General features: G+C 45.8%; 10 protein-coding genes and 3 long non-coding RNA genes across 15 annotated transcripts in view; 1 reads left to right on the top strand and 12 right to left on the bottom strand.

Moving 5' to 3' along the window:
• Positions 1-48,265, bottom strand: part of LOC132591138 (uncharacterized) — a 55,065-nt gene extending 6,800 nt beyond the window's left edge. Inside the window, exons 1-7 of the mRNA XM_088668474.1 lie at positions 48,177-48,265; positions 45,720-46,138; positions 45,445-45,526; positions 31,797-31,864; positions 30,084-30,210; positions 23,295-24,796; positions 10,545-11,520 (exon numbers count right to left, since the gene is read on the bottom strand). Of these exons, the coding sequence (XP_088524600.1) occupies positions 10,545-11,520; positions 23,295-24,796; positions 30,084-30,210; positions 31,797-31,864; positions 45,445-45,526; positions 45,720-46,121 (3,157 nt within the window). The 5' untranslated portion in view covers positions 46,122-46,138; positions 48,177-48,265. The remainder of the gene's footprint in view (positions 1-10,544; positions 11,521-23,294; positions 24,797-30,083; positions 30,211-31,796; positions 31,865-45,444; positions 45,527-45,719; positions 46,139-48,176) is intronic.
• LOC148686074 (uncharacterized) lies at positions 3,392-5,002 on the bottom strand. The gene is made up of 3 exons (XR_015949743.1): positions 4,918-5,002; positions 3,539-3,776; positions 3,392-3,455 (listed from the first exon to the last, which is right to left on the bottom strand). It is a non-coding gene; the product is annotated as an uncharacterized LOC148686074 (long non-coding RNA).
• Positions 48,266-51,860: 3,595 nt separating the features above from the next.
• Positions 51,861-97,134, bottom strand: LOC148686071 (uncharacterized). The gene is made up of 3 exons (XR_015949745.1): positions 96,410-97,134; positions 52,137-53,280; positions 51,861-51,970 (listed from the first exon to the last, which is right to left on the bottom strand). It is a non-coding gene; the product is annotated as an uncharacterized LOC148686071 (long non-coding RNA).
• LOC148686073 (uncharacterized) lies at positions 52,935-70,584 on the bottom strand. Its single transcript, XM_088668470.1, has 6 exons — positions 70,458-70,584; positions 64,023-64,530; positions 63,768-63,849; positions 63,402-63,484; positions 57,140-57,266; positions 52,935-54,772 (listed from the first exon to the last, which is right to left on the bottom strand). Exons 2-6 carry the CDS (start codon positions 64,437-64,439, stop codon positions 54,177-54,179), a joined length of 1,305 nt encoding a protein of 434 aa, XP_088524596.1. The 5' UTR covers positions 64,440-64,530; positions 70,458-70,584; the 3' UTR covers positions 52,935-54,176.
• Positions 74,231-75,050, bottom strand: LOC148686072 (uncharacterized). Its single transcript, XM_088668507.1, has 2 exons — positions 75,012-75,050; positions 74,231-74,968 (listed from the first exon to the last, which is right to left on the bottom strand). Exons 1-2 carry the CDS (start codon positions 75,048-75,050, stop codon positions 74,429-74,431), a joined length of 579 nt encoding a protein of 192 aa, XP_088524633.1. The 3' UTR covers positions 74,231-74,428.
• LOC132591964 (uncharacterized) lies at positions 74,231-93,637 on the bottom strand. 2 transcript variants are annotated; one of them, XM_088668465.1, is made up of 6 exons: positions 93,226-93,637; positions 91,775-92,267; positions 91,497-91,578; positions 85,105-85,187; positions 84,046-84,172; positions 74,231-76,775 (listed from the first exon to the last, which is right to left on the bottom strand). In XM_088668465.1, exons 2-6 carry the CDS (start codon positions 92,174-92,176, stop codon positions 75,349-75,351), a joined length of 2,121 nt encoding a protein of 706 aa, XP_088524591.1. In that variant the 5' UTR covers positions 92,177-92,267; positions 93,226-93,637; the 3' UTR covers positions 74,231-75,348. The 2 variants fall into 2 exon arrangements, with proteins under 2 accessions (XP_088524591.1, XP_088524592.1); XM_088668466.1 differs by having other exon boundaries at positions 85,105-85,842; positions 93,226-93,300.
• A 3,434-nt stretch (positions 97,135-100,568) lies between the features above and the next one.
• On the bottom strand, positions 100,569-109,799 carry LOC148686070 (uncharacterized). The gene is made up of 6 exons (XM_088668467.1): positions 109,656-109,799; positions 107,973-108,465; positions 107,738-107,777; positions 106,430-106,512; positions 105,574-105,700; positions 100,569-102,778 (listed from the first exon to the last, which is right to left on the bottom strand). Exons 2-6 carry the CDS (start codon positions 108,372-108,374, stop codon positions 101,595-101,597), a joined length of 1,836 nt encoding a protein of 611 aa, XP_088524593.1. The 5' UTR covers positions 108,375-108,465; positions 109,656-109,799; the 3' UTR covers positions 100,569-101,594.
• Positions 109,800-114,873: 5,074 nt separating this feature from the next.
• LOC118085572 (uncharacterized) lies at positions 114,874-130,883 on the bottom strand. 2 transcript variants are annotated; one of them, XM_088668469.1, is made up of 6 exons: positions 130,864-130,883; positions 123,356-123,848; positions 123,081-123,162; positions 119,352-119,434; positions 117,688-117,814; positions 114,874-116,081 (listed from the first exon to the last, which is right to left on the bottom strand). In XM_088668469.1, exons 2-6 carry the CDS (start codon positions 123,755-123,757, stop codon positions 115,075-115,077), a joined length of 1,701 nt encoding a protein of 566 aa, XP_088524595.1. In that variant the 5' UTR covers positions 123,758-123,848; positions 130,864-130,883; the 3' UTR covers positions 114,874-115,074. The 2 variants fall into 2 exon arrangements, with proteins under 2 accessions (XP_088524595.1, XP_088524594.1); XM_088668468.1 differs by lacking the exon at positions 130,864-130,883 and adding an exon at positions 124,954-125,070.
• Positions 130,884-138,709: 7,826 nt separating this feature from the next.
• On the bottom strand, positions 138,710-143,083 carry LOC148686069 (zinc finger protein 213-like). The gene is made up of 5 exons (XM_088668473.1): positions 142,631-143,083; positions 140,861-141,347; positions 140,583-140,664; positions 140,216-140,298; positions 138,710-139,489 (listed from the first exon to the last, which is right to left on the bottom strand). Exons 2-5 carry the CDS (start codon positions 141,254-141,256, stop codon positions 139,259-139,261), a joined length of 792 nt encoding a protein of 263 aa, XP_088524599.1. The 5' UTR covers positions 141,257-141,347; positions 142,631-143,083; the 3' UTR covers positions 138,710-139,258.
• Positions 143,084-148,111: 5,028 nt separating this feature from the next.
• LOC148686068 (uncharacterized) lies at positions 148,112-268,356 on the bottom strand. The gene is made up of 7 exons (XM_088668475.1): positions 268,316-268,356; positions 267,034-267,526; positions 266,774-266,837; positions 266,407-266,489; positions 232,280-232,406; positions 167,094-168,679; positions 148,112-149,080 (listed from the first exon to the last, which is right to left on the bottom strand). Exons 2-7 carry the CDS (start codon positions 267,433-267,435, stop codon positions 148,286-148,288), a joined length of 3,057 nt encoding a protein of 1,018 aa, XP_088524601.1. The 5' UTR covers positions 267,436-267,526; positions 268,316-268,356; the 3' UTR covers positions 148,112-148,285.
• LOC132592049 (uncharacterized) lies at positions 191,409-223,709 on the bottom strand. Its single transcript, XM_060274053.2, has 4 exons — positions 223,618-223,709; positions 221,337-221,529; positions 204,648-205,540; positions 191,409-192,148 (listed from the first exon to the last, which is right to left on the bottom strand). Exons 2-4 carry the CDS (start codon positions 221,368-221,370, stop codon positions 191,618-191,620), a joined length of 1,458 nt encoding a protein of 485 aa, XP_060130036.2. The 5' UTR covers positions 221,371-221,529; positions 223,618-223,709; the 3' UTR covers positions 191,409-191,617.
• LOC118085577 (uncharacterized) lies at positions 239,736-253,709 on the bottom strand. Its single transcript, XM_060274038.2, has 6 exons — positions 253,623-253,709; positions 251,932-252,422; positions 251,655-251,736; positions 251,280-251,362; positions 250,011-250,137; positions 239,736-240,958 (listed from the first exon to the last, which is right to left on the bottom strand). The coding sequence occupies exons 2-6, from the start codon at positions 252,331-252,333 to the stop codon at positions 239,943-239,945; spliced, it is 1,710 nt and encodes a 569-aa protein (XP_060130021.1). The 5' UTR covers positions 252,334-252,422; positions 253,623-253,709; the 3' UTR covers positions 239,736-239,942.
• Positions 254,985-257,347, top strand: LOC132592052 (uncharacterized). Its single transcript, XR_015949744.1, has 4 exons — positions 254,985-256,408; positions 256,511-256,590; positions 256,749-256,848; positions 256,936-257,347. It is a non-coding gene; the product is annotated as an uncharacterized LOC132592052 (long non-coding RNA).
• Positions 268,357-284,715: the final 16,359 nt, after the last annotated feature.

Below are 284,715 nucleotides of genomic sequence, written 5' to 3'. Positions count from 1 at the left end.
CTGGCAGCAGTGGCTGCTTGGCTGGGCTCCTGGCGTGGGCAACGGTGCTGGGGGCTCAGAGAGCCTGGCTGCTCGCGGATCGGCAGCTGGGGGGGGCTGCAGGAGACTGGCGGGGAGGGCCTGATCCAGCCGTAGGCCGAACAGCGGGGTGGCGGGAGCGCTGGCTGCTGCGTCAAGGGCTCTTCGGATGTAGAATAAACTCATAAGCGTGCGCCATTTTTTCTACTCGTAAGTAGAATTTTTCATAAGTAGGGTTGTTCGTAAGTAGAGGTTCCACTGTACTGGAAGAAGCAAAGCTCACCAGTGTTGAAGCAATGATTCTTCGACATCAACTTTGTTGGACTGGTCATACTGTCTCGAGGCAAATCTTTAAAAATGTAGTATAAACACTGACAACTGGGAAACACTGGCCTGCGAGCGCTCCAGTTGGAGAACAGCCTTTACCAAAGACATTGTGGACTTTGAAGACGCTCGAACACAGGACGCAAGGGAGAAACATGCTAAGAGGAAGGCACGCTTGGCAAACCCACACCGTGATCAACTCCGGCCTAGAAACCAATGTGCCCACTGTGGAAGAACATGTGGATCCAGAATTGGCCTCCACAGTCACTTACGGACCCATTGTTAAAACCATGTTTATGGAAAACAATTTTACTCGGCTACGAGTGATCGCCAGAGAATAAGAATAAGAATGTTTTACATAGCTTTCTGGGTAACCAGTCAACTCTTTGTGCCATTTATATAATTTTATTATGTTTTACCATAGCTGCCAAGTTATCCCTTTTTTTCAGGGATTTTCCATTATGCTGAATAGGCTTCCTCGCGAGAAAAGGGAAAACTTGGCAGCTATGTGTTTTACAACTTCACTAAATGAAAGAACACAAGAAAACCAACCAACTTAATAGCAACCACATAACACACCGAGGGCTTTCTGGCGGTGAGGTTACAGGGAACTAGGCAGAGGGCCTTCTCGGTGGTGGCGCCTGCCCTGTGGAATCCCCTCCCATCAGATGTCAAAGAAAAAAACAACTACCAGACTTTTAGAGGACATCTGAAGGCTGCCCTATGTCTCCCATGGTGTCTGCCAACACAAAGGCTTTTAGAGGACATCTGTTTAGGGAGGCTTTTAATGTTTAATAGACTACTGTATTTTATTTTTCTGTTGGAAGTCGCCCAGAGTGGCTGGGGAATAAATAATAATTATTATTATTATTTATTATTTTCCGAGTGAGACTGCAGAAATCATAATTGTAGTTTTTTGATGTTGAGAAAGATGATTACTAGGAAGTCACATGTTGTGCCAGAAGGAGAAGGCAATGGAAATAAAGATTTAATTGCAATAAATGAAATAAGAATGTATTTGTGTGGTGAGCTTTGATTCAAATGAAGTAAGGATATATTCAGACAAAGATGAGATGGGTCAAGAGTTTCTCTTCATAGCTCTTTTAAAAAGGCCTCAAATCTAACCTTAACTGCAAGAAATAAGTATAAGAATATAAATAAGAATGGTTTGCTGTGTTTATTGTTTTTGTATTCTTGTATGTGTGAAAACTTTTAATAAATATATTTTTAAAAAATAAATAATTTTTTTTTAAAAAAAGATGATGAAGTGTGATTTAAGATGGAGTAAAATAAAGATGGGTTTGTAGTGCTTTAAATGGGGAGTTGGCTCAAAAGTGTATTGGGCCAGTTTGTATCCTTTGTGCTTGTCATTGTATATTGAACCGAGCTAAAGCTGTAACTGCTTACCTGAGTGTAAAGCCTATTGAAGGGGCATAAATAATAATATAATATAATAAATATAATATAATATAATATAATATAATGCTTATAGATTGCACTGCATGTCGCTCAACTGGGAAGCATCTGAAACAGCTTTGGAAAGCAAGGCCATCTGTAATGGAGGGCTTGTTTATGTGATCATTTATTCTGGGATCACAAGCCATTAATTCACTTTAGCTCTTGGTTTGTTTACACACTCAAGGGATGAACTGGAAGATAAAGTGAGGTGTGAAATGACATAGTCAGGGACTGTTGACTTCCTGCTCTTTTAGCCCAGGATAAGTAATTGTATGTACAAGAACAGGATCATTATTTGTTCTGTGCAAACTCTGGTGGAGTGTTTTGCTCTGGCAAGCCCCATGATGGTGCATTAATAACCTGAAATTATTAGTGAGGAAGGAGGGAGGGTATTTGGGGAGCCGCCACAGCGGGGAGATGTTGGCCACCCCCTACCACAACCCATCTTGGTGTTGAAGGGAGAAGTGCATGTCGCGGGGTGGGGGGCGCCGGAGGGATCCTTGCACCACGGCACCAGATAAGCTTAAGACGGCCCTGGGTCTGCGTCAGCTGAGGCCAGCCTGCTGCCCTAGGTCTCCCATGGTGTCTGCCAACACAAAGATCTAATAGAACAAAAAACACCTGAGTGGCTATCACCAATTGAAGCTTCATTACTCAAACTGCTTGGTAAAAAGGGAAAGTAGCCTACACAGAGAGATCAATAAGGAAAATGGAAATTAAAAGAGTATGACGAAATTTAAGAACATTTTCAGAGTTGGTTACATTATAGACAATTAAATGAGATGTATAATGAGGTGCTGGTTTTGACCTTTAAAGCCCTATGCAGCTTAGGACCCTCGTACCTACGGGACCGCCTCTCCTGGTATGCCCTGCGGAGGACCTTAAGGAAGGTCCACAAATAACAACATTCTGGAGATCCCAAGCCATAAGGTGGTTAGATTGGCCTCAACTGGGGTCAGGGCCTTTTCAGTACTGGCCCCGACTTGGTGGAACACTCTCTCACAGGAGACCAGGGCCCTGCAGGATTTGACATCTTTCCGCAGGTCCTGCAAAACAGAGCTGTTCCACCTGGCCTTTGGCCTGGACTCAGTCTGACCCCTATGTTCTCCTCCTTTACGGTTTTGATTTGGGCCACTTTAAAATGAGACTGCATTTAAAATTTAAAATGTATTTTAACCTGTATTTTAATTAATTGTTTTTCTTTCTTTTACGTTTTATTGTAATTTTACTGGTGTCAGCCGCCCTGAGCCCGGTTATGACTGGGGAAGGCAGGGTATAAATAAAATTTTATTATTATTATTATTATTATTATTATTATTAGGATAATAAAAAGGGTTTAGCTATACAATCTGTAGATTCCAAAAGGAGGTTACAGAAGAAGATGTGAAGCTATTGAAGAAAGCATATAGCATTCTGCTAGAATAAGAAACGAAAGATCAAATCAGTCATGATCAAACGGGCGCAAGATATAGGACATAACATACAATTCGAGGACTGGGAAGAACTGTGGAAGGTAGATTTGAAATTCACAGATTGTTCTCTATTGTAGGGAAATTATATGGAATTATATGAAAATGATCAAAGGAAAAACTGCAATTTACTGTTTATTGTGGGGGTGGTAGGTTCCCAGGTGTTATAGGGGCCACGGTTGAGCTCTGTGAAAATATAGAAGGTTAGTCACATAGAGGTATTTTTTTGAATCTCCAGGCAGATATGATGATCCCACAGGGAGCCTTACCAAGAGAGGCCACAATCCCACAATTCTCCTCCATGACGTGCTTATGCAGAGCTCTCTGGTCAGGATCCAGCAATGCCCACTCCTCTACTGTGAAACGAACGACGAGATCTTCAAGGCACACTGGACTGTGGAGGCAACTGAAGGGATTTCTGTGAGATTAATCAACCTGGTTTCTGCTGCCTTCCAGTCAATGCATGAAGTCAATGAGGGCCAAGTGGGTGGGGCCAAAAACATCTCCCTTGAAAATTAGGCAGGAAATGTTAATTTATTATTATTATTATTATTATTATTATTATTATTATTATTATTATTATTTCAGATAGCTTAACACATACACAGCCATTGATGCCAAGGTCCCTGGAGGCTTAGTGAGTTTACCCATTACCGGCTGGTTTGCCAGCAACAATCCCTTTGGGACAGAGAGAATGTGGTCCTGGGATGCCATGCTCTGGGTGCGAGGGGATTGCTGCAGTGGCCTCCGTGTGGAGCTGCCCTTGGAGACGACTGGGAAACTGGTCCGCAATGCAGCAGCCAGACTATGGGCTGAGATCCCTCTCTTTATTCCTGGCCTTTGTCTCCCACCTTAACTTCCTTCCTACCCGTGGGTTTTTTATATGGGTGGCTAGTCCACCTCCTCGTCCAGCTTTGGAAAACCATTTGCACATGTTTCCTCTGTTGTGCAATGACACTGAAGAGTTAAAGTCCTATGGACTCCTTTGTTTGAAGAAGGGAGATTTCCTCCCTGGCAGGAGCCTCTCCTCCCAGACTTGACTTGCCCCCCCCCATGAGCAGATCAGGCCCCCCAGGCACCCTCCCCTGCTGCAGCCCTGGGACCCCCACCGTCTCTCCACTGCACCCTCTGGAGAGAGAGGGAGAGAGGGAGAGAGGGAGAGAGGGAGAGAGGGAGAGAGGGAGAGAGGGAGAGAGGGAGAGAGGAGAGAGAGAGAGAGAGAGAGAGAGAGAGAGAGAGAGAGAGAGAGAGAGAGAGAGAGAGAGAGAGAGAGAGAGAGAGAGAGAGAGAGAGAGAGAGAGAGAGAGACTTAACTTCCTTCCTCCACGTGGGTTGTTTTTTTGGGGGGGGGGGGGTAGTCCAGCTTTGGAAAACCATTTGCACGTGTTTCCTCTGTTGTGCAATGACGCTGAGCGACGTCACATAGAGTTAAAGTCCTTTGTTTGAAGAAGGGAGATTTCGGGGGAGTTTGGGATCCTCTGATCTCCAGGAAGGAGAGCGTTGCAGACCTCGCCCCCCCCCTGGCAGGACCTTCTCCTCCCTGACTTGGGTTTGTCCCCCCCCCCGGCACCCTCCCCTGCTGCAGCCCTGGGACCCCCACCGTCTCCCCACTGCACCCTCTGGGGGGGGGGGAAGAGAGGAGACTCACCAGATCATCCCAGGAGGGAGGGGACAGCGATGCAGCCCTTGCAGGAGAGACACCAAAGCAGGAAAGGACTGGGGAGGGAGGGGACTTGGCTCTGGAGGACCTGATTGTTTCCTGTCCTCTCTAGGAAGGCAGCTCAGTTCCCTTTAACCCTTGCAAAGCCAAGGGCGTGCAGCTGTGCCCTCCACGTTTTCTTGATTTCTTGCTTTAGTCGGGGTTGTTGTTTTCCATTTCTTATCTAGTGTCCAAATGTTTCTGTCTAGTTGCAGCTGTTATAAATATAAAATTATATATCAGACAATCGTCTGAGAGGGGGGGGGGACTGCCAAACCCCACTGTGGAAAAGAACTCGCTGATGCATAAATAAAACTGAATTACTTGAATAAACCTCACCTCTGTCGCCACCCAAGGGACCCAGGTGGCGCTGTGGGTTAAACCACTGAGCCTAGGGCTTGCTGATCAGAAGGTCGGCGGTTCGAATCCCTGTGACGGGGTGAGCTCCCGTTGCTTGGTCCCAGCTCCTGCCAACCTAGCAGTTCGAAAGCACATCAAAATGCAAGTAGATAAATAGGGACCGCTACAGCGGGAAGGTAAACGGTGTTTCCGTGTGCTGCTCTGCTTTGCCAGAAGCGGCTTTGTCATGCTGGCCACATGACCTGGAAACTATACGCCGGCTCCCTCGGCCAATCATGCGAGATGAACGCGCAACCCCAGAGTCGGTCACGACTGAACCTAATGGTCAGGGGTCCCTTTACCTTTTTTACCTGTCGCCACCCAGGAAATCTTAAGCTAGACCAGGGGTCCCCAGACTTACCCGCCTTTGGGCCGGTGCCCGCCGGGCCGATCGCACGGCGGGCCGGAGGGCGGGGGAGTGCGCGCGCAGTGGGCCGGAGGGTGGGGGAGTGTGCGCCAGTGCGCATGCGCACACCCATTTACTGGCGCGGTGGTGTGCTTCCAGGCCGGAAAAATCGCCGAAAATTGTTTCTGCGCATGCGTATGGGCCTCCCCCAACCCGGAAGTTCACCTCCCCCGACCCGGAAGTGCACCAGATATGACCTCTTCTGGGTCGGGAGAGGCCCATAGGCATGCGCAGAAACGATTTTCGGTGATTTTTTTCAGATATGGAAGCGCACCGCCGCGCAGCGCGCCGCAAGAGCAGGCGGCGGCAGCGGGCGGCGGGGGTTGTCGCGGGCCGGATTGGGAGGCCAATTGGGCCGCATCTGGCCCGCGGACCGTAGTCTGGGGACCCCTGAGCTAGACGGTCATAAGCAACCCATCAAGTTCCATTCCTACACAAATGCTCACCCAGACACTCTTTATTTTACAAAACCACCAGACACTCATGTTACCCTGAGGAGTAATTTCCCTATGCATATGCTAAAACAATGCATACACAAGTGTTTGTATCTGCCCAACTTAGATGGTCGACAGTTGATCTGTGTGTGTGAATTGCATCCGTCTCAGAATGTATCTCCTCATGCTAACCTCCAATGTAATGGTTTTATAAACTCTGCTTAAGAATGTTCTACTTTAAATGTCCTTGTTGCCTTTGGTTAAAAGTGATATATTAGATCTTTACTTTAATGTATCCTGTCTAATTGTTATTCCCAGATGTACCTGCGTATCTGTAAAACTGCGTATCTGTAAAATTATACCTTTTATAAGTAACCTCAATTTATGTACTTCTTGTTTAACGATTTATAGTTTCCGATCCATGTACGATTTTATTTCTTGTTCCTTTTATGATCTCTTGTTCATATACCTATCTTATGATTTTTATGTAACTTCTATATGTGTGTCAATTGAATTAGCTGAATGTATATACTCAGGACTCATTCCCCTTAACATTTTACATCATATCATCCAGTCATTTTTTACACAAACAGAACTCAGTGTACACACCATCTCCCATCAATCCGAAGTTTATACTGGTATTACTCCCTTAAGACTTCATTTCATTCCCATTAAACCCTTATTTTATCACTCTATCGCGCGACCAGGAATTAAATACATCTCCCTGAAAACCCTTCCAATTTCAGAAGTACAGTACAAGAAAACAGCTACCCCTTCTGTGTCTGTAAGGAACGACAGGTGAACTCAACAAATACACAAACATAGCATAACAAAGGGACTTTTATTGAATGAAACACATACCAATGCAAAATAGACAGGATTTCATGTTATCTTTTTAATACCGATACTTAAATTTCATTACCAAGGTATTCCAAAACCCATCACCACAAGTATAGTGACACTTCCAGAAATTCACACTGAAAGGAATTTTTAAGTATCCTGTAATTTGAAAATGTTAATCTTTGCAAATACTCTGTTTACTGCCAATGTTAATTTTTCCTGCTCTTTTGACACCATGTAAAAAGGTAAAGGTAAAGGGCCCCTTCATGTCCAACTCTGGGGTTGCGGCGCTCATCTCGCTCTATAGGCCGAGAGAGACGGCGTTTGTCCGCAGACAGCTTCCGGGTCATGTGGCCAGCATGACAAAGCTGCTTCTGGCGAACCAGAGCAGCACACAGAAACGCCGTTTACCTTCCCGCCGCAGCGGTCCCTATTTATCTACTTGCACTTTGATGTGCTTTCGAACTGCTAGGTGGGCAGGAGCTGGGACCGAGCAACGGGAGCTCACCCCGTTGCAGGGATTCGAACTGCCGACCTTCTGATCAGCAAGCCCTAGACTCTGTGGTTTAACCCACAGCGCCACCTGGGTCCCTACAATAAAACAAATAGTTACAATAATACAAAAATAAACAAAAATAAACATTGCTATTACATTTCATTAATTACATTCCATTTATAATTGACCCACCTAATGACAAATAATTACAATTACAACAAAAGGCTTGACATATCTTGCTTTGCATGTCCTGCATCTATCTCATATAGGCTTGATTATTGTAACTCGCTCTACGCGGGGCTGTCCTTGAAGCTGACCCAGAAACTCTAGCGGGTGCAGAATGCCGCAGCAAGGCTCCTTACTGCGGGATCACATTCAGCTGCACTGGCTCCTGGTGGAGTACAGGGTCACATTTAAAGTGCTGGTTTTGACCTTTAAAGCCTTCTGCGGCTTAGGACCCTCGTACCTACGGGACCGCCTCTCCTGGTATGCCCCACGGAGGACCTTAAGGTCCACAAATAACAACATTCTGGAGATTCCGAGCCATAAGGTAGTTAGATTGGTCTCGACTAGGACCAGGGCCTCCTTAGTACTGGCCCCGACTTGGTGGAACGCTCTTTCACAGGAGACTAGGGCCCTGCGGGATTTGTCATCCTTCCATAGGGCTTGCAAGACAGAGCTGTTCCGCCTGGCCTTTGGATTGGATTCAGTCTGACCCCTGTGTCTCCCTCCCTCCCTCAGGGTTTCATTTAGGGACTACTTAAAATGAGGCTGCATTTTAAATATTTAAATTTTAACATTGTGTTTTAATCTGTATTTTAATTAATTGTTCTTTCCTTTTATGCCTTGTTATGATTTTATTGGTGTTAGCCGCCCTGAGCCCGGTTTCGACTGGGGAGGGTGAGGTATAAATGAATATTTATTATTATTATTTATTATTATTATTATTGGTTTCACCTTTTAAGTTGCATTACTGAAATAAATGCACTTTTCAACGATATTCTAATTTTCTGAGTTTCACCTGTAAATATCACAGAAGACTTTGTCTAAAGCCTTACTGAAATCAAGATGCACTATTTCCACAGCAGTCCCCAGATCAACAAAGCTTGTAACTCCATCCAAAAAAGGGGAGATTTCTCTGCTTTTACTTCTTTTTGAGAAATCCATGCTTTCAACCTGTATGTTAATGTTGTGATATCTTCAGATGAAGGGCTCATAAATTTTAAAAATGATAATAAGGATATTGACATGTGGAAAGGAAGGCGATTTACGTATTTATTTAATTCGTAAACCACCCGACCCAGTTGTGCCGACTTGAATAAAATATGTGGGGGTCGGGCAGGTAAGGCCCGCCTTGGACAATCAATCACATGATACAGGCACACCATTTGAATGGCAATGCCTATAATGGCAGTTACTTTTTTAAAAAGGAATATTTTGAGCCCATAGTTCAATTTCCCATCAACTCCCCTTGCCGCTGAGTACACTTCTAGCATTTCATCTCCTCTACCTGTGGCATTGTTCAGCAGTAGGAAAAGTTACCTCTTCACACCGGATATCACCTTGCCGACAAAGGTCCGTATAGTTAAAGCTATGGTTTTCCCAGTAGTAATGTATGGAAGTGAGAGCTGGACCATAGAGAAGGCTGATCGCCGAAGAATTGATGCTTTTGAATTATGGTGCTGGAGGAGACTCTTGAGAGTCGCATGGACTGCAAGAAGATCAAACCTCTCTATTCTGAAGGAAATCAGCCCTGAGTGCTCACTGACAGGACAGATCGTAAAGCTGAGGCTCCAATACTTTGGCCACCTCATGAGAAGAGAAGACTCCCTGGAAAAGACCCTGATGTTGGGAAAGATTGAGGGCACAAGGAGAAGGGAACGACAGAGGACGAAATGGTTGGACAGTGTTCTTGAAGCTACGAACATGAGTTTGACCAAACTGCGGGAGGCAGTGCAAGACAGGAGTGCCTGGCGTGCTATGGTCCATGGGGTCACGAAGAGTCGGACACGACTAAACGACTAAACAACAACATGGCCCTTTCCAGGTTGTTTCCTGCCCATTGTGTTTGTCTTCCATTTGTTCTCCTATGTGTATTGCCAGTAGAAGCCACAATTCTGTGGGTACTCTAGGTGGTGCAGAAAGCACCTAGGACAGGCATCCCCAAACTTCGGCCCTCCAGATGTTTTGGACTACAATTCCCATCATCCCTGACCACTGGTCCTGTTAGCTAGGGATCATGGGAGTTGTAGGTCAAAACATCTGGAGGGCCGCAGTTTCGGAATGCCTGACCTAGGAGCTCCCAAAAGGTTGAAGTGCGGATCAAACATCAGTTTTGTGATCTATAAATTCCAATTAGCAGTACTGGGGATGGTTCAGATTCTGTTGCAATGCTTTTGGCCAGCAGAGGGTGTTACAGGGCCAGCCTACTTTCCCTTTAAAGCAAACTTGGGTCTCCAGCTGTTTTTGGACTACAACTCCCATCATCCTTAGCTAGCAGAACCAATGGGGAGGGATGGTGGGAACTGTAGTCTGGGAGCGGCTGGGGACCCACATTTCGGAAACCCTGCTTTAAAGCAACTTTAGTGTTTGGCCCACAAAGAAGGGACCTGTCCACATTTGTATTTTCTTGTATTTTGTTTTCTTCATGACTTTTGTTCTTCTTTTTTTAAGAGCGCAAATTAAAAGAGAAATTGTATGGAAAGTTGTGGAAGAATAAAAGGTTGCATTTTTTAAAAGACACAAAAAAACTGGGGGTGGCACCAAATATTTTATTGGCGGGGGGCAAAGACTCCATGGCCTTTAAGAGTTGGCGCATATTTCCCTACACCTACAAGTTTCAGGATGGTTACAACATAAAAACACAACATAAAAGAAAAAAAACACCACATTTTAAAACAGCATAAGATGTCAATCAGCAAAACGCCTGGTTAATAAGGTGTTGATTTGCCTGGCTCTTAAAGGTGTATAATGGTTTCTCTGACATTTGTATGGATTCTTTTATGGGAAATGAGTTTGGAGCTCCTCCAGAAGCTCTTTCCACATTCCACACACTGATATGGTTTCTCCCCTATATGATTTCTTTGATGGGAAGTGAGACAGGATTTATCAGTGAAGCTCTTTCCACATTCCACACACTGATATGGTTTCTCCCCTGTATGAATTCTTTGATGGGTAGTGAGAGAGGAGCTCTGACTGAAGCTCTTTCCACATTCCACACACAGATATGGTTTCTCCCCTGTATGAATTCTTTGATGGGTAGTGAGAGTGGAGCTCCTCCTGAAGCTCTTTCCACATTCCACACAGTGATAGGGTTTCTCCCCTGTATGAATTCTTTGATGGGAAGTGAGAGAGGAGATACCAGTAAAGCTCTTTCCACATTCCACGCATTTATATGGTTTCTCCCCTGTATGAATTCTTTGATGGGACGTGAGAGAGGAGCTATCAGTGAAGCTCTTTCCACATTCCACGCACTGATAGGGTTTCTCCCCTGTATGAATTCTTTGATGTCTTGTGAGATGGGGGCTCTGACTGAAGCTCTTTCCACATTCCACACACTGATATGGTTTCTCCCCTGTATGAATTCTTTGATGTGAAGTGAGATTGGACGGTATTCTGAAGCTGTTTCCACATTCCAAACACTGGTATGGTTTCTCCCCTGTATGAATTCTTTGATGTCTTGTGAGATAGGAGCTCTGACTGAAGCTGTTTCCACATTCCACACACTGATAGGGTTTCTCCCCTGTATGAATTCTTTGATGCTTAGTGAGATCGGAGCTGTGACTGAAGCTCTTTCCACATTCCACACACTGATATGGTTTCTCCCCTGCATGAATTCTCTGATGGTAAGTGAGAGAGGAGCTGTGACTGAAGCTCTTTCCACATTCCAAACACTGATATGGTTTCTCCCCTGCATGAATTCTCTGATGGGAAGTGAGAGTGGAGCTATGACTGAAGCTCTTTCCACATTCCATGTACTGATAGAGTTTCTTTCCAATGAGATTATGTTGATGGGAAGTAGAATGGGAGCTCTGACTGCAGCTTTCTCCACACTCCAAATTTTTACGTGGCTTCTTCTCTCTGCGGATTTTATCGTGGTCACTTTTGTCCTTGATTTCCGATTCATCACAATCTGCAATGGAAACAAAAAGGGATTAGGGCCTCAGGAACGAATGGCGAAGGACTGAAGAGAGTTGGGTATGTGTTCATTACCTGTGTTTTTTGCCATTAACCAACATATTTATTATTAGATTCTAATGAATCTAATAATAACTACCAATATTTTAGGAGACATCTGAAGGCAGCCCTGTTTAGGGAAGTGTTTAATGTTTAATAGATTATTTTATTTTAATGTTTTGCTGGAAGCCACCCAGAGTGGCTGGGAAAACCCAGCCAGATGGGCAGGGTAAAAATAAAGTATTATTATTATTATTATTATTATTATTATTATTATTATTATTAAGTTGTTGAATGTTGCTTTGTTTGTTTGTTATATAGTAGTGGTCAAAATTGTGGAAAACATATTTGGGGAAAGGGTGTTTCAGAGGTTTGATGGCTCATAACACCACTTAATCAAGAATGCAATCCAACAAAGTTTATAACCAAATATTAAGTTGGTTGGTTTTTTTGTGTTCTTTGTGTTCTTTCATTTAGTGAGGTTGTAAAGCATAATAAAAGATAATAAAATTATAGAAATGGCACAAAGAGTTGACTGGCCACCCAGAAAGCGATGTAAATTTGTACTATTAAGTGAGCAAGGCTACAGTTATGAAGAAATTAGGTGAAAGATTAGGGAAAACGTAACCAAAGCTGGCTTTTCTATATTTTTGAAGAGGTATAAGGAGACTCAGTCACTACAAAAGCAGACGGGTAAAGGCAGGAAAAGGTGCACAAAGGTAAGAGACAATCGAAGAATGGAGAGACTGTCCCTACATGAAAGAAGAAAATCATCTGTGTGTAGACAAGATGACATGGCGCAATATAATGTGAACTTGTGTGCAAGGACTGGTCTAAATGTTTGAATTCTAAAGGAAAAGCCATTGTTATCTCTCAAGCAAAGGTTGAAAAGATTAAACCCATGTTAACTGGACAGAGGAACAATGGGTCAGTGTTATTTGGAGCGATGAGACCCAAAACTCCTTGCTTCATAGTGATGGCATGAAATACGTGAGGAGAAGAATCAGAGAATATTTACTTGCATTACACCAACCATGAAACACCCAGATAGTGTGATGATCTGGGGTTGTATGGCAGCAAAAGGTGTGGGCAGAATTTGTGTCATTAGTGAGAATGTAAATGCCCCAAAATATATGAATGAAATACTTGAGCCCAAACTGAAGCGTTCTGCAGGTGATCTCTTCCCAGATACTAAAACATTTATAAAGATTTGTTTGTCTGTCTGTCTGTCTGTTTGTTTGTTTTCTATTTCAACAGGATTCGGCTCCTTGTCATGTTGCTGCTGTGTGCAAAAGGTGCTTTCAAGATAATCCTATTCCACTGCTAGAATGGCCTGGGAATAGCCCAAACTTTAACCCAATCAGAAATATATGGAGCCGACTAAAGAAACTTAGTCAGAAGCAACCCAGCAATAAATCCCAATAAACCGAGGCAATAAATCAGTCTTGGTTTCACATTATTACAGCTGCAGAACTAAAAACTAGGTTCACTTCATGGAAAGGTGTTGTAAGGCCATAATTAAAGCTAAAGGTTACCACGTATTTTCTTTATGACTGCTGTTCTTATAAATACTCCTTCATAAAAGTTCCTGCATTCCATTCTTCATTAAATTATCTTTCCATTGATACATAATTTTATGGTATTACTCCACACAAAACTGGTGTTATGAGCCATTAAACCTCAGAAATACACTTTTCACAAAAGGTTTCCACAGTTTTTGCCACTAGGATAAGTTGTTCATTTTAAAGTTAATGTTCTTTTTATATGGGATCAGATTATTATTATTATTTACGTTTTATGTTTATATATGTGTTGGAAGCCGCCCAGAATGGCTGTGGCAACCCAGCCAGATGGGCAGGGTATAAAAATTATTATTATTATTACTACAGTGGTACCTTGATTTAAAAACAGTCCTGTTCCAGAAAAGATTAAGGTAAACTGAGGTCCCAGGTGTTATGGGGGGCGCTGTTGAGCTCTGTGAAAATATATGAGGTAGATCACATAAATTATTTTTTTAATTTCTAGGTAATAATAATAATTTATTATTTATACCCTGCCCATCTGGCCGGGTTCCCCCAGCCACTCTGGGCGGCTTCCAAAAAAACAGAAATTCTAAAATACAGAAGGTAGATATGACGATCCCACAGGGAGCCTTACCAAGAGAGGCCACGATCCCACGATTCTCCTTCATGACGTCCTTATGCAGAGCTCTCTGGTCAGGATCCAGCAATGCCCACTCCTCGTCCGTGAAACGGACAGCGACATCTTCAAAGCACACTGGACCCTAAAAGAAAAGGGGAAATGTCCTCCTCTGAGACAGCATCAATATGATCTGCTACACAATGCTCTGTTGTTTCCTTCCTGTAATTTGTGGTGTTGTTTCAATAGGATTGTTTTGCTGCTTGTTTTATTTATGGATGCTTTTTTTTTTCCGAATTTTAATTATCTTTGTGCAAATAGGTGGTACTCCACCTTGTGATTTTCAAGTCATTCTGCCTACGCAAGCATTCCAGCTTGCCTGATGGAAGGATCTACTTTCTGCTCTCCTTGTGAGCTGTTCTGGGGAGTTCCCTCCCAATGCCCTAGAGTCAAATTCAAGAGGTTCATGGGGGCATGGAGAGAGGGAGGAATGGGGGGCAGGCCCCATTTTGCAGCGGATGGGGCTGGTTAGGTGAATCCAGGCAGCGGCGGAGCGAGGCTGGCGCGGAGAGTGCAGGGAGAGAGCGCGTTGGCCGAGGGGCGGGGCCAGCGGCCCCGACTGACACCCCTCCAGGGCGTCGCCAGGGCCCACACCCAGGGCTCCCCGCCCCCCTGCCCCCCACTTGCTCCTCCCCTGAATCCAGGCCACTATTTGTTCTCATTTGCCCACTGCTTAGAAAACACTTTTAGCATTCACTGATCAAGTTGAGGTTGAATCCTGACAAGACAGAAGTACTGTTTGTGGGGGACAGGAGGCGGGCAGGTGTGGAGGACTCCCTGGTCCTGAATGGGGTAACTGTGCCCCTGAAGGACCAGGTGCGCAGCCTGGGAGTCATTTTGGACTCACAGCTGTCCATGGAAGTGCAGGTTAATTCTGTATCCAGGGCAGCTGTTTATCAGCTCCAACTGGTACGCAGGCTTAGACCCTACCTGCCTGCAGACTGTCTTGCCAGAGCGGTGCATGCTCTAGTTATCTCTCGCTTGGACTACTGCAATGCGCTCTACGTGGGGCTACCTTTGAAGGTGACCCAGAAACTACAATTAATCCAGAATGCAGCAGCTAGACTGGTGACTGGGAGCAGCCGCCAAAACCACGTAACACCGGTCTTGAAAGACCTACATTGGCTTCTAGTACGTTTCCGAGCACAATTCAAAGTGTTGGTGCTGACCTTTAAAGCCCTAAACGGCCTCGATCCAGTATACCTGAAGGAGCGTCTCTACCTCCATGGTTCTGCCCTGACACTGAGGTCCAGCGCCAAGGGCCTTCTGGAAGTTCCCTCGCTGCAAGAAGCCAAGTTACAGGGAACCAGGCAGAGGGCCTTCTCATTATTGTATTTTGATGTTTCTGTTGGAAGCCGCCCAGAGTGGCTGGGGAAACCCAGCCAGATGGGCGGGGTATAAATTTATTATTATTATTATTATTATTATTATTATTATTATTGATCAATCGAGAAATAAAATAAGCCTATTTTGGATGGCCATCTGTCTTGGATGATCTAGCAGAGATTCCTGCAATGCAGGGGGTCTCCTGGCTCTGAGAGACAAGCTTCTGGCAAAAGGAGAGGGAGCTACTGGTGGCTCCGCCTTATCCTGACTCACCTCAGCCTTTCAACCTCCCTCCTCCCACTCACCTCCTTCAGCCTCTGATTCTTCACTACATTCTACCACAGAGTCTCCCAACTCACTAAGCCCTGTTAGCCCTTCAGCTTCCAACACCTCCTCTCCCCAGGATTCCCCCTCTGACCACAAATCCTTCTTCTACCTCCACTTCTTGGGCTCTGAGCCATCTTCTCTTCCTGGTTCCCCAGCTGCATCCTCCCACCATTCCTCTGTGCCCAACCAGTCCATGACATTGCTCCATCCTTCGGCCTCTGTCCCCACAAGGCAGCTTCCCCTGACCTGATCTGGTTCCACAGCCGCTGCTTCCCTTCTGCCCCCATGAAAAGACGGATCAGGAGGTCTTGCCGGCATCATTTTGTCACCTGCAAGAGAGAAAAGGTAAACAGGACGCCAGGAGTGCCTGCTTCTCTCACAGGTGAAACAGGGCATCTCTCTCTTTTTTGAATAATAATTATTAATATAAGCAACAAAATATAACAGTTTGCCAAAAGAAGAAAGAAACAATTCCAAATCTTACAGACTAAAACACGAAACTAAGAATGAAAGAAAATAAAAAGGAAGGAAAAGAAATGAAGGTAAAGGACAAAGAAGAATGCTTTCATCTGTGAATTCTTTAACTTTATATCATCTGTTACCCCTTATTTTTTGATCTTTTTTATGGCTAGCAGGGCTAGGCAACCTAAGGCCCATGGGCCGGATGCGCCCCAATCGCCTTCTCAATCCGGCCTGCAGATGGTCAGGGAACCAGCGTGTTTTTACATGAGTAGAATGTATGCTATTATTTAAAATGTATCTCTGGGTTATTTATAGGGCATAGGAATTCCTTCATTTTCCCCCCAAAATATAGTCCGGCCCACCACAAGCTCTGAGGGACGGTGGACTGGCCCACTGCTGGAAAAGGTTGCTGACCCCTCATTAAGAGTGTTTCCAATGTTGCAATGAACAGAAGTGGAGATAGAAGGAACCATTGTCTGGTGCCTCTTTCAATTTCAAATTCTTCAGTTATTTCATTGTTTATTATTAATTTAGCTTCGTTGGAATAAAATGTACGCTCTACATTTATATATATATATATATATAGAGAGAGAGAGAGAGAGAGAGAGAGAGAGAGATTTAGCTTTCTGATTTTTGTAGATCGTTCTAATTCCATTTATAAATTTATTTCCTAGTTTCAAACTTTCTATAGTGTGAACTAAAAAATTCCAGGTCACGCTATTGAAAGCCTTCTCTGCGTCTACCAAGAGGAACTCTACCTTTTTACTTGGTTTCATATCAATATATTCTAAAAGGTCAATCACTATCCTTATGTTATTTTTTTATCTGTCTCCCTGGTAAAAAGCCATTTTGATCTGTGCCTATTATTCTATTCAAAAAAAATCAGCCGGTTTGCCAATACACCTGCAAAAATTTAATAATCTGTATTCAGCAGTAAAATTGGTCTATAATTCTTGATACTTTTCGGGTCCCATGTTTTGGTAGCAGGGCATCTCTAACTACAGATGGGCCTTTGAGAAATCCTTACCTGCTGAGAGCATTTGGACGTTTGTGCCCATTTCATAGGTTTGTTGTGCAGAAATACATCTCCCCTCCTCTGGACCCTTGTTCCCAACTGTCTCCCCCCAACACAAGGTGAAAAGAACCCTCAGATGAGTTAGAAAACCAACAGAATGAGACCAAATGGAGAAAAACCACCTTCCTCCTTACCCCGCTGCCTCTCTCTGGTGTCCAACGGAGGCCTCTCTGCCTCACAGGAATCCAGGTCCATTTCTGCAAAATGATCCTTTTCCTGAAAAAGAAACAAGGATTCAAAACAGAGAATGGGGAGATATATTAGAAAGAGAATGACAAAGACTTGAAGGCTGTGAGATCTCATTCCATGGATTCTTTCCCAGAAAGCAAATGGGCCTTCAGCAGACCATTATGGGATATTCTCTGTCCTCTTTTGAGCCCCTTGGGAGTATCCAGAGGAAAGTCTCTCTCACCTGCTTTCTCTCCTCTGCCTGACTCAGGAGGAAACCTTCGGCCAGGGCCACTGCCTCGGAACTGGTCTCCGCTCCGCATTCCCTCACCCAGCTCTCCATCTCCGGGGGAAGGACAGCCAGGAACTGCTCCAAGATCACCAGGTCCAGCATCTCAGCTTTCGTGTGCCTTTCTGGCTTCAGCCACTGGTGGCAAAAGTGGTAGAGTCGGCTGCAAACCTCTCGGGGTCCTTTGGCCTCCTGGCAGCAGAACTGCCTCAACTTCTGGCTCTGCACCTCTGAGCGGAGGGTGTCCTCCTCACCCAGGAACTTCTGCACTGGGTTTTCCCAGAATCTCCCACTGCTCCCAGATTGGATGGCATGGCCTCTTCTTGTTCCAAGGCCAGCTGAGTCATCCATCTGTGCTCTCAGGAAGCCTCTGAGAGATTGGAAGGAACCCTTTGGTCTTCTGCCGAGTTCTGTCCGTCTTAATGAGAAGCTCTAGCAAATCCTACATTGGAAATACATTGTTCTGTTACAGAATTTGTAGGACGGATTGGGGGGGGGGGTTCATTGAGCAAGCATGGATGAGTCTTGCTTGGAACCAGGGCTGGGCTTCATCGGATCCCAGACCATGAGCTCTCTTTTTGAAAAGAAAGAGGAGGATGAAGAAGAGAAGGAATAAGTCTCTAGCGTTCTAGCAATGCAAAATGTGGAGGCAACTGAAGGGATTTATGTGAGATTAATCAACCTGGTTTCTGCTGCCTTCCAGTCAATGCATGAAGTCAGAACCGACTGACAAGGGAATCGTTTGTATTTTGTGAAAAATGGATACTTGGCTCTAGTGGGGGTCCTCACCCGGGGGTCCTCAGGAGTTGCTCCCCACCCCACCCCACTTCTGTCTCTTTTCTTGCACTTGGACTCTCTGCCGCTCTCAAGACAGACTCCTGGGGTGGGGTTCCTTTTTCTTTGCTCTGAGGGCCAGGTATGTATCTGACCAACTCCCTGAGGGCGAAGTGGGCAGGGCCAAAGAAATCTCCCTTGAGATTTAGACGGACAATTTATCATCATCATCATCATCATTTAATAGCTTAACACCCACACAGGCATTGATGCCACGGTCCCTGGAGGCTCAGTGAGTAGCAGTGCCCATTTCTGCCTGGTTTTCCAGCAACAATCCCTTTGGGACAGAGAGGATGTGGTCCTGGGATGCCATGCTCTGGGTGCGAGGGGATTGCTGCAGTGGCCTCCGTGTGGAGCTGCCCTTGGAGACAAGTGGGAAACTGGTTTGCAATGCAGCAGCCAGACTATGGGCTGGGATCCCTCTCTTTATTCCTGGCCATTCTCTCCCAACTTAACTTCCTTCCTCCACGTGGGTTTTTATATGGGGGTGGGGGTCTAGTCCACCCCTTCGCTCACCTTTGGAAAGCCATTTGCACGTTTCCTCTGTTGTGCAATGACGCTGAGCGACGTCACACAGAGTTAAAGTCCTAGGACTCCTTTGTGGGAGTTTGGGATCCTCTGATCTCCAGGAAGGAGAGCGTTGCAGACCTCGCCCCCCCCCCCTGGCAGGACCCACTCCTCCCTGACTTGGCTTTGTCCCCCCCCCCGCACGAGCAGATCAGGCCCCCCAGGTACCCACCCCTGCTGCAGCACTGGGACCCCCACCGTCTCCCCACTGTATCCTCTGGGGAGAGAGGGGGGGGGAGACTCACCAGATCCCAGGAGGGGACAGCGATGCAGCCCTTGCAGGAGACAGCAAAGCAACACCCCCCCTTCCTTGCAGGAAAGGACTGGGGAGGGAGGGGCCTTGACTCTGGAGGACCTGGCCCCCTCTTGCTTCCTGTCCTCTCTAGGAAGGCAGCTCGGTTCCCTTTAACCCTTGCAAAGCCAAGGGTGTCCAGCTCAGCCCTTTCTCGCTTGGCAGAACCCCTGCTTTTTATTATTATCATTTTATTTACGGGGGCAACTACCCCCCTGGTTACGCCAATGCCCAGATATCCTTTTGGGGGTGAGGCTCTTCGTTGGACTCTAAGCATCTCCCTCTGTTGTCCGGAAACCAGAGGAGCAGCTTGCAGTGAAAAGGGCTTTGAAGCAGGAGGCAAGGAACCTCCTCCTCGAATTCAGGAGTGGGAGAGATAGGAGGGGATCCTGGGGTCATCTAGTCCAACCCCCATCAATGCAGGAATCTCAGGTCAAGCATCCATGGCTGATGGCCATCCAATCTCTGCTTAGACACCTCCAAGGAAGGAGAGTCCACCACCTCCCAAGGGAGACCTTTCCCCTGCCAAACTGATCTTAGATGTCCCTCAAGGCAGCGGTCCCGAGTTCTAGCACTGCTGAAACCATTGCACTGGCTAGCAAGGAGGAACCAAGCAAAGTTCATAAAAAATAAATCCTATTCTCATCATGAATGTGTAATAGTTTCTTATGTAGAAATGTTGGAATGTGTCTACCACAAAGGGGTGGGGGGACTGACAGGGGAAAAGGTGAATTGCAAGGACATGCTCTCCTTTGACTTCAAGATTCTGTGCCCTAGTAAGAATTGGCCTCCAGATATGCAACTGATATATAATTATTATGGTTTATGTTGTGTGGTATTATACAGGAACATTGACCTATGTCTGACAAGTATATGCTATTTCCACAAGGGGGGGGCAAGGGCCCGATCCCGCGAGGCCGGCAGAAGGCCAGCCTTGCAGCAGCGGCGAGGGCTTGATCCACCGGTGGCGGTGAGCGCAGGGCAGCCGTTCGGATGTCGGATGTTTTCCCCCCCCTTCGTAAGTAGAAAAATTTGTAAGTAGAGTCATTCGTAAGTAGAGGTGCCACTACAAACAATAGATAGTGATTTCCAAAGAAATCCTGAAAATTCTTCAGAAGTATTGAATATAACCAAATATTTAAAAGTAAGAAGCAGAAAATTAGAACCTTTACTTACAGGTAGGTAGCCGTGTTGGTCTGGATCGAAGTAAAATAAAAAAAATTCCTTCAGTAGCACCTTAAAGACCAACTAAGTTTTTATTTTGGTATGAGCTTTCGTGTGCATGCACACTTCTTCAGATACAGTGAAATGGAAGTGCCTGGAAACTTCCATTTCACTGTATCTGAAGAAGTGTGCATGCACACGAAAGCTCATACCAAAATAAAAACTTAGTTGGTCTTTAAGGTGCTACTGAAGGAATTTTTTTTATTATAACCTTTACTTAAAGAATTATATTTAAAAAAACTCAAATATGTAGGTGACCATGAAAAGTTACAGTTATAAAGAAATAAAAATATTATGAGACAGGAATGAGACAAAACACTTCAGCTCAGCTAGTGCTAGGAGAGAAAATTAAGTCTTGGAGGAAAAAACATTAACAAATAACTTGTTGCTGAAATTCCTTCAGAAAATGGATTCCACTCAGAGGGTGCTTAAGCCTTTCTGAAAAGGAAAATTCTGTGAAAAGCAATCATATGTTAATTCCTTACACACAGTTAGAAGTGAAATTTAGTACAGTGGTACCTCGGTTTTCAAACGTACAGTGGTACCTCGGTTTATGAACACAATTGGTTCCGGAAGTCTGTTCATAAACTGAAGCGTTCATAAACTGAAGCGAACTTTCCCATTGAAAGTAATGGAAAGTGGGTTAATCCGTTCCAGACGAGTCCGCGGAGTACTCAACCTGAAGCATACTTAACCCGAAGCTTGGGTGTAATTGGTTCCAGAAGTCTGTTCATAAACTGAAGCGTTCATAAACTGAAGCAAACTTTCCCACTGAAAGTAATGGAAAGTGAATTAATCCGTTCCAGATGGGTCCGCGGCGTTCGCAAACCAAAAATTCGTAAACCGAGGTGTTCATAAACCGAGGTTCCACTGTAGTTTTGTACCTAACTGAGCTTGCAAATGCAACAGCTCACTTCTGCAAATGAGAAATTAAATATACAAAGTCCAAAAATATACAGCTGCCAGGAGATAGGTATTTTATGGCACAGGTTTCAAAAATAATCAGCTGCAGGCTGTACAGAATTTATGCAGTGCAACAAAACAGTGAAATTCATGTTTTGCAGTCTGGGCTGTTTATAAACAGATTTTTTTTAAAAAAAAACCACTGAAAACTGAAGAATTAAGAGTCTAACAAACTTATCTACAAGGAGAGTTCTGAGCAACTGAGAAGAAAACTCCTGCTAGAAAACTGAAAATGCCTCAAGGAAGGAAAATGGAGATTTTTCACCCTCCTGGGTTAAAAAACCCAATTTGATCAGATTTATTGAACACTGAGGCAAGGCATAGCTGCTCTGGAGCAACTAAGCTGTAAATCAACATCCTAGCATCAAAAACTTTCTGGAAGACATTTGTAACAATGCATGCTAAATGGAAGTCAAATTGCTCACTCAGGAGAGGAGGCAAGTCTTTGCCATTTGCTCCATCACAAAAGACTTCACAAAACATTTCACTTTCCACTGAAGATCTGCAATCATTTGAATCTAAATTTCTGAAACTTTTGCAGCTGTCTGATTCATTAGCAATTGAATTATCACAGCTTTTCAAAATCATTCAGAGGTTTGGAGCAGGGAGAGCTAATTAAGCTTCCTTTTACAGCAGCGTCACCTGCAGTGTTTTACCCAACTGCTGTTATTTGGCAGTGGGAGCGAATGGGGAAACATACATTGCGTGAGAAGCAGTTTTTTCCATGACTGTAACCTCATTAGGAAAAGAAAGACTGGGGAGTGGACAGGCAAACTGTACCGCAGGTAGAGATTCTGCCTCAAACAGGTCAGCAATTTCCTTGCTGCGGCTTTCCAGCACAGACTGAGTAGCCAGTCTTTTTTCAGCAATCTGAGGTTCCATCTCTGGGCTTAAACCAACAGATTTAAGGGATTGCATTGATTTTACTTCAGCCCCAGACAGTGGAATGGTAGGAGACGGTGCTGATTTTACATCAGACCAAGCCAAGCACAAACTGGGCGCAGGGGGCAAGAGAATTATGGTCTGCTTGGCAAAGGAGCGGATATTAAACCTAAGGTTGGAAACAATTGATTAGCTATTTTTCTACAGTTCCTTCTTGCCTGGCACGAGCTAACAATCACATTAAACCACTTTTCTGAGATTGCTGCATTCTACACAAACTACTTCTGTCCATTGATCTCACATGGAAATGCGGTGGCCACCGTTGCTCAGCTTTTGAGCGGGTTGAGATCCTTTTAAGCCTGTTTCCCTCTGTGCAGCCAGAGCCCAAAGCATCTAGGGAAGGTTGTTAGCTCTGAACCGTTTTTCCTTTGTTTTTTTCTAGCCTCATGGGGCTTCCTTTTTTGGCCTCACACACAGGGGCACCACTTGCAGGGTTACGCCTGAGTGTAGGGAAGAATAGGGAAAGGGGAAAAGAAAGACAGACAGACACTTTGACCTGCAAAGCTCTGGGTCCGAAGTGGGAGAGTGAGAGAGGGAAGAGAGTTCTCCCCTGCCCTTCCTCCAGGCTACTTTATTCACACAAAGGGATTGCGTCACATAATTAAAAATGACCAATCAGAATCCTCCATGTACCTCCCAGAGAATCCCATGCAGTCCTCGCATGGGAGAGGGTCAGGTTGCAAGGGCTAAAGGAAACTCAACCTTATCACCTACAAGGCTTCTACAAATCCTAAAGCTGTATAATGGTTTCTCTGACCTTTGTATGGATTCTTTTATGGGAAATGAGATTGGTGTTAGCAATTAAGCTCTTTCCACATTCCACTCACTGATAGGGTTTCTCCCCTGTATGAATTCTTTGATGGGAATTTAGACTGTGGCTGTGACTAAAGCTCTTTCCGCATTCCACGCACTGATAGGGTTTCTCCCCTGTATGGATTCTTTGATGGGAAGTGAGACTGGAGCTCGTACTGAAGCTCTTTCCACATTCCAAACACTGATAGGGTTTCTCCCCTGTATGAATTCTTTGATGTCTTGTGAGATGGAAGCTCTTCCTGAAGCTCTTTCCACATCCCACGCACTGATAGGGTTTCTCCCCTGTATGAATTCTTTGATGTATTGTGAGATCGGAGCTCTTCCTGAAGCTCTTTCCACATTCCACGCACTGATATGGTTTCTCCCCTGTATGAATTCTTTGATGTGAAGTGAGATCGGACGGTGTTCTGAAGCTTTTTCCACATTCAAAACACTGGTATGGTTTCTCCCCTGTATGAATTCTCTGATGGAAAGTGAGAGAGGAGCTCTGACTGAAGCTTTTTCCACATTCCACGCACTGATACGGTTTCTCCCCTGTATGAATTCTTTGATGTCTTGTGAGATCGAAGCTCTTCCTGAAGCTCTTTCCACATTCCACACACTGCTGTGGTTTCTCCACTGTATGAATTCTTTGATGGGAACTGAGAGAGGAGCTATCAGTGAAGCTCTTTCCACATTCCAAGCACTGATAGGGTTTCTCCCTTGTATGAATTCTTTGATGTCTTGTGAGATCGGAGTTCTTCCTGAAGCTCTTTCCACATTCCATGCACTGATAGGGTTTCTCCCCTGTATGAATTCTTTGATGGGAACTGAGAGAGGAGCTCGTACTGAAGCTCTTTTCACATTCCACACACTGATATGGTTTCTCCACTGTATGAATTCTTTGATGGGAAGTGAGAGAGGAACTATCAGTGAAGTTCTTTCCACATTCCAAGCAGTGATAGGGTTTCTCCCTTGTATGAATTCTTTGATGTCTTGTGAGATCGGAGTTCTTCCTGAAGCTCTTTCCACATCCCACGCACTGATACGGTTTCTCCGCTGTATGAATTCTTTGATGTGAAGTGAGATCGGACGGTGTTCTGAAGCTTTTTCCACATTCCAAACACTGGTATGGTTTCTCCCCTGTATGAATTCTCTGATGGGAACTGAAACTGTCCTTCTTCCTGAAGCTCTTTCCACATTCCACGCACTGATAGGGTTTCTCCCCTGTATGAATTCTTTGATGTCTTGTGAGATCGGAGCTCTTCCTGAAGCTCTTTCCACATTCTACGCACTGATATGGTTTCTCCGCTGTATGAATTCTTTGATGTGAAGTGAGATCGGACGATGTTCTGAAGCTTTTTCCACATTCCAAACACTGGTATGGTTTCTCCCCTGTATGAATTCTCTGATGGGAAGTGAGAGAGGAGCTCTGACTGAAGCTCTTTCCACATTCCATGCACAGATAGAGTTTCTTTCCAATGAGATTTTGTTGATGGGAAGAGGATTGGGAAGTCTGACTGCAGCTTTCTGCACACTCCAAATTTTTACATGGCTTCTCCTCTCTGGGGATTTTATCGTAGTTACCCTTGTTCTCAATTTCCAATTCATCACGATCTGCAATGGAAATAAAAAGGGTTTAGAGCAGGCATCCCCAAACTGCGGCCCTCCAGATGTTTTGGCCTACAACTCCCATGATCCCTAGCTAACAGGACCAGTAGTTGGAGAAGATGGGAATTGTAGTCCAAAACATCTGGAGGGCCTGGTTTAGAGCCTCAAGAATAAATGGAGAAGAACTTGTGGAAGATTGTGGAAGACATTTGGGGAAAAGTGTATTTCAGAGGTTTGATGGCTCCCAACACCACTTCTTTTGGAGTAAGATTATAAAATTATATATCAATGGGAAGATGATTTAATCAAGAATGGAATTCAACAAAGTTTGTTCAATTACCCGTATTCTATCAAATGTTATAGCCAAATAACCAGGAAAAGGAACCACAACTTGCTTTGGTTGACCTTTGTCAATGTGTTATGTGATTGCTATCATGTCGATTGGTTTTTTGTTTTCTTTCATTTAGTGAGGTTGTAAAACATAATAAAATTAGAGAAATGGCACAAAGAGTTGACTGGTCACCCAGAAAGCGATGTAAAATAGTACTATTAAGTGAAGAAGGCTACAGTTATGAGGAAATTAGAAGAGAGATTGGAGAAAACTTAACCAAAGCTAGCCTTTCTGGTAAAGGCAGGAAAAGGTACAGAAAGGCAAGTGACGATCGAAAAATGGAGAGACGGTCCCTACATGAAAGAATAAAATCATCTGGGTGTATACAAGATGACATGGTGAAATGTAATGTGAAGTTGAGTGCAAGGACTGGTCTAAATGTTAGAATTCTAAGGGAAAAGCCATTGTTATCTCTCAAGCAAAGGTTGAAAAGATTAAACCCATGTTAACTGGACAGAGGAACAATGGGTCAGTGTTATTTGGAACTATGAGACCCAAATCTCCTTGCTTCGTAGTCATGGCATAAAATACCTGAGAAGAATCAGAGAAGATTTACATCCTACTTGCATTACACGACCCTGAAACACGCAGATACTGTGATGATCTGGGGTTGTATGGCAGCAAAAGGTGTGGGCAGAATTTGTATCATTAATGGGAATGTAAATGCCCCAAAATACATAAATGAAATACTTGAGCCCAAACTGAAGCGTTCCGCAGGCGATCTTTTCCCAGATATTGAAGCATCTATATATAATTATATAAGTATTTATTTATTTATATATTTTTTATTTCAATAGGATTCAGCTCTATGTCATGTTGCTGCTGTGTGTAAAAGGTTCTTTCAATATACAGTAATCCTATTCCACTGCTGGAATGGCCTGGGAATAGCCCAAACTTTAACCCAATCGAGAATCTATGGAGCCGACTAAAGAAACTTGTTAGTCAGAAGCAACCCAGCAATAAAGCCCAATTAACAGAGGAAATAATTCAGTCTTGGTTTCACATTATTACAGCTGCAGAACTAAAAACTTTTCACTTCACGGGAAGGCGTTGTAAGGCCGTAATTAAAGCTAAAGGTTACCAATGGTTACCAAAGGTTTCATGTTTCTTCTTTATGACTGCTGTCCTAATAAATACTCCTTCATAAAAGTTCCTGTATTAAATTCTTCATTAAATAATATTTCCATTGATATATAATTTTATGGTATTACTCCACATAAAAGTGTTCAGAAATAATCTTTTCACAAAAGGTTTCCACAATTTTGGCCACTGGTATAAGTTGTTCATTTTCATAGAATCATAGAATCATAGAGTTGGAAGAGACCACAAGGGCCACCCAGTCCAACTCCCTGCCAAGCAGGAAACACCATCAAAGCATGCCTGATAGATGGCTGTCAAGCCTCTGCTCAAAGACCTCCAAAGAAGGAGACTCCACCACACTCCTTGGCAGCAAATTCCACTGCCGAACAGCTCTTACTGTCAGAAAGTTCTTCCTAATGTTTAGGTGGAATCTTCTTTCTTGTAGTTTGAATCCATTGCTCCGTATCCGCTTCTCTGGAGCAGCAGAAAACAACCTTTCACCCTCCTCTATATGACATCCTTTGATATATTTGAACATGGCTATCATATCACCCCTTAACCTTCTCTCCTCCAGGCTAAACATACCCAGCTCCCTAAGCCGTTTCTCATAAGACATTGTTTCCAGGCCTTTGACCATTTTGGTTGCCCTCTTCTGGACACGTTCCAGCTTGTCAGTATCCTTCTTGAACTGTGGTGCCCAGAACTGGACACAGTACTCCAGGTGAGGTCTGACCAGAGCAGAATACAGTGGTACTATTACTTCCCTTGATATAGACGCTATACTCCTATTGATGCAGCCCAGAATTGCATTAGCTTTTTAAGCTGCTGCATCACACTGTTGACTCATGTCAAGTTTGTGGTCTACCAGGACTCCTAGATCCTTTTCACATGTACTGCTCTCAAGCCAGGTGTCTCCCATCCTGTATTTGCGCCTTTCATTTTTTTTGCCCAAGTGTAGTACTTTACATTTCTCCTTGTTAAAATTCATCTTGTTTGCTTTGGCCCAGTTGTCCTCTGGGGTATTAGCCACCCCTCCCAATTTGGTGTCTTCTGCAAACTTGCTCAGGATGCCCTCAAGCCCATCATCCAAGTCATTGATGAAGATGTTGAATAAGACTGTGCCCAAGACAGAATCTTGTGGCACCCCACTAGTCACTACTCTCCAGGATGAGGAGGAGCCATTGATGAGCACCCTTTGGGTTCGGTCAGTCAGCCAGTTACAAATCCACTGAATGGTAGCATTGCCTAGCCCACATTTTACCAGCTTCTTTACAAGAATATCATGGGGCACCTTGTCAAAGGCCTTGCTGAAATCAAGATAGGCTATATCCACAGCGTTCCCTTCATCTACCAGGCTTGTAATTCTGTCAAAAAATGAGATCAGATTAGTCTGACATGTCTTATTTTTCAGAAACCCATGCTGACTTTTAGTGATCACAACGTTCCTTTCTACGTGCTCACAGACCGTTTGCTTAATGATCTGCTCTAGAATCTTTCCTGGTATTGATGTCAGGCTCACTGGGCGGTAATTGTTTAGGTCCTCTCTTTTCCCCTTTTTGAAAATAGGGACAACATTTGCCCTCCTCCAGTCTGCTGGAACCTCGCCTGTTCTCCAGGAATTTTCAAAGATTATTGCCAGTGGTTCTGAAATCACCTCTGCCAGTTCTTTTAATACTCTTGGATGTAGTTCATCTGGCCCTGGAGACTTGAATACATCTAAAGGTTGTATATTTTCTCCCTGCTTATTTAACTTATATGCAGAATTCATCATGCGAAAGGCTGGACTAGATGAATCCCAAGCCGGAATTAAGATTGCCGGAAGAAATATCAACAACCTCAGATATGCAGATGACACAACCTTGATGGCAGAAAGTGAGGAGGAATTAAAGAACCTTTTAATGAGGGTGAAAGAGGAGAGCGCAAAATATGGTCTGAAGCTCAACATCAAAAAAACCAAGATCATGGCCACTGGTCCCATCACCTCCTGGCAAATAGAAGGGGAAGAAATGGAGGCAGTGAGAGATTTTACTTTCTTGGGCTCCTTGATCACTGCAGATGGTGACAGCAGTCACGAAATTAAAAGACGCCTGCTTCTTGGGAGAAAAGCAATGACAAACCTAGACAGCATCTTAAAAAGCAGAGACATCACCTTGCCGACAAAGGTCCGTATAGTTAAAGCTATGGTTTTCCCAGTAGTGATGTATGGAAGTGAGAGCTGGACCATAAAGAAGGCTGATCGCCGAAGAATTGATGCTTTTGAATTATGGTGCTGGAGGAGACTCTTGAGAGTCCCATGGACTGCAAGAAGATCAAACCTATCCATTCTTAAGGAAATCAGCCCTGAGTGCTCCCTGGAAGGACAGATCGTGAAGCTGAGGCTCCAATACTTTGGCCACCTCATGAGAAGAGAAGAATCCTTGGAAAAGACCCTGATGTTGGGAAAGATTGAGGGCACTAGGAGAAGGGGACGACAGAGGACAAGATGGTTGGACAGTGTTCTCGAAGCTACAAACATGAGTTTGACCAAACTGCGGGAGGCAGTGCAAGACAGGAATGCCTGGCGTGCTATGGTCCATGGGGTCACGAAGAGTCGGACACGACTAAACGACTAAACAACAACAAACTAGCCAAGTATTCTTGTACTACCTCCTTACTTATTCTGGGCTGTGTTTCCCCTGCTGAATCATCTGCTCCATATTCTTCAGGTCGGGCATTGTTTTCTTTTTTGGAGAAGACTGAGGCAAAGAAGGCATTGAGGAGTTCTGCCCTTTCTCTGTCCCCTGTTCGCATTTCACCATCTTCTCCTCTAAGTGACCCCACTGTTTCCCTGTTCTTCCGTTTGCTACGGACATACCCATAAAAGCCCTTTTTGTTGCTTTTAACCTCTCTAGCAAGCCTGAGTTCATTCTGTGCTTTAGCTTTTCTGACTTTGTCTCTACACGTGCTGGCTATTTGTTTGAATTCCTCTGTGGTAGTTTCACCCTTTTTCCATTTCTTGTACATATACCTTTTAAATCTTAACTCAGTTAAAAGTTCTTTAGATAGCCACCCTGGCTTCTTTAGGCACCTTCCATGTTTCCGTCTCATTGGTGTTTTAAAGTTAATGTTCTTTTTATATGGGCTCAGATTATTATTATTTATGTTTCATGTTTATATATGTGTTGGAAGCCATCCAGAATGGCTGGGGCAACCCAGCCAGATGGGGAGGGTATAAATAAAAAATATTATTATTACTACAGTGGTACCTCAATTTAAGAACAGTCCTGTTCCGGAAAAGATTAAGTTGGTAAACCAAGGTACCACTGTATTATTACTACTACTACTACTATTATTATTATTATTATCTTCATCATCATCATCATCATCATCATCACTGCTACTACTACCTGAGATTCAATGAGCCTAGCTCTTCTCTGCAATGAATTTTGTTTGGCCCAGTCATGGCATCCCCTCCATCGCCAATGTCAGTCGTCTCTTTGGTCAACCCAAAAACAAAATCTGAAAATCTGAAGCTACTTACATTTCCTAACGATTCTGAAGCTGACATTTAAGATGGCCTGGGCAGTTCAGACCAGCATAATCGTGGTAGAAAAAGGAATAATTTGAGGAAGATTGTTTAAAGAAAAAAAGTGTAATTTACTGTTTATTGTGGGGGTCTTAGGTCACAACTGGACCTAATGGTCAGGGGTCCCTTTACCTTTACCCAGGTTCCCAGGTGTTATAGGGGCCACTGTTGAGCTCTGTGAAAATATATGAGGTTGGTCACATAGAGGTATTTTTTTAATTTCCAGGCAGATAGGATGATCCCACAGGGAACCTTACCAAGAGAGGCCACGATCCCACAATTCTCCTCCATGACATTCTTATGCAGAGCTCTCTGGTCAGGATCAAGCAACGCCCACTCCTCATCTGTGAAATGAATAGTGACATCTTCAAAGCACACTGGACCCTAAAAGAAAAAGGGGAAAGTCCTCCTCTGAGACAGCATCAATGATCCGTAACACAATCCTCTGTTGTTTCCTTCCTGTTAATTGCGGTGTTGTTTCAATAGGATTGATTTGCTGCACATTTTATTTATGGATGCTTATTTTATTCTGCGTTTTAATTATGGGTGTTCACTATGGGGTTGGTTAGGTGAATCCAGGCCGCTATTTGTTCTCATGTGTCCACTGCTCAGAAACCAGTTTTAGCATTCACTGATCAATCTAGAACAGGGGTCCTCAAATTAAGGCCCAGGGGCTGGATGCAGCTCAATCACCTTCTAAATCCGGCCCGCGGACGGTCTGGGAATCAGCATGTTTTTACATGAGTAGAATGTGTCCTTTTATTTAAAATGCATCTCTGGGTTGTTTGTGGGGCACAGGAATTTGTTTATGTTTTTTTTTTCAAAATATAGTCCGCCCCCCCACAAGGTCTGAGGGACAATGGACTAGCCCCCTGCTGAAAAGATTTGCTGACCCCTGATCGAGAAATAAAATAAGCCTATTTTGGATGGCCATCTGTCTTGGATGATCTAGCAGAGATTACTGCAATGCAGGGGGTCTCCTGGCTCTGAGAGATAAGCAGGGAGGGTGGCTTCTGGCAAAAGGAGAGGAAGACACCGGTGGCTCCGCCTTATCCTGACTCACCTCTGCCTCTCGACCTCCCTCCTCCCACTCAGCTCCTTCCTCTTCTGCCTCTGATTCTCCACTGCATTCTGCCACAGAGTCTCCCAGCTCACTACAACCCCAGAGTCGGTCACGACTGGACCTAATGGTTAGGGGTCCCTTTACCTTTACCTTTATTTACAGTGCAGTCAGTACTATGTACATGTTGTCAGTCTGGGTCAGAACCTCCGAATGGAGAGTCGCACGTCTTTTTCCAGCAAAGTAGTACTGAATCTCCGCCCCCGTCGCTTCTTGCGCAATTTTGGGACCGGCGGGAGCGGTCTTCTTGCCGCGCTTTCCCTGCTTCCCCCTTCCTTTCCTAAGTGGAGCAGTGGCTCTGCTACTCTGCCTGAGCCATGCCCTCTACTTCCCGATTCCCCGCTGGAGACATCCCCCTCCTCGCTCCCACTGGCGCTGGGAGAAGAGCTTGTGCTTAAGATGGGAGGAGGCTGTAGGTAGCTTCTGTCCCTCACACACGGGGTCGGGGTCTCCTGGCTCTGAGAGACAAGCAGATAGGGTGGCTTCAGACAAAAGGAGAGGGAGTCACCGGTGGCTCTGCCTTATCCTGACTCAACTCAGCCTATCGACCTCCCTCCTCCCACTCACCTCCTTCCTCTTCTGCCTCTGATTCTGGACTGCATTCTGCCACAGTGTCTCCCAACTCACTAAGCCCTGTTACCCCTTCAGCTTCTGACACCTACTCTTCCCAGGCTTCTCCCTCTTCCCCCTCCGACTGCCCATCCTTCTTCTACCTCTACTTCTTGGGCTCTCAGCCTTCTTCCTTTCCTGGTTCCCCAGCTGCATCCTCCCACAATTCCTCTGTGCCCAACCAGTCCATGACATTGCTCCAGCCCTCGGCCTCTGTCCCCACAATGCAGCTTCCCCTGACCTGATCTGCTTCCCTTCTGCCCCCATGAAAAGACTGATCAGGAGGTCTTGCCGGCATCATTCTGTCACCTGCAAGAGAGAAAAGGTAAACAGGACGTCAGGAGTGCCTGCTTCTCTCACAGGTGAGACAGGGAATCTCTAACTACAGATGGGCCTTTGAGAAAGCCTTACCTGCTGAGAGCATTTGGACGTTTGTGCCCATTTCATATGTTTGCTGTGCAGAAATACATCTCCCCTCCTCTGGCCCCTTGTTCCCAACTGTCTCCCCCCAAAACAAGATGAAAAGAACTTTCAGATGAGTTGGAAAACCAACAGAATGAGACCAAACAGAGAAAAACCACCTTCCTCCTTACCCAGTGGCCTCTCTCTGGTGTCCAATGGAGGCCTCTCTGCCTCACAGGAATCCAGGTCCATTTCTGCAAAATGATCCATTCCCTGAAAAAGAAACAAGGATTTACAACAGAGAATGGTTAGAAATATTAGAGAGTGACAAAGACTTGAAGGGTGTGAGATCTCATTCCATGGATGCTTTCCCAGAAAACGCATGGGCCATCAGTAGAGCATTATGGGATGTTCTCTGTCCTGTTTGGAGCCCCTTGGGAGTATCCAGAGGAAAGTCTCTCTCACCTGCTTTCTCTCCTCTGCCTGACTCAGGAGGAAACCTTCGGCCAGGGCCACTGCCTCGGAACTGGTCTCCGCTCTGCATTCCCTCACCCAGCTCTCCATCTCCGGGGGAAGGACAGCCAGGAACTGCTCCAAGATCACCAGGTCCAGCATCTCAGCTTTCGTGTGCCTTTCTGGCTTCAGCCACTGGTGGCAAAAGTGGTAGAGTCGGCTGCAAACCTCTCGGGGTCCTTTGGCCTCCTGGCAGCAGAACTGCCTCAACTGCTGGCTCTGCACCTCTGAGCGGAGGGTGTCCTCCTCACCCAGGAACTTCTGCAATGGGTTTTCCCAGAATCCCCCACTGCTCCCAGATTGGATGGCATGTCTTCTTCCTGTTCCAGGGCCAGCTGAGTCTCGCTCATCCATCTGTGCTATCAGGAAGCCACAGAGAGATCGGAAGGAACCCTTTGGTCTTCTGCCAAGTTCTGTCCGTCTTAACGAGAAGCTCTAGCAAATCCTACAAAACAAATACATTGTTCTGTTACAGAATTTGTAGGACAGGGGAATACAATGGTTCCCTGAGCAAGCATGGGTGAATCTTGTTGGGAACCAAGGCTGGACTGCACTGGGTCCCAGGCCATGAGTTCTCTTTTTGAAAAGAAAGAGGAGGAGGAAGAAGAGAAGGAATAAGTCTCTAGCCTTTTAGCAGTGCAGAATGTGGAGGCAACTGAAGGGATTTATGTGACAAGTCTGAAGAAGTGTGCATGCACACGAAAGCTCATACCAAAATATAAACTTAGTTGGTCTTTAAGGTGCTACTGAAGGAATTTTTTTATTTTGCTTCGACTCAGACCAACACGGCTACCTACCTGTAACTGGGATTTATGTGAGATTAATCAATCTGGTTTCTGCTGCCTTCCAGTCACTGCATGAAGTCAGAACCGACTAACAAGGGAATCTTGTGCAGCTGCCCTTGGAGACGGCTGGGAAACTGGTTTGCAATGCAGCAGCCAGCATATGGGCTGGGATCCCTCTCTTTATTCCTGGCCTTTCTCTCCCACCTTAACTTCCTTCCTCCACGTGGTTTTTTTTTTGGGGGGGGTAGTCCACCTCCTCGCCCAGCTTTGGAAAACCATTTGCACATGTTTCCTCTGTTGTGCAATGACACTGAGTGATGTCACACAGAGTTAAAGTCCCAGGGACTCCTTTGTTTGAAAAAGGAGATTTGGTGGGAGTTTGGGATCCTCTGATCTCCAGGAAGGAGAGCGTTGCAGACCTCGCCCCCCCTCCCTGGCAGGACCCTCTCCTCCCTGACTTGGCTTGAGCAGATCAGGCCCCCCAAGCCCCCTCCCCTGCTGCAGCCCTGGGACCCCCACCGTCTCCCCACTGCACCCTGGGGGGGGGAGAGAGAGAGAGAGAGGAGAGGAGACTCACCAGATCCCAGGAGGGGCAGCGATGCAACCCTTGCAGGAGAGAAACCAAAGCAGGAAAGGACTGGGGAGGGAGGGGCCTTGGCTCTGGAGGACCTGGCCCCCTCTTGCTTCCTGTCCTCTCTAGGAAGGCAGCTCGGTTCCCTTTAACCCTTGCAAAGCCGAGCTCTCCGAGCTTAGCCCTCTCTCGCTTGGCAGAACCTCTGTTTTTATTATTTTTTATTGATTGGGGGGGGGCTGAATTCTCTGGCTACGCCAATGGCCAGAGATGCTTTTTGGGGGTGAGGCTCTTGGCTGGATTCTGATCATCTCCCTCCCTTGGCCGGAGACCAGAGGAACAGCTTGCAGGGAAAAGGGCTTTGCAGGAGGCAAGGGACCTCCTCCTCGAATTCAGGAGTGGAGAGGGTGGAGGCGATCCCTGGGGTCATCTAGTCCAACCCCCAGCAATGCAGGAATCTCAGCTCAAGCATCCATGGCAGATGGCCGTCCGATCTCTGCTTAGAAACCTCCAAGGAAGGAGAGTCCACCACCTCCGAAGGGAGACCTTTCCCCTGCCAAACTGCTCTCAGATGCCCCTCAAGGCAGCGGGTCCTGAGTTCTAGTGCTGCTGAAACAATCGCACTGGCTACCAAGGAGCATAGCTGCCAAGTTATCCCTTTTTTAAAGGGATTTTCCATTATGCTGAATAGGCTTCCTCGCGAGAAAAGGGAAAACTTGGCAGCTATGCCAAGGAGGAACCAAGCAAAGTACGTAATAAATAAATCTTATTCTCATCGTAAATGAGTAATACTTTCTTATGCATGCTTTTTATTCTAATATACAAAAGTATCCCATTTCCCTTTCTAGAAATGGTTAATTGCTAATTCAATGGACTGAAAATGAATGGTTGCTGTTTTTCTGTTTAGGGAAGCTTTTAATATTTGATAGAGTATTTTATTTTAATATTTAGTTGGAAGCTGCCCAGTGTGGCTGGGGAAACCCAGCCAGATTCACGGGTTATAAATATTCTTATTCTTATTAAAATTGATTAGGTGAGTTTTCTCCTTCTAAAAGAGGCAGGTGCCCTGGGGAGCCACGTTGTGATTCAGAACTGCCAGGCAGCTCAGCTCAGGGGCTCCGACCCCTGAAGTGCTCCAAGCAGGAGACGGCCAAAGCCATCCTGGTGAGTGATGGGTGGTGTGTGGGGCCCCCATGGGGAAGTGGGGGAGACAGGGGCTTTGGGGATGGGATTGGACCCCTCAGACCTGCTCCCCGCTGGCTGGGCTCTTTACCCCCTCCACTCTGCAGTTGGTGGTGGTTGACGAAGGATTAGGCGAGGCGTCCAGTGAATTCTTATATTCTCAATTTCTTATTTTGATTCTTATTTCATGTATTACTTTTATTCGATTGATTGATTTCTATTTTATTTTAACATTTTATATACCGGTATATTGCACAAAGCAGCTCAGAGCCCTCTTCCCCCTCACAACTGTTGCTTTTGGCTACGTCAATGCCCACATATATCCTTCTGCTCTGAGGCTCTTGGTTGGACTCTAAGCTTCTCCCTCTGTTGTCCGGAAACCAGAGGAACAGCTTGCAGGGAAAAGGGCTTTGCAGGAGGCAAGGAACCTCCTCCTCGAATTCAGGAGTGGAGAGATTAGAGGGGATCCTAGGGTCATCTAGTCCAACTCCCAGCAATGCAGGAAATGACCTCCTTTCCATAAAAACTTTGGATAAACCTAAAGAAGACCGCATACATACAGCACTACAATTCACACCTTACACATCTGCTATTAAGAAGCTTATCTATAAACATTGGCACCTCTTATCTATCATCCCAGGTTGCCAAAAACCACCATTGTTTGGACTGAGAAAAACTAAATCATTACGAAAGTACTTGGTTAAGTCAGACTTGCTCACATATCCGATGCATAGGTGCCAACTCCCAGATTGAAAAACCGGGATCGGCACCGGAAGTCGCGCTGCGGCCATTTTGGAACTGAGCAGAGCAGCACTGGAAGCTGCTTCTACGCATGCTCTGCCCATTTCCAAAATGTCTGCAGTGCCAGAAATCGCTTCTGAGCATGTCCAGAGACTCCAGACATGCACAGAAGGAGCCTCCCCAGGCCGGTAAGAATCCGGGGGATTTACAGGGTTTTTTAAAATCCAGGCTGCCAGTGGGAAACAGCTGAAAAAAATGGGGGTTTCCTGGGGAATACGGGAGACTTGGCAGATATGATCCGATGGAAACAACTAAGGGACACTTTAAGTGCGGCCATTGCAGTGTCTGCAAATATGCACTCCAATTTATAAACTGGCTTCAAGTTTCGGATCGAACACTTCAGCAACTGCAACACCAAAAAATAGTGTATATGCATTGATATGTCAGTGCAAGATGATATATACAGTGGTGCCTCGCTTTACGAAAAACTCGCTAGACGAAAGAGTTTTGCGTTGCGTGAGGCATTCGCAAGACAACAAGGTTTTCTATGACCGCCGCTTTGTCTTGCGAAGCACAGCCATAGAAAGCAGCAAAGGAAGATTAGCTGTCAGTGTGGGAAGCTGACAGCTTATCTTCCTTTGCCAGGGGGGACGGAGCCGAAATGCGGCGGTGCGGCGGCTGCCCCTGCCTGTCTTCCCCTTGGCTCGGGGGAGACAGGCGGGGGCAAGCAGCACCCGCTGCGCTTCGGCTCCGTCCCCCGGAGCCACCGCACCGCCGCACACAGCCAGCATGGGACGGCGCTTCGGAGACCTTCTCTGAAGCCCCGTCCCATGCCGGGGAAGACAGGCGGAAGGTGGCGGGGGGAGAAGCGCTTCCTCCCCCCGCCGCCGCCTCACCGCACACCGCCTGTCTTCCCCGCCGAAGGAAGCCAAAGCACAGGCGGGCCGCTTCCCCGCCACCGCCGGTCACACAGCGGGGAGAGGACGAGACTTCTCAAGCCCCGTCCCATCCCCGCTGTGTTCCTCGCGCTTCGGCTCGGGGATTGGCAGTGGCAGCGCTTGCTCTCTTGGCTCAGGGAAGGCAGGCAGGCAAGAGAGCAAGCGCCTGCCTGCCTTCCCCGAGCCAAGAGAGCAAGCTCCACCACCACCGCCAGTCCCCCAGAGCCATAAGAATGCACTGATTAAGTTTCAATGCATTCCTATGGGAAACCGCAACTTGTTTGACCCGTGGAATGAATTAATTTTGTCTAGCGAGGCACCACTGTATAAGCAAAAGCACCAGACCAAAAAAAGTACGTATAAAGGAACACCGCTCACGGATCCGAAACAGGATATTGGAAGCCACATTGGTGGAACACTATATAAAACATAAGCACCTGGAATATGTTTTCTTTTTTATTATTATTTGGAAACCAAGACCAGATCTATACAATCGGAGGGATATCAACAGACTACTCCTTCAACAGGAAGCTCAATTCATACATCTATTTGAAACAATGTTTCCTAAAGGTCTGAATAGCTTCCAGGACTATACTTCCTTTTTATAATAAATCCAAACCATTATAGCTGTCTCTCTGAACTTTAGAATTTCCCCCCAACCAAACCTATGCCTTTAAGAAGATTAAAGAGCCTGTTCTCCCCTGCCCCCTAGAGACACATATAAGACAATTAGCTTATCTCCAAAATGAAAACGCATAGAGATATTTTGATACACGCTGATCGCCACAAACTCAGGTGGGGAAACATACAACTATTTGGTGCCTTAGAATTAATAATTAACAACTTTTATTTAGACTTAAAACATGCATTATTGTTATTTTCAGACACGATATTTGAAAAACAGAGAATTCTATTTCACAAGTCAACACGACCTCATAAATTAGCAACCGTGGAGACTGGGAACTCCCTTGTCCCTTCTTTGCCCAAGACTCACCTCCCAGGTTTTCTTGCTGGGAGTCCTGCAGGACCTGCTCCCTGCCTGGCAGGCCTTTCCCACCTGGCCTGGGAGGGCAGCGCCCAGACTGACTCCAGCTACAAGAAGCGGAGGGGGCTGAACAGACTCTGGGGTTGGGGTCTTGTTGAGGGCTGTTTGCTAGCAGGGGTGCTTCCCGCTTCCTTTGCCCTCCATGGTCTCCCTGCCTGAGCTGACAGAGCTGGTCTCACAGGCGGAGTTCAGGACTCCCCGACTGCTGCTGCTGGCCGACTTCAAAATCTGTGCTGAGGCAGATGGCTCTGGGGTGCTCAGGACCAATGGGGAGGGATGATGGGAACTGTAGTCCAGGAGCTGCTGGGGACCCAAGTTGGGGAAACCCTGCTTTAAAGCAACTTTTGTGTTTGGCCTGCAAAGATGGGACCTGCCCACGTTTGTATTTTCTTGTACTTTGTTGTCCCCATACCTTTGTGCGTTTATTTATTTTTATTTTTTAAGAGGGCAAATTGAAAGAGAAATTGTATGGCAAGTTGCGGAAGAATAAAAGGCTGTGTTTGTAAAAAAACACAAAAAACCTGCGAGGTGGCCTCCTCAAATATTTTATTGGGGAGGCAAATAACCCTAGGCCTTTAAGAGTTGGTGCCTATTCCCTAGACCTACAGGTCTCAGGATGGTTACAACATAAAAACACAACATAAAAATACAAAACACCACATTTTAAAAGGGCATTAAATGTCAATCAGCCAAAGGAGTGGTTCAAAGGGTGCGGATTTGCCTTTCTCCTAAAGCTGTATAATGGTTTTTGTGACCTTTGTATGAACTCTTTGATGGGAAGTGAAACTGGTCTTTTTACTGAAGCTCTTTCCACATTCCACACAATGATATGGTTTCTCCCCTGTATGGATTCTTTGATGGGAGGTGAGATTGGAGCTCTGCCTGAAGCTCTTTCCACATTCCACACAATGCTATGGTTTCTCCCCTGTATGAATTCTTTGATGTCTTGTGAGATCGGAGCTCTGACTGAAGCTCTTTCCACATTCAAAGCACTGATAGTGTTTCTCCCCTGTATGAATTATTTGATGGAACGTGAGAGAGGAGCTGTAACTGAAGTTCTTTCCACATTCTACACACTGATAGGGTTTCTCCCCTGTATGAATTCTCTGATGGGAAGCGAGATTGTTCTTCTTACTGAAGCTCTTTCCACATTCCACACAATGATATGGTTTCTCCCCTGTATGAATTCTTTGATGGGAAGTGAGATTGGAGCTCTGACTGAAGCTCTTTCCACATTCCACACACTGATAGGGTTTCTCCCCTGTATGAATTCTCTGATGGGAAGCGAGATTGTTCTTCTTACTGAAGCTCTTTCCACATTCCACACAATGATATGGTTTCTCCCCTGTATGAATTCTTTGATGGGAAGTGAGATGGGAGCTCTGACTGAAGCTCTTTCCACATTCCACACATTGAGAGGCTTTCTCCCCTGTATGAATTCTTTGATGGGAAGTGAGATGGGAGCTCTTACTGAAGCTCTTTCCACATTCCACACACTGATATGGTTTCTCCCCTGTATGAATTCTTTGATGGGAAGTGAGAGTGGAGCTCTGACTGAAGCTCTTTCCACATTCCACACACTGATATGGTTTCTCCTCTGTATGAATTCTTTGATGGGAAGTGAGAGAGGAGCGCTGACTGAAGCTCTTTCCACATTCCATGCACTGATATGGTTTCTCCCCTGTATGAATTATTTGATGGGAAGTGAGAGAGGAGCTCTGACTGAAGCTCTTTCCACATTCCAAATTTTTACATGGCTTCTCCTCTCTGTAGATTTTGTCGTGGTCACCTTTGTTCTCAATTTCCAATTCATCACAATCTGCAATGGAAACAAAAAGGGATTTGAGCCTCAGGAACAAATGGAGTAGAACTGAAGGGAGTTGGGGGTGTGCAAGGACTGGTCTAGATGTTAGAATTCTAAGGAAAAAGCCGTTGTTATCTCTGAAGCAAAGGTTGAAAAGACTGGCTAAATGGCTAAAACCCATGCTAACTGGACAGCGGAACAATGGGACTGTGTTATTTGGAGTGATGAGACCCAAATCTCCTTGCTTTTTAGTGATGGCATGAAATACTCGAGAAGAATCAGAGAAGATTTACATCAGGCATTCCGAAACTGCGGCCCTCCAGATGTTTTGGCCTACAACTCCCATGATCCCTAGCTAACAGGACCAGTGGTCGGGGAAGATGGGAATTGTAGTCCAAAACATCTGGTGGGCCGAAGTTTGGGGATGCCTGATTTACATCCTACTTGCATTACACTGACTGTGAAACACCCAGATAGTGTGATGATCTGGGGTTGTAATGTTGATCTGTGGGCAGAATTTGTGTCAATAATGGGAATGTAAATGCCCCAAAATACATAAATGAAATACCTGAGCCCTAACTGAAGCGTTCTGCAGGTGATCTTTTCCCAGATACTGCAGCATTTGTATTTATTTATAGAAATATTTATGGGATGCGGGTGGTGCGGGGTCTAAACCACAGAGCCTACAGCTTGCCGATCAGAAGGTCAGCGGCTCAAATCCCCGTGACGGGGTGAGCTCCCGTTGTTCGTTCCCAGCTCCTGCCAACCTAGCAGTTCGAAAGCACGTCAAAGTGCAAGTAGATAAATAGGAACCGCTACAGTGGGAAGGTAAATGGCGTTTCCATGTGCTGCTCTGGTTCGCCAGAAGCGGCTTTGTCATGCTGGCCACATGACCTGGAAGCTATACGCCGGCTCCCATAGCCAATAACGTGAGATGAGCACCACAACCTGAGTCAGTCACGACTAGACCTAATGGTCAGGGGTCCCTTCATAGAAATATTTATTTATTTATTTTCCATTTCAACAGGATTCAGCTCCATGTCATGTTGCTGCTCTGTGCAAAAGGTGCTTTCAAAATAATCCTATTCCACTGCTAGAATGGCCTGGGAATAGCCCAAACTTTAACCCAATCAGAAATCTATGGAGCTGACTAAAGAAACTTGTTAGTCAGAAGAAACCCAGCAATAAAGTCCAATCAACATGGGCGATAATTCAATCTTGGTTTCACATTATTACAGCTGCAAAACTAAAAACTTAGTTCACTTCATGGGAAGGCGTTGTAAGGCCGTAATTAAAGCTAAAGGTTACCAAAGGTTTCAAGTTTTTTCTTTATGACTGCTGTTCTAATAAATACTCCTTCAAAATAGTTCCTGCATTACAGTCTTCATTAAATTATCTTTCCATTGATACATAATTTTATGGTATTACTCCACACAAAAGTGCTGTTATGAGCCATCAAACCTCAGAAATACACTTTTCACGAAAGGTTTCCACAATTTGGCCACTAGTATAAGTTGTTCATTTTAAAGTTAATGTTCTTTTTATATGGGATCAGATTATAATTATTTATGTTTCAGGTTTATATATGTGTTGGAAGCCACCCAGAATGGCTGGGGCAACCCAGCCAGATGGGCAGGGTATAAACAAATATTATTATTATTACTATAGTATGATACAATCTGCCTTGGATTCGTATCGAGATCATTCTGTCATTTTTGAGATTGCATCCCAGTACAGCTTTTGCCACTCTTTTGTTGACTATGAGGGCCACTCCATTTCTTTTACGGGATTCTTGCCCACAGTAGTAGATATGATAGTCATCCAAACTGAATTCGCCCACTCCCTTCCATTTTAGTTCACTGATGCCCAGGATGTCAATATTTATTCTAGCCATCTCATTTTTCACCACATCCAGCTTACCATCATCCATGGTTCTTACGTTCCAGGTTCCTATGCAATATTTTTATTTACAGCATCGGACTTTCCTTTCGCTTACAGGCATATCCGCAACTGAGCGTCCTTTCGGCTTTGGCCCAGCCGCTTCATCAGCTCTGAATCTACTTGTACTTGTCCTCCGCTCTTCCTCAGTAGCATGTTGGACGCCTTCCGACCTGAGGGGCTCATCTTCCAGAGTCATAACTTTTATATGCCTGTTGTCTTTGTCCATGGAGTTTTCTTGGCATGGATACTGGAGTGGCTTGCCAGTTCCTTCTCCAGGTGGATCACGTTTAGTCAAAACTCTCCACTATGACCTGTCCATCTTGGGTGGCCCTGCATGGCATAGCTCATAGCTTCTCTGAGTTATTCAAGCCCCTTCACCATGACAAGGTATTGATCCATGAAGCAATCTCAAAAATGACAGAATGATCTCGATACGAATCCAAGGCAGACCTTTTAACATCACAGTAATCCAAGTTTATGCACCAACTAGCGATGCTGAAGAAAGTGAAATTGACCAATTCTATGAAGACTTACAACACCTTCTAGAAATGACACCAAAGAAGGATGTTCTTCTCATTACAGGGGATTGGAATGCTAAAGTAGGGAATCAAGAGATAAAAGGAACAACTGGCAAGTTTGGCCTTGGAGTTCAAAATGAAGCAGGGCAAAGGCTAATAGAGTTCTGTCAAGAGAACAAGCTGGTCATCACAAACACTCTCTTCCAACAACACAAGAGACGACTCTACACATGGATATCACCAAATGGGCAGCATCGAAATCAGATTGATTATATTCTCTGCAGCCAAAGATGGAGAAGCTCTATACAGTCAGCAAAAACAAGATCTGGAGCTGACTGTAACTCAGATCATCAGCTTCTTATAGCAAAATTCCAGCTTAAACTGAAGAAAGTAGGAAAAACCACTGGGCCAGTAAGATACAATCTAAATCAAATCCCTTATGAATACACAGTGGAAGTGAGGAACAGGTTTAAGGATTTAGATTTGGTGGACAGAGTGCCTGAAGAACTATGGATGGAGGCTCGTAACATTATACAGGAGGCAGAAACGAAAACCATCCCAATGAAAAGGAAATGCAAGAAAGCAAAATGGCTGTCCAACGAGGCCTTACAAATAGCGGGGGAGAGGAGGCAAGCAAAATGCGAGGGAGATAGTGAAAGATACAGGAAACTGAATGCAGATTTACAAAAAAATAGCATGGAGAGACAAGAGGGCCTTCTTAAACGAGCAATGCAAAGAAATAGAGGAAAACAGTAGAATGGGGAAAACCAGAGATCTGTTCAAGAAAATTGAAGATATGAAAGGAACATTTCGTACGAAGATTACCATAATAAAGGACAAAAGTGGTAAGGACCTAACAGAAGCACAAGACATCAAGAAGAGGTGGCAAGAATACACAGAGGAATTATATCAGAAAGATATGAAGGTCTTGTACACCCCAGGTAGTGTGGTTGCTGACCGTGACCCAGACATCTTGGAGTGTGAAGTAAAATGGGCCTTAGAAAACACTGCTAATACAAGGCCAGTGGAAGTGAGGATATTCCAGCTGAACTATTTAAAATTTTAAAATATAATGCTGTTAAGATGCTACACCCAATATGCTAGCAAGTTTGGAAAACTCAGCAATGGCCAGAGGATTGGAGAAGATCAGTCTACATCCCGATTCCAAAGAAGAGCAGTGCCAAAGAATGCTCCAACTACCACACAATTGCGCTCATTTCACACACTAGCAAGGTTATGCTTAAAATTCTACAAGGCAGGCTTAGGCAGTATGTGGACCGAGAACTCCCAGAAGTGCAAGCTGGATTTCGAAAGGGCAGAGGAACCAGAGACCAAATAGCAAACATGCGCTGGATTATGGAGAAAGCTAGAGAGTTCCAGAAAAACGTCTACTTCTGCTTCATTGACTATGCAAAAGCCTTTGACTGTGTCGACCACAGCAAACTATGGCAAGTTCTTAAAGAAATGGGAGTGCCTGATCACCTCATCTGTCTCCTGAGAAATCTCTATGTGGGACAAGAAGCTACAGTTAGAACTGGATATGGAACAACTGATTGGTTCAAAATTGGGAAAGGAGTACGACAAGGTTGTATAATCATCATCAGGGCTACTACGACCTGAGATTCAATAAGCCTAGCTCTTGTCTGGGATGAATTTTGTTTGGCCCAGTCATGGCATCCCCTCCATCTCCAATGTCAGTCGTCTCTTTGGTCAACCCAAGAATGACAGAAGCAAAAACAAAAACAGAAAACCTAAAGCTACCTATCCTTCCTAATAATTCTGAAACGGACATTTAAGATGGCCTGGGCAGTTCAGAGCAGACCAATCGTGGTAGAAAAAGGAATAATTTGAGGAAGATTGTTCAAAGAAAAAGCTGTAATTTACTGTTTATTGTGGGGGTGCGAGGTTGCCAGGTGTTGTAGGGGGCGCTGTTGAGCTCTGTGAAAATATAGGAGGTTGGTCACATAGAGGTATTTTTTTAATTTCCAGGCAGATAGGACGATCCCACAGGGAGCCTTACCAAGAGAGGCCGTGATCCCACGATTCTCCTCCATGACGTTCTTATGCAGAGCTCTCTGGTCAGGATCCAGCAACGCCCACTCCTCGTCCGTGAAACAAACAGCGACATCTTCAAAGCACACTGGACCCTAAAAGAAAAGGAGAAATGTCCTCCTCTGAGACAGCATCAATATGATCTGCTACACAATGCTCTGCTGTTTCCTTCCTGTAAATTGCATTGTTGTTTCAATAGGATTGCTTTGCTGCACATTTTATTTCTGGATGCTTATTTTATTCTGCGTTTTAATTATGGGTGTTCATCTTTGTGCAAATAGGTGGAACTCCACCTTGTGTTTTTCAAGTCATTCTGCTTACGCAAGCATTCCACTCTGCCTGACGGAATGATCAACTTTCTCCTCTCCTCGTAAGCTGTTCTGGGGAGTTCCCTCCCAATGCCCTAGAGTCAAATTCAAGGGGTTCATGGGGGTATGGAGAGGGGGGGAATGGGGGGCAGGCCCCATTTTGCAGCGGATGGGGCTGGTTAGCTGAATCCAGGCCACTATTTGTTCTCATTTGTCCACTGCTTAGAAACCAATTTTAGCATTCAATGATCAATCGAGAAATAAAGTAAGCCTATTTTGGATGGCCATCTGTCTTGGTTGATCTAGCAGAGATTCCTGCAATGCAGGGGGTATCCCGGCTCTGAGAGACAAGCAGGGAGGGTGGCTTCTGGCAAAAGGAGAGGGAGCCACCGGTGGCTCCTCCTTATCCTGACTCACCTCAGTCTCTCAACCTCCCTCCTCCCACTCACCTACTTCCTCTTCTGCCTCTGATTCTCCACTGCTTTCTGCCACAGAGTCTCCCAACTCACTAAGCCCTGTTACCCCCTCAGCTTCTGACACCTACTCTTCCCAGGCTTCTCCCTCTTCCCCCTCTGACTGCCCATCCTCCGCTTCTTGAGCTCTGAGCCATCTTCTCTCCCTGGTTCCCCAGCTACATCCTCCCACCATTCCTCTGTGCCCAACCAGTCCATGACATTGCTCCATCCCTCGGCCTCTGTCCCCACAAGGCAGCTTCCCCTGACCTGATCTGGTTCCACAGCCGCTGCTTCCCTTCTGCCCCCATGAATAGATGGATCAGGTGGTCTTGCCAGCATCATTCTGTCACCTGCAAGAGAAAAAAGGTAAACAGGACACCAGGAGTGCCTGCTTCTCTCACAGGTGAGACAGGGCATCTCTAACTACAGATGGGCCTTTGAGAAAGCCTTACCTGCTGAGAGCATTTGGACGTTTGTGCCCATTTCATATGTTTGTTGGGCAGAAATACATCTCGCCTCCTCTGGCCCCTTGTTCCCAACTGTCTCCCCCCAAAACAAGAGGAAAAGAACCCTCAGATGAGTTGGAAAACCAACAGAATGAGACCAAACGAAGAAAAACCACCTTCCTCCTTACCCAGTGGCCTCTCTCTGGTGTCCAACGGAGGCCTCTCTGCCTCACAGGAATCCAGGTCCATTTCTGCAAAATGATCCTTTCCCTGAAGAAACAAGGATTCAAAAGAGAGAATGGTGAGAAATATTAGAAAGAGAATGACAAAGACTTGAAGGGTGTGAGATCTCATTCCATGGATGCTTTCCCAGAAAACGGATGGGCCATCAGTAGACCATTATGGGATGTTCCCTGTCCTGTTTGGAGCCCCTTGGGAGTATCCAAAGGAAAGTCTCTCTCACCTGCTTTCTCTCCTCTGCCTGACTCAGGAGGAAACCTTCGGCCAGGGCCACCGCCTGGGAACTGGTCTCTGCTCCGCATTCCCTCACCCAGCTCTCCATCTCCGGGGGAAGGACAGCCAGGAACTGCTCCAAGATCACCAGATCCAGCATCTCAGCTTTCGTGTGCCTTTCTGGCTTCAGCCACTGGTGGCAAAAGTGGTAGAGTCGGCTGCAAACCTCTCGGGGTCCTTTGGCCTCCTGGCAGCAGAACTGCCTCAACTGCTGGCTCTGCACCTCTGAGCGGAGGGTGTCCTCCTCACCCAGGGTCTTCTGCACTGGGTTTTCCCAGAATCCCCCACTGCTCCCAGTTTGGATGGCATGGCCTCTTCCTGTTACAGGGCCAGCTGAGTCTCGTTCATCCATCTGTGCTCTCAGGAAGCCTCTAAGAGATCGGAAGGAACCCTTTGGTCTTCTGCCAAGTTCTGTCCGTCTTAATGAGAAGCTCTAGCAAATCCTACAAAGCAAATACATTGTTCTGTTACAGAATTTGTAGGACAGGGGAAAATAATGGTTCCCTGAGCAAGCATGGGTGAGTCTTGTTGGGAACCAGGGCTGGACTGCACCACATCGCAGACCATGAGCTCTCTTTTTGAAAAGAAAGAGGATGAAGAGCAAAAAAAAAAAGTCTCTAGCCTTCTAGCAAGGCAAAATGTGGAGGCAACTGAAGGGATTTCTGTGAGATTAATCAACCTGGTTTCTGCTGCCTTCCAGTCAATGCATGAAGTCAGAACCGATTGACAAGGGAATTATTTGTATCTTGTGAAAAATGGATGCTCCCCACCCCTACCCCCTTCTTCTGTCTCCTTTTCTTGAACTTGGACTCTCTGCCGCTCTCAAGACAGACTCCTGGGGTGGGGTTCCTTTTTCTTTGCTGTGAGGGCCAGGTATGTATCTGACCAACCCCCTGAGGGCCAAGTGGGTGGGGCAAAAGAGATGTCCCTTGAAATTTAGGTGGGTAATTTATCATCATCATCATTTAATAGCTTAACACACACACAGCCATTGATGCCACGGTCCCTGGAGGCTCGGTGAGTAGCAGCGCCCATTTCCGGCTGGTTTTCCAGCAACAATCCCTTTAGGACAGAGAGGATGTGGTCCTGGGATGCCATGCTCTGGGTGCGAGGGGATTGCTGCAGTGGCCTCCGTGTGGAGCTGCCCTTGGAGACGACTGGGAAACTGGTCTGCAATGCAGCAGCCAGACTATGGGCTGGGATCCCTCTCTTTATTCCTGGCTTTTCTCTCCCACCTTTCTTTCCTTCCTCCTCGTGGGTGTTTTTTTTTTGGAGGGAGGGGGTTGGTCCACCTCCTCGTCCAGCTTTGGAAAACCATTTGCACATGTTTCATCTGTTGTGCATTGACGCTGAGTGATGTCACACAGAATTAACGTCCTAGGGACTCCTTTGTTTAAAGAAGGGAGATTTTGTGGGAGTCAGTTTTTTTCTGAAAGGCCAAATGAGTTTGGGACCCTCTGATCTCCAGGAAGGAGAGCGTTGCAGACCTCACCCCTCCCTGGCTGGACCCTCTCCTCCCTGACCTGACGGCTAGGCACACTGTGGCGTCTTATGCTGAGGTGTGGGGGGGGGCGCCCCCACACTGCATCTGCCATCCCGTCTCCCCTTTTCTTGTTATTTATGGATAGGCCTCGCAACAGCTGGGGTGCAGTACGTAATCTGGAGCAGAAAGGGTCATGATGTGGGGGGCAAGGCAAACCCTGCAAAGTTGTAAAAATGAGGAAACACATTGTATAGTTTGCAGTAAGTTGAGCAAATGTATGGCAGCAGATAGTGAGTCTGATATCTCTGGTTGTTGGGCTCGAGAGAGCTGGTGTTGTCTGGTGGCAACAAGGACTTTGATGTTACCCCAACTAACCAGATGTGGTTCCTTCCTGGTCTGCATTCAACAGCGCTTCCTCTCCCTTGGGAGTTGCCTTTCCGGCATCTCCTATAGGGTTAGCTGGAAGTTTGGAATCGGATTGGTCAGGTCCTGATGCCAGGCCATGCTGGACAGCTGATTGGACGGCTGACCACACACACTCAAGTGGAACTCACAAGGGACCTGTAAGGGTAAAAATAACTGCATAGCCCCCAGGAGATCAGGGGCGCAGGGCCAGGCCACTGCAGGTCTGGCAGAAAACACCTGTGGGTGCTCGATGTCCTGGGATTTGCAGAAATGCATGTCTGCTGGTCTGAATTTAAAGTAGGATTATTAAGAGAAAACAACAAGATATTTAATTTTACATTGGACCTCCCCCAGGGTCCAGAATCTTTCCCCATTCCTTTTTTGTTTTTCCAAAACTTGTAACAAGTGCCTGAACTTTTGCTAGAGGCAGATTGAACCGTTTAAACAAGACCTTTGCAGAGTGGTGGAAACAACATGTAGCTTCCACTGGGTCTGAGAATGAGGAAGTTACTTTAATACCATGCAAGGAAGCATCGGCTGGAGCGTTTCCTGCTGCAGGCAGATTTGACGCGCAAAGGAAGGAAACGAACGTTGAGAAATTAGCTACTGCAGAGAGAGAGAGAGAGAGAGAGAGAGAGAGACAGCCCAAGTAGATGTTCATCAATCTGAAGAGTGATCAAAGCCATAGGCAATTGTTCAATAAGCTGATATACAAAATGGCTATTTACTATCATATCACATGAGATAGCTGAAAAGAGCTGGAATGCTTAAAATTACTGCAGCAATTCCTCTCTGGGCTGACTTCCTCTCTCCGTGACTTGGGTTTGTGTCCCACCCCCACCCCCCGGCACCCTCCCCTGCTGCAGCCCTGGGACCCCCACCGTCTCCCCACTGCACCCTCTGGGGGGGGGGAGAGAGGAGACTCACCCGATCATCCCAGGAGTGAAGGGATAGCGATGCAGCCCTTGAAGGATGGACACCAAAGCAGGAAAGGAGGACTGGGGAGGGAGGGAGGGGCCTTGGCTCTGGAGGACCTGGCCCCCCCCTTGCTTCCTGTCCTCTCTAGGAAGGCAGCTCGGTTCCCTTTAACTCTTGCAAAGCCGAGTCCCCCCCCCCAACTCAGACCTCTCTCGCTTGGCAGAACCTCAGCTGTTTTTGTTTTGTTTTGTTTTGTTTTTTGTTTTGTTTAATGGATTTTATGCCCAGATATCCTTTTGGGGGTAAGGCTCTTGGTTGGACTCTGAGCATCTCCCTCTGTTGTCTGGAAACCAGAGGAATAGCTTGCAGGGAAAAGGGCTTTGAAGCAGGAGGCAAGGAACCTCCTCCTCGAATTCAGGAGTGGAGAGAGAGGAGGGGATCCTAGGGTCATCTAGTCCCACCCCCAGCAATGCAGGAATCTCAGTTCAAGCATCCATGGCAGATGGCCGTCCGATCTCTGCTTAGAAACCTCCAAGGAAGGAGAGTCCACCACCTCCCAAGGGAGACCTTTCCCCTGCCAAACTGCTCTTAGATGCCCCTCAAGGCAGCCAGTCCTGAGTTCTAGCACTGCTGAAACCATTGCACTGGCTACCAAGGAGGAACCAAGCAAAGCTCAAAATAAATAAATCCTATTCTCATCATAAATGAGTAATACTTTCTTATACAAAAGTATGCCATTTCCCTTTCCAGAAATGCTTAATTGCTAATTCAATGACCTGAAAATGGATGGTTGTTGTTATTATGGTTAGGGAAGCTTTTAATATTTGATGGACTATTGTATTTTAATATTTTGTTGGAATCCGCCCAGAGTGGCTGCGGAAACCCAGCCAGATGGGTGGGGTATAAATATTATTATTATTATTATTATTATTATTATTATTATTATTATTATTAAGTAAAATTGATGGGTTGCAAGAGCTGCAGCTAATTGGGGGGGGGCTGTCATCCCCCCTCCCATCTCACCTGGCTGCTAGGTAGGAAAGGAAGACCCAGAGAGAGTTGTGGGAAACCCCGACACCATCTTGCTCTGTGCTGGAGCAAAAGCTGCGACTAATGGAGAAACAAGATCTGTTTGGGTCTTGATGCTGTGAGCCACTCCATCCTACACTCAACTTGTGTATGTGAGCAAATAAAGCTAATATCATAAAGATGCCACAGTCTCTGCTGATCTTCGTTCCAAGGAAAACAAGGATGGGGAGGTGCCTGGGACCCCTGGAAGGAATCTCACTGCTCAGAGACTGGGGTAGTTTGCAAGTACAAACTCACACACACAATAATTGTGCCTGTGTTCCTAATACATAACTAAGCATGAAGGGCATGTTAGCAACAGCCCTCCTGCAAATAAGGAAATACAACCCCCATTGCTGGTCGACTCAAAAAAGCAACAAGGGAATCTGCTCTGGTGTCCCATGAGGTCTGTGGGGCCCTTAAGTAAGAGGAGCCATTGCTTTTCTTTTACAGGCTATAGGGTGGTATATAAATTCAATAAATAAAGAATTTGCTCATTGCAAACAGGTCGAAGTCTGCCCATCAGGGAGCTTCATAGCTGAGTGGGGATTCGAACCCTGCTCTCCGAGGTCCTCCTAGTCCAGCCCTCCAAACACTACACCTCCGCCTGTCTCCATCTTGCCATCTCCCCAGCTGCCCAAAGCCATCGGCCTTTTCCCCCTTCATGGGGGTCTCTCTGGTTCCAAGGAAGACTCCAACTTCTTCCTCTCTCAGCCCCCCCCCCCCACAGACACAAACACCCCCCACCCATTGGGGCTCCTGAGTCGCTCTCTCCCCTCTGCTCCTCTCTTCTAAGTTCAGGTGGTTCAGGGCCCTGTTCAGCTACCGGCGGAGGAACAGGGTGGCCCCACTGCAAGTCCAGGAGGAGCCCGTGGTGATAGGTGAGGAAGTGTGGACCCCAAAGGGCTAGGGGGGCACCTCAGGGTGCAGGAGAAGACTCTTGGAAGAACCTGGCCAGGTGCTCTGAGATGAACTCACCTGTCCCCATGTTTTCCTCTTCTTGCAGATGTGCCACAGGTTTTCTTCCATCAAGCAATAGTGAGTATTGGAGAAAACAAGAGCAGGGAGAGGATCCCTCAGAGCTGCCGCCCCCTCTGCCTGGGCTCTTTGCCCCACACTCTGCACTCTCAGATGAAGAGGAGCCTTCCCCTCGCAAGGAACTGACAGCCTGACTTTTGCAGTTTCAGCCGCTGGAGCGGGAGCTAGATTCCTTGCTCCAGGTGACACAGAGCTGCCAGGCAGCTGCCCTGAGAAGCCTCCACACCCTTCAGGTGTCCAAGCACCGGACAGCGGACAGCGGATGCCCTTCTGGTGAGTGACCAGTGGTGTGAGGGACCCCCATGGTGAGGTGGGGGGCTTTGGGGAGGGGCTTGTGCCGGCTTAGGGCATGGGGTTGCCGATCCCGCAGAAAGCCAAGCCTGGCCTTTGGGGTCGGAGCCACCCTCTGGCTGTCCCCCGGAAGGAGCTGACGTCTCTCCTCTGCTCTGCATGTTTGAGGGACTTCTTTGTGTGCCTGAGGATCATCAGCACAGGGAGGGAGGTCCTTTGTCTTGAGCTTGTCTTTGCCTGGCTCTTACGTAATTCCATCCCGGACTTAACCTCTCTTCTCTCTTTTCCCAAAGGATCTGAAGGGTCAGTTCCACTGCCTGCTGGAGGGTCCCCTTACGGAGGCCCCCAATGCTTCCACCCTCCTCCAGATACTCAATGGAAGTGCCCTGATGACACTTACGAGTTGCCCAGAGTGCAGCAGCCTTTTCCAAGTGTGGAGAAAAAGCTTTGGCCCAGAGTTGGCCTGACTCTGAGACACTCTTCTCTCCCGCAGGATTTCCAAAGCGACACTGTTGAAGAAAGCGGGGAGACCAAAACCTGGCGGCCAGCTGCATCTCTGCACTGCTGTCCTTTGCCCAAAGCTTTCCCCAGTTCACAGTAAGTAGTTTGCCTTCATGTATTCATTTCTTTGAATACTGGGTGCCAGGATGAGGCCAGAGGCTTTTCCTGCCCCCTGATGTGGCCTTCCACCTCTGCCCAGGAGGCTCCACGGTGGTCCTCTGGGATAAGGGATTGGGCCCAAGACAGAGGGAGGCCCTTCCTTCCTGGATTGGGGCTGCTTCTGTACTCTCTTGCACCCATCCAAGGTGGGTTTCATAGCATCATCTGACCTGGATTTTTCTTTCCTCTGCAGATGACAGTAATTCAGCTGGAGTTGGCCTGCTTCTGGCTGGATCCAAAAGAAGGTAAGCCCCACACCTTGGAGACAGGGAACTCCCTTGTCCCTTCTTTGCCCAAGACTCACCTCCCAGGTTTTCTTGCTGGGAGTCCTGCAGGACCTCTTCCCACCTGGCCTGGGAGGGCAGCGCCCAGATTGACTCCAGGTGGCTTTCATAGTGATTTTTCTTTCCTCTGCAGAATGTAATAGCTCGGCCGGAGTTGGCCTACCTGTGGCCCAATCAAATAGAAGGTAAGCCCCACACCTTGCTGGGAGTCCTGCAAGACCTGCTCCCTGCCTGGCAGACCTTTCCCACCTGGCCTGGGAGGGCAGCGCCCAGACTGACTCCAGCTACAAGAAGCGGAGGGGGCTGAACAGACTCTGGGGTTGGGGTCTTGTTGAGGGCTGTTTGCTAGCAGGGGTGCTTCCCGCTTCCTTTGCCCTCCATGGTCTCCCTGCCTTAGCTGACAGAGCTGGTCTCACAGGCAGAGTTCAGGACTCCCCGACTGCTGGTGCTGGCCGACTTCAAAATCTGTGCCATAGCAGCTGGCTCTGGGGTGCTCAGGACCAATGGGGAGGGATGATGGGAACTGTAGTCCAGGAGCTGCTGGGGACCCAAGTTGGGGAAACCCTGCTTTTAAGCAACTTTTGTGTTTGGCCTGCAAATATGAGACCTGCCCACATTTGTATTTTCTTGTACTTTGTTGTCCCCATACCTTTGTGTGTTTATATATTTTTATTTTTTAAGAGGGCAAATTGAAATTGTATGGCAAGTTGCGGAAGAATAAAAGGTTGTGTTTAGAAAAACACAAAAAGATGGCAGGGGTTGGCCTCCTGAAATATTTCAGGGGGGGGGCAAAGACCCCTAGTTGGTGCCTATTCCCTACACCTACATGTCTCAGGATGGTTACATGATAAAAACATGTCCATAAGCTTTAATTAGCTTGTGTTTAAGTAAACAAAGTTACTGGTCCAGTCGCGCTTCCGGACGTAAATCTTCCTTTTCAGCAGAGCTTTATTTGCACAAATGGCAAAGAGTAAGGATTAGTCAGCAAGAGTTGTAAATGCAGGAACTCTGGAGCACATTGCAAACTCAAAAGGCTTTATTTACAAAAACGTAGCCTGGAGACAAGGCAGACATCCTTCATCTCTGGCCAAGTAAAAACTTAAACAAAACTGTGTCTCGGTGCACAAGCTTGAGGCATGACTCCTACACACAGCAACCAAGACTAAGAGAAAACGCTACTGAGAGAGAGAGCACATGTAAGGAACTGACTGTTTATACAGGCTGTCGAACATTCCCGGATGTTTAATGATGCTCAGTGTTCAGAGCGATTAGTATAACTTAACCCTTTAATACCAACAAAACACAACATAAAGGCACAAAACACCACATACTAAAAGGGCATTAGATGTCAATCAGCCAAAGGCCTGGTTTAAAAGGTGCCAATTTGCCTGGCTCCTAAAGCTGTATAATGTAGGGTTATCAGATGTCCCCGGTTCCCAGGGACAGTTCCCGGTTTTACCAATCTGTCCATGGCCAAAGATGCCAGCGGCAAGAGGCGCTGTTGCCAGTGCGGACGGCTGGGCTGCTTTAGACGAGAGGCAACATTCCCCCTCCCGCTCCCACCCTCCTCCTCCGCCTGCTCCTTTTGCTGCTGCTGCCACTTCCGCTTCTTTATTGTTGTTTTGGCGGGAACCTTGCCCTGAGGGCTGAGGGGAGACGTGGAGGGCGCCGGCATATGGTTTATGATGTTCCTTCTCAAACGTCCGGATTTGAGAGGGGTGCGAATGCAAGGAAAGGATCGTTGATGGCAGTCATAAAGGCTGGGTGCTTTTATTGCCCGACCAAAGGAGATATCACACTCCCGCCTCCTCGCTTGTAAATAAAAATACTCCACCACATGGCTCCACCCTCTCTGCCTGAAGCGTCAGACAGAAAATAGGGGAGATTTGTATTAAAACAGCTTTGGTTATCTATCCGTTTGTTTTCCTCATGTGCCTTTTTCTGGGACGACCTGACTCTCTGTCCCCTCTCTACCCCCCCTTTTTGTTCCTTCCTTCATTTTCAGTGACGCTTCCTGGAATCCCAGAAAAGGGGGTGCAAACTCCCCCACACACACCTCTCCCTCAGTTCCATCCTATCCTATCCTAATTTTTCTTTCCCTTCACTCCCTCTCCCCCTGCCCATCCTTTACCCATAACCAAGGAACCTGGCTCTGCTTGCCACGGAAACTACATATGTTTACAAAATGATGCTCCCTATTAATAATCCGGATGCTACTATCTTTTAACCACTTGGCTGCTGCAAAAAAGTGTCCCTGGATTCATTGAAAAAAATCTGGTAATCTGGTTTTTACGTACTTTGTATGGATTCTTTTATGGGAAGTGAGTTTGGAGCTCTGACTGAAGCTCTTTCCACATTCCACACACTGATAGGGTTTCTCCCCTGTATGAATTCTTTGATGTCTTGTGAGACAGGAGCTCTGACTGAAGCTCTTTCCACATTCCATGCACTGATATGGTTTCTCGCCTGTATGAATTCTTTGATGGGAAGTGAGAGAGGAGTTCGTACTGAAGCTGTTTCCACATTCCTCACACTGATATGGTTTCTCGCCTCTATGAATTCTTTGATGGGAAGTGAGAGAGGAGTTCCTACTGAAGCTCTTTCCACATTCTATGCACTGGTAGGGTTTCTCCCCTGTATGAATTCTTTGATGGGAAGTGAGATGGGAGCTCTTCCTGAAGCTCTTTCCACATTCCACACACTGATAGAATTTCTTTCCAATGAGATTTTGTTGATGGGAAGTGGAATGGGAGCTCTGACTGCAGCTTTCTCCACACTCCAAATTTTTACGTGGCTTCTCCTCTCTGCAGATTTTATCGTGGTCACCTTTGTTCTCAATTTCCAATTCATCAGAATCTGCAATGGAAACAAAAAGGGATTAGAGCCTCAGGAACAAATGGAGAACAGAAGGGAGTTGGGTGTGTGTTCATTACCTGTGTTATTTGTCATTAAACAACATATTTATTATTAGATTCTGATGAGTTGTTGAATGTTGCTTTGTTTGATATACAGTAGTGGTCAAGATTGTGGAAGACTTTCTGGGGAAAGTGCATTTCAGAGCTTTAATGGCTCATAACACCACTTCTTTTGGAATAAGATTATAAAATTATATATCAATGGGATGATGATTTAATCAAGAATCAAATCCAACAAAGTTTGTTCAATTACCCGTATTCTATCAAACGTAATAGCCAAATAACCAGAAAAAGGAAGCACAACTTGCTTTGGTTGACTTTTGTCAGTGTGCTATGTGATTGCTATCAAGTTGGTTGTTTTTTTGTGTTCTTTCATTTAGTGAGGTTGTAAAACATAATAAAATTAGAGAAATGGCAGAAAGAGTTGATTGGTCACCCAGATAGTGATGTAAAATTGTACTATTAAGTGAATAAGGCTACAGTTATGAAGAAATTAGAAGAGAGATTGGGAAAAACTTAAGAAAAGCTGGCCTTTCTATATTTTTGAAGAGGTATAAGGCTGGTAAAGGCAGGAAAAGGTGCAGAAAGGCAAGTGACAATCGAAGAATGGAGAGACGGTCCCTACATGAAAGAAGAAAATCAACTGTGTGTATATAAGATGACATGGTGAAATGTAATGTGACATTGAGTGCAAGGACTGGTCTAAGTGTTAGAATTCCAAGGAAAAAGCCATTGTTATCTCTCAAGAAAAGGTTGAAAAGATTAAACCCATGTTAACTGGACAGAGGAACAATGGGACAGTGTTATTTGGAGTGATGAGACCCAAAACTCCTTGCTTTGTAGTGATGGCATGAAATACGCGAGGAGAAGAATCAGAGAAGATTTACATCCTACTTGCAGAGAATGTGCGGAGAATTTGTGTCATTAAGGGGAATGTAAATGCCCCAAAATAAATAAATGAAATACTTGAGCTCAAACTGAAGCGTTCCACAGGTGATCTTTTCCCAGATGCTAAAGCATTTATAAATATTTATAGAAATATTTATTTATTTGTTTGTTTGTTTTCTATTTCAACAGGATTCAGCTCCATGTCATGTTGCTGCTGTGTGCAAAAGGTGCTTCCAAGATAATTCTATTCCACTGCTGGAATGGCCTGGGAATAGCCCAAACTTTAGCCCAATCTGAAATCTATGGAGCCGAAAGTTGTTAGTCAGAAGCAACCCAGCAATAAAGCCCAATTAACAGAGGCAATAATTCAGTCTTGGTTTCACATTATTACAGCTGCAAAACTACCGGTAAAAACTTGGTTCACTTCACGGGAAGGCATTGTAAAGCCGTAATTAAAGCTAAAGGTTACCAAAGTTTACCAAAGGTTTCATGTTTTTTCTTTATGACTGCTGTTCTAATAAATACTCCTTCATAAAAGTTCCTGTATTACATTCATTAAATTATCTTTCCATTGATATATAATTTTATGGTATTACTCCACACAAAACTGGTGTTATGAGCCATCAAACCTCAGAAATACACTTTTCACAAAAGGTTTCCCCAATTGTGGCCACTAGTATAAGTTGTTCATTCTAAAGTTAATGTTCTTTTTATATGGGATCAGATTATTATTATTTATGTTTTCTGTTTATATATGTGTTGGAAGCCGCCCAGAATGGCTGTGGCAACCCAGCCAGATGGGGAGGGTATAAATAAAAAAATATTATTATGACTACAGTGGTACCTCGATTTAAGAACAGTCCCGTTCCAGAAAAGATCAAGTTGGTAAACCGAGGTCCCACTGTATTACTATTACTATCATCATCATCATCATCATCATCATCATCATCATCATCACTGCTACTACTACCTGAGATTCAATAAGCCTAGCTCTTCTCTGGGATGGATTTTGTTTGGCCCAGTCATGGCATCCCCTCCATCTCCAATGTCACTCGTCTCTTTGGTCAACACAAGACTGACAGCAGCAAAACACGAAAACAGAAAACCTGAAGCTACTTATGTTTCCTAACAATTCTGAAGCTGACATTTAAGATGGCCTGGGCAGTTCAGAGCAGCCCAATCGTGGTAGAAAAATGAATAATTTTAGGAAGATTGTTTAAAGAAAAAACTGTAATTTACTGTTTATTGTGGGGTCTTAGGTAATGACTGGACCTAATGGTCAGGGGTCCTTTTACCTTTATCTAGGTTCCCAGGTGCTATGTGGGGCACTGTTGAGCTCTGTGAAAATATATGAGGTTCATTACATAGATTTTTTTTATTTATTTCCAGGCAGATATGACGATCCCACAGGGAGCCTTACCAAGAGAGGCCATGATCTCAAAATTCTCCTCCATGACGTCCTCATGCAGAGCTCTCTGGTCAGGATCCAGCAACGCCCACTCCTTATCCGTGAAACAAACAGCAACATCTTCAAAGCACACTGGACCCTAGGAATACGAAGGCGATACTAATGTTTCAATGTTTGGATAAGATATAAAGATTTGTTAGAAAGTAAAACACCCAGATGGATTTCACCGTTAGAGGCCAAGGCATACAAAAGGTTATATATGGAAGCCAGGTGGCCAAAATATAAAGATATTTTGGTACAAGAAGGAGGCCAATTCAAGATAAAAACATATGATCAGATGAAAGATAATGTTAGTGATTGGCTCCAATATAATCAAATCAATGAGGTGTTCAAACATGATAAAAAATTAGGTTTTCAAATGGAAGAATCCAAATTGGAAATGTTGTTGCTGGATACAAAATCAAAGAACCTTTCCAAGATGTATGATCTATTGCTGGAATGGCATACAAAAGATGAACAAACGAAATTGGTAATGATTGATTGGGCTAAAGATGTGGGGCATAATATAACGATGGATGAATGGGAAAGGTTGTGGAAAAAATCTATTAGGTTCACTGCATGCAATGTTCTGAAAGACAATGTGATGAAAATGATGTATAGGTGGTATTTAACCCCAATTAAATTAGCAAAAATATATCATACACATGCTAATAAATGTTGGAAATGCAAAGCAGTGGAAGGAACCTTTTACCACATGTGGTGGACTTGCCCCAAAATAAAAGACTTCTGGGTAAAGATTTATAATGAATTAAAGAAAGCGTTTAAAAACACTTTTATTAAGAAACCAGAGGCCTTTTTATTGGGAATAGCCGGGAAAGAAATACCCAAAAAAGATGTTACATTCTTTTTGTATGCCACAGCAGCAAGAATTTTGATAGCAAAGAATTGGAAGACACAAGAAATACCAACGGTGGAAGAATGGCAGTTGAAAATGATGGGATATGTGGAATTAGCTGAACTGACCAGGAGGCTTCGCAACCAGGGAGAAAAATCAGTGGAAGAAGATTGGAAGAGTTTTAAAGTTTACTTGAAGAAGTATTGTAATATTAATTAGTATGAAATGGATCTTGAAATACATATAATGCTGTAGTTTGGGAATTTGTTTTAGGATTAAGGAAAATATGATAAAATGATAGATAATGGTTTAGAATTAAAAATAAGTATAGATAGAAAATATGATAATAGATTAAATTGTCTAAAATGTATAATCTGTTGTTAGAATGGTATACAAAAGATGAATTGACAAAGGATGTGATGATAAAATGGGCAAAAGATTTTGGGTATAATATTGAATATGATGCGTGGTTGAAATTATGGAATCAAACATTGAAGTTTACTGCATGTACCGCCCTGAAAGAAAATATTTGGAAGATGATGTATAGATGGTATTTAACTCCAGCGAAATTAGCTTAAATGTATAGGATGAGTAATAAAATGTGCTGGAAATGTAATGAGAAGGAGGGAGACTTTTATCATATGTGGTGGAAATGAGAAAAAGTTAAAAGATTTTGGGAGATGATATATAATGAACTGAAAAAGATTCTTAAGTATACTTTTCCCAAAAAACCAGAGGCATTCTTATTAGGACTTATCGGACAAGAGATTGCAAAAGAGGACTATATAATATTTCTGTATGCGATAACCGCGGCTAGGACTTTGTTAGCCCAAAAATGGAAAACCCAGGACTTACCGACGATTGAAGAGTGGCAGACAAAAATGATAGACTATGCGGAACTAGCGAGACTGACTAGCAGGATCCGGAACCAGGGGAAAACAAGGTTCCAAAAAGACTGGAGTAAATTTGTGGATTATATGGAAAAGAACTGTAGAAGTTTAAAGACACTTGCAGGACTGAAATAAATCCTACTAACTGATTTTAAATGGATGGAATAAAGGAACTGCGAGATACCGTGTTTCCCCTTTTTAAAGACGGAGTCATAATATAAGCCATGGCAGGATTTTAAAGCCTTTGAAAAATATAAGACATATCCCGAAAATAAGCCATGCCTGCAGGGTCGGCGCCCAGCAGTGCCGGCGCTGGGCATGGGAGAGAGCAGGAGACTGAGCAGCCACTGCGGCATCGCGCTGCCAGAGACTCGCAGCCACTGAGGAGCTCGCGGTGCTGGGGCTTGCGGGCGGCTCTCGCCTTGCCGCCCTTTCTCCTGCTCCCGGGGGAGACGCGGCTTCCATCCCCCATTGCCAAGGAAACAGCCCAGGGGAGAGACGTCAGAGCCGAGGTGCCCCCCGCCCGCGGATCCTGCGCGCCGCCCGCCTGTTGCCGCCGCCGCAAACGGCAATGCTTAGGGCCCCCCACTCCTCGCGCGAGGTGGAGTAAGGCCGCCCGAGCGGTCCAGGGCTCTCTTCCGAATGCGCAGGGACAGGGCTGCACCGTTAAACTGCTTGCAAACTCCTTGCCCAAAAGAAAGGTGTCCTTCAGAGCGCCGGATCAAGGAGGTGGCCTGCCGAGTCGGCGCCGCTCAGCACCGCACAGAGTGCCGGATCGAGGAGCCGGTCTGCAGAGTCAGCGCCCAGCAGCACGGCGCTGGATTGAGGAGGTGGTGCTTCGTGCGGAGCTGCTGCGAGTCTATTAGCTCCTCAGTGGCTGCGAGTCTCTGGCAGCGCGATGCCGCAGTGGCTGCTCAGTCTCCTGCTCTCTCCCGTGTCCAGCACCGGCGCAGCTGGGCGCCGACCCGGCAGGCCGCCTCCTCAATCTGGCACTCCCTGCAGCGCTACTGGTCACCGACCCAGCAGGTGGCCACCTCCGGGACCCAGCAGCAGCAACGCTGGCCATGGTAATTACAGCAAAAAAAATTTAAAAAGACACCCCCCGAAAATAAGCCATAGGCTTATTTTCATGGGTAAAATAAATATAAGACGGAGTCTTAAAATGTGGGAAACACGGTAAGAACTGAATAGAAAACCAAATGAGGGGAGGGAGGGAAGTCAAGCTCGGCAGAGCATTGAGAAGGATAAATTTGGAAATAATTGTTAAAAAGATTGTTGTGTGTGTTGTATTTGTTTATGAATGTTTGTTTGTTTTGTTTATCGTTTTATATGTGCTTTAATTGGAAAATCTAATAAAATGCTTTATAAAAAAAATATGATAATAGATTAAGAAATAGAAATTGCTAAAGAGGAGTTGCAGTGAATTGCAGTATGGGTGGCTCGAGGATGTCACTCTAAAATGATTAGAAAAGAGGTTAAGCTTATGAAATTTTGTATTGTTGTTGTTGCTGTTGTTTGTTTCTGTTTCTCTATGTTCTGTTTTGTATTTGTGTATTGTGGATGTAGTGTTTTGTTTATAATAGATGTGTATAAAACTAACAGAATTTTTTTTGGGGGGGGGGACAAAGCACACTGGACCCTGAAAGAAAAAGGGAAATGTCCTCCTCTGAGACAGCATCAATATGATCTGCTACACAATGCTCTGTTGTTTCCTTCCTGTAAATTGTGGTGTTGTTTCAATAGGATTGCTTTGCTGCACATTTTATTTACGCATGCTTATTTTATTCTGCGTTTTAATTATTGGTGTTAATTATGGGGTTGGTTAGGTGAATCCAGGCCGATGTTTGTTCTCATGTGTCCACTGCTCAGAAACCAGTTTTAGCATTCACTGATCAATCTAGAACAGGGGTACCCAAATTATGCGGCCCAACCACCTTCTAAATCCAGCCCGCGGACGTCTGGGAATCAGCATAGAAGAATGTGTCCTTTTATTTAAAATGCATCTCGGGGTTATTTGAAGGGCCTGCCTGGTGTTTTTACATGAGTAGAATGTGTGCTTTAATTTAAAATGCATCAGTGAAATACCTTGGTGTTAACATGACTTCTAAAAATTTGAATTTGTTTAAAGATAATTATGTGAAATTATGGAATGAAGTTAAGAAAGATTTAGAAATTTGGACCAAATTGAAATTGTCTCTGTTGGGCCGTATAGCAACTGTTAAGATGAATGTATTGCCAAAGATGTTGTTTATGTTTCAATCATTGCCAATAATTGAAAAGCTAGATTGTTTTAAGGAATGGCAAAAGGTGCTATCGAAATTCATATGGCAAGGGAAGAAGCCAAGAATTAAATATAAGATACTGACAGATGATAAACAAAGAGGAGGCTTCTCCCTGCCTGATCTTAAAATCTACTATGAAGCAGCTGCCTTTTGTTGGTTGAAAGATTGGTTTACATTGGAAAATTCAGATATTTTGGATTTAGAAGGTTACGACAATGTATATGGTTGGCATGCATATGTATGGTATGACAAAGTAAAGGCCCACAGAGGCTTTAAAAGGCATATAATTAGAAATTCATTGTATAAGGTTTGGTCCAGATATAAAGATTTATTAGAAAGGAAAACACCTAAATGGATTTCACCCTTGGAGGCCAAGGCTCGTAAAAGGTTAAACACGGAGACCGGTTGGCCAAAATATAGAGATTTATTGATTGAAGATGGAGACCAATTTAAGTTAAAAACATACGAGGAGTTGAAAGGTAAATTAGATGATTGGCTCCAATATCACCAGATAAACGAAGTGTTTAAAATGGATAGAGTAATTGGTTTTCAAACAGAGAAGTCAAAGGTGGAAACAGAATTATTAGAACCTAAGACGAAAATACTTTCCAGAATGTACAAACTGTTGCTAGAGTGGCATACGAAAGATGAACAAACAAAAAATGCTATGATTTTGTGGGCAAAAGATGTGGGACATAACATCATGATTGAGGAATGGGAAAAACTGTGGCATGAGAATATTAAGTTTACTGCGTGTAGTCTATTAAAGGAAAATATAATGAAGATGATGTATAGATGGTATCTTACACCAGTAAAATTAGCAAAGATATACCACAACCATGATAACAAATGTTGGAGATGTAAGAAAGAAGTAGGCTCATTTTATCACATGTGGTGGACATGTCCACTAGTGAATGACTTCTGGAATAAGATTTATAATGAACTTAAGAAAGTGTTGAAAAACACATTTGTTAAGAAACCAGAAGCATTCCTAGTGGGCATTGTAGGAAAGGAGATCCCCAAGAAGAAAGTATCTTTTTTTATGGATGCCACCACAGCAGCGAGACTTCTGATAGCTAAATACTGGAAGCAGCAAATATTACCAACGATTGATGAGTGGCAGATGAAGATGATGGAATTCATGGAACTGGCTGAGATGACCGGACGAATCCGCAACCAGGGAGAAGAAGCGATGGAAGACGAATGGAAAGACTTTAAATTTTATTTTAAAAAGTATGCTAAAGTAATATTTTAAATTAGAAATTAAGTGGTAAATAAAACTGTGGAATATGTGAAGATGTTATTTAGAGGGGGGGAAAAGAGAGGTTTTTAAAAGGTGATTATTTGGATATAGAATTTGCTATTTAGAAATATATATAAGAACCACAGGGATGGGAACCCGAGGAGGTCCCAATTTACACTGTGAGGAAGATAAGATGTAATGCTTTATACGTTTTTGTTCTCTGTTTCCTTTTTGTATTTTTGTATTTTGTATTTTTGTATTTGTCTTTTTTCTTTTTTTTCTTATTGTCCTAATAATCTTGTTAATCCTTTTTTGGAAAATCAATAAAATATTAATATAAAAAATAATAATTTAAAATGCATCTATGGGTCATTTGTGGGGCATAGGAATTCGTTTATATATTTTTTCAAAATATAGTCCGGCCCCCCACAAGGTCTGAGGGACAGTGGACTGGCCCCCTGCTGAAAAAGTTTGCTGACCCCCGATCTAGAAATAAAATAAGCATTTTTTCAATGGTCATCTGTCTTGGATGATCTAGCAGATTCCTGCAATGCAGGGGGTCGGTCTCCTGGCTCTGAGAGACAAGCAGGGAGGGTGGTTTTTGACAAATGGAGAGGGAGCCACCGGTGGCTCCGCCTTATCCTGACTCAACTCAGCCTCTTGACCTCCCTCCTCCCACTCGCCTCCTTCCTCTTCTGCCTGAATCTGGACTGCATTCTGCCACAGAGTCTCCCAGCTCACTAAGCCCTGTTAACCCTTCGGCTTCTGACACCTCCTCTTCCCAGGCTTCTCCCTCTTCTCCCTCTGACCGCCCATCCTTCCTCTACCTCCACTTCTTGGTCTCTGAGCCATCTTCTCTCCCTGGTTCCCCAGCTGCATCCTCCCACCATTCCTCTGTGCCCAACCAGTCCATGACATTGCTCCAGCCCTCGGCCTCTGTCCCCACAAGGCAGCTTCCCCTGACCTGATCTGGTTCCACAGCCGCTGCTTCCCTTCTGCCCCCATGAAAAGACGGATCAGGAGGTCTTCCTGGCATCATTCTGTCACCTGCAAGAGAAAAAAGGTAATCAAGACGCCAGGAGTGCCTGCTTCTCTCACAGGTGAGACAGGGCATCTCTAACTACAGATGGGCCTTGAGAAAGCCTTACCTGCTGAGAGCATTGGAGGTTTGTGCCCATTTCATATGTTTGCTGTGCAGAAATACATCTCCCCTCCTCTGGAGCCTTGTTCCCAACTGTCTCCCCCCCAAAACAAGATGAAAAGAACGCTCAGTTGAGTTGGAAAACCAACAGTATGAGACCAAATGGAGAAAAACCACCTTCCTCCTTACCCAGTGGCCTCTCTCTGGTGTCCAACGGAGGCCTCTCCGCCTCACAGGAATCCAGGTCCATTTCTGCAAAATGATCCTTTCCCTGAAAAAGAAACAAGGATTCAAAGCAGAGAATGGTGAGAAAAATTAGAAAGAGAATGACAAAGACTTGAAAGGTGTGAGATCTCATTCCATGGATGCTTTCCCAGAAAACGGATGGGCCATCAGCAAACCATTATGGGATGTTCTCTGTCCTGTTTGGAGCCCCTTTCTCACCTGCTTTCTCTGTTCCTGCTTTCTCTCCTCTGCCTGACTCAGGAGGAAACCTTCGGCCAGGGCCACCGCCTGGGAACTGGTCTCCGCTCCGCATTCCCTCACCCAGCTCTCCACTTCTGGGGGAAGGACAGCCAGGAACTGCTCCAAGATCACCAGGTCCAACATCTCAGCTTTTGTGTGCCTTTCTGGCTTCAGCCACTGGTGGCAAAAGTGGTAGAGTCGGCTGCAAACCTCTCGGGGTCCTTTGGCCTCCTGGCAGCAGAACTGCCTCAACTGCTGGCTCTGCACCTCTGAGCGGAGGGTGTCCTCCTCACCCAGGGTCTTCTGCACTGGGTTTTCCCAGAATCCCCCACTGCTCCCAGATTGGATGGCATGGCCTCTTCCTGTTCCAGGGCCAGCTGAGTCTCGCTCACCCATCTGTGCTCTCAGGAAGCCACAGAGAGATCGGAAGGAACCCTTTGGTCTTCTGCCAAGTTCTGTCCGTTTTAATGAGAAGCTCTAGCAAATCCTACAAAGCAAATACATTGTTCTGTTACAGAATTTTTAGGACAGGGGGAAATAATGGTTCCCTGAGCAAGCATGGATGAGTCTTACTGGGAACCAGGGCTGGACTGCACCACATCCCAGACCATGAGCTATCTTTTTGAAAAGAAAGAGGAGGATGAAGAAGAGAAGGAATAAGTCTCTAGCCTTCTAGCAATGCAAAATGTGGAAGCAACTGAAGGGATTTCTGTGAGATTCATCAACCTGGTTTCTGCTGCCTTCCAGTCAGTGCATGAAGTCAGAACCGACTGACAAGGGAATCATTTGTATCTTGTGAAAAATGGATGCTTGGCTCTAGTGGGGGTCCTCACCCAGGGGTCCTCAGGGGTTGCTCCCTGTGACGAACCTCTCTTCTCTATTACTAACAGTGTGCTGAAGTAATTCACTTATTGTTCAAACAACCCGCTATTCCTTCTTACTCCCAAATAAATTCCCTTTTTATATGGGTTTGCTAGTACAGTGGTGCCTCGCTAGATGAATGCCCTGTAAGACTAATTTTCCGCTATGCAAATAGGTTTTGCAATCGGAGGTTGCCTCGCAAGACGATGAGGTTTTTTATGGCCACCGCTTCGTCTTGCGAAATGTGGTCATAAAAACCTCTGATTGCAAAACCTAGGGGCATTCGTCTAGCAAAGGGGAATGAGCTGCGGCACAGCTGTCACCGCCTCTCAGCTTATCTTCCTTTGCCTTCTTCCTGCGCTGCAGTTCGTTCCCCTTTGTGTTCCGCTGGTCTCTGCCGGTGAGGGGCAACCGGCGGAGACCAGCGGAACACAAAGGGCTGTAGCGCGGGAAGAAGGGGGGAGAAGTGGAGGAACTGATCCGTTCCCCCATTTCTCCCCCCACTGCCACGCCATGGGCACCCGGGAGCATCGGGCGGGGCTTCGGAGAAGCGCTGCGCCTCTCCGAAGCCCCGTCCGATGTCGACTTTGTGCCAGGCAGCAGTGGGAGAAGCGGAGGAGCTGCTTCTCCCGCCCCCACCTGGCACAAAGCTGCTTCCCTTGGCAGCCGCTGTCTGAAGCCAGGCAAACGACGAAAAGCCGCCTGTCACGGTCCGGTCGGCGGGCGTCAGGACCAGAGGCAAGATGGTGGTGAAGAAGCAGGAACAGGTGCAGGGCTGAGGGTCCAGCAGCAGGCAGTTGCAGGGTCAAGGAGCAAGGCAGAGACGAAGGTCCACGGGGCAAGAAGCAAGGCGAAGGCTCAAGGAACAAGAAGCAAGGCGAAGGTCCAAGGAACAAGAAGCAAGGCGAAGGTCCAAGGGTCGAGGAGCAAGGCGAAGGCAAAGCAAGGGTCCCAGGAGCAAGGCGAAGGATCAAGGAACCAGAAGCAAGGCGAAGGTCCAAGGAACAAGAAGCAAGGCGAAGGTCCAAGGGTCGAGGAGCAAGGCGTCGACAAGGCAAGGGTCCTAGGAGTAGGAGGCCAGATGCAACCAGGCAGGGATAGCGTTGCTGTGGCAAAGAGCTGAAGGGAAATGCTGGGCTTTTATCCCTCCCAGCTCCTGCCACCAGGTGAAGTGGATTCTCAAGTGGCCTCACCTGGGTGACTACTCCTTGCCTCTCCAGCACAAGCTGATGTCTTCACCTGTGTGGCCACGCCTTGCTTCCCCAGCACAAGCTGAGGCAGGCCCCAGTCCTGCAAAGCACTACAGGCCCCAGAGCCTGACTCCTGCCCATACTCCTGACACCGCCTCCCGCGCCGCACTTCGGCTGGGGGACTGGCTGGAATTCCTCCCCTTCTTTCCGCTGTCGCCCAGCCAGTCCCCAAGCCGAAGGCAGTGAGCTGCAGGGGCTGTTCGTCATTTGCCTCCCCCTTGGGGGAAGGCAAACGACGAAAAGCCCCCGCTGCTTTTTACCCTACGTGTCTGGGGCCGCCTCCACTGTGCCTGTCACCTGCTGAGCGGCTTCAGGCCGCTATCCTGAGGCGCGCGTGCGCCTCTGGAGAGCGGCCTGAAGCCACTGAACAGCTGACAGGCAGCAGCGGCGGCGACCGGAGGCTAAGCACACCTCCCCGGGTAAAGAAACCCGCATCTATGGCGGCGGGTCTCTTTGCCCGGGGTGTGCTGAGCCGCCGCCGCCGCTTCACCCCCTCACAGCAAAGAGACCCACCCGGCACCCCTACGGATGGGGGGGGGGAAGGCACTTCGGCTCAGGGACTGGCTTGGTGGCAGCGGGAAGAAGGGGAGGAATTTGGCTCCCTCCCCCGATGCGCTTCGGCTCGGGGAAGCAGGCAGTCTCCCTGCCTGCTTCTCCTAGCCGTAGCGCATCGGGGGACAGATCCGAAGATCGGTGGGTGCTGTTTGCCGGGGTTGACAAGCCCCGGCAAGCAGCGCCCCCCATCTTCTTGTGACAGGCAGTGGGGAAGGCAGGCAGGCAGGCAGGCCAGAGAGCAAGCGCCTGCCTGCCTGCCTTCCCCGCCGCCAGTCCCCCGGAGCCCATAGGAACGCATTGATTAAGTTTCAATGCATTCCTATGGGAAACCGGGACTCACTAGACAAAAAATTCATTACACGAATTGACCCGTGGAACGAATTAATTTCGTCTAGCGAGGCACCACTGTATATAGATTCCAATTCCAGCCTTCCAGTTAACGTGGCTCTGTATCCTTGAAAACTCCAGGAGAATTTTACGGGAACAATCTTGTGCCCTCAGTAAGGTTTCCCTCTCAACTCAGGTTCACCTCAGCAGCTGTTTGCCTCAGCACTTTAGCTACTTCAAGGCACTCTTTCCCTCCACTTGCCTCCTCTGTGTGTGACTTTGAGATACAAAATCTCCCCTCTTCAGTCACCACCCTTTTGAGTTTAGATACATTGCTGGAATAAGGAGGAACATCCAATTTGACACAACATAGATGAAAGCTTTATTTAACTGGAGAACATGTATATTTCTTTATGATTTCATTTGTTTAAACTCTTAGTTCATAGTAATCGATTATTTCCATACAACTAGTACATTCGATTAATCCTAGTATCCAACCAAACTTCCCACTCTCTCTCCCTCTCTCTCTCTCTCTCTCTCTCTCTCACTCCCTCGTCCCTCTTCTTCCCTCTCAACTGTCATTAACCACCGTTCCCTCCTTATAGAATGTCCATAGCCCCGCCCCCATAATCATGTGCTGTCACTCAAGGTAGGAGATGTATTAACCCTTTTTCTTGCAGGTGGAAACCAAAATATTTCCTTCTGGTATCATGAAGCTCGTTAAATTAACGGGTGCTAGAACAGACCTGTTGCTCCAGCAACCTCGGGGACATGCACAGAGCGCATCCTGCCGCATGGCCGTGCACCCACGCACATCCGCCGCTTCAACAGTTCCGCCCGGCTTGCATATTATTATACAGCAGTGATGGGCAACCTTTTGAGCTTGGTGTGTCAAAATTCGCCAAAAAACTGAGCATAACTCGGCTGGTGTGTCACTTCAAGAAAAAAACCATAATTTTGTGATATTTATAGTTTAAATAACAAAAATGTATAATTGTAATATATAACTGTATTTAATAAACCAAAAACTAATTATTTAACCAAACCAAACCAAAAACCAAACCCTTATTTATCACAAAGTGCCCAGAGTTGTTGAGCTTTAGCTGCTGACCAAAGTTTTGGAGTTTTTTGAGGGGAGTGCAAAAGTTGCTTTGCTTTTTGGGGGGGGATGCCCCAAAGCTGCTGTGCTTTTGGGGGGGGGGGAAGAGAACAGAAATAAATGACAAATAATACCTTCGCTGGAACTAACACGCAGCACTGACATAGTCTGCCAAAGCACCAAAAAACCCAGCACAGAACGGGTTAAAAAACGAACACTGTTACACCCAATCGTCTGCCAAAGTGCCAGGAAAAAACAGCACAGAAAGGGTTAAAAAAACCAATCTCTGGCTACCAACAACAACAACAACAGATCTGGGTTTTAACAGCGGAGTTTTAACAGAGGAGACAAGCTGTAGTGTGAGGAGGAGCGGGAGAACAAATGGGGGGGGGGACAACAACAACAGCGTGAATGGGCTGATGGGGCGCGTGCCAGCAGTGAGGGCTCTGCGTGTCACATCTGACACGTGTGACATAGGTTTGCCATCACTGTTATACAGTATAGGATGTGTAATGCTATATTGTGTTTTTAATATTTGGTTGGGAGCCGCCCGCACAGCTTTCCTCAGAGGGCGACACCTTTCTATCCAAAAGAGGCGCCCCCCCCTCGCTGTTTTGAAGATGGATATGTAGGAGGGTACCCCACCCCACCCCGTTCCCTGGCCCCTCAACGCTGGCCTTTCACATCTCCCGCCTACCCACCCCCAAAAGGCTGCCTCTCCCTTCTACGGGTTCCCCCCCCCCCCGTGACTCACCCACCGCCACCACCTCAGCCCCTCACTCAGTCCCTTCCCCGCCCCAGCCAGCTGCATCCCCAGCTTCCTCTCTCCCTCCCCATTTCTTGCCCTCTTTTTTCTACTCCTCTTTTTTCCTCTCTCTCCCCTCGCTGGTCCCAGTTGCAGCAGCCCTTCCAACCCCCCCCCCCCAAATCCACACACACTTCCAGGGACTAATTCCCCCTTCCCCCGCGGGTGTGCCCGCCCGCCCGCTCTTCTGCTTTCGCCCCTCAGTAACGGCTACATGATCCTTCAGCCCAGCAGCCACATCACTTGGGCTCGCGCTCTCTCTCTATCCACAGCCACCTACCTACCCTCCCTTTCCCTTTCGCCAAAAGAAACCAGGAGGAAAGAGAGATCCTTCCGTAGCGCAGCAGAGGCAAGGAGAAGACGCGCCCCCCCTTTTTGGGGGGTATGGTTTTGTATATGCAAGTATGTAATCTCTCTCACGGTCCTGGTTTATCCCGTCCAAAGTCTCTGCGCTCCAAGTCCCAACGGCTGTCCGTGGGGCACATGCGCAGTAGTGCAAACCCACGGACACAGGGACTGGACGCAGAGACACTTGCATTTTATTATATAGGACGAGGGTAAGTTCGTCACACTCCCCAAGCTCACCCCCACTGCCCTGCTTCTGTCTCCTTTTCTTGCAGTTGGACTCTCTGCCGCTCTCAAGACAAGACTCCTGGGGTGGGGGTCGCTTTTTCTTTGCTCTGAGGGCCAGGTGTGTATCTGGCCAACCCCCTGAAGGCCAAGTGGGTGGGGCCAAAGACATCTCCCTTGAAATTTAGGTGGGAAATTTATTATTATTATTATTATTATTATTATTATTATTATTATTATTATGTTAGAAAACTGAACACAGCCATTGATGCCAAGCTCCCTGGAGGCTCAGTGAGTAGCAGCGCCCATTTCCGCCTGGTTTTCCAGCAACAATCCCTTTGGGACAGAGAGGATGTGGTCCTGGGATGCCATGCTCTGGGTGCGAGGGGATTGCTGCAGTGGCCTCCGTGTGGGGCTGCCCTTGGAGACGACTGGGAAACTGGTTTGTAATTCAGCAGCCAGACTATGGGCTGGGATCCCTCTCTTTATTCCTGGCCTTTCTCTTCCACCTTAACTTCCTTGCTCCACGTGGGTTTTTTTTATATTGGGGGGGGCTAGTCCACCTCCTCCTCCAGCTTTGGAAAACCATTTGCACATGTTTCCTCTGCTTTTTGTTTTGTTTATTAAAGGTTGAGACATTGGGGAGGAAAGGGGAAGAAAGGTAGATGTGGGGAGGGTGTATGGGGGGTGGACATGCTTCCTCTGTGGTGCATTGACGCTGAGCGATGTCACACAGAGTTAAAGTCCTAGGGACTCCTTTGTTTGAAGAAGGGAGATTTCGTGGGAGTTTGGGATCCTCTGATCTCCAGGAAGGAGAGCCTTGCAGACCTCTCCCCTCCCTGGCAGGACCCTCTCCCCCCCCCGCACCCTCACCTGCTGCAGCCCTGGGACCCCCACCGTCTCCCCACTGCACCCTCTGGGGGGGAGAGAGAGGGGGGGAGACTCACCAGATCATTCCAGGAGGGAGGGGACAGCGATGCAGCCCTTGCAGGAGAGACACCAAAGCAGGAAAGGACTGGGGAGGGAGGGGCCTTGGCTCTGGAGGACCTGGCCCCCCCCTTGTTTCCTGTCCTCTCTAGGAAGGCAGCTCAGTTCCCTTTAACCCGTGCAAAGCCGAGGGCGTCCAGCTCCGCCCTCTCTCGCTTGGCAGAACCTCAGATTTTTATTATTTTTTATGGATTTAGGGGGGCTACGCCAATGCCCAGATATCCTTTTGGGGGTGAGGCTCTTGGCTGGACTCTGAGCTTCTACCTCTGTTGGCAGGAAACCAGAAGAACAGCTTGCAGGGAAAAGGGCTTTGAAGGAGGCAAGGAACCTCCTCCTCGAATTCAGGAGTGGAGAGGGAGGAGGGGATCCTGGGGTCATCTAGTCCAACCCCCAGCAATGCAGGAATCTCAGCTCAAGCATCCATGGCAGAGGCCCGTCCAAACTCTGCTTAGAAACCTCCAAGGAAGGAGAGTCCACCACCTCCCAAGGGAGACCTTTCCCCTGCCGAACTGCTCTTAGATGCCCCTCAAGGCAGCGGGTCCTGAGTTCTAGCACTGCTGAAACCATTGCACTGGCTAGCAAGGAGGAACCAAGCAAAGTTCATAATAAATAAATCCTATTATCATCATAAATGTGTAATACTTTGTTATATACACTTTTTCTACCAAAGAGCAACACTTGGCTGAATTTCAGCCCATCACCCCACCCCACCATAACTTAAAATTCACTCTCCAATGCTTGCATTGGTGCCCAGAATTGAACACATTGTAACAACTTTAAATATGTGCCCCCCCATCTCATTTCCATAATGTCATTTCCATAACACCCGCAATCATGTGTGCTGTGTTAGAAATTCACTCCTCCCGTTGCTGGATATGTGGCTAGTACAGTATGTCACCTGTCTCTGTTTACTTTCCTTTTTTAAAATGAATATTTATAGAATTTTATAACAAATAAAAATCCAGATCTCAATCATCATGTTATATACCATTGTTCTCCCTCCCCTCCTCTGCTGAGTTATTTAGTTTTATTTGTTGTATCTTGCTTTTCTTATAAAAAAGTAAATTCCCTTATACTTTCTCTAAAATATCTGTTACTGAAATAAAGTTGTGAATGTTGATTCAAACCCTGCCAGTGAAGCCAGTCCATTTAGTTGTTTCTGCAAATAGTCTGTAAATGGTTCCCAGACTCTTTTGAAGTCCTCATAGTTTATCGGTTAGCTGCCAATAGGTCATCAGTTTTTCTTGCCATTGTTCCTTTGATGGTTTTCTTCCGTCTTCCAATATTCTGCAATCAGGATTATGGCCGCTGTTGTAACATCCTATATAATAATGTCCAAGTTGTCCCTGCGTCCAAGTTTTCCCGTGTGTCCCTGGGCTACTGCGCATGGGCCCCAGGGACACAGGGATTGGACCAAAGACTTAGAACGCACACGCGCGCACCCTCCCCCCCACCCCTCTGTCTCCTCCAACTGCCGTTCCCAGCCAGACAGCGCGTCGGGAAGGGAGTGTGGAGGCCGGCGGAGGTGAATGGGGGGGAGGATGGGCGCCTTTGAGGAGCCCGGTCCGGCTCCCACAGCCGCCGCCGCATCCCCAGAGCCCGATGCCGCCATCTTTGTCTGCCGCCGCCTCCTCCTCACAACGCTCCCTGGCCCGTGAGAGGAGCGGCGGGGCCGCAGACTTCCCTCCCTCTCTGCGCTCGCATGGGACGGAGCTTCGGAGACCTTCTCCGAAGCCCCATCTCATGCGGGAGGTGCGCGGCGAGGCGGTGGGGGGGGAGAAGCGCTCTTCCCCCCCGCCGCCTTGGCACGCAGCGACGGCATGGGACGGAGTTTCGGAGGTCTCCGAAGCCCCGTCTCATGCGGGAGGTGCGCGGCTAGGCGGCGGCGGGGGGGCGGGAGAAGTGCTTCTCTCCCCCCCCCGCCGCCTCGCCGCGCACCTCCCGCATGAGACGGGGCTTCGGAGACCTCCGAAGCTCCGTCCCATGCCAGCGCTGCACGAGAGCAGCGTTCTAGCGCCCGTTTTTAAACGGGCTGAATTCCACTAGTACATATATAATATCCTTTTTTTCTTTGTCTCCCTGTCTGTTGCTGAAGAAGAGAGAGGACGCCATTATGATCCATTTGGTGACGTCTGCAAATGGGATGAGCATCCCCTAAGTTCCTTCATCCAAGTCATTTATAAAGACGTTGAACAACAACGGGCCCAGGACAGAACCCTGCAGCACCCCTCTTGTCACTTTTCCCCAGGATGAGGAGGAACCACGAAGGAATCCTCTTTGGGTTCGGTCAGTCAAATCCACCTAACAGTTACCTCATTCAGCCCACGTTTTACCAGCTTCCTCACATAAATACCAGATGACTTTGTCAAAAGCCTTACTGCACTATTTCCACAGCAGTCCACAGGTCAACAAAGTTTGTAACTCCATCCAAAAAAAGGAGGATAGATTTCTCTGGTTTTACTTGTTTTTGAGAAAGCCATGCTTTCAACTTTGCTGTGATGTCTTCAGATGAAGGACACATAAATTTTAAAAATAATAATAAGGATATTGACAAGCTGGAACATGTGCAAAGGGAGGCTATTTCTGTATTTATTTAATTTGTAAACCACCCAACCCAGTGGTGCCAACTTGAATGAAATATTGGTGGGGGGGGGCAGGAAAGGCCCACCTTGGACAATCAATCACATGATGCATGCACACCATTTGAAGGGCAATGCCTATAATGGCAGCGACTTTTTAGAAAAGTAATATTTTGAGCCCATAGTTCAATTTCCCAGCAGCTCCCCTTGCCCCTGAGAACACTTCTAGCATTTCATCTCCTCTACCTGCGGCATTGTTCAGCAGTGGGGAAAGTTACCTCTTCACACCAGATATCCATTTGGTATGGCCCTTTCCAGGTTGTTTCCTGCCCATTGTGTTTGTCTTCCATTTGTTCTCCTATGTGTGTTGCCAGTAGAAGCCACAATTCTGTGGGTACTCTAGGTGGTGCAGAAAGCACCTAGAAGCTCCAAAGAGGATGAAGTGCCAATCAAACTTCACTTTTGTGATCTATAAATTCCAATTACAGTGGTGCCTCGCTAGACGAAATTAATTCGTTCCACGGGTCTTTTCTTATAGCGAAAAATTCGTGTAGCGAATCCCATAGGAATGCACTGAATTTTTTTCAACCTTTTTTTTGCCCATAGGAACGCATTAATTGAATTTCAATGCATTCCTATGGGAAACCGCGATTCGCTAGACGAATTTTTCGTAAAACGCATTCGTTTAGCGAGGCAAGCTCCGCTTGAAAAATCCTTTCGTTAAGCGGAAATTTAGTTAAGCAGGGCATTCGTTAAGCGAGGCACCACTGTAGCAGTACTGAGGATGGTTCAAATTCTGTGGCAATGCTTTTGGCCAGCAGAGGGTGTCACACTTTCCCTTTAAAGCAAACTTGGGTCTCCAGCTGTTGTTGGACTACAACTCCCATCATCCTTAGCTAGCAGAACTAATGGGGAGGGATGATGGGAACTGTAGTCCGGGAGCGGCTGGGGCCCCAAGATTGGGAAACCCTGCTTTAAAGCAACTTTAGCGTTGGCCCACAAAGATGAGACCTGTCCATGTTTGCATTTTCTTGTATTTTGTTTTTTCATGACTTCTTTTTTTAAAACAGAGGGCAAATTGGAAGAGAAATTGTATGGAAAGTTGTGGAATAATAAAAGGTTGCATTTAAGAAACACAAGAAAAAACTGGGGGGTGGCCTTAAAAAATTTATTTGGGGGGCAAAGACCCATAGGCCTTTAAGAGTTGGCACATATTTCCCTACACCTGCAAGTTTCAGGATGGTTACAACATAAAAATGCAGCATAAAAACAAAAAACCACCACATTTTAAAAGGGCATTAGATGTCAATCAGCCAAACGCCTGATTAAAAAGGTTTTGATTTGCCAGGCTCCTAAAGGTGTATAATGGTTTTTCTGTCCTTTGTATGGATTCTTTTATGAGAAGTGAGTTTGGAGCTCTGACTGAAGCTCTTTCCACATTCCACACACTGATAGGGTTTCTCCCCTTTATGAATTCTTTGATGGGAAGCGAGATCGATGCTCCGAAGGAAGCTCTTTCCACATTCCACACATTGATAGGGTTTCTCCCCTGTATGAATTCTTTGATGGCAAGTGAGAGAGGAGCTCATTCTGAAGCTTGTTCCGCATTCCACACACTGATAGGGTTTCTCCCCTGTATGAATTCTTTGATGGCAAGTGAGATGGTGGCTGTGACTAAAGCTCTTTCCACATTCCACACACTGATAGAATTTATTTCCAATGAGATTTTGCTGATGGGAAGTGGAATGGGAGCGCTCACTGCAGCTTTCTCCACACTCCAAATTTTTACGTGGCTTCTCCTCTCTGGGGATTTTGTCATGGTCACCTTTGTTCTTGATTTGTTCTCTTGAACTGTAGTCCGGGAGCGGCTGGGGACCAAGGTTTGGGAAATCCTACTTTAAAGCAACTTTAGCGTTTGGCCCGCAAAGATGGGACCTGTCCACGTTTGTATTTTCTTGTTTTTGTTCTCTTCATGACTTTTTTTTTTAAGAGGGCAAATTAAAAGAGAAATTGTATGGAAAGTTGTGGAGGAATAAAAGGTTGCATTTTTTAAAAAAAACACACAAAAATGGGGGTTGCCTCAAATATTTTATTGGGGGGCAAAGACCCCTAGGCCTTTAAGAGTTGGCGCATATTTCCCTACACCTACAAGTTTCAGGATGGTTACAACATAAAAATGCAGCATAAAAACAAAAAACCACCACATTTTAAAAGGGCATTAGATGTCAATCAGCCAAATGCCTGGTTAATAAGGTGTTGATTTGCCTGGCTCCTAAAGGTGTATAATGGTTTTTCCGACATTTGTATGGCTTCTTTTATGGCAAGTGAGATGGGCTCTCTGACTGAAGCTCTTTCCACATTCCACACACTGATAGGGTTTCTCCCCTGTATGAATTCTTTGATGGGAAGTGAGATTCGAGCTAGTAGTGAAGCTCTTTCCACATTCCACACACTGATAGGATTTCTCTCCTGTATGAATTCTTTGATGGGAAGTGAGATGGGAGCTCTGACTGAAGCTCTTTCCACATTCCACACACTGATAGGGTTTCTCCCCTGTATGAATTCTTTGATGGCAAGTGAGAGAGGATCTATCAGTGAAGCTCTTTCCACATTCCTCACACTGATAGGGTTTCTCCCCAGTATGAATTCTTTGATGGGAAGTGAGATTGTGGCTGTGACTAAAGCTCTTTCCACATTCCACACACTGATATGGTTTCTCCCCTGTATGAATTCTTTGGTGGGAAGTGAAAGAGGAGCTCTTCCTGAAGCTCTTTCCGCATTCCACACAGTGATAGGGTTTCTCCCCTGTATGAATTATTTGATGGGAAGTGAGATGGGAGCTCTGACTGAAGCTCTTTCCACATTCCACACACTGATAGGGTTTCTCCCCTGTATGAATTCTTTGATGGGAAGTGAGAGAGGATCTTTCAGTGAAGCCCTTTCCACATTCCACACACTGATAGGGTTTCTCCCCTGTATGAATTATTTGATGGGAAGTGAGATGGGAGCTCTGACTGAAGCTCTTTCCACATTCCACACACTGATAGGGTTTCTCCCCTGTATGAATTCTTTGATGGGAAGTGAGAGAGGATCTTTCAGTGAAGCCCTTTCCACATTCCACACACTGATAGGGTTTCTCCCCTGTATGAATTCTTTGATGGGAAGTGAGAGAGGAGCTCTGACTGAAGCTCTTTCCACATTCCACACACTGATAGGGTTTTTCCCCTGTATGAATTCTTTGATGGGAAGTGAGAGAGGATCTATCAGTGAAGCTCTTTCCACATTCCACACACTGATAGGGTTTCTCCCCTGTATGAATTCTTTGATGGGAAGTGAGACTGTGGCTGTGACTGAAGCTCTTTTCACATTCCACACACTGATAGGGTTTCTCCCCTGTATGAATTATTTGATGGGAAGTGAGAGAGGAGCTCTTGCTAAAGCTCTTTCCACATTCCACACACTGATATGGTTTCTCCCCTGTGTGAATTGTTTGATGGTAAGTGAGAGAGGAGCTATAACTAAAGCTCTTTCCACATTCCATGCACTGATAGAATTTCTTTCCAATGAGATTTTGCTGATGGGAAGTGGAATGGCAGCTCTGACTGCAGCTTTCTGCACACTCCAAATTTTTACGTGGCTTCTCCTCTCTGGGGATATTGTCGTGTTCACCTTTGTTCTTGATTTCCGATTCATCACAATCTGCAATGGAAACAAAAAGGGATTAGAGCCTCACGAGCAAATGGAGAAGAACTGAAGGGAGTTGGGAGGGGTTGTTCGTTAACCAACATATTTATTATTAGATTCGGATGAGTTAGAATAATAGAATCATAGAGTTGGAAGAGACCACAAGGGCCATCCAGTCCAACCCCCTGCCAAGCAGGAAACACCATCAAAGCATTCTTGACATATGCCTGTCAAGCCTCTGCTTAAAGACCTCCAAAGAAGGAGACTCCACCACACTCCTTGGTAGCAAATTCCACTGCCGAACAGCTCTTACTGTCAGGAAGTTCTTCCTAATGTTTAGGTGGAATCTTCTTTCTTGTAGTTTGAATCCATTGCTCCGTGTCCGCTTCTCTGGAGCAGCAGAAAACAACCTTTCTCCCTCCTCTATATGACATCCTTTTATATATTTGAACATGGCTATCATATCACCCCTTAACCTTCTCTTCTCCAGGCTAAACATACCCAGCTCCCTAAGCCGTTCCTCATAAGGCATCGTTTCCAGGCCTTTGACCATTTTGGTTGCCCTCTTCTGGACACGTTCCAGCTTATCAGTATCCTTCTTGAACTGTGGTGCCCAGAACTGGACACAGTACTCCAGGTGAGGTCTGACCAGAGCAGAATATAGTGGTACTATTACTTCCCTTGATCTAGATGCTATACTCCTATTGATGCAGCCCAGAATTGCATTGGCTTTTTTAGCTGCTGCATCACACTGCTGACTCATGTCAAGTTTGTGGTCTACCAAGACTCCTAGATCCTTTTCACATGTACTGCTCTCAAGCCAGGTGTCACCCATCCTGTATTTGTGCCTTTCATTTTTTCTGCCCAAGTGTAGTACCTTACATTTCTCCTTGTTAAAATTCATCTTGTTTGCTTTGGCCCAGTTGTCTAATCTGTTAAGGTCATTTTGAAGTGTGATCCTGTCCTCTGGGGTATTAGCCACCGCTCCCAATTTGGTGTTGTCTGCAAACTTGCTCAGGATGCTCTCAAGCCCATCATCCAAGTCATTGATAAAGATGTTGAATAAGACTGGGCCCAAGACAGAACCCTGTGGCACCCCACTAGTCACTACTCTCCAGGATGAGGAGGAGCCATTGATGAGCACCCTTTGGGTTCGGTCAGTAAGCCAGTTACAAATCCACTGAATGGTAGCATTGTCTAGCCCGCATTTTACCAGCTTCTTTACAAGAATATCATGGGGCACCTTGTCAAAGGCCTTGCTGAAATCAAGATAGGCTACATCCACAGCATTCCCTTCATCTACCAGGCTTGTAATTCTGTCAAAAAATGAGATCAGATTAGTCTGACATGATCTATTTTTCAGGAACCCATGCTGACTTTTAGTGATCACAGAGTTTCTTTCTAGGTGCTCACAGACTGTTTGCTTAATGATCTGCTCTAGAATCTTTCCTGGTATTGATGTCAGGCTGACTGGGCGGTAATTGTTTGGATCCTCTCTTTCCCCTTTTTGAAAATAGGGACAACATTTGCCCTCCTCCAGTCTGCTGGAACCTCGCCTGTTCTCCAGGAATTTTCAAAGATTATTGCCAGTGGTTCTGAAATCACCTCTGCCAGTTCTTTTAATACTCTTGGATGTAATTCATCTGGCCCTGGAGACTTGAATACATCTAAACTAGCCAAGAATTCTTGTACTACCTCCTTACTTATTCTGGGCTGTGTTTCCCCTGCTGAATCATCTGCTCCATATTCTTCAGGTCGGGCATTGTTTTCTTTTTTGGAGAAGACTGAGGCAAAGAAGGTATTGAGGAGTTCTGCGCTTTCTGTCCCCTGTTTGCATTTCACCATCTTCTCCTCTAAGTGACCCCACTGTTTCCTTGTTCTTCCTTTTGCTACGGACATACCCATAAAAGCCCTTTTTGTTGCTTTTAACCTCTCTGGCGAGCCTGAGTTCATTCTGTGCTTTAGCTTTCTGACTTTGTCTCTACATGTGCTGGCTATATGTTTAAATTCCTCTCTGGTGATTTCCCCCCTTTTCCATTTTTTGTACATGTCCCTTTTAAATCTTAACTCAGTTAAAAGTTCTTTAGATAGCCTGGCTTCTTTAGGCACCTTCCATGTTTCCGTCTCATTGGTATTGCCTGAAGTTGTGCTTTTAATATCTCCCTTTTAACAAACTCCCAACCATCATGAACTCCCTTCCCTTTTAGTATTTCTGTCCATGGGATCTCACCCAGTGTTTCCCTAGGTTTTCTGAAGTCAGCTCTCTTAAAGTCTAGGATTTGAGTCTTAGTATGCTTGGTTGCTCCTTTCCGCTGAACAATAAACTCCAGAAGAGCATGATCACTCCCACCCAATGATCCTGCCACTTCTACCCCACTAACCAGGTCATCACTATTGGTTAGGACCAGATCTAAAATGACTGATCCTCTTGTTGCTTCTCCCACTTTCTGGACAATGAAATTGTCTGCAAGGCCAGTGAGGAATCTGTTCGACCTTATGCTCTTGGCCGAGTTTGACATCCAACAAATATCAGGATAGTTGAAATCCCCCATTACTACTATCTCACTTCCTTTTGAATGCCTGGTCATCTGTTCCAGGAAGGCATCATCTGTGTCCTCAGTTTGGCTTGGGGATCTATAGTAAACTCCCACAATGAGATCACTGTTATTTTTCTCTCCCTTAATTTTGACCCAGATACTCTCAACTTGGCTTTGAAGTTTTAAATCCTGGATCTCTTCACAGGTATACACATCCCTGACATATAACGCTACTCCTCCTCCTTTCCTGTTTGGTCTATTTCTCTGAAATAGATTGTATCCCTCTATTTCTACATTCCAATCATGAGACTCATCCCACCAGGTTTCAGTGATGCCTATTATATCGTATTTAGTTTGCTGTACCAAGAGCTCAAGTTCATCTTGTTTATTTCCCATGCTCTCTGCATTAGTATACAGACATTGAAGACCATTGATCATTCCCCCATGTCTCTTATTTAAGGATATTTTTCTCCCACCACTAGGTCTGCATGCTTTTTGCTCCATGTGGTCCTTGACATTTGGATGATCATCTTCAGAACTTGATAGACTCCTACCTTCAGGACCACTGTCTCCCTCCCCCACAGAAGTCAGTTTAAAGCCCTCCTGGTGAGGTTTTTGAGTTTCATGGCAAAAACATTCCTCCCAACTTTTGTGAGGTGCAGCCCATCACTTGGCCAGAAGTCCATTTCAAGAAACTGCAGACCGTGATCTAAGAATCCAAACCGTTCCTGTTTGCACCATTTGCGAAGCCAGTTGTTCACTTCCCCTATTTTTCCCTCTCTCGCTGGGCCATGTCGTTCAACTGGGAGGACAGATGAGATGACAATTTGTTCATTTAATTGCTTCAACTTCTTGCCCAGAGCCTCATAATCACTTTTGATCTCATGTAGGCTATGGCTTGCAGTGTCATTGGTGCCCACATGCACCAAAAGGAAGGGGTATTTGTCGGAGGGTTTTATGATTCCTTGCAGCCGTTCTGTTACATCTTTGATCTTGGCCCCGAGTTGTTGAATGTTGCTTTATTTGATATACAGTAGTGGTCAAAATTGTGGAAGATTTTTGGGGGAAAGTGTATTTCAGCGGTTTGCTGGCTCATAACACCACTTCTTTTGGAGTAATATAACAAAATTATATATCAATGGAAAGAAAATTTAATCAAGAATGCAATCCAACAAAGTTTGTTCAGTTACCCATATTCTATCAAATGTTATAACCTGTCAGAGAAGGTTGCGGCTACTCATGAGTAAAGACGCTCCACTCCATCCTTTCTTTCAGAGCTTTATTGTGTTCTATTTACAGTGCAAGAGTATCGGGAAACATTACTGCTCAGTCTGTATCAGATCCTTGCAATTGCTTCTTCCTGGTCTTCGCCCAGCGTAAGAGTCTGGGGACCCCAAAACGCTGCCCCCTTGCCCTACGGGTGCTAGCATGCCTTAATTCAGGCATCAGGGGAAACGGACGCCCTGTGTCTGATGGCTGTCTCAGCTCCTCCTCCCCTAGCTCTTCCTCAGAGCGGTGCAAGAGCTCTGTAGCATACGAGAGCCCTCTCTCCACTCCGCTCACTTCCTCATTCCTCTCCTCTGACTCGCTACTGGTGCTGACGCTGGGTGATGAGCTGGTGAAAATGATGGGGGGGGGCTCTCTGTAAGGAGACCCCCTGACATAACCAAACAACCAGAAAAAGGAAGCACAACTTGCTTAGGTTGACTTTTGTCAGTGTGTTATGTGATTGCTATCAAGTTGGTTGGTTTTTTGTGTGAGGTTTTATTTAGTGAGGTTGTAGAATATAATAAAATTATACAAATATTTAATAGATAATTGCATTTTAATGTTATGTTGGAAGCCGCCCAGAGTGGCTGGGGAAACAGCCTGATGGGCGGGGTATAAATAATAAATAATTATTATAACATTATTATTATAGAAATGGCACAAAAAGTTGACTGGTCAACCAGAAAGCCGTGTAAAATAGTACTATTAAGTGAGCAAGGCTACATTTATGAAGAAATTAGAAGAAAGATTGGGGGGGAAATTAACCAAAGCTGGCATTTCTACATTTTGAAGAGGTCTATGGGGACTCAGTCACTACAGAATCAGACTTCCAGGAAAAGGTGCACAAGGGCAAGTGACGATCGAATAATGGAGAGACTGTCCCTACGTGACAGAAGAAAATCATCTGGGTGTATACAAGATGACATGGCAAAATGTAATGTGAAGTTGAGTGTGAGGACTGGTCTAAATGTTAGAATTCTAAGGGGAAAGCCATTGTTCTCTCTCAAGCAAAGGTTGAAAAGATTAAACCCATGTTAACTGGACAGAGGAACAATGGGTCAGTGTTATTTGGAGCGATGAATCCCAAATCTCCTTGCTTGGGAATGAGGCAGGACATATGCAAGGAGAAGAATCAGAGAAGATTTACATCGTACTTGCATTACACCAACCGTGAAACACCCAGATAGTGTGATGATCTGGGGTTGTATGGCAGCAAATTTGTATGGGCAGAATTTGCATCATTAATGGGAATATAAATGCCCCAAAATGCATTAATGAAATACTTGATCCCAAACTGAAGGGTTCCACAGGTGATCTTTTCCCAGATACTGAAGCATGCCTATTTATTTATTTATTTATTTACTAACTAACTAACCAACTAACTAACTATATCAAAAGGATTCAGCTCCATGTCATGTTGCTGCTGTGTGCAAAAGGTCCTTTCAAGATAATAATATTCCACTGCTAGAATGGCCTGGGAATAGCCCAAACTTTAACCCAATCGGAAATCTATGGAGCTGATTAAAGAAACTTGTTAGTCAGAAGCAACCCAGCAATAAAGCCCAATTAAGAGAGGCAATAATTCAATCTTGGTTTCACATTATTACAGCTGCAAACTAAAAACTTGGTTCACTTCACAGGAAGGCGTTGAAAGGGTGTAATTAAAGCTAAAGTTTACCAATGGTTACCAAAGGTTTCATGTTTTTTCTTTATGACTTTTGTTCTAATAAATACTCCTTCATAAAAGTTCCTGCATTACTTTCTTCATTAAATTATCTTTCCATTGATACATAATCTTATGCTATTACTCCACACAAAAGTGGTGTTATGAACCATCAAACCTCAAAAAAATGTTTCTCCAATTTTGGCCACTAGTATAATAATAATAATAATAATAATAATAATAATAATAATAATAATAATAATAATTTATTATTTATACCCCGCCCATCTGGCTGAGTTTCCCCAGCCACTCTGGGCGGCTTCCAACAGAAAATTACAACACAATAATCTATTAAACATTAAAAGCCTCCCTGATCAGGGCTGCCTTCAGATGTCTTCTAAAAGTCTTCTAAAAGTCTTTGACATCTGTTGGGTGGGCGTTCCACAGGGCAGGTGCCACCACCAAGAAGGCCCTCTGCCTAGTTTCCTGCAACTTGGCATCTCGCAACGAGGGAACCGCCAGAAGGCCCTCGGTGCTGGACCTCAGTGTCCGGGCAGAATGATGGAGGTGGAGCCGCTCCTTCAGGTATACTGGACCAAGGCCATTTAGGGCTTTAAAGGTAAGCACCAACACTTTGAATTGTGCTCGGAAACGTACTGAGAGCCAATGTAGGTCTTTCAGGACCGGTGTTATGTGGTCTCGGCGGCCACTCCCAGTCACCAGTCTAGCTGCCGCATTCTGGATTAGTTGTAGTTCCCGAGTCACCTTCAAGGGTAGCCCCACGTAGAGCGCATTGCAGTAGTCCAAGCGGGAGATAACTAGAGCATGCACCACTCTTGCTAGACAGTCTGCAGGCAGGTAGGGTCTCAGCCTGCGTACCAGATGGAGCTGATAAACAGCTGCACTGGATACAGAATTGACCTGCGCCTCCATGGACAGCTATGAGTCCAAAATGACTCCCAGGCTGCGCACCTGGTCCTTCAAGGGCACAGTTACCCCATTCAGAACCAGGGAATCCTCCACACCTGCCCGCCTCCTGTCCCCCACGAACAGTACTTCTGTCTTGTCAGGATTCAACCTCAATCTGTTAGCCACCATCCATCCTCCAACCGCCTCCAGGCACTCACACAGGACCTTCACTTTTCACAAAAGGTTTCCACAATTTGGCCACTAGTATAAGTTGTTCATTTTAAAGTTAATGTTCTTTTTATATGGGATCAGATTATTATTATTTATGTTTCATGTTTATATACGTGTTGGAAGCCAGCCAGATGGGCAGGATATGAATAAAAAATTATTTTTCTTACTACAGTGGTACCTCGATTTAAGAACAGTCCTGTTCTGGAAAAGATTAAGTTGGTAAACTGAGGTACCACTGTATTACTATTATCATCATCATCATCATCATCATCACTGCTACTACGACATGAGATTCAATAAGCCTAGCTCTTTAATGGGATTAATTTTGTTTGGCCCAGTCATGGCTTCCCCTCCATCTCCAATGTCAGTCGTCTCTTTGGTCAACCCAAGACTGACAGGAGCAAAAACAATAACAGAAAACCTGAAGCTACTTATCTTTCCTAACAATTTTGAAGCTGACATTTAAGATGGCCTGGGCAGTTCAGAACAGCCCAATCATGGTAGAAAAAGGAATAATTTGAGGAAGAAACTGTAATTTGCTGTTTATTGTGGGGTGTTAGGTTCCGGGGTGTTATGGGGGCCACTGTTGAGGTCTGTGAAAACATATGAGTTTGGTCACACACAGGTATTTTTTTAAATTTCCAGGCAGATATGATGATCCCACAGGGAACCTTACCAAGAGAGGCCACGATCCCACAATTCTCCTCCATGACGTCCTCATGCAGAGCTCTCTGGTCAGGATCCAGCAATGCCCACTCCTCGTCCGTGAAACAAACAGCGACATCTTCAAAGCACACTGGACCCTAAAAGAAAAGGAGAAATGTCCTCCTCTGAGACAGCATCAATATGATCTGCTACACAATGCTCTGCTGTTTCCTTCCTGTAAATTGCATTGTTGTTTCAATAGGATTGCTTTGCTGCACATTTTATTTATTGATAATTATTTTATTCTGCATTTTAATTATGGGTATTTGTCTTTGTGCAAATAGGTGGTACTCCACCTTGTGTTTTTCAAGTCATTCTGCCTACGAAGGCATTCCAGTTTCCCTAATGGAAAGATCCACTTTCTCCCCTCCTCGTGAGCTGTTCTGGGGAGTTCCATCCCAATGCCCTAGAGTCAAATTCAAGGGCTTAATGGGGGCATGGAGAGAGGGAGGAATGGGGGGCAGCGGCTGGGGCTGGTTAGGTGAATCCAGGCCACTATTTGTTCTCATTTGTCCACTGCTTAGAAACCAATTTTAGCTTTCAGTGCTAAATCTAGAAAAAAAATAAGCCTATTTTGGATGGCCATCTGTCTTGGATGATCGAGCAGAGATTCCTGCAATGCAGGGGGTATCCTGGCTCTGACAGACAAGCAGGGAGGGTGGCTTCTGGCAAAAGGAGAGGGAGCCACCGGTGGCTCTGCCTTATTCTGACTCGCCTCTTCCTCTCCACCTCCCTCCTCCCACTCACCTCCTTTCTCTTCTGCCTCTGAATCTGGACTGCATTCTGCCACAGAGTCTCCCAGCTCACTAAGCCCTGTTAGCCCTTCAGCTTCTGACACCTCCTCTTCCCAAGCTTCTCCCTCTTCCCCCTCTGACCACCCATCCTTGTTCCACCTCCACTTCTTGGGCTCTGAGCCATCTTCTCTTCCTGGTTCCCCAGCTGCAACCTCCCACCATTCCTCTGTGCCCAACCAGTCCATGACATTGCTCCATCCCTTGGCCTCTGTCCCCACAAGGCAGCTTCCCCTGACCTGATCTGGTTCCACAGCCGCTGCTTCCCTTCTGCCCCCATGAAAAGACGGATCAGGAGGTCTTGCCGGCATCATTTTGTCACCTGCAAGAGAAAAAAGGTAACCAGGAGGCCAGGAGTGCCTGCTTCTCTCACATGTGAAACAGGGCATCTCTCTCTTTTTTGAATAATAATAATTAATATAAGCAACAAAATATAACAGTACGCCAAAACAAGGAAGAAACCATTCCAAATCTTACAGATTAAAACACGAAACTAAGAATGAAAGAAAATAAAAAGGAAAAAGAAAAGAAACGAAGGTAAAGGACAAAGAAGAAAAAGAAAGACAGACAAGAAAGATATTCCCAACACCATATTCATCGTTACAGAACCAAAGTTTGCTAAAACAAAGACTTCCACCGATCTCACAACACTTCATTTTAGTCTCGTTATATCTTTCTGTATTTCCTTGTTATCTCAATCCTAGATGTCAATATTCCTTCCCCTTGAGCATGTTTTTTTGAAATACATTTTAAATTGTTCCACTTTAAATATCCAATCAAATTACAAATAATATAAATTATACAAATATCAATTAAACAATTAATCCAAATCTTTTACCAAATTATAAAATTTAAATCAGACTTCCCATGCTTCAGACTCAGAAGGCCTAATATGTTTACAAAGTTTACATAGTCATTCTTCTCTGGCAGGCACTGTATTTTTCGCTCCATAAGACGCACCTGACCACAGGACGCACCTAGTTTTTAGAGGAGGAAAACAAGATTATTATTTTTTTTGCTTTCTTGAATTGTCCTAGGCATAGCTGCCAACTCCTAGAGGCCTAGGTGCCTTTGCCCCCTAATTGAATATTTGAGGAAGCTTCTTTTGCAAAGGGGGAAAGCTCCATTTCTCTGAGGATCAGCTCAAAGTTGTGCAGCTTTTTTTTGCAAATGGGAAAAGCCCTGGTTTATTTGGGGGGGGGTCAGCTCACAGTTGTGCATTTTTTTGGCAAAGGGGGAAAGCTCCATTTTTCACGATCAGCTCAAAGTTGTTGAGTTTCCTTGCAAAGGGAAAAAAATCCTGTTTTTATGGGGTTCAACTCACAGTTATGCAGCTTCTCTAGGAAAGGAAACAGGCCCATTTCTACAGTTTCTAGACCAATAATCTAATCATCCAGTCACATGTCACTGGGGAAACAAACAGCCTCCCTCTGCAGACAACAATTGAGGCCTGGGCAAGGGGCCTGGGCGGGGCCAAGAAGGGAGCTAGCTCCCTTATCTCCCTCCCCGATCTCTTGCAATCAGCTGCTGAGCGGGTTCCTTTCAACCCTCTCTTTCCATCTTGTTAGCCTTTAGCTCTTTCTATAATAATAATAATAATAATAATAATAATAATAATAATAAAAGCACAACCTGCCTTTCACCCCTGGGCAATTCAGCTACAGGGACCACACAATTGTTCCATAAGACGCACATAAATTTCCTTTTACTTTTTTTTTTTAAAAAAAATATATTTTTATTAATTTTTCCAATTAAAACCAATTATATCACATTCATTATTTCAAATTATACACATATATATCAATCAAACCGAATGTTATGCCAAATCATCTAGAAAATTTTTTTGGGTTCCCATGCTTCAAGAAATTGGGGATTCCTCGCAACCGTCCACTGCCGTCTTTTTTCTAAAATTCAAATCGTCTCTCCGAGTTCATAATAATCCAGATCTTTCCCTTACAGTCACATAGATGTTTTCCTCTTTCAAATTTCCTTTTACTTTTTAGGAGGAAAAAAGTGCGTCTTATGGAGCGAAAAATACGGTATTTGTTTCCCTTTACAGTACTTGGCTACCAGGATTCTTGCCGCTGATGTCACATATAAGAATATTTTAACTTTGTCTTTTGGAATGTCATCATTTAATATTCCCAATAGGAATCCCTCTGGACTTTTATTATAAGTAATTATTAGTATTTTCTTTCTCTCTTCATGGATCATGCCCCAAAATTTCCCAATCTCCGGGCATGTCCACCACATATGGTAAAAGGTTCCGTTTGGTTTCATACACCTCCAGCACTTATTTTTGTGCGTTTTGTTCATTTTAGCCAGCCTTTCCAGGGCCAAGTATCACCTATGACACATTTTCATATAATTCTCTCTTATTAAATAACATGCTGTGAAGTTTATGGTTTTTGTCCATAATTTTTCCCACTCTTTGTATTCTATTGTATGGCCTAGATCTCGTTCCGACTTTTTAATGGCGTTTCCCTTTTCTTTTTCTGATTGTTCATTCTTTAACAAGTTGTAGATTTTTGAGATAGTCTTTTGATTATTGTATAATATTTCCTTTCCCCATACCGATTTTTTAAAATCAAAATCCTTTGATTTTTTTATCATTCTCGAACATTGCTGTTAGCTGGTAGTATTCTTCTATTTTTTTCACTTTTGGGCAATAATTTATCTCCTCCATGAGTTCCCTATATGGTAGCCAATTATCTTTTATTTTATTTCTATGAATAGTCGATGATTCTATGGGCGATAGCCACCTGGGAGTTTTAGTTGTTACTATGGCTTTGTTCCTTTCCCAGACTTCATTTTTTTTTTAAAAAAAATAATTTTTATTAGTTTTTATACAAAGAAGACAAACATAACAGAATGTAGACTCTGTCCCTTCAATTTCCCTCCACCCACAAGACCACTTCCGCCACCAGTAGTACCTGTGAGCATTGGGAACCAAAGGGGTCCATTTTTGGCTGGGTTTGACCTCCCCCCTCCTTCCTCCCCCCTCATCCCCTCCCTGCCACTGAGAGGACAGGGATGGAGGTTCTCTGAGGCTTGGTTTTCCCCCAGTTGATTCTTCAGCATAACAATCCAATTTAACAAAAAACAACAACGAAAAGACAATAAAAAAGAAAGAAGAAAAAGAAAAAAGAAAAAAAGAAAAAAGAAAAGGAAAAAAAGAACTATAAATTCCCAAATCTTAATTTCTTAACATTGTAATTGTGACTTCCTCAAATCTCTTCCTACTGGTTTTCCTAACTTCTCTAATTAATTATGGCGGGTTTTCTACTCTAATTCAAAATCTTATTCTTACCCTATTAACTTAATCCTCCTCCTTCTTCGTGCCGGCCTCCCACGAGCCCTCTTCTGCCACAAGAGGGACTCACGGGGCCCAGCACTTCAAAGGTTCCATTTTTTGTGTCTGGGTTTCCCTCTACCCCCTCCCCTCCCCCCAGTGCACCCCCTGCCACTGGGTGCCACCGAGTAAAGAGAGAGAGACAGGCAGCTCTGTACTCAAACACCTATCTAAACACAAACTTTTTCATATTAATCCAAAAATTCTTTCCTCAGCCCATCTCCAAACTTCCTCCAGGAAGGTCAATTTTTACAACACTCTCCTTCCCCCCTCCCGATATCTTTCCCCCCAATTGGATCAGCATTCCTTAAGCAAGCCAAGATGTCAGAAACCGTCATTCAAAAACCAAAAAGCCTTTAAGCTAGAATTCTCACCCCACACCAGTTCTTTCCCCCTTGCAACTCCAGACCCCTATTCCCCCCTCCCCCTGCCTTTCCTCTCCCACAATGACATAACTCCCCACTTCAGTCCCTCCAGGTTCCTTCTTTCCATTAATCTTCATTTCAGTTTGCTTCTCCTTATCACTCTGTTCTTCTTTTTCAAATCCTTGTTTTACCTCATCCGCAAAGTATTTTTTATGGTCCAGATCACCTTCTTCTTTGTCATCAAATTGTTGCTCCTTATACTCTGTCTCAAAGTCAAAATTATCAGAGTCAAAATTGTCCAAATCCTGGTCTTGAACCTAATTTTCTAATAATGATCCATTAGGATGTTGTCGTTCCTTGTAAATGTCCTCCCATATTTGTAGATAATTCAGCACAGCCACCTGGAAGGCTTGAGAATACTTTGTTTTCATAGTTCTCTTAACCGCAGACAGGCAGAAGATAGAGGGCAAAGGGTGCTGGAAAATTCCTTGCTTTTACACGGTCGGCTCCATCTTGGCTGATCTTCTCTTTTGTCTTTAACTCCATCAAAAGTCCAGTCCCAATTCCAAATTTTTACTTCCACAGCAACGCAATAAATTTCCTTAGTCTTTTAGCAACTTGACAGCTTTTGACAGCTTTTGACAGCTGTCAAAATACTTTCCCCTTATTAATGCTGAACCTCAAGGGGTGCCGGACTCGGGAGCTGAGAAGGGTTGAAAAAGTCTTTCTTTCTCTCGGGTTCACAATCCAAAAACTTTTTTCCTTTTTCGGCTTGAGGATATTTAATGCGCCTCCCAATTAGCCAATAGGAAGAGATCGACTTCCGTTTTTTAAAATCTCTCCTATTTTCGAGATTAATTTTTTAAAAGTCCAAATGTAAATTTCACTTACTTTGTATAAGTCTCTTATATTTTTTGGAAGAATCCGCCGCTTGCCGGGTGAAGACTCGGAGCTTCGCCTCTCGGAGGTAAAATGGATCCCAAAATGGCTCCCACGACTCCACTCCGCTGACTCTCGATCGCTCTACTGAGCTCTCGGGCAGCGGAGGATTCGCGGAACGGATGGGTCGTGAGTCACCGGGACGCTCTTCCCGGTGCTTTTGTGGGGAGTCCGCTCGCCCTGCGGGCTTCCCCCCCCCCTCCGAGAGGCCAGGGACTTCGAAGTCCCTGCGTCCTCCTTCCTCGGCGCGACGGACCGGAAGCCTGTTCCTTTCCCAGACTTCAAATGGTTAGTAAAGCCTCTATGTGCTTTTATATTCTCATGTCTGAAGTAGCCATGCCATCCAAATACTTTGTCCCAGCCCTCCAAGTCCAGAACCTCAGTATCCTTAAGTAACATCCAATCTTTCAACCATATCATTCATGCGGCCTCGAAATATATTCCTAAATCCAGAACCGCGAACCCTCCCCTTTCTCTAGGCTCCGTCAACAATTTGAATTGGCTTTTTACCCTGCCACATGAAATTAGGTCTGCCAACCTTTAAAACATTTTGTGCCAATAATTATTGGGACCGTCTGGAAAAGAAAGAGCATTTTCGGGAGAATTGACATTTTTATCATAGATATTCTACACCATAAGGACAGATTTAACTTACTCCATTTATCTAGATCTCCTTTTATCGCCTTCCACTTTTTGATATAATTATCCTTAAACAAATTAGTATTTTTATTAGTAATCCAAATCCCCATATAATTTGCTCTGGTCGTAATTTTTAGGCCTGTTGCTCTTTCTAGCTCTTCCTGTTCCTTTCCCCCCATGTTTTTAGTTAATAATTTAGATTTTTCTTCATATTACTTTAATCCAGAGACTTCTCCATATTCTCATTTTCTTTAAGGCTTCCTGTATTCCTTCCTCTGGGGTTTCTGTAATGATGATCACATCATCTGCGAATGCTTTAACTTTATATCGTCTGTTACCCCTTATTTTTGGATCTTTTCTCATCGCTTTTAAGAGCAGGGGTAGGCAACCCTCTCTAGGATCATGGGCCAGATGCGACCCAATCGCCTTCTCAATCCGGCCCGCAGATAGTCAGGGAATCAGCGTGTTTTTACATGAGTAGAATGTGTGCTTTTATTTAAAATGTATCTCTGGGTTAATTATGGGGCATTTATGGGAATTCATTCATTTCCCCAAAAAAATATAGTCCGGCCCACCACATGCTCTGAGGGACGGTGGACTGGCCCACTGCTGGAAAAGGTTGCTGACCCCTCATTAAGAGTGTTTCCAATGTTGCAATGAACAGAAGTGGAGATAGAAGGAACCGTTGTCTGGTGCCTCTTTCAATTTTAAATTCTTCAGTTATTTTAAATCTATATATATAGATTTAGCTTTCTGATTTTTGTAGATCATTTTAATTCCATTTATAAATTTATTTCCTAGTTTCAAACTTTCTATAGTGTGAACTAAAAAATTCCAGGTCACGCTATTGAAAGCCTTCCCTGCGTCTACCAAGAGGAATTCTACCTTATTACTTGGTTTCATATCAATATATTCTAAAAGGTCAATCACTATCCATATGTTATTTTTTATCTGTCTCCCTGGTAAAAAGCCACTTTGATCTGTCCCTATTATTCTATTCAAAAAAAAAATTCAGCCTGTTTGCCATACACCTGCAAAAATTTTATAATCTGTATTCAGCAGTAAAATTGGTCTATAATTCTTGATACTTTTCGGGTCCCTTGTTCTGGTAGCAGGGCATCCCTAACTAAAGATGGGCCTTTGAGATAGCCTTACCTGCTGAGAGCATTTGGACATTTGTGCCCATTTCATATGTTTGCTGTGCAGAAATACATCTCCCCACCCCAGACCCTTATTCCCACCTGTCTCCCCCCAAAACAAGAGGAAAAGAACCCTCAGATGAGTTGGAAAACCAACAGAATGAGACCAAAGGGAGAAAAACCACCTTCCTCCTTACCCAGTGGCCTCTCTCTGGTGTCCAACGGAGGCCTCTCTGCCTCACAGGAATCCAGGTCCATTTCTGCAAAACGATCCTTTCCCTAAAAAAGAAACAAGGATTCAAAACAGAGAATGGTTAGAAATATTAGAAAGAGAATGACAAAGACTTGAAGGGTGTGAGATCTCATTCCATGGATGCTTTCCCAGAAAACGCATGGGCCATCAGTAGACCATTATGGGATGTTCTCTGTCCTGTTTGGAGACCCTTGGGAGTATCCAGAGGAAAGTCTCTCTCACCTGCTTTCTCTCCTCTGCCTGACTCAGGAGGAAACCTTCGGCCAGGGCCACCGCCTGGGAACTGGTCTCTGCTCCACATTCCCTCACCCAGCTCTCCATCTCCGGGGGAAGGACAGCCAGGAACTGCTCCAAGATCACCAGGTCCAGCATCTCAGCTTTCGTGTGCCTTTCTGGCTTCAGCCACTGGTGGCAAAAGTGGTAGAGTCGGCTGCAAACCTCTCGGGGTCCTTTGGCCTCCTGGCAGCAGAACTGCCTCAACTGCTGGCTCTGCACCTCTGAGCGGAGGGTGTCCTCCTCACCCAGGATCTTCTGCACTGTTTTTTCCCAGAATCCCCCACTGTTCCCAGTTTGGTTGGCATGGCCTCTTATGGTTGCAGGGCCAGCTGAATCTCGCTCTTCCATCTGTGCTCTCAGGAAGCCTCTAAGAGATCGGAAGGAACCCTTTGGTCTTCTGCCAAGTTCTGTCCGTCTTAACGAGAAGCTCTAGGAAATCCTACAAAGCAAATACATTGTTCTGTTACAGAATTTGTAGGACAGGGGAAAATAATGGTTCCCTGAGCAAGCATGGGTGAATCTTGTTGGGAACCAAAATGTGGAGACAACTGAAGGGATTTATGTGAGATTAATCAACCTGGTCTCTGCTGCCTTCCAGTCAGTGCATGAAGTCAGAACTGACTGACAAGGGAATTATTTGCATCTTGTGAAAAATGGATGCTTGGCTCTAGTGGGGGTCCTCACCCAGGGGCCCTCAGGAGTTGCTCCCCCCCTCACCCCCCTTCTTCTGTCCCCTTTTCTTACAATTGGACTCTCTGCCGCTCTCGAGACAGACTCCTGGGGTGGGGTCCCTTTTTCTTTGCTCTGAGGGCCAGGTATGTATCTGACCAAACCCCTGCGGGCCAAGTGGGCATGGCCAAAGACATCTCCCTGGAAATTTAGGCAGGAATTTTTTATCTTTATAATTCTAAAAATACATACAGCCATTGATGCCACGGTCCCTGGAGGCTTGGTGAGTAGCAGTGCCCATTTCTGCCTGGTTTTCCAGCAACAATCCCTTTGGGACAGAGAGGATGTGGTCCTGGGACGCCATGCTCTGGGTGCGAGGGGATTGCTACAACAGTGGCCTCCGTGTGGAGCTGCCCTGGGAGACGACTGGGAAACTGGTTTGCAATGCAGCAGCCAGACTATGGGCTGGGATCCCTCTCTTTATTCCTGTCCTTTCTCTCCCACCTCTCCTTCCTTCCTCCGCGTGGGGCTTTTTTGAGGGGGAGAGACTAGTCCACCTCCTCGTACAGCTTTGGAAAACCATTTGCTCATGTTTCCTCTTTTGTGCAATGAGGCTGAGTGATGTCACACAGAGTTAACGTCCTAGGGACTCCTTTGTTTGAAGAAGGGAGAAGTCCTGGGACCCCCACCCCACTGCACCCTCCGGGGGGGGGGGAGAGGAGACTCACCAGATCCCAGGAGGGGACAGCGATGCAACCCTTGCAGGAGAGACACCCAAGCAACCCCCCCCCCTTCCTTGCAGTAAAGGACTGGGGAGGGAGGGGCCTTGGCTCTGGAGGACCTGCCCCCCCTTGCTTCCTGTGCTCTCAAGGAAGGCAGCTCTGTTCCCTTTAACCCTTGCAAAGCCGGGTCCACCCAGCTCAGCCCTCTCTCGCTTGGCAGAACCTCGGCTTTTTATTATTTTTTATGGATTTAGGGGTGCAGCTGCCCCTCGGGCTACGCCAATGCCCAGATATCCTTTTGGGGGTGAGATATCTAAGCATCTCCCTCCCTTGGCCGGAAACCAGAGGAACAGCTTGCAGGGAAAAGGGCTTTGCAGGAGGCAAGGAACCTCCTCCTCGAATTCAGGAGTGGAGAGAGAGGAGGGGATCCTGGGGTCATCTAGTCCAACCCCAGCAATGCAGGAATCTCAGCTCAAGCATCCATGGCAGATGGCCGTCCGATCTCTGCTTAGAAACCTCCAAGGAAGGAGAGTCCACCACCTCCCAAGGGAGACCTTTCCCCTGCCAAACTGCTCTCAGATGCCCCTCAAGGCAGCGGGTCCTGAGTTCTAGCACTGCTGAAACCATTGCACTGGCTACCAAGGAGGAACCAAGCAAAGCTCAAAATAAATAAATCCTATTCTCATCAAAAATGAGCAATACTTTCTTATGCACGCTTTTTCTGCTAATATACAAAAGTATGCCATTTGCCTTTCCAGAAATGCTTAATTGCTAATTCAATGGACTGAAAATGGATGTATGTTGCTATTATGTTTAGGGAAGCTTTTAATATTTGATGGACTGTTGTATTTTAATATTTTGTTGGAAGCCGCCCAGAGTGGATGGGGAAACCCAGCCAGATGCATGGGGTATAAATTATTATTATTATTATATTAAAAATTGATCAGGTGAGTGTTCTCCTTTTGAAAGAGGCAGGTGCCCTGGGGAGCCACGTTCTGATTCAGAACTGCCAGGCAGCTCAGCTCAGGGGCTCCAAACAAGCAGGAGACGGCCAAAGCCATCCTGGTGAGTGATGGGTGGTGTGGGGGACCCCCCCCCCGGGGAATTGGGGGAGAGAGGGGCTTTGGGGAAGGGGTTGTCCGTCTGCCAGAGAGAAGGACCCTACTGGCTCAGGGCATGGGGAGCCATTCCCGTAGAAAGCCAAGTTTGGAGAGAACCAGAACAGGGATGGGACCCCCTCAGACCTGCTCCCCGCTGGCTGGGCTTTTTGCCCCCCACTCTGCAGTTGGTGGTGGTTGACGAAGGATTAGGCTAGGCGTTCAGTGGATTCTTATATTCTTAATTTCTTATTTTTTTCTTATTTCATTTATTAATTTTATTTGATTGATATTATATTATAATATTTTATTTATATTGCACAAAGCAGCTCAGAGCCCTCCTTCCCCCTCACTACTGTTGCTTTTGTTTTGGTTGATTTTATTAATTTCAGCCTGCTGATATTGTTGACATGGGTGAGTTTTCATGGTTAATTATTTGTTTGTTTTTATTTATTTATTTTAATATTTTGCTATTTATTTTAATATTTTTATTTTATTTATTTTACCTTTTTATTTTGTGCACATTTCTGCCTATTTTGTAAATATTTTGTATATTTTTCTTTTGTACAGAGTACTTGGGGTTAGGTGTAGGCTTAGGGCCGGGGTTAGGGTGGGGGTCAGAGTTAGGCTTGGATGGGCATTTTAGATATTTAGCTAGTGCTATAAAAGAATCCATGACCAGAGAGGAGATTCAAAGATAAATTTATGAACCCTGCTTGGTATGCCTATTGCCTTTAAACATTGCCCTTCAAACTGAACGTTCCTTCCACATGTTGGTCACTGGAGTTCAATCTTTGTATCAATTTCCTTTCTGTTTTTATTCATTTTATACTTTTGTATTTGTTTCTAAACTTTGTAGCAGTTTGTATCAAAACTGTCAAATTGACTTTGTACCACCCACAAGTGTCAAAATACTTCCCAGCACCACCTACTGAGTCTACAAATGGACACACACACAAAGATAACTTCAGATAGTTTTATTTCAATAAAGGAAAATGCAGGACAAGGCATCACACCCGCACTGAGGAATCCTGTCTCCTTATCAGACAGCTCCTAGCACTTCCCAAGACTGGCCCCTGACTCTGAGGCTCTTTCCTCCCGCAGGACCTCTGAGGATACGCCCTCTGTGACAATGGGGAAGAGCGGAAACTAGCGCCAACAGCACTTATTCCAGCTCAAAGTAAGTATCTTGCATTCCTGCATTCATTTCTTTGGTTGCTTCCATCCTCCCAATAGCACATCCCCAAGTGACTTTTAAGGCAGATGATGCGATGTGTGTTCCTGGGTGCCAGGATGAGGCCAGAGGCTTTTCCTGCCCCCTTTCCTGCTGCTGCCCTTCCACCTCTGCCCAGGAGGCTGCAGGGCTCAGGGTGGTCCTCTGGGACAAAGGATTGGGTCCAAGGTGGGTGCAGCCATCCAAGGTGGGTTTTGTAGTGTCATCTGACCCAGATTTTCCTTTCCTCTGCAGAATGTAATAGCTCGGCCAGAGTTGGCCTACCTGTGGCCTGATCGAAGAGAAGGTAAGCCCCACACCTTGGAGACGGAACTCCCTTGTCCCTTCTTTGCTTCCCGCTTCCTTTGCCCTCCATGGTCTCCCTGCCTGAGCTGACAGAGCTGGTCTCACAGGCGGAGTTCAGGACTCCCCGACTGCTGGTGCTGGCCGACTTCAAAATCCGTGTCGAGGCAGCTGGCTCTGGGGTGCTCAGGACAAATGGGGAGGGATGATGGGAACTGTAGTCCAGGAGCTGCTGGGGACCCAAGTTGGGGAAACCCTGCTTTAAAGCAACTTTTGTGTTTGGCCTACAAAGATGGGACCTGTCCACGTTTATATTTTCTTGTATTTTTTTCCATATTGTTTTTTTTATATTATTTTTAAGAGGGCAAATTGAAAGAATGGCAAGTTGCGGAAGGATAAAAGGTTGTGTTTGAAAAAACACAGGAAAAACGGGGGGGGTTGGCCTCCTCAAATATTTTATTGGGGGGGGCAAAGACCCCTAGTTGGTGCCTATTCCCTACACCTACATGTCTCAGGATGGTTACAACATAAAAACACCACATTTTTAAAGGGCATTAGATGTCAATCAGCCAAAGGCCTGGTTTCTCCTAAAGCTGTATAATGTAGGGTTATCAGACGTCCCCGGTTCCCAGGGACAGTTCCCGGTTTTACCAATCTGTCCATGGCCAAAGATGCCAGCGGCAAGAGGCGCTGTGGCCAATTCTGTTGCCAGTGCGGACAGCCGGGTTAGACAGCTGTTAGACAAGCGGGAACATTCCCCCTCCCGCTCCCACCCTCCTCCTCCTCCTCCGTCTGCTCCTCTTGCCGCTGCTGCTTCTGCTTGTTTATTGGTGTTTTGGCGGGAACCTTGCCCCGAGGGCTGAGGGGAGACGTGGAGGGGGCTGGCATATGGTTTATGATGTTCCTTCTCAAACATCCGGATTTGAGAGGGGTGCGGATGCAAGGAAAGGATCGCTGTCATATGGCAGTCATAAAGGCTGGGCGCTTTTATTGCCCGGCCAAAGGAGACACCACCCTCCCGCCTCCTCGCTTGTAAATAAAAACAAAAGTACTCAGCCACATGGCTCCACCCTCTCCCCACACATTCTCCCTATTGCATTTTTCTCTACCTGAAGCGTCAGACAGAAAAAGGGGAGGTTCATTATATAATAACTTTCGTTATCTATCCGTTTGTATTCCTCATGTGCCTTTTTCTGGGACGACCTGACTCTCTGTCCCCTCTCTACCCCCCCTTTTTGTTCCTTCCTTCATTTTCAGTGATGCTTCCAGGAATCCCATAAAAGAAAAGGGGGGGCCTGAACTCACGCACCCACCCACCCACCCCTCCCTCAGTTCCATTCATAGAATCATAGAATCATAGAGTTGGAAGAGACCACAAGGGCCATCCAGTCCAACCCCCTGCCAAGCAGGAAACACCATCAAAGCATTCTTGGCATATGCCTGTCAAGCCTCTGCTTAAAGACCTCCAAAGAAGGAGACTCCACCACACTCCTTGGTAGCAAATTCCACTGCCGAACAGCTCTTACTGTCAGGAAGTTCTTCCTAATGTTTAGGTGGAATCTTCTTTCTTGAATCCATTGCTCCGTGTCCGCTTCTCTGGAGCAGCAGAAAACAATCTTTCTCCCTCCTCCATATGACATCCTTTTATATATTTGAACATGGCTATCATATCACCCCTTAACCTCCTCTTCTCCAGGCTAAACATACCCAGCTCCCTAAGCCGTCCTCATAAGGCATTGTTTCCAGGCCTTTGACCATTTTGGTTGCCCTCTTCTGGACACGTTCCAGCTTATCAGTATCCTTCTTGAACTGTGGTGCCCAGAACTGGACACAGTACTCCAGGTGAGGTCTGACCAGAGCAGAATACAGTGGTACTATTACTTCCCTTGATCTAGATGCTATACTCCTATTGATGCAGCCCAGAATTGCATTGGCTTTTTTAGCTGCTGCATCACACTGCTGACTCATGTAAAGTCTGTGGTCTACCAAGACTCCTAGGTCCTTTTCACATGTACTGCTCTCAAGCCAGGTGTCACCCATCCTGTATTTGTGCCTTTCATTTTTTCTGCCCAAGTGTAGTACCTTACATTTCTCCTTGTTAAAATTCATCTTGTTTGCTTTGGCCCAGTTGTCTAATCTGTTAAGGTCATTTTGAAGTGTGATCCTGTCCTCTGGGGTATTAGCCACCGCTCCCAATTTGGTGTCGTCTGCAAACTTGCTCAGGATGCCCTCAAGCCCATCATCCAAGTCATTGATAAAGATGTTGAATAAGACTGGGCCCAAGACAGAACCCTGTGGCACCCCACTAGTCACTACTCTCCAGGATGAGGAGGAGCCATTGATGAGCACCCTTTGGCTTCGGTCAGTAAGCCAGTTACAAATCCACTGAATGGTAGCATTGTCTAGCCCGCATTTTACCAGCTTGTCAAAGGCCTTGCTGAAATCAAGATAGGCTACATCCACAGTGTTCCCTTCATCTACCAGGCTTGTAATTCTGTCAAAAAATGAGATCAGATTAGTCTGACATTACTTATTTTTCAGAAACCCATGCTGACTTTTAGTGATCACAACGTTCCTTTCTAGGTGCTCACAGACTGTTTGCTTAATGATCTGCTCTAGAATCTTTCCTGGTATTGATGTCAGGCTGACTGGGCGGTAATTGTTTGGGTCCTCTCTTTTCCCATTTTTGAAAATAGGGACAACATTTGCCCTCCTCCAGTCTGCTGGAACTTCGCCTGTTCTCCAGGAATTATCAAATATTATTGCCAGTGGTTCTGAAATCACCTCTGCCAGTTCTTTTAATACTCTTGGATGTAGTTCATCTGGCCCTGGAGACTTGAATACATCTAAACTAGCCAAGTATTCTTGTACTACCTCCTTACTTATTCTGTGCTGTGTTTCCCCTGCTGAATCATCTGCTCCATATTCTTCAGGTCGGGCATTGTTTTCTTTTTTGGAGAAGACTGAGGCAAAGAAGGCATTGAGGAGTTCTGCCCTTTCTCTGTCCCCTGTTTGCATTTCACCATCTTCTCCTCTAAGTCAGCGTTTCTCAACCGCTGTTCCGCGGCACACTAGTGTGCCGCGAGACGATGGCTGGTGTGCCACGACATGCGGCGACGAGAAGGGCGATTTTGCAGCTGCAAACTCCACCTCCCTGGGCGTCCTATTTCTTCGCCCCTTCTAGTTTCCACAGACCAATCAGCTTTCATTATTTCCATTTTCCCCATGCCTCACGTGACAGGATCATCCCAGAATCCTTTAGCCAAAATGGCAGCCCCCAGCTAATAGTGCCTCACGTGTGTCTCTTTTTGGGAAAATCGAGCGGACTTCAAGTAGCTACTTTTAAGATATTCAATCTCCATCATTCAAAAGGTAGTTTGTTGCTAATTCACGGAGGCATGAAGACCAAATCGTCCTCTCACAAGTCCGAGAACACGCACAGGGTAAGATACAGGACGGCGGGGTCGGGTGGGGTGGATCAGAAACCCGGATCCTTTACGAACTCGGCAGCGCTGACCCGCCGGAAAGCAATATTTGGCAAGTGTTTCTTACAGTCATAATTATAATATAGGGCGGCACAGAGTTAATTTTTTAAACTTTTTTAATGGTGGTGTGCCTCGTGATTTTTTTCACGGAACAAGTGTGCCGTGGCCCAAAAAAGGTTGAGAAACACTGCTCTAAGTGACCCCACTGTTTCCTTGTTCTTCCTTTTGCTACGGACATACCCATAAAAGCCCTTTTTGTTGCTTTTAACCTCTCTGGCGAGCCTGAGTTCATTCTGTGCTTTAGCTTTTCTGACTTTGTCTCTACACGTGCTGGCTATATGTTTGAATTCCTCTCTGGTGATTTCCCCCCTTTTCCATTTTTTGTACATATCCCTTTTAAATCTTAACTCAGTTAAAAGTTCTTTAGATAGCCACCCTGTCTTCTTTAGGCACCTTCCATGTTTCCGTCTCATTGGTATTGCCTGAAGTTGTGCTTTTAATATCTCTCTTTTAACAAACTCCCAACCATCATGAACTCCCTTCCCTTTTAGTATTTCTGTCCATGGGATCTCACCCAGTGTTTCCCTAAGTTTTCTGAAGTCGGCTTTCTTAAAGTCTAGGATTTGAGTCTTACTATGCTTGGTTGCTCCTTTCCGCTGAACAATAAACTCCAGAAGAGCATGATCACTCCCACCTAATGATCCTGCCACTTCTACCCCACTAACCAGGTCATCACTATTGGTTAGGACCAGATCTAAAATGACTGATCCTCTTGTTGCTTCTCCCACTTTCTGGACAATGAAATTGTCTGCAAAGCCAGTGAGGAATCTGTTCGACCTTATGCTCTTGGCTGAGTTTGACATCCAACAAATATCAGGATAGTTGAAATCCCCCATTACTACTATCTCACCTCCTTTTGAATGCCTGGTCATCTGTTCCAGGAAGGCATCATCTGTGTCCTCAGTTTGGTTTGGGGGTCTATAGTAAACTCCCACAATGAGATCACTGTTATTTTTCTCTCCCTTAATTTTGACCCAGATACTCTCAACTTGGCTTTGAAGTTTTAAATCCTGGATCTCTTCACAGGTATACACATCCCTGACATATAACGCTACTCCTCCTCCTCTCCTGTTTGGTCTATTTCTCTGAAATAGATTGTATCCCTCTATTTCTACATTCCAATCATGAGACTCATCCCACCAGGTTTCAGTAATGCCTATTATGTCATATTTAGTTTGCTGTACCAAGAGCTCAAGTTCATCTTGTTTATTTCCCATGCTCTGTGTATTAGTATACAGACATTGAAGACCATTTATCATTCCCCCATGTCTCTTATTTAAGGATATTTTCTTCTCACCACTAGGTCTGCGTGCTTTTTGCTCCATTTGGTCCTTGACATTTGGATGATCATCTTCAGAACTTGATACTCCTACCTTCAGGACCACTGTCTCCCTCCCCCACATAAGTCAGTTTAAAGCCCTCCTGATGAGGTTTTTTAGTTTCATGGCAAAAACATTCCTCCCAACTTTTGTGAGGTGCAGCCCATCACTTGCCAGAAGTCTATCTTCAAGAAACAGCAGACCGTGATCTAAGAATCCAAACCGTTCCTGTTTGCACCATTTGCGAAGCCAGTTGTTCACTTCGACCTATTTTTCCCTCTCTCCCTGGGCCATGTCGTTCAACTGGGAGGACAGATGAGATGACTATTTGTGCATTTAATTGCTTCAACTTCCTGCCCAGAGCCTCATAATCACTTTTGATCTACTGTAGGCTATGGCTTGCAGTGTCATTGGTTCCCACATGCACCAAAAGGAAGGGGTATTTGTCGGTGGGTTTTATGATTCCTTGCAGCCGTTCTGTTACATCTTTGATCTTGGCCCCGGGTAGACAGCACACCTCTCGAGACATCTTGTCAGGCCCACAGATCACTGCTTCTGTACCCCTCAGTATGGAATCCCCTATCACCACTACACACCTCTTCACAGGCTTGGTCGGGATTCTTCCATGTGCTGTCCCTTCCAAGGTTACCTGCATATTCCCGGAGGACTGACTTTGCTGCTCGTCTTCATATTCCTCATCAACTGTGATAGTCATCCTATCCTAATTTTTCTTTCCCTTCTCTCTCTCTCTCTCCCCTCCCTATGCTTTACCCATAACCAAGGAACCTGACTCTGGTTGCCATGGAAACTACATGTTTGCAAAATGATGTTCCCTACTAATAATCCAGATGCTACTGTCTTTTAACCCCTTGGCTGCTGCAAAAAAGTGTCTCTGGATTCATGGGAAAAAATATGGTAATCTGGTTTTTATGACCTTTGTGTGGATTATTTTATGGGAAGTGAGTGTGGAGCTCTTCCTGAAGCTCTTTCCACATTCCACACACTGATAGGGTTTCTCCCCTGTATGAATTCTTTGATGGGAACTGAGAGAGGAGCTAACAGTGAAGCTCTTTCCACATTCCACACACTGATAGGGTTTCTCCCCTGTATGAGTTCTTTGATGTCTTCTGAGATGGCAGTTCTTACTGAAGCGCTTTCCACATTCCACGCACTGATATGGTTTCTCCCCTGTATGAATTCTCTGATGCTTAGTGAGAGAGGAGCTGTGACTGAAGCTCTTTCCACATTCCACGCACTGATATGGCTTCTCCCCTGTATGAATTCTTTGATGGGAAATGAGAGAGGAGTTCGTACTGAAGCTCTTTCCACATTCCACACACTGATATGGTTTCTCCCCTGTATGAATTCTTTGATGGTAAGTGAGAGAGGAGCTGGTACTGAAGCTCTTTCCACATTCCACACACTGATATGGTTTCTCCCCTGTATGAATTCTCTGATGCTTAGTGAGAGAGGAGCTGTCAATGAAACTCTTTCCACATTCCACACACTGATAAGGTTTTTCCCCTGTATGAATTCTTTGATGGGAAGTGATAGTTTCCTTCTTATTGAAGCTCTTTCCACATTCCACACACTTATATGGTTTCTCCCCTGTATGAATTATTTGATGGGAAATAAGATGGGAGCTCTGATTGAAGCTCTTTCCACATTTCCCACACTGATAAGGTTTCTCCCCTGTATGAATTCTCTGATGCTTAGTGAGAGAGGAGCTGTCAGTGAAACTCTTTCCACATTCCAAGCACTGATAGGGCTTCTCCCCTGTATGAATTTTTTGATGGGAAGTAAGATTGGAGCTCTGACTGAAGCTCTTTCCACATTCCACACACTGATAGGGTTTCTCCCCTGTATGAATGCTCTGATGGGACGTGAGAGAGGAGCTATGACTGAAGCTCTTTCCACATTCCATGCACTGATAGAGTTTCTGTCCAATGAGATTTTGTTGATGGGAAGTGGAATGGGAGCTCCGACTGCAGCTTTCTCCACACTCCAAATTTTTACGTGGCTTCTTCTCTCTGTGGATTTTGTCATGGTCACCTTTGTTCTCAATTTCAAATTCATCACAATCTGCAATGGAAACAAAAAGGGATTAGAGCCTCAGGAACAAATGGAGAAGAACTGAAGGGAGTTGGGTGTGTGTTCATTACCTGTGTTGTTTGTCATTAAACAACATATTTATTATTAGATTCTGATGAGTTGTTGAATGTTGCTTTGATATACAGTAGTGGTCAAGATTGTGGAAGACTTTTGGGGAAAAGGTTCTATGGCTTCTTTTGGAATAAGACTATAAAATTATATATCAATGGGAAGATGATTTAATCAAGAATGGAATCCAACAAAGTTTGCTCAATTACCCGTATTCTATCAAACGTAATAGCCAAATAACTAGAAAAAGGAAGCACAACTTGCTTTGGGTGACTTTTGTCAGTGTGCTATGTGATTGCCATCAAGTTGGTTGGCTTTTTGTGTTCTTTCATTTATTGAGGTTGTAAAACATAATAATATTATAGAAATGGCAGAAAGAGTTGATTGGTCACCCAGAAAGTGATGTAAAATTGTACTATTAAGTGAAGAAGGCTACAGTTATGAATAAATTAGAATAGAGATTGGGGAAAACTTAACCAAAGCTGGCCTTTCTATATGGCTGGTAAAGGCAAGAAAAGATGCAGAAAGGCAACTGACGATCGAAGAATGGAGAGACGGTACCTACATGAAAGAATAAAATCATCTGGGTGTATACAAGATGACATGGCGAAATGTAATGTGAAGTTGAGTGCGAGGACTGGTCTAAATGTTAGATTTCTAAGGGGAAAGCCATTGTTATCTCTCAAGCAAAGGTTGAAAAGATTAAACCCATGTTTACTGGACAGAGGAACAATGGGACAGTATTATTTGGAGCAATGAGACCCAAATCTCCTTGCTTGGTAGTGATGGCATGAAACACGTGAGGAGAAGAATCAGAGAAGATTTACATCCTTCTTGCATTACACCGACCGTGAAACACCCAGATAGTGTGATGATCTGGGGTTGTATGGCAGCAAAAGGTGTGTGCAGAATTTGTATCATTAGTGGGAATGTAAATGCCCCAAAATACATGAATGAAATACTTGAGCTCAAACTGAAGCTTTCCGCAGGTGATCTTTTCCCAGATACTGAAGCATTTAGAAATATTTATAGAAATATTTATTTATTTATTTATTTGTTTGTTAGTTAGTTTGTTAGTTATTTCAACAGGATTCAGCTCCATGTCATGTTGCTGCTGTGTGCAAAGGTGATTTCAATATAATCCTATTCCACTGCTGGAATGGCCTGGGAATAGCCCAAACTTTAGCCCAATCAGAAATCTATGGAGCCAACTAAAGAAACTTGTTAGTCAGAAGCAACCCAGCAATAAAGCCCAAGTAACAGAGGGAATAATTCAGTCTTGGTTTCACATTATTACAGATGCAAAACTAAAAACTTGGTTCACTTCACGAGAAGGCGTTGTAACGCCGTAATTAAAGCTAAAGGTTACCAATGGTTACCAAAGGTTTCATGTTTTTTCTTTATGACTGCCTTCATAAAAGTTCCTGTATTACATTCTTCATTAAATAATGTTTCCATTTATATATAATTTTATGGTATTACTCCACACAGAACTGGTGTTATGAGCCATCAAACCTCAGAAATACACTTTTCACAAAAGGTTTCCCCAATTTTGGCCACTAGTATAAGTTGTTCATTTTAAAGTTAATGTTCTTTTTATATGGGATCAGGTTATTATTATTTGTGTTTCGTGTTTATATGTGTGTTGAAAGCTGTCCAGAATGGCTGGGGCACATAATTATTATTATTATTACTACAGTGGTACCTCAATTTAAGAACAGCCCTGTTCGGGAAAAGATTAAGTTGGTAAACCGAGATGCCCTGTATTACTGTTGTTGTTGTTGTTGTGATAAATGTAGTATTGTAAAGTTCATTAGTGGGTCGTAAATCCTTAGACCCACACAGCCAATCTTCAATGGCTGCCCAGTACGCTCTCCAGCTCGCTCTGCAAAGCTTCTTCTTGTTCAGACCCAGCAGAGTTGCAGCGCAGCTGGAACAATGGCAGTCTGTGTCTTCAATTAAACAGACTCAACTTCGTTGCTTCTAATCTAACTCAACTTTATTACAGAAGCATAAGAGAAACAGCAAAACCGACAGAAGCTAGCTGCATGTTTGCAGCTCTTATCTCTAGCACTCTCTCCTACACACTCCTCTCCAGCAGAAACTCAGACTCGGACTCTCAGACTCAAAACCAAAGCTGAACTCTGAAACAAAGGAAATTTCACGTATCACTTGTGGGCAGACACCCAGAGAATCAGAACGCCTCCAGAGTGTTTTAACTCTGTGTTCACCAGAATCCCAACAATTATTATTATTATCCTCATAATCATCATCATCACTGCTACTATGACCTGAGATTCATCATTTCTGGGATGAATTTTGTTTGGCCCAGTCATGGCATCCCCTCCATCTCCAATGTCAGTCGTCTCTTTGGTCAACCCAAGAGTGACAGGAGCAAAAACAAAACCAGAAAACCTGAAGCTAACAATTCTGAAGCTGACATTTAAGATGGCCTGGGCAGTTCAGAGCAGCCCAATCATGGTAGAAAAAGGAATAATTTGAGGAAGATTGTTTAAAGAAAAAACTGTAATTTACTGTTTATTGTGGGGGTCTTAGATCACGACTGGACCTAATGGTCAGAGGTCCTTTTACCTTTACCTAGGTTCCCAGGTGCTATAGGCGGCGCTGTTGAGCTCTGTGAAAATATATGAGGTTCCTCACATACAGGTATTTTTTGAATTTCCAGGCAGATATGACGATCCCACAGGGAGCCTTACCAAGAGAGGCCACTAGCTCACAATTCTCCTCCATGACGTCCTCATGCAGAGCTCTCTGGTCAGAATCCAGCAATGCCCACTCCTCGTCCGTGAAACAAACAGCGACATCTTCAAAGCACACCGGACCCTGAAAGAAAAAGGGAAATGTCCTCCTCTGAGACAGCATCAATATGATCTGCTACACAATGCTCTGTTGTTTCCTTCCTGTAAATTGTGGTGTTGTTTCAATAGGATTGCTTTGCTGCACATTTTATTTATGGATGCTTATTTTATTATTCGTTTTAATTATGGGTGTTCATTATGGGGTTGGCTAGGTGAATCCAGGCCGTTATTTGTTCTCATGTGTCCGCTACTTAGAAACCAGTTGTAGCATTCACTGATCAATCTAGATTCTAGAAATAAAATCAGCCTATTTTGGATGGCCGTCTTGGATGATCCAGCAGAGATTCCTGCAATGCAGGGAGTCTCCTGGCTCTGAGAGACAAGCAGGTAGGGTGGCTTCTGACAAAAGGAGAGGGAGTCACCGGCGGCTCTGCCTTATCCTGACTCACCTCAGTCTCTCAACCTCCCTCCTCCCACTCACCTACTTCCTCTTCTGCCTCTGATTCTGCACTGCATTCTGCCACAGAGTCTCCCAACTCACTACGCCCTGTTACCCCTTCAGCTTCTGACTCCTACTCTTCCCAGGCTTCTCCCTCTTCCCCCTCTGACTGCCCATCCTCTGCTTCTTGAGCTCTGAGCCATCTTCCCTTCCTGGTTCCCCAGCTGCATCCTCCCACCATTCCTATGTGTCCAACCAGTCCATGACATTGCTCCATCCCTCGGCCTCTGTCCCCACAAGGCAGCTTCCCCTGACCTGATCTGGTTCCACAGCCGCTGCTTCCCTTCTGCCCCCATGAAAAGACGGATCAGGAGGTCTTCCTGGCATCATTCTGTCACCTGCAAGAGAAAAAAGGTAAACAAGACGCCAGGAGTGCCTGCTTCTCTCACAGGTGAGACAGGGCATGTCTAAGCACAGATGGGCCTTTGAGAAACCCTTACCTGCTGAGAGCATTTGGACGTTTGTGCCCATTTCATATGTTTGCTGTGCAGAAATACATCTCCCCTCCTCTGGACCCTTGTTCCCAACTGTCTCCCCCCCAAAAAAGATGAAAAGAACGCTCAGATGAGTTGGAAAAGCAACAGAATGAGACCAAAGGGAGAAATACCACCTTCCTCCTTACCCAGTGGCCTCTCTCTGGTGTCCAACGGAGGTTGAACAGCTAGTGAAATATGGGGAGCCCTAGAGCATCTGCTTGGCATGCAGAATGTCCCAGGGTCAACCCCTGACATCTCCTGCAAGGGCTGGACGAAATCCCTACCTGAAACTCTGGGGAGCTGCTGAAAGTCAGTGTAGACCAGGGGTCCTCAAACCATGTCCCGTAGGCCAAATCCAGCCCACCAGTGTCATGAAACTGGCCTGCACGGCTATCTCAGATCCCGCCAAGTGTCCGAGGCTGAAAGCCTTTCAGTTGCTGGAGGAAGATCAGCTGTACCTGCTGGAGGTGATTCAGAACTGCCAGGCAGCTCAGCTCAGGGGCTCCGAACCCTGAAGTGCTCCAAGCAGGAGACGGCCAAAGCCATCCTGGGGAGTGATGGGTGGTGTGGGGGAGCCCCATGGTGAAGTGGGGCAGGGAGGGGCTTTGGGGAAGGGGTTGTGCATCTGCTGGAGAGGAAGAGACTACTGGCTCAAGGCATGGGGAGCCATTCCCGTAGAAAGCCAAGCTTGGAGAGAACCAGAACAGGGATGGGACCCCTCAGACCTGCTCCCCGCTGGCTGGGCTCTTTGTCCCCCACTCTGCAGTTGGTGGTGGTTGACAAAGGATTAGGCGAGGCGTTCAGTGGGTTCTTATATTCTCAATTTCTTATTTTTATTCTTATTTCATTTATTACTTTTATTTGTTTGATTGATGGATTGATTTATAATTTATTTTAACATTTTATTTATTTTGCACAAAGCAGCTCAGAGCCCTCCAGCCATTTTGCAGCGGATGGAACTGGTGGATCCTCCTCTGGACCCTTGTTCCCAACTGTCTCCCCCCAAAACAAGATGAAAAGAACCCTCAGATGAGTTGGGAAAAGAACAGAATGAGACCAAATGGAGAAAAGCCACCTTCCTCCTTACCCAGTGGCCTCTCTCTGGTGTCCAACGGAGGCCTCTCTCCCTGAAAAAGAAAAACAAGGATTCAAGAGAGAATGGTGAGAAATATTAGAAAGAGAACGACAAAGACTTGAAGGGTGTGAGATCTCATTCTATGGATGCTTTACCAGAAAAGGATGAGCCATCAGCAGACCATTATGGGATGTTCTCTGTCCTGTTTGGAGCCCCTTGGGAGTATCCAGAGGAAAGTCTCTCTCACCTGCTTTCTTTCCTCTGCCTGACTCAGGAGGAAACCTTCGGCCAGGGCCACCGCCTGGGAACTGGTCTCTGCTCCGCATTCCCTCACCCAGCTCTCCATCTCCGGGGGAAGGACAGCCAGGAACTGCTCCAAGATCACCAGGTCCAGCATCTCAGCTTTCGTGTGCCTTTCTGGCTTCAGCCACTGGTGGCAAAAGTGGTAAAGTCGGCTGCAAACCTCTCGGGGTCCTTTGGCCTCCTGGCAGCAGAACTGCCTCAACTTCTGGCTCTGCACCTCTGAGCGGAGGGCGTCCTCCTCACCCAGGATCTTCTGCACTGGGTTCTCCCAGAATCCCCCACTGCTCCCAGTTTGGATGGCATGGCCTCTTCCTGTTCCAGGGCCAGCTGAGTCTCGCTCATCCATCTGTGCTCTCAGGAAGCCTCTAAGAGATCGGAAGGAACCCTTTGGTCTTCTGCCGAATTCTGTCCGTCTTAATGAGAAGCTCTAGCAAACCCTACAAAGTAAATACATTGTTCTGTTATAGAATTTGTGGGACCAGGGGGGGAAGATGGTTCCCTGAACAAGCATGAATGAATCTTGTTGGGATCTAGGGCTGAACTGCACCACATCACAGACCATGCGTTATCTTTGGGGGGGGGGGGAGAGGAGGAAGAGCAAAAGAAATGCAATGCAAAATGTGGAGGAAACTGAAGGGATATCTGTGAGATTAATTAACCTTGTTTCTGCTGCCTTCCAGTCAGTGCATGAAGTCAGAACTGACTGACAAGGGAATCCTTTGTTTCTTGTGAAAAATGGATGCTTGGCTCTAGTGGGGGTCCTCACCTGGGGGTCCTAAGGAGTTGCTCCCCATCCCACCATCACTCCCCTGCTTCTGTCTCCTTTTCTTGCATTTGGACTCTCTGCCGCTCTCAAGACAAACTCCTGGGGTAGGGTCCTTTTTTCTTTGCTCTGAGGGCCAGGTATGTATCTGACCGACTCCCTAAGGGCCAAGTGGGCGGGGCCAAATAAATATCCCTTGAAAATTAGGTGGGTAATTTATCATCATTTAATAGCTTAACACACACACAGGCATTGATGCCAAGGTCCCTGGAGGCTCAGTGAGTAGCAGCGCCCATTTCCGCCTGGTTTTCCAGCAACAATCCCTTTGGGACAGAGAGGATGTGGTCCTGGGATGCCATGCTCTGGGTGCGAGGGGATTGCTGCAGTGGCCTCCGTGTGGAGCTGCCCTTGGAGACGACTGGGAATCTGGTCTGCAATGCAGCAGCCAGACTATGGGCTGGGATCCCTCTCTTTATTCCTGGCCTTTCCCCCCCCCTTAACTTCCTTCCTCCCCGTGGGTTTTTTTATATGGGGGGGGGGCTAGTCCACCTCCTCGCCCAGCTTTGGAAAACCATTTGCACATGTTTCCTCTGTTGTGCAATGACGCTGAGCGACGTCACACAGAGTTAAAGTCCTAGGGACTCCTTTGTTTGAAGAAGGGAGATTTCGTGGGAGTCAGTTTGGGATCCTCTGATCTCCAGGAAGGAGAGCCTTGCAGACCTCGCCCCCCCCTGGCAGGACCCTCTCCTCCCTGACTTGGCTTTGCCCCCCCCCAGGCATCCTCCCCTGCTGCAGCCCTGGGACCCCACCGTCTTCCCACTGCACCCTCGAGGGGGGGGGAGAGGAGAGAGAGAGGAGACTCACCAGATCATCCCAGGAGAGGACAGCGATGCAGCCCTTGCAGGAGAGATACCAAAGCAACACCCACCCCCCCTTCCTTGCAGGAAAGGACTGGGGAGGGAGGGGCCTTGGCTCTGGAGGACCTGGCCCCCCTTGCTTCCTGTCCTCTCCAGGAAGGCAGCTCAGTTGCTTTTAACCCTTGCAAAGCCGAGTCCACCCAGCTCTGCCTTCCACGTTTACTTGATTTCTTGCTTAAGTCGGGGTTGTTGTTGTTTTCCATTTCTTGCATTTATCTAGTGTCCGAATGTTTCTGTCTGGTTGCAGCCTATGCTAATAGACGCGGTTGATTCCTAAATCTGAAGGGGGTTTATCTGTGTGCCCCTTTCCCCCTGTCCCACAGATACCTCCCCAAAGGAGCAAGCAGCACATTTATACAAATGCAGAATAAACAGCACTGTAGTTGCAAACCTCAGCAACCTCGCCTCTCCCTGGCAGGACCCCCTGAACCCAGGGGGATCTCACCTCCCCGCATGAGCCACCCTCCCCTGCAGCCCTGGGACCCCCCACCTTCTCCCCACTGGAATGCAGCTTTTGCAGGAGCCCTAGAGCATCTGCTTGGCATGCAAAATGTCCCAGGGTCAGCCCCTGACATCTCCTGCAAGGGCTGGATGAAATCTCTGCCTGAAACTCTGGGGAGCTGCTGCCAGTCAGTGTAGACCAGGGGTCCTCAAACTATGTCCTGTGGGCCGTATGCAGCCCGCCAGGGTCGTGAATCTGGCCTGCACGACAATTTAAGAACCTGCCAAGTGTCCGAGGCAGAAAGCATCTCACCTCCCACTCAGTCAGTCCCCACACCACTGGCATGGTGGCGGCTCTACTAATGAAAGGCCAGGGGGTTTCATTTCCCTGGGGACAGGGAAGCGTTGTCTTTTGGCGAAGTTGAGGTTGGCGGAGGAAGGCAGACTTGGGTCTATTCGGGTTCGTTCCGTAGCAGGGTGGATAAAAATCAATGATTTTTTAAAAAAAAATAAAAAAAATCGGATTTTTTTATTTAAATCGGATTTTTTTGATTTAAATCGGATTTTTTTGATTTAAATCGTTTTTTAAAAAATAAAATGCTTTTTGAGGAAAATATATTACCATCCAAAGGTTATTCCATCATGAAATAAAGATTAGATTTTTAATTATGTAGAATAAGGTTGTATATGTTTAATTTTTGGGGTAAATAAATTCCATTAATCCATTCACAATGTCATGCTCTTCCAGAGGTTTTTGTAAGATTATTGGGCAGTTTCTCTGCCTGCAAGATATTATCACAGATGCTTGGTATACTTTTGCAGTTCTCAAAACTGAATTTGACTCAACAGAGATCACATGCCTCTTCTTTACAGCAAAAATGTTATAACATGAACAGAGTTGAGAAAAAGACCTTAATCCTATTGTTCTACAAACCTATGAATACAGAATCAACCCCTTCAGTGCTAAATTTCAAGAAGTTCAGTGAATAGAATAGAAACAATATTTTTCTGATTGTTTGGAGTGGACAGTATTTAAGTTTTTCATGTGTAGGCTGGTCTGACAGTCTAAGTTTCTTAAAATATATATACAGTATATTGTTTTTGTTTAGCCAAATTACTTAACAAACATGGATGTTTGTTTAAGCAAATAACATATGCTGTAATAGAAAAAAATTCCTTCAGTAGACCAACTAAGTTTTTATTTTGGTATGAGCTTTCGTGTGCATGCACACTTCGTCAGATACATGAAAGCTCATACCAAAATAAAAACTTAGTTGGTCTTTAAGGTGCTACTGAAGGAATTTTTATCTATTTTGCTTCGACTCAGACCAACACGGCTACCTACCTGTAACTATATGCTGTAATGTTATTGTTTCAGTTGAATAAATCTATTTAAATTGTTATTATTAAGGTAATGATTATTTTTCCCCTTCCTAAGTACAACAGAAAAGTTGTCCAAATACAGTATGAATGATTAACCTATTAAACTGGGGATAAAAAAACTAATATGAAAAGTTGTTATTCTAAAAATCTTCATCTACCAGCATATTAAAGTTGTACCAGCAAGAATTAGTCTTTATGTAGAAAACTATGATTTAAATCAAGCCTTACTGACTAGTGATTTAAATCGTGATTTAAATCGTGATTTAAATCAGTTTGATTTAAATCAAATCCACCCTGTTCCGTAGACATTTACTTGAAAGGTGGGACAAGGAAGTATAGTCTTATTCTGTGGAGGAAGATCAGCTGTACCTGCTGGAGGTGATTCAGAACTGCCAGGCAGCTCAGCTCAGGGGCTCCGAACCCTGAAGTGCTCCAAGCAGGAGACGGCCAAAGCCATCCTGGTGAGTGATGGGTGGTGTGGGGGACCCCCCTGGGGAAGTGGGGGGGAGGGGTTGTCCGTCTGCCACAGAGGAGGACCCTACTGGCCTAGGTTGATGTATCCTGTTTGAAAGGGGAATCATCTAGGGACTTCCTGTGAAAATCTGGGTCAGGAATGCTGCTCCTAGAATGGATTCATGTGTAACAGGTCAATCGCGATCTACTGGTCGATGCACAACTCTGGTCACTGCTCCCTGAGAAAAGCTCAGCAACTCTGGACAAAGACAATGGGTAGATCACTAGCAGTTTTTTTTTTTATTATTGGGAGTAGATCTCAAATCTCTTGGAAGTTGGAACGTCCCTGCTATAATGCATAGGTATATACACACAAAACAAAACCTGATGAAATCGATAAAAATCCATGAGAAAAAAATCCAAAGCCATCCTGGTGAGTGATGAGTGGTGTGGGGGACCCCCATTGGGAAGTGGGGGAGGGATGGGCTTTGGGGGAGGGGTGTGCATCTGCAGGAGAGGAGGACCCTACTGGCTTAGGGCATGGGAAGCCATTCCCGTAGAAAGCCAAGCTTGGAGAGAACCAGAACAGGGATGGGACCCCCTCTGACCTGCTCCCCGCTGGCTGGGCTCTTTGCCCCCCACTCTGCAGTTGGTGGTGGTTGACGAAGGATTAGGTGAGGCGTTGAGGGGATTCTTATATTCTCAATTTATTATTTTGATACTTATTTCATTTATTACTTTTTTGATTTATTTATTTATTTATATTGTAACATTTTATTTTATTTAATTTTTGCACAAAGCAGCTCAGAGCCCTCCATGGGGGTTCATGATTCAGCAATATATAATACCATTTAAAGTGTTGCATCTCCTGACTCAATTACCATTTGACTAAAGCCATGATTGGCTTTTCTTACCAGGGACTCAAGGAAGGGGAAGGGGTAGATTTAAGAGACCAAATTCCCAAGAGCATAAAACCTGTTCAGTCAATTTAAAATCCACTTTCCCAGTTTGATGTCCTAAGACATTTCTGATACAGGTACATAGGCTTTCCTGTTGCTTGCTGCATAGGAAGCAGGCTTATAAATCTTAAACTTTATATAGATCAGAACTTCAACATTCAGACAACCCAACAACTCAACTTTCGCACCAAAAGCCAGTAATAAAAGTTTGATCAAATTAAATTCTTAATAAAGTCTCAGTGCTAATGGATCATGTTTCCTGCATTAAACAGAAATATCTGCACCCCAGGAAAAGACCATTGGGAGCTGCATGCCTCCTTTATCTACATGAGATTGGGGTACAGATCTCTATTCAAAAATGTTTCACAAATGTTTGGTTATTAATTTTTTGTCTGCCCCCCTCTGGTCATTAGCAGAACAATCTACAGTGGTGCCTCGCAAGACAAATTTAATTCGTTCCAGGAGTCAATTCGCGGTTTCCCATAGGACTGCATTGAAACTTAATCAATGCGTTCCTATGGGCTCCGGGGGACTCACTCTCTTGGCTCGGGGAAGGCAGGGAGGCAGTTCCTATTGCCGCCTGCCTCCCTGCCTGCCTTCCCCGAGCCAAGAGAGCAAGCGCCGCCGCCGATACCGGCTGTGTGCGAGGCGGCAGGGGAGAGAAGCGGAGAATAAGGATCTCCGCTTCTCTCCCCTGCCACTACGCCGCGGACACCAGGGAGCATCAGATGGGGCAGAGCCAGTGAAAGGGGAAAAGAAGCCATAGAAAGGAGAGGAGAGAGAGATAGAGAGGCAGAGACATTGAGGCAGGCAGAGCCAGCGAAAGGGGAAAAGAAGCCATAGGGAGATAGAGAGGCAGAGAGATCGAGGGAGGCAGAGCCAGCGAAAGGGGAAAAGAAGCCATAGAAAAGAGAGAGGAGAGAGAGAGAGGCAGGGAAATCGAGGCAGGCAGAGCCAGCGAAAGGGGAAAACAAGCTATAGAAAGGTGAGAGGAGAGAGGAGAAGTGCCGATCGAGAGGAGAGAGAAGTGCCGATCAAACTTCAGTTTTGCAATCTATTAATTCCAATTAGCAGTACTGGGGATGGTTCAGATTCTGTGGCAATGCTTTTGGCCAGCAGAGGGTGTCACAGGGCCAGCCTACTTTCCCTTTAAAGCAAACTTGGGTCTCCAGCTGTTTTTGGACTACAACTTCCATCATCTTTAGATAGCAAAACCAATGGGGAGGGATGATGTGAACTGTAGTCCGGGAGCAGCTGGGGACCCAAATTTGGGAAACCCTGCTTTAAAGCAACTTTAGTGTTTGGCCCGCAAAGATGGGACATACAGTATTCACGTTTGTATTTTCTTGTATTTTGTTTTCTACATGACTTTTGTTCGATTTGTTTTTTTTAAGAGGGCAAATTAAAAGAGAAATTGTATGGAAAGTTGTGGAGGAATAAAAGGTTGTGTGAGGGGGAAAGGGTACAGAGAGCCCCCCCCCATCCTGAGGAGTAGCTCTTCCACCAGCAGTAGCGTCAGCGGGGAGGGGGAAGAGTCCAGTGAGGAAGGAGGAAGGAGGAGACGGGGCTCTGGCAGCATAGGAGAGCCCCTGCTGCACGTGGGACAGGAAGAGAGAGGGGGGGAAGAGGGGGAGAGGAAAACATGGAAAGGAGACCCTTCTTCCCTCTGGTTCCGGAATTACGCAGGAGGAAATGCGGGAGGAGATTTGGGGTGCCCCGACTCTTATGTTGGAAGAGGACGCGGAGCGTGCCATTCCGGGGTTCTGGGTCAGACCGAGCGGATGTATCCTGTATAGCTCTAGCACTGTAAATAGCCTGCACTTAATAAAAGCATGAAAAGGCAAAGGTCTGGAGAGTCGTTACTCTAGAGTAGTCGCAACGCATCGCCTGTGACAGGTTGCGTTTAAAAAAAAAAAAAAAAACTGGGGGTGGCCTCAAATATTTTATTGGGGGGGGGCAAAGACCCCTAGGCCTTTAAGAGTTGGCACATATTTCCCTACACCTACAAGTTTCAGGATGGTTACAACATAAAAATGCAGCATAAAAAACAAAAAAACACCACATTTTAAAAGGGCATTAGATGTCAATCAGCCAAACGCCTGGTTAATAAGGTGTTGATTTGCCTGGCTCCTAAAGGTGTATTGTGGTTTTTCTGAGCTTTGTATGGATTCTTTTATGGGAAGTGAGTTTGGACCTCTGACTGAAGCTCTTTCCACATTCCACACACTGATAGGGTTTCTCCCCTGTATGAATTCTTTGATGGGAAGTGAGATTGGAGCTGTCAGTGAAACTCTTTCCACATTCCACACACGGATAGGGTTTCTCCCCTGTATGAATTCTTTGATGGCAAGTGAGATGGGCTCTCTGACTGAAGCTCTTTCCACATTCCAAGCACTGATAGGATTTCTGCCCTGAATGAATTCTTTGATGGCAAATGAGAGAGGATCTGTCAGTTAAACTCTTTCCACATTCCACACACTGATAGGGTTTATCCCCTGTATGAATTATTTGATGGGAAGTGAGAGAGTATCTCTGACTGAAGCTCTTTCCACATTCCACACACTGATAGGGTTTCTCCCCTGTATGAATTCTTTGATGGGAAGTGAGAGAGTATCTCTGACTGAAGCTCTTTCCACATTCCTCACACTGATAAGGTTTCTCCCCTGTATGAATTCTTTGATGGCAAGTGAGTTTGGACCTCTCAGTGAAGCTCTTTCCACATTCCACACACTGATAGGGTTTCTCCCCTGTATGAAATCTTTGATGTCTTGTGAGATGGGAGTTCTCAGTGAAGCTCTTTCCACATTCCACACACTGATAGGGTTTCTCCCCTGTATGGATTCTTTGATGGGAAGTGAGATTTTGGCTGTGACTAAAGCTCTTTCCACATTCCACACACTGATAGGGTTTCTCCCCTGTATGAATTCTTTGATGGGAAGTGAGAGAGGATCTCTGACTGAAGCCCTTTCCACATTCCACACACTGATAGAGATTATTTCCAATGAGATTTTGCTGATGGGAAGTGGAATGGGAGCTCTGACCGCAGCTTTCTCCACACTCCAAATTTTTACGTGGCTTCTCCTCTCTGGGGATTTTGTCGTGGTCACCTTTGTTCTCAATTTCCAATTCATCACAATCTGCAATGGAAACAAAAAGAGATTAGAGCCTCAGGAACAAATGGAGAAGAACTGAAGGGAGTTGGGTGTGTGTGTTCATTACCTGTGATGTTTGTCATTAGCCAACATAATTTAATCAGGAATGCAATCCAACAAAGTTTGTTTAGTTATAACCAAATAACCAGAAAAAGGAAGCACAACTTGCTTAGGTTGACTTTTGTCAGTGTGTTGTGTGATTGCTATTAAGTTGGTTGGTTTTTTTGTGTTCTTTCATTTAGTGAGGTTGTAAAACATAATAAAATTAGAGAAACGGCACAAAGAGTTGACTGGTTATTCATAAAGTGATGTAAAAACTTGGTTCACTTCACGGGAAGGCGTTGTAAGGCCGTAATTAAAGCTAAAGGTTACCAAAGGTTTCACGTATTTTCTTTATGACTGCTGTTCTAATAAATACTCCTTTATAAATGTTCTTGCATTACATTCTTCATTAAATTATTTTCCACATATATAATTTTATGGTATCACTCCACACAAAAGTGGTGTTATGAGCCATCAAACCTCATAAATACACTTTTCACAAAAGGTTCTTTTTATATGGGATCAGATTATTATTATTTATGTTTCATGTTTATATTTGTTTTGGGAGCCGCCCAGAGTGGCTGAGGCAACCCATCCAGATTGGCATGGTATAAAAAAAATTATTATTATTACTACAGTGGTACCTCGATTGAAGAACAGTCCTGTTCCGGAAAAGATTAAGTTGGTAAACCGAGGTCCCACTGTATTACTATTACTACCGTGTTTCTCATATTTTAAGGCATCCCTACAAAATAAGGCATGGCAGGATTTTCCTGAGGTGGAAAAATATAAGGCATACCTCGAAAATAAGCCGTACCGGGTGGTGGGAGCAGGTCTGTGGCAAGGAAGGGTTGCTGCTGCCGCGTTAACCCCTGGGACCTGGCTGCAGCCTTTGCGCATCGCGCGCGGACACCCAGGACCCGGCTGTAGCCTCAGCGCGCAGCCCCAGGATCCGGCTGCAGCCTTTGCGCGCGGACACCCAGGACCCGGCTGCAGCCTCAGCGTGCAGCGCACGCAGCCCCAGGACCCGGCTGCAGCCTTTGCCTGCCGCGCGCGAAGACCCGGTGGGAGCAGTCCGGTGGTCTGTACAGGTACCGGTACTTAATTAAAAAATAAGACATCCCTTGAAAATAAGCCATGGTGTGTTTTCTTCAGGAAAAAATAAATATAAGACGCGTCTTATAATATGAGAAACCCAGTATCATCATCATCATCATCATCATCGCTACTACTACCTGAGATTCAATAAGCCTAGCTCTTCTCTGGGATGGATTTTGTTTGGCCCAGTCATGGCATCCCCTCCATCTCCAATGTCAGTCGTCTCTTTGGTCAAACCAAGACTGACAGGAGCAAAAACAAAAACAGAAAACCTGAAGCTACTTATCTTCCCTAACAATCCTGAGGCTGACAGTTAAGATGGCCTGGGCAGTTCAGACCAGCCCAATCAAGATAGAAAAAGGAATAAATTGAGGAAAATATAGGAGGTTGGTCACATACAGGTATTTTTTGAATTTCCAGGCAGATAGGACGATCCCACAGGGAGCCTTACCAAGAGAGGCCGCGATCTCACAATTCTCCTCCATGACGTCCTTATGCAGAGCTCTCTGGTCAGGATCCAGTAACGCCCACTCCTCATCCGTGAAACGAACAGCGACATCTTCAAAGCACACTGGACCCTAAAAGAAAAAGGGGAATGTCCTCCTCTGAGACAGCATCAATATGATCCGTAACACAATGCTCTGTTGTTTCCTTCCTGTAAATTGTGGTGTTGTTTCAATAGGATTGCTTTGCTGCACATTTTATTTATGGATGCTTATTTTATTCCGTGTTTTAATTATGGGTGTTCATCTTTGTGCAAATAGATGGAACTCCACCTTGTGTTTTCCACGTCATTCTGCCTACGCAAGCATTCCAGTTTGCCTGACGGAATGATCCACTTTCTCCTCTCCTCGTAAGCTGTTCTGGGGAGTTCCCTCATAATGCCCCGGAGTCAAATTCAAGGGGTTCATGGGGGCATGGAGAGAGGGAGGAATGGGGGGACAGGACCTATATTGCAGCGGATGGGGCTGTTCTCATTTGCCCACTGCTTAGAAAACACTTTTAGCATTCACTGATCAGGTTGAGGTTGAATCCTGACAAGAAAGAAGTACTGTTTGTAGGCGACAGGAGGTGGGCAGGTGTGGAGGACTCCCTGGTCCTGAATGGGGTAACTGTGCCCCTGAAAGACCAGGTGTGGGGCTACCTTTGAAGGTGACCCGGAAACTACAATTAATCCAGAATGCAGCAGCTAGACTGGTGACTGGGAGCGGCTGCCGAGACCACATAACACCAGTATGTTTCTAAGCACAATTCAAAGTGTTGGTGCTGACCTTTAAAGCCCTAAACGGCCTCAGTCCAGTATACCCGAAGGAGCGTCTCCACCTCCATCGTTCTGCCCCAACACTGAAGTCCAGTGCCGAGGGCCTTCTGGCAGTTCCCTCACTGTGAGAAGCCAAGTTACAGGGAACCAGGCAGAGGGCCTTCTCGGTAGTGGCACCCGCCCTGTGGAACACCCTCCGACCAGATGTCAAAGAGAAAAACAACTACCAGACTTTTAGAGGACATCTGAAGGCAGCCCTTTTAGTGTTTAATAGATTATTGTATTTTGATGTTTCTGTTGGAAGCCGCCCAGAGTGGCTGGGTATAAATAAAAAATAATAAATTATTATTATTATTATTATTATTATTATTGATCAATCGAGAAATAAAATAAGCCTATTTTGGATGGCCATCTGTCTTGGATGATCTAGCAGAGATTCCTGCAATGCAGGGGCCCTCCTGGCTCTGAGAGACAAGCAGGGAGGGTGGCTTCTGGCTAAAGGAGAGGGAACCACTGGAGGGAGCCTTATCCTGACTCAATTCAGCCTATCAACCTCCCTCCTCCCACTCACCGCCTTCTTCTTCTGCCTCTGATTCTGGACTGCATTCTGCCACAGAGTCTCCCAGCTCACTAAGCCTTGTTAGCCCTTCAGCTTCTGACACCTCCTCTTCCCAAGCTTCTCCATCTTCCCCCTCTGACCACCCATCCTTCTTCTACCTCCACTTCTTGGGCTCTGAGCCATCTTCTCTCCCTGGTTCCCCAGCTGCATCCTCCCACCATTCCTCTGTGCCCAACCAGTCCATGACATTGTTCCATCCCTCGGCCTCTGTCCCCACAAGGCAGCTTCCCCTGACCTGATCTGGTTCCACAGCCGCTGCTTCCCTTCTGCCCCCATGAAAAGACGGATCAGGAGGTCTTACTGGCATCATTCTGTCACCTGCAAGAGAGAAAAGGTAAACAGGAGGCCAGGAGTGCCTGCTTCTCTAACAGGTGAAACAGGGCATCTCTCTCTTTTTTGGATAATATTTAATAATATAAGCAACAAAATATAACAATATGCCAAAACAAGAAAGAAACAATTCCAAATCTTACAGACTAAAACACAAAACTAAGAATGAAAGAAAATAAAAAGGGAAAAGAAAAGAAACGAAGGTAAAGGACAAAGAAGAAAAAAGAAAGACAGACATATTGCCAACACCATATTCATCGTTACATAACCAAAGACTTCCACCGATCTCACAACACTTCAGTCTTGTTAAATTTTTCTGTATTTCCTTGTTATCTCAATCCTATTTTATACTAGGATTGAGATGTCAATGTTCCTTCCCCTTTCTATTCACAATGTAATTCTGAACTCAACCAGATTTTTACCCTTGAACCATGTTTTTTTTTGAAAATCATTTTTTTATTAAATTTTTCCACTTTAAATATCTAATCGAATTCCAAATTATATAAATTATACAAATATCAATTAAACAATTAATCCAAATCTTTTGCCAAATTATAAAATTTTAATCAGACCTCCCATGCTTCAGACTCAGAAGCTACCGTATTTTTCGCTCCATAGGACGCACCTGACCATAGGATGCACCTAGATTTTAGAGGAGGAAAACAAGGAAAAATATATATTTTGCTTTCTTGAATTGTCCTAGGCATAGCAGCCAACTCCTAGAGGCCTAGGTGCCTTTGCCCCCCCCCAATAAATATTTGAGGAAGCTTCCTTTGGCAAAGGGGGAAAGCTCCGTTTTTTTGAGGATCAACTCAAAGTTGTGCAGCTTTTTTGCAAATGGGGAAAGCCCCATTTTGGTGGGGGTCAGCTCACAGTTGTGCATTTTATTTACAAAGGGGAAAGCTCATTTTTTAAGGATCAGCTCAAAGTTGTTGAGTTTCCTTGCAAAGGGAAAAAATCCTGTTTTTATGGGGTTCAACTCACAGTTCTGCAGCTTCTCTGGGAAAGTTTCTAGACCAATAATCTAATCAGCCAGTCACATGTCACTGGGGAAACAAACAGCCTCCCTCTGCAGACAACAATTGAGGCCTGGGCAAGGGGCCTGGGCGGGGCCAGTAAGGGAGCTAGCTCCCTTATCTCCCTTCCTGAACTCTTGCAATCAGTTGCTGAGCGGGTTCCTTTCAACCCTCTCTTTCCCTCTTGTTAGCCTTTAGCTCTTTCTAAAAAAGAAAAGAAAAAAGCACGACCTGCCTTTTTTCGGCTCCAGGGACCACACATTCGCTCCATTAGACGCACAGACATCTCATCTTGCTTTTTAGGAGGAAAAAAGTGCGTTTTATGGAGCAAAAAATACAGTACTTGTTTCCCTTTCCAGTACTTAGCTACCAGGATTCTTGCCGCTGATGTCGCATATAAGAATATTTTAACCTTCTCTTTTGGAATGTCATTGTTTAATATTCCTAATAGGAATCCCTCTGGACTTTTATTATAAGTAATTATTAGTATTTTCTTTCTCTCTTCATGGATCATGCCCCCAAATTTCCCAATCTCTGGGCATGTCCACCACATATGGTAGAAGGTTCCGTTTGGTTTCATACACCTCCAGCACTTATTTTAGTGCATTTTGTTCATTTCAGCCAGCCTTTCCAGGGCCAAGTATCACCTATGATACATTTTCATATAATTCTCTCCTATTAAATAACATGCTGTGAAGTTTATGATTTTTATAAATAATTTTTCCCACTCTTTGTATTCTATTGTATGGACTAGATCTCGTTCCCACTTTTTAATGGCATTTCCCTTTTCTTTTTCTGATTGTCCATTCTGCAACAATTTGTAGATTTTTGAAATATTCCTTTGATTATTGTATAATATTTGCTTTTCCTATACCGATTTTTTTAAAATCAAAACTGTTTGATTTTTTATCCTTCTCTTGTTGTTACTATGGCTTTGTTCCTTTCCCAGACTTAAAATAGGGCTTTCCTCACCAAATGGTTAGTAAAGCCTCTATGTGCTTTTATTTTGTCATGTCCTAGGTAGCCATGCCACCCAAAGACTTTGTCCCAGCCCTCCAAATCTAGAACCTCAGTATCCTTAAGTAACATCCAATCTTTCAGCCATATCATATATGTGGCCTCGAAATATATTCCTAAATCCGGAACCGCAAACCCTTCCCTTTCTCTAGGCTCCGTCAACAATTTGAATCTGACTCTTGGCTTTTTACCCTGCCATATCAAATTGGATAGGTCCGTCTCTCTGCCAACCTTTAAAACATTTTGTGCCAATAATTGTTGGGACCGTCTGGAAAAGAAAGAGCATTTTCGGAAGAATTGACATTTTTATCATAGATATTCTACCCCATAAGGACAGATTTAACTTACTCCATTTAGCTAGATCTCCTTTTATCTCCTTCCACTTTTTGATAAAATTATCCTTAAACAAATTAGTATTTTTATTAGTAATCCAGATCCCCAAATAATTTGCTTTGGTCGTAATTTTTAGGCCTGTTGCTCTTTCTAGCTCTTCCTGTTCCTTTCCCCCCATGTTTTTAGTTAATAATTTAGATTTTTCTTTATTTAACTTAAATTCAGAGACTTCTCCATGTTGTTATTTTCTTTAAGGCTTCCTGTATTCCTTCCTCTGGGGTTTCTGTAATGATGACCACATCATCTGCGAATGCTTTAACTTTATATCGTCTGTTACCCCTTATTTTTTTATCTTTTCTTATCGCTATTAAGAGCAGGGATAGGCAACCTAAGGCCCATGGGCCGGATGCGGCCCAATCGCCTTCTCAATCTGGCCTGCAGATGGTCAGGGAATCAGTGTGTTTTTACATGAGTAGAATGTGTGCTTTTATTTAAAATGTATCTCTGGATTATTTATGGGGCATAGGAATTCATTCATTTCCCCCCCCAAAATATAGTCAGGCCCACCACATGCTCTGAGGGACGGTGGACTGGCCCACTGCTGAAAAAGGTTGCTGACCCCTGATTAAGAGTGTTTCCAATGTTGCAATGAACAGAAGTGGAGATAGAAGGAACCGTTGTCTGGTGCCTCTTCAATTTCAATTTCTTCAGTTATTTCATTGTTTATTAATAACTTAGCTTTCTGATTTTTGTAGATCGTTTTAATTCCATTTATAAATTTCAAACTTTCTATAGTGTGAACTAAAAAATTGCAGGTCACGCTATTGAAAGCCTTCTCTGCGTCTACCAAGATGAATTCTACCTTTTTACTTGGTTTCATATCAATATATTCTAAAAGGTCAATCACTATCCTTATGTTATTTTTTATCTGTCTCTCTGGTAAAAAGCCATTTTGATCTGTGCCTATTATTCTATTTTAAAAAAATTCAGCCTGTTTGCCATACACCTGGAAAAAATTATAATCTGTATTCAGCAGTAAAATTGGTCTATAATTCTATTATAGATGCAGGCCATCTCTAACTACAGGTGGGCCTTTGAGAAAGCCTTTCCTGCTGAGAGCATTTGTTTGTTGTGCAGAAATACATCTCCCCTCCTCTGGACCCTTGTTCCCAATTGTCTCCCCCCAAAACAAGATGAAAAGAACCCTCAGATGAGTTGGAAAACCAACATTATGAGACCAAAGGGAGACAAACCACCTTCCTCCTTACCCAGTGGCCTCTCTCTGGTGTCCAACGGAGGCCTCTCTGCCTCACAGGAATCCAGGTCCATTTCTGCAAAATGATCCTTTCCCTGAAAAAGAAACAAGGATTCAAAACAGAGAATGGGGAGAAATATTAGAAAGAGAATGGCAAAGACTTGAAGGGTGAGATCTCATTCCATGGATGTTTTCCCAGAAAAGGATGGGCCATCAGCAGACCATTATGGGATGTTCTCTGTCCTGTTTGGAGCCCCTTGGGAGTATCCAGAGGAAAGTCTCTCTCACCTGCTTTCTCTCCTCTGCCTGACTCAGGAGGAAACCTTCGGCCAGGGCCACCGCCTGGGAACTGGTCTCCGCTCCGCATTCCCTCACCCAGCTCTCCATCTCCGGGGGAAGGACAGCCAGGAACTGCTCCAAGATCACCAGGTCCAGCATCTCAGCTTTCGTGTGCCTTTCTGGCTTCAGCCACTGGTGGCAAAAGTGGTAGATTCGGCTGCAAACCTCTCGGGGTCCTTTGGCCTCCTGGCAGCAGAACAGCCTCAACTTCTGGCTCTGCACCTCTGAGCGGAGGGCGTCCTCCTCACCCAGGATCTTCTGCACTGGGTTTTCCCAGAATCCCCCACTGCTCCCAGTTTGGATGGCATGGCCTCTTCCTGTTCCAGGGCCAGCTGAGTCTCGCTCATCCATCTGTGCTCTCAGGAAGCCTCTAAGAGATCAGAAGGGACCCTTTGGTCTTCTGCCGAGTTCTGTCCGTCTTAATGAGAAGCTCTAGAAAATCCTACAAAACAAATACATCGTTCTGTTACAGAATTTGTAGTACCGGCCGGGGGGGGGGAGGGAATTGCTCTCTGAGCAAGCATGGTTTCTAGCAAGGCAGAATGTGGAGGCAACTGAAGGGATTTCTGTGAGATTAATCAACCTGGTTTCTGCTGCCTTCCAGTCAATGCATGAAGTCAGAGCCGACTAACAAGGGAATCATTTATATCTTGTGAAAAATGGATGCTTGGCTCTAGTGTGGGTCCTCACCCAGGGGTCCTCAGGAGTTGCGCCCCACCCCACCCCCACCCCCCTGCTTCTGTCTCTCTTTCTTGCACTTGGACTCTCTGCCGCTCTCAAGACAGACTCCTGGGGTGGGGTCCCTTTTTTTTTTTTTGCTTTGAGGGTCAGGTATGTATCTGGCCAACCCCCTGAGGGCCATGTGTGAGGGGCCAAAGACATCTCCCTTGAAAATTAGACGGGAAATTAATAATTATTATTATTAGATAGCTTAACGCACACACAGCCACTGATGCCAAGGTCCCTGGAGGCTCAGCGAATAGCAACAATCCCTTTGGGACAGAGAGGATGTGGTCCTGGGATGCCATGCTCTGGGTGCGAGGGGATTGCTGCAGTGGCCTCCGTGTGAAGCTGCCCTTGGAGACGACTGGGAAACTGGTCCGCAATGCAGCAGCCAGACTATGGGCTGGGATCCCTCTCTTTATTCCTGGCCTTTCTCTCCCACCTTAACTTCCTTCCTCCCCGTGGGTTTTTAATATGGGGGGGGGGCGCTAGTCTACCTCCTCGTCCAACTTCGGAAAACCATTTGTACATGTTTCCTCTGTTGTGCAATGAGGCTGAGTGATGTCACACAGAGTTAAAGTCCTAGGAACTCCTTTGTTTGAAGAAGGGAGATTTCGTGGGAGTTTGGGATCCTCTGATCTCCAAGAAGGAGAGCATTGCAGACCTCGCCCCTCCCTGGCAGAACCCTCTCCTCCCTGACTTGGGTTTGTCCCCCGCCCCGCATGAGCAGATCAGCCCCCCCCGCACCCTCCCCTGCTGCAGCCCTGGGACCCCCACCGTCTCCCCACTGCACCCTCTGGGGGGGGGGGGGAGAGGAGACTCACCAGATCATCCCAGGAGGGAGGGGACAGCGATGCAGCCTTTGCAAGAGAGACACCAAAGCAGGAAAGACTGGGGAGGGAGGGGCCTTGGCTTTGGATGACCCGGCCTGCTTCCTGTCCTCTCTAGGAAGGCAGCTCAGTTCCCTTTAACCCTTGCAAAGCCGAGCTCGTCCAGCTCAGCCCTCTCTCGCTTGGCAGAACCTTGGCTTTTTTATTATTATTATTTTATTTAGGGGGCAGTTGCCCCCCTGGCTACGTCAATGCCCAGATATCCTTTTAGGTGTGAGGCTCTCGGTTGCACTCTAAGCATCTCCCTCCCATGGCCGGAAACCAGAGGAACAGCGTGCAGGGAAAAGGGCGAGATAGGAGGGGATCCTGGGGTCATCTAGTCCAACCCCCTACAAAGCAGGAATCTCAGCTCAAGCATCCATGGCAGATGACCGTCCGATCTCTGCTTAGAAACCTCCAAGGAAGGAGAGTCCACCCCCTCCCAAGGGAGACCTTTCCCCTGCCAAACTGCTCTTAGATGCCCCTCAAGGCAGCGGGTCCTGAGTTCTAGCACTGCTGAAACCATTGCACTGGCAAGGAGGAACCAAGCAAAGTTCAAAATAAATAAATCCTATTCTCATCATAAATGAGTAATACTTTCTTATACAAAAGTTTGCCGTTTCCCTTTCCAGAAATGCTTAATTAGCCTAATTCAATGACCTGAAAGTGGATGGTTGCTGTTATTATGGTTAGGGAAGCTTTTAATTTTTGATGGACTATTGTATTTTAGTATTTTGTTGGAAGCTGCCCAGAGTGGCTGGGGTAACCCAGCCTGATGGATGAGGTATAAATATAGTATTATTATTATTATTAAAATTGATTAGGTGAGTGTTCTTCTTTTGAAAGAGGCAGGTGCCCTGGGGAGCCACGTTGTGATTCAGAACTGCCAGGCAGCTCAGCTCAGGGGCTCCAAACCCTGAAGTGCTCCAAGCAGGAGACGGAGAAAGCCATCCTGGGGAGTGATGGGTGGTGTGGGGGACCCCCATGGGGAAGTGGGGCAGAGAAAGGGTTTGGGGAAGGGGTTGTGCATATGCGGGAGAGGAGGACCCTGTTGGCTCAGGGCATGGGGAGCCATTCCCCTATAAAGCCAAGCTTGGAGAGAACCAGAACAGGGATGGGACCCCCTCAGACCTGCTCCCCCCTGGCTGGGCTTTTTGCCCCCCACTCTGCATTTGGTGGTGGTTGACGAAGGATTAGGCGAGGCTTTCAGTGGGTTCTTATATTCTCAATTTCTTATTTTTATTCTTATTTCATTTATTACTTTTAAACTCACCTATTTTAAACTCACTTCTCCCGACCGATATACCCTTGAGGTCTTTGTCCATTTGAATATCTTTTATTAAGAATTCTAGGGCCCATATAAATAGTAGCGGGGACAGTGGGCATCCTTGCCGCGTTCCTTTAGTTATTTCGAATTCATTTGTTATGTCCCCGTTAATAATCAACCTCGCCACTTGTTTGCTGTATATGGCCTTTATTCCTTCCATAAATCTTCCTTTGATTCCTAATTTTTCCAACGCCCCCTTCATAAATCCCCATGCCAAATTATCAAATGCCTTTTCGGCGTCTAAAAATATAAAGGCAGCCTTCTTACTAGGATTCCATTCCGCATATTCAAACATATCCAACAGAATCCTAATATTAGTTGACATTTTTCTTTGGGGTAAAAATCCTTGTTGTTCCTTCCCTATTACTCTGTTTAAAACACACTTAATCCTATTGGCTAGAATTCCGGCAAAAACTTTATAATCAATATTTAACAATGAAATTGGCCTGTAATTCCCTATTTCCTCCTTTCTCTCTATATCTTTAGGTATCAGGGTAATATATGTATCTTGCCATGTTCTTGGAAATTCTCCTCCCTCTAAAATCCCATCTACCATTATCTTATACACTTCTTTTAATTCCTCCTGCAACACTTTATAATGTTTTCCTGAAAGACCATCCGTGCCTGGTGATTTTCCCAATTTGAGTTTATTTATCTCTTCTTCTATTTCTTGGTATGATATTGGCTTATTTAAATTCTCCAATTCTTCTGACCTAATACTAATTCCATTAAATTTGTCTAAATATTTTTCTAATTTCTTTTTATTATAGTATTTAGTATATATGAAGAACTGAAAAAAATGTTGAGATTTACATTCGAGAAAAAACCCGAGATCATGCTGTTAAGCATGATCCCGGAGAACATACCATTGGATAGGAGGAATATACTACTCTATGCGTGTGCAGCAGCCAGGATGCTGATCGCCCAAAATTGGAGAGGAGATAAGATCCCAACCATTCAAGATTGGTATCTAAAATTGACTGAATACATGACACTAGCAAAGTTAACCGCAGTGATTAGAAGGATATCCAAACAAAAAGTTAAAGAGGAATGGAAATATGTGGATGAATATTTTTATAAACAAAAAATAAGCACAAAATTAGTGATATGTTTAGATTGAGAGACATAAGAGAATAAGAAATAAGGTGATGGGAATAGAGAAAGATATTTAATTAAAAAGAAAAGGAGAAGCTTAATAGAACATAATAATGAGAGGGAACCGATGATAAGTGTTTGGAAGTCATATCTCTATTCTACTTTACACCATACTTACCTTTACTTTCCTTACTTTTACCTTTCCTGTTTCCTTTCCTTCTCCCCCCTCCCCCCCTGTTTTCCCTCACTTTTTTATTTTATCCTACCCCCCCCCTTGTCTTACCCCCTCCTTTCCTTCCTCTATCATTGTCTTACCTGGGATCTCTCCTCTCCTTTGTCTTCTTTCCGCTCCTGCTTTCTTCTTATTTGGTTTTTATATTTCGAGCCTCTTGGTTTAAGATTATAAAAATTGTAAAGATCAAATCTCAACCACTGAGATTCGGAGGCCGATCTCATAACGGTACAATTCGAAAATATTGTTTATTTGCTATATGTACTTTGTTTTGTTTTTGTAACTGAATAATATGTGCTTTTGTATGTATTTTCTTATGTACTTTATTTTCTGAAATTTTATAAGTAAATAAAGGTTTTTCAAAAAAAAATTTAAAAAAAAGAAAAAAAAGAAAGTGATGTAAAATCAGAGCTCCCATCTTATTTCCCATCAAATAATTCATACAGTTGTACAAAAGTGAAGAAGGCTACAGTTATGAATAAATTAGAAGAGAGATTGGGGGAAACTTAACCAAAGCTGGCCATTCTTTTGAAGAAGTATAAGGCTGAAAAGGCAAGAAAAGGTGCAGAAAGGCAAGTGATGATCGAAGAATGGAGAGACGGCCCCTACATGAAATAATAAAATCATCTGGGTGTATACAAGAAATGTAATGTTAACTTGAGTGCAACGACTGGTCTAAATGTTACAATTCTAAGGGAAAAGCCATTGTTATCTCTCAAGCAAAGGTTGAAAAGATTAAACCCATGTTTAGTGGACAGAGGAACAATGGGACAGTATTATTCGGAGCAATGAGACCCAAATCTCCTTGCTTGGTAGTGATGGCATGAAACAGGTGAGGAGAAGAATCAGAGATTTACATCCTTCTTGCATTACACCGACTGTGAAACACCAAGATAGTGTGATGATCTGGGGTTGTATGGCAGTAAAAGGTGTGTGCAGAATTTGTATCATTCGTGGGAATGTAAATGCCCCAAAATAAATAAATGAAATACTTGAGGTCAAACTGAAGCGTTCCACAGGTGTTCTGTTCCCAGATACTAAAGCATTTTAAAATATTTATAGAAATATTTGTTTGTTTATTTATTTGTTTTCTATTTCAACAGGATTCAGCTCCATGTCATGTTGCTGCTGTATGCAAAATGTGCTTCCAAGATAATCCTATTCCACTGCTGGAATGGCCTGGGAATAGCCCAAACTTTAACACAATCAGAAATCTATGGGGCCGACTAAAGAAACTTGTTAGTCAGAAGGAACCCAGAAATAAAGCCCAATAAACAGAGGCAATAATTCAGTCTTGGTTTCACATTATTACAGCTGCAGAACTAAAAACTTGGTTCACTTCATGGGAAGGCGTTGTAAGGCCGTAACTAAAGCTAAAGGTAACCAATAGTTACCAAAGGTTTCATGTTTCTTCTTTATGACTGCTGTTCTAATAAATACTCCTTCATAAAAGTTCCTGCATTACATTCTTCATTAAATAATATTTCCATTGATATATAAATTTATGGTATTATGCCACAGTGAACTGGTGTTATGAGCCATCAAACCTCAGAAATACACTTTTCACAAAAGGCTTCCCCAATTTTGGCTACTAGTATAAGTTGTTCATTTTAAAGTTAATGGTTTTTTTATATGGGATCAGATTATTATTATTTATTTGTTGGAAGCTGCCCAGAATGGCTGTGGCAACCCAGCCAGATGAGGAGGGTATAAATAAAAATTATTATTATTATTATTACTACTACTACTACTGTGGTACCTTGATTTAAGAACAGTCCTGTTCCGGGAAAGATTAAGTTGGTAAACCGAGGTCCCACTGTATTACTACTACTACTACTACTACTACTAGCACTGTTGTTGTTGTTGTTGTTGTTGTTATTATTATTATTATTATTATTATTATTATTTATTGTATTAATCATTCTTATACACATTATATACATTTTTGTATACGTATACAATATTCCATTTCATATATTAAGAATAAAAGATTATTACAAACTCAAAAATGTCTTCCCCCTTCCAAATTGTTTACTGTAATTCAAATCTAAATACTATATTAAGATAAAAAAAGAAAAAAGAAAAAGGGAAAAAAGGGGGGGTGATATGAAAATAAAAATTGGACTTCCCGTCCCTTCCTGAAGTGCATCACATTGATATTACCGATGTACCTGCTTTTCTCACCGTATTCTTACTTTCATTTTTTGTACATCCATATCAGGTCATACCTTCATTTTCCTATGCATTTTATGTTACATTATAGATGAGTCATTCTAGTGCTGCCATGGAAATCACAACATTATTGTTATTTTCTTGTAAATACCTCTTAAACATATCCCATTTTTTTCACAAATGTTTGTTTCGATTTCTCCCTCAAGTTGTGTTAATTGAGCCATTTCCGCGAAGCCCAGAAGTTTATTTTGCCATTCCTTTACTGTTGGGATCGTGTCCCCTTTCCAGTTTGCTGCTATTAATAGACGGCCTCTGGGTTTTTTTTATGAAAGTTATTCTAAAAATCATTTTCATCTCCTCATAAATAGCATTCCAGAATTCTTTAATTTTTGGCACCCCCACCACATATGATACATGTCACCTCTCCTTTCACCGCATCTCCAACATAGATCTGATATACTTTTATACATTTTGGAGAGTCTAGATGGCATGAGGTACCATTATTATTATTATTATTATTATTATTATTATTATTATTATTATTATTATCCTCATAATCATCATCATCACTGCTACTACCACCTAAGATTCAATAAGCCTAGCTCTTCTCTAGGATGGATTTTGTTTGGCCCAGTCATGGCATCCCCTCCATCTCCAATGTCAGTCGTCTCTTTCGTCAACTCAAGACTGACAGGTACAAAAACAAAAACAGAAAACCTGAAGCTACTTATCTTTCCTAACAATTCTGAACCTGACATTTAAGATGGCCTCGGCCATTCAGAGTAGCCAATCATGATAGAAAAAGAATTAATTTTAGGAATACTGTTTAAAGAAAAAAAACTGTAATTTACTGTTTCTTGTGGGGGTCTTAGGTCATGTCTGGACCTACTGGTAATGGTCAGGGGTCCCTTTACCTTTACCTAGGTTCCCAGGTGCTATAGGGGGCGCTGTTGAGCTCTGTGAAAATATATGAGGTTTGTCACATACAGGTATTTTTTAAATTTCCAGGCAGCTATGACGATCCCACAGGGAGCCTTACCAAGAGAGGCCACGATCCCACAATTCTCCTCCATGACGTCCTCATGCAGAGCTCTCTGGTCAGGATCCAGCAACACCCACTCCTCGTCCGTGAAACGAGCCTCGTCCGTGAAACGAGCCCTCCTTCCCCCTCACAATTGTTGCTTTTGTTTTGGTTGATTTTCTTAATTTCAGCCCGCTGATATTGTTGACACGGGTGAGCTTTCGTGGTTAATTATTTATTTTTAATATTTTTGTTCTTAATTTAAATATGTTTATTGTTCTTTAGTTTAATATTTTTATTTTACCTTTTTATTTTGTGTACAGTTGTGCCAATTTTGTAAATATTTTGTATATATTTATTTTGTGCATACTTAGAATTAGGTATAGGCTTAGGGCTGGGGTTAGGGTGGGGGTCAGAGTTAGGCTTGGATGGGCATTTTAGATAATTAGCTAGTGTTATAAAAGAATCCATGACCAGAGAGGAGATTCAAAGATAAATTTATGAACCTGCTTGTTATGCCTATTGCCTTTAAACATTGCCCTTTAAACTGAACGTTCCTTCCACATATTGGTCACTGGAGTTCAATCTTTGTATCAATTTCCTTCCTGTTGTTTTTTTTAAAATACTTTTGTATTTGTTTCTAAACTTCGTATCAGTTTGTATCAAAACTGTCAAATGGACTTTGTACCACCTGCAACTGTCAAATTACTTCCCAGCACCACCCACTGAGTCTACAAATGGACATGCGCACAAAACAGAGTTTTATTTAAATAAAGGAAAATGCAGGACAAGGCATCACACCTGCACTGATGAATCCTGTCTCCTTATCTGACAGCTCCTAGCACTTCTCAAGACTGGCCCCTGACTCTGAGGCTCTTTCCTCCCGCAGGACCTCCGAGGATACGCCCTCTGTGACAATGGGGAAGAGCGGAAACTAGCGGTAACAGGATTTCTCCCAGTTCAAAGTACCATAAGTATCTTGCCTTCCTGCATTCATTTCTGTGGTTGCTTCCATCCTCACAATAGCACATCACCGAGTGACTTTTAAGGCAGATGATGTAGTGTGTGTTCCTGGGTGCCAGGATGAGGCCAGAGGCTTTTCCTGCCCCCTTTCCTGCTGCTGCTTGCATTCCACCTCTGCCCAGGAGGCTGCAGGGCTCAGGGTGGTCCTCTGGGACAAGGGATTGGGTTCAAGGTGGGTGCAGCCATCCAAGGTGGGTTTTCGTAGTGTCATCTGACCCAGATTTTTATTTCCTCTGCAGAATGTAATAGCTCGGCCGGAGTTTGCCTACCTGAGGCCCGATGGAAGAGGAGGTAAGCCCCACACCTTGGAGACAGGGAACTCCCTTGTCCCTTCTTTGCCCAAGACTCACCTCCCAGGTTTTCTTGCTGGGAGTCCTGCAGGACCTGCTCCCTGCCTGGCAGGCCTTTCCCACCTGGCCTGGGAGGGCAGTGCCCAGACTGACTCCAGCTACAAGAAGCGGAGGGGGCTGAACAGACTCTGGGGTTGGGGTCTTGTTGAGGGGTGTTTGCTAGCAGGGGTACTTCCCGCTTCCTTTGCCCTCCATGGTCTCCCTGCCTGAGCTGACAGAGCTGGTCTCACAGGCGGAGTTCAGGACTCCCCGACTGCTGCTGCTGGCCGACTTCAAAATCCGTGTCAAGGCAGCTGGCTCTGGGGTGCTCAGGACCAATGGGGAGGGATGATGGGAAGTGTAGTCCAGGAGCTGCTGGGGACCCAAGTTGGGGAAACCCTGCTTTAAAGCAACTTTTGTGTTTGGCCTGCAAAGATGGGACCTGTACATATTTGTATTTTATTTATTTTTTTCTTCCTCATGACCTTTGTGCGTTTAATTTTTTTAATTTTTAAGACGGCAAATTGAAAGAGAAATTCTATGGCAAGTTGTGGAAGAAAAAACGGTTGCCTTTGAGAAAAGACAAAAAAAGTGGCGGGGGTTAGCCTCCTGAAATATTTTAGCGGGGGCAAAGACCCCTCTTTGGTGCCTATTCCCTACACCTACATGTCTCAGGATGGTTACAACATAAAAGCACAAAACACCACATTTTAAAAGGGAATTAGATGCCAATCAGCCAAAGGCCTGGTTAAAAAGGTGCCAATTTGCCTGGCTCCTAAAGCTGTATAATGTAGGGTTATCAGACGTCCCCGGTTCCCAGGGACAGTTCCCGGTTTTACCAATCTGTCCATGGCCAAAGATGCCAACGGCAAGAGGCGATGTGGCCAATTCTGTTGCCAGTGCGGACGGCTGGGCTGCGTTAGACGAGAGGGAACATTCCCCCTCCCCCTCCCACCCTCCTCCTCCTCCTCCTCTTGCTATTTTGGCAGAAACCTTGCCCCGAGGGCTGAGGGGAGACGTGGAGGGCGCCGGCATATGGTTTATGATGTTCCTTCTCAAACGTCCGAATTTGAGAGTGGTGCGGATGCAAGGAAAGGATCGCTGTTGGCAGTCATAAAGGCTGGGCGCTTTTATTGCCCTACCAAAGGAGACACCACCCTCCCGCCTCCTCGCTTTTTAAATAATACTCAGCCACATGGCTGCACCCTCTCCCCACACGTTCTCCCTATTGCATTTTTCTCTGCTTGAAGTGTCAGACAGAAAATAGGGGAGGTTCGTATTAAAATAGCTTTGGTTATCTATCCGTTTGTATTCCTCATGTGCCTTTTTCTGGGTTGACCTGACTCTCTGTCCCCTCTCTACCCCCCCTATTGTTCCTTCTCTCCTTTTCGGTGACACTTCCAGGAATCCCAGAAAAGAAAAGGGGGGCCCGAACACCCCCACACACCTCCCTCAGTTCCATCCATCCCACCCTAATTGTTCTTTCCCTTCACTCTCTCCCCCTCCCCATCCTTTACCCATAACCAAGGAACCTGGCTCTGGTTGCCATGGAAACTAAATATGTTAACAAAATGATGACCCCTACTAATAATCCGGATGCTACTGTCTTTCAAGAAAATTGGAGATATGAAAGGAACATTTCGTACAAAGATTACCATAATCAAGGACAAAAGTGGTAAGGACATAACAGAAGCAGAAGACATCAAGAAGAGGTGGCAAGAATACACAGAGGAATTATACCAGAAAGATATGGAGGTCTCGTACACCCCAGGTAGTGTGGTTGCTGACCTTGAGCCAGACATCTTGGAGAGTGAAGTCAAATGGGCCTTAGAAAGCACTGCTAATAACAAGGCCAGTGGAAGTGATGATATTCCAGCTGAACTATTTAAAATTTTAAAAGATGATGCTGTAAAGGTGCTACACCCAATATGCCAGCAAGTTTGGAAAACTCAGCAATGGCCAGAGGATTGGAGAAGATCAGTCTACATCCCAATTCCAAATAAGGGCAGTGCCAAAGAATGCTCCAACTACCGCACAATTGCGCTCATTTCACACGCTAGCAAGGTTATGCTCAAAATTCTACAAGGCAGGCTTAGGCAGTATGTGGACCGAGAACTCCCAGAAGTGCAAGCTGGATTTCGAAAGGGCAGAGGAACCAGAGACCAAATAGCAAACATGCGCTGGATTATGGAGAAAGCTAGAGAGTTCCAGAAAAACGTCTACTTCTGCTTCATTGACTATGCAAAAGCCTTTGACTGTGTCGACCACAGCAAACTATGGCAAGTTCTTAAAGAAATGGGAGTGCCTGATCACCTCATCTGTCTCCTGAGAAATCTCTATGTGGGACAAGAAGCTACAGTTAGAACTGGATATGGAACAACTCAGTGGTTCAAAATTGGGAAAGGAGTACGACAAGGTTGTATATTGTCTCCCTGCTTATTTAACTTATATGCAGAATTCATCATGCGAAAGGCTGGACTATATGAATCCCAAGCCGGAATTAAGATTGCCGGAAGAAATATCAACAACCTCAGATATGCAGATGACACAACCTTGATGGCAGAAAGCGAGGAGGAATTAAAGAACCTTTTAATGAGGGTGAAAGAGGAGAGCGCAAAATATGGTCTGAAGCTCAACATCAAAAAAACCAAGATCATGGCCACCGGTCCCATCACCTCCTGGCAAATAGAAGGGGAAGAAATGGAGGCAGTGAGAGATTTTACTTTCTTGGGCTCCTTGATCACTGCAGATAGTGACAGCAGTCACGAAATTAAAAGACGCCTGCTTCTTGGGAGAAAAGCAATGACAAACCTAGACAGCATCTTAAAAAGCAGAGACATCACCTTGCCGACAAAGGTCCGTATAGTTAAAGCTATGGTTTTCCCAGTAGTGATGTATGGAAGTGAGAGCTGGACCATAAAGAAGGCTGATCGCCGAAGAATTGATGCTTTTGAATTATGGTGCTGGAGGAGACTCTTGAGAGTCCCATGGACTGCCAGAAGATCAAACCTATCCATTCTTAAGGAAATCAGCCCTGAGTGCTCCCTGGAAGGACAGATCGTGAAGCTGAGGCTCCAATACTTTGGCCACCTCATGAGAAGAGAAGAATCCTTGGATAAGACCCTGATGTTGGGAAAGATTGAGGGCACTAGGAGAAGGGGACGACAGAGGACAAGATGGTTGGACAGTGTTCTCGAAGCTACGAACATGAGTTTGACCAAACTGCGGGAGGCAGTGGAAGACAGGAGTGCCTGGCGTGCTATGGTCCATGGGGTCACGAAGAGTCGGACACGACTAAACGACTAAACAACAACAACTGTCTTTTAACCCATTGGCGCTGCAAAAAAGTGTCCCTGGATTCATTGAAAAAAAATCTGGTAATCTGGTTTTTATGACCTTTGTATGGATTCTCTTATGGGAAGTGAGTTTGGAGCTCTGACTGAAGCTCTTTCCACATTCCACACACTGATAGGGTTTCTCCCCTGTATGGATTCTTTGATGGGAAGAGAGACTGTCCTTCTTATTGAAGCTCTTTCCACATTCCAAGCACCGATAGAGTTTCTCCCCTGTATGAATTCTTTGATGGGAAGTGAGATCAGAGGTTGTTCTGAAGCTTTTCCACATTCAAAGCACTGATAGGGTTTCTCCCCTGTATGAATTCTCCGATGTTTAGTGAGAGAGGAGCTCTGACTAAAGCTCTTTCCACATTCCACACACTGATAGGGTTTCTCCCCTGTATGAATTCTTTGATGGGAGGTGAGTTGGCAGCTCTTCCTGAAGCTCTTTCCACATTTCACACACTGATATGGTTTCTCCCCTGTATGAATTCTTTGATGGGAACTGAGAGAGGAACTAGCAGTGAAGCTCTTTCCACATTCCATGCACTTATAGAGTTTCTCCCCTGTATGAATTCTTTGATGGGAAGTGAGATCGGAGGTTGTTCTGAAGCTTTTTCCACATTCAAAGCACTGATAGGGTTTCTCCCCTGTATGAATTCTCTGATGCTTAGTGAGAGAGGCGCTCTGACTGAAGCTCTTTCCACATTCCACACACTGATAGGGTTTCTCCCCTGTATGAATTCTTTGATGGGAAGTGAGATGGGAGCTCTTCCTGAAGATCTTTCCACATTCCACACACTGATATGGTTTCTCCCCTGTATGAATTCTCTGATGCTTAGTGAGAGAGGCGCTCTGACTGAAGCTCTTTCCACATTCCATACACTGATAGGGTTTCTCCCCTGTATGAATTCTTTGATGGGAAGTGAGACTGTCCTTCCTATTGAAGCTCTTTCCACATTCCACACACTGATATGGTTTCTCCCCTGCATTAATTCTCTGATGGGAAGTGAGAGAGGAGCTATGACTGAAGCTCTTTCCACATTCCATGTACTGATAGAGTTTCTTTCCAATGAGATTTTGTTGATGGGAAGTGGAATGGGAGCTCTGACCGCAGCTTTCTCCACACTCCAAATTTTCACGTGGCTTCTCCTCTCTGCGGATTTTATCGTGGTCACCTTTGTTCTCAATTTCAAATTCATCACAATCTGCAATGGAAACAAAAAGGGATTAGAGCCTCAGGAACAAATGGAGAAGAACAGAAGGGAGTTGGGTGTGTGTTCATTATCTGTGTTGTTTGTCATTAAACAACATATTTATTATTAGATTCTGATGAGTTGTTGAATGTTGCTTTGTTTGATATACAGTAGTGGTCAAGATTGTGGAAGACTTTTTGGGAAAAGTGTATTTCGGAGGTTTGATGGCTCATAACACCAGTTCTTTTGGAATAAGATTATAAAATTATATATCAATGGGAAGATGATTTAATCAAGAATGGAATCCAATAAAGTTTGTTCAATTACCTGTATTCTATCAAACGTTATAGCCAAATAACCAGAAAAAGGAAGCACAACTTGATTTGGTTGACTTTTATCAGTGTGCTATGTGATTGCTATCAAGTTGGTTCGTTTTTTGTGTTCTTTCATTTAGTGAGGTTGGAAAACATAATAAAATTAGAGAAATGGCAGAAAGAGTTGATTAGTCACCCAGAAAGTGATGTAAAATCAGAGCTCCCATCTTATTTCCCATCAAATGATTCATACAATTGTACAAAAGTGAAGAAGGTTACAGTTATGAAGAAATTAGAAGAGAGATTGGGGAAAACTTAACCAAAGCTGGCCTTTCTATATTTTTGAAGAGGTATAAGGAGGCTTAGTCACTACAAAATCAGATTGGAAAAGGCAGGAAAAGGTGCACTATGGCAAGCAGCGAAGACCTGTGTGGCCAGGCAATGAGACAGAGAGACTGTCCATACATGAGAAGAAACATTGGGACAGTGTTATCTGGAACAATGAGACGCAAATGGCATGAAAAACGTGAGGAGAAGAATCAGAGAAGATTTATATCCTACTTGCATTACACCGACCGTGACACACCCAGGTAGTGTGAAGAACTGTGTTTGTATGGCAACAAAAGGTGTGGGCAGAATTTGTATCATTCATGGGAATGTAAATGCCCCAAAATGCATAAATGAAGTACTTGAGCCCAAACTGAAGCATTCTGCAGGTGATCTTTTCCCAGACATTGAAGCATTTAAATGTGTGTGTGTGTGTGTACACACATATTTATTTACTATTTCAACAGGATTCAGCTCCATGTCATATTGCTGTGTGCAAAAGGTGCTTCCAAGATAATTCTATTCCACTGCTGGAATGGACTGGGAATAGCCCAAATTTTAACCCAATCAGAAATCTATGGAGCAGACTAAAGAAACTTGTTAGTCAGAAGCAACCCAGGCAATAATTCAGTCTTGGTTTCACATTATTACAGCTGCAGATGTAAAAACTTGGTTCACTTCATGGGAAGGCGTTGTAAGGCCATATTTAAAGCTAAAGGTTACCAAAGGTTTCAATTTTTTTCTTTATGCCTGCTGTTCTAATAAATACGCCTTCATAAAAGTTCCTGCATTACATTCTTCATTAAATCATATTTCCATTGATATATAATTTTGTGGTAAAGCCTGTACCAAAGGTGTCGTGAACTTTGAAGACGCTCGAAAACAGGATCCAAGGGAGAAATGTACTAAGAGGAAGGCATGCTTGGCAAATCCACACCGTCGTCAACACCCACCCGGAAACCAATGTCCCCACTGTGGAAGGACGTGTGGATCCAGAATTGGCCTCCACAGTCACTTACGGAACCATTGTTAAAACCGTGTTTATGGAAGACAATCTTACTCGGATACGAGTGATCGTCAAAGAAGAAAAAGAAAAAGAATTTTATGGTATTACTCCAAACAAAAGTGGTGTTATGAGCCATCAAACCTCAGAAATACACTTTTCACACAAGGTTACCACAATTATGGCCACTAGTAAGTTGTTCATTTTAAAGTTAATGTTCTTTTCATATGGGATCAGATTATTATTATTTATGTTTCATGTTTATATGTGTGTTGGAAGCTGCGCAGAGTGGCTGGGGCAACCCAGCTAGATGGGCAGGGCATAAATAAAAATTATTATTATTACTACAGTGGTAAGGTAAAGGTAAAGGGGCCCCTGACCATCAGGTCCAGTCATGTCCGACTGGGGTTGCGGCGCTCATCTCGCTCTATAGGCAGAGGGAGCCGGCGTATGTCTGCAGACAGCTTCCGGGTACCTCGATTTAAGAACAATCCTGTTCTGGAAAATATTAAGTTTGTAAACCGAGGTACCACGGCATTACTATCATCATCATCATCATCATCATCATCATCACCATCACTGCTACTACTACCTGAGATTCAATAAGCCTAGCTCTTCTCTGGGATGAATTTTGTTTGGCCCAGTCATGACATCCCCTCCATCTCCAATGTCAGTCGTCTCTTTGGTCAACTCAAGACTGACAATAAACAAAACAAAAAACCTGAAGCTACTTATCTTTTGTAACAATTCTGAAGCTGACATTTGAGATAGCCTGGGCGGTTCAGAGCAGCCAATCATGATAGAAAAAGGAATAATTTGAGGAAGGTTGTTCAAAGAAAAGAACTGTAATTTACTGTTTACTGTGGGGGTGTTAGGTTCCCAGGTGTTATAGGGGCCACTGTTGAGCTCTGTGAAAATATAGGAGGTTGGTCGCATAGATATATTTCTTGAATTTCCAGGCAGATAGGACGATCCCACAGGGAGCCTTACCAAGAGAGGCCACGATCCCACGATTCTCCTCCATGACGTCCTTATGCAGACCTCTCTGGTCAGGATCCAGCAACAGCCACTCCTCGTCCGTGAAATGAACAGTGACATCTTCAAAGCACACTGGACCCTAAAAGAAAAAGGGAAATATCCTACTCTGAGACAGCATCAATATGATCTGTAACACAATGCTCTGTTGTTTCCTTCGTGTTAATTGCAGTGTTGTTTCAATAGGATTGCTTTGCTGCACATTTTATTTATGGATGCTTATTTTATTCTGTGTTTTAATTATGGGTGTTCATTATGGGGTTGGTTAGGTGAATCCTGGTAGCTATTTGTTCTCATGTGTCCACTACTTAGAAACCAGTTTTAGCATTCACTGATCAATCATAAAATCAGCCTATTTTGGCTGGCCATCTGTCTTGGATCTAGCAGAGATTCCTGCAATGCAGGGGGTCTCCTGGCTCTGAGAGACAAGCAGGGAGGGTGGCTTCTGAAAAAAGGAGAGGGAGCCACCGGTGGCTCCTTCTTCTCTTGACTCAACTCAGACTATCAACCTCCCTCCTCCCACTCACCTCCCTCCTCTTCTGCCTCTGAATCTGGACTGCATTCGGCCACAGTCTCCCAGCTCATTACGCCCTGTTACACCTTCAGCTTCTGACACCTCCTCTTCCCAGGCTTCTCCCTCTTCTCCCTCTGACCGCCCATCCTTCTTCCACCTCCACGTCCTGGGCTCTCAACCATCTTCCCTTATTGGTTCCCCAGCTGCATCCTCCCACCATTCCTCTGTGCCCAACCAGTCCATGACATTGCTCCATCCCTCGGCCTCTGTCCCCACAAGGCAGCTTCCCTTGACCTGATCTGGTTCCACAGCCGCTGCTTCCCTTCTGCCCCCATGAAAAGACGGATCAGGAGGTCTTGCCGGCATCATTCTGTCACCTGCAAGAGAAAAAAGGTAAACAGGACACCAGGAGTGCCTGCTTCTCTCACAGGTGAAACAGGGCATCTCTAACTACAGATGGGCCTTTGAGAAAGCCTTACCTGCTAAGAGCCTTTGGACGTTTGTGCCCATTTCATATGTTTGCTGTGCAGAAATACATCTCCCCTTCTCTGGACCCTTGTTCCCAACTGTCTCCCCCCAAAACAAGATGAAAAGAACTTTCAGATGAGTTGGAAAACCAACAGAATGGGACCAAACGGAGAAAAACCACCTTCCTCCTTACCCAGTGGCCTCTCTCTGGTGTCCAACGGAGGCCTCTCTGCCTCACAGGATTCCAGGTCCATTTCTGCAAAATGATCCTTTCCCTGAAAAAGAAACAAGGATTCAAAACAGGGAATGGGGATGAATATTAGAAAGAGAATGACAAAGACTTGAAGGGTGTGAGATCTCAATCCATGGGTGCATTCCCAATAAAAGGCTGGGCCATCAGTAGACCATTATGGGATGTTCCCTGTCCTGTTTGGAGCCCCTTGGGAGTATCCAGAGGAAAGTCTCTCTCACCTGCTTTCTCTCCTCTGCCTGACTCAGGAGGAAACCTTCGGCCAGGGCCACCGCCTGGGAACTGGTCTCCGCTCCGCATTCCCTCACCCAGCTCTCCATCTCCGGGGGAAGGACAGCCAGGAACTGCTCCAAGATCACCAGGTCCAGCATCTCAGCTTTCGTGTGCCTTTCTGGCTTCAGCCACTGGTGGCAAAAGTGGTAGAGTCGGCTGCAAACCTCTCGGGGTCCTTTGGCCTCCTGGCAGCAGAACTGCCTCAACTGCTGGCTCTGCACCTCTGAGCGGAGGGTGTCCTCCTCACCCAGGAACTTCTGCACTGGGTTTCCCCAGAATCTCCCACTGCTCCCAGATTGGATGGCATGGCGTCTTCCTGTTCCAGGGCCAGCTGAGTCATCCATCTGTGCTCTCAGGAAGCCTCTGAGAGATTGGAAGGAACCCTTTGGTCTTCTGCCGAGTTCTGTCCGTTTTAATGAGAAGCTCTAGCAAATCCTACAAAGCAAATACATTGTTCCGTTACAGAATTTGTAGGACGGATGGGGGGGGGGGTGTTCATTGAGCAAGCATGGATGAGTCTTGCTTTGAACCTGGGCTGGACTGCACCAGATCCCAGACCATGACCTATCTTTTTGAAAAGGAAGAGGAGGAGGAAGAGGAAAAGAAATAAGTCCCTAGCCTTGTAGCAAGGCAAAATGTGGAGGAAACTGAAGGGATTTCTGTGAGATGAATCCACCTGGTTTCTCCTGCCTTCCAGTCAGTGCATGAAGTCAGAACCAACTGACAAGGGAATCATTTGTATCTTGTAAAAAATGGATGCTTGGCTCTGGTGGGGGTCCTCACCCGCGGGTCCTCAGGAGTTGCTCCCCACCCCCACCCTCTTGCTTCTGTCTCCTTTTCTTGCACTTGAACTCTCTGCTGCTCTCAAGACAGACTCCTGGAGTGGGGTCCCTTTTTCTTTGCTCCGAGGGCCAGGTATGTATCTGGCCAATCCCCTGAGGGTGAAGTGGGCGGGGCCAAAGACATCTCCCTTGAAGTTTAGGTGAGGAATTTATAATTGTTATTACTGTATTATTATTATTATTCAATAGCTTAACACACACACAGCCATTGATGCCAAGGTCCCTGGAGGCTCGGTGAGTAGCAGCACCCATTTCTGGCCAGTTTTCCAGCAACAATCCCTTTGGGACAAAGAGGATGTGGTCCTGGGATGCCATGCTCTGGATGCGAGGGGATTGCTGCAGTGGCCTCCGTGTGGAGCTGCCCTTGGAGACGACTGGGAAACTGGTCCACAATGCAGCAGCCAGACTATGGGCTGGGATCCCTCTCTTTATTCCTGGCCTTTCTCTCCCACCTTTCCTCCCTCCCTCCCCATGGGCTTTTTTTTTTTTTTGGAGGGGGGGGGGCTAGTCCACCTCCTCGTCCAGCTTTGGAAAACCATTTGCGCATGTTTCCTCTGTTGTGCAATGACGCCGAGCGAAGTCACACAGTGTTAAAAGTCCTAGGGACTCCTTTGTTTGAAGAAGGGAGATTTCAGGGGAGTCAGTTTGGGCTCCTCTCATCTCCAGGAAGGAGAGCCTTGCAGACCTCGCCCCTCCCTGGCAGGACCCTCTCCTCCCTGACTTGGGGTTGTCCCCCCCCCCGCATGAGCAAATCAGCCCCCCCCGGCACCCTCCTCAGCTGCAGCCCTGGGACCCCCACCGTCTCCCCACTGCACCCTGGGGGGGGAGAGAGAGGGAGGGAGGGAGGGAGGGAGGGAGGGAGAGAGAGAGACTCACCAGATCCCAGGAGGGGACAGCGATGCAGCCCTTGCAGGAGAGACACCAAAGCAGGCAAGGACTGGGGAGGGAGGGGCCTTGGCTCTGGAGGTCCTGATTGCTTCCTGTCCTCTCTAGGAAGGCAGCTCGGTTCCCTTTAACCCTTGCAAAGCCGAATCCATCCAGCTCTGCCTTCCACGTTTACTTGCTTAAGTCGGGGTTGTTGTTGTTTTCCATTTCTTGCATTTATCTAGTGTCCGAATGTTCCTGTCTGGTTGCAGCCTATGCTAATAGACGCGGTTGATTCCTAAATCTGAAGGGGGTTTATCTGTGTGCCCCTTTCCCCCTGACCCACAGACACCTCCCCAAAGGAGCAAGCAGCACATTTATACAAATGCAGAATAAACAGCACTGTAGTTGCAAACCTCAGCAACCTCGCCTCTCCCTGGCAGGACCCCCTGAACCCAGGGGGATCTCACCTCCCCGCATGAGCCACCCTCCTCTGCAGCCCTGGGATCCCCCACCTTTTCCCCACTGCAATGCAGCTTTTGCAGGAGAGGAAAGCAACCCCGACCCCCCCCCCTTGCAGGAAGGGGGGAGGGTTTTTTCTCAGGAGGCCTTAGCCCCTCCCTGGCAGGACCCTCTCCTGACTTGGAGTCTCCCCCCCCCCCGCATGAGCTAAAGCATCCATGGCAGGCGGCCGTCCGATCTCTGCTTAGAAACCTCCAAGGAAGGAGAGCCCACCCCCTCCCAAGGGAGACCTTTCCCCTGCCAAACTGCTCTTAGATGTCCCTCAAGGCAGCGGGTCCTGAGTTCTAGTCCTGATGAAACCATTGCACTGGCTACCAAGGAGGAACCAAGTGAAGTTTGAAATAAATAAATCCTATTCTCATCATAAATGAGTAATGCTTGCTTATGTCTGCCAGATGGCGCTGTGGTTAAACCACTGAGCCTAGGGCTTGCTGATCAGAAGGTCGTCGGTTCGAATCCCTGTGATGGGATTGCTTGGTCCCAGCTCCTGCCAACCTAGCAGTTAGAAAGCACGTCAAAATGCAAGTAGATAAATAGGAACTGTTGTGTCGTGGCTTAAGAAGTCCAGATACGCATCTTCAATAGAACAGTTCTTTATTCAGGGCAAAACAGGACTGACTCTGAGGGCAGGAAGGCTACATTTATAGGGACAGGGAACTAGCTAGAAAGGGATACATTTTGGAGGGAACAATATCAGGCAATCACAGTGCTGCCTTTTGGAGGGAACCAATAAGACAGAGGATCCAAATACAGCAGCTTAAATGAACCAATAGTAGCTGAACCAAAAGGCAGTTACTTTACCCTAAAGCACATACAGACAATAGTAATGCAGATATAAAATCCTTTGACTCAATACACAACACCCCCCCCCCCACAACATGTTGACACTATGTACAAAATCGTTCAAGTGTTGCGGTGGTCTCCGAATCCTGCTGGATCGCCTGACCACCGGTGTAGCATCCCTAGGCCTATCCGTGGTCAGGCTTCCCTCGCCAGCAACTTCCGGTACTTCAGCGGGTACGGTTTCACTAGTCAATTCCCTAGACTCACTAGTTATCACCGGGTCCGGTCCACCTGTGGTGGTCTCAGCTTCCTGACTCTCTGAGTCCTCCACCTCCTGTAGCCCTGGGCCTACCTGGCTTGGCGGCGGTGACTCACTGATCGCAGGCAGAGTTGTTTGTGACTCCTCCCCACCAGCATAGGAGCCCGGCGCCTCAGCTGGTCAATGTGGCGGCGCATAACCCTGCCATCCTCCAAGGTTACGAAATATGACACTGGCCCGCTGGGCCGCGTAACCACACCTGGTACCCATGTTGGCCCCCTGGCATAGTTCCGGACCCAAACCAACTCCTCCGATGTCAGGTATCGTGTTTTGTCGGCCTCAGTGGCAGGTGGCTCTCGTGCAGAGCAGGCGGGCACCTTGTTGGGGTGAACGAAGTCCAGAATTGTGGCTAGCCTTCTTCCCATTAATAGTTCTGCCGGTGACTTGCCCGTGGATACACACGGTGTTGTGTGCTGCAGGAACAGCATCCTTGCAATGCGGGCAGACCAATCCCCTTCCAGAAGACGTGCTACCGATTCCTTGGCTGTGCGCACCATCCGTTCGGCTTGTCCATTCGAGGACGGGTGGAAAGGCGCAGAAGTGACCCCACTAATGAAATTATCAGCCAAAAACGCCCTGAACTCGTGGGACACAAATGCTGCCCCGTTGTCTGACACAATGGTTTCGGGTAGCCCGTGGGTCGCGAACAATTTGCGGAGGACCTTGACCACGGCGGCTGACGTCATGTTTGGCACAAGTGAGACCTCTAGCCATTTTGAATAGGCGTCCACTACGATCAAGAACACCTTCCCCTGAAATGGCCCCGCAAAGTCTCTATGAAGCCGACTCCACGGATTCCGGGCCCGCTCCCACCAATGCACAGGTGCCCTGGGCATTTCTGGGCGCACCTCCTGGCATGCCTGGCAGGTGCGCACCCATTGTTCAATGTCCTTATCCATGCCTGGCCACCACACATAGCACCTGGCTAATGATTTCATCCGCACCATGCCCGGATGTCCCATGTGTAGAGTGTCCAGTATCTTGTTACGTAAGAGCCCTGGAATAACCACCCTGTCGCCCCACAAAATGCAGCCCTTGTGGAGTGACAGTTTGTGTTGTCTTGCCGTGAAGGGTCTGAATTTCTCTTCCTGTGGCCCCCTGGGCCATCCCCTCCCCACCCAAGCAAGAACACGGGCGAGGACAGGGTCCTTTCTCGTTCTTTCAGCAATTTCAGTAGCTGTCACGGGTGGTCCGGGAAGTGCCTCCATCATCATCACATGCTCGGCCGGGGCTGGGTCGTCATCAACCGTTCCAGGCAGAGGCAGACGGCTAAGCGCATCCGCATGGCACAACAGTTTACCCTTCACATGACACAGTTCGTATTGGAAGCCATTCAAAAAAATGGACCATCGGAGCATGCGTGGGGACAAAATTTGAGGCGTTTGTTTATGCGGGCTAAATATACCCAATAGGGGTTTGTGGTCTGTTTGAATCGAGAAGAATCGGCCGTAAACATAGTCATGGAACCTTTTAATTCCCGTGACTATAGCCAGCGCCTCCTTATCAATCTGAGCGTAGTTGCATTGAGTGGGGCTCAATGTTCTGGAATAGAAGGAGATTGGTCGTTCCGAGCCGTCCGCCTCCCTGTGACTCAGGACAGCCCCCAACCCATATTGAGATGCATCGCACGCCAGCACCAGCGGTTTAGCCATGTTGTAGTGGGCGAGTGTGCTTCTCTTTGACAGCATTCCCCGCAGAGCATCAAAAGCTCCCTGTTGAAGTTGTCCCCAGCGCCACACACTGTTTTTTTGTAGCAATCTATGCAACGGTTCGGCTATTGAAATTCCCAAGGGCGTAAAACCTGTTCAGTCAGTTTAAAATCCACTTTCCCAATTTGATGTCCTAAGACATTTATGATACAGGTACATAGGCTTTCTTCTTTCTTGCTGCTTAGGAAGCAGGCTTATAAACCTTAAACTTTAAATAGATCAGAACTTCAACATTCAGACAACCCAACAACTCAACTTCCCCACCAAAAGCCAGTAATAAAAGTTGGATCAAATTAAATTCTTAATAAAGTCTCAGCACTAATGGATCATGCTTCCTGCATTAAACAGAAATATCTACACCCCGGGAAAAGACAATTGGGAGCTACATGCCTCCTTTAACTACAGGAAATCGGGGTACAGATCTCTATTCAAAAATGTTTCACAAATGTGGGGGTTTTTTATGTTGTGTGCCCCCCTCTGGTCATTAGCGGAACAATCAACCGTCCTCCTATGTATGAATGAAAATGGCCAGACAGTTACGGTTCATAAGATTTTTAATATTCTCAGTCATTTCAGCCTTACTATTAACGGACCAGATTTTCTACCCTTTATTTATCCACGCTGTGTATATAGCCTATCTTGATTTCAGCAAGGCCTTTGACAAGGTGCCCCATTATATTCTTGTAAAGAAGCTGGTAAAATGCGGGCTAGGCAATGCTACCATTCAGTGGATTTGTAACTGGCTGACTGACCGAACCCAAAGGGTGCTCATCAATGGCTCCTCTTCATCCTGGAGAGAAGTGCCACAGGGTTCTGTTTTGGGCCCAGTCTTATTCAACATATTTATCAATGACTTGGATGATGGGCTTGAGGGCATCCAGAGCAAGTTTGCAGATGACACCAAATTGGGAGGGGTGACTAATACCCCAGAGGACAGGATCACATTTCAAAATGACCTTAACAGATTAGACTGAATTTCAGCCCATCACCCCACCCCACCATAACTTAAAATTCACTCTCCAATGCTTGCAGACACATTCATTATCCTTTTGTGGTGCCCAGAATTGAACACATTGTTACAACTTTAAAGATGTGCCCCCCATGTCACTTCCATAACACCTGCAATCATGTGCGCTGTGTTAGAAATTCACTCCTCCTGTTGCTGGATATGTGGCTAGTATGTCACATGTCCCTTTTTCCTTTCCTTTTTAAAATAAATATTTATTGAATTATATATATATATATATATATATATATATATATATATATATATGTAAAAATCTTGAAAGTGTCGGCCACACTTTTCTCTATAACCGCTTGACCGACCGTCCTGAAATTTTGACACATCCATCTAGGCCACTTCCCGAGGGTTGTTAGGGACAAAAAACCCTCAAATGTCGCATCTGGGCAGGTAGAAACCTGGTTTTCCACCAAGTCAAAGTGGTGTTATACCCTCCTCCACCCCCTCCCTTCCTGTGAAATCTAAGCCACACCCACAAACCAAATGACATCATCAACCAAGCAACTGAAACCACCAAGGCAGCCATTATCAGACCCCTAGGCCTTTGTTTTATGTAGGCCCCTGCCAGGCCCCCACTAGGCCCGAGTGGGGGGGAGATAACCCACAGCAACGCACTTTGGGGCACTTGGTTTGGTCCATGGGGTCACGAAGAGTCAGACATGACTAAACAACAACAAGCAGTCTTGACAGGCATATGTCAATAATGCTTTGATGGTGTTTCCTGCACAGCAGGGGGTTGGACTGGATGGCCCTTGTGGTCTCTTCGAACTCTATGATTCTATGATTTTATGATTCTACTATTTTGAGCCCGTAGTTCAATTTCCCAGCAGCTCCCCTTGCCCTTGAGAACACTTCTAGCATTTCATCTCCTCTACCTGTGGCAATGTTCAACAGGGGGAAAAGTTACCGTATATGCCGGCGAGCGGCTGGGGACTCAAATTTGGGAAACCCTGCTTTAAAGGAAATTTAGTGCTTGGCCCGAAAAGATGGGACCTGTCCACGTTTGTATTTTCTTGTATTTTGTTTTCTTCATGACTTTTGTTTGATTAGTTTTTTTAGGGGGCAAATTAAAAGAGAAATTGTATGGAAAGTTGTGGAGGAATAAAAAGTTGCATTTAAAAAAACACACACACACAAAATGGGGTGGCCTCAAATATTTTATTGGGGGCAAAGACCCATAGGCCTTTAAGAGTTGGCACATATTTCCCTACACCTACAAGGTTCAGGATGGTTACAACATAAAAATGCAGCATAAAAACAAAAAACCACCACATTTTAAAAGGGCATTAGATGTCAATCAGCCAAACGCCTGGTTAATAAGGCGTTGATTTGCCTGGCTCCCAAAGGTGTATAATGGTTTTTCTGACCTTTGAATGGATTCTTTTATGGGAAGTGAGAGAGCAGCTCTGACTGAAGCTCTTTCCACATTCCACACACTGATAGGGTTTCTCCCCTGTATGAATTCTTTGGTGGGACGTGAGATGGGTTCTCTGACTGAAGCTCTTTCCACATTCCACACATTGATAGGGTTTCTCGCCTGTATGAATTCTTTGATGGGAGGTGAGTTGGCAGCTCTTCCTGAAGCTCTTTCCACATTCCACACACAGATAGGGTTTCTCCCCTGTATGAATTCTTTGATGGGATGTGAGTTTGGACCTCTCAGTGAAGCTCATTCCACATTCCACACACAGATAGGGTTTCACCCCTGTATGAATTCTTTGATGGGAAGTGAGATGGGCTCTCTGACTGAAGCTCTTTCCACATTCCACACATTGATAGGGTTTCTCCCCTGTATGAATTCTTTGATGGGAAGTGAGAGAGAAGCTGTGACTGAAGCTCTTTCCACATTCCACACACTGATAGGGTTTCTCCCCTGTATGAATTCTTTGATGGGAAGTGAGAGAGAAGCTGTGACTGAAGCTCTTTCCACATTCCACACACTGATAGGGTTTCTCCCCTGTATGAATTCTTTGATGGGAAGTGAGTTTGGACTTCTCAGTGAAGCTCTTTTCACATTCCACACATTGATAGGGTTCCTCCCCTGTATGAATTCTTTGATGGGAAGTGAGTTTGGACCTCTCAGTGAAGCTCTTTCCACATTCCACACACTGATAGAATTTATTTTCAATGAGATTTTGCTGATGGGAAGTGGAATGGGAGCTCTGACCGCAGCTTTCTCCACACTCCAAATTTTTACGTGGCTTCTCCTCTCTGGGGATTTTGTTGTGGTCACCTTTGTTCTTGATTTTCGATTCATCACAATCTGTAATGGAAAGAAAAATGGATTAGGGCCTCAGAAACTCATCGAGAAGGACTGAAGGGAGTTGGGTGTGTGTTCATTACTTGTGTTGTTGGTCATTAACGAACATATTTATTATTAGATTCTGATGAGTTGTTGAATGTTGCTTTGTTTAATATACAGTAGTGGTCAAAATTGTGGTAGACGTTTGGGGGAAAAAGGCTCATTACACCACTTCTTTTGCAGTAATATAACAAAATTATATATCAATGGAAAGATAATTTAATCAAAAATGCAATCCAATAAAGTTTGTTTAGTTACCCATATTCTATCAAATGTTATAACCAAATAACCAGAAAAAGGAAGCACAACTTGCTTAGATTGACTTTTGTCAGTGTGTTATGAGATTGATATAAAGTTGGTTGGTTTTTTTGTGTTCTTTTATTTAGTGAGGTTGTGAAACATAATAAAATTATAGAAATGGCACAAAGAGTTGACTGGTTACCCAGAAAGCAATGTAAAATTGTACTATTAAGTGAGCAAGGATACAGTTATGAAGAAATTAGAAGAAAGATTGGGGGAAACTTAACCAAAGCTGGCCTTTCTATATTTTAGAAGAGGTATAAGGAGACTTAGTCACTACAAAATCAGATTGGGAAAGGCAGGAAAAGGTGCACTATGGCAAGCAGCGAAGACCTGTCTGGCCAGGCAATGAGACAGAGAGACTGTCCATACATGAGAAGAAACAATGGGACAGTGTTATCTGGAACAATGAGACGCAAATGGCATGAAAAACGTGAGGAGAAGAATCAGAGAAGATTTACATCCTACTTGCATTACACCGACCGTGACACACCCAGGTAGTGTGAAGAACTGTGTTTGTATGGCAACAAAAGGTGTGGGCAGAATTTGTATCATTCATGGGAATGTAAATGCCCCAAAATGCATAAATGAAGTACTTGAGCCCAAACTGAAGCGTTCCGCAGGTGATCTTCTCCCAGATACTGAAGCATTTAAGTGTGAGTGTGAGTGTGTGTGTGTGTGTGTGTACACACATATTTATTTACTATTTCAACAGGATTCCGCTCCATGTCATGTTGCTGTGTGCAAAAGGTGCTTCCAGGATAATTCTATTCCACTGCTGGAATGGCCTGGGAATAGCCCAAACTTTAACCCAATCAGAAATATATGGAGCCGACTAAATAAACTTGTTAGTCAGAAGCAACCCAGCAATAAATCCCAATTAACAGAGGCAATAATTCAGTCTTGGTTTCACATTATTACAGCTGCAGAAGTAAAAACTTGATTCACTTCATGGGAAGGCGTTGTAAGACCGTAATTAAACCTAAAGGTTACCAATGGTTACCAAAGGTTTCACGTTTTTTGCTTTATGGCTGCTGTTCTTATAAATACTCCTTCATAAAATTTATTGCATTACTTTCTTCATTAAATTATCTTTCCATTGATACATAATCTTATGGTATTACTCCACACAAAAGTGGTGTTATGAACCATCAAACCTCAGAAATACTTTTCACAAAAGGTTTCCCCAATTTTGGCCACTAGGATAAGTTGTTCATGTTCTTTTTATATGGGATCAGATTATTATTATTTATGTTTCATGTTGATATATGTTTTGGGAGCCGCCCAGAGTGGCTGGGGCAACCCAGCCAGACCGGGAGGGTATGAATAAAAACTATTATTATGACTACAGTGGTACCTTGATTTAAGAACAGCCCTGTTCTGGAAAAGATCAAGTTGGTAAACCGAGGTCCCACTGTATTATTATTATTATTATTATTATTATTATTATTATTATTATTATCATCATCATCATCATCATCGCTACTACTACCTGAGGTTTGGCCCAGTCATGGCATCCCCTCCATCTCCAATGTCAGTCGTCTCTTTGGTCAAGCCAAGACTGACAGGAGCAAAAACAAAAGAGAAAACCTGAACCTATTTATCTTCCCTAACAATTCTCAGGCTTACATTTAAGATGGCCTTTGCAGTTCAGACCAGCTCATTCGTGATAGAAAAAGGAATAATTTGAGGAAAATTGTTCAAAGAAGAAACTGTAATTTGCTGCTTATTGTGGGGTGTTAGGTTCCGGGGTGTTATGGGGGCCACTGTTGAGCTCTGTGAAAATATAGGAGGTTGGTCCCAAAGAGGTATTTTTTAAATTTCCAAGCAGATATGACGATCCCACAGGGAGCCTTACCAAGAGAGGCCACGACCCCACAATTCTCCTCCATGACCTCCTTATGCAGAGCTCTCTGGTCAGGATCCAGCAACACCCACTCCTCGTCCGTGAAACGAACAGCGACATCTTCAAAGCACACCAGACCCTAAAAGAAAAAGTGAAATGTCCTCCTCTGAGACAGCATCAATATGATCTGTAACACAATGCTCTGTTGTTTCCTTCCTCTTAATTGCGGTGTTGTTTCAATAGGATTGCTTTGCTGCACATTTTATTTATGGATGCTTATTTTATTCTGCATTTTAATTATGGCATTCCTCTGTGCAAATAGGTTGTACTCCACCTTCTGTTTTTGCAAGTCATTCTGCCTATGCAAGCATTCCACTTTGCCTGATGGAAGGATCCACTTTCTCCTCTCCTCGTGAGCTGTTTTGTGGAGTTCAATCCCAATGCCCTAGAGTCAAATTCAAGGGGTTCATGGGGGTATGGAGAGAGGGAGGAATGGGGGGCAGGCCCCATTTTGCAGCGGATGAGTCTGCTTACGTGAATCCAGACCATGATTTGTTCTCATTTGTCCACTGCTTAGAAACCAATTTTAGCTTTCACTGATCAGGTTGAGGTTGAATCCTGACAAGAAAGAAGTACTGTTTGTGGGGGACAGGAGGCGGGCAGGTGTGGAGGACTCCCTGGTCCTGAATGGGGTAACTGTGCCCCTGAAGGACCAGGTGCGCAGCCTGGGAGTCATTTTGGACTCACAGCTGTCCATGGAAGCACAGGTTAATTCTGTATCTAGGGCAGCTGTTTATCAGCTCCATCTGGTACGCAGGCTTAGACCCTACCTGCCCGCAGACTGTCTCGTCAGAGTGATGCATGCTCTAATTATCTCCCGCTTGGACTACTGCAATGCACTCTATGTGCGGCTACCTTTGAAGATGACTCGGAAACTACAATTAATCCAGAATGCAGCAGCTAGACTGGTGACTGGAAGCAACCACCGAAACCACATAACACCAGTCTTGAAAGACCTACATTGGCTCCCAGTACGTTTCTGAGCACAATTCAAAGTGTTGGTGCTGACCTTTAAAGCCCTAAACGGCCTCAGTCCAGTATTCCTGAAGGAGCGTCTCCACCTCCATTGTTCTGCCCGGACACTGAGGTCCAGTGCCGAGGGCCTTCTGGTGGTTCCCTCACTGCAAGAAGTCAAGTTACAGGGAACCAGGCAGAGAGCCTTCTTGGTAGTGGCACCCGCCCTGTGGAACGCCCTCCCACCAGATGTCAAAGAGAAAAACAACTACCAGACTTTTAGAGGACATCTGAAGGCAGCCCTGTTTAAGGAAGCTTTTAGTGTTTAATAGATAATTGTATTTTGATGTTTCTGTTGGAAGCCGCCCAGAGTGGCTGGGGAAACCCAGCCAGATGGGCGGGGTATAAATAATAAATTATTATTGTTATTATTATTACTGATCAATCTAGAAATAAAACCAGCCTATTTTGGATGGCCATCTGTCTTGGATGATCTAGCAGAAATTCCTGCAATGCAGGGGGTATCCTGGCTCTGAGAGACAAGCAGGGAGGGTGGCTTCTGGCAAAAGGAGAGGGAGCCATGGGTGGCTCCGCCTTATCCTGACTTAACTCAGCCTATCGACCTCCCTCCTCCCACTCCCCTCCTTCCTCTTTTGCCTCTGAATCTGGGCTGCATTCTGCCACAGAGTCTCCCACCTCACTAAGCCCTGTTAGCCCTTCAGCTTCTGACACCTCCTCTTCCCAGGCTTCTCCCTCTTCTCTCTCTGACTGCCTATCCTTCTTCTACCTCCACTTCTTGAGCTCTCAGCCATCTTCCCTTCTTGGTTCCCCAGCTGCATCCTCCCACCATTCCTCTGTGCCCAACCAGTCCATGACATTGCTCCAGCCCTCGGCCTCTGTCCCCACAAGGCAGCTTCCCCTGACCTGATCTGGTTCCACAGCCGCTGCTTCCCTTCTGCCCCCATGAAAAGACGGATCAGGAGGTCTTGCTGGCATCATTCTGTCACCTGATAAAAAAGAGAAAAAACGGTAATCAGGACGCCAGGAGTGCCTGTTTCTCTCACAGGTGAAACAGGGCATTTCTCTCTTTTTTGGATAATATTAATATTGTTGTTGTTGTTGTTGTTTAGTCGTTTAGTCGTGTCCGACTCTTCGTGACCCCATGGACCATAGCACGCCAGGCACTCCTGTCTTCCACTGCCTCCCGCAGTTTGGTCAAACTCATGTTCGTAGCTTCGAGAACACTGTCCAACCATCTCATCCTCTGTCGTCCCCTTCTCCTTGTGCCCTCCATCTTTCCCAACATCAGGGTCTTTTCCAGGGAGTCTTCTCTTCTCATCAGGTGGCCAAAGTATTGGAGCCTCAGCTTCAGGATCTGTCCTTCCAGTGAGCACTCAGGGCTGATTTCCTTCAGAATGGAGAGGTTTGATCTTCTTGCAGTCCATGGGACTCTCAAGAGTCTCCTCCAGCACCATAATTCAAAAGCATCAATTCTTCGGCGATCAGCCTTCTTTATGGTCCAGCTCTCACTTCCATACATCACTACTGGGAAAACCATAGCTTTAACTATACGGACCTTTGTCGGCAAGGTAATGTCTCTGCTTTTTAGGATGCTGTCTAGGTTTGTCATTGCTTTTCTCCCAAGAAGCAGGCGTCTTTTAATTCCGTGACTGCTGTCACCATCTGCAGTGATCAAGGAGCCCAAGAAAGTAAAATCACTCACTGCCTCCATTTTTCCCCTTATATTTGCCAGGAGGTGATGGGACCAGTGGCCATGATCTTGGTTTTTTTTGTGCTCTCCTCTTTCACCCTCATTAAAAGGTTCTTTAATTCCTCCTCACATTCTGCCATCAAGCTTGTGTCATCTGCATATCTGAGGTTGTTGATATTTCTTCTGGCAATCTTAATTCCGGCTTGGGATTCATCTAGTCCAGCCTTTCGCATGATGAATTCTGCATATAAGTTAAATAAGCAGGGAGACAATATACAACCTTGTCGTACTCCTTTCCCAATTTTGAACCAATCAGTTGTTCCATATCCAGTTCTAACTGTAGCTTCTTGTCCCACATAGAGATTTCTCAGGAGACAGATGAGGTGATCAGGCACTCCCATTTCTTTAAGAACTTGCCATAGTTTGCTGTGGTCGACACAGTCAAAGGCTTTTCCATAGTCAATGAAGCAGAAGTAGACTTTTTCTGGAACTCTCTAGCTTTTCTCCATAATCCAGCGCATGTTTGCTATTTGGTCTCTGGTTCCTCTGCTCCTTCGAAATCCAGCTTGCACTTCTGGAAGTTCTCGGTCCATATACCGCCTAAGCCTGCCTTGTAGAATTTTAAGCATAACCATGCTAGCGTGTGAAATGAGTGCAATTGTGTGGTAGTTGGAGCATTCTTTGGCACTGCCCTTCTTTGGGATTGGGATGTAGAATGATCTTGTCCAATCCTCTGGCCATTGCTGAGTTTTCCAAACTTGCTGGCATATTGGGTGTAGCACCTTAACAGCATCATCTTTTAAAATTTTAAATAGTTCAGCTTGTCTTATCATCACTTCCAGTGGCCTTGTTATTAGCAGTGCTTTCTAAGGCCCATTTGATACATTTTATACATTAACCCAGAGATCCACTTTGATCTGTGCCACCTTCCTCCTTACCCAGTGGCCTCTCTTTGGTGTCCAACGGAGGCCTCTCTGCCTCACAGGAATCCAGGTCCATTTCTGCAAAATGATCCTTTCCCTGAAAAAGAAACAAGGATTCAAAACAGAGAATGGGGAGAAATATTAGAAAGAGAATGACAAAGACTTGAAGGGTGTGAGATCTCATTCCATGGATGCTTTCCCAGAAAACGGATGGGCCATCAGTAGAGCATTATGGGATGTTCTCTGTCCTCTTTGGAGCCCCTTGGGAGTATCCAGAGGAAAGTCTCTCTCTCACCTGCTTTCTCTGTTCCTGCTTTCTCTCCTCTGCTTGACTCAGGAGGAAACCTTCGGCCAGGGCCACCGCCTGGGAACTGGTCTCCGCTCCGCATTCCCTCACCCAGCTCTCCATCTCCGGGGGAAGGACAGCCAGGAACTGCTCCAAGATCACCAGGTCCAGCATCTCAGCTTTCGTGTGCCTTTCTGGCTTCAGCCACTGGTGGCAAAAGTGGTAGAGTTGGCTGCAAACCTCTCGGGGTCCTTTGGCCTCCTGGCAGCAGAACTGCCTCAACTGCTGCTGGCTCTGCACCTCTGAGTGGAGGGTGTCCTCCTCACCCAGGATCTTCCTCTCCCAGAATCCCCCAGTGATCCCAGTTTGGATGGCATGGCCTCTTCCTGTTCCAGGGCGAGCTGAGTCTCGCTCACCCATCTGTGCTCTCAGGAAGCCTCTGAGAGATCGGAAGGAACCCTTTAGTCTTCTGCCAAGTTCTGTCCGTTTTAATGAGAAGCTCTAGGAAATCCTAGAAAACAAATACATTGTTCTGTTACAGAATTTGTAGGACCGGGGGGGGGGGGGGAATGGATCCTTGACTAAGCATGGACGAGTCTTGTTGGGAACCAGGCCTGGACTGCACTGGATCCCAGACCATGAGCTATCTTTTTGAAAAGAAAAGTAGTGGGGTGGGTTCCCTTTTTCTTTGCTCTAAGGGCCAGGGATGTATCTGACCAAACCCCCGAGGGCAAGTGGGTGGGGCCAAAGACATCTCTCTTGAAATTGAGGCAGGTATTATTATTATTTATTATTATTATATTAGATAGCTTAACACACACACAGCCATTGATGCCAAGGTCCCTGGAGGCTCAGTGAGTAGCTCAGTGGGTTTTTAATATTGGGGGGGGGGGGCTAGCCCACCTCCTCGCCCAGCTTTGGAAAACCATTTGCACAATATTTCCTCTGTTGTGCAATGACGCTGAGCGACGTCACACAGAGTTAAAGTCCCAGGGACTCCCTTTTTTGAATAAGGGAGATTTCGTGGGAGTTTGGGATCCTCTGATCTCCAGGAAGGAGAGTGTTGCAGACCTCGCCCCCCCCCTCCATGGCAGGACCCTCTCCTCCCTGACTTGGCTTGGTCCCCCCCAGGCCCCCTCCCCTGCTGCAGCTCTGGGACCCCCCCGCGTCTCCCCACTGCACCCTCTTTTTTTGGGGGGGGAGAGGAGACTCACCAGATCCCAGGAGGGGACAGCGATGCAGCCCTTGCAGGAGAGACACCAAAGCAGGAAAGGACTGAGGAGGGAGGGGCCTTGGCTGTGGAGGACCTGGCTCCCCCTTGCCTCCTGTCCTCTCTAGGAAGGCAGCTCGGTTCCCTTTAACCCTCGCAAAGCCTAGCTCGTCCAGCTCAGCCCCCTCTTGCTTGACAGAACCTCGGCTTTTTATTATTATTTTATGGATTTAGGGGGGCTACGTCAATGCCCAGATATCCTTTTGGGGGTGAGGCTCTTGGTTGAACTCTGATCATCTCCCTCTGTTGTCTGGAAACCAGAGGAACAGCTTGCAGGGAAAAGGGCTTTGCAGGAGGCAAGAAACCTCCTCCTCGAATTCAGAAGTGGAGAGAGAGGAGGGGATCCCAGGGTCATCCAGTCCAACCCCCAGCAATGCAGGAATCTCAGCTCAAGCATCCATGGCAGATGGCCGTCCGATCTCTGCTTAGAAACCTCCAAGGAAGGAGAGTCCACCCCCTCCCAAGGGAGACCTTTCCCCTGCCAAACTGCTCTTAGATGCCCCTCAAGGCAGCGGGTCCTGAGTTCTAGCACTGATGAAACCATTGCACTGGCTACCAAGGAGGAACCAAGTGAAGTTTGAAATAAATAAATCCTATTCTCATCATAAATGAGGAATACTTTCTTACACAAAAGTATGTCATTTCCCTTTCCATAAATGCTTAATTGCTAATTCAATGACCTGAAAATGGATGGTTGTTGTTATTATGGTTAGGGAAGCTTTTAATTTTTGATGGACTATTGTATTTTAGTATTTTGTTGGAAGCCGCCCAGAGTGGCTGGGGTAACCCAGCCTGATGGATGAGGTATAAATATAGTATTATTATTATTATTATTATTATTATTATTATTATTAAAATTGATTAGGTGAGTGTGCTCATTTTGAAAGAGGCAGGTGCCCTGGGGAGCCACGTTGTGATTCAGAACTGCCAGGCAGCTCAGCTCAGGGGCTCCAAACCCTGAAGTGCTCCAAGCAGGAGACGGCCAAAGCCATCCTGGTGAGTGATGGGTGGTGTGGGGGACCATAGCTGCCAAGTTTCGGATTTGAAAATAAGGGATCAGTACCCTCACCTGTCCCGGGGACAGTCTACGATTCTAAGGGACATTCCACACCGCTGGGCGCGGTAACCCCCCCAGGCTACAAATTAATTTACACCAGGCTACACACCATCATTTCCCCCCACCTTCAGAATGGACACCAGATTATTGTGGCCGGTGCAAACCTGAATGGGGTGACGAGACTCCAGTGTTTGAAGGCAGCGTGGATTGCGAGCAGCTCGCGGTCAAACACTGTGTAGTTCTGCTCTGCCTGGTTCAGCTTCCTGGAGAAGAAAGCACACGGTTTCCATTCTCTGTTGGCATCCAGCTGCAGTAACCTCCCCACCCGATCGCCTGGTCCGAAGTGTCTGTTTCCAGCCTCAAGGGGGCGTCCTGGACCATGTGAAACAGGTGCTGGTCCGATGCGAAGACTTCCTTGAGCTGTTCAAACGCTTGTTGCGCTTCTGGGGTCCACCTGAATTTCTGTTTCCCCCTTAAACAGTCCTTAATGGGTGTAGTAACCTTTGAGAAGTTATTGTTGAACTTCCGATAGAAGTTCGCAAAGCCCAAGAGGCATGGCGTACCCAGGATCAAAACTAGGGGGGGGGCAAGGGGAGGGGCAAAGGCACGGAAGGGGAGGGACCACAAAGTGGGCGGGGAAAGTGCAGTCAGAGGCGCCGGGCTGATGGGCAGAGGCGGAGCACAGCCCGACAGAGCGCACCGTGGCGCGACCTCCCTCCAGAGATTGAGAGAGAGAAAGAGAGATCTGGAACCGCGCAGACGCCCCTCTCTCCTTGCGACCCTGTTCTCAGCAACTGCCGACCCCTGCACGGTTTTGCATGCGGGCAGATGACGGAGCCAAGCTCCTCCCGCTGCCTCACGATGGCCCAATCGAAAAGACCCTGGCCAAAGGCAGGCGCCTTTGTCACAGAGAGGAAAGCTGGGGAGGCGCCGGCAATAGTGCAGCCGCCGCTGCGCCAGCAAAGGGGGCAGCAAGGCAGGAGTTTGCCAGGGCAGGAAGGCCCCCCTGCCGCGCTCCCTGGTTCCCCGCCGTGCATGGCTTTGCCTGAGGGGGTGACAGGGAGCTGGAGGGAGAGCGCGGCGCGACGGGCGGGAACGGCGAACTCACGCTCCGCTGGGCTGTGCCCCTCCCTAGAAGCAGGGCTGGTGGGCGGAGACAGAGCCCAGCCCAGCCCAGCGGAGCGCGAGTTTGGCGTTCCCGCCCGCCGCGCCGCGCTCTCTGGTTCCCCGCCGCGCTTGGTCTTGCCTGAGGGCGCGACGGGGAGCTGGAGGGAGGGCGCAGCGCGGCGGGCGGGAATGGCGTACTCGCGCTCCGCAGGGCTGTGCCCCTCCCTAGAAGCAGGGCTGGTGGGCGGAGACAGAGCCCAGCCCAGCCCAGCGGAGCGCGAGTTCGGCGTTCCCGCCCACCGCGCCGCGCTCTCTGGTTCCCCGCTGTGCTTGGCCTTGCCTGAGGGGCGGGGTAGCTGGCTTCTAGAGTAGGGCAGCTGCCCTAACTTGCCCCGTGGTGGGTACGCCCTTGCCAAGAGGTGTTGGGCGTCCTTGCGTGTCCGAGGGCTCTGCCATTCCAGGATAGCTCTCACCTCCTCCTTGTCCATTGCCAGTCCCTTATCAGAGAGCTTGTAGCCGAGGAACTCCACTTCCTTGGTGATGTCCAATTGGGTGTCACTAGAAAACATTGTGTCCATCACATTTTAAAACAGATTAAGATCTTGGAGCGCCGGATTTTCTCCCGCGATAAGGGGGCGGACCCAATCTCTCGCTGAACCTTCAAAATGATCAATGACAAACGCCACTCTCTGCTGGTCATTGGCAAACTCCCCTTCTTGTAGTTTGAGGGCATAAGTTATCACCGTTTTAAAGCCTAGGTAGTTCTGTGGGTCTCCATTAAACTTGGTTACTAGCAATGAGACCTTCCTTCCAAACCCCCCATGAACGCCTTGCTGATCCACTAGTCTCCTCTCTTCCAACTGTGCCCTGAGCAAAGCTGCGTGGTTGACCAACTCCTGCTCCCTCTTGGCTTTGGATCTTACCTCTTCCGTACAACTGTTGTACTTCTTTCCTTACGGTCTCGTTCTCTTGCTGCGCCTCTGCTAATTCCTTCTTAGCCACTTCTACCACGTGCGCCAATTCCGCTCTGGCCGCCGGGACCTCCGCTTGGGCAGCTGCCAACGCAGCCGCGGCTTCAGCAGCGCTCATGTTGCTCCCTCCTCAGGAGTAGCCGCAAAGATTGCAGGGTTGCTGTCAGAGATGGTGGTGGCTACTCCCAAGTAAACACGCTCCACATCATCTGGACCTTACGAGTTTTATTGTGCAAGCTATTTACAGTGCAAAGATGTCCGAATTCATGACTGCCTAGTCCGAGTCAGAACCCTGCCATGGCTTTTTCCGGGTTCTAGCCCAGCATTTAAGACGGGGTATTCTGAAGCGCCTCCCCTTCGCTCTACAGGTACTGGCCCATCTCAATTCAGGTGGGGGGGGGGATTGGTCGCCCCTCCCTATCCCCTCTGTGCTCCAAGGATCCCAACTCCACCTCCCCTTCCATCGGCTCAGGTTGCAATTGAGGCTCTCTGACTCTGTCGAGCCCTGACACTGCCTCACTCACTTCCTGGCTTTCACTTCCTGATCCGCTGCTACTGCTGCTACTCCCCGAAGAGATGGACGTGATGATGGGGGGCTGCTCCCTATAAGCCTTGCCCCTTACAGTCAGACTCATGTTAGTAGCTTCAAGAACCAAGGGCGTACCCACCACGGGGCAAGTTAGGGCAGCTGCCCTACTCTAGAAGCCAGCTGCCCCCCCACAAGGGCGTACCCACCGCGGGGCAAGTGGGGGCCGCAGGCTGCCCCTCCCTAGAAGCAGGGCTGGTGGGCAGAGGCGGAGCACAGCCCGGCGGACCGCAAGTTCGCCATTCCCGCTGCGACGCGCCGCACCCTCCCTCCAGCTCCCCGGCGCGCCCTCAGGCAAGGCCAAGCACAGCGGGGAACCAGGGAGCACGGCGCGGTGGGCGGGAACGCCGAACTCGCGCTCCGCTGGGCTGGGCTCCGCCTCCGCCCACCAGCCCTGCTTCGAGGGAGGGGCACAGCCCGGCGGAGCGCGAGTTCGCCGTTCCCGCCCGCCACGCTGCGCCCTCCCTCCAGCTCCCCGTCGCGCCCTCAGGCAAGGCCAAGCGCGGCGGGGAACCAGGGAGCGTGGCGCGGTGGGCGGGAACGCCGAACTCGCGCTCCGCTGGGCTGGGCTCCGCCTCCGCCCACCAGCCCTGCTTCGAGGGAGGGGCACAGCCCGGCAGAGCACGAGTTCGCCATTCCCGCCCGCCACGCTGCGCCCTCCCTCCAGCTCCCCGTCGCGCCCTCAGGCAAGGCCAAGCGCGGCGGGGAACCAGAGAGTGCGGCGCGGCGGGCGGGAACGCCAAACTCGCGCTCCGCTGGGCTGGGCTGGGCTCTGTCTCCGCCCACCAGCCCTGCTTCTAGGGAGGGGCACAGCCCAGCGGAGCACGCGTTCGCCGTTCCCGCCCGTCGCGCCGCGCTCTCCCTCCAGCTCCCCGTCATGCCCTCAGGCAAAGCCATGCACGGCGGGGAACCAGGGAGCGCGGCAGGGGGGCCTTCCTGCCCTGGCGAACTCCTGCCTTGCTGCCCCCTTTCCTGGCGCAGCGGCGGCTTTCCTCTCTGTGACAAAGGCGCCCGCCTTTGGCCAGGGTCTTTTCGATTGGGCCATCACGAGGCAGTGGGAGGAGCTTGGCTCCGTCATCTGCCCGCATGCAAAACCGTGCAGGGGTCGGCAGTTGCTGAGAACAGGGTCGCAAGGAGAGAGGGGCGTCTGCGCGGTTCCAGATCTCTCTTTCTCTCTCTCTCTCTCTCTATCTCTCTCTCAATCTCCCAGCTGGAGGGAGGTCGCGCCACGGTGTGCTCTGTCGGGCTGTGCTCCGCCTCTGCCCATCAGCCCGGCGCCTCTGACTGCACTTTCCCCACCCACTTTGTGGCCCCTCCCCTTCCGTGCCTTGGCCCCTCCCCTTGCCCCCCCCTAGTTTTGATCCTGGGTACGCCCATGTCAAGAACACTCCAACAACCATCTCATCCTCTGTCATCCCCTTCTCCTAGTGCCCTCAATCTTTCCCAACATCAGGGTCCTTTCCAGGGAGTCTTCTCTTCTCATGAGGTGGCCAAAGTATTGGAGCCTCAGCATCACGATCTGTCCTTCCAGTGAGCACTCAGGGCTGATTTCCTTCAGAATGGATCGGTTTGATCTTCTTGCAGTCCATGGGACTCTCAAGAGTCCATCCTCCCAATAGTTTTAACGCGGATGATGTGGTGTGTGTTCCTGGGTGCCAGGATGAGGCCAGGGCCTTTTCCTGTCCCCTTTCCTACTGTTGCCTTTCCACCTCTGCCCAGGAGGCTGCAGGGCTCAGGGTGGTCCTCTGGGACAAGGAATTGGGTCCAAGGTGGTAGCAGCCATCCAAGGTGGGTTTCGTAGTGTCATCTGACCCAGATTTTTCTTTCCTCTGGTCTCGCAGGCGGAGTTCAGGACACTGGTGCTGGACGACTTTTTCTTTTCTTTTCTTTAAAGTAACGTAGACTCTGTACATGTATGGGGTTCCTAATTCAGCAATCTATTATACCATTTAAAGTGATGCATCTCCTGACTCAATTACCATTTGAATAAAGCCATGATTGGCTTTTCTTACCAGGGACTCAAGGAAGGCAAAGGGGTAGATTTAAGAGACCAAATTCCCAAGGGCATAAAACCTGGTCAGTCAGTTTAAAATCCACTTTCCCAGTTTGATGTCCTAAGACATTTATGATACATAGGATTTCCTGTTTCTTGCTGCTTAGGAAGCAGGCTTATAAATCTTAAACTTTAAATAGATCAGAACTTCAACATTCAGACAACCCAACAATTCAACTTTCCCATCAAAAGCCAGTAATAGAAGTTTGATCAAATTAAATTCTTAATAAAGTATCAGTGCGAATGGATCATGTTTGCTTCATTAAATAATAATAATAATAATAATAATAATAATAATAATAATAATAATAATAATTTTATTTATACCCCTCCCCGCCCTCCCCTTCAAAACCAGGCTCAGGGCAGCTAACACCAATAAAATACAATAGAATATAAAAAACAATTAATTAAAATACAGATTAAAATACACTATCAAAATTTAAAATGCAGCCTCATTTTAAGTAGTCCATAAATCCAGCCATGACGGAGGAAAACACAAGCGTCAGATTAACTCCGACCCAAAGGCCAGGCGGAACAGCTCTGTCTTGCAGGCTCTGCGGAAATTTGACAAATCCCGCAGGGCCCTGGTCTCCTGTGAAAGAGCGATCCTCCAAGTTGGGGCCAATACTGAAAAGGCCCTGGCCCTAGTAGAGGCCAATCTAGCCACCTTATGGCTCGGGATCTCCAGAATATTGTTGTTTGTGGACCTTAAGGTCCTCCGCGGGGCATACCAGGAGAGGCGGTCCTGTAGGTACGAGGGTCCCAAGCCGCATAGGGCTTTAAAGGTCAAAACCAGCACCTTAAACCTGATCCTGTACTCCACCGGGAGCCAGTGCAGCTGGTAAAGCACTGGATGAATGTGATCCCATGGCCAGGACCCCGTAAGGAGCCTCGCCGCAGCATTCTGCACCCGCTGGAGTTTCTGGGTCAGCGTCAAGGGCAGCCCCGCGTAGAGCGAGTTACAATAATCAAGCCTGGAGGTGACCATCGCATGGATCACTGTGGCCAGATCAGAAATATATGCACCCCAGGAAAAGACAATTGGGAGCTGCATGCCTCCTTTATCTACAGGAGATTGGGGTACAGATCTCTATTCAAAAATGTTTCACAAATGTGGGTTATTTTTATGTTGTGTGCCCCCCTCTGGTCATTAGCGGAACAATCAACCGTCCTCCTATGTATGAATGAAAATGGCCAGACAGTCACGGTTCAGAAGATTATTAATATTCTCAGTCATTTCAGCCTTACCATTAACGGACCAAAATTTCTACCCTTTATTTACAGGAAAAAGGGTCAATGCAGATTCCACCTAATCATGAATTTGTATGTGCTTTAAACTTTGGCTGACTTTAGCATATTTGACGTTTGATTTGAACAAGAGACAAAATTATGAAAAGCCCCAGATAATCACTCAAATGCTTGATATCACCAGCTCTGCTTCAAAACATCACCACCTTCACCTCCCACTTCTTAACACTCTCTATTCCAAACTCTGAAAAATCAGTCCTTCCATCTTTTTCTACCAAAGAGCAAAGCCCATCACCCAGCCCACCATAACTCAAAATTCACTCTCCAATGCTGGCAGACACATTCCTTATCCTTCTGTGGTGCCCAGAATTGAACACATTGTAACAACTTTAAATATGTGCCCCCCATGCCATTTCCATAACACCTGCAATCATGTGTGCTGTGTTAGAAATTCACTTCTCCTGTTGCTGGATATGTGGCTAGTATGTCACATGTCCCTTTTTCTTTTCTTTTTTTTAAAAAATGAATATTTATTTAATTTTATAACACATAAAAGGGACCCAGGTGGCGCTGTGGTTAAACCACTGAGCCTAGGGCTTGCTGATCAGAAGGTCGGCAGTTCGAATCCCTGTGATGGGGTGAGCTCCCGTTGCTTGGTCCCAGCTCCTGCCAACCCAGCAGTTCGAAAGCATGTGAAAATGCAAGTAGATAAATAGGAACCGCTACAGCGGGAAGCTAAACGGCGTTTCCATGTGCTGCTCTGGTTTGCCAGAAGCGGCTTTGTCATGCTGGCCACATGACCTGGAAGCTATAGGCCGGCTCCCTCGGCCAATAATGCGAGATGAGCGCGCAACCCCAGAGTCGGTCACAACTGGACCTAATGGTCAGGGGTCCCCTTTACCTTTATAACACATAAAAGTACAGATCTCAATCATCATGTTATATACCATTGTTCTTCCTCCCCTCCTCTGGACTTCCCTCAACTCCTCCTCTGCTGAGTTATTAACTTTATTTGTTGTATCCTGCTGAAATAAAGTTGTGAATGTTGATTCAAACCCTGCCAGTGAATCCAGTCCATTTTGTTCTTTCTGCAAATAGACTAAATGGTTCCCAGACTCTTTTGAAGTCCTTTTTCTCCTCCTCTGCATAGTTCATCAGTTTTTTGTGCTATTTCTTCCAATATTGTGCAATCAAGATTCCGGCCGCTGTTGTAGCAAACATAAATAATATCCCTTTTTCTTTTTGGGGGGGCAGCTCTTGGTTTGAGATACCTAACAAAAAGGTTTCAGGGTGTTTAACAAAGTTCGGTTTGAACATGAACCTGTTTACTTTCCTAGGCTTGGAAAGTGTAAGAACGGAAGTCAAGTCTTATCTCTTCCGCTCTGCTGTCCTTTTGCACTGTTCTTTGTCTCCCTGTCTGTTGCTGAAGAAGAGAGAGGACGCCATTATGATCCCTTTGGTGTCGTCTGCAAATGTGAGGAGCATCCCCTCAGTTCCTTCATCCAAAGACGTTGAACAACAATGGGCCCAGGACAGAACCCTGCAGCACCCCTCTTGTCACTTTTCCCCAGGATGAGGAGGAACCATGACGGAGTCCTCTTTGGGTTTGGTCAGTCAAATCCACCTACCAGCTACCTCATTCAGCCCACATTTGACCAGCATCCTCACATAAATACGGTATCACAGAGGACTTTGTCAAAAGCCTTACTGAAACCGAGATGCACTATTTCCACAGCAGTCCCCAGATCAGGGGTTCCCAACAAAATTTTCTCGAGGACCCCTCATCGAGCCGCTATTGTGACAAGGACCCCCATTAATTCCTAATCCTAAAATTAAAAAGTGAGAGCCAAATTAAGAGTCTTTTTATATTTTATATTTATACGTTTTTTACAGTTACAACAGAGTACTCCATCAGTATACAGTTAGTTTTAATTTTCAGTTCTTAATGAGACGAACCACTTTTTAACCAACGGTCCATTTTTAACTACGCGAACTGTAGCTTCCGCAAAAAACAACGCTTTGTTTACAAACACTACTGTTTTGCAAAGAGGCAGCGCGCGCCAGGGAGGAGGGAGGGGAATGGAGAAGACAGGGTACCTGCGCAGTAGCGCACAAATGAAGCCGACAAAGCATCTTGGGGAGGTGAGCGTTAGTAGAATGTGCGCGCTGCCTCTTTGCAAAACAGTAGTGTTTGTAAAGCGCCACCTAATGGCATACAGCAGAACTACTGCCTCTATCTAATTCTAGTTTTGCGCTAGACTCTGCTCATGCAGGAAGCGGCCAAAACAAAAAATCTGTTATCATACGAAATATATTTAATATATTTTTTATTCTAATAGCATCTTGCGGACCCCTCTGGCATAGCTCGCGGACCCCTGGGGGTCCACGGACCACCTGTTGGGAACCACTGCCCCAGATCAACAAAGTTTGTAACTCCATCCAAAAAAAGGAGATTTCTCTGGTTTTACTTGTTTTTGAGAAAGCCATGCTTTCAACCTGTATGTTTATGTTGTGATATATTCAGATGAAGGGCACATGAATTTGAAAAATAATAAATAAGGATATTGACAAGCCGGAACATGTGCAAAGAAAGGCGAATTATGTATTTATTTAATGTGTAAACCACCCTACCCAGTGGTGAGTGTTGATCTGACGTAGCCGAAACAAAATAAAAAAATTCCTTCCAGCAGCACCTCAGAGACCAACCAAGTTTTTTATTTTGGTATGAGCTTTCGTGTGCATGCACACTTCTTCAGATACCTATAAATTCCAATTAGCAGTCCTGGGGGTAGTTCAGATTCTGTGGCAATGCTTTTGGCCAGCAGAGGGTGTCACAGGGCCTTTAAAGCAAACTTGGATCTCCAGCTGTTTTTGGACTACAACTCCCATCATCCCTAGCTAGCAGGACCAGTGATGGGAACTGTAGTCCAGGAGCTGCTGGGGACCCAAGTTTGGGAAACCCTGCTTTAAAGCAACCTTTGCATTTGGCCCGCAAAGATGGGAACTGTCCACATTTGTACTTTCTTGAATTTTGTTTTCCTTGTATGACCTGTGTGCGTTAATTTATTTTATTTTTTAAGAGGGCAAATTGAAAGAGAAATTGTATGGCAAGTTGTGGAAGAATAAAAGGCTGCTTTTGAAAAAACGGGGGGGGGTTGGCCTCCTCAAATATTTAATGGGAAGGGCAAAGACTCATTGGCCTTTAAGAGTTTGCGCCTATTCCCTTCACCTACAGGTCTCAGGATGGTTACAAATAAAAACACAACATAAAAAAACAAAACACGAAATTTTAAAAGGGCATTAGATGTCAATCAGCCAAAGTTCTGGTCAAAAAGTTGCGGATTTGCCTGGCTCCTAAAGCTGCATATTGGTTTCTCTGACTTTTGTATGGATTCTTTGATGGGAAGTGAGAGAGGAGCTCTGCCTGAAGCTCTTTCCACATTCCACACACTGATAGGGTTTCTCCCCTGTATGAATTCTTTGATGGGAAGTGAGAGAGGAGCTGTGACTGAAGCTCTTTCCACATTCCATGCACTGATAGAGTTTCTCCCCTGTATGAATTCTTTGATGGGAAGTGAGATTGGAGCTTCGACTGAAGCTCTTTCCACAGTCCACACACTGATAGGGTTTCTCCCCTCTATGAATTATTTGATGGGAAGTGAGAGTGGAGCTCTGTCTGAAGCTCTTTCCACATTCCACACACTGATAGGGTTTATCCCCTGTATGAATTCTTTGATGGGAAGTGAGAATGGAGTTATCAGTGAAGCTCTGCCCACATACCACACACTGATAGGGTTTCTCCCCTGTATGAATTCTTTGATGGGAAGTGAGATGGGAGCTCTGACTGAAGCTCTTTCCACATTCCACACACTGATATGGTTTCTCCCCTGTATGAATTCTTTGATGGGAAGTGAGATAGGAACTATACCTAAAGTTCTTTCCACATTCAAAGCACTGATAGGGTTTCTTCCCTGTATGAATTCTTTGATGGGAAGTGAGAGAGTATCTCTGACTGAAGCTCTTTCCACATTCCACACACTGATATGGTTTCTCCCCTGTATGAATCATTTGATGGGAAGCGAGATGGGAGCTCTTCCTGAAGCTCTTTCCACATTCCACACACTGATATGGTTTCTCCCCTGTATGAATTCTTTGATGGGAAGTTAGAGAGGAGCTATCAGTGAAGCTATGTCCACATTCCACACACTGATAGGGTTTCTCCCCTGTATGAATTCTTTGATGGGTAGTGAGATTGTGGCTGTGACGGAAGCTCTTTCCACATTCCACACACTGATATGGTTTCTCCCCTGTATGAATTCTTTGATGGGAAGTGAGAGAGGAGCTATCAGTGAAGCTCTGTCCACATTCCACACACTGATAGGGTTTATCCCCTGTATGAATTCTTCGATGGGAAGTGAGATTGTAGTTGTGACGGAAGCTCTTTCCACATTCCACACACTGATATGGTTTCTCCCCTGTATGAATTTTTTGATGGGAAGTGAGAGAGGAGCTATCAGTGAAGCTCTTTCCACATTCCACGCACTGATAGGGTTTCTCCCCTGTATGAATTCTTTGATGGGAAGTGAGGGAGTATCTCTGACTGAAGCTCTTTCCACATTCCACACACTGATATGGTTTCTCCCCTGTATGAATTCTTTGATGGGAAGTGAGAGAGGAGCTGTGACTGAAGCTCTTTCCACATTCCATGCACTGATAGAGTTTCTCCCCTGTATGAATTCTTTGATGGGAAGCGAGATTCGAGCTCTTCCTGAAGCTCTTTCCACATTCCACACACTGACAGGGTTTATCCCCTGTATGAATTCTTTGATGCTCAGTGAGAGAGGAGCTTCGACTGAAGCTCTTTCCACATTCCATGCACTGATAGAGTTTCTTTCCAATGAGATTTTGTTCCTGGGAAGTGGAATGGGAGCTCTGACTGCAGCTTCCTCTACACTCCAAATTTTTACATGGCTTCTCCTCTCTGCAGACTTTATCGTGGTCACCTTTGTTCTCAATTTCCAATTCATCACAATCTGCAATGGAAACAAAACGGGATTAGAGCCTCAGGAATAAATGGGTATATGATCATTACCTGTGTTGTTTGTCATTAAACAACATATTTAGTATAAGAATCTGACGAGTTGTTGAATGTTGCTTTGTTTGATATACAGGAGTGGTCAAAATTGTGGAAGCCTTATGGGAAAAAGTGTATTTCAGAGGTTTGATGGCTCATAACACCCCTTCTTTTGGAGTAATATTATAAAATTATATATTAATAGAAAGGTAATTTAAACAAAAATGAAATCCAACAAAGTTTGTTCCATTATCTGTATTCTATCAAACGTTCAAGCCAAATAACCTGAAAAAGGAAGCACAACTTGCTTAGGTTGACTTTTGTCAGTGTGATGTGATTGCTATTAAGCTGGTTTGTTATTTGTGTTCTTTCATTTAGTGAGGTTGTAAAACATAATAAAATTATAGAAATGGCACAAAGAGTTGACTGGTTACCTAGAAAGCGATGTAAAATAGAATAATAATAATAATAATAACAACAACAACAATAATAACAATAATAATTTATTATTTATACCCCGCCCATCTGGCTGGGTTTCCCCAGCCACTCTGGGCAGCTTCAAACAGAAAAATGAAATAAAATAATCTATTAAACATTAAAAGCCTCCCTAAACAGGGCTGCCTTCAGATGTCTTCTAAAATTCTGGTAGCTGTTTTTCTCTTTGACATCTGATGGGAGGGCGTTCCACGGGGCGGGCGCCACTACCAAGAAGGCCCTCTGCCTGGTTCCCTGCAACTTGGCTTCTCGCAACGAAGGAACCGCCAGAAGGCCCTCGGTACTGGATCTCAGTGTCCGGGCAGAACGATGAGGGTGGAGACGCTCCTTCTGGTATACTGGACCGAGGCCATTTAGGGCTTTAAAGGTCAGCACCAACACTTTGAACTGTGCTCGGAAACGTACTGGGAGCCAATTTAGATCTTTCAAGACCGGTGTTATGTGGTCTTGGCGGCTGCTCCCAGTCACCAGTCTAGCTGCTGCATTCTGGATTAGTTGTAGTTTCCGGGTCACCTTCAAAGGTAGCCCCACGTAGAGCGCATTGCAGTAGTCCAAGCAGGAGATAACCAGAGCATGCGCCACCCTGGCGAGACAGTCTGCAGGCAGGTAGGGTCTCAGCCTGCGTACCAGATGGAGCTGATGGACAGCTGCCCTGGACACAGAGTTGACCTGCACCTCCATGGACAGCTGTGAGTCCAAAATGACTCCCAGGCTGCGCACCTGGTCCTTCAGGGGCACAGTTACCCCATTCAGGACCAGGGAGTCCTCCACACCTGCCCGCCTCCTGTCCCCCACAAACAGTACTTCTGTCTTGTCAGGATTCAACCTCAATCTGTTAGCCGCCATCCGTCCTCCAACCGCTTCCAGGCACTCACACAGGACCTTCACCGCCTTCACTGGTTCTGATTTGAAAGAGAGGTAGAGCTGGGTATCATCTGCATACTGATGAATACTCAGCCCAAACCCCCTGATGATCTCTCCCAGCGGCTGCATGTAGATGTTAAAAAGCATGGGGGAGAGGACAGAGCCCTGTGGCACCCCACAAGTGAGATCCCAGGGGTCTGAACACTCACCCCCCACCACCAATTTCTGAACACGGCCCAGGAGGAATGAGCGGAACCACCGCATGACAGTGCCCCCAGCTCCCAACCCCTCTATGCGGTCCAGAAGGATTTTATGGTTGATGGTGTCAAAAGCCGTTGAGAGATCCAGCAGAACTAGGAAACAACTCTCACCTTTGTCCCTAGCCCGCCAGAGATCATCAACCAGTGCGACCAAGGCAGTTTCAGTCCCATGATGAGGCCTGAATCCCGACTGGAAGGGATCCAAATGGTCCGCTTCTTCCAGGCGTGCCTGGAATTGTTCAGCAACCACTCGCTCAATCACCTTGCCCAAGAATGTAAGATTTGAGATTGGGTGATAGTTGGCCATATTGGCCGCACCTAAAGATATTTTTTTAAGAAGCAGTTTAATAACTACCTCTTTCAGCGGGTCTGGGAAGGCTCCCTCACAGAGAGAAGCATTCACCAACCCGCGAAGCCCATCACCCAGCTGTTCCCGGCTAGCTTTTATAAGCCAGGATGGGCAAGGATCAAGGAGACAGGTGGTTGGTTTCACTCGTCCAAGCAGCCTGTCCACATCCTCGGAGGTGACAGATTGGAATTGATCCCACACAACTGGGTTAGACAGGATTCTAGCACTCTCCCGCCCCGGCCCTGCTCCCATGGTGGAGTCTACCTCTTCCCGAATCTGAGCGACTTTATCTGCAAAAAGCTTTGCAAAATCGTTGCAGGAGATCATGTGTCCCGTACTGGTCCCCGATGGAGCAGGTGGTCCCACTAAACTGTGAACCACCTGAAAAAGTCTCCTGCTGCTGTTTTCTGCAGATGCAATAGATGCGGTGAAGAAAGTCTTCTTCGCCATCGCTACCGCCACTTGGTAGGCTCGACATTGAGCTCTAACCCATGTCCAGTCAAGCTTCAGAATGAGTTATCCGCCACCGGTGCTCTAGCCATCTTAGCGATTGTTTCATTGCCCTCAGATCTGTGGAAAACCACGGGGCTGTCCGGGCTCCATGCAATTGGAGAGGGCGCTTCAATAGCCCTGGTTAACTCCACATTCCAGCGGGCCACCAGGAAATTGGTGGGCCACACTCCACATTCCAGCGGGCCACCAGGAAATTGGCTGAAAGGCCATCAACATGGGATAAAGCATCCCCTACCACTCTCTGGAAACCATTTGGATCCATTAAGTGGCAGGGGTGGACCATCCGAATTGGTCCCACCTCCCTGCAGAGGGGAAGGGTCGCGGAGAAGTCCAGTTGCACCAGGTAGTGATCTGACCACGGCACTTCTTTAGTTTTGCTTTTACTTAGTGTCAGATCATCAACACCCATAGAGGTAAACACCAGGTCCAAGGCATGCTCAGGCAGGGAATCCTTGGTGCAGCGAGGAGGTCGGTACACCAGAAGGAATTCTGTACTGCCCCTATTGCCCAACTTCCAGAATATGCACTCAGAGAACTGGGTCTTCCCAATAGGACGCCTGGTGCAAAGTAATGACTTCCTAAAAATCACTGCAACCCCCCCCTCCCCACCCACAAGGTGGCGGCAAGCGCGGGGCAATGAGGCCGACGAGGGCCTGATCCGGCGGTGAGCGCGGGGCAACGAGGCCAGTGAGGGCCCGATCCGGCGGCGGCGGCAAGCCCAGGGCAGCTTAGGGAGGTAAGGCTCCGGAATGAATTAATCCATTCCCAATGAATTCCTATGGGAAACATCGTTTCGATTTACGAATGTTCTACATACGAATGTGCATTTGGAACGGATTAAATTCGTAAGTAGGGGTTCCACTGTATTTAAAATCGTAAAAAGAAAGTTTTAAAACATTTTGAAAAGAACTATGTGCAATTCAGAGTCCTTCTGGACAGCAACAGCGGTGGGGGCAACAGTCCCCTCAGTCCCCAGGAGGCCCCCCAGGCCCCGCCCTGGGCCAGGTGGTGAGAGGCAGGAACGGGGCCCTCAGGCACTCACACAGGGGAGTCCTCCTGGGCAGCAGCAGCGGTGGAAGCAGCAGTCCTTTTGAGGCCTGTCAGGCCCCGCCTTAAGCCAGGTGGTAAGAGGCAGGGACAGGACCTGCAGGCACTCACACAGGGGAGTCCTCCTGGGCAGCAGTAATAAGTGAACAAGGTTACAGTTATGAAGAAATCAGATGAAAGATTGGGGAAAACTTAACAAAAGCTGGCCTTTCTATATTTTTGAAGTGGTATAAGGAGACTCAGTCACGACTTCCGGTCTACCCGCATCGCTGAGCAGCGAGGAAACCTCAAGCTCCGAGGTTCCTGGTGCTGTGAAGGAGGGGGGAGCCGCGAGAGTGTCGTGGACTCCCAAAGAACCCCAGATCGAGCTTTCTGGGGGCGTGGAGACTCAGCTGAGCCCCAAAACGTATCCTTTGCTCCCCGGTCAGCTCTATTAAGAGCCCCGAGAGCGAGCGGAGTTGAGACGTGGGTGCCTGTGAGTGGATTTGCTACCTCCGCAGTGTGAAGCTCCGAGCTGACAGCCTGTTGAGTGGTGGATTCTTCCAATTTTGAAAGACTTGAGGATTTTGGTCACCGTGAGTAAATCTCAAATCTTTATTGCGTTAGCATACAGCCATAGCAAAATAAAACAATACAAAAATGCCAGAGACAAGCAACAAAACATAATTCAAGGCGATATTGCTGGCGTAATAGCATTTAAATTACCCTAAGACATGATGCAAAGGTTTAGGTGCCAGCGGCAAAAGTCTAATATGCGGATAGATGTAAAGCATAAAATAGCCCAAAATAGGCTTGGCACATTGAGTTAAAAAGTATAAAAGAGAGAATTAAAACAGGTCCAGGTCTAGGACACACTACCCTGTCAGGGTAGCCCTGAGTTTCAGAGCCTGCACTATGAAGATTGCCACCCCACGTGAAATTTGGAGATTTGCGTCCACAAGAAGCGATTTCAAACAGTCTTCCTTAGATGTAATGGTGGACGGAATCAAGAGGAGGAGCTTAGATCTTATTGGCTCATAAATGGGGCAGTAGAAGAAGAAATATATGAAGTCCTCTATTTCATTCATTGTGCATGGGCATAGACGCTGAGTAATAGGGGTCTTAGAGTAAATCCCCTGCAGGAAGGCCATGGGTATAGAATGGAAACGGGCCATAGTAAACGCTCTTCTCAAATTGGGCTCCATCAGGTCTATCAAGTAGTTGGCAAGTGATCTTACCACTTTCACTTTAGGAAGCCACGTAGAGAGGCGGGCTGTGGTGGACCGTGCCCGGTCCATGGCCTCGTCCCTTGTAAGAATACAGGCCCGGATTTTATGTTGGTCCCAGGATGACAGCGTGTCGAATTCTGGGAGGGAGTAGCGTGTAATAATAGTCTCCATGCCCTTGGACCATTGGTTGCTTTGGGAACAGGTTAAAAAGGCTTGCCTGGCTAATAGGGAACCCGGGGCATTTATTAGTTTACAATAAAAACTAATAATTCTAATGTGGGCTCTCGCAACAATGGAGGGGAGGCCCAGTTCTGTTCTTAACTGTGCAGCAACCAAGCCCTTGGGGAGACCCAGTATCTTTCGTGCAAGAGAGTTTTGTAGAATCTCCAGTCGTTGTAGTATTTTTAAATTCCACCCCCAAATTTCAACCCCATACAGTAACATCGGGAGGACTTTGCTGATAAATGCTTTTCTAATTGGTGGAACCAGCTGGCCGCCTTTTGCATAGAAGAATTTCTCCAAGGCTTTGATGGTTCTGCGGGCGGCCAGGATGGTCATATTTGGTGATACCCAAATATTTGAATGCTGAACAATATTCAATGTAGTGGCCCTCAAAATTCCAGAATGACTTCAGAGTTTTCGTGCCAAAAGTACGAATTTTGGTTTTGGCGAAATTGATTTTGAGGGAGTTGGTGTCACAGTATGTCATGAGCCCTCTGAGCATGGAGAGGAGATGCTGACTCTGTAGTTAGCAGAGCCAGTTTGCTGTGATATTTTCATTTTTCGTTTTTGAAACTGTGAGGGACAGGGGCTACAGACAAGCCCCTCCCATCCTGAGAACCAGCTCTTCCCCGAGTACCAGCGGCAGCACAGAGGGGGAAGACTCCAGCGGGGAAGCAGGAAGTAGAGGACATGGCTCTGCGACCCTGCCAGAGCCACGGCTCCGCTTGGGAGAGGAAGGAAGGGAGAGGGAAAGGGGGAGGGAGGAAAACACGGCAAGAAGACCTCTCCCTCCAGTTCCGGAATTGCGCCGAAATAAACGGGGGAGGAGATTTGCGATTCCCAGATTGCTTTGTTGGAAAAAAACGCGGGAATCGCCATTGCAGGGTTCTGACTCCAACTGAGAACATGTACCTTGTACAGCTCCAGCACTGTAAATAGTTTGCACACAATAAAAGCATGAAAAGGCAAATGTCTGGAGAGTCGTTACTCTAGAGTAGCTGCAACGCACCTCCCTGTGACAGAAACCATGCAGGAATTGCTTTTAAATATGATGAGACAAATGACTGAGAATTGTAAGTAAGCAACGAACTTTACCTTGCTTTTTATCTTCGCTCACCTCTCCCCTGCTTCCTACAATACTCTCTAAGGTGCATTAAGATACTTCCAATTATTGTGGACTTTTCTCCTAATCTCCACTATGGGCCATGGCAAGCGGCCAAGGGACCTGGATGAGGCAATGCCTCCCCCGAGGCCCAAACAGTCCAAGATTGATTCTTTCTTTCTTAACTGTGGCAGAAATAACGAGGAAGTTAGCTACACGGTGGAAACTTACAATCGTTTTAATCCTTTAATTGACCTCACAACCGACATAGAAGTGGAGGGGGTGAACTCGAAGGTGACGAATAATGCTAATGATAATGACAAAGAAGTGAGAGTCACCTCAAAGGGGGAGTCTGAGTTGGCCCTGGGTGATGGCATGGGACTTGATCATTTCCAATTAATAACCAGGACCCTGCATTGCATCTTTAAGAGCATAAATGGGATCTCTATGCAGGTAGATAAGCTCCACCAAAAGCTTGAGGCCCATTTGCTAGAGCTGCAGCACAACCACACTCTGCCACCGAGGGATTTAAAGGGACAGAGGTATACCTCCCCTATTAGACATGAAAGTGGTACTGGTGGTCACCTCTTAAAAACTCAATCGGACTCTCAATCTCGTGATTTTACAACCAAACAAAATATGTCTGACTATACGCAGTAGTGACCCCAGGTCCCCAAGGTGGAATAATCCGAGAAATGTTAAAGATAATCCGAGAGATGCTAAAGATCATCTAAGGCAACTCCTTCAGATTTGGCCTCCGCTAATAGACCTCAGTACAGTGGAACATTTAAATTACCACCATCGGCTCCAAAAAGTACTGCTCTCCTTCCAGTCACCAAAAATTCCCTCCATTCTGGTTAGGCGGAAAGCGTTTTTGGCTACCTGGGGCATCTTCCCAACGAGAGTCTTTATTTTTTTATTTTTTTGGATTTAACCGATCTTTATTGAAAAATAATGTCTTACAGAAAATTTACAGAAGGAAAAGAAAGAAAAGAAAAAATAAAATAAAATAAAGAACATTATCATTTCATCACCTAAGTAACTAATACATCAGAATTCTGCCATTGACTTCCCGTCACCATCTGCAACTTGTCTCCTTTATATTCTTTATGTACTGACATTCCTCATCATAATCTTGTTATTCTTTTTTGTACATAATAAAGCTTATCCTACCAATTTGTCTGAGTATTTGTTATATACCCATCAATACAAAACTGCCATGAAGATTCCTTCCCTATTATCAATTTCTTGCATATAATTCTTAAATTTTTCCCACTTTTCCGTAAATGCCTGTTTGGATTTTCCCTTTAAACTATCAGTTAACTGAGCCATTTCCATAAAACCCAATAACTTGACTTGCCACTCGCCAACTGTGGGGATTTTGTCTCCTTTCCAGTTGGCAGCTATCAGCAGGCGGGCTGCCGCCGTTGCATACAGGAAATGCTCTCTATATTTTACTGGCAGATCTATGTTCAGGATTCCGAGGAGGAAAGCCTCTGGCTTTTTTGTGAAATTGATCTTAAGCATTTTTTTCAACTCCTCATGTATCTGATTCCAAAACACTTTAATTTTACGGCAAGTCCACCACATATGTATCATATCTCCTTTTGCCTCTCCACATCTCCAACATACATTTGCAATGCTTTTATACATTCTGGACAGTCTGGAGGGCGTAAGATACCACCGGTATAACATTTTATACATATTTTCTTTAATCGTGTATGATACCGTGAATTTCATATTGCGTTCCCACAGCTTCTCCCATTCCTCCATCATAATTGCATGGCCAAAGTCCTGGGCCCATTTTATCATGACTTCTTTCACTGCTTCATCCATTACTTCCAACTCAAGAAGGAGGTGGTACATTTTAGATATTATCTTATTATTACTATTCATCAGGTCTTTTTCTAATCTGGACATTTCTGAATTGAATCCTATTTTTTTGTCCTCCTTAAAAGCTTCATTTAATTGATGGTAATCTAACCAGCTTACTAATTCATTTTTAACTTCATCATATCCTTTTAATTTAAATTGTTCGTCCTCCTTTATCAGCAGTGATCTATATGTAGCCCATTTGTCCTTATTAGTTTTTTTCCTTACCGCCTTGGCTTCCACCGGCGAAATCCATAAAGGAGTTTTTGGCTCCAAGAGATTTTTATATTTCGCCCACACTTTATAAAGAGAGCCTCTTATTATGTGGTTACTAAACCCTTTGTGTACCTTGGTCTTGTCGTAATAAACATATGCGTGCCAGCCGAACCTTAAATCAAATCCTTCTAAGTCCAGCTGACTGGTTCTCTGGAGCAGAAACCAGTCTTTTAACCACGTGAAGCAGGCCGCTTCATAATATAAGTTCAGATCGGGGAGACCGAATCCTCCCCTCTCTTTTCTATCTATAAGCAACTTGTGCTTTATTCTCGGCCTTGCTCCGTGCCAGATGAATCTGGAGATTTCCTTCTGCCACTCTTTTATACATCCTGTATTGCGTATTATTGGGATGTTTTGAAACAGAAAAATCAATTTCGGTAATATGCTCATTTTTATTACCGAAATCCGTCCCAGAAATGATAATCTCAATTTGTTCCAATTTATCAAATTTCTTTTAATTTCTTCCCATACTTTGGTATAATTGTCTTGATATAAATTGATATTTTTTGGAGATATCCAGATTCCTAAATATTTGATTTTGCCACAGAACTTTAATTGAGTTGATCGTTCAATTTCAATTTTCTCTTCCATTGATAAATTTTTAGCCAGCATTTTAGTTTTTGTGTTGTTTAATTTGTACCCCGCCACCTTGCCGAATTCCTCTATTATTTCTAACATTTTACTTATGCTTTCCTTTGGGTTCTCCGTCGTGACTATCAGGTCGTCCGCGTAAGCGCGTAATTTGTACGTCCTCCTACCGAGTGTTACTCCTGTTATTTCCTTTTCTTCTCTGATTTTGTTATTTAGTATTTCCATCACTAGAATAAAAATTAGAGGGGACAGGGGGCAACCCTGTCTGGTCCCTTTATGTATATCACACTCGTTAGAGATATTATTATTTACCAATAGTCTTGTCCTTTGCTTAGTGTATATTGCTTTAATTCCGTTACAAAAAAGCTTCCCAAACTCCATTTGCTCCATAGTGGCCCTCATAAATTTCCAAGAAATTTGGTCAAACGCCTTTTCAGCATCGACCGCTATTAGGACTCCTGGCTTATCAATTCTCATATCTAAATATTCAATAATATTAATAATATTTCTGATGTTATTTTGCATTAATCGCTTAGGGAGAAAGCCCGCCTGGTCCTCATGAATTATTGTTGTCAGTACATTCTTTAGACGGTCAGCTAAAATGGAAGCAAACAACTTGTAATCGTTATTCAGTAACGAAATTGGTCTGAAGTTTGATGGTAAAGACAAGTCTGTTCCCTGTTTAGGAATTAGAGTTAAGTAGCTTTCTCCCCATGTTAGGGGCATTTCACCCTTTTCTAATACGTTATTCATTATCTCCTTTAATGGATCTGTAACGGTTTCCTCAAGCTTTTTATAATATATTGCCGGTAGCCCGTCAGGACCTGGGCTTTTCCCTAATTTAGCTTTTTTTATAGCTTGGCTAATTTCAAATGTAGTGATCCGTGCGTTTAGATCTTTAATATACTCCTTGGGAATTATCCCCAAATTATTTTTTTCCAGATATCCTTTTACTTCTTCATCAGTTTCTTTACCTTCACTATATAATTCCCGATAGAAGTCCAAGAAAATCTTTTCAATCTCTTTTGGGTTAGAGGTGTAATTATCTCCCTGTTTCATTTTATTGATAACTCTCTCATTTTGTCTATTTTTTGATTGCCAGGCAAGTAACTTGCCTGGCTTATTGGCCTGTTCGAAATTCTTTTGCCTCAACATTTTTATTTTCCACTGGATGTCTTCTTCTAGAATCATTGAGTACTGTGTCTGTAATATTTTTACATTTTGTTTGATTTTTTCATTCTTTGGGTCTTTATCGAGGTCCACTTCATATTTCCTTATTTCTTCCCTGAGTTTTTGTATCTTTTTTTCCTTTTCTTTCTTTTGAATTGCACTCTGATTAATAAAGAATCCTCTTATCACTGCCTTTCCGGCATCCCATACTGTCGTGATAGGGGTTTCTTTATGCAAATTAAATTTAAAGAATTCTTGAAGAGTCTTTTTAGCTTTCTCAATTATTACCTCATCATACATTAGGGATTCATTTACTTTCCATCTTTTAAGTCCAGACACTTCTTTATTTATCCAAACAAGTACAGGGTTATGATCCGATAAGGTTCTGGGCTGAATTTCGGCTTTAGCGATATTTACTGTCAGTTCATTAGGAATCCAAATGGCATCGATCCTGCCTGAGGTCTTATTCGGCTCGGAAAAGTGTGTGTACTCTCTTTTCAACTCTCTTTTCAACCAAACAAAATATGTCTGACTATACGCAGTAGTGACCCCAGGTCCCCCACCAAAAATTCCCTCCATTCTGGTTAGGCGGAAAGCGTTTTTGGCTACCTGGGGCATCTTCCCAACGAGAGTCTTTAATGACACCAGGATTAAACCTCTTTTCCATAGCAGCGCACAAAAAGGTATCCGCTTGCCAGACAGGCGTGACATAGTCTTGAAACTCAAGCTGTCCACCCGGGAACCTCACTCTCCCCCTCAGCCCAAGCTTCCTGGTTTATCTACCCCAGCAACAGAGAAGCATGATCAAAGCGGGCCCAGCCATCTGGCTACCTCAGAGGAGAGGGACCTTATTTCATCCTATGGCGAGCTGCCATTAGTAGAACAGCAGGAAGTTATAGACAGGCTTGGTACACTCAAGCAGCAACTTGTACATGTACTTCAAGAGAAAACCTCCTCGAAACCTGGTCATAGCAACCTATTAAATCAAAGGAATGCTGCCATGAAGGGGCTAACACCCCAAAAACCCCTGCCAAATACTGGGACTTCAATAACAGATGAGATGGCAGTCTGCCTGGCGGAAGCTCCTCACACACCGCCGCAACGCAGACCCTCTTCACCTCTACTAATAGATCTGCAATCAACTACCTCGTCTTCTGCCCTAAAGAGCAACGCACCAAACACCCCTCATCCTGGTAATCTGTCGATGTCCTACTCTTCCATGCCTGACCTGGAGTCTTCAATCAGTGTGGTCCAGCCAGATGACTGTATATCCTCGTCCCTTGCCTGTCAACCTTTTTTCGTCAGAACCTTATTTATCCACAACCTCTTCAACCCAATGTTGTTGTTGTTGTTGTTTAGTCGTTTAGTCATGTCCAACTCTTCGTGACCCCATGGACCATAGCACGCCAGGCACTCCTGTCTTCCACTGCCTCCCGCAGTTTGGTCAAACTCATGTTCGTAGCTTCGAGAACACTGTCCCACCACCTCGTCCTCTGACGTCCCCTTCTCCTAGTGCCCTCCATCTTTCCCAACATCAGGGTCTTTTCCAAGGATTCTTCTCTTCTCATGAGGTGGCCAAAGTATTGGAGCCTCAGCTTCACGAGGCTCCAATACATAAACGTTAAGGAAGCCACTGTGCAAAGAGACAGCTCTGATTTTATTGAAGACCCTGCTGGCCACATCAATCAAATCATCACCATCACCCCTTCGATACCCTCGGCAGTATCACGCCTGGCGTCGTCTCAGACCCTTGGCAATGTCTTTCCCACCAGCAACCAGAGTAACTGACTAGCAAATATTCCCTCCTCAAATTGCTTCAATGTGCTATCCTGGAATGTGGCAGGATGGACGTCCAAACAGGATGGCAGGGATATGAAAGAGTTTTTAGCGAAATTCCAGATTATGGGTATGCAAGAGACCTGGTGTTTAGAATCTTCATCCCCCCCCCCCATCCCTACTGGGCTATGATGCCTTTGTGATTCCCGCAACCAAAACACATTTGCATGGGCCTGGCAACATTTGTTTCGCAGGAGCTTCAACTTAATATCTCTCCTCTCTCTTGGTTAGAGAGTAATTGCATTCAAACTCTGCACATCACTAACAGCTCGGTTGGGGACTTCATATGTGTAAACCTGTACAATCCATCTACTTATTCCTCTTCTCATTCAAATCAGTTTTGGGAGATTTAAGATTTATCCTTGATAAATCTGTGGCTGAATTTCCAAAGTCAGAGATTCTTATAATGGGGGACTTTAATGCCAGATTTGGAGCAGATATAAGCTCATTTACCAATAAGTCCCAATTATTCATAGAAGAGGAGTGGTTTCCTATGTGGAATTCACACGACAAGATCATTAATAGGGCTGGCATCACACTGCTGGAGTTTACCATTAACTGTGGGTTGCTCAGCTTGCATGGCACACCCAAAGACTGGTCCGGGGGATACTATACTTTCCTAGGAACTAGAGGGGCTAGCGTTATAGATTACATCTGGTCCTCCTCGGCATTTATTGATAAGGCATACTGTTTCAATGTGTTCAACCGTGACTAAAAGAAAAGGGATTTTTAATTTGAAAAAATTGGCCAGGGGAGGAGATTTAAAAACGGAAGTTGATTTCCCCCATTGAGTGAACTGAGATGCGGTTATCTTGCCCGAAGCTGGAAAGATTGACAGGAAGCTTTCAAAAGATTGGACTTAAAACCTTCCCCCTGAGGCAGGGTAAAGGGGAGAAGGGGTGAACTTAGTAAAATCCCTGTAATTTTTTAAATTTTGGACTAGGGAAAGTCCCCCTGTAAGCTGGAGTCGGGTCCCTGGAGGGATCAGTGAGCCGCCATTATGATGCCACAATAGGGAGGAATTTGTTTACCTCTTTGAGATCAGGTACTGTCAGTATTGAATAGAGCGCAAAATATAAGGCTGTGAATAACAAGTTTGATAAATGCTCTTTTTGTAAATGGACATAAGAGTTTTAAGGTATGAAGAAGAACTGAACATGCTACTGTAGTTTGCAACCAGTTTGTATAAAATTTCTGTCTTTGAAGTTTGGAAATACAAACTGTTTTGTAACCTGTGCTGTTCCCATGAAATTTGAGATGAGGAAGATGCCAATAGACACAGTAACATCTGACTTCTCTGATTTTCAAGAGGAATTTCTGAAATTGTTATGGGAACTAAGAAGCAAAGTACACCAGAATAAAATACAGATTGGAAAAATAAACCAGAAGTGTGTGGAAATTGAAAAAGGATTAATTTCATCAGAGAGTGTAGAGAAGAAAGATTAACATTCATCGTCCTGGACAATGCAATTGAATCTAAAGAAGAAGAGGAAGGTGCATGGAACATTGTTCTCCCAGTGAGGGGGGGGGGGAAACAAGACCCATGCTTGATTCAAAGGGTTTTTTAAAGAAGAAACAGTATGGAATAATGCCCTCCCAGTGAGAGAGGGAGAGCAGGATCCATACTGGGGTCAGAATCTAAGGGGAACAAAAATTGTGAAAGGATTGGAAAGTGGAAATTTAGATGGATGGTATCGTGTAACAGTTAGAAAATTGGGGAGATAGCAGGGGACAAAGAAGGAAGTGTGGTGGATAATAATAATAATAACAATTTATTATTTATACCCCGCCCATCTGGCTGGGTTTCCCCAGCCACTCTGGGCGGCTTCCAACAGAAAAATGAAATAAAAAAAATCTATTAAACATTAAAAGCCTCCCTAAACAGGCTGTGACAGAGCGGGAGTGGGGTGTAGAGCAATAATGGATGTTATTTTCTGACTGATTAATATGGTCCAAAACTGGATTGACCTATGGAACTGGCTGAATCGTCTGGGAGACTCCGAGTCCAGGGGAGGGGGGGGCTGAATCAGATCTAAGTGTATAAATGTTATTAGGATAGAAGAAGTAATGTTTGAATTTATGGAAAATTTTTGGGAATAAATTTTAGGCTAAGGGGTGAAATAGTAGATAGATGGTTGGGTAAATAATTTCTGATTTGGAATAATTGATGAATTATAGGTTAAGGATAATTGATGTTTATAGATTAGGAATAATTGAGAGATAATGAAAAAGAAATGTGTTAAAATGATTTAAGATATAACATTAAAATTGCTTAAGCTGGATCTAAAAATGGGCCCAGTGCGGGGGGAATGTTAGGATTTGTATATGTCCTCTGCTGCTTCAACAAACAAGCAGCATGCAATGTGTCTGTTGGTTTTCTCACACACAGTCTGGGAAAGGAAATATGTGTTATCTTTCTGTACCATGTGATGTCATTGTTCTTCCCTTTTGCTTCTGTCTTTGTCTATGACTGGAAGCAAGATGTCGAGCTTGCTTAAAGTAGTTAATAATTTCTACTTTATGTGTGTGTCGTTCTTCACGGACAGCGATCGCATATCATCTGGTTGTGCCTGGACAGCTGGGGGCAGACTCACTGCTTCCCCCACCTGGCATAGGTATTTCCAAGAGGGAATTGAGGAAGTCTACAATGCTAAGCAAAAATGAAAGATTGCTGTAATTGATTTTTTTTCTTTTTTGTCCTTTTGTTTTTGATTTTGTTTTTTTATTTTGTATTGTTTTAAAATGAATAAATATTATTTGGGGGGGGGAGGAGACTCAGTCACTACAAAATCAGACGGGCAAATGCAGGGAAACGTGTACAAAGGCAAGTGATGATTGAAGAACGGAGAGACTGTCCCAACATGACAAAAGAAAATCATCTGGGTGTATACAAGATGACATGGGGAAATGCAATGTGAAGTTGAGTGCAAGGACTGGTCTAAATGTTAGAATTCTAAGGAAAAAGTCATTAAACTCATGTTAAATGAACGGTGGAACAATGGGACAGTGTTATGTGGAGCAATGAGACCCAAATCTCCTTGCTTGGTAGTGATGGCATGAAATACTCGAGGAGGAGAATCAGAGAAGATTTACATCCTACTTGCATTACACCGACCGTGAAACACCCAGATAGTGTGATGATCTGGGGTTGTTTGGCAGCAAAAGGTGTGGGCAGAATTTGCGTTATTAATAGGAATGTAAATGCCCCAAAATGCATGAATGAAATACTTGAGCCCAAACTGAAGTGTTCCGCAGCTGATCTTTTATCAGATACTGAAGCATTTATATATATTTATATAAATGTTTGTTTGTTTGTTTGTTTTCTATTTCAACAGGATTCAGCTCCATGTCATGTTGCTGCTGTGTGCAAAAGGTGCTTTCGATATAATCCTATTCCAATGCTGGAATGGCCTGGGAAAAGCCCAAACTTTAACCCAACCCAATCGGAAATCTATGGAGCCGACTAAAGAAACTTGTTAGTCAGAAGCAACCCAGCAATAAATCCCAATAAACCGAGGCAATAATTCAGTCTTGGTTTCACATTATTACAGCTGCAGAACTAAAAACTAGGTTCACTTCATTGAAAGGTGTTGTAAGGCCATAATTAAAGCTAAAGGTTACCACGTATTTTCTTTATGACTGCTGTTCTTATAAATACTCCTTCATAAAAGTTCCTGCATTACATTCTTCATTAAATTATCTTTCCATTGATATATAATTTTATGGTATTACTCCACACAAAAGTGCTGTTATGAGCCACCAATCCTCATAAATACACTTTTCACAAAAGGTTTCCCCAATTTTGGCCACTAGTACCTATAGGTATTTTTTTGAATCTCCAGGCAGATACAGTATGATGATCCCACAGGGAGCCTTACCAAGAGAGGCCACCATCCCACGATTCTCCTCCATGACGTCCTTATGCAGAGCTCTCCGGTCAGGATCCAGCAATGCCCACTCCTCTACTGTGAAACGAACAACGAGATCTTCAAAGCACTCTGGACTGTGGAGGCAACTGACGGGATTTCTGTGAGATTAATCAACCTGGTTTCTGCTGCCTTCCAGTCAATGCTATTGGAAAATAATATATATAATAAGAATAAAATTGGAGAAAACTGGGTACTGAAACTTGCTTAACCTAAATCATATATCCCAGTTTTCAGTGGCCCTTTAAAGTACGCTTCACGCAGAGTATACGCAGTCAGAAGTCGACCTGGCTAAGAAAACACCACCAAGAGCGTAGGGTATTATCTCCCTTATGTGAAACCCCTTACTAGCTGCACACTTGTAAAAGTATGCAGATGAAAATACAAACGGTTGGGTTTCTTTAACTGAAAAACAAACTGAATCTAAAGAGACTTTAAACTAAAGATAAATGCTTTCTCTCTTAGCAATGTTATCTACCCACTTTCCAAACCTCCCACAAAACTCCCATTAAACTACCCAAGAATTAACAGCAAACTAGCATTATAACTAAGCAACTCCATAGCTGCCAAGTTTTCCCTTTTCTCGCGAGGAAGCCTATTCAGCATTAGGGAAAATCCCTTTAAAAAAGGGATAACTTGGCAGGTATGCAACTCTCATACTATGATTCAACTAAGGAATCTCTTAAACTGAGAGTCTCTCTTACTAAGTTTCAACTTGGAATCTCTTAAACTGAGAACAACTGAGAGAGTGATCTACTTAGAGATGAATCAAACTGAAAGATCTAACTAAGAGATACAGAAGGCTTTCTGGCAGAGCCTTATATACAAGAAGCAGAGCCCACACCTGTGAGCAATTAACAGAAACACCGGCACCTGTTTCTCTTAAACAGACAGTATTTACATTAGATCGGCTCTAAAGTAACTTGACTATTCAAAAAAATCCAACAAATGCATGGTCGGAACCGACTGAAAAGGGAATCATTTGTATCTTGTGAAAAATGGATGCTTGGCTCCAGTGGGGGTCCTCAGGAGTTGCTCCCCACCCCACCCCCACCCCCACCCCCCTGCTTCTGTCTCTCTTTCTTGCACTTGGACTCTCTGCCGCTCTCAAGACAGACTCCTGGGGTGGGGTCCCTTTTTCTTTGCTCTGAGGGCCAGGTATGGATCTGGCCAACCTCCTGAGGGACAAGTGGGTGGGGCCAAAGACATCTCCCTTGAAATTTAGGCGGGAAATTTATTATTATTATTATTATCTGAAGAAGTGTGCATGCACACGAAAGATCATACCAAAATAAAAACTTAGTTGGTCTTTAAGGTGCTACTGAAGGAATTTTTTTATTTTATTATTATCTTAAATAGCTTAACACACACACAGCCATTGATGCCAAAGTCCTTGGTGGCTCAGTGAGTAGCAGCGCCCATTTCTGGCTGGTTTTCCAGCAACAATCCCTTTGGGACAGAGAGGATGCGGTCCTGGGATGCCATGCTCTGGGTGCGAGGGGATTGCTGCAGTGGCCTCCGTGTGGAGCTGCCCTTGGAGACGACTGGGAAACTGGTTTGCAATGCAGCAGCCAGACTATGGGCTGGGATCCCTCTCTTTATTCCTGGCCTTTCTCTTCCACCTTAACTTCTTTCCTCCACATTGGTTTGGTTTTTTTTGGGGGGGGGGGATAGTCCACCTCCTCGTCCAGCTTTGGAAAACCATTTGCACATATTTCCTCTGTTGTGCAATGACGCTGAGCGACGTCACACAGAGTTAAAGTCCCAGGGACTCCTTTGTTTGAAGAAGGGAGATTTCGTGGGAGTTTGGGATCCTCTGATCTCCAGGAAGGAGAGCGTTGCAGACCTGGCCCCCTCCTCCCTGGAAGGACGCTCTGCTCCCTGACTTGGTTCCCCACCCCCGCATGAGCAGATAAGGCCCCCCCAGGCATCCTCCCCTGCTGCAGCCCTGGGACCCCCACCGTCTCCCCACTGTACCGTCTTGGGGGTTACAGGGGGGGGGAGACTCACCCGATCATCCCAGGAGTGAAGGGACAGCGAGGGAAGGGAGGGGCCTTGGCTCTGGAGGACCTGATCTGCTTCCTGTCCTCTCTAGGAAGGCAGCTCAGTTCCCTTTAACCCGTGCAAAGCCGAGGGCGTCCAGCTCCACCCTCTCTCGCTTGGCAGAACCTCGGCTTTTTATTATTTTTTATGAATTTGGCTGCGCCAAAGCCCAGATATCCTTTTGGGGGTGAGGCTTTTGGTTGGACTCTGAGCATCTCCCTCTGTTGCCCGAAAACCAGAGGAGCAGCTTGCAGGGAAAAGGGCTTTGAAGGAGGCAAGGAACCTCCTTCTCGAATTCAGGAGTGGAGAGAGAGGAGGGGATCCTGGGGTCATCTAGTCCAACCCACAGCAATGCAGGAATCTCAGCTCAAGAATCCATGGCAGATGGCCGTCTGATCTCTGCTTAGAAACTTCCAAGGAAGGAGAGTCCACCACCTCCCAAGGGAGACCTTTCCCCCGCCAAACTGCTCTTAGATGTCCCTCAAGGCAGCGGGTCCTGAGTTCTAGAACTGCTGAAACAATCGCACTGGCTACCAAGGAGGAACCAAGCAAAGTTCAAAATAAATAAATCCTATTCTCATCATAAATGAGTAATAATACTTTCGTATGCATACTTTTTATGCTAATATCCAAAAGTATGCCATTTCCCTTTGCAGAAATGCTTAATTGCTAATTCAATGGACTGAAAATGGATGGTTGTTTTTCTGTTTAGGGAAGCTTTTAATATTTGATGGACTATTGGATTTTAATATTTTGTTGGAAGCCGCCCAGAGTGGGTGGGGAGACCCAGCCAGACGTGCAGAGTATAAATAAATTATTATTATTATTATTATTATTTATTTATTAAATAATTAGGTGTTCTCCTTTTGAAAGAGGCAGGTGGAATGTCCACGGCTGCTAATAGCATAACGTTGAAAGGCTTGTGAAATATGGGGAGTCCAAGTTTCTAAACTTTGTATCAGTTTGTATCTAAACTTTGTATCAGTTTGTATCAAAACTGTAAAATTGACTTTGTACCGCCCACAACTGTCAAAATAATTCCCAGCACCACCTACTGAGTCTACAAATGGACACACACACAAATACAACTTCAGAAAGTTTTATTTAAATAAAGGAAAATGCAGGACAAGGCATCACACCTGCACTAATGAATCCTGTCTCCTTATCAGACAGCCTAGCACTTCCCAATACTGGCCCTTGACTCTGAGGCTCTTTCCTCTTACAGGACCTCCAAGGATACGCCCTCTGTGACAATGGGGAAGAGCGGAAACTAGCGCCAACAGCACTTATTCCAGCTCAGAGTAAGTATCTTGCCTTCCTGCATTCATTGCTTTGGTTGCTTCCATCCTCCTAATAGCACATCCCCGAGTGACTTTTAAGGCAGATGGTGCAGTGTGTGTTCTTGGGTGCCAGGATGAGGCCAGAGGCTTTTCCTGCCCCCTTTCCTACTGCTGCCCTTCCACCTCTGCCCAGGAAGCTGCAGGGCTCAGGGTGGTCCTCTGGGACAAGGGATTGGGTCCAAGGTGGGTGCAGCCATCCAAGGTGGCTTTCGTAGTGTCATCTGACCCAGATTTTTCTTTCCTCTGCAGAATGTAATAGCTCGGCCAGAGGTGGCCTACCTGTGGCCCGATGGAAGAGGAGGTAAGCCCCACACCTTGGAGACAGGGAACTCCCTTGTCCCTTCTTTGCCCAAGACTCACCTCCCAGGTTTTCTTGCTGGGAGTCCTGCAGGACCTGCTCCCTGCCTGGCAGGCCTTTCCCACCTGGCCTGGGAGGGCAGCGCCCAGACTGACTCCAGCTACAAGAAGCGGAGGGGGCTGAACAGACTCTGGGGTTGGGGTCTTGTTGAGGGGTGCTTGCTAGCAGGGGTGCTTCCCGCTTCCTTTGCCCTCCATGGTCTCCCTGCCTGAGCTGACAGAGCTGGTCTCACAGGCGGAGTTCAGGACTCCCCGACTGCTGGTGCTGGCCGACTTCAAAATCCGTGTCGAGGCAGCTGGCTCTGGGGTGCTCAGGACCAATGGGGAGGGATGATGGGAACTGTAGTCCAGGAGCTGCTGGAGACCTTTTGTGATTGGCCTGCAAATATGTCACCTGTCCACGTTTGTATTTTCTTGTGCTTTGTTGTCCCCATACCTTTGTGCTGGATGACTTTTGCTTTTCTTCTTCTTTTAAACTAATGTAGCCTCTGTACATGATTCAGCAATCTATTATACCATTAAAGTGTAGCTGCTGATTTAATTAGCATTTGAACAAAACCATGATTGGCATTTCTTACCAGGGACTCAAGGAAGGCAAAGGGGTAGATTTACCTTAAGAAACCAAATTCCCAAGGGCATAAAACCTGTTCAGTCAGTTTAAAATCCACTTTCCCAGTTTGATGTCCTAAGACATTTCTGACACATAGGCTTTCCTGTTTCTTGATGTTTAGGAACAGTCACCGTTCATAAGATTTTTAATATTCTCAGTCATTTCAGCCTTACCGTCAGCAGACCAAATTTTCTGCCCTTTAGTTACAGGGGAAAAAGGGTCGAGGCACATTCCACCTAATTATGAATTTGTATGTGCTTAAACTTTGGCTGGACTTTAGCATATTTGAAGTCTGATTTGAATAACAGACAAAATAATCAAAACCCCCAGATAATTACTCAAATGCTTGATATCACCAGCTCTGCTTCAAAACATCACCGCTTTCACCTCCCACTTCTTAACACTCTCTATTCCAAACTCTGAAAAGCAATCCTTCCATCTTTTTCTACCAAAGAGCAAAGTTTGGCTGAATTTCAGCCCATCACCCCACCCCACCATAACTCAAAATTCACAACAACAGGCCCAGGACAGAACCCCGCAGCACCCTTCTTGTCACTTGTCCCCAGGATTAGGAGGAACCATGAAGGAATCCTCTTTGGGTTCAGTCAGTCAAATCCACATGAGTTATCTCATTCAGCCCACATTTTACCAGCTTCCTCACATAAATATAACAGACGTCTTTATCAAAAGCTTTACTGAAACAGAGATGCACTATTTCCACACCAGTCCCCAGATCAACAAAGTTTGTAACTCCATCCAAAAAAAGGAGAGGAGAGCCATGCTTTCAACCTGTATGTGTATGTTGTGATATCTTCAGATGAAGGGCACATAAATTTTAAAAATGATACTAAATAAGGATATTGACAAGCTGGAACCTTTGCAAAAGAAGGTGATTTACATATTTATTTAATTTGTAAACCACCCAACCCAGTGGTGCCGACTGCGTAAGATATTGGGGGGGGGGCTAGGTAAGGCCCGCCTTCCACAATCAATCACAGTATGGGTGACACCTGGCTTGAGAGCAGTACATGTGAAAAGGATCTAGGAGTCTTGGTAAACCACAAACCTGACATTAGTCAACAGTGCAGCAGCTAGAAAAAGACAATGCAATTCTGGGCTGCATCAATAGGAGTATAGCATCTAGATCAAGGGAAGTAATAGTACCACTGTATTCCGCTCTGGTGAGAATTCACCTGGAATACTAGGTCCAGTTCTGGGCACCACAGGTCAAGGATACTGACAAGCTGGAACGTGTCCAGAAGAGGGCAACCAAAACAGTCAAAGGCCTGGAAACAATGCCTTATGAGGAACGGCTTAGGGAGCTGGGCATGTTTAGCCTGGAGAAGAGAAGGATAAGGGGTGATATGATAGCCATGTTCAAATATATAAAAGGATGTCATATAGAAGAGGGTGAAAGGTTGTTTTCTGCTGCTCCAGAGAAACGGACACAGAGCAATGGATTCAAGCTACAAGAAAGAAGATTCCACCTAAACATTAGGAAGAACTTCCTGACAGTAAGAGTTGTTCGACAGTGGAATTTGCTGCCAAGGAGTGTGGTGGAGTCTCCTTCTTTGGAGGTCTTTAAGTGGAGGCTTGACAGCCATCTGTCAGGAATGCTTTGATGGTGTTTCCTGCTTGGCAGGGGGTTGGACTGGATGGCCCTTGTTGTCTCTTCCAACTTTATGATTCTATGCATGCACGTCATTTGAATGGCAATGCCTGTAATGGCAGCGACTTTTAAAAAATGTAATATTTTGAGCCCATAGTTCAATTTCCCAGCAGCTCCCCTTGCCCCTGAGTACACTTCTAGCATTTCATCTCCTCTACCTGCGGCATTGTTCAGCAGTGGGAAAAGTTACCTCTTCACACCAGATATCCATTTGGTATGGCCCTTTCCAGGTTGTTTCCTGTTCATTGTGTTTGTCTTCCATTTGTTCTCCTATGTGTGTTGCCAGTAGAAGCCACAATTCTGTGGGTATTCTAGGTGGTGCAGAAAGCACCTAGGACAGGCATCCCCAAACTTCGGCCCTCCAGATGTTCTGGACCACAATTCCCATCATCCCTGACCACTGGTCCTGTTAGCTAGGGATCATGGGAGTTGTAGGTCAAAACATCTGGAGGGCCGCAGTTTGGGGATGCCTGACCTAGGAGCTCAAAAGAGGTTGAAGTGCAGATCAAACGTCAGTTTTGCGATCTATAAATTCCAATTAGCAGTACTGGGGATGGTTTGGATTCTGTGGTAATGCTTTTGGACAGCAGAGGATGTTAGAGGGCCTGCCAACTTTCCCTTTAAAGCAAACTTGGGTCTCCAGCTGTTGTTGGACTACAACTCCCATCATCCTTAGCTAACAGAATCCAAAGGGGAGGGATGATGGGAACTGTAGTCCGGGAGTGGCTGGGGACCCAAGATTGGGAAACCCTGCTTTAAAGCAACTTTAGCGTTGGCCCACAAAGATGAGACCTGTCCATGTTTGTATTTTATTGTATTTTGTTTTTTCATGACTTTTTTTTAAAAAAAGAGGGCAAATTGAAAGAGAAATTGTATGGCAAGTTGTGCAATAATAAAAGTTGCATTTAAAAAACCACAAAAACAAACAAACTCAGGAGTGGCCTCCTCAAATATTTTATTGGGGGGAGGGCAAAAGACCCCTCGGCCTTTAAGAGTTGGTGCCTATTCCCCTACACCTTCAAGTTTCAGGATGGTTAAAACATAAAAACGCAACATGAAAACAAAAAAAAACCCACCACATTTTAAAAGGGCATTAGATGTCAATCAGCCAAACGCCTGGTTAAAAAGGTGTTGATTTGCTAGGCTCCTAAAGGTGTATAATGGTTTTTCCAACCTTTCTATGGATTCTTTTATGGGAAGTGAGTTTGGAGCTCTGACTGAAGCTCTTTCCACATTCCACACACTGATAGGGTTTCTCCCCTGTATGAATTATTTGATGGGAAGTGAGAGAATCGCTCCGACTGAAGCTCTTTCCACATTCCACACACTGATAGGGTTTCTCACTTGTATGAATTCTTTGATGGGAAATGAGAGAGGAGCTCCAACTGAAGCTTTCCCCACATTCCAAGCACTGATAGGGTTTCTCCCCTGTATGAATTATTTGATGGGAAGTGAGAGAGTCGCTCCGACTGAAGCTCTTTCCACATTCCACACACTGATAGGGTTTATCTCCTTTATGAATTCTTTGATGGGAAGTGAGATTGGAGCTCTGACTGAAGCTCTTTCCACATTCCATGCACTGATAGAGTTTCTGTCCAATGAGATTTTGTTTATAGGAAGTGGAATGGGAGCGCTCACTGCAGCTTTCTCCACACTCAAAATTTTTACGTGGCTTCTCCTCTCTGCGGATTCTATCGTGATCACATTTGTTCTCGATTTCCAATTCATCACAATCTGCAATGGGAAAAAAAAGGGATTACGGCCTCAGGAACAAATGGAGAAGGACTGAAGGGAGTTGGTTGTGTGTTCATTGTCTGTGTTGTTTGTCATTAACCAACATATTTATTATTAGCTTCTGATTAGTTGTTGAATGTTGCTTTGTTTGATATACAGTAGTGGTCAAAATTGTGGAAGACCTTTGGGAAAAAGTGTATTTCAGAGGTTTGATGGCTCATAACACCAGTTCTTTTGGAGTAATATAACAAGATTATATATCGATGGAAAGATAATTTAATCAAGAATGCAATCCAACAAAGTTCGTTGGGGGTCCCAGGGCTGCAGGGGAGGGTGGCTCATGCGGGGAGGTGAGATCCCCCTGGGTTCAGGGGGTCCTGCCAGGGAGAGGCGAGGTTGCTGAGGTTTGCAACTACAGTGCTGTTTATTCTGCATTTGTATAAATGTGCTGCTTGTTCCTTTGGGGAGGTGTCTGTGGGTCAGGGGGATAGGGGCACACAGATAAACCCCCTTCAGATTTAGGAATCAACCACGTCTATTAGCATAGGCTGCAACCAGACAGAAACATTCGGACACTAGATAAATGCAAGAAATGGAAAACAACAACCCCGACTTAAGCAAGAAATCAAGTAAACGTGGAAGGCAGAGCTGGATGGATTCGGCTTTGCATGGGTTAAAGGGGAAAACAGTGGCAGTCTGTTTTGGGCCCAGTCTTATTCAACATATTTATCAATGACTTGGATGATGGGCTTGAGGGTATCCTGAGCAAGTTTGCAGATGACACCAAATTGGGAGGGGTGACTAATACCCCAGAGGACAGGATCACACTTCAAAATGACCTTAACAGATTAGACTGAATTTCAGCCCATCACCCCACCCCACCATAACTTAAAATTCACTCTCCAATGCTGGCAGACACATTCCTTATCCTTCTGTGGTGCCCAGAATTGAACACATTGTAACAACTTTAAATATGTGCCCCCCCATGTCATTTCCATAACACCTGCAATCATGTGTGCTGTGTTAGAAATTCACTTCTCCTGTTGCTGGATATGTGGCTAGTATGTCACATGTCCCTTTTTCCTTTCCCTTTTAAAATAAATATTTATTGAATTGTATCTATATATATATATAAATGTAAAAATCTTGAAAGTGTCGGCTGCACTTTTCTCTGTAACCGCTTGACCGACCGTCCTGAAATTTTGACACAACCATCTAGGCCAGGGGTTCCCAAACTACGGCCCCCAGGCCGGATGCGGCCCAATTGGCCTCCCAATCCGGCCTGCGACGACTGCCGCCGCCTGCTCTTACGGCGCGCAGCGCGGCGGCGATCTTCTAAATCGGCAAAAAATCGTCGAAAATCCTTTGTGCGCATGCGTATGGGCCTCTCCCGACCCAGAAGAGGTCATTTCCGATGCACTTCCGGGTCGGGGGAGGCCCATACGCATGCGCACAAGCGATTTTCGGCGATTTTTTTTCGACCGTGTGCATGTGTGCATGCGCACGCACACGGTCGAAAAAAAATCGCCGAAAATCGCATCCTTTCAACAATGGCGTAGAACTGTTTAGCCTCACACGGGGCACCACTTGTCGGAGAACCAGCCGACTCTTAGGTGCGAGGAAATCATGAGACGAGAGTCAAGAGTTTCAGATAGAGAGCATGAGCAGAGTGCGCTGACTCCCTCTCAGCCTCAGCTCCTTTATTATGGATCCTTTCCTCGTAAAAAACATTAACCTTTAACTTATACATAACTCATGCAAACAAGGAAGATGTGTAAACAGACAGGCTGGCGCCAGTGGTCCTGTGGTCCTGTGGTAAATCACTTGATTGATTACCCCCCAATAAACCTGTGCCTTACACAGAGAACTCCACCCGCACACCCCCACATGTAGGCCCCTGCCAGGCCCCCACTAGGCCCGAGTGGGGGGGAGATAACCCACAGCAACGCACTTTGGGGCACTTGGTTTGGTCCATGGGGTCACGAAGAGTCAGACTAAACAACAACAACAAGCAGAGTCTTGACAGGCATATGTCAATAATGCTTTGATGGTGTTTCCTGCACAGCAGGGGGTTGGACTGGATGGCCCTTGTGGTCTCTTCCAACTCTATGATTCTATGATTTTATGATTCTACTATTTTGAGCCCGTAGTTCAATTTCCCAGCAGCTCCCCTTGCCCTTGAGAACACTTCTAGCATTTCATCTCTACCTGTGGCAATGTTCAGCAGGGGAAAACGTTACCTCTAAGAGATCGGAAGGAACTATTTGGTTTTCTGCCAAGTTCTGTCCGTTTTAATGAGAAGCTCTAGGAAATCCTAGAAAACAAATACATTGTTTGTAGGACCGGGGGGGGGGGGTTCCTTGGATGAGTCTTGCTGGGAACAAGGGCTGGACTGCACCGGATCCCAGACCATGAGCTGTGTTTTTGAAAAGGCGTGGGGTGGGTTCCCTTTTTCTTTGCTCTAAGGGCCAGGTATGTATCTGGCCAACCCCCTGAGGGCCAAGTGGGTGGGGCCAAAGACATCACCCTTGAAATTGAGGCAGGTATTATTACTATTATTATTATTATTATATTAGATAGCTTAACACATACACAGCCATTGATGCCAAGGTCCCTGGAAGCTCAGTGAGTAGCAGCGCCCATTTCTGGCTGGTTTTCCAACAACAATCCCTTTGGGACCGAGAGGATGTGGTCCTGGGATGCCATGCTCTGGGTGTGAGGGGATTGCTGCAGTAGCCTCCGTGTGGAGCTGCCCTTGGAGACGACTGGGAAACTGGTCCGCAATGCAGCAGCCAGACTATGGGCTGAGATCCCTCTCTTTATTCCTGGCCTTTCTCCCCCACCTTAACTTCCTTCCTCCACGTGGGTTTTTTTGGGGGGGAGGGGCTAGTCGACCTCCTCGTCCAGCTTTGGAAAACCATTTGCACATGTTTCCTCTGTTGTGCAATGACGCTGAGCGACGTCACACCAAGTCCCAGGGACTCCTTTGTTTAAAGAAGAGAGATTTGGTGGGAGTTTTCGTGGGAGTTTGGGATCCTCTGATCTCCAGGAAGGAAAGCCTTGCAGACCTCGCCCCTCCCTGGCAGGACCCTCTCCTCCCTGACTTGGGGTTGTCCCCCCCCCCAGGCACCCTCCCTTGCTGCAGCCCTGGGACCCCCACCGTCTCCCCACTGCACCCTCTGGGGGGGGGAGACTCACCAGATCATTCCAGGAGGGAGGGGACAGCGACGCAGCCCTCGCAGGAGAGACACCAAAGCAGGAAAGACTGGGGAGGGAGGGGCCTTGGCTCTGGAGGACCTGGCCTGCTTCCTGTCCTCTCTAGGAAGGCAGCTCGGTTCCCTTTAACCCTTGCAAAGCGGAGTCCACCCAACTCAGCCCCCTCTCCCTTGGCAGAACCTCGGCTTTTATTTTTTAATGGATTTAGGGGGGCTACGCCCATGCCCAGATATCCTTTTGGGGGTGAGGCTCTTGGTTGGACTCTGAGCTTCTCCCTCTGTTGGCAGGAATGCAGAGGAACAGCTTGCAGGGAAAAGGGCTTTGCAGGAGGCAATGAACCTCCTCCTCGAATTCAGGAGTGGAGAGATAGGAGGGTATCCTGGGGTCATCTAGTCCAACCCCCAGCAATGCTGGAATCTCAGCTCAAGCATCCATGGCAGATGGCCGTCCGATCTCCGCTTAGAAACCTCCAAGGAAGGAGAGTCCACCACCTCCCAAGGCAGACCTTTCCCCTGCCAAACTGCTCTTAGATGCCCCTCAAGGCAGCGGGTCTTGAGTTCTAGCACTGCTGAAAGATTCACACTGGCTACCAAGGAGGAACCAAGCAAAGTTCATAATAAATAAATCCTATTCTCACGATAAATGAGTAATACTTTCTTACACAAATATATGCCATTTCCCTTTCCATAAATGCTTAATTGCTAATTCAGTGACCTGAAAATGGATGATTGTTGTTATTATGGTTAGGGAAGCTTTTAATTTTTGATGGACTATTTAATTTTAAAATTTTGTTGGAAGCCGCCCAGAGTGGCTGGGGTAACCCAGCCAGATGCATGGGGTATAAATAAATGATGATGATGATGATTAAAATTGATTAGTTGAGTGTTCTCCTTTTGAAAGAGGCAGGTGCCCTGGGGAGCCACGTTGTGATTCAGAACTGCCAGGCAGCTCAGCTCAGGGGCTCTGAACTCTGAAGTGCTCCAAGCAGGAGACGGCCAAAGCCATCCTGGTGAGTGATGGGTGGTGTGGGGGACCATAGCTGTCAAGTTTCGGATTTGAAAATAAGGGATCAGTACCCTCACCTGTCCTGGGGAAAGTCTACGATCCTAAGGGACATTCCACACCGCGGGGCGCGGTAACCCCCCCAGGCTACAAATTAATTTACACCAGGCTACACACCATCATTTCCCCCCACCTTCAGAATGGACACCAGATTATTGTGGCCGGTGCAAACCTGAATGGGGTGACGAGACTCCAGTGTTTGAAGGCAGCGTGGATTGCGAGCAGAACACTGTGTAGTTCTGCTCTGCCTGGTTCAGCTTCCTGGAGAAGAAAGCACACGGTTTCCATTCTCTGTTGGCATCCAACTGCAGTAACCTCCCCACCCGATCGCCTGGTCCGAAGTGTCTGTTTCCAGCCTCAAGGGGGCGTCCTGGACCATGTGAAACAGGTGCTGGTCCGATGCGAAGACTTCCTTGAGCTGTTCAAACGCTTGTTGCGCTTCTGGGGTCCACCTGAATTTCTGTTTCCCCCTTAAACAGTCCTTAATGGGTGTAGTAACCTTTGAGAAGTTCTTGTTGAAATTCCGATAGAAGTTCGCAAAGCCCAGGTGTTGGGCGTCCTTGCGTGTCCGAGGGCTCTGCCATTCCAGGATAGCCCTCACCTCCTCCTTGTCCATTGCCAGTCCCTTATCAGAGAGCTTGTAGCCGAGGAACTCCACTTCCTTGGTGATGTCCAATTGGGTGTCACTAGAAAACATTGTGTCCATCACATTTTTAAACAGATTAAGATCTTGGAGCGCCGGATTTTCTCCCGCGATAAGGGGGCGGATCCAATCTCTCGCTGAACCTTCAAAATGATCAATGACAAACGCCACTCTCTGCTGGTCATTGGCAAACTCCCCTTCCTGTAGTTTGAGGACATAAGTTATCTCCGTTTTAAAGCCTAGGTAGTTCTGTGGGTCTCCATTAAACTTGGTTACTAGCAATGAGACCTTCCTTCCAAACCCCCCATGAACGCCTTGCTGATCCACTAGTCTCCTCTCTTCCAACTGTGCCCTGAGCAAAGCTGCGTGGTTGACCAACTCCTGCTCCCTCTTGGCTTTGGAGCTTACCTCTTCCATCAACTGTTGTACTTCTTTCCTTACGGTCTTGTTCTCTTGCTGTGCCTCTGCTAATTCCTTCTTAGCCACTTCTACCACGTGTGCCAATTCCTGCTTGGCAGGGGGTTGGACTGGATGGCCCTAGTGGTCTCTTCCAACTCTATGATTCTATGATTCTTTGACCTCCACTTGGGCAGCTGCCAACGCAGCCGCGGCTTCAGCAGCGCTCATGTTGCTCCCTCCTCAGGAGTAGCCGCAAAGATTGCAGGGTTGCTGCCAGAGATGGTGGTGGCTACTCCCAAGTAAACACGTTCCACATCATCTGGACCTTATGAGTTTTATTGTGCAAGCTATTTACAGTGCAAAGATGTCCAAATTCATGACTGCCTAGTCCGAGTCAGAACCCTGCAATGGCTTTTCCCGGGTTTTAGCCAAGCATTTAAGACGGGGTATTCCGAAGCACCTCCCCTTGGCTCTACGGGTACTGGCCCATCTCAATTCAGGTGGGGGGATTGTTCAGCCCTCCCTATCCCCTCCGTGCTCCAAGGATCCCAACTCCACCTCCCCTTCCATCGGCTCAGGTTGCAATTGAGGCTCTCTGACTCTGTCGAGCCCTGACACTGCCTCACTCACTTCCTGGTTTTCACTTCCTGATCCGCTGCTACTGCTGCTACTCCCCCGAAGAGGTGGACGTGATGATGGGGGGCTGCTCCCTATAAGCCTTCCCCCTTACAGTCAGACTCATGTTAGTAGCTTCAAGAACACTCCAACAACCATCTCATCCTCTGTCGTCCCCTTCTCCTAGTGCCCTCCATCTTTCCCAACATCAGGGTCTTTTCCAGGGAGTCTTCTCTTCTCATGAGGTGGCCAAAGTATTGGAGCCTCAGCTTTAGGATCTGTCCTTCCAGTGAGCACTCAGGGCTGGTTTCCTTCAGAATGGATCGGTTTGATCTTCTTGCAGTCCATGGGACTCTCAAGAGTCCATCCTCCCAATAGTTTTAACGCGGATGATGTGGTGTGTGTTCCTGGGTGCCAAGATGAGGCCAGGGCCTTTTCCTGTCCCCTTTCCTACTGTTGCTTTTCCACCTCTGCCCAGGAGGCTGCAGGGTTCAGGGTGGTCCTCTGGGACAAGGAATTGGGTCCAAGGTGGTAGCAGCCATCCAAGGTGGGTTTCGTAGTGTCATCTGACCCAGATTTTTCTTTCCTCTGGTCTCGCAGGCGGAGTTCAGGACACTGGTGCTGGACGACGTTTTCTTTTCTTTTCTTTAAAGTAACGTAGACTCTGTACATGTACGGGGTTCCTAATTCAGCAATCTATTATACCATTTAAAGTGATGCATCTCCTGACTCAATTACCATTTGAATAAAGCCATGATTGGCTTTTCTTACCAGGGACTCAAGGAAGGCAAAGGGATATGTTTAAGAGACCAAATTCCCAAGAGCATAAAACCTGTTCAGTCAGTTTAAAATCCACTTTCCCAATTTGATACCCTAAGACATTTCTGATACAGTACATAGGCTTTCTTGTTTCTTGCTGCTTAGGAAGCAGAAGCAGAAGACATCAAGAAGAGGTGGCAAGAATACACAGAGGAATTATACCAGAAAGATATGGAGGTCTCGTACACCCCAGGTAGTGTGGTTGCTGACCTTGAGCCAGACATCTTGGAGAGTGAAGTCAAATGGGCCTTAGAAAGCACTGCTAATAACAAGGCCAGTGGAAGTGATGATATTCCAGCTGAACTATTTAAAATTTTAAAAGATGATGCTGTTAAGGTGCTACACCCAATATGCCAGCAAGTTTGGAAAACTCAGCAATGGCCAGAGGAATGGAGAAGATCAGTCTACATCCCAATTCCAAAGAAGGGCAGTGCCAAAGAATGCTCCAACTACCGCACAATTGCGCTCATTTCACACGCTAGCAAGGTTATGCTTAAAATTCTACAAGGCAGGCTTAGGCAGTATGTGGACCGAGAACTCCCAGAAGTGCAAGCTGGATTTCGAAAGGGCAGAGGAACCAGAGACCAAATAGCAAACATGTGCTGGATTATGGAGAAAGCTAGAGAGTTCCAGAAAAACGTCTACTTCTGCTTCATTGACTATGCAAAAGCCTTTGACTGTGTCGACCACAGCAAACTATGGCAAGTTCTTAAAGAAATGGGAGTGCCTGATCACCTCATCTGTCTCCTGAGAAATCTCTATGTGGGACAAGAAGCTACAGTTAGAACTGGATATGGAACAACTGAGTGGTTCAAAATTGGGAAAGGAGTACGACAAGGTTGTATATTGTCTCCCTGCTTATTTAACTTATATGCAGAATTCATCATGCGAAAGGCTGGACTAGATGAATCCCAAGCCGGAATTAAGATTGCCGGAAGAAATATCAACAACCTCAGATATGCAGATGACACAACCTTGATGGCAGAAAGCGAGGAGGAATTAAAGAACCTTTTAATGAGGGTAAAATAGGAGAGCGCAAAATATGGTCTGAAGCTCAACATCAAAAAAACCAAGATCATGGCCACTGGTCCCATCACCTCCTGGCAAATAGAAGGGGAAGAAATGGAGGCAGTGAGAGATTTCACCTTCTTGGGCTCCTTGATCACTGCAGATGGTGACAGCAGTCACGAAATTAAAAGACGCCTGCTTCTTGGGAGAAAAGCAATGACAAACCTAGACAGCATCTTAAAAAGCAGAGACATCACCTTGCCGACAAAGGTCCGTATAGTTAAAGCTATGGTTTTCCCAGTAGTGATGTATGGAAGTGAGAGCTGGACCATAAAGAAGGCTGATCGCCGAAGAATTGATGCTTTTGAATTGTGGTGCTGGAGGAGACTCTTGAGAGTCCCATGGACTGCAAGAAGATCAAACCTATCCATTCTTAAGGAAATCAGCCCTGAGTGCTCCCTGGAAGGACAGATCGTGAAGCTGAGGCTCCAATACTTTGGCCACCTCATGAGAAGAGAAGAATCCTTGGAAAAGACCTTGATGTTGGGAAAGATTGAGGGCACTAGGAGAAGGGGACGTCAGAGGACAAGATGGTTGGACAGTGTTCTCGAAGCTACGAACATGAGTTTGACCAAACTGCGGGAGGCAGTGGAAGACAGGAGTGCCTGGCGTGCTATGGTCCATGGGGTCACGAGGAGTCGGACACGACTGAACGACTAAACAACAACAGGAAGCAGGCTTATAAACCTAAACTTTAAATAGATCAGAACTTCAACATTCAGACAACCCAACAATTCAACTTTCCCATCAAAAGCCAGTAATAGAAGTTTGATCAAATTAAATTCTTAATAAAGTATCAGCGCGAATGGATCATGTTTGCTTCATTAAATAATAATAATAATAATAATAATAATAATAATAATAATAATAATAATTTTATTTATACCCCTCCCCGCCCTCCCCTTCTAAACCAGGCTCAGGACGGCTAACACCAATAAAATACAATAGAATATAAAAAGCAATTAATTAAAATACAGATTAAAATACACTATCAAAATTTAAAATGCAGCCTCATTTTAAGTAGTCCATAAATCCAGCCATGAGGGAGGAAAACACAAGGGTCAGATTAACTCCGACCCAAAGGCCAGACGGAACAGCTCTGTCTTGCAGGCTCTGCGGAAATTTGACAAATCCCGCAGGGCCCTGGTCTCCTGTGAAAGAGCGTTCCTCCAAGTTAGGGCCAATACTGAAAAGGCCCTGGCCCTAGTAGAGGCCAATCTAGCCACCTTATGGCTCGGGATCTCCAGAATATTGTTGTTTGTGTACCTTAAGGTCCTCCGCGGGGCATACCAGGAGAGGCGGTCCCGTAGGTACGAGGGTCCCAAGCCGCATAGGGCTTTAAAGGTCAAAACCAGCACCTTAAACCTGATCCTGTACTCCACCGGGAGCCAGTGCAGCTGGTAAAGCACTGGATGAATGTGATCCCATGGCCGGGACCCCGTAAGGAGCCTCGCCGCAGCATTCTGCACCCGCTGGAGTTTCTGGGTCAGCGTCAAGGGCAGCCCCGCGTAGAGCGAGTTACAATAATCAAGCCTGGAGGTGACCGTCGCATGGATCACTGTGGCCAGATCAGAAATATCTGCACCCCAGGAAAAGACCATTGGGAGCTGCATGCCTCCTTTATCTACAGGAGATTGGGGTACAGATCTCTATTCACAAATGTGGGTTATTTTTATGTTGTGTGCCCCCTCTGGTCATTAGCGGAACAATCAACCGTCCTCCTATGTATGAATGAAAATGGCCAGACAGTCACGGTTCATAAGATTATTAATATTCTCAGTCATTTCAGCCTTACCATTAACGGACCAAATTTTCTACCCTTTATTTACAGGAAAAAAGGGTCAAGGCAGATTCCACCTAATCATGAATTTGTATGTGCTTTAAACTTTGGCTGACTTTAGCATATTTGTCGTTTGATTTGAATAAGAGACAAAATGATGAAAAACCCCAGATAATCACTCAAATGCTTGATATCACCAGCTCTGCTTCAAAACATCACCGCTTTCACCTCCCACTTCTTAACACTCTCTATTCCAAACTCTGAAAACCAATCCTTCCATCTTTTTCTACCAAAGAGCAAAGCCCACCACCCCACCCCACCATAACTTAAAATTCACTCTCCAATGCTTGCAGACACATTCCTTATCCTTCTGTGGTGCCCAGAATTGAACACATTGTAACAACTTTAAATATGTGCCCCCCATGCCATTTCCATAACACCTGCAATCATGTGTGCTGTGTTAGAAATTCACTTCTCCTGTGATATGTGGCTAGTTTTTCACATGTCCCTTTTTCCTTTCCTTTTTAAGTGAATATTTATTGAATTTTATAAGAAATAAAAATACAGATTTCAATCATCATGTTATATACCATTGTTCTCCCTCCCCTCCTCTGGACTTCCCTCAACTCCCCCTCTGCTGAGTTATTAACTTTATTTGTTGTATCCTGCTTTTCTTATAGGAAAGTAAATTCCCTTATCATTTCTCTAAAATATCTGTTATGAAATAAAGTTGTGAATGTTAATTCAAACCCTGCCAGTGAATCCAGTCCATTTTGTTCTTTCTGCAAATAGACTAAATGGTTCCCAGACTCTTTTGAAGTCCTTTTTCTCCTCCTCTGCATAGTTCATCAGTTTTTTGTGCTATTTCTTCCAATATTGTGCAATCAAGATTCCGGCCGCTGTTGTAGCATCCATAAATAATATCCATTTTTCTTTTGGCAGCTCTTGGTTTGAGATACCTAACAAAAAGGCTTCAGGGTGTTTAACCAAGTTCAGTTTGAACATGAACCTGTTTACTTTCCTAGGCTTGGAAAGTGTAAGAACGGAAGTCAAGTCTTATCTCTTCCGCTCTGCTGTGATTTTGCACTGTTCTTTGTCTCCCTGTCTGTTGCTGAAGAAGAAAGAGGACGCCATTATGATCCGCTTGGTGTGCAAATATGATGAGCATCCCCTCAGTTCCTTCATCCAAAGACGTTGAACAACAACAGGCCCAGGACAGAACCCTGCAGCACCCCTCTTGTCACTTTCCCCCAGGATGAGGAGAAACCATGAAGGAGTCCTCTTTAGGTTCGGTCAGTCAAATCCACCTGTTACCTCGTTCAGCCCATATTTGACAAGGTTCCTCACATAAATATCACAGAGGACTTTGTCAAAAGCCTTACTGAAACCGAGATGCACTACTTCCACAGCAGTCCCCAGATCAACAAAGTTTGTAACTCCATCCAAAAAAAGGAGAGGAGAGATTTCTTTTACTTGTTTTTGAGAAAGCCATGCTTTCAACCTGTATGTTTATATTCAGATGAAGGGCACATAAATTTTAAAAATGATACCGTAATAAATAAGGATATTGACAAGCTGGAACATGTGCAAAGAAAGGTGATTTACGTATTTATTTAATTTGTAAACCACCCGACCCAGTGGTAAGGACTTGAATAAAATATTGGGGGGGGGGCAGGTAAGGCCCGCCTTGGACAATCAATCACATGATGCATGCACACCATTTGAATGGCAATGCCTATAATGGCAGCGACTTTTTAAAAAAGTAATATTTTGAGCCCATAGTTAAATTCCCAGCAGCTCCCCTTGCCCCTGAGAACACTTTTAGCATATCATCTGCTCTACCTGCGGCATTGTTCAGCAGTGGGGAAAGTTACCTCTTCACACCAGATATCCATTTGGTATGGCCCTTTCCAGGTTGTTTCCTGCCCATTGTGTTTGTCTTCCATTTGTTCTCCTATGTGTGTTGCCAGTAGAAGCCACAATTCTGTGGGTACTCTAGGTGGTGCAGAAAGCACCTAGAAGCTCCAAAGAGGATGAAGTGAGGATCAAACTTCAGTTTTGCTTACAAGTTGATAGCCATGTTGGTCTGACGTAGTCGAAACAAAATAAAAAAATTCCTTCCAGCAGCACCTTAGTTTTTTATTTTGGTATGAGCTTTCATGTGCATGCACACTTCTTCAGATACCTATAAATTCCAATTAGCAGTCCTGGGGGTAGTTCAGATTCTGGGGCAGTGCTTTTGGCCAGCAGAGGGTGTCACAGGGCCAGCCTACTTTCCATTAAAGCAAACTTGGGTCTCCAGCTGTTTTTGGACTACAACTCGCATCATCCCTAGCTAGCAGACCCAAAGGGAAGGGATGATGGGAACTGTAGTCCGGGAGCTGCTGGGGACCCAAGTTTGGGAAACCCTGCTTCAAAGCAACCTTTGTGTTTGGCCCGCAGAGATTGGACCAGTCCAGGTTCATATTTTCTTGAATTTTGTTTTCCTCATAAGACCTGTGTGCGTTTATTTTTTAATATTTTAAGAGGGCAAATTGAAATAGAAATTGTATGGCAAGTTCCAGAAGAATAAAAGGCTGCGTTTGAAAAAAACCACAAAAGGGGGGGGGGGGCGTTTGGCCTCCTCAAATATTTCATGGGAAGGGCAAAGACCCCTTGGCCTTTAAGAGTTTGTGCCTATTCCCTCCACCAACAGGTCTCAGGATGGTTACAAATAAAAACACAACATAAAAACATACAACACGACATTTTAAAAGGGCATTAGATGTCAATCAGCCAAAGGTCTGGTTAAAAAGGTGCAGATTTGCCAGGCTCCTAAAGCTGCATAATGGTTTCTCTGGCCTTTGTATGGTTTCTTTTATGGGAAGTGAGTTTGGAGCTATCAGCAAAGCTCTTTCCACATTCCATACACTTATACGGTTTCTCCCCTGTGTGAATTCTTTGATGGGAAGTGAGATGGGAGCTCTGACTGAAGCTCTTTCCACATTCAGAGCACTGATAGGGTTTCTCCCCTGTATGAATTCTTTGATGGGAACTGAGATCGGAGGTTGTTCTGAAGCTTTTTCCACATTCAAAGCACTGACAGGGTTTCACCCCTGTATGAATTCTCTGATGGGAAGTGAGAGAGGAGCTCTCAGTGAAGCTCTTTCCACATTCCACACACTGATAGGGTTTCTCCCCTGTATGAATTCTTTGATGCTTAGTGAGATGGGAGCTATCAGTGAAGCTCTTTCCACATTCAAAGCACTGATAGGGTTTCTCCCCTGTATGAATTCTTTGATGCTTAGTGAGATGGGAGCTTTCAGTGAAGCTCTTTCCACATTCAAAGCACTGATAGGGTTTCTCCCCTCTATGAATTCTTTGATGGGAAGTGAGATTGGAGCTGTCAGTGAAGCTCTTTCCACATTCCACACACTGATACGGTTTCTCTCCTGTATGAATTCTTTGATGGGTAGTGAGATGGTGGCTGTGACTGAAGCTCTTTCCACATTCCACACACTGATATGGTTTCTCCCCTGTATGAATTTTTTGATGGGAAGTGAGATAGTCACACCGACTGAAGCTCTTTCCACATTCCACACACTGATAGAGTTTCTTTCCAATGAGATTTTGTTTATGGGAAGTGGAATGGGAGCGCTCACTGCAGCTTTCTCCACACTCCAAATTTTTACGTGGCTTCTCTCTGGGGATTTTTTCGTGGTCATCTTTGTTCTCAATTTCCAATTCATCACAATCTGCAATGGAGACAAAAAGATTAGAGCCTCAGGAATAAATGGAGAAGAACTGAAAGGAGTTGGGTGTATGTTCATTACCTGTGGTTGTTTGTTTTTTTAAATAAACTTTATTGATTTCAAATAAGATTTACAAACGTTGAATAAAAAACAAATACAATTTAGCAAAATATCATTTGTGATTCATTCTTTCTTGCCTCCCATAATGTCCTCCCTCCCCCCTCCTTTTCTACTTCTCAACCTTCTCTGATCTTCTCCATTAGTTCTAAATTTTAACCACATACTATAATGGGTTAAACCACTGAGCCTAGGGCTTGCTGATCAGAAGGTCAGCAGTTCGAATCCCTATGTCGGGGTGAGTTCCCGTTGCTCGGTCCCAGCTCCTGCCAACCTAGCAGTTCGAAAGCACATCAAAATGCAAGTAGATAAACAGGAACCGCTACAGCGGGAAGGTAAACGGCGTTTTCGTGTGCTGCTCTAGTTCGCCAGAAGTGGCTTTGTCATGCTGGCCACATGACCTGGAAGCTATAGGCCGGCTCCCTCGGCCAATAATGCGAGATGAGCGCGCAACCCCAGAGTCGGTCACAACTGTACCTAATGGTCAGGGGTCCCTTTACCTTTACCTATAAAATAATATATACTTAATTCCTAATTCTTTTCCATTACCATCCTATTTCTTTATCTTTACTAGAACCTTTATAAATATGGAAGGAGATTTGGTTTTTCCACCTGCTCTTTGATGTAGTCTATAAATAATAATTTCCAATTTTTTTCACTTTCTTCCAATTTTAATCCTTTTAATTCTTATTTTCTCGCCAAATTATAATAATTTAATAATTTAAGTTGCCAATCTATCATATTCGGTAATTCCTGAGATTTCCAATTTTTTGCAATCAATAATCTGGCCGTGGCCGTCGCATAACTTATTAAACACCTGTCTCTGGGCTTAATGTCATCACCCACCATACCTAACAGGAAGGATTCTGGGCATTTTTAAAAAGAATACTTCAATATTTTCTTTAGTTCTTTATATATCTTGTCCCAGAACACCTTGATATCCTTACATAACCACCACATGTGGATATAAGTGCCGACCTCATTGTGGCATCTCCAGCAAAAATTACTGGTCCCCGGATATAATTTTGCCAACTTGGCTGGTGTTAAGTGCCACCTATTTTGCATCTTTAAAATATTCTCTTTTAGATCGTAATTAGGTGTGAATTTTATATCTCTTTTCCACAAATTTTCCCAATTTTTTAAACATAATTACCTTTCCCAGATCTTGGCTCCATTTTATCATCGAACCTTTTGTCATTTCTTCTTGTGTTTCCCATTTTAATAATTGATACAATTTTTTTATCACGTTTTCTTTAGTTCCTAATAATATTTTTCCCAATTCTGACATCTCTTTTTCAAATCCTACTTTTTTTATAAAACATAAATCTTTGGTTAATTTGGAAATATTGTAACTATTTAGATATTTTTTGATTTTCGAATAATCTTTTAATTTTAAATTCCCGTCTTTTTCTTCTAATAACATTTTATACGTTGGCCAATCCTTTCCCATGTTGACTCTTCTAACTGCCACAATTTCTAATGGTGATACCCACCAAGGTGTTTTGGGTACAAATTATTTTCTTTATTTTTGCCATACCATATATAATGACTTTCTTACCACATTATACATAAATATATTCTTTTAATCCAATTTATCTTTCATTAAATAACAATGCCATCCAAAGGGCAGCCCATCTCCTTCCAAATCCAAGAGGTCTTCATTTTTCAATTCCAGCCAATCCTTAATCCATGTCAGTGCTGCCGCATCATGGTATAGTTCCAGATCCGGCAGCCCATATCCTCCTCTTTCGCTATGATCTATTAAGATTTTATATTTGATCCTGGGGGTTTTTCCGTTCCAGATAAATTTGGATATATCCTTTTCCCACTCTTTAAAAAGTTTTTCTTTTCCCAATAAAGGTAAATTCTGGAATAGATAACTCATCTTGGAGATAACACACATTTTCACCAACGAGATTCTGCCCATAAATGAGATTCTTAATTTCCCCCAAATTTCCATATTTTTCTTTACTTGCTTCCATGTTAATATATAATTTTCTTGAATCAAATCTATCCCTTTAATTGACATTTGAATTCTCAAATATTTCAATTTTTTATCAATTTTTAATCCCGTTATTTTTTGAAATTCTTTTTTTTCATTTATTTCCAAATTTTTTACTAACATTTTTGTTTTATCATAATTTATTTTTAAGCCCGCAAATCTTCCATATTCCTCTGTTTTTTTTATAGCACATGGTATACTTTTAAGGGGATCTTCTGTTGTTATGATTATATCGTCTGCAAAAGCTTTGACTTTAAATTTTTTGTGTAGAACCTTGTGTAGAACCTTTTTTGGTCCACAGGATGTTGCCCTTGGGCAAGGTAACAAAGAAACCAGAAGTGACGAGAACAGTGAGTCAAAGAATCAAAGAGAGGAAATAGACTGAGAACAAGGAACAAATAGCAAACGCTACACACTGACACCCAGTGGATATTATAAATTTGACGGACTGAAATGATTATCAGCCCAAGGGCGACATCGTGTGGACAAAAAAAGGTACTACACAAAAAATTGAAAAATGGATAAATTGAAAAAATTAAATGCAGTTCATTACCTGTGTTTTTTGTCATTAACCAACATATTAATTATTAGATTCTGATGAGTTGCTGAATGTTGCTTTGTTTGATATACAGGAGTGGTCAAAATTGTGGAAGCCTTATGTAAAAAGTGTATTTCAGAGGTTTGATGGCTCATAACACCACTTCTTTTGGAGTAATATTATAAACTTATATATTAATAGAAAGATAATTTAATCAAGAATGCAATCCAACAATGTTTGTTCAATTATCCATATTCTATCAAATGTTAAAGCCAAATAACCTGAAAAAGGAAGCGCAACTTGCTTAGGTTGACTTTGGTCAGTGTGATGTGATTGCTATTAAGTTGGTTGGCTTTTTTTGTTCTTTCATTTAGTGAGGATGTAAAACATAATAAAATTATAGAAATGGCACAAAGAGCTGACTGGTCACCCAGAAAGCGATGTAAAATAGTACTATTAAGTGAACAAGGCTACAGTTATGAAGAAATTAGATGAAAGATTGGGGGAAACTTAACAAAAGCTAGCCTTTCTATATTTTTGAAGTGGTACAAGGAGACTCAGTCATGACTTCTGGTCTACCCCCATCGCTGAACAGCGAGAAAACCTCGAGCTCCGAGGTTCCTGGCACTGCAAAGGAGGGGGGAGCCGCAAGAGCGTCGCGGACCCCTCAAGAACCCCAGATCAAGATTTTTGGGGGTGTGGAGACTCAGCTGAGCCCCAAAACATATCCTTTGCTCCCCAGTCAGCTCTTAAGAGCCCCGAGAGAGAGCGGAGTTGAGACGTGGGTGCCTGTGAGTGGATTTGCTACCTCTGCAGTGTGAAGCTCCTAGGCGACAGCCTGTTGAGCAGTGACTACTTCCAATTTTGAAAGATTTGAGGACTTTGGTCACTGTGAGTAAAAGAAAAGGGATTTTTAATTTGAAAAAAATTGGCCATGGGAGGAGATTTAAAAATGGAAGTAGATCTCCCCCATTGAGTGAACTGAGATGCAGTTATCTTGCCCGAAGCCGGAAAGATTGACAGGAAGCTTTCAATTTCCAAAGATTGGACTTAAAACCTTCCCCCTGAGGCAGGGTAAATGGGAGAAGGGGTGAACTTAATAAAATCCCTGTAAAAAATTTTATTTGGACTAGGGAAAGTCCCCCTGTAAGCTGGAGTCGGGTCCCTGGAGGGATCAGCGAGCCGCCATTATGACATCACAATAGGAAGGAATTTGTTTACCTCCTTGAGGTCGGGTACTGTCAGTATTGAAGAGAGCGCAAAATATAAGGCTGTGAATAACAAGTTTGATAAATGCTCTTTTTGTAAATGGACATAAAAGTTTTATGGTATGAAGAAGAACTGAAAATCCTAGTTTGCAACCAGTTTGTATATAATTTCTGTCTTTGAAGTTTGGAAATACGAACTGCGCCATTTCCTGTTTTGTAACCTGTGCTGTTCCCATGAAATTTGAGATGAGCAAGATGCCAGTAGACACAATAACATCTGACTTCTCTGATTTTCAAGAGGAATTCCTGAAATTGTTATGGGAACTAAGAAGCGAAGTACATCAGAATACAATACAGATTGGAAAAATAAACCATAAGTGTTTGGAAATTGAAAAAGGATTAATTTCATCAGAGAGTGTAGAGAAGAAAGATTAACATTCACCAGTCCTGGACAATGCAATTGAATCTAAAGAAGAAGAGGAAGGGGCATGGAACATTGTTCTCCCAGTGAGGGGGGGGGGACAAGACCCATGCTTGATTCAAAGGGTTTTTAAAGAAGAAACAGTATGGAATAATGCCCTCCCAGTGAGAGAGGGAGAGCAGGATCCATACTGGGGTCAGAATCTAAGTAAGTAAGTAAGTAAGTAAGTAAAACTTTATTTATTTGCGTGGCCTACAGGCCATTGCAACAAAGGATTCATATTACATATCCTAGTAAAAAATAAAGAAAAAAGAAAAATGCTATATATAGCAATAAAATGTGCTGTCTCGGGATTCAGCATAACACAATTAAAATAAAACAGATGAGATCTTAATTATATGTTCACACAAGAGGCGCTATTGTCCTTCAGCTGGCAGCCCTAAGGGGAAGAAAAATTGTGAAAGGACTGGAAAGTGGAAACTTAGATGGATGGTATCGTGTAACAGTTAGAAAATTGGGGAGTGTTAGGACGCCGACAAGTCAGTGCGCTGAAGAGCAGCAGTCAGGACCAGATGCAGCCGAGGTACGCAATCCAGGTCCAAGCCAGCAGTCAGGGTCAGATAAAGCCGAAGTACAAGTACACAGTCCAGGTCAAAGCCAGCAGTCAGGTTCAGATAAAGCAGAAGTACACAGTCTGTTCAGTCAGAAAGCCGAGGTCAGGGGAGCCAGGAGTCAAAATGCCGAAATCAGGAAGCCGGGAACAGGGTTAGTCAGGAGTCAGAATACAGGAATACACACACTATGAGTGTTTCAACTTATGCCGTCAAATGCAGCAGTTGCAGACACTGATTGACTCTTATCTTGCCTTCTCTTAAGTATCTGACTCACTCCCACGCATTCTACGGGCTGCAGCTGTTTCTAATTCCCTCTTTCGTTTATTTGCCCGGCGTTGTAGAGCTGTGAATGGGGGGGGTGAGGGGGCTGGCTGGCCCCCTCCCTGACTGGGGCCTGCTTCTGACTCAACTTCTCCCTCTTCCTCTTCCTCTGAGGAGTGCCTCCACCAGTCTTCCCCCGGCATGAATTCCTCACATTCCTCTGTGGGTGCCACTTCGTCAGGGGGGCTGTGCCACCACTCTTCCCCCTCATCTGTCTCAACCCTGACATCACCCCCCTCTCCAGAGCTGCTCCCCTCTTCCCAATCCAGTGGTCTGGGCCGGGTTGGGTGCTGCACATGGAAGGTTTTCTGTAGTACTGGGGCGTGGACAAGCTCTGCATCTTCCCAGGAGTTTGCCTCTGGCCCATACCCCTTCCAGGCAATAAGATACTGCAGTTTCCGTCGTCGCCACCGGGAGTCTAGGATCTGTTCTACTTCGTACTCTGCTTCTCCATCCATCATGATAGGCGGTGGTGCCTCTTGGACGGGTTGATAGCGGTGCGCCGGGACAGCTGGTGATAACAGCGCCCGGTGGAACACTGGATGAATCCGCATCGTGGCCGGTAGACGGAGTCGGAAGGCCACAGGGTTAATCTGTTGCACTATCTCGAAGGGTCCCACTCTCTGTGGAGCTAGCTTCTTGCAGCGACCTTTCTGTGGCAAGTCCCATGTCGATAGCCATACCTTGTCCCCCACCTTGAGGTCTGCACCAGGTTGGCGGTGTGCATCCGCCGTTCTTTTATAGTTCTCTTTGGCCCATTCTAGCTGGTCGCGTAGCAGCCCTTGTATGGCTGATAACTCTTCCACAAATTCATCCGCGGCTGGTAGTGGCAGTAGTGTGTCTGGAGACGGGAAGGCACGAGGGTGGTACCCATAGTTCGCAAAGAATGGGGACTGCTGCGAGGAGGCATGCAAGGCGTTATTATACGCAAATTCCGCCAAGGGGAGTAGATCTACCCAATCGTCCTGCCGAAAGTTAATATAGCAGCGCAGGTATGGTTGCAATGTGGCATTAGTCCTTTCCGCCTCACCATTGCTCTCAGGGTGCCGCACGGAGGTCAAGCATACCTCCACCTTTAGCAACTGCATGACTTTCCTCCAGAACTGGGAAGTGAACTGGGTTCCTCTATCCAACACGATTTGATGGGGCAGTCCGTGCAGCCGGAAAATGTGGTCAACGAATAACCGGGCTGTTTCTTGGGCGGTTGGCAGCGCATTACAGGGTACAAAGTGGGCCATTTTGGTGAAAAGATCTACGACTACCCAGATCACTGTCTGTTGTTGTGAGGCCGGGAGGTCAGTAATGAAATCCATGGCTATCGTCTCCCCAGGCCCCTCAGGAGTAGGTAGTGGTTGTAGCAGCACTGCCGGCACTTCTCAGGGTCGCTTGGCGCGCTGGCAAACCTCACAGGCCTTAACGTACTCCCAGATGTCCTTCCGCACCTGTGGCCACCAAAACTGACGTGTTACATGATACAGCGTCTTGTACCTTCCGAAGTGACCAGCTGTCGGACAGTCATGACACTGGCGTAGCACCCTGGCCCGCAGTTCCCCGTCCGGCACATACAGAGCGTCCCCGCAATAGAGCAAACCATTTTTCTCTGAAAATGGTTCTACTCCGGATGCATCTTCCCGTAGTGCTGCTAGTTTGTCCCTGGCGAACGGGTCTGCTGCTGTGTGACGTTGGAATTCAGGGATGGCCACAGCCGATCCTGAGGCCAACTGCAACTGGTGAGGTTGAAGAATGTGTCTCAATACCTGGTCTTGACGAGCATCCTCGTATTCTGGTTTCCGGGATAGAGCATCAGCTCCTTTGTTCAGTTTGCTCGGCACATATACTACCTTAAAACGGAACCTGGAGAAGAACTGAGACCTCCGGATCTGCCTCTGATTGAGGTGACGGCTGTCTGCCAATATTCTAGGTTGCGATGGTCAGTACGGACTTCTACCAAGTGCTGAGCACCCTCTAGAAAATGTCTCCAGGCTGTGAAGGCGTCTTTGATGGCCAACAGCTCTTTATCCCAGATCGTGTAGTTTCTTTCTGAATCATTCAGCTTCCGGGAATGGAAGGCGCAAGGTCGCAAGAGCCCTTCTTTGTCGGCTTGCAGTAACACTGCTCCAACGGCTCTGTCAGAGGCGTCGGTCTCCACTATGAAAGGCCGTTGGGGGTCTGCATGGGCTAGGCACGCCTCGGCTGAGAACAAGGCCTTGAGATGTACAAAGGCTTGCTGCGCCTCTGCAGTCCAATGAAACAGTTTCTTACCTCTCAAGCAATCAGTGAGGGGAGCAGTGAGCCTGGAGTACTCGGGCAGGAACTTTCTGTAATAATTCACGAACCCTAAGAACCGTTGTAGGTCCTTCTTTGTCCGCGGGGCCTGCCAGGAACGTACACTCTGCACCTTGGCAGGGTCCATTTTTAGTCCTTCTGGGGTCAGACGATACCCCAGAAAGTCTACCGAAGAAACATGAAACTGGCACTTTTCTAACTTGGCATACAAGCGGTGTTCCCTTAGTCTTTGCAGCACAGTACGTACATGTTGCACATGCTGTGACAAGTCCTCTGAATACACCAAAATATCGTCTAAATAAACGACTACGAACCTGTCCACCAGGTCTGCCAATATGTGGTTTATGAAGGCCTGGAATGTCGCTGTTCCTGACTGTATTCTGAAGGGCATTGTTTTTCTTTTTTGGAGAAAACTGAGGCAAAGAAGGTATAGAGGAGTTCTGCCCTTTCTCTGTTCCCTGTTCGCATTTCACCATCTTCTCCTCTAAGTGACCCCACTGTTTCCTTGTTCTTCCTTTTGCTATGGACATACCCATAAAAGCCCTTTTTGTTGCTTTTAACCTCTCTGGCGAGCCTGAGTTCATTCTGTGCTTTAGCTTTTCTGACTTTGTCTCTACACGTGCTGGCTATTTGTTTGAATTCCTCTCTGGTGATTTCCCCCTTTTCCAATTTTTGGTACATATCCCTTTTAAATCTTAACTCAGTTAAAAGTTCTTTAGATAGCCACCCTGGCTTCTTTAGGCACCTTCCATGTTTCCGTCTCATTGGTATTGCCTGAAGTTGTGCTTTTAATATCTCCTTTTTAACAAACTCCCAACCATCATGAACTCCTTTCCCTTTTAGTATTACTGTCCATGGGATTTCACCCAGCGTTTCCCTAAGTTTTCTGAAGTCGGCTTTCTTAAAGTCTAGAATTTGAGTCTTAGTATGCTTGGTTGCTCCTTTCCGCTCTATAATAAACTCCAGAAGAGCATGGTCACTGCCACCTAATGATCCTGCCACTTCTACCCCACTAACCAGGTCATCACTATTGGTTAGGACCAGATCTAAAATGGCTGATCCTCTTGTTGCTTCTCCCACTGTCTGGACAATGAAATTGTCTGCAAGGCCAGTGAGGAATCTGTTCGACCTTATGCTCTTGGCTGAGTTTGACATCCAACAAATATTTATTACAACACTACCTGCCAACAAATAATTATTCAACATCTTTTGGTATCTTGGGAAGTATAGCTCTTAAAGTTTAAAATTGGAAGATTTGGATTATAATATACTGGATTACAAAGCTAAAGAACTGGACTATAACATATTGCATTACAATTTAAAAAGTAGGACTGCTTTCCATTCACTGCCATCTTTTTGAAAATGACAGGAATTGCTGAAGAGAAGTCCATAAGACTCATTTTTTTTCCTCCTTAAAAGTAAGGGGAAATGTCTGTGCGTCTTTTGGAGCAAATGTGTGGTCCCTGGAGCTGAATTGTCCAGGGGAGAAAAGCAGATCGTGCTTTTTTTTTTTTTTTAAGAAAGAGGGAAGGGAGTGTTTAAAGGAAGCTGCTGAGCAGGTAAAGAAGGATCTAGAAGTATGGAATAGACTGAAGTTGTCGTTTTATGGAAGAATTGCCGCAATTAAGATGAATGTGTTGCCTAAGATGTTATTCCTATTTCAAACAATTCCTATAATCAAAGGGACAGGACAATTCAAAGAATGGCAGAAAATTCTATCTAGATTCATCTGGCAGGGGAAGAAACCACGAATGAAATTCAAGTTATTGATAGATAAGAAAGAAAGAGGTGGATTCACCGTGCCAGATCTGAAAATACACTATGAGGCGTCCTGTCTATGCTGGTTAAGAGAATGGATAACACTGGAAAACAGATTTGTTAGATTTAGAAGGATGTGACAACAGATTTGGCTGTCATGCTTACCTCTGGTATGAAAAGACAAAAGCGCACAAAGGTTTTACAAATCATGTGATGAGAAGATCGTTGTACAAGGTTTGGGAAAGAAATAAAGTGTTGTTAGAAAGGAAGACCCCATGGTGCATATCACCTGTCGAGGTCTTAACAGTTAAGAAGATAAATATGGAAGGGAGGAGGAGCACATATGAGGAGATTTTGACAAAAACAGATAGAGGTTGGAAATTAAAACCGTATGAAGAAATAAAGGAGGTCTTGACTGGATGGTTGCATTGCCACCAAGTAAATGATGTATTTTCAAAAGTAAGAAAGTTGGTCTTGAAGATAAAAGGTCCAAATTTCAAATAGAATTGTTGGAAGGCAGAGTGAAATTGTTATCGAAAATTTCTTGTTATAATGGTTTACAAAAGATGAAATGACAAAAGATGTGATGATAAGATGGGCAAGAGATTTTGGGTACAATATTGAATATGACACGTGGTTGAAATTATGGAATGAAACGTTGAATGTACCGCTCTGAAAGAAAATGTAATGAAAATGATGTATAGATGGCCAGTAAAATTAGCTAAGATGTATAGGATGAGTAGCAAAACTTGCTGGAAATGTAAGGATAAAGATGGTGAATTTTATCACATGTGGTGGTCATACGAGAAAGTAAAAGGCTTTTGGGAAATGATACATAATGAGTTGAAAAAGAGGTTTAAGTACACCTTTCCCAACAAACCCGAAGCTTTTTTATTGGGACTAATGGGAGAGGAAATAAAGGGAGATCAGAGATTATTTATGTATGCTACAACTGCGTCAAGGACTCTATTAGCCCCAAAATGGAAATTACAGGAAATACTGACGATTGAGGAGAGGCAGACGAAAATGATGGACTATGTTGAATTGGCAAAGTTGACCTGCGGGATCCGAAACCAGGGAGAGACAAAGTTCCAGAGGGAATGGAGTAAATTCATGTATCTATATATATAAAAATCTAAAAATCGTGAAATGGCGTTTGCCACTTTTCTCCGTAACCGCTTGACCGATCGTCCTGAAATTTTGAGACAACAATCCAGGCCACTCCTAGAGCGTTGTTGGGGGCAAAAATCCCTCAAATCGCACACCTGCCCAGGTACAGACCTGCTTTTCCACCAAGTCAAACAGTGCCCTCAAGTGGCGTAGTACCCTCCTCCAACCCCTCCCTTCCTGTGAATTCTAAGCCACACCCACAAATGAAATGACATCATCATCAACCAAGCACCTGAAAATCCCCCAAGGCAGCCATTACGCCTTTGTTTAATGTAGGCCCCTGACAGGCCCGGGGGGGGGGGAACCCACAACAACGCACTTGGGGGCATGGGAAGGGGTTTTTACTTTACCATTTAGCACCACTAACCCCCCACCAAAAAACCCCCACCAAAAAACCAACATTGCCAAGTGGAGGTCGGGGCCTGCCTGGGGGGGGGGTGGCACAGGCCACAGCACAGCCTTTGATTTACTGGTCATGGGGGGGGAGACAAACTGAATAGATCATGGATCGGGACACATGGGGCCAGACACAGGGATAAGCCACAACAACACACCACACCCACAAACCCCGCCTCTGCCACAAGATCCTGTAAAACAGGAGGCCTTGGCTCCATTTTACATACTAGGCCTCAGGTCTACAGCCCATTAAATACTATCCCAAATGGAGCCCTGGGTGGGAGGTGGGGGGAGGAGGAGCCCAAATAGGTCATGGGCTGACGTAGGGTGGGGGGGTAGATAACCCACATCAACGCACTTGGGGGCACAGCAAGCGGTTTTTACTTTACAATTTAGCACCACTACCCCCCCCCCAAAATCCACAAGACAAAAATAATTACCATCCTTAAAAACGTCCTGAGATACGCTGGTCATGGAGTGGGGGGGGAACTGAATAGATCATGGATCGGGACACATGGGGCCAGTCACAAGGATTAGGCACAACAACACACCACACCCACAAACCCCACCTCTGCCACGAGATCCTGTAAAACAGGAGGCCTTACAACCACCAAAACAGCTATTCCACCCCAAGCCCAAAGCCTCTCCCGGCGGCTGCATTAATAAACGCCTGGCAGCATTAGGCAGTCGTTCATCATTTCTCCTAACACGCACTTGGGGGCACAGCAAGGGGTTTTCACTTTATAATTTAGTGGGCGTTGTGTCACATGCGAGGCTCCGGCGGCCATTTTAAGTAAGGGCAGTCATGCCCCTTTTAACTTAGGCTTTACCGTGTTTCTCCAAAAATAAGACACCGTCTTATTCCTTTAAAAAACGCCCACATTGGCTTATTTTCAGGGGATGTCTTATTTTTTATTACGCGTCCAGCCTTGCCTCTTCCTTGGGGCCCTCCAGAACTGCGCCTATAACTATGTCTTATTTTTGGGGTATGGCTTATATTTCAGAAACGCTTAGACATCCTGCTATGGCTTATTTTATGGGTATGTCTTATTTTAGGAGACACAACTGATTGTAAGCCTCTGTGTCTTTTTTAAAAAAACCATTCACTTTATCTCCCCAGTTTAAGTCCTCAGATATTTGCAGTGCACACCCCTCACCCCATTTACAATCCCCTACCTTCCCCTTGCCCGGGCCAGGTAGATAATGTGGCCCTTTTTTTAACCTTTTGGTTACTTTTCTCATTTTACTGATTGTGAATATGCTGACCGAGGCCGCCTTTAGATTTGGAGGCCCGTGCCAAGTGGCCCATATGACCCCCCTCCTTTTGTCTGGGCCTGTCTGTTGCTACGGGGCTTCGCTATTTGACCCCCCCTCCCGGGTTGGGATTCTTTAAGTAGTTCTCTGGGTCCCAGAGCACATCATCACCCCCGATCCTTAATCTAAATATATAGAAATGTTCACGATGCGTGCACAGGGGCCAATGTATGGAGATACAGGGGGGAGGGGACAACAGAGGGCTCAGACAAAAGTAAATACTGGGAAATGGAACCCAGAAACTGACAGCTCCTTCTCCAAGGATGGGGGCCAATGTAGGAAGATACCAGGGGTAGGGGCCAACACTCCCCAGGAACAACAGAGGGTTCAGACAAAAGTGCATGCTGGGAAATAGAACCCAGAACCTAACAGTTCCTTTTTGAAGGGTGGGGGCCAAGGTATGGAGATACAGGGGGAGGGGCCAACACTCCCCAGGGACAACAGAGGGAAGGGTATCCTACCGAAACACAGGGATGAGCCGGGGTGGAGGGAGGAGGGGCAGGATACGTCATGGATCGTGACAGGGTGGGGGTGGGGATCACAGGAAAGAACCACAGCAACGTGTGGCCGGGTCAGCTAGTATATATATAAATGTAGAGGGTGCATGTTGGTTCCATCAAACCTTTCTCCACAACCGCTTACCCGATCATCCTCAAATTTGCCCACAACCTCGGGAGCGCATTTGAGAGTGTTTCTATCCACTTATATTGTCCATACACACACCTAGGACAGGTAGAAACCTGGATTTGTAGACCAAAAAATTGCCCCCTCCAGTGGACATCCAACCAACAACAACCAACATACTGGCAAACTCCCACCCACTCCCCATCCACCCCACCAAACAAAATCCAACACACACCCAAACTCCCGCCCACTCCCCATCCACCCCACCAAACAAAATCCAACACACACCCAAACTCCCGCCCACTCCCCATCCACCCTACCAAACAACATCCAACATACTGGCAAAATAACGGCCACTCTCCACCCACCCCACCACCCCGGGAAACAGTCCACCCCGGAGACCAGACCTCTACCAGGGACCAGGCCACCCCAACAGTAGCCCGCTCCCCAAGGACCCCCTCCCACCATGGAGGTACCTACCCCAGAGATCCCCCCACGCCCAATAGATCTCTCCCATAGGTCTCGGCCTTCACCATCCTACCCGATCCGCTCATATGTCACACGATCCATTATCCCCGCCCTCCGCGGTTCAGACCCCTACACAATCCGCCTGCCCCCCATCCGCCTGCCCCCCAGGTCGCCACCGGCAGGGAACAACCGACAAGTCACAATCTGCGACCTCCAGAAAAAACACCAGCCCTCGATCCCCATCAATCCCCTCCATCTGCCCACACCCCAGCTCGCCAACGCCTTCAAACAACCACCAGACCGCGATCCGCGCTCCCCGCGGATATCTCACCACCACCACCAGGCCTCTACACACTCCCCCCCCATCTTGATCCCAACAGGGAAGAACCACCAGGCCACCGACATGAAAACACCATCAGACCTCGACCCCCCCCCGGGGATAAACCCTCTACACAATCTACCCCCCATCTATCGCCCCCTCCCACTCCCCAACTCACCACCGTCAGGGAACAACCAGCAGGCCCCCGATCCCCACCCTCCGGAACAACCAGCAGGCCGCTCTCCGCATACTCCGCGAATATCTCCCCACACAACCCCCTACACACTCCACCCCCATCTCCCACACACCATTGAACACCCACCACCCCTAAAAAGTCCCCTCCCCCAGCTCTCACCCACACCAAGGAACATCCACCACCAGACCCCTACACCCCCCCAATTTCTATAACATTCCCCTTTATTTCCACCTTCTTTCTACCTCTACCAATATCCACCAAACCCCAGGACCCAGCCCCTACTTCAATTACACAAATACATACGATTTCCCCCAATTTATTTATGTTTACCACTTCCCCCCTTCCCCTAAATTTATACCTCTCCACACATCTAACAGCCCCCCCGAGATCCATGCCCCTACATACAATTTCTCCCAATTTTATTATGTTTCCCTCCCCTTAATTTATACCTTCTTTATACCTCTCCACAGGTCTAACAGGGAATTGGGGGGTTCACAGGGATAAACCAAAGGGAGGGGGGAAGGAACAGAATAACTCATGGAGCGGGTCAGCCTGGGGACACTCACAGGGATCAGCCACTGCAACGCGTGGCAGGGCCAGCTAGTTGACTATATGGAGAAAAACTGTAGAAGTTTAAGGACACTTGCGGGACTGAAATAAATCCTACGAACTTAATCTATCCATGTTTGTAAAAAGGAACTGCGAGATAAGAGTGAGAAATAAAGCCGTATAAAATAAAATAAAACTGGACAGTGTTCCTGAAGCTACGAACATGAGTTTGACCAAACTGCGGGAGGCAGTGGAAGACAGGAGTGCCTGGCGTGCTCTGGTCCATGGGATCACGAAGAGTCGGAAACGACTAAACAACAACAACAAAAAACTGGGAAAGGAGGAAACATTATATTTGGAAGGTCACAATAACAGATATGGATAGCATGCATACTTATGGTATGGGAAAGGGAAAGTACCTAAAGGATTCTACAATCATATAATCAGGAAATCACTAATGAGAGTGTGGGAGAGGTACAAAGATCTAATACAGGCACCCCAAAACTTCGGCCCTCCAGATGTTTTGGTCTATAATTCCCATCTTCCCCAACCACTGGTCCTGTTAGCTAGGGATCATGGGAGTTGTAGGCCAAAACATCTGGAGGGCCGCAGGTTGGGGGTGCCTGATCTAATAGAACAAAGAACACCTTGGTGGCTATCACCAATTGAAGCTTCGTTACTCAAACTGTTTGGTAAAAAGGGAAAGCAGCCTACATATAGAGATCTATTGAGAGATCAAGAAGAAAAATGGAAATTAAAAGAGAATGACGAAATTAAAGAACTTTTTTAGAGTTGGTTACATTATAGACAATTAAATGAGATGGATAAGGAGGATAATAAAAAAGGGTTTAGCTATACGATCTGGAGATTCCAAAAGGAGGTTATAGAAGACGTGAAGCTATTGAAGAAAGCATATAGCATTCTGCTAGAATGGGAAACGAAAGATGAGGAAGTCAAATCAGTCATGATCAAATGGTCGCAAGATATAGGACATAATATACAATTCGAGGACTGGGAAGAACTGTGGAAGGTAGATTTGAAATTCACAGATTGTTCTCTATTGTAGGGAAATTATATGGAATTATATGAAAATGTTCAAAGAAAAAACTGTAATTTACTGTTTATTGTGGGGGTGGTAGGTTCCCAGGTGTTATAGGGGCCACGGTTGAGCTCTGTGAAAATATAGGTTGGTCACATACCGTGTTTCTCCAAAAATAAGACACAGACTTATATTTATTTTTCCTCAAAAAAAAACACGATGGCTTATTTTCAGGGGATGTCTTATTTTTTTTATTAAGTATGGTACAGTTTAACCTACAAGGTTAAACTGCCTATCACTATGTCTTATTTTCGGGGTATGGCTTATATTCCTTGAATGCTTAAAAATCCTGCTATGGCTTATTTTATGGCTACGTCTTTTTTTCGGAGAAACAGGGTATAGGTATTTTTTTAAAATCTCCAGGCAGATACAGTATGATGATCCCACAGGGAGCCTTACCAAGAGAGGCCACAATCCCATGATTCTCCTCCATGACGTCCTTATGCAGAGCTCTCTGGTCAGGATCCAGCAATGCCCACTCCTCTACTGTGAAACGAACAACGAGATCTTCAAAGCACTCTGGACTGTGGAGGCAACTGACGGGATTTCTGTGAGATTAATCAACCTGGTTTCTGCTGCCTTCCAGTCAGTGCTATTGGAAAAATAATATATATAATAAGAATAATGTTGGAGAAAACTGGGTACTGAAACTTGCTTAACCTAAATAATATATCCCAGTTTTCAGTGGCCCTTTAAAGTACGCTTCACGCAGAGTATACGCAGTCAGAAGTCGACCTGGCTAAGAAAACACCACCAAGAGCGTAGGGCAGGCACCCCCAAACTTCAGCCCTCCAGATGTTTTGGACTACAATTCCCATCATCCCTGACCACTGATCCTGTTAGCTAGGGATCATGGGAGTTGTAGGCAAAAACATCTGGAGGGCCGCAGTTTGGGGATGCCTGGCGTAGGGTATTATCTCCCTTATGTGAAACCCCTTACTAGCTGCACACTTGTAAAAGTATGCAGATGAAAATATAAACGGTTGGGTTTCTTTAACTGAAAAACAAACTGAATCTAAAGAGACTTTAAACTAAAGATAAATGCTTTCTCTCTTAGCAATCTTATCTACCCACTTTCCAAACCTTCCACAAAACTCCCATTAAACTACCCGAGAATTAACAGCAAACTAGCATTATAACTAAGCAACTCTCATACTAAGATTCAACTAAGGAATCTCTTAAACTGAGAGTCTCTCTTACTAAGTTTCAACTTGAATCAGAGAATCATAGAATTGTAGAGTTGGAAGAGACCACAAGGGCCCTCCAGTCCAACCCCCTGCCAAGCAGGAAACACCATCAAAGCATTCTTGACATATGCCTGTCAAGCCTCTTCTTAAAGAGCTCCAAAGAAGGAGACTCCACCACACTCCTTGGTAGCAAATTCCACTGCCGAACAGCTCTTACTGTCAGGAGTTTGATGAAATAGCAATGTGCTGAGTTTTGGGTTTTTCCTAATGTCTTACTGTCAGGAATTACTTCCTAAGGAAGTAATTCCTAACTTGGAATCTCTTAAACTGAGAACAACTGAGAGAGTGATCTACTTAGAGATGAATCAAACTGAAAGATCTAACTGAGATACAGAAGGCTTTCTGTCAGAGCCTTATATACAAGAAGCAGAGCCCACGCCTGTGAGCAATTAACAGAAACACCGGCACCTGTTTCTCTTAAACAGACAGTATTTACATTCGACCGGCTCTAAAGTAACTTGACTATTCAAAAAAATCCAACAAATGCATGGTTGGAACCGACTGAAAAGGGAATCATTTGTATCTTGTGAAAAATGGATGCTTGGCTCTAGTGGGGGTCCTCACCCGGGGGTCCTAAGGAGTTGCTCCCCACCTCCATCCTCACTCCCCTGCTTCTGTCTCCTTTTCTTGCACTTGAACTCTCTGCCGCTCTCAAGACAGACTCCTGGGGTGGGGTCCCTTTTTCTTTGCTCTGAGGGCCAGGTATGTATCTCACCAACCCCCTGAGGGCCACGTGGCCGGGGCAAAATACATCTCCCTTGAAATGTAGGCAGGGAATTTATTATTATTATTATTATTATTATTATTATTATTATTATTATGTTAAATAGCTTAGCACACACACAGCCATTGATGCCAAGGTCCCTGGAGGCTCAGTGAGTAGCAGCGCCCATTTCTGCCTGGTTTTCCAGCAACAATCCCTTTGGGACAGAGAGGATCTGGTCCTGGGATGCCATGCTCTGGGTGCGAGGGGATTGCTGCAGTGGCCTCCGTGTGGAGCTGCCCTTGGAGACGACTGGGAAACTGGTTTGCAATGCAGCAGCCAGACTATGGGCTGGGATCCCTCTCTTTATTCCTGGCCTTTCTCTCCCACCTTTTTTTTTGAGGGGGGGGCCTAGTCCACCTCCTTGTCCAGCTTTGGAAAACCATTTGCACGTGTTTCCTCTGTTGTACAATGACGCTGAGCGACGTCACACAGAGTTAAAGTCCCAGGGACTCCTTTGTTTGAAGGAGGGAGATTTCGTGGGAGTTTGGGAGACCTGGCCCCCTCCTCCCTGGAAGGACGCTCTGCTCCCTGACTTGGGTTTGTCCGTCCCCCCCCGCATGAGCAAATCAGCCCCCCCCCGCATCCTCCCCTGCTGCAGCCCTGGGACCCCCACCGCCCCCCCCCACTGCACACTGCACCCTCTGGGGGGGGGGGAGAGGAGACTCACCAGATCATCCCAGGAGGGAGGGGACAGCGATGCAGCCGTTGCAGGAGAAACACCAAAGCATGAAAGACTGGGGAGGGAGGGGCCTTGGCTCTGGAGGACTTGATCTGCTTCCTGTCCTCTCTAGGAAGGCAGCTCAGTTCCCGTGCAAAGCCGAGTCCATCCAGTTCAGCCCTCTCTCCCTTGGCAGAATCTCGGATTTTTATTATTTTTTATGGATTTAGGGGGGCTGAATTCTCTGGCTACACCAATGCCCAGATATCCTTTTTCTTCGTTGGACTCTGAGCATCTCCCTCTGTTGTCCGGAAACCAGAGGAACATCTTGCAGGGAAAAGGGCTTTGCAGGAGGCAAGGAACCTCCTCCTCGAATTCAGGAGTGGAGAGAGAGGAGGGGATCCTAGGGTCATCTAGTCCCACCCCCAGCAATGCAGGAATCTCAGCTCAAGCATCCATGGCAGATGGCCGCCCGATCTCTGCTTAGAAACCTCCAAGGAAGGAGAGTCCACCGCCTCCGAAGGGAGACCTTTCCCCTGCCAAACTGCTCTTAGATGCCCCTCAAGGCAGCGGGTCCTGAGTTCTAGCACTGCTGAAACCATTGCACTGGCTACCAAGGAGGAACCAAGCAAAGCTCAAAATAAATAAATCCTATTCTCATCAAAAATGAATAATACTTTCTTATGCATGCTTTTTATGCTAATATACAAAAGTATGCCCTTTCCCTTTGCAGAAATGCTTAATTGCTAATTCAATAGGCTGCAAACGGATGGTTGTTGTTTTTCTATTTATTTACAGTGGTGCTTCGCTTAACAAACGCCCCATAAGACAAAATTTTCGCTTAAAGAAAGGATTTTTCTAGCGGAGGTTGCCTCGCTAGACGAATTCATTTTACGAAAAATTCGTCTGGTGAATCGCGGTTTCCCATAGGAATGCATTGAAATTCAATTAATGTGTTCCTATGAGCAATATATATATTTTAAATCCAATCCATTCCTATGGGATTCGCCAAACAAATTTTTCGTTATAAGAATAGACCCGTGGAACAAATTGAATTCGTCTAGCGAGGCACCACTGTATTACTTTTATTTGATTGACTCATTGATTGATATTTCATTTTAACACTTCATTTTATTTATTTTGCACAAAGCAGCTCAGAGACCTCCTTCCCCCTCACAGCTGTTGCTTTTCTTTTGGTTCATTTTCTTGATTTCAGCCCACTGCAATTCTTGACACAGGTGAGCTTTTGTGGTTAATTATTTGTTTGTTTTTATTTTATATTTTAATATTTTTGTCCTTTATTTTTAATATTTTTTATTTTATTGTTCTTTATTTTAATATTTTTTATTTTACCTTTTTATTTTATGCAGATTTGTGTCTATTTTGTATATATTTCTTCTGTACATAGAGGGGTAGTTAGGCTTAGGCTTAGGGCTGGGGTCAGTTAGGCTTGGGTGGGTATTTTAGATAGTTAGCTACTTTAGAGAGGAGGGTGGGATTTTTTTTCCTGGATGAAATGGGCAGGCTGTAAGTAGGACCCCTTCCCTTTCTCTTGGTCCCCCGGGTGTGTGTGTGTGTGTGTGTGTGTGTGTGTGTTTCCTGGGGTCCCCTGCACAGCCTTGGCTCTCTGGCCAGTCTTCTCCAGAGAGCTCAGCTCCTCCACACTCTTCCCCTGCCTTCCCTTTCTCTCCCCTCTCACCATCCACTTTTATTAGGACATTCCTAGCCCACTTTCCTCCCAGGAGCTCAAAGTGGCCTTCATGGTTCTCCCTGCCACCAATTTTTCTCTTCACAGCAGCCCTGCAAAGTAGGCTAGGCTGGCCCAAAGTCCACCAGGGAGCTTCATGGCTGAGTGGGGATTCGAACCCTGCTCTCCCAGGTCCCCCTAGTCCTGCCCCCAAATCATTACACCTCTGCCTGGCTCCATCTTGCATCTCTCCAGCTGCCCAATGCCATTGGCCTTCTCCCTGTCTCCAAGGAAGACTCCACCACCTTCCTCTCTCAGCCCCCCCCCCCGTACAGATACAAACACCCCCCACCTATTGGGGCTCCTGAGTCGCTCTCTCCCCTCTGCTCCTCTCTTCTAAGTTGAGGTGGTTCAAGGTCCTGTTCATCTGCCGGTGGAGGAACAGGGTGGCCCCGCTGCAAGTCCGGGAGGAGCCCTTGGTGATAGGTGAGGAAGTGTGGACACCGAAGGGCTAGGGGGGGGCACCTCAGGGCAGAACTCTAGGGGGAGCTCCAGGTGGGGAAGAGCAGGCAGGAGGGAGAAGGGGGCAAGGGAGACTGGGAGGAGGCAGCATCTAACCCTCCCCCCTTCATCTCTGCAGCATCATGAGGTCAAGTTCAGCTCAGATATGGTCAGTGCGATCTTGCACAGGACCATGGAGGCTGTTCTTGGGGGCCCAGAAAAGGAGGAGGACAGAGAAGTAGGTCCTTTGTCTTGATTTCCCTCTGCACAGCTCTTTCTTCTTCTCACACCCTTGCAAGATTTAACCCAGCAAGATTTAACCCAGTCCTAGACGAAAAGAATGAGAGGACAGGGAGGTGTGTCCTTAGTCCTCTTTACTTTCCGTGCTCCAGGTGATCACAGCTTTTGAGGCAGCAGCACTGAGGGGCCTTTGGACCACCCAGCTGCCCAAGAATCGCACTGCAGAGTCCATTCTGGTTGCGTGAGGGACCCCAGGAGGGAGCTGTCAGGGATGGGCAAGCCAAGACTGGAGTTTGAGGTCAGAGGTGCCCTCCTGATGCCCCCGGAAGACTTGAATTTCCTCCTCTGCTCTCTTCCAGGACAGCCTGGGGCGCCTGGGGGGTTTTGACGAGCGCCCCATAATCCAAACTTCTCCTCGGCCCTCTGCCGTGCAATAGTCCAAAGGAAGTTTCAGGCACACCTGGAGGATGAAAAGCAGGTGAACAGGAAGGTTTGTCGTTGGTCTTGACTTCCCTCGACATGGCTCTTTCTTCCTCCTCTTCACATACTTCCACAATTTCACCCAGGACTCAAAATCTCTCCTCTCTTTTCCCTCCTTGCCCTTTGTGGACCTGTTGCCTTGAACATGGGCGTCTCCCACAGGAACTGAAGTCGCGCTTCCATCACCTGCCGCTCAGAGACCCCTAATGCTCCGCACCTCCTCCTCCTGCTTAACATAAGTGTCCGGGAGATGGCATCAGAGATGACAAAGGAGAGCCAGGGACTCTGTGGTGGGGGCAATGGAGGGCCGCTTTGGCCTAGCATGGCCCCTGACCCTGAGACGCTCTTTCCTCCCGCAGGACCTCAGATGTTACGCCCTTTGGGAAATTGGGGAGGAACAGAAGCTAGCGGCCAACAGCATCCCTTCTCTGCTGCCTTTTGCCCGAAGGTTCCCCCATCTCAGAGCAAGTGGATTCAGTCCTTTGAACCCTTCCATCTCCCCAAGAGGCTCCCAAGGCTACTCATCCTTTGCAGTTGATAGCAGACCTAACTTGGGGGGGGGGGGGGAATGGCTGACTCTTCTGGCAACATCAGAGAATTCTAGAAGACATTCACCCTTTCCAGACCATTATGGATGCACAATTCCCACAGACAAGTTTCTTGGCAAGACAAGGGCCTTCGCTGGCCAGAGAGTGTTATCCTCAGCATCCCCAAAGAAGGAGCAGGGTTGCAAGAGCTGCAGCTAATGGGGGGGCTGTCCTCCCCCCTTCCATCTCACCTGGCTGCTAGGAGGTAGGAAAACAAGACCCAAAGAGAGTTGTGGGAAACCCCGACACCAGCTTGCTCTGTGCCGGAGCCAAAGCTGCGCCTAATGGAGACGCAAGATCTGTTTGGGTGTTGATGTTACGGTAGAAAAGCACTCGGGGCAACGCCAAACTGCCCCAGACACCAAGCACTTCTCGATCTATATAACGGGGTCAAATGCCATCTATATTGCATCTTCAAAATGTTCTCCTTTAGGTCATAATTTGGGGTGAATCTTATATCTTTTAGCCACACCTTTTTCCTCTTTTCCACCATTATTATTTTCCCCAAATCTTGTCCCCATTTTATCATGGCCTCCTTCGTTAATTCGTCTTTCCCTTTCTAATATTAGAATTTCCCATTCTAATAATAAATCATATAGATTTTTTATATATTTATTTTTCTCTCCTATTATTATTTTATCAAATTTTGAGAAATTATTTTCAAAGCCTAATATTTTATCTATTTGAAATCTTTGATTAATTTGAAAATATTGGAGCCAGACATTCAAATATTTTTGAACTTCTTTATATTCTTTTAACCTTACAATTCCTTCTGTCTTTTCTGCTAACAATTTATAAGTTGGCCACTTCTCTTCCAGATTTTTTCTTTTTACAGCTACTATTTCCTGCGGGGAAATCCACCACGGGGTTTTTGGCTCCAATATCCCTTTATATTTTTTCCAAATTTTTAAGAGTGCTTTTCTTATAATATTATTATTAAATTTACTATAGTCCTTCAATTTTTCCTCCATTAAGTATTTGTGCCATCCGAAGGCCAGACCCACACCCTCTAAATCTAGTACAGCTGCATTTTTTAGTTCCACCCATTCTTTTAACCACATCAGTCCGGCTGCATTATGATAGAGTTCTAAATTCGGCAGGTTAAATCCTCCTCTTTCTCTTTTATCTGTGAACAATTTGAATCCGATTCTAGGTTTTCCCCCACTCCAAATAATTGGAGAGAAGATATATATAGAACAGAAAAAAATGTTGAAATATTTTTTTTAAAAAAAAGTCCCAGAGATGTTCCTGTTGAGTATGTTGTAAGAAGAAATTAAGGGAAAAGATAAATGTTTAGTAATTAAGAAATTAATTAAGAAATTAAGTAATTAGAAATTAAGTAATTAGAAATTAAGGAAAAAGATAAATGTTTAGACTTCACTTGGAGAGTGAAGTCAAATGGGCCTTAGAAAGCACTGCTAATAACAAGGCCAGTGGAAGTGACGATATTCCAGCTGAACTATTTAAAATTTTAAAAGATGATGCTGTTAAGGTGCTACACTCAATATGCCAGCAAGTTTGGAAAACTCAGCAATGGCCAGAGGATTGGAGAAGATCAGTCTACATCCCAATCCCAAAGAAGGGCAGTGCCAAAGAATGCTCCAACTACCGCACAATTGCCCTCATTTCACACGCTAGCAAGGTTATGCTTAAAATTCTACAAGGCAGGCTTAGGCAGTATGTGGACCGAGAACTCCCAGAAGTGCAAGCTGGATTTCGAAGGGGCAGAGGAACCAGAGACCAAATAGCAAACATGCGCTGGATTATGGAGAAAGCTAGAGAGTTCCAGAAAAACGTCTACTTCTGCTTCATTGACTATGCAAAAGCCTTTGACTGTGTCGACCACAGCAAACTATGGCAAGTTCTTAAAGAAATGGGAGTGCCTGATCACCTCATCTGTCTCCTGAGAAATCTCTATGTGGGACAGGAAGCTACAGTTAGAACTGGATATGGAACAACTGATTGGTTCAAAATCGGGAAAGGAGTACGACTAAGTTGTATATTGTCTCCCTGCTTATTTAACTTATATGCAGAATTCATCATGCGAAAGGCTGGACTAGATGAATCCCAAGCTGGAATTAAGATTGCTGGAAGAAATATCAACAACCTCAGATATGCAGATGAAACAACCTTGATGGCAGAAAGCGAGGAGGAATTAAAGAACCTTTTAATGAGGATGAAAGAGGAGAGCGCAAAATATGGTCTGAAGCTCAACATCAAAAAAACCAAGATCATGGCCACTGGTCCCATCACCTCCTGGCAAATAGAAGGGGAAGAAATGGAGGCAGTGAGAGATTTTACTTTCTTGGGCTCCTTGATCACTGCAGATGGTGACAGCAGTCACGAAATTAAAAGATGCTTGCTTCTTGGGAGAAAAGCAATGACAAACCTAGACAGCATCTTAAAAAGCAGAGACATCACCTTGCCACCAAAGGTCCGTATAGTTAAAGCTATGGTTTTCCCAGTAGTGATGTATGGAAGTGAGAGCTGGACCATAAAGAAGGCTGATCGCCAAAGAATTGATGCTTTTGAATTATGGTGCTGGAGGAGACTCTTGAGAGTCCCATGGACTGCAAGAAGATCAAACTTATCCATTCTTAAGAAAATCAGCCCTCAGTGCTCACTGGAAGGACAGATCGTGAAGCTGAGGCTCCAATACTTTGGCCACCTCATGAAAAGAGAAGACTCCCTGGAAAAGACCCTGATGTTGGGAAAGATGGAGGGCACAAGGAGAAGGGGACGACAGAGGACGAGATGGTTGGACAGTGTTCTCGAAGCTAACTGCGGGAGGCAGTGGAAGACAGGAGTGCCTGGCGTGCTCTGGTCCATGGGGTCACGAAGAGTCGGACACGACTAAATGACTAAACAACAAACAATGTATGTGACTACATCCACCAGGCTCCTCATCGCAAAAAGGTGGAAAAGTTCCAAAATTAGAGGATTGGCAAAAAAAATTGATCAATTACCAAAATTTGGCAAGAAAAAATGGAGAAAGTAAGGGGATATCAGAGCAGAAAATTGACAAGGATTGGGAAAAATTTAATGAATATAAGAAAACAATGGTGAAGAAAAGCCAACTCTTAGCAGACAGATGAAGGTCTCAAGAAAAGATAGAAATCCTTAGAATAAAGAACAGAAAAGGTATACAAAAACTCTGGAAACTGAAACCGAAATGGAGAACAGGTTGGAAGTCACAAGGGGTGTGTGTGAAGGGTGAACAGGTGGTTGGGAATCTTTTTGATTTTTTTTTCCTTCCTTAAGAAATATGTTTGTAAGACTTTTTTCTTTTTTGTTGTTTCTTTTAATATTTTGAATAATCATTGTATCATGGGTATCTTTTTTGGATGTTTTTTAAATATTTTGAGTAATTATTGTATTATGGAAATTATAATAAAAATATTATATTAAAAAAAGAAAAGAATACAATTGAAGAAAGTTTCTTCAATTATAGTCTATCAAACGTTATAGCCAAATAATCAGAAAAAAGAAGCACAACTTGCTTTGGTTGACTTCTGTCAGTGTGTTATGTGATTGCTACCAAGTTGGTGGGTTTTTTGTGTTGTTTCATTTAGTGAGGTTGTGAAACATTATAAAATTATAGATATGGTACAAAGAAAGCGATGTAAAATGGTAAAATAGTACTATTAAATGAACAAGGCTACAGTTATGAAGATATTATGACGATTTATTTAGTGAGGTTGTAGAATATAATAAAATTATACAAATATTTAATAGATAATTGCATTTTAATGTTATGTTGGGAGCTGCCCAGAGTGGCTGGGGAAACTCAGCCAGGTGGGCAGGGTATAAATAATAAATTATTATTATAAAATTATTATTATAGAAATAGCACAAAAAGTTGAGTGGTCAATCAGAAAGCGATGTAAAATAGTACTATTAAGTGAGCAAGGCTACAGTTATGAAGAAATTAGGAGAGAGATTGGGGGAAACTTAACCAAAGCTGGCCTTTCTATATTTTTGAAGAGGTATAAGGAGACTCAGTCACTACAAAATCACACTGGTAAAGGCAGGAAAAGGTGCACAAAGGCGATTGAAGAATGGAGAGACTGTCAGATTATTATGATTTTCATTATAAATGTGATGGAAGCCACCCAGAGTAGCTGGGGCAACCCAGCCAGATGGGCAGGGTATAAATAAAAATTATTGTGGTACCTCGATTTAACAACAGTCCTGTTCTGGAAAAGATTAAGTTTGTAAACTGAGGTACTACTGTATTACTATCATCATCATCATCATCATCGCTGCTACTACTACCTGAGATTCTATAAGCCTGGCTTTTCTCTGGGATGGATTTTGTTTGGCCCAGTCATGGCATCCCTTCCATCTCCAATGTCAGTCGTCTCTTTGGTCAAGCCAAGACTGACAGGAGCAAAAACAAAAACAGAAAACCTGAACCTATTTATCTTTCCTAACAATTCTGAAGCTGACATTTAAGATGGCCTGGGCAGTTCAGAGCAGCCCAATCGTGGCAGAAAAAGGAATAATTTGAGGAAGAAAAAGAAAAAAAGCCCTGTAATTTACTGTTTATTGTGGAGTTGTTAGGTGTTCCCAGGTGTTATAGGGGACGCTGTTGAGCTCTGTGAAAATATATGAGGTTGGTCACATAGAGATATTTTTGAATTTCCAGGCAGATATGACGATCCCTGTGGCCCCCGGACATTTAACGGTCTATTGACCCAATACCTCCCTCGCCTATTTCTTCCCTTGCTGCCACAAACCAGTAAATCTGTGTACTGGTACACAATTGATTGGAATCCAGTCAGATGAACAGTGAACAAAACAATTAAGTTTATTTAGGTGATGATCTTACAAGCATAAAAATTATTCACGGTTTCTCAAATATGTTTACTTAAACTTAACCTTTAGTATTAGTTCCCTCCTTTGTCCTCCCTGACTGAAGTTCCCTTCTTATTACTCTTACAGATTCTGCACCACAGCTCACCTCACTAGCTTCTCTAACCTTCTCTCTATCTCAAAATCTTCTCCACCTCTCTCATCAACTCAACTCCTTAACTCCCTCCTCCTGTCTGCCTGATTCTCCTGATATACCCCTGCTTCTGCCTGGAGAGCTCCTATTGGCTGTTTACCTCCCTTGCAACTTAACTCTTGCTAGACCCCTAGAGGTGAAACGCCACAATCCCACAGGGAGCCTTACCAAGAGAGGCCACGATCCCACAATTCTCCTCCATGACCTCCTTATGCAGAGCTCTCTGGTCAGGATCCAGTAACGCCCACTCTTCGTCCGTGAAACGAACAGCGACATCTTCAAAGCACACTGGACCCTAAAAGAAAAAAGGGAAATGTCCCCCTCTGCAACAATATTTATCTGCTACACAATGCTCTGTTGTTTCCTTCCTCTTAATTGCGGTGTTGTTTCAATAGGATTGTTTTGCTGCACATTTCAATTATGCTTATTTTATTCTGCGTTTTAATTATGGGTATTCGTCTTTGTGCAAATAGGTTGTACTCCACCTTGTGTTTTTCAAGTCATTCTGCCTTCGCAAGCATTCCACTTTGCCTGACGGAAGGATTTACTTTCTCCTCTCCTTGTGAGCTGTTATGGGGAGGTTCCCTCTCAATGCCGTGTGAGCATTTTCACCCCAATCTGTAATTGATGCTGATGCTGATGGTAGCACAAATTCTGACACTGATACAGATTATCAGAATGAAAATACCTCTTTTAAGAAATCAGATGGGTCTGACACTGATCTAGTGGTAGAATCTTTGCCAGATACAGGTCACCATTCTCCCAAGGAGGAGGAACCAGACCCAGAGGATCCCAGAGTATTGCATAGATAACTACCAAGGGACAACCACCTAAGCGATTTTCTAAAGAATTTGCTAAAGCTGCTTTTTCAGATATGGCTGCCACTAGCAACCCAAACTCAGTTTTTGAACCAACTAACTACAAAGAGGTTCAAAATTTACCTGAAAAAGATGCCGAACCTTGGCTTAACGCCATGAACGCTGAATTGAATTCCCTAAAGCAAAATGACACGTGGGAATTGGTTCCAGCAGAACCAGGCATGAAACTTGTAGACAGCAGGTGGATTTACAAAACCAAGACTGATCAGACTTGTAAAGTGGTCAGATATAAAGCCAGATTAGTTGCACGTGGTTTTTCTCAAGTACCTGATCAGGACTATCATGAGACATATTCACCGACAGTCAAATTTGAGACAGTTAGGCTGTTGATGAAAATTGCTGCAGAAGAGGGCATGACCATATCTCATCACGACGTTAATACTGCGTTTTTGTACGGAATTCTCAATGAGAGTATTTACATGTCACCGCCAGACGGAGTGCAGATAAAATAGGGGATGGTGTGTAAATTTAAAAAATCCCTGTATGGCCTAAAACAAAGCACTCGATGCTGGCACACTAAGCTGACAGAAGTGCTGTTTTCCTTAGGTTTCCAGCAAGGAAAGGCTGATTATTGTGTTTTTGTTAAAGAATCTAACCAGCACAAATTGTACTGCATTTGTTTTGTGGGTGATATTTTGTTTTTCTGGAAGGATGCAAATATTTACAAAACCACTCTTGCAAAGCTGCAAAAGCATTTTGATATGAAAGACCATGGGGAAGTCAGCAATTATCTCTCACTGGAAGTAGAGAATCAATCACGTAAGATCAATGATGTGATTGAAAAATTAAATCTGACAGATGTCAATTCTGTAGACATTGCTGTTAGCATAAATTTGCTCAGCAGATGTGTAAATCAACCTACAGTGCAAGACTGGAAGGCACTGAAAAGCATAGTTAGGTATTTAAAAGGCACTATGCATTACAGGTTGAAGCTTACTAGCCAAAAATCTGGAGGTCTTGAGATCTATGCCGATGCCAGTTTTGGTAGCGATACAACTGATGGCAAGAGCACCTCAGGTGTATGTTATTTGTACAACCAGTGCCTATTTGATTGGTCTTGTAGGAAGCAAGCAACAGTAAGCATGAGTTCATGTGAAGCAGAACTCAACGCTTTAAATTTTTCCCTCATGAATGTAGAGTGGTTGTTGCAACTATGTGAGGATATGAGAGTAAAAATTTCTTGTCCAGTTCAAGTTTATCAGGACAACAAAACCTGCATAGAACTAATCCATTCAGAAAGGTGCAAGCAAAGAACAAAACATTTGCTAATCAAATTGCACCGTGCCAGAGAATGCATTCAGAAAGGAGTTGTAAAAGTCTCATATATGCCAGGGAAAGAAATACCTGCTGATGCTTTGACTAAAGCTGTTAATAAGGAACAACTTGGTATATATGTAAAAAAATTGCTTTTGTGCTAGATTTTCATAATGGTCAGAATGAAAAGGGGGAGGTTGTGAGCATTTTCACCCCTCCCGTTCTGAACATCTGGTGATATCTGCTGTTGGGAGGGAACAGTTAGGAACTGTTACTTTGTTGTTTTTCATTCCTGACTCTGCTCTCTGCCGTGTGCTGTGTGCAGCTTAATATCTGCAAGCATGAGCAAGCATGGTTTCTAGCAATGCAGAATGTGGAGGCAACTGAAGGGATTTCTGTGAGATTAATCAACCTGGTTTCTGCTGCCTTCCAGTCAATGCATGAAGTAGAACCGACTGATAAGGGAATCATTTTTATCTTGTGAAAAATGGATGCTTGGCTCTAGTGGGGGTCCTCACCCAGGGGTCCTAAGGAGTTGCTCCCCACCTCCACCCTCACTCCCCTGCTTCTGTCTCCTTTTCTTGCACTTGGACTCTCTGCCGCTCTCAAGACAGACTCCTGCGGTGTGGTCCCTTTCTCTTTGCTCTGAGGGCCAGGTATGTGTCTTACCAACCCCCTGAGGGCCAAGTGGGTGGTGCCAAAGACATCTCCCTTGAAATTTAGGCGAGTAAATTATTATTATTATTAGATAGCTTAATACACACAGCTATTGATGCCAAGGTCCCTGGAGGCTCAGTGAGTAGCAGTGCTGGTTTGCCAGCAACAATCCCTTTGGGACAGAGAGGATGTGGTCCTGGGATGCCATGCTCTGGGTGCGAGGGGATTGCTGCAGTGGCCTCCGTGTGGAGCTGCCCTTGGAGACGAATGGGAAACTGGTTTGCGATGCAGCAGCCAGAATATGGGCTGGGATCCCTCTCTTTATTCCTGGCCTTTCTCTCCCACCTTAACTTCCTTCCTCCCCGTGGGTTTTTAATATTGGGGGGGGGGCTAGTCCACCTCCTCGTCCAGCTTTGGAAAACCATTTGCACGTGTTTCCTCTGTTGTGCAATGACGCTGAGCGACGTCACACAGAGTTAAAGTCCTAGGTACTCCTTTGTTTGAAGAAGGGAGATTTCGTGGGAGTTTGGGATCCTCTGATCTCCAGGAAGGAGAGTGTTGCAGACCTCGCCCCTCCCTGGCAGGACCCTCCCCTCCCTGACTTGGGTTTGTCCCCCCCCCACTGCATGAGCAGATCAGGCCCCCCAGGCACCCTCCCCTGCTGCAGCCCTGGGACCCCCACCGTCTCCCCACTGCACCCTCAGGGGGGGGGGAGAGAGAGAGGAGACACACCAGATCATACCAGGTGTGAAGGGACAGCGATGCAGCCCTTGAATTTTTTCCACGGTTAATTATTTGTTTGTTTTTATTTTTTATTTTAATATTTTTTGTTATTTGGTTCTTTTTTGTTCTTTAGTTTAATATTTTTTTATTTTACCTTTCTATTTTGTGCACATTTGTGCCTATTTTATATATATATAAATTCATATATTTCTTTTGTACATAGAATACTTAGGGTTAGGTGTAGGCTTAGGGCTGCGGTTGGGGTATGATTTAGGCTTGGATGGTCTTTTTAGATAGCTAGTGAACGCCATGCACTGCACTCATAGGTCCACAGATGTACAGAGATGTACAGATGTACAGAGAGGGGAACGATGCCTTGACCTGACAGAAGCCATTTTTCCTTGCCAGAAACAGAGGTCAAGGAAGGGCTATCCCTTGCTCAACAGGAGGAATAATCCCCACTTGACCCCAGACCATCACTGGAATACGCATCGCCTCTTTTACAACTCCTCCATAAACATACATAATAATGCCTTAACTCAGGAAGCTCTGGCGCAACAGTAATTGCGCATTTCGCACCAATCCCCCTCCTTTATCTCTGCCCCGAAGTGTTTTTCCTCCCAGGAAGGAGACTTGCTGAATCTAAAATCCTCCCTTAATTCTTTCTGAATAAAACTATATTCTTGTATGAATTTATCTGTTTGGTTGTATTAAGGGGACAGGGGTTTCTTTGAATGTATAAAAAGAAAGCTATAGCTGTGAATGTATTCTTTTATATATCCTATACTGGAAATGTCAAGACTTTTAAGTGTTTCACTCACATCCTCCTTATAAACTTGTATCTGTCTGTATTGCTAAAATGTAACTTGCCTCCTTTCCCATTTACCACAGCGCCATCTAGCTTGTCTAATAATAGTGACACCAATACACAACTCAGTGAAGAAAAACAATTTATTCAACACAGGTGTCATCCTGTGAACAAATAAATTGTATGAATAATCATTATCAGGACCATCACCCCAATTGTCCCGCTAAGGTCCCCACATCGAAAAACCTATCAAACCTTTGTACTTACCTGATTGCCCTCCACCCAAACTGTCTCCCACCTTTTATTGTAATTGAGTAACATTGGGAAGGAATATTATAAAAAGTTGGAAGCTCCCTTTGTTCTTCGCTCCGTCTTGTTGCGTGAGAGGGGAACCGCTGTTGCAACAGCCTTTTATTTCTTTATTTTCTGTTAAAATAAACTGCCTTGCTTTTGGAAGTCCTGGTTCGGTCTCTGTCTTTTACAGTCGGTAAGAGATTATTAATTGCATCTCTTGCCGGCTTTCCCGGACTCTTCCTGGGTCAGGATCCTGTTTTCGCCGGTCCTCAGGACCCCCCTAAATTTCACTTCACTAGTGTTATAAGAGAATCCATGACCAGAGAGGGGACCCCAATATAAATTTAAGAACCCTGCTTGGTATGCCTATTGCCTTTAAACATTGCCCTTCAAACTGAACGTTCCTTCCACATGTTGGTCACTGAAGTTCAATCTTTGTATCAATTTCCTTCCTGTTTTTTTTTTAAATACTTTTGTATTTGTTTCTAAACTTTGTATCAGTTTGTATCAAAACTGTCAAATTGACTTTGTACCACCCACAACTGTCAAAATACTTCCCAGCACCACCCACTGAGTCTACAAATGGACACACACACAAATACAACTTCAGATAGTTTTATTTAAATAAAGGAAAATGCAGGACAAGGCATCACACCTGCACTGATGAATCCTGACTCCTTATCAGACAGCCTAGCACTTCCCAAGACTGGCCCCTGACTCTGTGGCTCTTTCCTCTTACAGGACCTCCAAGGATATGCCCTCTGTGACAATGGGAAAGAGCGGAAACTAGCGCAAACAGCATCTCTCCCAGCTCAGAGTAAGTATTTTGCCTTCCTGTATTCATTTCTTTGGTTGCTTCCATCCTCCCATTAGCACATCCCCGAGTGACTCTGAACGCAGATAATGCGGTGTGTGTTCCTGGGTGCCAGGATGAGGCCAGCGGCTTTTCCTGCCCCCTTTCCTGCTGCTGCCCTTCCACCTCTGCCCAGGAGGCTGCAGGGCTCCAGGTGGTCCTCTGGGACAAGGGATTGGGTCCAAGGTGGGTGCAGCCATCCAAGGTGGGTTTTTGTACTGTCATCTGACCCAGATTTTTCTTTCCTCTGCAGAATGTAATAGCTCGGCCAGAGTTGGCCTACCTGTGGCCCGATGGAAGAGAAGGTAAGCCCCACACCTTGGAGACAGGGAACTCCGTTGTCCCTTCTTTGCCCAAGACTCACCTCCCAGGTTTTCTTGCTGGGAGTCCTGCAGGACCTGCTCCCTGCCTGGCAGGCCTTTCCCACCTGGCCTGGGAGGGCAGCGCCCAGACTGACTCCAGCTACAAGAAGCGGAGGGGGCTGAACAGACTCTGGGGTTGGGGTCTTGTTGAGGGGTGCTTGCTAGCAGGGGTGCTTCCCGCTTCCTTTGCCCTCCATGGTCTCCCTGCCTGAGCTGACAGAGCTGGTCTCACAGGCGGAGTTCAGGACTCCCCGACTGCTGGTGCTGGCCGACTTCAAAATCCGTGTCGAGGCAGCTGGCTCTGGGGTGCTCAGGACCAATGGGGAGGGATGATGGGAACTGTAGTCCAGGAGCTGCTGGGGACCCAAGTTGGGGAAACCCTGCTTTCTATTTTCTTGTATTTTTCTCCCCTCATGACCTTTGTGCGTTTTTATTTTTTATTTTTAGGAGGGCAAGTTTAAAGAGAAATTGTATGGCAAGTTGCAGAAGAGTAAAAGGTTGCGTTTGAAAAACACACACAAAAAAGTGTGTGGTTTTTTTTTTTGGCCTTCATAAATATTTTAATGGGCGGGGGGCAAAGACCCCTAGTTAGTGCCTATTCCCTACACCTACATGTCTCCGGATGGTCACAACATAAAAGCACAACATAAAAGCACACACCACATTTTAGGAGGGCATTGGATGTCAATCAGCCAAAGGCCTGGTTAAAAAGGTGCCAATTTGCCTGGCTCCTAAAGCTGTATAATGTAGGGTTATCAGACGTCCCCAGTTCCCAGGGACAGTTCCCGGTTTTACCAATCTGTCCATGGCCAAAGATGCCAACAGCAAGAGGCGATGTGGCCAATTCTGTTGCCAGTGTGGACGGCCGGGCTGCATTGGACGAGGGGGAACATTCCCCCTCCCGCTCCCACCCTCCTCCTCCTCATTGCTGTTTTGGCGGAAACCTTACCCCAAGGGCTGAGGGGAGACGCGGAGGGTGCCGGCATATGGTTTATGATGTTCCTTCTCGAACGTCCAAATTTGAGAGGGGTGCGGATGCAAGGAAAGGATCGCTGTTGGCAGTCATAAAGGCTGGGCGCTTTTATTGCCCTACCAAAGGAGACACCACCCTCCCGCCTCCTCGCTTTTTAAATAATACTCAGCCACATGGCTGCACCCTCTCCCCACACATTCTCCCTATTGCATTTTTCTCTGCCTGAAGCGTCAGACAGAAAATAGGGGAGGTTCGTATTAAAATAGCTTTGGTTATCTATCCATTTGTATTCCTCATGTGCCTTTTTCTGGGACGACCCCTACCCCCCCTTTTTGTTCCTTCCTTCCTTTTCGGTGACGCTTCCAGGAATCCCAGAAAAGGGGGGCCAAATCCACCCACCCAACTCCACACCCACCTCCCTCAGTTCCATCCATCCCGTCCTAATTTTGCTTTCCCTTCTCTCTCCCCTTCCCCCTCCTTCACCCATTATTAATAATTATTAATTATTATTCACCCATAACCAAGGAACCTGGCTCTAGGTGCCAAGGAAACTACATGTTTACAAAATGATGCTCCCTACTAATAATCCAGATGCTACTGTCTTTTAACACCCTTGGCTGCTGCAAAAACGTGTCCCTGGATTCATTGGAAAAAAATTGTAATCTGGTTTTTCCGATCTTTGTATGGATTATTTGATGGGAAGTGAGATTGGAGCTCTGCCTGAAGCTCTTTCCACATTCAAAGCACTGATAGGGTTTCTCCCCTGTATGAATTCTTTGATGGGAAGTGAGTTTGGACCTCTCAGTGAAGCTCTTTCCATAATAATAATAATAATAATTTATTATTTATACCCCGCCCATCTGGCCGGGTTCCCCCAGCCACTCTGGGCGGCTTCCAACAAAACATTAAAATACAGAAATCAAACATTAAAACCGTCCCTAAACAGGGCTGCCTTGAGATGCCTTCTAAAAGTCTGGTAATTGTTCTCTTTGACCTCTGGTGGGAGGGCATTCCACAGGGTGGGTGCCACTACCGAGAAGGCCCCACACACTGATAGGGTTTCTCCCCTGTATGAATTCTTTGATGGGAAGTGAGACTGGAGCTGTGACTGAAGCTCTTTCCACATTCCACACACTGATATGGTTTCTCCCCTGTATGAATTCTTTGATGGGAAGTGAGAGAGGATCTATCAGTGAAGCTCTTTCCACATTCCGCACACAGATAGGGTTTCTCCCCTGTATGAATTCTTTGATGGGAAGTGAGACTGGAGCTGTGACTGAAGCTCTTTCCACATTCCGCACACTGATAGGGTTTCTCCCCTGTATGAATTCTTTGATGGGAAGTGAGACTGGAGCTGTGACTGAAGCTCTTTCCACATTCCGCACACAGATAGGGTTTCTTCCCTGTATGAATTCTTTGATGGGAAGTGAGACTGTAGCTGTGACTGAAGCTCTTTCCACATTCTGCACACTGATAGGGTTTCTCCCCTGTATGAATTCTTTGATGGGAAGTGAGACTGGAGCTGTGACTGAAGCTCTTTCCACATTCCGCACACAGATAGGGTTTCTTCCCTGTATGAATTCTTTGATGGGAAGTGAGACTGTAGCTGTGACTGAAGCTCTTTCCACATTCCGCACACTGATAGGGTTTCTCCCCTGTATGAATTATTTGATGATTAGTGAGATTGGAGCTATGACTGAAGCTTTTTCCACATTCCACACACTGATATGGTTTCTCTCCTGTATGAATTTTTTGATGGGAAGTGAGATGGGAGCTCTGACTGAAGCTCTTTCCACATTGCACGCACTGATAGGGTTTCTCCCCTGTATGAATTCTTTGATGGGAAGTGAGATGGGAGCTCTGACTGAAGCTCTTTCCACATTCCATGCACTGATAGTGTTTCTTTCTGATGAGATTTTGTTGATGGGAAGTGGAATGGGAGCTCTGACTGCAGATTTCTCCACACTCCAAATTTTTATGTGGCTTCTCCTCTCTGCGGATTTTGTCATGGTCACCTTTGTTCTCGATTTCGAATTCATTACAATCTGCAATGGTGAGAAAAAGGGATTAGAACCTCAGGAATAAATGGAGAACTGAAGGGAGTTGGGTGTGTGTTCATTACCTGTGTTGTTTATCATTAACCAACATATTTATTATTAGATTCTGTTGAGTTGTTGAATGTTGCTTTGTTTGATATACAGTAGTGGTCAAAATTGTGGAAGACTTTTGGGGGAAAGTATATTTCAGAGGTTTGATGGCTTATAACACTTCTTTTGGAGTAATATCATAAAATTATATATCAATGGAAAGATAATTTAATCAATAATGCAATTCAACAAAGTTTGTTCAATTATCCGTATTCTATCAAATGTTATAGCCAAATAACCAGAAAAAGGAAGCACAACTTGCTTAGGTTGACTTTTGTCATTGTGCTGTGTGATTGCTATTAAGTTTGTTGTTTTTTTGTGTTCTTTCATTTAGTGACATTGTAAAACATAATAAAATTATAGAAATGGCAGAAAGAATTGACTGGTCACCCAGGAAAAAATGTAAAATAGTACTATAAAGTGAACTAGGCTACAGTTATGAAGAAATTAGAAGAGAGATTGGGGAAAACTTAACCAAAGCTGGCCTTTCTATATTTTAGAAGAGGTATAAGGCTGGTAAAGGCAGGAAAAGATGCACAAGGCACGAGACGACTGAAGAATGGAGAGACTGTCCCTACGTGACAGAAGAAAATCATCTGGGTGTATACAAGGTGACATGGGGAAATGTAATGTGAAGTTGAGTGAAAGGACTGGTCTAAATGTTAGAATTCTAAGGAAAAAGCCATTGTTATCTCTCAAGCAAAGGTTGAAAAGATTAAACCCATGTTAACTGGACAGAGGAACAATGGGTCAGTGTTATTTGGAGCAATGAGACCCAAATCTCCTTGCTTGGTAGCGATGACATGAAATACGCGAGAAGAATCAGAGAAGATTTACATCCTACTTGCGTTACACCAACCGTGAAACACCCAGATAGTGTGATGATCTGGGGTTGTATGGCAGCAAAAGGTGTGGGCAGAAATACTTGAGCCCAAACTGAAGCATTCCGCAGGTGATCTTTTCCCACATAATGAAGCACTTATAAAGATTTATTTGTTTGTTTACAGTGGTGCCTCACTTAACGAATGCTCTGTAAGACGAATTTTTCGCTAGACGAATGGATTTTGCGATCGGAGGTTGCCCCGCAAGACGACGAGGTTTTCTATGGCCGCCGCTTCGTCTTGCGAAGCGTGGCCATAGAAAAACAAACCTCCGACTGCAAAGTCCAGTGTGCAGCAAAAAATTGCCACGGCTTTTTGCCACCTGCCTTCCCCTGGGCTTGGGGAAGGCAGGCGGCAAATCACCCCCACACCGCCGCACTTCGGCTCCAGGGTTCAGAGCCGAAGTGCAGCGGTGCGGGTGCTGCGAAGGCAAGCAGCTGTGTGCCAGGCAACTGGGGGAAGGCAGCCCCCGCACTGCCGCACTTCAGCTCCGTCCCCCAGACCCGTGTATAATCCTAAAACAAGTCTAAAACTATTGGAAATGCATTTGAATTGGCCACAGAGGAGGGGTAAAAGGGAAGTCGACCTCCTCTATTGAGAGACCGATGAAACAGTAACCTGATCCCTGCCAGGAAGGTGAAAAGAAACAGCTAATTTGTTACCAATTGGACTTAAAAGCTCCCTCCCTGGAGCGGGGGTGGGGGGAGAGTGAAGAGCAAGTTTAATTTAAATCTCCTGCAAATCAAAGAAGTGATTTTAAAGGAACTCCCTGAAGAAGTCTGTTTTGGGTTCCTGGAGGGACAGGCGAATATACCACAGAAATTAAGTGAGGATTACAGATCTTTTATTAATCTGGTTTTGACTTGGTTAAATAGTAAAGAATTGGAATTACGGGAGAAATAAAAAAGAGAAAAGATTTCCAGACTGGGTTCAAAATGGAGAATTAATGATATAAACAATATTCCTGCCATTTCCGGCTCTGCATATGGCTGTTTTCCCACGGGATGGAAAGTGATAAGATGGCTGTAGTCTCAACATTCAACAAAGAGGTACTCTGGCTAAGGATTTCTATGACACTCTTGGATATTAAAAAGGAATTGAATGAGCAAAACCAACAAATAAGGAACTATTTGGACAATAGATCTGGAGTGGTGTCAGAGGTCCAAGAGGAATTATTGACAACGGGCAAGGAAGTAGAGCCGCAGTCTGCCATGTACATTGAAGAAGAGGAGGAAGATGAAGCAAAGGTCCCACAAGTGAGAGATGTGGGACTGAGAAAGGACTTGCAACAAGAACCACTCAATGAGAAAATAGAATGGGCCTTTGTACTCCCAGTGAGAGGGGGAGGACAGGGCATATTCGGGAAATTTTTAAAGAGGTTAAACAATGTTGGGAGGTAGATAGAGGGAGGGAGAAACAGAAGGAGTGGTACAAAAAAGTTGGAAAGAGCATATGGGAAAGGGTAGGAATGGGGTAAAGGAATTATATTAGGAATATTGGATTGATGATATGGAAGACCCGATACTGGTTTGAATTATGGAATTTGCTGTTATCTCCAGAGAATCTGGAATTGGTGGAAGGAGGGATGGATTTATTATTGTTATAATTGTATTATGTATTATGATTTAAGTTAACAATTGAAGGATGATTCATTGTTAGCAAAAAGTAAAGGTGAGGGAAAGTTATGGATTATATATAGAAAGGTAAATAGAAATGTTAGATTGGAATAATTGGATAAAAGGAGAGATAAGTAGTATTGAAATATGAGATATCATGTATATTGAATACTGTTAAATTGGATATTATAAAGGATCTCAATATGGGGAGAGCCGGGGAAGTCCCATAAGGAAGTTATGAAAAAGATTTGATGGTTAGATTTTTGTTCTTTGGTTTCCCCCCTCTCTTTTCTTTTGCTTTCCCCCCTTCTTTTTCTTGTTTTGTCATGTGTGGATTGTATTGTATTTTCTTTTTGTCTTTTGTATGCTATGTTGTTGAGAAAATTTTAATAAACAGATTAAAAAGAAAAAGCTAATAGAGTTCTGTCAAGAGAACAAGCTGGTCATCACAAACACTATTTTCCAACAACACAAGAGACGACTCCACACATTGATATCACCAAATGGGCAGCATAGAAATCAGATTGATTATATTCTCTGCAGCCAAAGATGGAGAAGCTCTATACAGTCAGCAAAAACAAGACCTGGAGCTGACTGTGGCTCAGATCACCCGCTTCTTATACCGTATTTCTCCTATTTTAAGACACCGTCTTATATTTATTTTACTCAAGAAAATAAGCATATGGCTTATTTTCAAGGGGTGTCTTAAAATACACTGGGGGAAGACTGGGGGAAGAAGGCGAAAGGCTGTAGCAAGTAAACAGGGCTGGTGAAGAAAACCCAGCCTTTTACCAGGGGACGCTGTGGCTTTAAACCACTCCAAGAAGTGATCGGGTGGGTTTCCTCCCCGCCCCGCTTGAACAAACGTCCCCTCCCTGCTCCGTTGCCTCGCTTACCCGTGCTCCGGTATCTGATTAAATGAGAAGGAAGTGTGGGAGTGAAGCTCTCCCTTTAAGAGGCAGCCTGCAAAGGCAATTTCAACAATTCGTCATTGCAGGCTGCCTCTTAAAGGGAGAGCTTCGCAGCCTCCACTCCCAAACTTCCTTCTCATTTAATCAGACACCGGAGTGCAGGTGGGGGGGCAGGGAGGAAAAGAGGATTGCTGAAAAGGGGAGGGGGAGGAAGAAAGAAGGACGGGGCGGGGGAGGTTCACGGAGGTGAGAAAGCGAGCGAGGCAACAGAGCAGGGAGCGGAAATTACAATGGCAATTTCAACATTGCAGGATGGCATTCCACAGCTCTCGCTCTTCCCCTCTTGTTCACATCGGCAGACTGGGGATGCCGCCACCACAGCCAAACACCCATTAAAATCGGAGAGGGAGGGGGAACCTTGAGAATCTGGGACCTTTCTCCCACCCCCTGACCAGCAAGGGAGGGCTTGTTTTCTCCTCTCTCTCACACACACTCTCTCTCACACACATACACACATTCACTCACTCACTCTTTCTGCCGTCCGCCTCTCCAAGCCAACTCATCAACCCAGAAATCAAGGGGACGGAGGAAGCCAGCGAGATTCTCGGACTCGTTGCTGCTGCTGGCTCCCGGAGGCAGCCTGCCGGGTCGGCGCCCAGCAGCGCCACGCAGAGCTCCCCAAGCCTCCGGGAGCCAGCAGCAGCAACAGGGCAAGAGGCTTGGGACACTCCGTGTGGCGCTGCTGGGCACCGAACCGGCAGGCTGCCGCCTCCTCCTGCTGCGGCCGTCGTGCTTGGTCCCGCTGGCTGGCTGGGGCGCTTGGCGGTCTCGCTCCGCGCAGCTCATGGGTATGGCTTATTTTGGGGGTATATCGTATATTTTGCAAATGCTTTAAAATCCTGCTATGGCTTATTTTATGAATACGTCTTAAAATAGGAGAAAGATGGTAGCAAAATTCCAGCTTAAACTGAAGAAAGTAGGAAAAACCACTGGGCCAGTAAGATACAATCTAAATCAAATCCCTTATGAATACACAGTGGAAACGAGGAACAGGTTTAAGGATTTAGATTTGGTGGACAGAGTGCCTGAAGAACTATGGATGGAGGCTCGTAACATTGTACAGGAGGCAGCAACTAAAACCATCCCAAGGAAAAGGAAATGCAAGAAAGCAAAGTGGCTGTCCAATGAGGCCTTACAAATATCGGGAGAGAGAAGGCAAGCAAAATATGAGGGAGATTGTGAAAGATACAGGAAATTGAATGCAGACTTCCAAAAAATAGCAAGGAGAGACAAGAGGGCCTTCTTAAACGAGCAATGCAAAGAAATAGAGGAAAACAACAGAATGGGAAAAACCAGAGATCTGTACAAGAAAATTGGAGATATGAAAGGAACATTTCGTACAAAGATTACCATAATAAAGGACAAAAGTGGAAAGGACCTAACAGAAGCAGAAGACATCAAGAAGAGGTGGCAAGAATACACAGAGGAATTACACCAGAAAGATATGGAGGTCTCGTACACTCCAGGTAGTGTGGTTGCTGACCTTGAGCCAGACATCCTGGAGAGTGAAGTCAAATGGGCCTTAGAAAGCACTGCTAATAACAAGGCCAGTGGAAGTGATGATATTCCAGCTGAACTATTTAAAATTTTAAAAGATGATGCTGTTAAGGTGCTACACTCAATATGCCAGCAAGTTTGGAAAACTCAGCAGTGGCCAGAGGATTGGAGAAGATCAGTCTACATCCCAATCCTAAAGAAGGGCAGTGCCAAAGAATGCTCCAACTACCGCACAATCACTCTCATTTCACATGCTAGCAAGGTTATGCTTAAAATTCAGAGACTTCCGGTTGGTCGCGTCTCCATCGCGGTTGGAGGTCCGTTCAGCGGAGCGGACCTCGGCACTTTGGAGAAAGGGAATACTGCTCCAGCGAAGCGGTTTCCCGTTAAAACCCCCAAGTTGAGCGTCTTGGGGCCAGGTTCGTCTGGCGGGCGTCAAAAGCGGGCTCTCCCCCCCCTGGAAAGGCTCTGTTTTGAGCCCCCGTGAGCGGCGGGATCGGAGCTGCGACGCGGCAGACATTAGACCATTAACTCCAAACTGCGAAGCTGCAGAACTGCGAGGCTGCTGCGACCAATTCTCCCAACATTTGGAACAAAATTGTAAGTCTGGACTTTAATTTGGATTTCGATTTGGACAATTGGCTTAAGGGAAGAGACTTAAAAAACGGGAGTCAGTCTCTACCCACTGAGGAACTGGGGGCAGTGGTTTAGCCCGAAGCCAGAAGAAAAAGTACATAGAGATTTAAAAGCCCAAAGGAAAGAATATAATTTCCCCACCTAAGGCAGGGTAAAGGGGGGAAGATTGGAACAATATAGACCCTGCAAAAATAAGAGAGACACGCGTAAGAAACTCCTTCTCAACCCGGGACTCGGCACCCCAGGAGAGGCAGCAAGGTTCCTATGAGAGGGAAGGTTGACAGCTGTCAACAACGAAGGCTAAATGATTTGCGATGAAAATAAAAGAGTTATAGTGATTGCTTTATAAGAACTTTGGAAATTATTTTTCAGCCATGTTGGATTTTTCTGTATGGGAACTCTGATTCTCCATTGCTCTTTGTCCTCTTATCTCTCTTCTGCCCTTGTGTGAGAATGTCAACATCCGGAACATCTGTTTTCCAGAGGACAGTGTTAAAATTGCTGGGAGACTTTATAACTGGGCAGCAACAGTTTAATGTACAGTACAGTTAAGAGACACTAGGGAACAATGTCAGGAACTGAATAAAGGTACCCATAATGGGTCTGATAACGGGAAAGTAACATCTGAAGACAAATTACAAGAACATATAGAAGAGGAAGAAGGAAATGCCCAGCAAGGAGAAAAGACTGATCAGGATTTATCCGATGGTTCTGATCCTCTTGAACTGGAACAACAAGAAGTGGAATTGGCATCATGGGAAATGTGGGAAAATGTGAAGAGGCAAGGGAAAGAATGTGGGATGATGGAGGGGCAGGAGGAGGGGAGGACAAATGCATGGGTGGTAAAATGGGAAAGATTGGGAATGGGATGAGAATATCTTGAATTAAAAGTAGGCTAGAAAAGAAAAAATGGTTATGGAATTTGGATTGGTTTACGGAATATGACTTTGGAATTTAGATTTATCTTGGAATTGCTGTATCAAATGGGGGAAGGAGTCTAGGAGAGAGGAGGAGGTAACGAATAACTAAGGTTAGAAGAAATATACGGATATAAGGAAAGGATTACTTTTAAGAAAAATTCTTTTGGGGGGAAGATTAGGCTAGGGAATAAAAATTATGACATTTGTTAGAAAATATTTGTATGAATTTTGATAATGGTATGATTTATGAAGTTTAAAGATGAGGAATTAGAATTTTCTTTTTTTTCTTTACAATGAAACTGTAAGGAATGATTATGAGAAGTTAGGAAAATCAAGGGGGAGAGATGGGGGAAGTCACATTCTCTTTTTTTCTTTTTCTTTTCTTTTTTCTTTTCTTTTTATTTCTTTTTCTTTTTTGGTTAAAAGACATGTATGTACAGATAGTTGGTCGGTTGTCCTCCTCTGTCTTCCCTCATTGCCCTGGGGCTCACTGGTGGCAGGGGTGGGCTCCGGGGGGGAGGGGAGGGGGGGAGATAAGACTGGCTATGAAATGAAACAACTTTAACCATCCAGCCTTCATGGGACTCTCTCGTGGCAGGAGGGGGCTTGTGGGGGTTGGGTGGAAGAGGCTGAGAGAATATGAAATGTATGTCTTGCTTTCTTTTGTAAAATCAATAAAAATTACTATAAAAAAAGGTTATGCTTAAAATTCTACAAGGCAGGCTTCAGCAGTATGTGGACCGAGAACTTCCAGAAGTTCTTGGGCTCCTTGATCACTGCAGATGGTGACAGCAGTCACGAAATTAAAAGACGCTTGCTTCTTGGGAGAAAAGCAATGACAAACCTAGACAGCATCTTAAAAAGCAGAGACATCACCTTGCCTACAAAGGTCCATATAGTTAAAGCTATGGTTTTCCCAGTAGTGATGTATGGAAGTGAGAGCTGGACCATAAAGAAGGCTGATCGCCAAAGAATTGATGCTTTTGAATTATGGTGCTGGAGGAGACTCTTGAGAGTCCCATGGACTGCAAGAAGATCAAACCTATCCATTCTGAAGGAAATCAGCCCTGAGTGCTCACTGGAAGGACAGATCGTGAAGCTGAGGCTCCAATACTTTGGCCACCTCATGAGAAGAGAAGACTCCCTGGAAAAGACCCTGATGTTGGGAAAGATGGAGGGCACTAGGAGAAGGGGACGACAGAGGACGAGATGGTTGGACAGTGTTCTCGAAGCTACCAACATGAGTCTGACCAAACTGCGGGAGGCAGCGCAAGACAGGAGTGCCTGGTGTGCTCTGGTCCAAGGGGTCACGAAGAGTCGGACACGACTGAACGACTAAACAACAACTAAAGGTTTCATGTTTTTTTCTTTATGGCTGCTGTTCTAATAAATACTCCTTCATAAAAGTTATTGCATTACTTTATCTTCATTAAATTATCTTTCCATTGATACATAATTTATTACGTATCATTAAATTATCTTTCCATTGATACATAATCTTATGGTATTACTCCACACAAAAGTGGTGCTATGAGCCATTAAACCTCAGAAATACACTTTTCACAAAAGGTTTCCACAATTATGGCCACTAGTATAAATTGTTCATTTTAAAGTTAATGTTCTTTTTATATGGGATGAGATTATTATTATTATATGTGTTGGAAGCCGCCCAGAATGGCTGAGGCAACCCAGCCAGATGGGGAGGGTATAAATAAAAATTATTATTATTACTACAGTAGTACCACAATTTAGGAACAGTCCTGTACCAGAAAAGATTAAGTTTGTAAACCGAGGTACCACTGTATTATTATTACCTGAGATTCAATTAGCCTAGCTCTTCTCTGGGATGAATTTTTTTTGGCCCAGTCATGGCATCCCCTCCATCTCCAATGTCAGTCGTCTCTTTGGTCAACTCAAGACTGACAATAACAATAACAAAAACAGAAAACCTGAAGCTAGTTATCTTTCCTAATAATTCAGAAGCTGACATTTGAGATAGCCTGGACAATTCAGAGCAGCCCAATCGTGGTAGAAAAAGGAATAATTTGAGGAAGATTATTCAAATAAAAAACTGTAATTTACTGTTTATTGTGGGGGTGTTAGGTTCCCAGGTGCTATAGGGGACGCTGTAGTGCTCTGTGAAAATATATGAGGTTGGTCACATACAGTGGTACCTCTGGTGCGAAAGGGATCCGTTCTGGAGTCCCGTTCAGAATATGAAAACCCCGCAACATGAAGTGCCATATCTGTGCATGTGCGCGGCACGATTTGGAGCTTCTACGCATGCGTGGGCGGTGAAACCCAGAAGCAACCCTCTCCGGTATTTCCAGGTTGCCTGAAAAAAAGTAACATGAAGCGGACGTAACATGAGGTATGACTGTAGAGGTATTTTTTGAATTTCCAGGCACATATGACAATATGACGAATACCAAGAGAGGCCACGATCCCACGATTTTCCTCCATAACCTCCTTATGCAGAGCTCTCTGGTCAGGATCCAGCAACGGCCACTCCTCCTCTGTGAAACAAACAGCAACATCTTCAAAGCACACTGGACCCTAAAAGCAAAAGGGAAATGTCCTCCTCTGAGACAGCATCAATATGATCTGCTACACAATGCTCTGTTGTTTCCTTCCCGTTAATTGCAGCGGTGTTTCAATAGGATTGCTTTGCTGCGCATTTTAATTCTGGATGTTTCTTTTATTCTGCATTTAATTATGGGTGTTCGTCTTTGTGCAAATAGGGGGTACTCCACCTTCTGTTTTTCAAGTCATTCTGCCTACATAAGTTACAGGGAACCAAGCAGAGGGCCTTTTCAGTAGTGGCACCTGCCCTGTGGAACGCCCTCCCACCAGATGTCAAAGAGAAAAACAACTACCAGACTTTTAGAGGACATCTGAAGGCAGTCCTCTTTAGGGAAGCTTTTAATGCTCAATAAATTATTGTTTTTTAATACTTCTGTTGGAAGCCGCCTAGATGGTGGGATATAAATAAATTATTATTAATTATTACTATTATTACACAAGCATTCCAGTTTGCCTGATGGATGGATCCACTTTCTCCCCTCCTTGAGAGCTGTTCTGGGGATTCATGGGGGTATGGAGAGAGGGAGGAATGGGGGGCAGGCCCCATTTTGCAGCGGCTGGGGCTGGTTAGGTGAATCCAGTCCACTATTTCTCCTCCCTCTCCACTGCTTAGAAACCCATTTTATTATTCAGTGCTCAATCTACAACTAAAATATGGTAAGCCTGTTTTGGGTGGCCATCTGTCTTGGATGATCTAGCAGAGATTCCTGCAATGCAGGGGGTCTCCTGGCTCTGAGAGACAAGCAGGGAGGGTGGCTTCTGACAAAAGGAGAGGGAGCCACCGGTGGCTCCTCCTTATCCTGACTCACCTCTGCCTCTCGACCTCCCTCCTCCCACTCACCTCCTTCCTCTTCTGCCTCTGATTCTGGACTGCTTTCTGCCACAGAGTCTCCCAACTCACTAAGCCCTGTTAACCCTTCAGCTTCTGACACCTCCTCTTCCCAGGCTTCTCCCTCTTCCCCCCCATCCTTCTTCTACCTCCACTTCTTGGGCTCTCAGCCATCTTCCCTTCCTGGTTCCCCAGCTGCATCCTCCCACCATTCCTCTGTGCCCAACCAGTCCATGACATTGCTCCAGCCCTCGGCCTCTGTCCCCACAAGGCAGCTTCCCCTGACCTGATCTGGTTCCACAGCCGCTGCTTCCCTTCTGCCCTCATGAAAAGATGGATCATGAGGTCTTGCAGGTATCATTCTATCACCTGCAAGAGAAAAAAGGTAAACAGGACTCCTGGAGTGGCTGCTTCTCTCACAGGTGAAACAGAGCATCTCTCACTACAGATGGGCCTTTGAGAAAGCCTTTCCTGCTGAGAGCATTTGGATGTTTGTGCCCATTTCATATGTTTGTTGTGCAGAAATACATCTCCCCTCCTCTGGACCCTTGTTCCCAACTGTCTCCCCCCCCCCAAAAAAAACAAGATGGTAAGAACCATCAGATGAGTTGGAAAACCAACAGAATGAGACCAAAGGGAGAAAGACCACCTTCCTCCTTACCCAGTGGTCTCTCTCTGGTGTCCAACGGAGGCCTCTCTGCCTCACAGGAATCCAGGTCCATTTCTGCAAAATTATCCTTTCCCTGAAAAAGAAACAAGGGTTCAAAACAGAGAATGGTGAGAAAAATTAGAAAGAGAATGTCAAAGACTTGAAGGGTGTGAGTTCTCATTCCATGGTGCTTTCCCAGAAAATGGATCGGCCATCAGTAGACCATTATGGGATGTTCTCTGTCCTGTTTTGAGCCCCTTGGGAGTATCCAGAGGAAAGTCTCTCTCACCTGCTTTCTCTCCTCTGCCTGACTCAGGAGGAAACCTTCGGCCAGGGCCACCGCCTGGGAACTGGTCTCCGCTCCGCATTCCCTCACCCAGCTCTCCATCTCCGGGGGAAGGACAGCCAGGAACTGCTCCAAGATCACCAGGTCCAGCATCTCGGCTTTCGTGTGCCTTTCTGGCTTCAGCCACTGGTGGCAAAAGTGGTAGAGTCGGCTGCAAACCTCTCGGGGTCCTTTGGCCTCCTGGCAGCAGAACTGCCTCAACTGCTGGCTCTGCACCTCTGAGCGGAGGGTGTCCTCCTCACCCAGGAACTTCTGCAATGGGCTTTCCCAGAATCCTGCACTGCTCCCAGTTTGGATGGCATGGCCTCTTCCTGTTCCAGGGCCAGCTGAATCTTGCTCATCCATCTGTGCTCTCAGGAAGCCTCTGAGATCGGAAGTAACTCTTTGGTATTCTGCCAAGTTCTGTCTGTTGTAATGAAAAAGTCTAGGAAATCCTACAAAGGAAATACATCGTTCTGTTACAGAATCTGTAGGACGGGGGGGGGGGATTGTTCCCTTAGGAAGCATGAATGAGTCTTGCTTGGAACCAGGGCTGGACTGCACCGGATCCCAGACCATGAGCTATCTTTTTGAAAAGAAAGAGGAGGAGGGAGAGGGGAAGAAATAAGTCTCTAGCCTTCTAGCAATGCAAAATGTGGAAGCATCTGAAGGGATTTCTGTGAGATTAATCAACCTGGTTTCTGCTGCCTTCCAGTCAATGCATGAAGTCAGAACCGACTAACAAGGGAATCATTTGTATCTTGTGAAAAATGGATGCTTGGCTCTAGTGGGGGTCCTCACCCGGGGGTCCTCAGGAGTTGCTCCCCACCCCCACCCCCCCTGCTTCTGTCTCCTTTTCTTGCACTTGGACTCTCTGCCGCTCTCAAGACAGACTCCTGGGGTGGGGTTCCTTTTTCTTTGCTCTGAGGGCCAGGTATGTATCTGACCAACTCCCTAAGGGCCAAGTGGGCATGGCCAAATAAATATCCCTTGAAAATTAAGCGGGTAATTTATCATCATTTAATAGCTTAACACCCACACAGCCATTGATGCCAAGGTCCCTGGAGGCTCGGTGGGTAGCAGCGCCCATTTCCGGCTTGTTTGCCAGCAACAATCCCTTTGGGACAGAGAGAATGTGGTCCTGGGATGCCATGCTCTGGGTGCGAGGGGACTGCTGCAGTGGCCTCCGTGTGGAGCTGCCCTTGGAGACGACTGGGAAACTGGTTTGCAATTCAGCAGGCCGACTATGGGCTGGGATCCCCCTCTTTATTCCCGGCCTTTCTCTCCCACTTTAACTTCCTTCCTCCACGTGGTTTTTTTTTTGGGGGGGGGGCTAGTCCACCTCCTCGCCCAGCTTTGGAAAACCATTTGCACATGTTTCCTCTGTTGTGCAATGACACTGAGTGATGTCACACAGACTTAAAGTCCTAGGGACTCCTTTGTTTGAAGAAGGCAGATTTCGTGGGAGTTTGGGACCCTCTGATCTCCAGGAAGGAGAGCGTTGCAGACCTCGCCCCCCCCCCTGGCAGGACCCTCTCCTCCCTGGCTTGGCTTGGTGTCCCCCCCAGGCACCCTCCCCTGCTGCAGCCCTGGCACCCCCACCGTCTCCCCACTGCACCCTCGGGGGGGGGAAGAGAGAGAGAGAGGAGACTGACCAGATCCCAGGAGGGGACAGCGATGCAGCCCTTGCAGGAGACAGCAAAGCAACACCCCCCCTTCCTTGCAGGAAAGGACTGGGGAGGGAGGGGCCTTGGCTCTGGAGGACCTGACCTGCTTCCTGTCCTCTCTAGGAAGGCAGCTCGGTTCCCTTTAACCCTTGCAAAGCCGAGTTTGCCAAGCTTAGCCCTCTCTTGCTTGCCAGAACCTCGGCTTTTAATTATTTTTTTATGGATTTAGGGGTGCAGCTGCCCCTCTGGCTACGCCAATGCCCAGATATCCTTTTGGGGGTGAGGCTCTTGACTGGACTCTAAGCTTCTCCCTCTGTTGTCCCGAAACCAAAGGAGCAGCTTGCAGGGAAAGGGGCTTTGCAGGAGGCAAGGAACCTCCTCCTCGAATTCAGGAGTGGAGAGGGAGGAGGGGATACTGGGGTCATCTAGTCCAACCCCCAGCAATGCAGGAATCTCAGCTCAAGCATCCATGTCAGATGGCCGTCCGATCTCTGCTTAGAAACCTCCAAGGAAGGAGAGTCCACCGCCTCCCAAGGGAGACCTTTCCCCTGCCAAACTGCTCTCAGGTGTCCCTCAAGGCAGCGGGTCCTGAGTTCTAGCACTGCTGCCTGAAACTATTGCACTGGCTACCAAGGAGGAACCAAGTAAAGTTCAAAATAAATAAAATCTATTCTCATCATAAATGAGTAATACTTACCTATACGTTTACGTTAAAGGTGGGAGAAGGAAATATAGTCCTGATTTTGTGAGTGGCACAGCGGTCTGTCCACTCATGTGATTTACATGCTCTGAAAGTTGGGATCTGTTTTGATATTTATATTTTAAAAAGGGTGGAGTGGACCCAGATATTGACCATCTCATTAGCCAGGGGAGCCACATTCTGATTGAAGGAGGCCAGGATTAGCCCCCAAGGCTTGGGGTGTCACTTCCTTGTAGTAGGACTTGGAATCCAGGAGAAAACTCTTGGGATAGCCTTGCCAGGTGCTCAGGGACAGACTCACTTGCCCCATATCCTTCTCTTTGCAGATGTGCTGCGGTTGCACATCCCTCCCCAGGGGTGAGTATTGGAGAGACTCACACCTGCCCTCCTTGCCCCCCACTCTACACTCTCAGATGTGGAGAAGCCCTCCTTTCACAAGGAACTGACAGCCTGACTTTTGCCTTTCAGCTGCTGGAGGAAGATCAGCTGTTCCTGCTGGAGGTGATTGAGAACTGCCAGGCAGCTCAGCTCAGGGGCTCCGAACCCTGAAGTGCTCCAAGCAGGAGATGGCCAAAGCCATCCTGGGGAGTGATGGGTGGTGTGGGGGACCCCCATGGGGAAGTGGGGCAGGGAGGGGCTTTGGTGAAGGGATGGGACCCCTCAAACCTGCTCCCCGCTGGCTGGGCTCTTTGCCCCCCAACCTGCAGTTGCTGGTGACGAAGGATTAGCTGAGGTGTTAGGTGGGTTCTTATATTCTTAATTTCTTATTTTGATTCTTATTTCATTTATTACTTTTATTCGATTGATTGATTTATATTTTATTTTAACACTTTATTTTATTTATTTTGCACAAAGCAGCTCAGAGGCCTCCTTCCCCCTCACAGCTGTTGCTTTTGTTTTGGTTGATTTTCTGGATTTCAGCCTGCTGAGATTCTTGACATGGCAGAGCTTTCGTGGGTAATCATTTATTTGTTTGTTTTTAATCTTTATTTTAATATTTTTGTTCTTCAGTTTAATATTTTTATTTTATTGTACTTTAGTTTAATTTTTTATTTTACATTTTTATTCTGTGCACATTTGTGCCTATTTTGTATATAGTTGTTTTGTAAATAGAGTACTTAGGGTTAGGTGTAAGTTTAGGGCTGGGGTTGGGGTTGTTGTAAACAAAACCTTCCCTTTTCCCCTTATGGGGTATCCAAGAGCCCGTATTGAGTCCTTAAGTGGGTTCCCTATCGGAAGGAGAAAATAACAAGAGGCCAACCAGAGAATATTGAGAAACAAAACAACGCCTGATATTTATTAAACTGTTGCAACAGGGTGCTCCCCCCACACGCAGGAGGGAGGAGGAGAACCCAGAACAAAGGTGTGCCCACCCTTACGTAGACTTTTGAAATTGCCCACCCCCAAACTCCAGACCCCCCCCCCCAGAAACATGCATACATCACAGAAGGAGGTGGTTTCCAGCAAAATGTTGTCTGGCAGAAAACCTGTCAATGGTCACTGATTAGATCACCCAGCCAGGCTGGCCATTCTTTGGTAATGATAAACACTTAATTCCTGAGCCAGGTCACAGGCTCACCCTATTCACACCTTAAATGTGCCCTTGAGGCAGGATTTGTGAGCCCAGAGACAATGGGGAGGTTTTTTCATTTTCTCCCTCCTTGAAGAAACATTTGGTCAGTTTGGGGGAGTCAAAATGGTTTCAGGGCTGTCTACCTTCCTGTACAAGGTCCACCAGGGAGATTCATGGCTGAGTGGGGATTCAAACCCTGCTCTCCCAGGTCCCCCTAGTCCTCCACCTCTGCCTGGTTCCATCTTGCATCTCTCCAGCTGCCCCATGCCACCGGCCTTCTCCCCTTTCATGGGGGTCTACCTGGTTCCAAGGAAGACTCCACCACCTTCCTCTCTCAGCCCCCCGTAGAGATACAAACACCCCCCACCCATTGGGGCTCCTGAGTCGCTATCTCCCCTCTGCTCCTCTCTTCTAAGTTCAGCTGGTTCAGGGCCCTGTTCAGCTGCCGGCAGAGGAACAGGGTGGCCCCGCTGCAAGTCCGGGAGGAGCCCGTGGTGATAGGTGAGCAAGTGTGGACAATGAAGGGCTGGGGGGGCACCTCAGGGTGCAGTCCTCTGGCTGCCCCCTGGAAAGAGCTGACTTTCTTCCCCTGCTCTCTTCCAGGGCATCTTGGGTCCCTTGGAGCGCTTCAGGGATCAATCCCTGAGCCTGGCCCTGGCCTTGGAGGCCCTCGTCCAGCTGAGGTGAGGGGGGTCTTTGGGATGGATGGGGTTGTGGGGGTGGGTGGGTGGCAGAAATCCAGGGAGAGCTCCGGGTGGGGAAGAGCAGGCAGGAGGGAGAAGGGGGCAAGGGAGATTCAGAGGAGGCAGCATCTAACCCTCTACCCCCTTCATCTCTGCAGCATCCTGAGGCCAGAGGTCAGCTCAGATATGGTCAGTGCGATCCTGCACAGGACCATGGAGGCTGTTATTGGGGGCCCAGAAAAGGAGGAGGACAGAGAAGTAGGTCCTCTGTCTTGACTTCCCTCTGCACAGCTCTTCCTTCTTCTCACACCCAGCACTTAAACTCTCTTCTCTCTTTTCCTTCAGGAACTGAAGCGGCACTTCCAGAGTCTGCTGGGGGGTCTCCACTTCAGAGATGAGCATCACAATTGTCCACACAACTTTCCAGGCCATCCTGGAGGAAAAGAATGAGAAGACAGGGAGGTGTGTCCTTAGTCCTCTTTACTTTTCGTGCTCCAGGTGATCACAGTTTTTGAGGCAGCAGCACTGAGGGGCCTTTGGACCACCCAGCTGCCCAAGAATCGCACTGCAGAGTCCATTCTGGTTGCGTGAGGGACCCCAGGAGGGAGCTGTCAGGGATGGGCAAGCCAAGCCTGGAGTTGCCCTCCTGATGCCCCCGGAAGACTTGAATTTCCTCCTCTGCTCCCTTCCAGGACAGCCTGGGGCGCCTGGGGGGTTTTGACGAGCGCCCCATAATCCAAACTTCTCCTCCGACCTCTGCCGTGCAATAGTCCAAAGGAAGTTTCAGGCACTCCTGGAGGATGAAAAGCAGGTGAACAGGAAGGTTTGTCGTTGGTCTTGACTTCCCTTGACATGGCTCTTTCTTCCTCCTCTTCACATACTTCCACAATTTCACCCAGGACTCAAAATCTCTCCTCTCTTTTCCCTCCTTGCCCTTTGTGGACCTGTTGCCTTGAACATGGTCGTCTCCCACAGGAACTGAAGTTGCGCTTCCATCATCTGCCGCTCAGAGACCCCAAATGCTCCGCACCTCCTCCTCCTGCTTAACATAAGTGTCCGGGAGATGGCATCAGAGATGACAAATGAGAGCCAGGGACTCTGTGGGGGGGGCAATGGAGGGCCGCTTTGGCCTAGCATGGCCCCTGACCCTGAGCCAGGATTTGGGGGAAACAATTAATATACAAAAATGGGAACAATTATGGAAAAGAGATTCGAGATTTACTCCAAATTATGATTTGATAGACGCTCTTTCCTCCCGCAGGACCTCAGATGTTACGCCCTTTGGGAAATTGGGGAGGAACAGAAGCTAGCGGCCAACAGCATCCCTTCTCTGCTGCCTTTTGCCCGAAGGTTCCCCCATTTCAGAGCAAGTAGCTCTCCCTCATGGATTCAGTCCTTTGAACCCTTCCATCTCCCCAAGAGGCTCCCAAGGCTACTCATCCTCTGCAGTTGATAACAGACCTAACTGGGGGGGAAATGGCTTACTCTTCTGACGATATCAGAGAATTCTAGAACAGTGTTTCTCAACCAGTGTGCCTCCAGATGTTTTGGGACTACAACTCCCATCATCCCTAGCTAGCAAGACCAGTGGTCAGGAATGATGGGAGTTGTAGTCCCAAAACATCTGGAGGCACACTGGTTGAGAAACACTGTTCTAGAATACATTCACCCTTTCCAGACCATTATGGATGCACAATTCCCACAGACAGGTTTCTTGGCTAGACAAGGGTCATCGCTGGCCATAGAGTGTTATCCTCAGCATCCCCAAAGAAGGAGCAGGGTTGCAAGAGCTGCAGCTAATGGAGGGGCTGTCCTCCCCCCTCCCATCTCACCTGGCTGCTAGGTAGGAAAGCAAGACCCAAAGAGAGTTGTGGGAAATCCCGACACCAGCTTGCTCTGTGCCGGAGCCAAAGCTGCGCCTAATGGAGACGCAAGATCTGTTTGGGTGTTGATGTTATGGTAGAAAAGCACTCGGGGAAATGCCAAACTGCCCCAGACACCAAGCACTTCTCTATGTATATAACTCTGTGTGGGACAGAACAGTTGAAAAGTCGATCAAAACATGTTCATTTGAAATACCAAAATGTCAGGTTTAATGTACAGAATAATACCATTATTTGTGAATATGTGCAAAGCGCTGAAAATGTTGCTGATGTCATGACGAAGCCTTTGTCGTTTGTAAATTGGAATATGCTGTGTCAGAGCATGGGTTTGGAAATCAAAGTGAGAGATAATACTTTGTCTATGCTCAAAGGCTAATTGCACTTTGTATTTTTTTAATACTTTTTATTAAATTTTCCAATTAAAACACATCAAATCACATTGAAATTATTCCCAATTACATTTTTACAAATCCAAATTAATCATACAATTCCAATTAAAGAAAACATTCCAATTATAACCAATTATACTTCATCCAGTACAACATCTCCATAATGAGTGGGCAAACGCCACACCTCCTCAATTTTTTTTCCGGGGGGGGGGGGGGGAGACCCTTACACCTTTAAGAATTGCCACCTATTCCCTAAACCAACAGGTCTCAGGAAGGTTACAACATAATAACAAAACACAAAAACCCAAAACACCACATTTTAAAAGAGCATTAGATGTCAATCATCCAAAGGTCTGGTTAAAAAGGTGCTGATTTGCCTGGCTCCTAAAGCTGCACAATGTTTTTTCCGACATTAGTATGGATTCTTTTATGGGAAGTGAGTTGGGAGCTCTGACTGAAGCTCTTTCCACATTCCATGCACTGATAGGGTTTCTCCCCTGTATGAATTCTTTGATGCTTAGTGAGATTGGAGCTCTTCCTGAAGCTCTTTCCACATGCCACACACTGATAGGGTTTCTCCCCTGTATGAATTCTTTGATGCTTAATGAGATCGGAGCTGTGTCTGAAGCTCTTTCCACATTCCACACACTGATATGGTTTCTCCCCTGTATGAATTCTGTGATGGGAAATGAGAGAGGAGCTCTCAGTGAAGCTCTTTCCACATTCCACGCACTCATAGGGTTTCTCCCCTGTATGAATTCTTTGATGGGAAGTGAGAGAGGAGCTCTCAGTGAAGCTCTTTCCACATTCCACACACTGATATGGTTTCTCCCCTGTATGAATTCTTTGATGCTTAGTGAGATTGGGGCTATTCCTGAAGCTCTTTCCACATTCCACACACTGATAGGGTTTCTCTCCTGTATGAATTCTTTGATGCCTAGTGAGATTGGAGCTATGACTGAAGCTCTTTCCACATGCCACACACTGATAGGGTTTCTCCCCTGTATGAATTCTTTGATGCTTAGTGAGAGAGGATCTATGACTGAAGCTCTTTCCACATGCCACACACTGATAGGGTTTCTCCCCTGTATGAATTCTTTGATGCTTAGTGAGATCGGAGCTCTGACTGAAGCTCTTTCCACATGCCACACACTGATAGGGTTTCTCCCCTGTATGAATTGTTTGATGGGAAGTGAGAGCGGAGCTCTTCCTGAAGCTCTTTCCACATTCCATGCACTGATAGAGTTTCTTTCCAATGAGATTTTGTTGATGGTAAGTGGAATGGGAGCTCTGACTGCAGTTTTCTCCACACTCCAATTTTTGAATTGGCTTGTCCTCTCTGAGGATTTTGTCATGGTCACCTTTGTTCTGGATTTCCAATTCATCACAATCTGCAATGGAAACAAAAAGGGATTAGAGCCTCAGGAACAAATGGAGAAGAACTGAAGGGAGTTGAGGGGTGTTCATTACCTGTGTTGTCATTAACCAACATATTTATTATTAGATTCTGATGAGTTGTTGAATGTTGCTTTGTTTGATGTACGGTAGTGGTCAAAATTGTGGAAGACCTTTGGGGGAAATGTGTATTTCATAGGTTTGATGGCTCATAACACCACTTATTTGGGAGAAATATCATAAAATTATATATCAATTGGAAGATAATTTAATCAAGAATGCAATTGAAGATCTTTTTACATTGCCACCAAATGTGGATGTATGAGCCTACCTCTTCGTGGCGCCTCCAACAGATTTTATCACTCCCTTTATATATTTTAGCCAACTTCAATGGGGTCAAATGCCATCTATATTGCATCTTCAAAATGTTATCCTTTAGGTCATAATTTGGGGTGAATCTTATATCTTTTATCCACAACTTTTCCCTCTTTTCCACCATTATTATTTTCCCCAAATCTTGTCCCCATTTTATCATGGCCTCCTTCGTTAATTCGTCTTTCCCTTTCTAATATTAGAATTTCCCATTCTAATAATAAATCATATAGATTTTTTATATATTTATTTTTCTCTCCTATTATTATTTTATCAAATTTTGAGAAATTATTTTCAAAGCCTAATATTTTATCTATTTGAAATCTTTGATTAATTTGAAAATATTGGAGCCAGACATTCAAATATCTTTGAACTTCTTTATATTCTTTTAACCTTACAATTCCTTCTGTCTTTTCTGCTAACAATTTATAAGTTGGCCACTTCTCTTCCAGATTTTTTCTTTTTACAGCTACTATTTCCTGCGGGGAAATCCACCACGGGGTTTTTGGCTCCAATATCCCTTTATATTTTTTCCAAATTTTTAAGAGTGCTTTTCTTATAATATTATTATTAAATTTACTATAGTCCTTCAATTTTTCCTCCATTAAGTATTTGTGCCATCCGAAGGCCAGACCCACACCCTCTAAATCTAGTACAGCTGCATTTTTTAGTTCCACCCATTCTTTTAACCACATCAGTCCGGCTGCATTATGATAGAGTTCTAAATTCGGCAGGTTAAATCCTCCTCTTTCTCTTTTATCTGTGAACAATTTGAATCCGATTCTAGGTTTTCCCCCACTCCAAATAATTGGAGAGAAGATATATATAGAACAGAAAAAAATGTTGAAATATTTTTTAAAAAAAAAAGTCCCAGAGATGTTCCTGTTGAGTATGTTGTAAGAAGAAATTAAGGGAAAAGATAAATGTTTAGTAATTAAGAAATTAATTAAGAAATTAAGTAATTAGAAATTAAGTAATTAGAAATTAAGGAAAAAGATAAATGTTTAGACTTCACTTGGAGAGTGAAGTCAAATGGGCCTTAGAAAGCACTGCTAATAACAAGGCCAGTGGAAGTGACGATATTCCAGCTGAACTATTTAAAATTTTAAAAGATGATGCTGTTAAGGTGCTACACTCAATATGCCAGCAAGTTTGGAAAACTCAGCAATGGCCAGAGGATTGGAGAAGATCAGTCTACATCCCAATCCCAAAGAAGGGCAGTGCCAAAGAATGCTCCAACTACCGCACAATTGCCCTCATTTCACACGCTAGCAAGGTTATGCTTAAAATTCTACAAGGCAGGCTTAGGCAGTATGTGGACCGAGAACTCCCAGAAGTGCAAGCTGGATTTCGAAGGGGCAGAGGAACCAGAGACCAAATAGCAAACATGCGCTGGATTATGGAGAAAGCTAGAGAGTTCCAGAAAAACGTCTACTTCTGCTTCATTGACTATGCAAAAGCCTTTGACTGTGTCGACCACAGCAAACTATGGCAAGTTCTTAAAGAAATGGGAGTGCCTGATCACCTCATCTGTCTCCTGAGAAATCTCTATGTGGGACAGGAAGCTACAGTTAGAACTGGATATGGAACAACTGATTGGTTCAAAATCGGGAAAGGAGTACGACAAAGTTGTATATTGTCTCCCTGCTTATTTAACTTATATGCAGAATTCATCATGCGAAAGGCTGGACTAGATGAATCCCAAGCTGGAATTAAGATTGCTGGAAGAAATATCAACAACCTCAGATATGCAGATGAAACAACCTTGATGGCAGAAAGCGAGGAGGAATTAAAGAACCTTTTAATGAGGATGAAAGAGGAGAGCGCAAAATATGGTCTGAAGCTCAACATCAAAAAAACCAAGATCATGGCCACTGGTCCCATCACCTCCTGGCAAATAGAAGGGGAAGAAATGGAGGCAGTGAGAGATTTTACTTTCTTGGGCTCCTTGATCACTGCAGATGGTGACAGCAGTCACGAAATTAAAAGATGCCTGCTTCTTGGGAGAAAAGCAATGACAAACCTAGACAGCATCTTAAAAAGCAGAGACATCACCTTGCCACCAAAGGTCCGTATAGTTAAAGCTATGGTTTTCCCAGTAGTGATGTATGGAAGTGAGAGCTGGACCATAAAGAAGGCTGATCGCCAAAGAATTGATGCTTTTGAATTATGGTGCTGGAGGAGACTCTTGAGAGTCCCATGGACTGCAAGAAGATCAAACCTATCCATTCTTAAGGAAATCAGCCCTGAGTGCTCCCTGGAAGGACAGATCGTGAAGCTGAGGCTCCAATACTTTGGCCACCTCATGTGAAGAGAAGACACCCTGGAAAAGACCCTGATGTTGGGACAGATTGAGGGCACAAGGAGAAGGGGACGACAGAGGATGAGATGGTTGGACAGTGTTCTTGAAGCTAGGAACATGAGTTTGACCAAACTGTGGGAGGCAGTGGAAGACAGGAGTGCCTGGCGTGCTCTGGTCCATGGGATCACGAAGAGTCGGACACAACTAAACGACTAAACAACAAACAATGTACACGACTACATGCACCAGGCTCCTCATCGCAAAAAGGTGGAAAAGTTCCAAAATTAGAGGATTGGCAAATAAAATTGATGAATTACCAAAATTTGGCAAGGAAAATAGGAGAAAGTAAGGGGATATCAGAGCAGAAAATTGACAAGGATTGGGAAAAATTTAATGAATTTTATGAATAAAAAATGAATAAAAAATGGTTTATTTCATGAATAAAAAATGAATTAAAAATTGGTTTATTTTAATGAATTAAAAAATGGTGAAAAAAGCAAACTCTTAGCAGACAGATGAAAGTCTCAAGAAAAGATAGAAATCCTTAGAATAAAGAACAGAAAAGATATACAAAAACTTTGGAAACTGAAACCGAAATGGAGAACAGGTTGGAAGTCACAAGGTGGGGTGAAGGGTGAATAGGTGGTTGGGAATCTTTTTGATGTTTCCCCCCCCCCTTTCTTAAGAAATATGTTTGTAAGACTTTTTTCTATTTTTCTTTTAATATTTTGAATAATCGTATTATGGAAATTATAATAAAAATATTATATTAAAAAAGAAAAGAATACAATTGAAGAAAGTTTCTTCATAAATATAATAAATAATAAATTATTATTATAAAATTATTATTATAGAAATGGCACAAAAAGTTGAGTGGTCAACCAGAAAGCGATGTAAAATAGTACTATTAAGTGAGCAAGGCTACAGTTATGAAGAAATTAGGAGAGAGATTGGGGGAAACTTAACCAAAGCTGGCCTTTCTATATTTTTGAAGAACAAAATCACACTGGTAAAGGCAGGAAAAGGTGCACAAAGGCGATTGAAGAATGGAGAGACTGTCGGATTATTATGATTTTCATGTTTATAAATGTGTTGGAAGCCGCCCAGAGTGGCTGGGGCAACCCAGCCAGATGGGCAGGGTATAAATAAAAATTATTGTTATTATTACCACAGTGGTACCTCGATTTAACAACAGTCCTGTTCTGGAAAAGATTAAGTTTGTAAACCGAGGTACCACTGTATCATCATCATCATCATCATCATCACTGCTACTACTACCTGAGATTCAACAAGCCTGGCTCTTCTCTGGGATGAATTTTGTTTGGCCCAGTCATGGCATCCCCTCCATCTCCAATGTCAGTCGTCTCTTTGGTCAACCCAAGACTGACAGGAGGAAAAACAAAAACATAAAAACTGAAGCTACTTATCTTTCCTAACAATTCTGAAACTGACATTTAAGATGGCCTGGGCAGTTCAGACCAGCCCAATTGTGGTAGAAAAAGGAATAATTTGAGGAAGATTGTTCAAAAAAAGCCCTATAATTTACTGTTTATTGTGGGGGTGTTAGGTTCCCAGGTGTTATAGGGGGCGTTGTTGAGCTCTGTGAAAATATATGAGGTTGGACACAGAGATATTTTTGAATTTCTAGGCAGATATGATGATCCCACAGGGAGCCTTACCAAGAGAGGCCACGATCCCACAATTCTCCTCCATGACGTCCTCATGCAGAGCTCTCTGGTCAGGGTCCAGCAACGCCCACTCCTCATCCGTGAAACAAACAGCGACATCTTCAAAGCATACGGGACCCTGAAAGAAAAAGGGAAATGTCCTCCTCTGCGACAATATTTATCTGCTACACAATGCTGTTGTTTCCTTCCTCTTAATTGCGGTGTTGTTTCAATAGGATTGTTTTGCTGCACATTTCAATTATGCTTATTTTATTCTGCGTTTTAATTATGGGTATTTGTCTTTGTGCAAATAGGTTGCACTCCACCTTGTGTTTTTCAAGTCATTCTGCCTTCGCAAGCAGGGCCGTCTTAAGCATACCTGGCGCCCTGGTGCGAAGATCCCTTTGGCGCCCCCCCATTTACCACAGTTGAACCCCCCCAGTCCTTCCAGCTTCCTTGGGGCTCTTACCTCGCCAGTCCCAGTCCTCTCCAGTCCTGGCCTTGCACAGAGTGCACGGATTGAGCGCCACCATCGCCCCGCTGCGCGGGGCTTGGCAGGGATGTCTTCGTGGCCTTGCACCGCTGGCCGAGCTGCTGGCCGAGGCGCTAGCGGCGCCCAACAGCTCGGCAGTGCCCGTGACCTCGCAGCTGGTGCGGGGCGTCTTGTTCGTAGGGCTCTACTGTGGCACCGGCAGCTGCGGAGCCGCTGCCGCCACCGCAGCAAACGTCGGCGCTGCAGAGCGGAAAAGGGAGGCCGCCGCGCAGCTCCCCCACTTGCTGGGGCGCCCCTCTGCGCCCAGGCGCCCATAGAATCAATGGGCGAGCCGGCCCTGTTCGCAAGCATTCCACTTTGCCTGACGGAAGGATCTACTTTCTCTTCTCCTTGTGAGCTGTTCTGGGGAGGTTCCCTCTCAATGCCGTGTGAGCATTTTCACCCCTCCCGTTCTGAAAATCTGGTGATATCTGCTGCCGGAACAGTTAGGAACTTTTACTTTGTTGTTTTTCATTCCTGACTCTGCTTTCTGCCGTGTGCTGTGTGCAGTTTAATATCTGCTGTAGATAAGATGGCTAAGTGAGAGGCTGTAACACATATTTACAGATGTGTAAATATGCAGTAGTTAATAGAAATAAATGAGGAATGTTTTGAAACCTCTACAAATGCTTCTGCTGTTTACTTCTGATTTGGTGCTCATAAAGCCCAGTTATGAGTCCATGATTCCCGGGTGTATGCTGAAGGTGTTCCAGACATCCTGCCCAGGCATAGGGGCCTAAGAAGACCTGGACAGATCCTGGCATTTACCCACATGCCGTAGAGTCAAATTCAATGGGTTCATGGGGGCATGGAGAGGGGGAGGCAAAGATTCCTGCAAAGATATCATGGAGAGATTTCTGCAAAGATATCATTGTCTTTTGGCTCTCAGAGACAAGCAGGGAGGATGGCTTCTGGCAAAAGGTCAGGGAGCCACCGGTGGCTCCTCCTTATCCTGACTCACCTCTGCCTCTCAACCTCCCTCCTCCCACTCGCCTCCTTCCTCTTCTGCCTCTGATTCTGGACTGCATTCTGCCACAAAGTCTCCAAGCTCACTAAGGCCTGTTAGCCCTTCAGCTTCTGACACCTCCTCTTCCCAAGCTTCTCCCTCTTCCCCCTCTGACCGCCCATCCTTCTTCTACCTCCACTTCTTGGGCTCTGAGCCATCTTCCTTTCCTGGTTCCCCAGCTGCATCCTCCCACCATTCCTCTGTGCCCAACCAGTCCATGACATTGCTCCAGCCCTCGGCCTCTGTCCCCACAAGGCAGCTTCCCCTGACCTGGTCTGGTTCCACAGCCGCTGCTTCCCTTCTGCCCCCATGAAAAGACGGATCAGGAGGTCTTGCCGGCATCATTCTGCCACCTGCAAGAGAGAAAAGGTAAACAGGACACCAGGAGTGCCTGCTTCTCTCACAGGTGAAACAGGGCATCTCTAATTACAGATGGGCCTTTGAGAAAGCCTTTCCTGCTGAGAGCCTTTGGACGTTTGTGCCCATTTCATATGTTTGCTGTGCACAAATACATCTCCCCTCCTCTGGACCCTTATTCCCAATTGTCTCCCCCCCAAACAAGGCGAAAAGGACCCTCAGATGAATTGGAAAAAGAACAGAATGAGACCAAACAGAGACAAACCACCTTCCTCCTTACCCAGTGGTCTCTCTCTGGTGTCCAACGGAGGCCTCTCTCCCTCACAGGAATCCAGGTCCATTTCCTGAAAAAGAAACAAGGATTCAGAACAGATAATGGTAAGAAATATTAGAAAGAGAATGACAAAGACTTGAAGGGTGTGAGTTCTCATTCCATGGATGCTTTCCCAGAAAGCAAATGGGCCATCAGGAGACCATTATGGGATGTTCTCTGTCCTCTTTGGAGCCCCTTGGGAGTATCCAGAGGAAAGTCTCTCTCACCTGCTTTCTCTCCTCTGCCTGACTCAGGAGGAAACCTTCGGCCAGGGACATTGCCTGGGAACTGGTCTCTGCTCCGCATTCCCTCACCCAGCTCTCCATCTCCGGGGGAAGGACAGCCAGGAACTGCTCCAAGATCACCAGGTCCAGCATCTCAGCTTTCGTGTGCCTTTCTGGCTTCAGCCACTGGTGGCAAAAGTGGTAGAGTCGGCTGCAAACCTCTCGGGGTCCTTTGGCCTCCTGGCAGCAGAACAGCCTCAACTGCTGGCTCTGCACCTCTGAGCGGAGGGTGTCCTCCTCACCCAGGAACTTCTGCACTGGGTTTTCCCAGAATCCCCCACTGCTCCCAGTTTGGATGGCATGGCCTCTTCCTGTTCCAGGGCCAGCTGAGTCTCGCTCATCCATCTGTGCTCTCAGGAAGCCTCTTAGAGATCGGAAGGAACCCTTTGGTCTTCTGCCGAGTTCTGTCCGTCTTAATGAGAAGTTCTAGCAAATCCTACAAAGCAAATACATTGTTCTGTTACAGAATTTGTAGTACCGGGGGGGGGGGGGGACTGCTCCCTGAGCAAGCATGGTTTCTAGCTATGCAGAATGTGGAGGCAACTGAAGGGATTTCTGTAAGATTAATCAACCTGGTTTCTGCTGCCTTCCAATCAATGCATGAAGTCAGAACCTACTGACAAGGGAATCCTTTGTTTCTTGTGAAAAATGGACGCTTGGCTCTAGTGGGGGTCCTCACCCGGGGGTCCTCAGGAGTTGCTCCCCAGCCCCACCCCCACTCCCCTGCTTCTGTCTCTCTTTCTTGCACTTGGACTCTCTGCCGCTCTCAATACAGACTCCTGTGGTGGGGTCCCTTTTTCTTTGCTCTGAGGGCCAGGTATGTATCTGACCAACTCCCTAAGGGCCAAGTGGGCATGGCCAAATAAATATCCCTTGAGATTTAGACGGACAATTTATCATCATCATCATCATCATCATCATTTAATAGCTTAACACCCACACAGGCATTGATGCCACGGTCCCTGGAGGCTCAGTGAGTTGCAGCGCCCATTTCTGTCTGGTTTTCCAGCAACAATCCCTTTGGGACTGAGAGGATGTGGTCCTGGGATGCCATGCTCTGGGTGCGAGGGGATTGCTGCAGTGGCCTCCGTGTGGAGCTGCCCTTGGAGACGACTGGGAAACTGGTCTGCAATGCATCTCCAAGGCATCCTCCCCTGCTGCAGCCCTGGGACCCCCCAGCCGAGGGAGAGGGAGAGGGAGAGGGAGAGGGAGAGGGGAGACTCACCGCAGCCCTTGCAGGAGAGACACCAAAGCCGGAAAGACTGGGGAGGGAGGGGCCTTGGCTCTGGAGGACCTGATTTGCTTCCTGTCCTCTCTAGGAAGGCAGCTCGGTTTCCCTTTAACCCTTGCAAAGCCGAGGGCATCCAGCTCGCCCTCTCTCGCTTGGCAGAACCTCGGCTTTTTATTATTATTATTTTATTTAGGGGGCAGTTGCCCCCCTGGCTACGTCAATGCCCAGATATCCTTTTGGGGGTGAGGCTCTTGACTGGACTCTGATCATCTCCCTCCCTTGGCCGGAAACCAGAGGAACATCTTGCAGGGAAAAGGGCTTTGCAGGAGGCAAGGAACCTCCTCCTCGATTTCAGGAGTGGAGAGATAGGAGGGGATCCCTGGGGTCATCTAGTCCAACCCCCAGCAATGCAGGAATCTCAGCTCAAGCATCCATGACAGATGGCCGTCCCATCTCTGCTTAGAAACCTCCAAGGAAGGAGAGTCCACCCCCTCCCAAGGGAGACCTTTCCCCTGCCAAACTGCTCTCAGATGCCCCTCAAGGCAGCGGGTCCTGAGTTCTAGCACTGCTGAAACCATTGCACTGGCTACCAAGGAGGAACCAAGCAAAGCTCAAAATAAATAAATCCTATTCTCATCATAAACGAGCAATACTTTCTTATGCACGCTTTTTATGCTAATATACAAAAGTATGCCATTTCCCTTTCCAGAAATGCTTAATTGCTAATTCAATAGGCTGCAAACGGATGGTTGTTGTTTTTCTGTTTAGGGAAGCTTTTAATATTTGATGGACTGTTGTATTTTAATATTTTATTGGAAGCCGTCCAGAGTGTCTGGGGAAACCCAGCCAGACGTGCAGAGTATAAATAAATAAATAAATATTATTATTATTAATTTAATTGATCAGGTTTTCTCCTTTTGAAAGAGGCAGGTGGAATCTCCACGGCTGCTAATAGCATAACATTGAAAGGCTAGTGAAATATGGGGAGCCCTAGAGCATCTTCTTGGCATGCAGAATGGGGAGCCATTCCCATAGAAAGCCAAGCTTGGAGAGAACCAGAACAGGGATGGGACCCCCTCAGACCTGCTCCCCGCTGGCTGGGCTCTTTGCCCCCCACTCTGCAGTTGGTGGTGGTTGACGAAGGATTAGGCGAGGCGTTAAGTGGATTCTTATATTCTCAATTTCTTGTTTCATTTATTACTTTTATTTGATTGATTGATATTTCATTTTAACACTTCATTTTATTTATTTTGCACAAAGCAGCTCAGAGGCCTCCTTCCCCCTCACAGCTGTTGCTTTTGTTTTGGTTCATTTTCTTGATTTCAGCCCACTGCAATTCTTGACACGGGTGAGCTTTTGTGGTTAATTATTTGTTTGTTTGTTATTTTAATATATTTTGTCCTTTATTTTTAATATTTTTTTATTTTATTGTTCTTTAGTTTAATATTTTTTATTTTACCTTTTTATTTTATGCACAGTTGTGTCTATTTTGTATTTATTTCTTCTGTACATAGAGGGGTAGTAAGGGTTAGGATTAGGCTTAGGGCTGGGGTCAGTTAGGCTTGGGTGGGCATTTTAGATAGTTAGCTACTTTAGAGAGTGGGATTTTTTTTCCTGAAAGAAATGGGCAGGCTGTAAGTAGGATCCCTTCCCTTTCTCTTGGTCCCCGGGGTGTGTGTGTTTCCTGGGGTCCCCTGCACAGCCTGGGCTCTCTGGCCAATCTTCTCCACAGAGCTCAGCTCCTCCACACTCTTCCCCTACCTTCCCCTTTGTCATCCACTTTTATATTTGGACATTCCTAGCCTACTTTCCTCCCAGGAGCTCAAAGTGGCCTTCATGGTTCTCCCTGCCACCAATTTTTCTCTTCACAGCAGCCCTGCAAAGTAGGCTAGGCTGGCCCAAAGTCCACCAGGGAGCTTCATGGCTGAAGCATTCGAACCCTGCTCTCCCAGGTCCCCCTAGTCCTGCCCCCAAATCATTACACCTCTGCCTGGCTTCATCTTGCATCTCTCCAGCTGCCCAATGCCATTGGCCTTCTCCCTGTCTCCAAGGAAGACTCCACCACCTTCCTCTCTCTGCCCCCCCCCCCCGTACAGATACAAACACCCCCCACCCATTGGGGCTCCTGAGTCGCTATCTCCCCTCTGCTCCTCTCTTCTAAGTTGAGGTGGTTCAGGGCCTTGTTCAGCTGCCAGCAGAGGAACAGGGTGGCCCCGCTGCAAGTCCGGGAGGAGCCCGTTGTGATAGGTGAGGAAGTGTGGACACTGAAGGGCTAGGGGGGGCACCTCAGGGCAGATCTCCAGGGGGAGCTCCAGGTGGGGAAGAGCAGGCAGGAGGGAGAAGGGGGCAAGGGAGACTGGGAGGAGGCAGCATCTAACCCTCCCCCCTTCATCTCTGCAGCATCATGAGGTCAAGTTCAGCTCAGATATGGTCAGTGCGATCTTGCACAGGACCATGGAGGCTGTTCTTGGGGGCCCAGAAAAGGAGGAGGACAGAGAAGTAGGTCCTTTGTCTTGATTTCCCTCTGCACAGCTCTTTCTTCTCACACCCTTGCAAGATTTAACCCAGCAAGATTTAACCCAGTCCTAGACGAAAAGAATGAGAGGACAGGGAGGTGTGTTCTTAGTCCTCTTTACTTTTCGTGCTCCAGGTGATCACAGTTTTTGAGGCAGCAGCACTGAGGGGCCTTTGGACCACCCAGCTGCCCAAGAATCGCACTGCAGAGTCCATTCTGGTTGTGTGAGGGACCCCAGGAGGGAGCTGTCAGGGATGGGCAAGCCAAGACTGGAGTTGCCCTCCTGATGCCCCCGGAAGACTTGAATTTCCTCCTCTGCTCCCTTCCAGGACAGCCTGGGGCGCCTGGGGGGTTTTGACGAGCGCCCCATAATCCAAACTTCTCCTCGGCCCTCTGCCGTGCAATAGTCCAAAGGAAGTTTCAGGCACACCTGGAGGATGAAAAGCAGGTGAACAGGAAGGTTTGTCGTTGGTCTTGACTTCTCTTGACATGGCTCTTTCTTCCTCCTCTTCACATACTCAAAATCTCTCCTCTCTTTTCCCTCCTTGCCCTTCGTGGACCTGTTGCCTTGAACATGGGCGTCTCCCACAGGAACTGAAGTTGCACTTCCATCGTCTGGCCCCTGACCCTGAGACGTGGTTTCCTCCCGCAGGACCTCAGATGTTACGCCCTTTGGGAAATTGGGGAGGAACAGAAGCTAGCGGCCAACAGCATCCCTTCTCTGCTGCCTTTTGCCCGAAGGTTCCCCCATCTCAGAGCAAGTAGCTCTCCCTCGTGGATTCAGTCCTTTGAACCCTTCCATCTCCCCAAGAGGCTCCCAAGGCTACTCATCCTCTGCAGTTGATAACAGACCTAACGGGGGGGGGGGGGGATGGCTTACTCTTCTGGCGACATCAGAGAATTCTAGAAGACATTCACCCTTTCCATACCATTATGGATACACAAGTTTCTTGGCAAGTCAAGGGCCATCGCTGGCCATAGAGTGTTATCCTCAGCATCCCCAAAGAAGGAGCTGGGTTGCAAGAGCTGCAGCTAATGGGGTGGCTGTCCTCCCCCCTTCCATCTCACCTGGCTGCTAGGTAGGAAAGCAAGACCCAGAGAGAGTTGTGGGAAATCCCGACACCAGCTTGCTCTGTGCCAAAGCTGCGCCTAATGGAGACGCAAGATCTGTTTGGATGTTGATGTTACGGTAGAAAAGCACTCGGGGCAACGCCAAACTGCCCCAGACACCAAGCACTTCTCTATGTATATAACTCTGTGTGGAACAGTTCCAAAGTCGATCAAAACATGTTCATTTGAAATACCAAAATGTCAGGTTTAATGTACAGAATAATACCATTATTTGTGAATATGTGCAAAGCGCTGAAAATGTTGCTGATGTCATGACGAAGCCTTTGTCGTTTGTAAATTGGAATATGCTGTGTCAGAGCATGGGTTTGGAAATCAAAGTGAGAGATAATACTTTGTCTATGCTCAAAGGCTAATTGCACTTTGTATTTTTTTAAATACTTTTTATTGAATTTTCCAATTAAAACACATCAAATCACATTGAAATTATTCCCAATTACATTTTTACAAATCCAAATTATTCATACAATTCCAATTAAAGAAAACATTCCAATTATAACCAATTGTACTTAATTTTTTCGGACTCCCATTCCTCGGATTCCCAGAGCTTCCTGCTAATCACCAATACCAATTGCTTCTTTTTTAATTTATCCCTTCTTAAACAGCCTCTGATATAAATATCACATATTTTCCAAGTCTATTACTGGCCTTCCTTGGCCTCCGAATTTACATTGCCAGCCGGATGTTCCCAAATACTTTCTATCTCTGTCTGGACTTTGTCTTTAAACTCCCTCCGATCTCTGGCCCCTAATACCAATTTAGTCATAAATTATATCCAAAGTCCACTCCATGGCTCCTCCGAAAATAGAACTGCAGCTTTTCCAGCAGAAAAAAAAAGCCAGACGTCTCTTCTCACGCTTCTTGAAACCGAACGGCTTCTTCCCCACCTATAGTTGCATTCCATTCCAGCACCATCTTTTCTGATTTACGAACTGCGACACATATCTTAAATCCTCCTTACAGTCACAAATCTTCAAGCATCTCCACCAGGGCCAGGATTTTAAGGGAGATTTTTGCAAAATTGTCAAATTATATATAATTCCTCCATTTTCATATTTGTTTGAAATTCCATGTCCACCCAGTTTATACTTTCCATTATCCTGCTGCTCTAGATCAAGTCCGATGTTCTGTCCAAAGGTATTTGATATATTATAAGCAAAGAGCAAAAAAAAAAGGTTGCACTTTCCTGTAAGGCGTCTCGGATTCTCCATATGCTCCATCTTCACCTCTGCGATGTTTCCTCTTATCTCTCAGTAGCCATAATTCAAATCATTCTCTCTGCTACTCAGGGCTGTGTCCATAAGCAATAAATTTTAACTCTTTCATCTGAGGCATGCCCAAAACTTTCCACTAATTAAAATTCCAGGTATTGGGACCCGTGTGCCTGGTGGGTGGCTTCCAGGAGTGCCGACTCCAATGGGTGCTACAGCCCAGGCCACCCCCATCCCCGCAGGGGTCCAGGTGGGTTAAGGGGCATCTGCGGGCCAGCGGCCCCCTCCCGTAGCGTCCTGGGAGGGGTGGGGGAGGCTGCATACTCCTGAAACAGCCGCCAGTTCACTGTTGGGTCGGGGCTGATGGTATTGTCCGCCATTCCCTCCAGCACGTGGGCGGAGTCTTGACTAATTGCACTTTGTAAGCTGTGAGGGGGTGTTGAGGTCTGTGAGAAACTGCAGCTCTGAAGTGGGCAATTAAGTAAATTGGCAGGAAGCTAGGTAAAGGTAAAGGGACCCCTGACCATTAGGTCCAGTCGTGACCGACTCTGGGGTTGCGCGCTCATCTCGCATTATTGGCCGAGGGAGCCGGCGTATAGCTTCCAGGTCATGTGGCCAGCATGACAAAGCCGCTTCTGGCAAACCAGAGCAGCACATGGAAACGCCGTTTACCTTCCCGTTGTAGCGGTTCCTATTTATCTACTTGCATTTTGACGTGCTTTCGAACTGCTAGGTTGGCAGGAGCTGGGACCAAGCAACGGGAGCTCACCCCGTCACAGGGATTCGAACCGCCGACCTTCTGATCAGCAAGCCCTAGGCTCAGTGGTTTAACCACAGCGCCACCTGGGTCCTGGCAGGAAGCTAAGTCTGCCTAAAGACAGGGAAGCCTAACAACAGGCTGTGATTGGCTGAAAGTTTCCTTGATAAGCAGCATGACATAGCAGGTCTTTGTTGGAGAGTGAAGTAGTTGGAGTAACATGAGAAAGTTGAGTGTTTGAAGTATAGGGTCTGTGTATATAGTAACTTGTACAAAACTGTGCTTTACTCTGCTGTATATAATAAAAGCTACCACAAATCAAGTTACTGCTCAGCGAGTTCTGTTCCTGAGTCATCGTTCGGGTAGCAGATTGTTTGGTCCAGATCCATCAACCAGTGATTGCCACTAAATGGAAATCTCAGGACATACCAACAAAGGAACCAATCAAATCAAAATTTAAGAATGAAGTGGAAGTATTTCAAAGATTATATGTCAAAATATTGTTCTAAAAACAACATGCTAATAGGTTTAGAATAAACAATGTAAGGAATAACAAAACCAAAAAAGAAAGAAGGAAAAATCTGAATTTAACCAAAATTATCAAATATACAATGCAAGGAAAAAAGGTATAAAGAAATATAAAGATGTCGAATTGCTGTGGAGGGAAGTATAGGGTGGGTGGTGTGTTTTATAAGCGTATTGTCAGGGTTGTAGTGACTACTCTTGAGTAACGACCTTCCACATGCTTGTCTTTCAGACGTTTTTATTGGTGCACATTATTTACAGTGTAACGAACTGCTGATTCCATGTCTACCCGCTCGAGTCAGATTCCTACACTGCCCCCCCTCTGCGTTCTGGACCAACATAAAAGCCTCGGAACTGAGAAGCGCCTCCCTTTCCTCCTCCTCCTCAATTCCGGCTTCGGGGGGACGGGTCTTCTGTCTGACCGATTCCTGTCCTCTTTCCGCCTCCCTCTCTCCCTGCCTATGGAGCAGGGGCTATTGGATGTTGCCAGAGCCTTGGCACTCCCTCTCCGTTTCCTGACTCCCTCCATCAGACCCTTCGCTCTCATGACTGCTGGGAGACGGGCTGCTTTGGATGGGGGGGTTCTCTATAAGCCCTCCCCTTACATCCACCCCCCTCCAGGCCCCCCCTCCCCTGAGGTGATGGGTAGCTGGGGAGATGATTGGAAGCCCAAAAACTCCGTGGCATCCGAGCTGGTGGGGGTGAAAACGTGCTCCCAGTCGGAGCCCTGCGATGATGCTGGAGGGGACGACTGGAACCCTAGGAAGTCTGTCTTGTCTGAACCTGTGGGAGTGAACACCTGTTCCCAGTCCGTGATCGGGGTTTCCGCACTTGAAGGAGCATCAAACTCGTCCTCCCCTCCCTGTTCCTGAAACCGTGCTTCCCACTCCCACAGAGATCCCTGTGGCTCTTCTTCCCTCGAGGCGTCTTCCCCTTTCTCGGCCAGTGCCTCTGAGGCTTTCCTCCCTATGTGCCTGGGTTTGGGCCTGTGCGGGAACAACGCATGGAATTCCTCCACTAGGTATTATTCCGGCACCGCGTGAGCCAGTACCCAGGCATTTTGGGTGGCCGGAGTGTCCTCCCAGGCCATGAGGTACTCCAGACCCCCCTTCCCCCTACCGGGAGTCCAGGATTTCAGTGGCTTCATTCAGTCTCTGCTCTTCCCTGTCCCTCGGGATGTCTGTCGGTGGTGTTGGGCGTTCCCTGAATCTTGAGCTCTCCCTGTAGGGGAATAGCAACGACCCGGGTGTATCCTCATGGCGTCTGGGAGTTCCAACCTGAACGCCACCGGATTGATCTGATGTGTGACCATGAACGGCCCCAAGCGTCTGGGTGCCAGCTTCTTACACCTCCCCACCGCGGGTAGCCCATCTGAGGACAGCCACACCTTGTCCCCCACCCTGATGACCTCTCCCGGTCGCCGATGACGGTCCGCTCCCTTCCAAATGCTCCTTAAGTTGCTGGTGCACTGTCTCCATTTCCTCCGCCCAGTCCTCTGCTGCGGGCCCCTCCTCCTCTCCCCACTCCCTCCCTGGGAATGCTCTGAGGTCGCGCCCGTAATTGGCCGTAAAGGGTGATACCCCTGTGGAGACGTGCACTGCATTGTTATAGGCGAACTCTGCCAGTGGCAGACGATCTACTCAGTCCGTCTGCCTCTGGCTGACGTAACACCTGAAGTACTGTTGCATTATGGCATTGGCTCTCTCTGCCTGGCCATTGGTCTGGGGGTGTCGTGCTGTGGATGGGCTGACCTCCACGTGCAACATGCTCATGAGCTTGCGCCAGAACCTGGAAGTAAACTGCCTACTCCTATCTGATATCACCCTCAATGGTAAGCCGTGCAGTCTGAATATGTGGTCCCCGAACAGCTTTGCGTCTCCTCCGCTGAGACAGCCCTTGCGCACGGTACAAAGTGACACATCTTGGTCAGTAGGTCCACTACCACCAGTACTGCTGTCTTGCCCCTCGAAGAGGGCAAGTCTGTGACGAAGTCTACAGACACCACCTCCCAAGGCCTATTGGGCGTCGGCAACGGCTCAAGCAGTCCTGCCGGCGCTGCCCTGTTCCCTTTTGCCCTCTGGCAAGTGTCGCAGCCTCTGACGTAGTCTCGAACGTCCTCACGCACCCCTGGCCACCAGAAGTGTCAAATGATTAATTGTGTGGTTTTGTCCCTCCCAAGGTGACCCGCTGTTGGATTGTCGTGCATCTGTCGGAGGATCTTACCTCTCAAAGAGGCGGTGGGTAGGTACAGGGCCCCCTGGTGAAAAAGCAACCCCCCTTTCTCCATAAAGCCCTTGTCTGTCCCCTCCCCCTCCTGCAGGTCTCGGAAAATGCGCTTGGCAAACTCGTCCTCTGCCGTCAGTTTTGTAAGTTCTGCATCGCCCACTACCGCTCCCCACAAGTCCAGGCCGATTGGGGAAAGATGTGTCGGGGCATCGGTGGCTGCTCTTCCTCCATGTACTCTGGTTTGCGTGACAGGGCATCCGCCGCTGGTTGAGCAATCTGGCCATCCTCCAAAACTCCAGATTCTTCTGGTCCGTGCACACTTGAATGGGGTGCTTGGTGCCCACCACGAAATGTCTCCAGTGTTTCAAGGCGGCATGTATGGCAAGAAGCTCCCTGTCGAAGACCGTGTAATTGCGTTCTGCTTGGTTCAGCTTTCTGGAGAAAAACGCACATGGTCGCCATTCCCTGTTGGCATCCAGTTGCAGTAAAATTCTGCCGATCTCTCTGTCAGAAGCATCCGTTTCAATACGTAGGGGTGCATCCTGCACCACGTGAAACAGGTGCTGTTCTGAGGCAAACACCTTATTCAGGCGCTCAAAAGCTGCTTGCGCTTCCGCTGTCCACCTGAACTTCTGTTTGCCTCTTAAGCAGTCTGTGATGGGTGCCATGACGTGGGAGAAGTTCCTGATGAACTTCCTGTAGAAGTTTGCAAAGCCCAAGAGGCGCTGGGCGTCCTTGCGTGTCCTGGGACTGTGCCAGTCTAGGATGGCCTGCACCTTTTCCTTGTCCATTGCCAACCCCTTGTCCGATAGCTTGTAGCCCAGGAACTCCACCTCTGTGGTGTGAAACCGGCACTTCTCCAATTTCACATACAAGTGGTTTTCCTTAAGATGCTCTAAGACTTCTCAGACATCCTTTTCATGCTGCTGAGGGGTATCGGAATAGATCAGGATATCATCCAAAAATATGATGCAGTTCTTGAAGAGCAGGGACCCCAGGACGTGGTGCATGAAGGCATGTAGCCCAAAGGGCATCGCCAAATATTCAAACGCATCCAGAGGCGTGTACATGGTGGTCTTCCATTCATCCCCTTCCCTGATCCGGATCAGGTTGTACGCCCTCCGCAGGTCCAGCTTGGTGAAAATTTTGCCGCGTCGCACCGCTGCCAGCAGATCGTCCACCCTGGGCATTGGGAAGGCCACTGGTTCCGTCAAACTGTTGAGCCGTCTGAAATCCATGACCAGCCTCCTCTGGAGCGTGTCTCTCTTGTCCAGGAGGTCTGCCAGCTCCTGATCCGACATGGAATACAACTTGCCAGGAGGTAGCTTGGCCCCTGGCAGCATGTTGATCTGACAGTCAAATGGCCTGTGCGGGGGCAGGTGGTCCGATCCTGCTTCGCTGAAAACCTCCTGCAGGTCCCAGTAAGGTTTGGCAATTGTGACTCCACCTTGCACCTGCATCGTTGCCACCGTGGCCAAAGGTGGTCCCTCCCCTTGTCGCTGCTGCACGCAATGCTCTATGCAGTACTTGGAGCCAAACATGAGGGACCTCTGGTGCCAGCTTATGGGAGGGTCGTGGCGTGCTAGCCAGCTCATTCCCAGAACTAGAGGTGGGTCAGACAGGGTGGTCACGTGGAATGCCAGCGTCTCATAATGCATGCCTACCGTCATCTGCATGGGCGGCGTCTGGTGAGTTATGGCACCTCCTAACAGCTCCCTGCCATCAATGGTGGTGACGCGCAAGGGGAAATCCAGTTGCAGGAGCTGGATCTGATGCGCCTCTGTAAAAGATCTGGCAAATAAGTTTGCTGAGGCACCTGAGTCCAACAGGGCTAGGACTTCTAAAGGGTAGCCATTGGCAGTGTCAACGTCACCTCCACCACCACTCCTGTGCTGGGCGGTGTGGGTGGGATGTGCTCTGGCATTTGCGGGAGGGCAGGTGGGGGCTGCCTCATTGAGGTTGTGCCTGGCTGCTGCCCCTTGCCTCCTGCAGCCAGGCTTCCCCGTTTCCCTGGGGCTGAGCGGTTTCCGCTGCTTCTTGGACCACTATTCCCGCCTTCCCTTGCCATTCTTTGCGCCTGGGACATTTGCGGACCTGGTGATCTGGGGCATTGCAGAGAAAGCAGTTGCCTCCCCTTCCCTCCTTCCGTTTTGGCGCCATCGGGCTTTGAAACTCCCGCGCATGCGCTCCGTCAATCTGCATGGGCTCTGGGGGTGGGAGCGGGGGAGGAGGAGCTGCAGCTGCAGTTGGTCTCTCCTGAGTGCGTGGGAACCAAGGACGCATCGACCGCCCTGTTTGTCTGTCATTCCATCTTGATTCTTGTCTCACCCCCACTGCTAAAGCCGCTTTGCTCAGTTCATCCATATTTTTAGGACGCTGACTTCTCGAAAGCTCATCTTTAACTTCTGGGTGCAGTCCTAAGTAAAATGCGGACTGGACTGGCTCCGAAGTCAGATCCCAGCCCAGTTTGTGAACCAGCATTGTGAATCTGGACCAGTAAGCTCTCACAGTCATGTTTCCCCGTTTATGAAGCTCCTCTTTGACCATGTCTATCTGAACCTCACTCGAAAACATTATATTCATCGCTTGAAAAAATAGGTCCAAACTTTGCAGCGCTTGATGTTCTCCTGCGATGAGTGGTCTTACCCACTCTCGCGCCGGTTCCTCTAGGTGATCAATCACGAACGCGACTCTCTGGGTATCGTTCGCGAACTCCCCCTCCTGCAGCTTTAAGGCGTACTTCATTTCTGTACTAAATCCCAGGTAGTGCCGAGGATCCCCATTGAACTTGCTCACCAGGGACGGGATTTTTCTTCCAAAACCCCCTTGGCCTCCCCTCTGGTCTGCTAGCCTCCTTTCTTCAAGCTGTGCCTTAAGCAGGGCAGCGTGGTTCACCAGTTCCTGTCCCCTCTGGGTTTTCAATCTTACCTCCTGCAGAAGTTTACCGATCTCCTCGCACGCTGCGTCTGCGTCTTTTTTCGCCTCCTGTAGTTCTCTCTTGGCCGAGTCCATCATTTGTTGCAGTTCCAATCTAGCTGCCGCCACCTCTGCCTTGGCGGCTGCCACCTCCACTGCGCTCATAATGCCTTTTGCTCAAAAGTAGTCTCAACGAGGGCAGGAATGCTGTCAGGGTTGTAGTGACTACTCTCGAGTAACAACCTTCCACATGCTTGTCTTTCTGACGTTTTTATTGGTGCACATTATTTTGCAGTGTAACGAACTGCTGATTCCATGTCTACCCGCTCAAGTCAGATTCCTACACTGCCCCCCCTCCGCATTCTGGACCAACATAAAAGCCTCGGAACTGAGAAGCGCCTCCCTTTCCTCCTCCTCCTCAATTCCAGCGTCGGGGGGATGGGTCTTCTGACTGACCGATTCCTGTCCTCTCTTTCCACCTCTCTTCCTGCCTATGGAGCAGGGGCTCTTGGATGTTGCCAGAGCCCTGGCACTCCCTCTCAGTTTCCTGACTCCCTCTATCAGACCCTTCGCTCTCATGACTGCTGGGAGACGGGCTGCTTCGGATGAGGGGGGGTTCTCTATAAGCCCTCCCCCTTACACGTATAATTATGTAGCTGTTGTAATTTAGGTATTATATTTTATGTTAGGGTATTATGGGTAATTTTGGTTATTATGTATATGTTAAGTCTCAATAAAAGATTGGATTAAAAGAACAAGAAAAAAAAGAAACCAACCGAACTAACTGCCCAAACCCCTGTGTTGAGCCTTAAACACAGTTACGCTCTGCCCCTGAGCTTTCTTATTGGTCAGCCTATTAACCCTTTTGCTCCCCCCAGTACAACATCTCCATAATGAGTGGGCAAACGCCACACCTCCTCAATTTTTTCCGGGGGGGCGGGGGAAGACCCTTACGCCTTTAAGAATTGCCATCTATTCCCTACACCAACAGGTCTCAGGAAGGTTACAACATAATAACAAAACACAAAAACCCAAAACACCACATTTTAAAAGAGCATTAGATGTCAATCATCCAAAGGTCTGGTTAAAAAGGTGCTGATTTGTCTGGCTACTGTTGTTGTTGTTGTTTAGTCATTTAGTCATGTCCGACTCTTCGTGACCCCATGGACCATAGCACGCCAGGCACTCCTGTCTTGCACTGCCTCCCGCAGTTTGGTCAAACTCATGTTCGTAGCTTCGAGAACACTGTCCAACCAAATAGCGAAGCCCCATAGCCCCGTAGCAACAGACAGGCCCAGACAGAAGGAGGGGGGTCATATGGGCCACTTGGGGCGGGCCTCCGAATCTAAAGGGGGCCTCGGTCAGCATATTCACAATCAGTAAAATGAGAAAAGTAACAAAAGGATTTAAAAAATGGCCACATTATCTACCTGGCCCGGGCAAGGGGAAGGTAGGGGATTGTAAATGGGGTGGGGGGTGGCCACTGCAAATATCTGAGGACTTAAACTGGGGAGAGAAAGTGAATGGTTTTTTTTTATAAAAAAAACCCACAGAGGCTTACAAGCAGTTGTTTCTCCTAAAATAAGACATACCCATAAAATAAGCCATAGCAGGATGTCTAAGCATTTGTGCAATATAAGCCATACCCCAAAAATAAGACATACTTATAGGCGCAGTTCTGGAGGGCCCCAAGGAAGAGGCAAGGCTGGACACATAATAAAAAATAAGACATCCCTTGAAACTAAGCCAATGTGGTTTTTTTTTAAAGGAATCTATATATAAGACGGTGTCTTATTTTGGAGAAACACGGTAAAGCCTAAGTTAAAAGAGGCACGACTGCCCTTACTTAAAATGGCCGCCGGAGCCTCGCATGTGACACAACGCCCACTAAATTATAAAGCAAAAACCCCTTGCTGTGCCCCCAAGTGCGTGTTAGGAGAAATGATGAACGACTGCCTAATGCTGCCAGGCGTTTATTAATGCAGCCGCCGGGAGAGGCTTTGGGCTTGGGGTGGAATAGCTGTTTTGGTGGTTGCAAGGCCTCCTGTTTTACAGGATCTCGTGGCAGAGGCGGGGTTTGTGGGTGTGGTGTGCTGTTGTGCCTAATCCCTGTGACTGGCCCCATGTGTCCCGATCCATGATCTATTCAGTTTGTCCCCCCCCCATGACCGGTGTATCTCAGGACGTTTTGAAGGATGGTATTTATTTTTGTCTTGTGGATTTGGGGGGGGTAGTGGTGCTAAATTGTAAAGTAAAAACCCCTTGTTGTGCCCCCAAGTGCATTGATGTGGGTTATCTACCCCCCCACCCTACGTCAGCCCATGAGCTATTTGGGCTCCTCCCCCCCCCCCAGGGCTCCATTTGGGATAGTATTTAATGGACTGTAGACCTGAGGCCTAGTATGTAAAATGGAGCCAAGGCCTCCTGTTTTACAGGATCTCGTGGCAGAGGCGAGGTTTGTGGGTGTGGTGTGTTGTTGTGCCTTATCCCTGTGACTGGCCCCATGTGTCCCGATCCATGATCTATTCAGTCCCCCCCCCCATGACTGGTGTGGTAGTGTTGCTAAATGGTAAAGTAAAAAACCCTTGCCGTGCAGGGGCCTACATAAATCAAAGGCTGTGCTGCGTCCTATGCCACCCACCCCCGGCAGGCCCCAACCTCCACTTGGCAATGTTGGTTTTTTGGTGGGTTTTTTTGGGGGGGGAGGGTTAGTGGTGCTAAATGGTAAAGTAAAAACCCCTTGCCATGCCCCCAAGTGTGTTGTTGTGGGTTCCCCCCCCCCCCGGGCCTGTCAGGGGCCTACATTAAACAAAGGCCTAATGGCCGCCTTGGGGGATTTTCACTTGCTTGGTTGATGATGATGTCATTTGGTTTGTGCGTGTGGCTTAGATTTCACAGGAAGGGAGGGGGTGGAGGAGGGTACTATGCCACTTGAGGGCACTGTTTGACTTGGTGGAAAAGCAGGTCTGTACCTGTGCAGGTGTGCGATTTGAGGGATTTTTGCCCCCAACAACGCTCTAGGAGTGGCCTGGATCGTTGTGTCAAAATTTCAGGATGATCGGTCAAGCGGTTACGGAGAAAAGTGTCGAACGGAATTTCACGATTTTTACATTTATATATATATAGATTATGAAAAGTCTTAATAAACTCTTATAAAAGGAGGTCTTCCTGATGCTGATTCAGAATTTCCTTTCTTGTCCTTTGAATCTCCTGGTTCATGTCCCCCCCTTCCCCCCCCCCCCAAGCAGCAGAAAACAAGCTTGCTCCATCTTCCTTGTGGAAGCCCTGCAGGTATATGAAGATGGCTCTCAGATCACCTCTCAGTCTTCTCTTCTCCCGGCTCAACATCCCCAACTGCCGTCAGTGTTCCTCACAAGGCTTGGCTTCCAGAAAATCTAAGCAAGCCTTTTGGTGAAGTGTCTATTTTGCACTCAGTGTGATTATCCATTGCAACACATGAAATGTCAGTGCTTAGCATGGAGCAGAAGTGTACATTTGGAGTCTTTAATGAGGAAAAAGCAACTGATGGAAAAGGATTTTCTTTATAAGGGGTGAAGAGCCACTTTCTTCTGAGCTGCACAAAGCAGTTCAGAGCCCCCCTTCCCCCTCAAAGCTGTTGCTTCTGTTTTGGTTGATTTTCTGGATTTCAGCCAGCTGAGATTCTTGACATAGGTGAGGTTTCGTGGTTAATGCTGGATTGTGACCTGGGAGACCAGGGTTCAAATCCCTCTCTCACACACACACCCCTACCTCACAAGGTTGTTGTGGGGATTAAATGAAGAGGAGAAGCTTGGATGCCACCTTGAGCTCCTTGGAGAAGGCAGGGGTGGTTTAAATGCCAACATTCAATGCAATCCAGCACTTATAAAGTCTTGACTGGGGAGGACTGCACCCTCCTGGTCACCTCACCTCAAAAAAGGGTGGCAGAAGGTAGAGCAGAAAAGGTTCAGAAATGTGCAACGAAATTGATCAAGGGGATGTAGTGACTAGTGACTAGCCTAGGAGGAAATATTGCAATGTTTGGGGCTTTAGAAAAGGGAAGTGGGGGTGATAAAATAATGCATGAGCATAGGATGGTGCCTTTCATTGAGTCAGATTTCTTGACCATGCACTAACTGGCAGCGGTTCTCCAGAGTTTCAGCCAGAGGTCTTTCCCAGCTGTACCTGGAGACACTGGGGATTGAACCGGGCACCTTGTGAAGCTTACAAGGCAGTTGCTCTGCCACAGCAAAGAAAGTGTCATTTGTTCACACCCATCATGCTAGACCCCAACCCTTGGTCATCCAATGAAGCTGAATGCCATACAAAAAAGCATGCCACACAGCACATAGTTAAACTAGACAGGCCTCTTAAGTAGATTGCAATGCATGCACACAAATAAAAATGGTTTTTCTCTTCCCGCAGCCCAACAGTGCTGCAAAATTTCTGGCTCACCTGAAATGCTGAACAACGAAAGCTCATACCAAGAACAAACTTAGTTGGTCTCTAAAGTGCTACTGGACTTTTTATTTTTATGAATATATTTCAACAGCACTCCTGGTAGGGACTGTGAGGAGACATAATGCTAGTCCTCCTCACTCGGAAAGTGCAATTCAGTGGGCAGGGTGGGAGGGGCTAAGGTATGATAAATTGGCAATTCCGAGAGGAAGGAGTCACCTATTATCCCCTGGAAATCTCCCAACTAGATAGGCTGTCTTAATAGACACCTTTTTTTTGCATTAGACTAGTTCACAGGAGTCAGGAAAGGTTTTGTTGTTGTTGTTTAGTCGTTTAGTCGTGTCCGACTCTTCGTGACCCCATGGACCAGAGCACGCCAGGCACTCCTGTCTTCCACTGCCTCCCGCAGTTTGGGCAAACTCATGTTCGTAGCTTCGAGAACACTGTCCAACCATCTTGTCCTCTGTCGTCCCCTTCTCCTTGTGCCCTCCATCTTTCCCAACATCAGGGTCTTTTCCAGGGAGTCTTCTCTTCTCATGAGGTGGCCAACGTATTGGAGCCTCAGCTTCACGATCTGTCCTTCCAGTGAGCACTCAGGGCTGATGTCCTTAAGAATGGATAGGTTTGTTCTTCTTGCAGTCCATTGGACTCTCAAGAGTCTCCTCCAGCACCATAATTC

Source organism: Zootoca vivipara, chromosome 4, assembly GCF_965207765.1.
Source record: "Zootoca vivipara chromosome 4, rZooViv2.hap1.1, whole genome shotgun sequence".
Classification (NCBI taxonomy): Eukaryota; Metazoa; Chordata; class Lepidosauria; order Squamata; family Lacertidae; genus Zootoca; species Zootoca vivipara.
Note: the sequence above shows the minus strand (reverse complement) of the source record. Positions and strands in the feature narration are given on the sequence as shown.

What these genes read in the sequence shown, in the direction of transcription:
- LOC148686069 (XM_088668473.1), bottom strand. Translation starts at nt 141,256, where the DNA reads ATGGATGACTCAGCTGGCCCTGGAACAGGAAGACGCCATGCCATCCAA. An exon ending in CACCAGAGAGAGGCCACTGG is followed by an intron (nt 140,299 to 140,582) that starts GTAAGGAGGAAG and finishes TTTCTCTTGCAG; the next exon opens with GTGACAGAATGATGCCGGCA. An exon ending in CGGCTGTGGAACCAGATCAG is followed by an intron (nt 139,490 to 140,215) that starts GTCAAGGGAAGC and finishes TTTTTCTTTTAG; the next exon opens with GGTCCAGTGTGCTTTGAAGA.
- LOC148686068 (XM_088668475.1), bottom strand. Translation starts at nt 267,435, where the DNA reads ATGGATGAGCGAGACTCAGCTGGCCCTGGAACAGGAAGAGGCCATGCC. An exon ending in CACCAGAGAGAGACCACTGG is followed by an intron (nt 266,490 to 266,773) that starts GTAAGGAGGAAG and finishes TCTCTCTTGCAG; the next exon opens with GTGGCAGAATGATGCCGGCA. An exon ending in CGGCTGTGGAACCAGACCAG is followed by an intron (nt 232,407 to 266,406) that starts GTCAGGGGAAGC and finishes TTTTTCTTTTAG; the next exon opens with GGTCCAGTGTGCTTTGAAGA.
- LOC132591964 (XM_088668465.1), bottom strand. Translation starts at nt 92,176, where the DNA reads ATGGAAGAGCGAGATTCAGCTGGCCCTGCAACCATAAGAGGCCATGCC. An exon ending in CACCAGAGAGAGGCCACTGG is followed by an intron (nt 85,188 to 91,496) that starts GTAAGGAGGAAG and finishes TTTCTCTTGCAG; the next exon opens with GTGACAAAATGATGCCGGCA. An exon ending in TGGGATCGTGGCCTCTCTTG is followed by an intron (nt 76,776 to 84,045) that starts GTAAGGTTCCCT and finishes TTTCCATTGCAG; the next exon opens with ATTGTGATGAATCGGAAATC.
- LOC118085577 (XM_060274038.2), bottom strand. Translation starts at nt 252,333, where the DNA reads ATGGATGAGCAAGATTCAGCTGGCCCTGGAACAGGAAGAGGCCATGCC. An exon ending in CGGCTGTGGAACCAGATCAG is followed by an intron (nt 250,138 to 251,279) that starts GTCAGGGGAAGC and finishes TTTTGCTTTTAG; the next exon opens with GGTCCAGTGTGCTTTGAAGA. An exon ending in TGGGATCGTGGCCTCTCTTG is followed by an intron (nt 240,959 to 250,010) that starts GTATTCGTCATA and finishes TCACCATTGCAG; the next exon opens with ATTGTAATGAATTCGAAATC.
- LOC118085572 (XM_088668469.1), bottom strand. Translation starts at nt 123,757, where the DNA reads ATGGATGAGCGAGACTCAGCTGGCCCTGGAACAGGAAGAGGCCATGCC. An exon ending in CACCAGAGAGAGGCCACTGG is followed by an intron (nt 119,435 to 123,080) that starts GTAAGGAGGAAG and finishes TCTCTCTTGCAG; the next exon opens with GTGACAGAATGATGCCAGTA. An exon ending in CGGCTGTGGAACCAGATCAG is followed by an intron (nt 117,815 to 119,351) that starts GTCAGGGGAAGC and finishes TTTTTCTTTTAG; the next exon opens with GGTCCAGTGTGCTTTGAAGA.
- LOC132592049 (XM_060274053.2), bottom strand. Translation starts at nt 221,370, where the DNA reads ATGGAGGAGAATCATGGGATTGTGGCCTCTCTTG. An exon ending in TGGGATTGTGGCCTCTCTTG is followed by an intron (nt 205,541 to 221,336) that starts GTAAGGCTCCCT and finishes TCTCCATTGCAG; the next exon opens with ATTGTGATGAATTGGAAATT. An exon ending in ATAAAAGAAACCATACAAAG is followed by an intron (nt 192,149 to 204,647) that starts GCCAGAGAAACC and finishes ATCCGCAGAGAG; the next exon opens with GAGAAGCCACGTAAAAATTT.
- LOC148686073 (XM_088668470.1), bottom strand. Translation starts at nt 64,439, where the DNA reads ATGGGTGAGCGAGACTCAGCTGGCCCTGGAACAGGAAGAGGCCATGCC. An exon ending in AGCAGGAACAGAGAAAGCAG is followed by an intron (nt 63,850 to 64,022) that starts GTGAGAAAGGGG and finishes TTTCTTTTTCAG; the next exon opens with GGAAAGGATCATTTTGCAGA. An exon ending in TGAGATCATGGCCTCTCTTG is followed by an intron (nt 54,773 to 57,139) that starts GTAAGGCTCCCT and finishes TTTCCATTGCAG; the next exon opens with ATTCTGATGAATTGGAAATT.
- LOC148686070 (XM_088668467.1), bottom strand. Translation starts at nt 108,374, where the DNA reads ATGGATGAGCGAGACTCAGCTGGCCCTGGAACAGGAAGAGGCCATGCC. An exon ending in AGGCAGAGGAAAGAAAGCAG is followed by an intron (nt 107,778 to 107,972) that starts GTGAGAGAGACT and finishes TTTCTTTTTCAG; the next exon opens with GGAGAGAGGCCTCCGTTGGA. An exon ending in CGGCTGTGGAACCAGATCAG is followed by an intron (nt 105,701 to 106,429) that starts GTCAGGGGAAGC and finishes TTTTTCTTTCAG; the next exon opens with GGTCCGGTGTGCTTTGAAGA.
- LOC148686072 (XM_088668507.1), bottom strand. Translation starts at nt 75,050, where the DNA reads ATGAAGAGAACAAAAACAAGAAAATACAAACGTGGACAG. An exon ending in GAAAATACAAACGTGGACAG is followed by an intron (nt 74,969 to 75,011) that starts GTCCCATCTTTG and finishes GCTTTAAAGTAG; the next exon opens with GATTTCCCAAACCTTGGTCC.